This window comes from Hermetia illucens, chromosome 3, assembly GCF_905115235.1.
Source record: "Hermetia illucens chromosome 3, iHerIll2.2.curated.20191125, whole genome shotgun sequence".
Lineage (NCBI taxonomy): Eukaryota > Metazoa > Arthropoda > Insecta > Diptera > Stratiomyidae > Hermetia > Hermetia illucens.
Genome location: NC_051851.1, coordinates 113,319,323 through 113,575,279, shown reverse-complemented (window position 1 = coordinate 113,575,279; position 255,957 = coordinate 113,319,323). Strand labels below are relative to the sequence as shown.

At 43.7% G+C, this 255,957-nt stretch overlaps 2 protein-coding genes across 8 annotated transcripts; both read right to left on the bottom strand.

Moving 5' to 3' along the window:
* Positions 1 to 18,764: 18,764 nt before the first annotated feature.
* On the bottom strand, positions 18,765 to 109,719 carry LOC119651260. Of its 7 annotated transcripts, none has more exons than XM_038054755.1 (4): positions 109,592 to 109,719; positions 22,092 to 22,238; positions 21,951 to 22,027; positions 18,765 to 19,402 (listed from the first exon to the last, which is right to left on the bottom strand). In XM_038054755.1, exons 1-4 carry the CDS (start codon positions 109,602 to 109,604, stop codon positions 19,130 to 19,132), a joined length of 510 nt encoding a protein of 169 aa, XP_037910683.1. In that variant the 5' UTR covers positions 109,605 to 109,719; the 3' UTR covers positions 18,765 to 19,129. The 7 variants fall into 7 exon arrangements, with proteins under 7 accessions (XP_037910683.1, XP_037910682.1, XP_037910689.1 ...); XM_038054754.1 differs by lacking the exon at positions 109,592 to 109,719 and adding an exon at positions 31,903 to 32,041; XM_038054761.1 differs by lacking the exon at positions 109,592 to 109,719 and adding an exon at positions 22,493 to 22,633.
* A 12,824-nt stretch (positions 109,720 to 122,543) lies between these two features.
* Positions 122,544 to 246,061, bottom strand: LOC119652111 (bromodomain-containing protein DDB_G0280777-like). Its single transcript, XM_038056051.1, has 4 exons — positions 245,865 to 246,061; positions 212,939 to 213,200; positions 212,623 to 212,863; positions 122,544 to 122,710 (listed from the first exon to the last, which is right to left on the bottom strand). Exons 1-4 carry the CDS (start codon positions 246,059 to 246,061, stop codon positions 122,544 to 122,546), a joined length of 867 nt encoding a protein of 288 aa, XP_037911979.1.
* Positions 246,062 to 255,957: the final 9,896 nt, after the last annotated feature.

Here is a 255,957-nt window from a genome sequence, read left to right as displayed (position 1 = left end):
TTCGAGCGGGACAGTCTTTGTAAGCTGAAATAGGCTCTCTTGGCTGACAACAACCGTGCGCGGATTTCATCATAGTAGCTGTTATCGGTTGTGATTTTCGACCCTAGATAGGAGAAATTATCAATGGTCTCAAAGTTGTATTCTCCTATCTCTATTCTTCCCGTTTGACCAGTGCAGTTTGATGTTGTTGGTTGGTTGGTTTTCGGTGCTGACGTTGCTACCATATACTTTGTCTTGCCTTCATTGATGTGCAGCCCAAGATCTCGCGCCGCCTGCTCGATCTGGATGAAGGCAGTTTGTACGTCTCGAGTGGTTCTTCCCATGATGTCGATATCGTCAGCATAGGCCAGTAGTTGGGTGGACTTGAAGAGGATCGTACTTCTTGCATTTACCTCAGAATCATGGATCACTTTCTCAAGGGCCAGGTTAAAGAGGACGCATGATAGGGCATCCCCTTGTCGTAGACCGTTGTTGATCTCGAATGGTCTTGAGAGTGATCCTGCTGCTTTTATCTGGCCTCGCACATTGGTCAGCTTAGTCAGTCTTATTAGTTTCGTCGGGATACCAAATTCTCTCATGGCCGCGTACAGTTTTACCCTGGCTATGCTATCATAGGCGGCTTTAAAGTCGATGAATAGATGGTGCAACTGTTGTCCATATTCCAACAGTTTTTCCATCGCTTGCCGCAGAGAGAAAATCTGATCTGTTGTTGATTTGCCTGGAGTGAAGCCTCTTTGGTATGGGCCAATGATGTTCTGGGCGTATGGGACTATCCGGTCTAGCAAGATAGTGGAAAATATCTTATAGATGGTACTCAGCAATGTGATACCTCTATAATTGCTGCACTGTGTGATATTTCCCTTTTTATGTATGAGACAGATAATGCCTCGTTTCCAATCGTCAGGCATTGATTCGCTGTCCTATACCTTGAGCACAAGTTGATGAACTACTTGGTGTAATTGATCGCCTCCATATTTAATCAATTCGGCTGTAATTCCATCGGCTCCTGGCGGCTTATGATTTTTTAGCCGATGAATTGCACGGACTGTTTCTCCTAAACTTGGTGGTGGCAGTATTTGTCTGTCGTCTTCAGTTGGCAGGACCTCCAACTCGCCGATGTTCTGGTTGTTCAGTAGCTCATCAAAGTACTCAATCCATCGCTCCAATATGCCCATTCTGTCGGAAATCAGATTTCCCTCTTTGTCTCGGCAGATGAGCATCGAGGTGTATAAGGCTTCATCCTGCTGACTTGTTGGTAAAACTTGCGCGCCTGGTGCGGTTGCTCCCTGTACTTTTCTAGTTCACAGACTTGTTGGTTCTCCCAGGCTTCCTTTTTCCGTCTGTGAAGTCGCTTCTCCGCTCGACGGAGTTCGTGATAAGCCTCTGGGCGTGCCCGCGTTCTTTGAGAATGCGATATTACTCGGTATTACATTGTATTACATTCATCGTCAAACCAGCCGTTCCGACTCCTTTTGTGGCTGGGGCCAAGTATGCTCGTGGCCGTATCCATGATAACGTTCTTCAAGTGATTGTGAAAATCATTTGTTGATGCTTCACCTCCAGGTCCTCTGTTGACTGCGGTTATTGCGGCATCCACTTCCCTCTTATAGGGCTGACAATCCTACATGGAAAATCTAAGTTACGAAGCCCCAGAAGGCACCACGGGCAGGATTGTATTTAAAACGACGAACGCGGCAAGGACATGGAACGTGCGCTCCCTGTCCCAATATAAGGCTGATGTAACAGCGTTGCTACAGATGCGCTGGATAGGAACCGGTTCCCTGGAGAAGATTCACTACACCGTATATAACAGCGACCATCCAGTAAACCATGTGCTCGGAGTAGGTTTCTTAGCCAGCCAAAAAGTGGAACCTGCTGTTATCGGCTTTGAAAATATTAGCGAAAGCTAATCCACTCTGCGTTTGGATGGCAAATGTAGAAATATAAGCCTCACAAACGTTCACACTCCTACAGTGAAGACCGCAGAATTGGAGAAGGATACCTTCTACGAGGCAGTTGAGCGGACCCTCGAAGCATGTTCAAATATGATATCAAAACCATACTTGGAGATTTCAAAAGTCAAGTAGGGATGGAGCCTGTGTTGAGGCGATACATCGGCTCCCACAGTTTACATAGGGATACTAATGATAATGGACTGCGTATGATTCAGTTAGCAGTGTCGCACGAAATGGTTGCTGGAAGTACCTGGTTTGCGCGGAAAGCGGTCCACAAACATACGTGGGCCTCCCTAGATAGGACCAGTTTCAACCAAATTGGCCACGTGCAGATTGAACGCCGCCATCGCTCAGCCTTGATGAATATCAGAACATATAGGGGCGCCAATATAGACTCGGATCATTATCTCGTTGGCATGGTACTCCGGGCTCGAATTACAAAACCACTTACAATCACCTATGACAATCAGTTGTGAGTGAATACTGAAGCCATTCACAACATAGCCCTCCGTAACACCTATGAGGAGGAAATGGATGCCGCAATAGCCGCAATAACCGCAGCTAACAGATGGCATGGAGATGAAGCATCAATAAATAATCTTCACAATCACCTGAAGAGCGTTATCATTGATACGGCCGCAAACATACTTGGTCCCGGTCGCAAGAAAAGTCAGAACGGCTGGTTTGACGATGAATGTAAGTTAGCAACGGAACGGAATGAGTGCTGCATACCGAGAAAGCGGGCACACGCAGAGACCTATCAAGAACTCCGCCGTGCGGAGAAGCAACTTCACAGACGGAAAAACGGAGCGAACAGGTCTGCGAACTAGAAAAATGCAGGGAGCAACCGCACTAGGCGCGGAAGTTTTACCAATAAGTCAACAAGATGAAGCCTTATACACCTTGATGTTCATCCTGCCGAGACAAAGAGGAAAATATAATTTCCGACAGAATAGGCATATTGGAGCGATGGGTTGAGTATTTTAATGAACTGCTCAACAACCAAAATTTCGGAGATTTGGAGGTCCCGCCAACTAAAGGCAATGGAGAAATGCTGCCACCACCAAGAAGAAACAATCCGTGTAATCTACCGGCTTAAAAATAATAAATCGCCAGAAGCTGATGGAATTACAGCCGAACTGATTTAATATGGAGGCGACCAACTACACCAAGTGCGTAACAGTGAATTAATGACTGACGACTGGCATATATAACGCAGTGCAGCAATTATAGAGGTATCACGTTGCTGTGTACCATCTATAAAATATCCCCCTCTATCTTGCTTGGCCGGATTGTTCCATACGCCCAGAACATCATTGGCTTCACTCCAGGTAAATCAATAACAGATTGAACGATCTCTTCATTGAGTGTAAACCCGCGTATGATAGCATAGCAGGGTGAAACTGGACAGGACCATGAGAGAATTCGGTATCCCGACGAAATTAATAAGACTGACTAGGCTGACCAATGTGCGAGGCCAGATAAAAGCAGCAGTATCACTTTCGAGACCATTCAGCATCAACAACTGTGTAAGACAAGGGAATGCCCTATCATGCGTTCTCTTCAACCTGGCCCTGGAGAAAGTGATTCGCGATGAAGACGTAAATGAGGGGCACCATCCTTTTCAAGTTCACCCTACTACTGGCCTATGCTGACGATATTGACATTATAGGAAGAACAACCCGGGATGTACAGTCTACCTGGGCTGCACATTAATGAAGGGAAAACAAAGTACATGGTGACAATATAATAATAATAATAATCGTTGGCGCAACAATCCATGTTGGATCAGGGCCTTGAAGTGTGTTAGAGCAGTTCATTCAAGACCGTAACGGTACACTAGGAGGCAATGTGGAGAGCATTGCGCTCGCCCGAGATGATTACCCTGATTTGACTCTGGTACTCATTCACAGCTGAGTCGACTGGCATCTGACGTCAAATCACGATACAAATTCCACTGCCACCAGTGAGATTTGAACCGCGACCTTCCATACGACAGCCTTGTGCTCTAACTACTCGGCTATCCGGACACATGCTGACAACCTCAGCCAAAAAACCAAAGAAACGACAACATCGAATCGCACTGGTCAAAAGAAAAAGGATAGGAGACTACAACTTTGAGACTGTTGAAAATTTCTCCTATTTAGGGTTGAAAATCACAACCGATACGCGTGCAGTGGTTGGCTGCCAACAGAGCTTATTTCAGCTTACAAAAACTATTTCGCTCGAAACGTCTCACTATGGGGTCAAAGCTCTTACAAGAACTATGATCTTGCCAGTCCTTATGTATTCCTCGGAAACCTGGGTTCTTGGCAAAAAAAGTTGCGAAATCTTGGCCGCGTTCGAGAGAGGAATCTTTCGAAGAATTGTCTGGCCCCTACATGAGGATTCCGTGGCCTACGTAACGTATGGATGAGGATGATCCAACCCGGAAAGTCTATAAGGGCAATATCAAGGAGTATGTATAATGAAGAGAGCATTCTGCATTCTGCTATTCTGCTCTTGTTCTGTCAAATTGCTGTTGAGGAGCTGAGCTGAGCTGAGCAACATTTTGAGCACTGTTATGACTTCTACAGTAGTTTCTTCTGTTATTTTTCTGTCACTGTATTTATATATTAAATAAGTAAAGGAAGGATTGCTTTCCTTGCTTCCAATGACGTCACACAGAGTAATCAGACTACGCCCACCTCAACCGCCCATGTAACCCACTATCAAGAACTCATGCATTTTATGAGAAAAGCCTGATTTACACTAACTTATAAGAAAATCATGTACAAATATGCGGTGTTTGATAGAACCTTGATTATATTAATAAACAAACCCGCCTGAGAAGTTAAAATTGTTTATTCAAAAATGTATACAAACACATATTAATTGTTGTTAATTTCTTTTATTTATCAAACGATTTGCATCCAAAGTTCTCGGCAGTACGTTGATTGCCAATATTGGCTGTCTTTTTCAAAAAGGGCCAACAGGTCTATCACCAATTTCTTTCTATTTTGCTCTGAGAATTTCTGTAACGACCCGCTTGAAATTAATGGATCCGATGAAATTCTAGTGTAGATGCAAATAATGTTATATCTGTAAATTCCTTGCCGTGTTCCTGTAACTAGTGTTTCTACAGCCATTTTGTTTTGGTGTATCTACATGAAGCCCCATTCCCTTCCACAATCTGCGTTGGATACTTTTTCCACGGAACATAATTTCCTCTTTATGTCCATTGTCGTTTTTATGCCATTTGTTAAGTCCATTTCGGCTAGAAATCCTTAGAATAAACTTAAGGAATCGTATTCAAGAATGAAGCGGACTTACTCCATATTGTGACGAGTTAGGTATATATATACCTACATTTCCGCATTTACATCCCTCATCAACAAAAATGGTTAAAAGTGTTCGAACCGGCAGCTGCATATAAAAACAAGGAAGTATTATATCCTTGCTCAATAGAGAGTTCCTTTCCCATTTCCAAGGTTATAGTGTCAATCGTGAAATTTGGTGGAAAGGTGATAACTGTGAATGCTCATACTCCGTGGAATTTAAGGAGGAGGGGTCTCCATGCATGCAAAAGAGGGGCGTAAATTTTTCTTGCACTAAATATAGCCATGTGGGGTATCATATGAGAGGTCTCGATTAGTACTTTCCGAAGCCGTCTTAGTTTTGACATTTGCTGGAAAGGTGGGAAGTGCCGGGGGTCGAAAGTAATGATTTTCTTCACGGACAAATTCTCAGAAATTACTCAACCGAAAAACCTGAAAATCTTAGTGTCCGAATGTGCAAATAAAGTTAATAACAGTATATTAATATAATTTTTAGTAAGGGACTGTAAAACCCCCTTAAATTCATCCTAGAATCATGAAAGCAGAAATGTTGGTTATAATGGTATTGGTAATATAGAGCATGATCCTACCAAGTTTGGTGGAAAACAACACAAACTTGTAATGAATGTCAATAAAACGCGAAAGTGGCTATTCTCACGTAATATATGTATATATTATGTGCTAGGTAATGTTGGGACAAATGTCCACTCAAACACAAAAAACCTTTCATGTCTGAAGCGTCCAGCTTACGCTTTCCCGACTGCCTTTGCTGTATGTCAAACCTGGTCTTCCTAGAAGATTCCTTAAAGTATCGTTAAAATTGGTAAGTCCTTATTAATATAAGTGATGAAGTTAGAAATTTGTTTCTTTATCTGTTGCTTTTTAAGTAATTGGATTAAGATATTTAACAATTTTTTTAAAGATCCAATTCGAAATTGCTATCATTTTGCGTCCACCCGCAATCCACATTTCTAACATATCAGCACGCTGAACTCTTGATCAACTCCAACATCCGTAAATTTTTCCGAATTTAGCAAAACGGAGCAAAAAGTATTAATTGCATCAAATAATATGCATTTTGATTGACAAAAAATAATTACCTATTGCGAGTAGCATACTAACTTTTTCTGCAAAAAAAAATAGGACATTTAGGTTATCTTGACCAACAACACAGCAGCAATACATAAAGGTGACAATACATAAAGGCGACATAGTATCTATAAAAATAAAATGGGGCTAATTTACTGAATTCTACGTTTCTTGGGCTATGTTTTCCATTACAAACAATTCTGGTTTAAATAATATTAACACAATATTTTATATTGAAAAATACACGTTAAGGAGCAGATACAAAATAACAAAATTGATGCTGAAAAGAAGCTAACTTTCAAAGCTGTCATAAGCTAGCAGGGTTGTAGTAAAAAATACCAGAAACGAGGAAATCTGTGACTGCAATTGGAACATTTATAGGACTGACCGAAATTACCTCCACACCGGAACTACTAGGGGAAGAGGTGTTCTTATTACCATCCATATCTCTTTTTCAAGTGAATTTATTATAACCAACTGTAACAACATCTCTATGTCAAAGTTTCTGTAGACAAACATTATCTTTATATCGGTGGCTTGTATGTGCCCCCTGTTGATTGTCACATGTTAATTAGCAAATTATACAATCTTGGTATACCCGGCCCAGGTAATAATTGGCTTCTTATCTCCTTGATTGAACTTAATTCGGTAAACACCAAGGCCAGATATCTAAAAGTGTCTTCGAGTCTTCTGGAGTAACACAGGGTAATCATCCAACCTATCGCGGTTCTTATCGGATATTCAACACCTTTTTTATGTTGACGACTTGCAACTGTACTGTATGTTATTATCAAGACTCACTTCGACGTAGCCTTTCTTTAGTCTAAGCTCCAATCTCTTGAGCTGTGGTGCAATGGAAATAATCTATATCCAATGAAAAACGTGCGTGATAAATTTTTCCTGTAAAAATACAGTAAATAAAAATTGCTACTATCATATTTTAACAATGTCGAATTGAATAGAATTGACCATATTACAGACCCCGGCATAGTTAGAGTTTATCCGAAATCAAGGTCTGAAAATACATCCCGCTCCAATATCTCCACAAATAAAGTTAGTAATGGTATATTACTACATTTTAAGAATTTACCCAGAAACCCTTTAAGTTCATCCTAGAAGTACACAATTTGGCATTGGTATAAGGGATGATATAAGGCATAATTTTGAGCAGGCAGGAAATCAAATTATTACTAACAAAGGTATAGAAGGTGAAAGTTTTCTATTTTATGTGAATACGGCGTCATCATTATATATCGATTCATATTGATGAGTGGATGATGCTGAGCTCATATGAATGGGGGAAGAAGGGAAACATCTTTTTAAGATTTTTTGTCCAACAAAACCTTATTAAAATCGTTTTACTGTCTGTCTTCTTAGAAAGTATGCTTACGATCGATTTATAAACGTATAAATATATATATTCAATAAGCCAATGAACCCTTTTCCCGCCTAAGGATGGACTGAAGGCAACATTCAAAGGCGCACATCACAGCGATGATGTATTGCGGTGGTTCTACACTACAGAGGCATGGATTTTAAATAGAAGAGCGTACGAATCAAGACTGAAATCCACTAGGTCAGATTGTTACCGGACAGGACTCTTCGGACTATAGCACAGGTTGCAATCGCTTTTTGCATCTACATGTATAATTCAGCCCTAAGATCGAGCGTTTTCAGCGCTTATGTATATTTTTCGGGACTAATCCCGCCGCTGAAAACACCACTGAAAATACTACTTTGATCTTTTGTACTCTCCAAGTCTGCTTCATATCGTCTGCCAAGGAGCCGTAATTCCGGATTTTTTCGTGCTGTTTTTCAACAGTGTTCCGGTCCAACGGCACGGCTACATTGATTATGAAGCAAGTTCATTCTTTCTTCAGAAGCAGAACTAGATCGGGTCTGTTGTGATCAACACTGTGGTCGGTGGCAATAGTGTGATCCCACAGTAGTTTGACCCGATCATTTTCCAAGATTCTCTGCGGAGTGTACTTATAGTAAGGATGGTAGGTTACCACTAAGTTATACTTCAACGCAAGGTTTTGATAGAGAATCTTGCAGACGGAGTTTTGACGGATCGTATACTCGGTACTGCTCAACATCCTACACGCAGAAGTTATGTGCTGGATGGATCCTGAATTGAAGTTTGGAACGCTTCGGTCTCGTAGAACAGTAGGTAGGTAGGTAGGTATCAGTGGCCGCTCCGAGGAGCCCAATTAGCGCTTTGGTGCGCCGTTTTGATGCCACAAACTCCTAAGACCGTAACTGTTGTTATAGGAACAGGGAAGCGGAGTCCAGCTGGCTCGGATCTTCAGAGCCAGCCCGTAGCATTCACGAAGGAAAGCAGCTCTCCGACCTTGTAACTAGAAATCTCACTGAGGTCCCCAAAGAATGGTTTACCCAGTGTCCGCAGCCTGACTCGAGCCAGAGCCGGGCAATCGCAGAGAAAGTGCATGAGGGTTTCCCTTCCTTCTCCGCAGCTTCGGGAATGCGAGTTGTAGGGTAAGCCGAGCCTAGCGGCATGGTCCCCTATGGGCCAGTGCCCCGTGCAGACCGCCGTAATCTTGAATGCATTTGCACGCGTCTGGCACAGGAGCTCTCGTGATCGGGCTATGTTATAAGCGGGCCAAATTCTCCTTGATTTGGCACAGCTTGTAAGCCTTCGCCATCTCAGGCCCGCGGCTGCTAGGTAGTGCGAGTAGACTCGGCCCCCGACAGCTGCCAGCGGAACACCGACTGTGTTCCCCGAGGGACTGCCAAGAGCAGAGCCTTGCCTGGCCAATCCGTCAGCCCGCTCATTCCCTTCTATGTTCCTATGCCCGGGAACCCAGAGGAGAGTGATCTTGAGCGTGCCGCCCAGATGGTTGAGCGTGTCTCTGCACTGCCCCACCAACCGGGAAGATGTCGTCGTTGAGTACAAGGCCTTGATGGCCGCTTGGCTGTCGGTCAGAATGGCTATGTTACGCTTAGGACTCGAATCACGCTCCAGCCATCGACAGACTTCCAATATCGCCAGTACTTCCACCTGGAATACACTGGCGAAACCTGGGAGACTATACGACTTGGATACACCGTGTGTATTCGAGAAAACCCCCGCGCCGACTCCATAGGCCATCTTTGATCCGTCCGTAAAGAATACCGTGTCATAGTCTTGCAACACGCCGCCGGTCTTCCACTTTGCCCTGGTTGGAAGGTCCACAGCAAAGTTTCTCGTGAAGTTCAGCTTGCGTGTGACATAATCCGTGGGGGATGCCCAGATTTCTCGAGGTATTTCATCTAGAATGTTGCTGTGGCCGTAGGACTTCGCTGCCCAGCATCCGGACTCACGCAGTCTTACGGCACTGCACGCTGCAACATATTTGATGTGGAGGTCAAGAGGGAGGAGATGCAGGAGTACATTGAGAGCATCTGCCGGGCAAGACTGCAGAGCCCCCGTAGCACCTGCACACGCGGTTCTTTGAATCCTATTAAGCTTCGTTCTATTGTATTTCTTCTTCAAAGCCTGCCACCATACAATAGATCCGTACGTCAGGATCGGACGCACTACAGCGGTGTACATAAAGAGAACCATCCTCGGCTGGAGACCCCATTTCTTGGCAAAGGTTCTCTTACAGGCATAGAAGGCTATACAGGCCTTCTTAACCCTCAGTTCTATGTTCAACCTCCAATTTAGCTTAGGATCCAGGATTACACCCAAATACTTCACATTAGAGGAAAGAACCAATCTTTGTTCATTCAGCCGTGGTAGATGGAATTCAGGTATCCTTGTCTTGGTGGTGAATAGCATCAGTTGCGTTTTGGTTGGGTTTATGCTGAGTCCGCATCTTGCGGACCACAGGCACACCTTTCGCAACGCTCCTTCCATGATGTCGCTCATAATGGACAGAAACATCCCAGATACTAGTATCACCAAGTCGTCGGCATACGCCACCACCTTCACCCCGCTGCTGTCTAAAGTACGTAAAATTTTCTCCATTACTATTAACCAGAGCACCGGTGAGATAGCACCACCCTGGGGCGTGCCTCTGTTCACAGCTCTGGTCAAGTGGTTGCCTCCCAGATCGGATTGGATTATCCTGGTACTCAGCATGGATATAATCCAATGCGTGAGATACCCCTCCAATCCAATACCGGTCAAGGCTTCCTTGATGGCGTTGGTACTGACGTTGTTGAAGGCTCCTTCTATATCCAAGAAGGCAGCAAGGGGATACTGCTTGTACTGCAGCGACCGCTCAACCGTGCCAATTACCTTGTGGAGGGCGGTTTCTGTGGATTTTCCTTTGAGGTAGGCATGCTGGGACTTAGAGAAAGGCGTTCTCTCCATAATCGTCCTTAAGTGAATGTCCAGGACGCGTTCTAGGGTCTTCAGCACGAAAGAGGTCAGGCTGATTGGTCGAAAGTCCTTCGCGGACTCATGACCGCGCCTGCCCGCTTTCGGTATGAAAACCACTCGTGCGCGCCTCCAGGACTGCGGTACGTATCCTAAAGTGATGCAGCTCCGGTAAATCTCAACAAGCCACGGCACAACCCTTTCCTGCTGCTTCTGTAGCATGACTGGCATTATGCCATCTGGGCCCGGAGATTTGTATGCGGAGAAGCTGTTTATAGCCCAGCCGATCCTATCCCCGGTAATTACCGATTTGATAGTCTCGCACAGCTGGGGTTGCCGCAAACCCTCCAAGCGAGGTTCTGACTCACAGTCCTTCTCGCTGGAGGGAAAGTGCGTTTGCACCAGCAGCTCCAAGGTTTCACTAGAAGATTCCGTCCAGGAGCCTTCCGACTTTTTAAGGAAGGATGGACTCTTATGTTCCTTGGACAGAATCTTATTGAGCCTCGCGGATTCACTAGTGCTTTCAATGTTCTGACAATAGTCTAGCCAAGACCGCCTCTTGGCGGTCCTGATGGCCGACTTGTACTTCTTTAGGCAGTCCTTATATGGCTGCCAGTATTTTTGCCTGTAGCAGATGTTGAAGATTTCTCTGGTCAGCTTCCTGAGGCTTGAGAGATCTTCGTTCCAGCACGGTGGCAAGGTCGTTTTGCTGTACTTAGCAGGGCACGAGACTTTGAAGGCGGTATCAAAAGCCTTCTCCAGAGCCCCGACCTTTGACTCCAGTTCGTCTGTCGTGCCAATCCTACCAATTTGCGCACCGGAGAGTTTGTTCTTAATTACCTGACCAAACTTTCTCCAGTCGATCCTCCTGGGGTCTCTAAAGGGCTTGGAGACCTCTGCGGCGAGATCTAGACTGAAGAGTATCCAACTGTGGTCAGAGAAGGATCTCTGGTCAGACACTCTCCAGTCCTCCACCCTAAGAATCCCGTTGTCGGTTATTAGGGTGATATCAAGGACCTCTTCCCAACCGTCACAGTTCTCCGAGCAGGGGAAATGAAAGGTTGGTGTACTGCCCCTGTTACACACCGATAAATTTGAAGTAATAATAAAATCAAAGAATGACTCACCCCTTTCGTTGATTTCAGAGCTGCCCCAAAGCGTATGCCTTGCATTTGCGTCGCAGCCTATCAGCAGGTTGGCTTTCTTTGCTGTTATGGTGTTCATCAGATGTTGTAGTTCTTGTGGCGGAGCTGATCGGTCGCGAGCCATGTACGCCGAGGAAATATACACGTTCTCTGCCCCCACCTGCTCCAACTTGACCACAACTAGGTCACTGGAACTCAGGTCCGGGCACAGAAAAGCGTGCAGACTCTTCCTCGCAAGAATACATGCTCTAGGTTTAGCCTGATCAGCGTCTCCTGTGCTGTGGAATAGATTAAAATATTTGTTTTGGAGCCCTTTGATGGTTTGGTCGCTTCCGACCCAGGGCTCCTGTATTAATGCGATGTCGATGTCTTCCTCTAAGAGGAAGACGAGCAGATTAGCCGAGGCACACTTCGAGTGCTGCAGATTTATCTGCGTTACCCTCAGCATGATCTGCTTGCGTGGGGGGTTCGACAGCCCCCGTCGGACCGTCGATCGTCATCTCCTCCAACAGCTCGTTGGCGGCGTCGATTGGGTCAAGGTCGTCGTCCGGTTTTGCAGAGCGGAACACTTTTACTTTGGCATTCCTGACTCCGAACCACACTTTGTAATCGGCCTTTTTCAGTGCCTCCAGGCGCTCCTCGTTTATGCGGAGTAGTACGGGCTGGCTGTTTATCTGAGGTTCCTCCTCCCTTATAACAACCCAGTCGTCCATGGGAATCCCGGGGTTGTGAAGGCGCAGGAAATGGACCAGCTTGTCCTTCTCCATGCGGATCTTCGGCAACCAAATGCGAGCGACCGGTCTCCTGGGAATCTCGTCGTAAGGGATAGTCTTGAGCTTAACGCCCTCCCAAGCGTCGCTGATCTTAGCAACGCACGAGCCGAGAAAGTCCTTAGAGAACTGGTCCATGCAAGCTATTACGTGGAACCCACGGACCACATGAGATGAATCAAAGTGGGGAGTGAGTCCCGGGTGTTTGCCTCCGGTTTCCACGAGATGTTCATAGACCATGCCCGACAGCCTAGCCTCAACACTGGTCCACACCTCCAGCGTTAGTTTGCCGCTAGCAGAGTTGCCATCCGCCAGCGCCACCCATAAGTGACTCCTGGCCACATCGCTGAAGGTCTTCGCAGTACGTGGCCCGCCGGCTGACGGTTGCTGAACAATTTCCCTCGTATGTTGCTTGGCGTCTGCGCTCTTGCCCACTCTACTCCGCTTTTTATCTTGTTCGACCTCGTCTTGAGATCGGTTGCATTTTAGAGCGATGGGCTTCGCCTTCTGCTCGTCAGCCCGGCGTTTGCTGTTGTATTCATCAACAATCGCCTGGTATTTAGCGAGGTCTTTTTCATCCCGCTCGTCGACAGTACCGGCCTCCTTATTCTTGGCAATCTTGCCGAGAATATGCATGGCCTTCTGGTACTGACTCTTGAGCAGGACACCCGTGGACCTTCGCTTCTTAGCCGGTTTCCGGCGATTCTTGTCGGTTTTCGCTTTCGAGGGATCCCCCGACGCTGAGGGCTTCGGGTCAGGAGTACTATGTCTGGTACTCGCTACACCCAGCTTGACGGCAGTGGATTCCAGGCTAGAAGCCACTAGTCCGTCTGACGCCTCGCTCCGGGAGGTCCCTGCAGTTGGTTTCAGCATAACGGTGCTACGGCTGGCACCGAGTGTACTGCTCTCGACGGCCACTGTCTCCTGGCTGGAGGCCAGCAGCTCGTCCTCCGATGATGCGCCTGGCATCATCGCCTCCTCTTCTATCGTCGTTTTGGTTTTTTTATTATTAATTGAGTCCATGTCTTGGTCCCACGAGTAGTCCGGGAAAAATGTCCACCCTGGCTGGCCCGGCCACCAGGGTAAGGGTCTTATTTGAAACTGAAGGTGCCCAAGTTATTCAGAGAACAATACACCATTAGTCAACCATTTGTTGGAGGCTTCGATGTCAATGCCTGACAACAACAAATTTTTTATATAACCTCCGTGAATGGATTTCCCTTTCCACATGTCGACTTCTGTTGGACTGAAGTAACATTCGACATGGGATTCCATTCTCTGCTTCTCCTGATCTATTTGGCTAGAGAATTGTTTCCCATAGAGAAACTCGCGAAGAGAATGCACTTGATGGCAGTGCAATGTTTTCAAATCAAGTACCCCCCTTCCTCCCTGATGAGGTGGGATGGTGATCCTCAATTTTCCGGCAGCTCTATTGTGCATGTTGTTGTTTGCAAGAACTACTTTTGCCCGTCTATTGCTAGATTCTAAATCCGTATTACTCCACTGTATCACACCGAAAGTATATAGAGGGACGGGAATGGCGAAGGTGTTGATTGCCATGATTTTATTTCTCGCGTACAGCTCAGTTTTAAGGACAAGATCCAGACGCCGTTCAAATTCCCCCAGCTACTTAGATTTTATTATTACCACAGCAGGGTGGCCAAAGGGTAGTATAGGTTCCAGGGCGAAACGTGGATTGGTACCCACGATGGAGCATAAAACCTGGGAACCGCCTGCTGAACCAACACCAATAGCTCTACTACCAAACCCTATCTCCACCTGCATGTGGTGACCGCTGGAAGCTGTTTCTTAACGAAAAACTGCAGACGGAGACGGATGGGGGTTGGGTAGGGCTGACAACCATACACGGAAAACAGCTTGTTACGAAGCCACAACAGGAGCCTCGGACTGGACGGATTACACAACGACGAATCTGGCAACGACAACGGAATAACAATTTGCGCATTTTCTCATAGAACGTGCGCTCCCTGTACAGAAATGAAGCTGCTGAGCAGTTAGCCGATACCCTGTCCCAATATAGGGCTGATGTAACAGCTTTACAGGAGATGCGTTGGACAGGGACCGGTTTCCTGGAAAAAAGTCACTACACCATATATTATAGTGGCCATTCAGAAAACCATGTGCTCGACCACATGATTTGCTGGATGATCGCTATAATATATGGTGTATCGGCTCTTCTCCAGGAAACCGGTCCCTGTCCATCGCATCTCTTGTAAAGCTGTTATATCAGCCCTATATTGGGACAGGGTATCGACTAGTTGCTCATCATCTTTATCTCTGTACAGGGAGCGCACGTTCCATGAGAAAATGCGCAAATCGTTAATCCGTTATCGTTGCCGGGTTCGTCGTCGTTCGTATCTCTCCTGATGTTTGTGCCTGGTCGCATGCAGCTCAGCTACTCAAGTCGGGTTTAAGGAGCACGGAACTATCGGTATCACAAACATCACGAGAGGCACCAATCGGACGTGGCATCTTCCAAGGCGACTGTCTAAGCCCACTGTGGCTGTTGGCTTTGAACCCACTATCCCATCTTCTGCATGAAACCAAATCCAAGTCAAACATGGCATATTGTCGAAATATACATTAAGTCAATTAATGTATATTGGTAACATCAAGTTGTATGCCAAAGACGAGAACCAACTTCGTTTTTTGCTTACCATCCAGTTCAGCAGGGATATCGGCATGCAGAACTGCAGACATCACGGTTTTGCGCCGAAGTCCACCAATTCGATATCCCTAAAAGCTGTCTGGCGTTCTGACCTGCGCCTTCGCTCCATCTTAGGCAGGGTCTGCCTCGTCTTCTTTTTCGATCATAGATATTGCCCTTATAGACTTTCCGGGCTGGGTCATCCTCATCCATACGGATTAAGTGACCCGCCCATCATAACCTATTGAGCCGGATTTTATCCACAACCGGACGATCATGATATCGCTCATAGATTTCGTCGTTATGTAGGCTACGGAATAGTCCATCCTCATGTAGGGGGCCAAAAATTCTTCGGAGGATTCTTCTCTCGAACGCGGCCAAGGGTTCGCAATTCTTCTTGCTAAGAACCCAAGTCTCCAAAGAATACATGAGGATTGGCAAGATCATTGTCTTGTACAGTAAGAGCTTTGACCCTACGGTGAGACGTTTCGAGCGGAACAGTTTTTGTAAGGTGAAATAGGCTCTCTTGGCTGACAACAACCGTGCGCGGATTTCATCATCGTAGCTGTTATCGGTTGTGATTTTAAACCCTAGATAGGAGAAATTATCAATGGTCTCAAAGTTGTATTCTCTTATCTTTATTCTTCCCGTTTGACCAGTACGGTTTGATGTTGTTGGTTGGTTCGTGTTCGGTGCTGACGTTGCTACCATATACTTTGTCTTGCCTTCATTGATGTGCAGCCCAAGATCTCGCGCCGCCTGCTCGATCTGGATGAAGGCAGTTTGTACGTCTCGGGTCGCTTTTCCCATGATGTCGATATCGTCAACATAGGCCAGTAGTTGGGTGGACTTAAAGAGGATCGTACCTCTTGCATTTACTCCAGCATCACGGATCACTTTCTCGAGGGCCTGGTTAAAGAGGACGCATGATAGGGCATCCCCTAGTTGTAGGCCGTTGTTGATATCGAATGGAGTTAAGAGTGATCCTGCTGCTTTTATCTGACCTCGCACATTGGTCAGGGTCAGACTAGTCAGTCTTATCAATTTCGTCGGGATACCGAATTCTCTCATGGCCGTGTACAGTTTTTCCCTGGGTATGCTATAAATAGATGGTGCAACTGTTGTCCATATTCCAACAGTTGCAGAGGGAAAATCTGATATGTTTCTTGTTTTGCCTGGAGTGAAGCCTCTTTGGTATGGGCCAATGATGTTCTGGACGTATGGGGCTATCCGGCCTAGCAAGATAGAGGAGAATATCTTATAGATGGTACTCAGCAACGTGATACCTCTATAATTCCGTTTATGCATGAGACAGATTATGCCTTGTTGCCAATCGTCAGGCACTGCTTCGCTGTCCTATACCTTGAGCATAAGTTGATGAACCACTTGGTGCAACTGGTCGGCCCTATATATAACCAATTCGGCTGTAATTCCATCGGCTCCTGGCGACTTATGATTTTTTAGCGGATGAATTGCACCGGCCTCAAAATATGACCCAATCCGATATCTGCTTAAATAAACTGAATAATAGTATAATACCAACTTTTCGAAGTTGACCGGACATCCCTCCTTATGTTCATCCTAGGTTCACCAACTGCAGCACATAGAGGACCAGTATTACCCACAATCTGGCTGTACTAATATCAAAATTATAGTATTGCAGCCATGAAAATAACATCCCGACGTCCAATATATGGAGAAGCTACTTCTACCTGTAAAACAAAACCGTATGAAAATCGGTTAACTGTCTGTCTGTCAGTGTGTCTGTCACACGTATTTTTCTCGCAGTATCAAATGAAAGGTCTCGACTATTACTTTCTGAAGTCGGTCTTAGTTTTGACATTTGTTCCAAAGGTGGGAAGTGCGACGGCTCGAAAGTGATCATTTCTTTCACAGATCAATTCTCAGAAACTTCCCAACCGAAAAGTCTGAAAAAAATCAAGAAGCTCCCACTTTACGGTGCCAAGGCTCCGAAATACTCTCCATATCGATATCTGTTTTTAATTAAAGTAAATAATAGTTTATTACTATAATCTTTAGTAATTTACTGCAAAATTCCATTCAGTTCACCATGAATTATGAGCAGCAACGTAGCTATAGCATAGAGCATGATCCTGCGAAAATTGGTGTAAATCGCGCTATTACTGACAAACTTATAATGGGTGAAAGCTGTCGCTTTTGTGCAAATTCAAGGCTTTGAATGTCAGTATCATAGGAAAGAGGATATTCTCCCATGTACGGAGGTGGCACGCTAGTTAGCACACATACACGACGTACAAAATAGGATGAATACATATAGCAAATAATTTTTGTTTTTTTTAAAAATTTGCACATTTTTTATTGATATTCTAACTTTTGGGAAATAAAATCGCTTTTAATTCAGGGAACATACGCTTGGAAATATTCTTTATAAAAATAGTGGTAGAAAAAGCTGCATCTGTCTTGTTGGAAAGTTGCCTTTGAATGAACTGACAATGGGAGATTTGCCAAGAATGGTAGAAGATGCTCGGACAGCAAATTGCAGTAATAAGTCCGGCACAATGTTTCATGAAACAATTCGATATCATAACACCAGCGCCACCAAATTTCACCGACTTCCTGGTGTACCAAGGAAGACAACACACATAAATTCTGCTATCAGGACTGCATAAGTTGAATTTTGGTTCGTTACTGCAAATCAATGAATGGAATGGAAAGAGAAGATTCAATATGGTTCTGGCGAAGGTTAGCCGTTTTTTTCGGTTACTATGTGTAATTTTTGGTTTTTTATTCTTTGACATCCTCTGAGGTTGCCCTTCAAAAGTCGCTGTCTGATAGTTCTGGCAGAAATATGTACACCATAACTTCTTGCATTGTGGCTCTTATTTGGATGGAAGTGGCGAACATTTTGACTCTTTTATTTTTTCAATAAAAACCAGACACTTTTAAAACTTTTACACGCAGCGTCAAGTTTCCGGGCTACCAACTTGTTATTTTCGGATTTTTTGGTTGGATAGGCTCTGGGAGTGAGACCTGTTTGTTATATGTTTTAGTATGGGTCATCTTGGGTCCCAACTCCTTCATTCTTCAGCTAATATTAAAAGTTTCGATACCCGACATAATCATATTCCGCGAAACACCTTTCTTTCAACCCCCACTTAAATCCACACAAAATAGTGGCACCATTGCATGCAAGGAGGTTTACAAACCACACATTTTTACAAAACCTCGGGACTAAAGCTTCGGTTATTTTCGAGTACACAGATATTCAATCAATTTTAATAAGATTTGGTTTCAATCAAAATGTTAAAAATCAGCGCCCGAATTTAAGATCATCTCGGAAAGCGTATATAAGAATGTTCCTATGATTAGTAAAAATTATAGAATATGTATGTTGAGCAACTTAATAAATTTTGATGAATAAATGGGAAGTGTGTTTTTATTTAAGGATCCCACGAGTTTTTTTGGCAGAATATGTCTGTCGAGCCATTGAAGATTAATAAATTACACGATATACTTCCAGTCTGCTTTTATTTTCTGAAATTTTTGGAATAAGTAGTCTTTCGCCTACACACACAATCTTTTCAATAGTTTATCTCATATAAAAAATTACAAAATCACACACCAATTTCACAACCTACATTACATTATTTTACAACAATAATATAAATAGTTCGGAATAGGCTACATTATAGTATTAATGGAATTACATCACATCACTTTCATCTATTGCGCTTGCTAAAAGCGAATAAATATTTCTTAAAAATATAAAGATGTAAGTAATACTTAATGACTAGACCGTAGCATATTAAGATTGTTTATTTACATATGTTAAATATTATCAGGCACACGAGGATTTCTCGCATCTGCTCGGGGGAATCACCTCACGCTGTGCGATGATGTACTTGATTCATCTAATTTTGTGCACATATTTATGCTACATCCTTGCGTGGGCTGTTCAACAATAACTTGCGGCATTGCAGGTGCCCCTGGCAACGATAGTTGGGGCTCAGTACATTTCATTTGAACCAAGAGGGCAGGATTCAATTTAATGGCATCGTCATAGGTTGGAGGTTCTATAATCACTGCTTCATATGCTGGAGGCTTTTCTGTTGTCGGGGTAGGTACTGGAATTACGTGGATTGAATTCTCCTAAAAAGAGCAGAAAAGTCAAGGTAAGATAATATAATATAATATAGTGTAGGTAAAATAATATTTTCTTTTTCGGACTTTCCTACTAAGCACATATTGATGCAACAATACAAATTGATATTGATGCTGATTTGAGGGGCTTTCCACACTTTGACGTTAGAAATACAGTTAACTACCAGCATAGGTAGATTTGTAAGATATAGGCGGTCGAAGGTACTTTTTGAAAGTTACTTCAAAGAAAAATACAATACATACAGTACAATAAACTCGAGGGTTAATACATTCGATCGAATGAAAGACATCATATAACGAAGAACGAATGAAGGACTGTGTGAACAGAGGGCGCAAGTAGCAGTGGTTAGGTCACACATTAAGGAAGGGCCACAATTACGTTGTTGGCTATGCCATGCAGTGGAATTCACTCTCCCAAGATGGCCGACGGGTGCGCCGCCCCAAGGGTAGTGCGATTCCCACCAAGCTTGGTGAGAACTCGTTGTGCTAGGATGAGCTTAAGGGGGTTTTGCAGCCAATTGCTAAGAAATAGTAATAAGCTATTGTTAACTTTATTTGAAAAGATATCGGTATGGAGGGTATTTCGGACCCTAGGCACTATACAGTGGTAGCCTGGTGAACTTTCAAATTTTTCGGTTGGACAGTTTCTGAGAATGGGCCCGTTAAAGAAATGATGATTTTTGACCTCCCGCACTCCCGCCTTTCCAACAAATATCAAAACTTATATCGGCTTCGGAAAGTACTAATTGCGACCTTTCATTTGATACCCCACTATATTTGGTGAAAAAAAATATGAACCCCCCTCTTGCGTGTACGAGGACACCCCCTTGAATTCAACGTAGAATAGTGTTACTCACTATATGCTTGAGCGTTCACAGTTCCCACCTTTACATCAAATTTGGTGTTAATCGCTATAACCGTCTCCGAGAAAAATGTATGTGACGGACAGACAGCCAGACGGACAGATTGTCGGTGGTGTGTATCGTTGCCGATTTCCCAATCGATAGGGTTCTGTGCTGCGAATCAGATGAAGGAATGAAATTAACCAAACGACATGCGGAGTTCCACAAGGTTCCGTCCTAGCGCCACTCTTGTGGATTATTATGTTTAACGGAGTACTGACGCTAGACCTGTGGCTTCCATTGGTTTCGCGGACGATATTGGTGTGACGATTGTTGCACGCCTTCTCGAAAAAGTCGAGCTTTATGCAAATGAAGCAGTCTATGAGATTAAATCTTGGTTAGTGGATGCTGGTATACAGCTCGCAGAACATAAGACGGAAGTAGTATGATACTTATTACTAAGCGGAGAAAGTGCACTTCCATGAAGACCAAAGTTAGAAAGCAAACAATTCATTTCAAGCGGGCCCTTAAGTACTTAGGCGTAAAGATTGCATGTGGAGGGTGCAGCAACCAAGGCATGTAACATCGGAGCGCTGACGCACTGAAAAATACAACAAATAAGAAGGAGATTGGAGCTGCGTATCGCATAAGTGTACTCCGAACATGTTGCGTTTACAGAACAATATCCAATAAAGCAGCTCGTGTGATAGCAGGAATGGTCCCGATTGAGATTCTGGCGAAAGAAAGACAACGACTTTACGATCGAGTGCATCTCATCGGAGAATCTCCTGCCCGTCGGCGACAATTCACATGAACTGAAACTGTCGCGGAATGGCAGGAGAAGTGGGACGAGTCAGAAAAAGACCACTGGACCCACAGAATCATATGGGATATGTGGAAATGGATCGAGCGACCCCACGGCGAGGTAGGTTTCGACCTAACTCAATTCTTGAACGAACACGAAGGCTATCGAGCATATTTGTATCGATTTGGGCGCGATGATTTGGCATATTGCCCAAAGTGCCCAAATACTTCAGAGGAAGCAGAACATGTTTTTTTTTCCATTGCCCGAGATTCGCAGCCCAAAGGGCTGCAACGGAAGCTACAACCGCAGAGTATTTTACACCCAAAATATAATGGAAGCAAAGGGGGGAAGTCCCGCTGGGAGATTGGAAGGAGATGGTTATGGACCGAGGTCGAAAAAGTGATTGCAGCCATCGGTAATCAAAACGAGCGCAATATAAATTCTGATCTAGCCCCACGACTTAATACCAAATGGAAGTCCCGCGGGGAGAGTGGAAGGACAAGGAGGTGGTTTTAGTGGGTAAGAGTCCTACATAATCGTGTGGCAGGAGCCTGCGGTAGCTTTTATGCTTTCCACCTTCCATCGGCAAAAAAGCCAGACAGACAGACAGTAAACCGATTTTAATAAGGTTTTGTTTTCCACAAAACCTTAGAAGCAGCAAAATCACCCTAGATTAGATGCACATACTTCTACGTCTCTGCGTATATCTTTTGATAATTTTTGGATAAAATTATTCCAACCAATTTGAATTAATGAAATTATACAGCTTTGAGAGTGCATTATCCATATTGGAAATGTGCTAATAATCGAAGCAAATACGCAAATCTATTGTGTGCTTGAAAAAGTAAACATTTGATTTTAAAGCCACAGGCATTCTGTGTCTACTTACGTTATCTGCATCTGTGTTTCCGCTAGATGGATTATTGAACCAGCAGCACATAGCCGAGCAAATTAATAGAGCACCACCTATAACGAAAACAAACAATTGTAACAGCTTTGTCATAAAATTCTCAATACTATTGTATCTTACAGATAATACAACTGATACCCAAATATCGTATCGGCAGTCCATAATTCTCTGTAAGTCCTAACCAATTAACAAGTGCCCCACAACACAGGAGAATGATACCGTAACGATAGGGTCGTTGCGATCGTCGCGTGTCCTCAACTGCCATTACTGAAAATATATATGCAATAATAAGCCTTGAGAAGGTGATAATTGGAACGTTACTAATAGAAAGCTAGTAATTTACATGAGAATATTATGTTAGTAAGATTAGAACGACTCTGCAACCTTTGATAAGTTATTTTGCCAATAGATCAATTGCTTAAGTAAAGAACCAAGGCTGATCGAGGACACGCTTACGTATTTACCGCAGTGTGCTTCACGTTTCTATGATATTTTCCGTCTTTTTGTCAAATTGTTCTCACCAGTTCGGCTGATACTTTTCTATTAATGGAACAAAGCAGATATCAGGAAAACCCCATAGTAGTATCTTGAAATGCGCCAGATAACTGAATATTTTTCTGGAAATCATTTAGAAACTTTAAAAGTCTTTCTATGTTATCAACCGATATGTACGTAATAACGCAATTTATTTGTTCAGTGCCCGCTTTGTTTATCGAGAGACACTTTCCTACTTTTATCACCGGCAGAACAATAAAACGGCCTGACAAATAGTCATGTGTGTGTGCACGAGGTGGGAGGTGTGTACTTAACTTTATGTTAATGAATAACTTGATTAACAAAAATCTTACTGGAGTTCTGGGAAAAAAACTGGTTAGAAATTTTCCAAAAAAAAAAAATATTTTCGTTGGGCGTGAATAACATGATGATACGATTCAGAGATAAAGTTGGTAATTCTTCCAGTTGTATATCAAAAAGTTGTTATTTCCGAATTTGCGAAGAACGTGGCATGGGCTAAATAAACCCAACTATTAAAAAGACTTCCGTGACCAATTCTGTATAAAATGTCCCGGCATTAGGCTTATCTACTTTATCGTTTTGGCTTTGTATTGCTGTCTTCACATTGACCAATGTTTTTTTTTGGAAATTTCGGTCCCCAGCCGTCATCTGAAGGCTTCACGTGTTGTTTGCCAGGTTCCCTTGCTACATTGCACTTCTGCATGTAGAGAAGACGTTTGATCGTGTGCCACATAAACTCTCAACTAGAGTCAGAGGAACTCGTGCGCTGAGTTAAATTGGTTTACTCCGATCCGAAGAGTAAAGTTCGACGTATGGCAGGTGTATCAAAACTGCTTCTTGTCTCTGCCTGTTCATCAAGAAAGCGTAATCTGGTCTTTCGATATTCCTCTTTGTTCTTGTTGTGGACACTGCCCCACGGGGGATCTAACGTCCGGCACTCTACACTTTGCCCTATGCAGACGATGTTTTCTTACCGTCTCATAACAAAGCTGATCTCAAGCACCTTGTTCAAAAGTATATATGGATAAAACAGAATTTTTGACGTCCGACCCCAATGAAAGAGGATCTATTAATATCAGTGGCAGCGACGCACACTGGGGCCTTTACAGGGCGCTCGTGCTCAAAACTTCAAAACAATTTTTTTCGTGTTAGAATCTTATTGTAAATAATAAATAATGGGATAAAAGGGTGGATAAACTATAAAAAGACGTAATTTCGCATAATATATATGTATGTAGAACGCAGAAATTTGAAACAATAAAAATGAAAAACGTTAGAGCATTTAACATATTTTTAAAGCTAGGTTTAGTTGTTATGTAAAGTAAAATATTAAGATAAGGATTATTTCAATAAAAAATGATTATAATCAAAAAAAAATAGGAAAAAATAGAAATGTATATTTAATTCCATGTGATTCTTTTTAGAGCCAGTAATAAATTTTGAATCTAATTAAGGACGGAATCATCAGAATCCGTGATTTGAAGGTCTTGTACTGAGGGAGCTGAATTATCCAAGTCCACCGTTAACATATTGTATCACAAACATCCCTATCGAATGATTTCCCTTTAAAGTTGGTAGTTTTCGCAGGTTAGTAATAAAGGGATCAGAAAAAATTAAGAGTCTATTGAAGGTGTCTGTAATATTGTGAAGCCTTGAAGCCTTTTGGCTAAAATATTCCCTGTAGGCCTTAAAATCTTTGTTTCGGGCTTCTTGTGCTTCCTTGCTGAGCTATCCGATTGATAACAATGGGTGCGAAATAATTTCTAGGCTGTGAATTAAAATCTTATGCACAGTCGGACTCGCTAGTTCCGTGCATATAAGCGTATGTATAATTTGGCCGTTCCTAAACAATAAATTTCGTTTATTTATATGGAAACTACTTGAAATTGTTTTTAGAATCATATAAAACCGCCTAATAAGTTCTTTTTCAACTCCAGAGATAGTTGCGGATTCTTCTTCTTCTTCTTTAAAAACTTCCTGACTCCAGGTCCAGGGTTGGTCGATTATTGCGGACATTTTTTTCCTCAATTTTTCTTGAAGGATTTTTTTGTTGTTCTCAACAATATCTTCGGTTCCTTTTGTGATTCGCGAAGATTTAATCGATAATTTATGTTAGTTGCAGTAGAAATTCAAATGCTCTTATCCATGAGTGTAACACTGACCAAACGACAAGAAGCCATCATTGACACTTCTGGATAACATTTGTTGTAAGTTGTTAAAATCTTAAGATCGCATAAATAGCATGGGAGAGAAGATTTAGTCTCACTTAAGGTATTGCATAATTGACCATTACCCATCGTTATTGTTGTGAAGTTCTGATATGAATTTTTGTTTGTACTGGGGATGACTGGAACTACCATCGAAACTCGACTTTAAAAGTAGGGTTAGAGAATCCGAGGATCTAAACTTCTAATGATGTCTTTTTGAGCTGACAGTAGCCGACAGGCAGTATGGTCTAAAATTGATTGTATCGGTACCTCAGCTTCACTTTCTTTTAACGAAATGTTTTTTGGATAACATTTTTATTTTTATTTTTGGACAAGTTTGTAAGGCGGGAATATTTGCTTCGCTTAACTTCGGATTACGTTATATTGTTTTTTGGATAATTCAGCTGTAATTATCATAGACAGGTCATCAGTTACTGGCAAATATTTTGACTTTTGGACATACTTCTTTTATATGTTTTTGAGCAAATCCTGGTAGTTCGGTTACTTTCTTCACCACGTATGCTGCAAATTTTCTACCGCTCGCCCTCAATTGCATTTACATACCATAAGCTAAAACATCCGGGTGATTTTCAACACGCTGCTGTTTTCCTATGTTTCGTCTGCACGCTACTTGCTTGGAAATCTAATAGCGGCTGACCGCAACTACCTCTTGAATGTTGGTTGGTTTAAAGTATTCAGGACCCTTCTAGCCATCTCTTTTCTGTATGGAAAAATCGGTCCTTCTGTCTACATATCCACTTTAATTTCGATTTAAAATTTTTTGAAGTTATGTTGTGCGGATTCAGGCAATTAACTTGTGACGGTACTTTTTGACAAATGACCTTCCAAGCATCTTCAAATGATGTTTGTTTGGTTTGGAAAAATATTTCGCACATTTTCTTCCTTGTCATGGAATCTTGAGTGCAAGAATCATCTAAAATAGAGCAAAACCACTCCACAAATTTTTCACACTAAATTTATTTTTTTCAATTTTTAAATTTTGCGCAAGGGGATTTCACTTTTTCCTTCACATTTAATTTATTTGAACCTTCTATTGTAGCACTACATTGGCGGATTTGAAATCCCCTTGCGCAAAATTGAAATATTCACATTCAAAAATAAAATTCATTGGTCAGATTTGAATGCAAATTTCTCCCTAATTTCGCCATTAAAATGTGTTTTTTGTATTTTAATGTATTACATACCATTACTAGAACTCGCCATAGTAATTTGAAGAAGAACTTGCGAAAGATAGGCAACTGACGAATATTTGCTTGTGCCAGTTCGAATATATGTAATAATTAAGTCTAATACCAACGGGAAATGACAAGGACTAAAAGTGGTGAAAGTAAACCATTGGGACTAAACCCATCTACCTCATGATTTGCCGAAATGTATACATTGTTTCAGTCATATAATAAGTTCAAAATAACGTGAAATTAAAATTGAGGTTTTGAGCGCTATTTTCGAAGAAAAGGCCCCAGTGTGCGACGGGCCCAGCACTGAGAAGTTTAAATATCTAGGATTAATCTTCTCAGTCAATGGTGGATTATGTTATGAAATTGCTTCATGTATCAGCGCTACTTGCATAAAGTCGCGTTCAACAATTGGAGTTCTTTGGAGTCTAGGCATGAATGAACGTACCAAGTCCAAAACTTACCAGAATATTGTTCTTCCTGTCGCCCCCTATGGTTTTGACTACAGACTGACTGTCAAAGACATGTTGCGTTGGACCAGTGGCCAGCGCCATGGTCACAGTTGAAATGAGAAAATCCATGGTCGATGTGGGGTGGCACCGATCGTGGAAATATTGCGAGACGGGCGTCTTCGATGGTATGGAAATGTAATTTGGGCTGACGGAAGTTGATTTGCTAAGATTGATCTGAGCACTGAAGTCGATAGAAAACGACAAACAGGCCAACTGAAATAACGATGACGTGATACGTTAGCTGGTGATATGAGAGCTTCTCGACTCCATCAAAAGTATGGCGAGCAAAATGACGCAAACGTTCAAGACGAGCCGACCCCGCTCTTAACCAGGACCAATGCTGAAGAAGTGGGAGAAAGAATGTTTGATTGCGGTGACACAATGTAGACTACGCATTCTTGTGTCAGTCTGTCAATTAATGATTCTGTACATATACAAATTCACCTTCTTTGCGGTTCTTACGATATAGACCTAAAAATCGTTGTTATCTCAAAATGTCCTTCATTTGAGTTATTACTAAGTTAACGAATTTTCTGAGAATAATATTTTTTCAAACAAAATCACCCACCCGGGCAAAGATAGTTTTGGGAACGATGCTTGTTTAGTTACATTTTTGGATATTTCCCTTTCAAACTCGGAAGAGACAATGACTAGTCGTTCACTCTATTTGCGAATCGTTTATATATAGCATATAGTTACTAATTCTTTAAAGATGTAGAAAGGACGTGTACATCAATGCATATCGCTAAATTACAAATCTTTCGTTTCGTAGCAGAATTGATAGATGGAGGAGTTCACGAAATCATTCGATTTTGTCCTTTCAGTGTCGTATATAGATCTGGAAAGTGACATGTGTGATTGGAGTTTCATTTGGATAACATTCGTTATGGATGAACTTTTTGCTGCGCAATGCCAGTGATCCTAATAGGTATTACAAATTGCTTCTCATTTCCACGATAATTTGAAAATTTTTACATAGTCACGGTCAAGATTGATTCGTTTCTGGTTTCAGACATAAGCTCCGGGACCGGATTACCATGCAATTTGATAAAGTGCATTGGGTACACAACAGCAGGATAAAACTGAAAGATGGATGAATATTGGACAAAAACTGTATTGAAAAACGCTCGACAGCATCAGTTAGATAGACTTTGCATTGCTCTTTCGTTTACTAGCACACCGATAAATGTTTCCCTTGCTTTGGACCTGGTATACTATGTGTTATTATATGTGACTGGTGGTATGAATTGAGTGATGAATTGCGGGCTGTAAAATTCATTGGGACAGTTAATGCGATTTTAATTATATGCAAGACCGTATCCATAACCTTGTTCAACACTACTAAAGAAAGGATGTTTTATAAATATTAGTTTGTGGATTGTCGGAAGTTCTTTACTTTGATAAAAACTGATTCATATATGTAGATTGCGAGCAAAACTTGTGCGACTTTTAAGTATGAATTTTCCACATAAAAATCAGGGGATGAAGCAATGAGGACGAAATAAAAAAAGTTAATAATTTATAAACTCAGGAAAGAGCTGGGTTAAGGTACGTTATATGTGCATATATAAATATACTGGCCATAATGGCCACAACATACCCATCTATTATTCTACTCACTAAGCTGAGATTATCAAACCGGGACCAACTGAAATGTTAATTAATTCGCTGGTTTACCATTGCTAAATAAAATGTTCCAGTCCTCTTCGGATCAGATTTCTGCTATATCATAGGGAAAGGACAAGACTGAATAAGGCATAGTACGGGAGTAGATGTAGAGTGTGCACTTCTGTTTATGAAACTAGTGCGGTTTTCAAACAAACTCTATGTTAACCTTTTGTGTATGAATATTGATTGTTCACTTGAATTACAGTAGAAGTTTGAGCTTTACCTGAATTTAGAGTTCATAATAAAATATGACGTCAACAATTTGTTTGAAAAGGAAAATACCCCTATTTAGCACACTGAGTGATCTAGAGGTGAATACAATTTGCCGGTTTATTTTGTATCCTTTTTTAAACAAGTTTTTCAGGAAAAAATTAGGCACTTGATAATGTATGTATGTATGAGGGTAGAACTAGGCCGCAAAAATGCCCCGAATTTGTTCAAAATTGCTCTATATATAGACTGTGAGGCCTATTTACATTAATAGTCGAAAAACATTTAAAGGAGACAGCATATAGGAACATATGTAAATAGTATAAGGTGAAACCACTGTAAGGGTAATTTCTCGAGAAAATGTTATGGTTAATTAAGATTGGGTACTACTTTCTCCAATTCCACTGTGAGTGCTTTGTAACCTAGACATCTTCGTTTATTCATAAAATTTGGTAAGAAATGTACTTTGAGGACAAAATTATATGAATCCGACTGGCTGAAGAAGAAGAGTTTCTTATTTAAAATGTGGATTACCCTTCTTCAATATTCATCTCATTCGATGGTGGCATCGGCTCCTCTGGAGCAGATTCGCCACTTTTATCAATTGAAATCTTCGTCTGATTGGAGTCGAACGGTCCTTAAATCATTAGTTAGGTTGTCGTTTCGATCAACTTAGAGGTTGAGGGCAATTTTTGTTAACAACCCACCAGCACCCAGCGGATAATCCTGGTCACTTCGTTCCATAGTTACCTGCATAAAATGGCAGCTTATAGCACGATGATCCACCGTCTTCTAACAATCCCACTCACAGATTAAGAATGCGAGAGTGAAAGACACTACATTATGGACACTGCAAGGACAGATAGATACGATGATCAGGATACATGCACGAAGAATAGAACGTAGAACCTCACTATTCTGTACAGCCAACAATCGACTTTTACCGCAATAAAAAGATCAAGCCACCATCTCGAATCTGTCCAAGCATATAAAACGCACATTAAAAAGATTCGACATAAACTGGTGGAATCAAGTCGTATCTACCAAGTAAGAAAAATGAACCAGCTGGACGCCTACGAAAGTTAATTCATTGGTAAACAGGCGGGAGACACTCGATTGAATTCCGATCTAGGCAAATGCTATTCACCGTTATTTAAAAAACTTATAAAAAAATCTTCTTCTTTCAGGATATACAAATAAGTCTTTCAAATATAATTAAATATTTCTTTTTTTCAGGATTTAGATATAAGTCATTTTAAAAAGTAATTTAGCCATATAATTATTTAGAATAATATTATAGATTAGTATCAAAATAGTTAATAAACCCACTGACGAGCAGACTTGTTAGCATTGCTGAAGGGAACAAGTGGTTGCCGAAATATCGATATTTGCAAGACCAATAAATAACACTAGCGAATGGAAAAAGCAAGTTTTAATTATTTCAAATAACTTAATCTCTAGAAATACTGCGTAAATTATACTCAGATACTGAAAGTTGTTCAATGTATGCACTTTAAGTTCATATAATGATCTTTAAGAATGTTTCGAAGTTTTCTTACAAAAAAAACCTCTTGTAAATGACAAATTTTTTTGTGCAACAAGTGGGAATAATTCCTTACGGGTTGTGGTGGTTGGTCAGGGTATTGAAGTGTGTTAGAACACTTCATCCAAAACCATAACTATAGTACACTGTAGGAGGCAATGTGGTCAGCATTGCGCTCGCCCGAGATTATTACCTTGACCTGACTCAGGTACTCATTTACAGGTAAGTCTACTGGTATCCGACGTCAAATCATGATACAAATCTGACTGCCACGAGTGAGATTTGAACCGCGACCTTTCGCACGACGGCCTTGTGCTCTAACCACGCAGCTATCCGGACACCGTGACTAAAGAAAGGGATGGTTAACTGAAATGTAGTAAATCAATCCTTCGACTTCTGTAACAACCCTATCTGGTATTAGCTGGTTTGATGGCTCAGAGTACAAAATTGGCGAGTCCAGAACAATTACTTACTCGTGGATAGCGAGAAAAACAGAGAACCTGTATGCAACTATGAGTAATATTTAGGAGCAAAGATAAGGGCAACAGCGGGATGTTTTACAGAATGATGTCGGAATATTTTATCTTGTACCATAAATATTCTACCATTATGATAACCAAAAAGACGACTCATTTAACGATATAAATTTCACCCAGTTATGTTTTTCAAAACCAACTTGCCGATCCATTTTCCCTGGTATTTTGTATTCATACTTCGTACTTCTCCGTTTTTGCCAATATTTATTTCGATCTTTTTTGGGTGTTTAATCAGGAAACTTTTTGAATTGAGCACCCATATTTTCCTGATTCTACGAAACTGGCACTATAAAACAAATTGAAGCAAACATTTAAAGTCAAACTTTCAAACTTCGACCTCCAGTCACGATAACATAACCCAAAGTCTACCTAAATCTTACCAGTATTGACTCGTACGTCACTGTAAGTTAAATTATCAGTTATCGCAATAGGAGACATCCGCCGATTCTGCGGAGCACCTGCACACATATTCTTGGAGAATGTCCTGCTTTCATGCACAGCATGGAACTGCACCTTATGGCCTATCGAATGTATGCGAATTTAGAAGTTAGTGACGTTTTGAAATTTCTGTCGGTTCCAAGTTAACGACATATTATGGTTGAGGCAAGCATTCTACAACCATCTAAGGGCACAATAGTTGAAGCTTATTCGTCACAATGGTCTGATGAGATAATTTTTAAGCTAAGAAAGTTTGTGTGGATCATCTGCTTGACTGAAACTGTGACAAAAGGGATGCTCCCAATTATACGACGTTCAGGAAGTTCACCCTACAAATGGAGTGCGAAAAGTAAGGTTGCAAGAAAAGGTACATACATATGTATAATATATCAGCGAGCAGAATTTATACCTTGACGAAAGCATATTTAGATGGAAAGATTTTTTGAAATAAAGTGGAACTAACTTGTACATAATAATCAGGAAGATAAGAACGTCCATTTTTATTCTTTAAGAAGCCCTCCCTACCCTACTTGGGAGCAGTTTAGTTGGGAGAATAAATCCGTACATATAGTATGTATCTATGTGCAAGATGATATCGTCTTAGGATTATAGTAAGGGTTAGGACTTTGAGCGCTGGATAGCAAAGTAATTTCGCAATTTTTAACTAAATTATATGCATACTTGGTATATGCATATGTACATACAAATTGTAAAAGGTATATATACACATATGTAGATGCCATCAGAGTCTAAAATGGATTTTCCAAACTTGACTCACTTGCTTCACAGGAAAACAGCATCAAGCAAAATAATATTTCACAGCATCAAAACACACCAATGGTGTCATGGTTTCTTAGATACCCTATGAGTCATCACCGTAAATCCCTGTAGAGACCGGTGTACTTGCATCGGTTTAGAAACGCGCAAAATGTTTTTGTTTACGCCAATTTATCAACGTCAATAATGGGAAACAAGTGGGAATAATATTACTGAGATTGGAAAACAATAATTTCATAGCAAAGACCGAATGAGACCAGTTAATAAACCAATTGATTAAGCAGTGAGCAGAGCAGTCGTGTGTCAGCTGAGGGTAGTTAATACGTACCGTGGGTTTCCCTTGCACCACTGGCAATTGTGAACATTATTGCGTCTCGTTGCGCCGTCTTGGAACTGAAGCTTTCGCGGGTCGCAAATCTTTACACAGAGAACTTAATATGCAGCAACTCAGGCAGTCGAATTATCCACTAGTCCTGGGGAGTCCGTAAGTTTTCTAACAGGTATTATATAGCACAGCACAAGTAATTGTTATAACACCTATTTTCCACAAAATCGTTCTGACTCACAGCACTATTTCACAAAACTCTACAAACGTTTATAGCACGACTTATGCATAAGATCAAGGCTGAATCAGATCCACGCGTACGTGAGAATCGAACTGTCTTCAGTCGAGCTGGTGATCTATCTGACTGCGAGCGGAAAGTGGTAACTCGCAATTATAAGATAAGATGAACTTTATCATGTCAAATAAAAATTCCGCACATGGGTAATGTGCGGAAGAATTGCACTAAAAATAACGCTCCACAAAACCTGCCTTCGCGGGCAGTTCCTTCTAGATTACAACGTGGAGCTTATATTCCGTACAGAGCAAATATTAGCTTGACCGTAAAACGCAGCCTATGTATTGCACGTACATAGGTGATATTAGAAATGCGGTTCTCGTTACGGGCTGCAGTTGCGACAGCGATAATGAAAAGGTAAGCACTGAACTCTAAAAGCGTTAAAGCGACTCTATATTGAGGTGGATGTTCAGGTGCGCTTTCTTCAAGCGCCCAATACTACGTCGAGTTTCGTCACTAGTGGAAAGGTGAACCAGTGTATCTGATTTTGAGATTTTGAGGTTCGAACAGGTTTCTAGTTACCGCTCCACGCCGTTTTACTTGCCTCCAAAGTCAAGTAGCAACACAATCATATGTTCATACAAGCTACTGCCACGCAGCTTCAGCGATTGCTCATCTGTGTACCGAGATCATTATTGCTAATAATAGATAACTACTTAGAATTCGGATCGTGGTTGTTTCTATATTAGTTTTATTTTGGGAACAACGGCAGAATAAATACAAGAGCGGAGTTATTGCGTAGCTGCGCATCGATTGCGAAAAAGTTTCCTTTTACGAAATTAGGGAATCCTCGACTGCGGTAGGTCAATGAATTGCCGAAAGTGGTTTCGCTACAGCCTCTCGGAAGTAACAATCGGAAATATGTATTCCCCTGCATTACAATAGGAAACCAAAGGGTGTACTCGTACATACATACTTTTTCGAAGGATTTTTCCCTTCAACCACCAGCTACAGATTTCTTCAGAAGTTATCCATACATTCCCAAATTTGCCAAAATGTCATCATTTACTTTGTGACGTATTCTTTGCGTTCGTACATATGATCGGATTTTATCTCATTGCGGTGCCGTGATGTTTATTAAAATTTATTAGAAAAATAACAGGCACTTTCTCATGATTTGATAACGATGCTGACTAGCACCAAGGAAAAAGCATTCTTGTACATGGTATTGGCCTTCAAGGGGTTTGTATATTTTTGAATATATGGATGTACATAGTTTGTTTTGTTCAGTTTATTATTAGATTCCACAACAACAAGTATGCATTGTACATAAGTGCCCATATCTGAATGGTATTTTTAATTTTAGTTCATTATCAGCGTTACATTTCTCATTCAGTCTGGAATTTATTACACCTTGGAATAGTTTTCTATTTGTACACATATATATACTTGCATGACATATGTACATATGAGCTCACACACCTACTTTAACAGCTGCTATTGAGAGAAACCAAACAACGTTGTGTTGAGGAAAGTTGCGAGTTTCTTAAATGCTAATAACATTTCGATTTTATGACGAATTCTATTAGAAGAACATGCTGAACCAAAACTTCTGCCCAAGCCTATCTTTTTCTCCATCTCTACGTGGTGGTATCTGGGAGTTCTTTCTTAACGAAAAGCTGCTGACGGGGAAGGATGAACACGAGCCTCCCGGGCCTGAAAACGCAACAAATCGTACCATCTGGTCTCCAGGTTGGGAATTGGGTAGCCTACCCTACACGGAAAACAATTCGTTGGGAAGCCGCAAAAAGGGCCTTGGACTGAATGGATATTACAACGACGGACTAACAATGTGCGCATTCTTTCATGGAACGTAAGGCCTTGTACAGAGAAATAGTTGCCAAAAAGCTAGCGGGTTTCTTGTCCCAATATAAGGACGATGCAATAGCGTCACAAGAGATCCACAGGATAGGGACCGGTTTCCCGAAAGGCTATGAACTTTGCACTTGCGAGCCAAATTACGAAATATAAGCCTCATTAACGTTCGCGCTCTTATGGAGGAGACTGCAAAGTCGGAGAAGGATACCTTCTACTAGGCAGTAGAACGCACCCTCGGAACTTGCTCATGCATGATATCTAAGTCATACTTGGAGATTTTAACAGCCAAGTAGGGACGTATTCAGGCGATACGTTGGCTTCCTTGCCTTACATAAAAACACCAATGGTAACGGACTGCGGTTTATTCAGTTAGCAGTATCGCACGTAGTGGTTGTTGGAAGTACCTGGTTTGCGGTTCTCAAACAAACGTGGGCCTTTCCAAATGGGATCGTGTGTTATTTGAACGCCGCCACTTCTTAGCCTTGATGAATGTCGGAACATATATTAACAAGTCAGCAAGATGAAGCCATATACAACTGGATGGTCATTCTATCGAGACAAAGACGTATGGGCATGTTGGATTGATGTATTGAGTCTTTTGATAAATTGTTCAATAACAATAATATTGGCGAGTTGGAGGTCCCACCAACGGAAAACGACGGCCAAATGCTGCTATCACTAACCATGGAAGAAACGGTCCGTGCAATTCATTGGCTTGAAAGTCCAAAGTCGCCAGGAGTTGATTGAATTACAGCCGAACTGTTTAAGTATGGGGGCGATCAATAACACGAAACGGCTCATCAACTTATACTCAAGGTGTGCAACAGTGAATCGATGCCCAATGGAGAAGGCCATTCGGAGAAGCAAGCGGGAATGCTACCAGAAGCTCTGCATGGAGGCTAATACGAATCCGTGGGGTACAGCCTACCAAGTTGTAATGAAGAAGATCCGCGGGCGAAAATCACCTCAGGTGACATGCCCACGGCTCTTGTTGCAAATAATTGCAACTCTTTTCCCGCAGCAGGAGCAGGACGAAAGAGAACCCCAACTGGCAGCTCAGCAAGACGTCTTCTCGATCCCTGATGTTACCGAAGAGGAACTTTTGGAAATCTGCAGACGTATTGGGGACAGCAAGGTTCCGGGATTGGACGGAATTCCGAACAGGGCTCTGAAGGTGGCGGTCAAGGCCAGACCAAGGTGGTTCGCAAGCACATTCGAATCGTGCATGGCGGAAGGAGTGTTTCCCGCCCAGTGGAAGAGGCAGAAGCTGGTCTTGCTACCGAAGCCTCGAAAACCACCCGGCGTGCCCTCTTCATATCGCCATATTTGTCTCTTAGACACCATGGGGAAGATGTTGGAGAGGGTGATATACAACAGGCTGCTCCCGTTCATCGAGCTTGCGGGTGGTCTTTCAAAGTGGCAATATGGGTTTCGGCGAGCCCGTTCTACGGTCGATGCAGTAGCAAAGGTCGTGGAATTGGCTCGAAATGCAATGGCCATGGGCAAATGCTGTGCTCTGGTGACGCTGGACGTCAAAAATGATTTTAACTCAACTGGGGCTGGATTAAGGGCGCTTTGGCCAAACTGGGTGTTCCTAGCTACTTGGCTCGGCTCATCAAGAGTTACTTTTCGGACAGACTTCTCTGGTACGAGACGGACGACGGGCCGAAGGAGTACATTGTGACAGCAGGTGTGCCTCAAGGTTCTCTATTGGGATCGCTGCTGTGGAACATAATGTACGACGGAGTGCTTGGCCTTCGCGTGCCGGAGGAGACAACGCTGATTGGTTTTGCGGACGACCTGGCGGTAGTTGCAATTGCAAAGCATCCTGAGGACGTGGAGCTTTATGCAAATGAAGCCATTCATACCATCAAGTCAGGGTTACGAATGGCCAAGCTGGACCTGGCGGACGAAAAGACGGAGGCGGTCCTCATTACCAACCGTAGGAAGAACAACACGGTTACCATCCGGGTTGGTAATCGTGAGGTCGTCTCAAAATCGGTTGTCAAATACCTGGGGGTGATGATCGATGCCAAGTTGAGTTTCAAGGGACACTTGGATTATGCGCGAGAGAAGGCAGCAAATGCCAGCTCATCCCTTGCAAGGATGATGCCTAACGTGGGAGGGCCGAAGTATAGTCGCAGGCTACTCATCGCGGGAGTGGTGAGGTCGATCCTGCTATACGCGGCCCCTGTCTGGGCGGGAGCGTTGAACCACGCTGTCAACCGGAGGAAGATATGTTCGGCATACCGGCCAATTGCGCTAAGGGTGTGCAGCGCATTTAGGACGACGTCGACGGAGGCAGTGTGTGTTATCGCAGGAATTATCCCTATAGATCTTCTAGCGAGCGAGGCACACTGGCTCTACGAGAAACGGAAGGCAAAGAGATGTTGAAGTCGGAGGAAAACTGGATGGCGGTAAATGAGGCAGTAGCCGTGGTGCAGACAAAACTCCTGGAGTTGGATCGAGCTCGGAAGGCGGCGCGACGGAGACGTGACATGGACGAGCTTGTATAGCGAACAAGAGTCTCCCCCGCGAAGTAATACTTGACGGTGGTCCCGCAGGGAGGGGTGGAAGAGCGGGGGTGGTTTTAGTGGGTGTGAATCCCACACACTGCTGCAACCTGGCGCAGCAGCGTCTTTCTAAGATTTCCACCTCCATCCATAAAAAAAAAAAAAAAAAAATGCCCAATGGCTGGCAAAGGGGTATTACCTGCCCCATGCATAAAAAGGGGTATATAATGCAGTGCAGTAAATATAGAGGTACCATCTATAAAATATTTGCCGCTATCCTGATAGTCCAGATAGCCCCATATATCCAGAACATCATCGGCCCATACAAAAGAGGCTACAATCCAGGCAAATGAGTAACAGATCAGATTTTCTCTCTGCCATCAGTTGCACTATGTTTTCATCGACTTCAATGTCAACTATGATAGTATAGCTAGGGTAAAATTGTGCACAGTCGTGAGAGAATTCGGTATCCCGACTAAATTCATAAGGCTGACTAGACTGTGTTGTTAGCAAGAAGAGTTGCGGACATTCAGCCGCGTTTGGCGGAAAAATTGTTGGCCCCCTACAAGAGGATGAACGTTCCGTAACCTATACAACGATGAAACCTATGATCAATACAACGACCGTCTGGTTGTGGATAAAATCCGACTCTGTCCGAGATGGAGCGGTGAGGTTCGTTTTTAGGGATATCAAATAGGTGGACCTCAGCGCTGAGGTATAACCGCGATGTTTGGAGCTCCTTATTCAGGAAGGCCTTCCTTCTGAATTTACGCAATCTTATTAAAATCGGTTAATGGTCTGTCTGTCCGTCCGTCTGTCTGTCTGTCTATCACATCTTATATCTCAGAAACGGTTACTCCTATGGGTCCTATGAATCCACGCTGATATTAAAGGTGTGGGGTATCAAATGAAAGGTCTTGATTAGTACTTTATGGAACCAATATCAGTTGACATGGGCTGTGAAGGTCAGGAGTGCGAGGGTCCGAGAAGGGTCAGTTACTTCAATGACCCGTTCTCGGAAACTGCTCCCGTATATCTGAAAAGAATTGTGGTGTTCCATGAACATGGTATCTAGGCCTTAAAATACTCTCCATACCGATGCCTATTTAAATAAAGTAAATAATAAAGTAGATATAGCCCATAGGGCATGACACCAGTTTGGTGGAAATCGCACTATTACAAACAGAGTTATGATAGGTCAAAATTGTCACTTTTGTATAAATTTCTTCCATACCAAGAGTTTGAATGTCAGTGTTATACAAATTTGAATGGTCTGATAAACTGAATGCGTGAACATTACGAGCTAAGTACAAATGGTCATTTGTAAATAAGTAATAATAAGTACATAAGTAATATTAAGTATATAAGTAATAAGTATATAAGTTATATTAATTACCCGCTTTATTACTCGCAGGGACACAATTCCGGCTACCATCAGCGAGTGTGCTCGGCTTTAGGTCATCGGAGAACTGGTGACCGAGAGTCGATGGGGGCAGAGGCGGCGGCATTAACAAAGCCACGCCGCACTGCAGGCAACATTTTCAGTATTCACCGAAGCACGCTTCTTCATCTTCCAACTGAGGTTTCCGCTGAGGTTCGCATAGAGCAGGTATTTCCAGGCTCTATGCATCTCTAGCAACGGGAATTCTATCTCAAATCAATGATTAGATTACATCTCGGCTATATGTTGATATGTCGCGGCTGCAACTACAATCACTTGTGTATTGTGGTGTAGTTGCGGCTATCAGATTGCACAGTCAGAAGATTCGCTTTCGTGTTATTGGTTTGAGTGACCAAAGACATCCACTATGGAAAATTCGTCTGGAACATTGGCGGAACTCACTAAGGCAGGACATCGCTAAAGTGATTTAGATCAGCACTGGCAATGCCAGCAGACGGGTGACAAATAAAGTGCAGAGGGTTTACTGGACTATGCCATTCCCAGTGAGACACCCGTAGTTTAAATTCTGGACACACTACAGCAGTTTTCAGTCGGTTACGACGGTATGGCGAAAGTCATTCTAGACGTGTCCAGAATGTAGTATAGGAGTGGAGTTTGGGGGTTACTTTGAACATGCTGAGTGCCTCACCGCCGAAGGCACCCGCCATGTCAATACGCCTGGCATGAATTTTGCGGATATTACCGAAGCGAACTTCCTCTTCGATAACGTCCGCAGCCATAAACAGCTCGAAGAACTGGAGGGGCCCTAGTCTGGATCAGGTACAGAATTTCTGGTATAAGAAGTTTACCAGCGTGTGCAGTCGGTTGGCACACAGTGTTAACAAGGTCGGAGGAATTTCCGCCTTTCCTCACTGCGGGGATTACTATCTTATCCCTAAAAAGGACACGGTGCAGGACCCCGCAGACACAAGACCGATTGCTTGCTTACCAACCCTCTACAAATTCATCACGTCCATTATTAGTGGAAGGGACAATGCGCACCTCGAGACCAACAACATTCTGTAAGAGGAGCAGAAGGGCTGCCGAGTTGGGTCAAGAGGGTGCAAAGAGCAACTCATTATCGACTCGGTAGTTGTAAGACATGCAACTACAGGCCAAATAAACCTCTCTAGTTGCTATATCGATTATGCCAAGGCTTTTGATAGCGTTCCGCATACCTGGCTGATCGGTATCCCAAATCTGTATCGCATTGATCCGAAACTAATAAAGTTTTTGGCGACAGTCATGTAAGGGTGGCATAACACCTTATCAGTGCGTACATCTGAGGGTGCTAATACCTCAGAGCCCATCCGTATACGGAGGGGCATCTTCCAGGGGGACTCATTGAGTCTCCTTTGGTTTTGTATGGCACTGAACCCCCTTTCATGGCTACTGAATGAAGCTAGAGGGCATGGTTTTGCAATGGCCTACGTGCTAAGTGTGAATTGAAACACTTGATGTACTTAAATGACATCAAGTTGTATGCTGGTACAGACGACCATCTTAGAAGTCCGTTGCGAATAATAGACATGTTCAGCGGTGATATTCGGATGGAATTTGGATTAGACAAATGTCGAATCCAAGCCATCGGCAAAGGTCATCACGATCCGCATGCCGGACATAGTATTGGTGACCTCCACTTCCAAGCTATGACCGAGACAGACTTACTTCTACAATTACCTAGGATCCCCAAGTCGACTCGATGCGCGCTTATTTTTACAGCCAAGAGCAGGAAAGTCCCTTGCATGCGGTTGTCTATAAGGCAGACTGTAAGCTGAGTCCACTTCATTTGAAGGATCGATCTTTCAATCCTCTGAGCGGGGATAGATGAATGGAAGTCAAAGAGAATGCACGGTAAACACGTCTTTGGCAGCAATTTGTCGATTTGCATTTGTCAATTTGCGTTTGTCGAACAGATGGCTGTGTGCTGGGGGGCTCTTTGCTGAAACGGAGGGGTTTATGTGTACCATTTAGGACGGCGTGGTCGCCACCCGAGCTTATAAAAAGCTCATCATGGAAGAACGGGTGGAGAATGGCCAGTGCATAGTGTGGTTCGGCGTTAGAGGCGTTGGACCATCTTATTTCCGGCTGTACTGTTATGGCACCGGTGCAATTCATCACCAGGCAGAATGATGTATGTAAGGTTATCTATCAAAACCTTGCGTACAAGCATGGGCTGATCACGGGAACATGTTCAGTTTATCGATATGAGCCGCAAACAGTACTTGATAGTTCTGCTTGCAGCATGTATTGGGACCAGCAAGTTCTGACTAATCGCCATACTGCACATACTAAGCCTGACGTACTGTTAGTTGACAAGACGGGTCGCTTCGCGAATATTATTGATGTTGCTATCCCCAATAATAATAATAATAATAATCGTTGGCGCAACAATCCATATTGGATCAGCGCCTTGAAGTGTGTTAGAGCACTTCATTCAAGACCGTAACGGTACACTAGGAGACAATGTGGTCAGCATTACGCTCGCCCAAAATTATTACCCTGATTTGATTCAGGTACTCATTCACAGCTGAGTCGACTGGTATCCGTCGTCAAATCACGATGCAAATTCCACTGCCACCAGTGAGATTTGAACCGCGACCTTCCGTATGACAGCCTAGTGCTCTAACCACTGAGCTATCCCCAATAATAGCAATATGGAAATATGTGGGGACGAAGGTGCACTATGTACCATTGGCTCGGGAAATCAAAGAAATTTGGCGTCTCGAGCGGGTGGTTGTAGTTCCCATAATATTGTCAACTACAGATATTGTACCTAAATCCCTCCTGGGATTTTTGCACAGTCTGGTTCAAATCATGCAGAAGTACACCATTCTGCATACGTGCTCGATGTTGCGGGGAGTACTCAACGGATTCTCCCATTGACTTACCACCAGCGCCCCATTAGTTTTAAGTAGGTAGTATCGTCCGAACCTAAATGCTTGGCACTTAGTGCTAGTGTTAGGTAAAATCCGGCATCTGCCGAGTTTGTGATAACTCGGGAAATAGTAAGTATATAAGTAGTACATAAATAACACACAAAACCTTTCCTACCTGAATTGTTCAGTTTCCGGTTGCCCTACTTGTTTGTCGATTGGTCTCAGTTTCTCGAGGGGCAGGCATATAGGCATATGCATAGGAAACTTACATGTAGTGATAAATTCGGACAAATATACATATATGTGTTTTCATGTGGTAGTGATATTTACTTTCATGCATGAAGTAAGGCGGGAATATTGAAATACATACTATCAATACAGACCAATAAGCGATAACGGGCAATGTTTGTTTTATTAGCATCATCATATTACTTTTGTCTTTGGGTTTGTATCAACCTCATCTGCGATTTGAGCTAAGGGCTCTCCTGTATTCCGGGCACTTGCTGTTTCCTGCAATGTGCCAATAATCCACACCCTCCTTTCCTTTGCGAAGTAGACAATTTGGGTCAGCTCCGCAGTCCTTGCTAATATGGCTTTCCACTCCGCATCCCTTGCATTGCTTTGACCTGTCATTTGGATTAGTACATGCCTTCGCAATGTGACCAAAGCCAAGTCATCTAAAGCACCGTTTTAACTCCACCCGTTCCCTAAGGCGACACATAACCCAGCCTATTCTCACTCTCCCTGCTGCTAACAGTTTGAGTGCGTTCTCCACTGGTAGGCTGATGATGGCGGTTTGTGTTCCCCCATAGGCTTTCCTTAGCGTTTTCACCGCCGACTGCACCGCTTTGGGTTGGATGATTCTCCGAACTGTCCCAGATGTGATGGCATACCGGAGGATCCAGGGCATGTGATGTTTCACTGCCCAAGATTTGCGATGGAGAGAAGGAGCTTAAACCGTGACCCCGGAGAGCTCGGTTGCCGAGATGCTGGAGTCCGAGGAGAAGTGGCTTGCGGTTGGCTCCGCAATCATCCAAATGCAGGAGGAGATGCTGAAGGAACAAAGAAGGAGGAAAGGCGCAAACAGGAGAAGGACGCGTGCCTAAGAGCAAACCTACCTCGCGAAGTAATGCCTTAATTGTGGTTCCGCGGGGCTGGGACTGGAGAGACCGGAGGTGATTTTTAGTGGGGCGTTCGGGCGGCGGAGCTGCGGTGGACGTGTCTTTCTAAGATTTTCCACCTCCGTGTACGCACAAAAAAAAAAAAATATATAACCTGGCCCACGAGGTTAATCCCTACCTGAGTGGTAAACGCAGAGCTGCATGCGACCAGGCGCGTGTCATGGGTTGCGGATAATGACATGACCTATCGGGTCAGCTACGAATATGGCAAGTTAATCTTGTAAATAAGTAGCCGCGGACAAGCAGAACGTTTCCCTTTGTGTTCGTCCTTCATTACCGATTCTTCCCGTTCAGGGGGAGTAAACCTCCTTAACAAACCCGTAATCCGGGTTGAAGGAATCGACGTGCCTATCGAATGAATTGCAGTGACGTTACACTGTATTTCAGCGCTCCCTCTAAATACCTTCCCTACCTTTGGAGGTAACCATGGGGCATTGCTACATTGGGGCTCTGTTGCAGGGTTGACTGCCTCTCCAACACTCGTGGGAACAAAATTGGGGAAAATATTTCAAATTCTTTTGATGGGACTCCAGGGACACGAAGACAGTACCTAACACGGTTAAGAGTCGCTCAACAACATCAGAGCGGCTCTTCGCCCTTGGATGTTTTGGCGGTTATGCCGTCAACCACCAGGGACGGGAGACCTAGAGTCGTATGGTTTGGACGAACCAGCTCGACGAATTTATCGTCCGCGCCTATTACCGTGTCACGGATTTGGAACGGAATCCATCAGGGTACAGACATCGACTACATCACGCATTAATAACCGGATTTCCGGAACTAAGTAATGTTCCGGGACAGAACGTCGTCAACCAGTACTGGGTGATGGTTAATAACAACCGAGTTACCCTACCAACTAGGCAAAAAATCTTCCAAGAGGTTTCACTTGAGCTCGGTCTGATGAAATTACCGGACTATTCAAAGGAGTAACATAAGTACTCCACCTGTAAGTCATTCCATGAACCCAGTAATCAGGAGAAGCTTAGTAACTGGAGATGTCGACCCAATTTATAATGAGGCTTTGACCGCATTCCAGGTCGCATTCACAGAGTATGCTGAGATTCTCCCAGACGCTAGGCCAAAGATCCCAAAACTGAAGTTTACTTCGGCAATTACTAACATCATTGCTCCCGTCGACAGAATTTTGGCTAGCGAGATTACTGCTACAGAGCCTGATCTACGTTGCAGCTGCCACGGTTATTCGTCTCCATAATCAACATCTTGGAGCGAATAACAGAAGCATGCGTACGAGGACTTTACCGTTCTGGGTATTTCGGCTCAATAAAAGAATCGAAAACTTGAGAAAGAAGATTGGTCGGGTCACGCAAGCACTTCTTGGAAATCCATCACCAAGAGTGCACAGATGCGTTGCGAACATCATTGGAAACTACCATCTGTCCAATGATATGCCAATCGAAGAAATCCTCGAGGTGCTGAAGTAGAAACTTGCGGTATGCTCCAATCGCATCCGTAGGTATCAACGGGCAAGGCAGATAATAAATTTTCTCCTTTGAACTTGAGAAGCAGAGAATGGGATCCCAAGTCGAATGTTACTTCAGTACAACAGAGGATCGACATGTGGAAAGAGAAGCCCATTCACGGAGGTCATATGAAAAATTTGTTGTTGTCAGGCATTGACATCGAAGCCTCCAACAAATGGTTGACTAATGGTGTACTGTTCTATGAGACCGAAGCATTCCTAACTTCAATTCAGGATGCTTCGCTCCCAACAAAAAATTTTAAACGGTACATTCTTCACGACTCCTCAATCACAAACTCCAGTTGTAGGTTATGCAACTGTGAAGAGGAGACCATCCAGCACATAACATCTGCGTGCAGGATGTTGAGCAGTACCCAGTACACCAATCGTCATAACTCCGTCTGCAAGATTCTCCATGAAAACCTTGCGTTGAAGTATAATTTAGTGGCAACCTACCATCCTTACTATAAGTATACTCCGCAGAGAATCTTGGAAAATGATCGGGTCAAACTACTGTGGGATCACACTATTGCCACCGATCACAGTGTTGATCACAACAGACCCGATCTAGTTCTGCTTCTGAAGGAAGAACGAGCGTCCTTTATAATCGATGTAGCCGTACCGTTGGACCGGAACACTGTTGAAAAACAGCACGAAAAAATCCGGAACTACGGCCCCTTGGCAGACGATATGAAGCAGACTTGGAGACTACAAAAGATCGAAGTAGTCCCAGTGGTAATTTTAGCGGCGGGATTAGTCCCGTAGAACTTACATAAAGCGCTGAAAACGCTCGATCTTAGGGCTGGACTATACATGTAGATGCAAAAAGCGGTTATCTTTGCAACCTGTGCTATAGTTCGAAGAGTCCTGTCCGGTAACAATCTGATCTAATGGGTTTCAGTCTTGATCCGCACTGCCTTCGATTCAAAATCCATGTCTCTGTAGTGTAGAACCTCCGCGTCATTGACTGAAGTGTTTGCGACAATCGGGATGTAGTAATACATTTTCGCATTGTCGCACACACTTTGCGTTAAAACGCATCATTGCTGTGATGCGGCCCTTTGGATGTTGCCTTCAGCCCATCCTTAGGTTGGTCGCCCTTCGGTCCGGTTGGGCGGGAAGAGGGTCCGTGAGCTTTTTAAGGTTTTGTGTGAAACAAAACCTTATTAAAATCGAGACGGTGTCTGTCTGTCCGTCTGTCTGTCTGTCTTTTTTTTTTTGAGGAGGTGGAAATCCTCAGAAGACACAGGTCTGGACACACCAGCGTGTGGAATTTTTAGCCACTAAAACCACCCCCGACTCCCTCCCTGCCCCGCGGAACCACCATAAGGTATTACATCACGGGGCGGAGTCAGCTCACTCTAGCTTAATCCCATTTCTTCTATACGCGGCGCACGTGACCGCGTTTTTCTCCTTTCCTCTGCCTTTCGCAATTTATCTTGAATTGATGCGATCATGGAGTTGACCGCATCGCAATTCTCATGATGTGCTAGCATTTTCGACACCAGATTTTCTGGTACCAGCACCTCTCCTAGAGTCTCCTCTAGATTCCTCCTTTCTTCCACAAATCTCGGACAGTGGAAGAATACATGCTCTGGGTCCTCTGGGACTCCATCACAATTTGGACAGTCGGGTGAAGTCTCCAATTTAAACCTGTGAAGGTATTGGGGATATCCTCCATGTCCCGTGAGAAACTGGGTGAGATTATAATTAATGAGCCTGTGAGTCCACCGACCCTCTCCCAAGCGTTCCCACCGCTCTTGCCATCTATTTATGGATCTCTCCCTCTCAGCCTTCTTCGTCTGCAATAAGGGAGAGATTGGCTTCGCATGGTATATATTCGCCATCTCATCTGCCAAGATGTCAATCGGCATCATTCCAGAGATGACGAATGCTGCATCATCTGAGACAGTCCTGAAGGCAGAGCATACCCTCAAGGCTGTCCTCCTGTATACTGCAGTCAGTTTGTTAGTATTAACTGATATCCGCAACGCCTCGCTCCAAACTGGGGTCGCATAGAGCATGATTGAGGACACCACCCTGGCTATAAGCAACCTAGAGGTATGCCGTGGCCCTCCCACGTTCGGCATCATCCTTGTCAGGGCCATACTAGCGGTGGACGATCTATCGCAAACATACTGCACATGTTGCTTATAACTGAGTTTCCTGTCTATCACCACCCCCAAGTATTTGATGGTCGGCTTTGAAGTTATGATATGATTCCCGATTCTTATACAGGCGTAGTTTCTCTTCCGGCGCTTCGTGATGAGGATCGCTTCTGTTTTTCCTCCGCCAGTGTCAGACCAGAGCTCTTTAGCCAACTTTTAACAGTACTGATTGCTTCGCTTGAGTATAACTCAGCATCTTCGAGATGCTTTGCGACAACAACCAGTGCAATGTCGTCAGCGTAACCCACCACTGTGGCTTCCTCCGGAAGGGGAAGATTAAGTACATCGTTGTACATGATGTTCCACAGTAGTGGGCCACAATACGGAGCCCTGCGGGACACCCGCGGAAACGACGTACTCCTGCGGTCCGTCATCAGTGTCGTACCAGAGCCTCCTTTCAGTTAAATAACTATCGACAATTGCGGCGAGATAGGCGGGAATACCAACCTTCGCATGGGATTTCCGAATTAGATTCCAATTGGCCGAATTGAATGCGTTTTTCACATACAGGGTTACTACCACGCAATATTTGCTGGTACTACCCTTTCCATAAATTGCATTTTCGGCCAAGCCAGTATCCAATTTGATGGCATCGATGGTTGATCTGGCTTTACGGAACCCATACTGCCGATCTGAAAGGCCGCCTTGGCTCTCAACAATCGGTAGTAATCTATTATAGATTACTCGCTCTAACATCTTCCCCACCGTGTCCAAAAGACATATGGGTCGGTATGAGGATGGTTCACCTGGAGGTTTACCAGGCTTAGGCAGAAGCACCAACTTCCTCACCGCTGGAAATATTCCCTCGGACGTGCACGCTTCAAACAACTCAGTGAACATGGTCGGCCTGGATATCACGGCAAGCTTAAGGGCCTTATTCGGTACTCCGTCCAGACCCGGTGCTTTATTGTCTCCTATTCTGCCGCAGATCTCCAGCAGTTCGTCGCTGGTGACTGGAGGAATTGCCATCACATTCAGAGGTGGGCTGTCTGTCTGTTTGTTTGTCTGTCACACCCGATTTATTCGGAAAAGGCTGGACCGATTGTCACGAAAATTGGTGAGAGTATGTAATCTGGTGGTTACATGCAGTCAGTAGCGCCATCTTGTGTTAAGTTTAAGGGGGGCTCCCCATACATGTGAATGGAGGGTGCAAATTTTTTTTTATAGAATGTAGCCATGTGGGGTATCAAATGAAAGGTCTCAATTAGTACTTTTCGAAACTGGTTCAATATTTGATGTTGGGTGAAACATAGGGGAGTGGAGGCTGAAAATATGACCCCCAAAAAGTGTAACAGGTCTCGTTCTTAGAACCTATCCAACCGAAAAATTTGAAAAAAATCACAGTGGTGCTTCCCTACGAAATCTAGGTCTCAAAAAATATCCGGTTCCGATATCTGCACAAATATATTTACACATTTTAGAAATTTACCCGGCACCACCCTTATGCTCATCCCAGAAGTACAAAATTCGGCATGCGTGTAATGAAGAACATAACCCACAGTTTGATCAAGTTTGAAGAAAATGCAACTATTATTAACAAAGTTATAGGGGGTGAAACTTCACAATTTTTTGTGAATTTGGTGGGCTCTACAACCTGCATGACGTCATCATCACATATCAATTCGTCAATACCACAACGAAATGAGTTCTTATGACTTGGGTCGCAGAGAATTATTTTGTTTTAGTTTTTTAGTTATCTGCCAACCAGACTTGTGTGTATGAAGGTATATAATATATGCGTACTAATGAACTTTGTGGGTAGTGCCTAATTCAAATAGATATAAAAAGTAAATCGGAAATGTGGGTACGATAAATTTATATACGTGCATATATGTGTACAGTATTCGGAAATAGGCAGTTTGTTTGTTTAGGGTGAGCGTAATATCTAGGACTGTAATATGTACGTATGTCTCGTAGTTTGCAAAAATATGAAGGATTATGTTGGATTTGTAGCTATGTACGGATAGAAAAATGCGCGTTGAAATTTCCTACACAAGATGAACACAAAACCTTTATGCCTGAAGCGCGAGCTTCCGGTATTCCGACTTGTTTAACTATATATATGCTGGGTGTTCCTAGCTACTTGGCTCGGCTCATCGAGAGTTACTTTTCGGACAGATTTCTCTGGTACGAGACGGACGACGGGCCGAAAGAGTACATTGTGACAGCAGGTGTGCCTCAAGGTTCTCTATTGGGACCGCTGCTGTGGAACATAATGTACGACGGAGTGCTTGGCCTTCGCGTGCCGGAGGAGACAACGCTGATTGGTTTTGCGGACGACCTGGCGGTAGTTGCAATTGCAAAGCATCCTGAGGACGTGGAGCTTTATGCAAATGAAGCCATTCATACCATCAAGTCAGGGTTACGAATGGCCAAGCTGGACCTGGCGGACGAAAAGACGGAGGCGGTCCTCATTACCAACCGTAGGAAGAACAACACGGTTACCATCCGGGTTGGTAATCGTGAGGTCGTCTCAAAATCGGTTGTCAAATACCTGGGGGTGATGATCGATGCCAAGTTGAGTTTCAAGGGACACTTGGATTATGCGCGAGAGAAGGCAGCAAATGCCAGCTCATCCCTTGCAAGGATGATGCCTAACGTGGGAGGGCCGAAGTATAGTCGCAGGCTACTCATCGCGGGAGTGGTGAGGTCGATCCTGCTATACGCGGCCCCTGTCTGGGCGGGAGCGTTGAACCACGCTGTCAACCGGAGGAAGATATGTTCGGCATACCGGCCAATTGCGCTAAGGGTGTGCAGCGCATTTAGGACGACGTCGACGGAGGCAGTGTGTGTCAGCGCAGGAATGATCCTTCCTAGCGAGCGAGGCACACTGGCTCTACGAGAAACGGAAGGCAAATCCAGCCGAGGTGAATGCGGATTTCCGAAAAGCCCACACGATGGGATAACTCCGACAAGGGCCGGTGGACCCATACATTGATCCCGTGTATCGAGAAATGGGTCACCCGAAAGCACGGAGAATTGAATTACCACCTGACACAGTTCCTTACGGGACACGGTGGCTATAGGAAGTACTTGCATTGCTTCGAGTTGGACGAGTCTCCCATCTGTCCTGAATGCGGTGCTACACTCGAGGACCCGGAGCACGTTATGTTTCATTGTCCCAGATTTCTGCAGCAGAAAAGGAGGTTGAACAGCATCTTAGGGGCGGACATCGAGCCCTCCAACCTGGTGGAAAAGATATTGAAGTCGGAGGAAAACTGGATGATGGTAAATGAGGCAGTAGCCGTGGTGCAGATAAAACTCCTGGAATTGGATCGAGCTCGGAAGGCGCAACCTGGCGCAGCAGCGTCTTTCTAAGATTTCCACCTCCATCCATAAAAAAAAAAAACTATGTATATGCATCGTCATGTGGTAATAGACAATCTGTGTTTATTTAGGATGAACACAGTATTTATGTCGTCGATATGTGTGTACATATATGTATCTTGGATTTCGGAAAATTATGATGGAATATTTGTATGATTACCTATGTACCGAATGGAAAATCGTGGACAGAGTTTCTCACACGCGTTTGTGTAAGTTGTTTTTAAAAAAGTAGAAGGCAATTGAATTTTTAACTGTGCACACACATGCACTCATCATTGCTCACATAGGGAAACACAAAATGTTTTATTTTTGAAGCCTCTAGCTTCCAAATTGCTTTGATTATTATTAGCCGGCTTCTCTTCTGCAGCTTTCTTTTCCACCATAGTTCAAGTGGAACTTTGAATGTCCCTTCCATCTTTTGCTGTAGGAAGTAGGGAGTTTTTCGTGTGCCAGCTTGTTTAGTTGTTGTGGAGGCCTTTTCTCCATTTTCCATTTTTGGTACGTTGAGGAGATTTCGCTTCCCCATTAGACTCTCAGTCTTCTACGGAGCTTATATAAGAAACAAACAAAACCTGCCTTTCACCATCGGGAGGGAAAAGGAGGAAGGGAAGGGGATCTCCTTGCACAAGAAGAACCTGAATGTATTGCGCAACAAGACTACATCTACCAGCGCTCCTCAGGATCTCTCTGAAAATGTTGCCTGGAGAAAGTTTCGTTGTGTCCGCATGCTGTCGTTACCAGGTTCATAACTGAAGTTATGAGTGTCAGCTCCAATCCTACCACCCTCAGAATGCCATCCAGCGCGGCTCTGCCTGCTTCAAGAGTTTTAACGACGTTAACTTTTGCGACGTTCCTCACGCAGGGAGAGTGCCGGGTTGTTACACGTCGAGAAATAGAGTCAACCACTTCGAATATGATGTATTGGTGGTTATTTGCAATGCAGTGCGCCAGTTATTCCGATGCAAAGGTTTCGTCGAGATGCTTCTTTCGCAGCCTGGTGGTGCAAACCTTGACGTTGATTCGATGTTAAAAACTACGAGCCTTGTTCTTGCCACCAATCTGGAAAACGAAAAGCTGGGACCCAACATTGTGGCTTGTTCTGGCGGCCATTTTCAGGTTCCGTTTCATCCGCCAGTTGCAACACGACGAGTCATACGATCGAGAACAACTAAACAACCAGCCTTCATTTTTCCGAATATCAGCCCTAATCAAAGCAACTATTATATTTCGCTCTTCAAACCATTCGCCAAGACCTAGAAAATAATAGCTAGCAAGTGAGAAATTACCTACTCAAATATGAAAAGTTTTGTTAGTTTTTTATGTGGGAATGTTCCGATTCCATTCATATTCAGCTCAGATTGCATACATATTGTATTTATCAGATTATCCACTTTAATGTGATATTGGCATTTTACGCTACGAAATAGGCCAATGAGTGGGTCCCAGAAACACGTGGTGCAACTCTTCTCAATTCAAATCTGGTCAGTATGACCTTCACGTGGTCCTGTGGGTAAAATTATCGAGCGCGCCCACCGGAAACGACACGACACGACACGATAAGAAAGATTGGATAACCCTCACTGGGAATGACATGACATGGCATGACAGAATATTGTCTAGTGCATTTCCAAGGTGTGCATATTGAAAACACTATGGATTAATTTATTTCTGGCTAGGTAGATGTCTCTGGCTGCCTCAGACAACAGACTGAGATATGCTGGCTTCAGACATCAGACAGACAAATGTTTGCGTCTGTGGAAGCCAATGTCGGATGATGATTGTTTCATACAAATCCCCGTGTCAGATAAACATCTGTGTTTGCGTCAGACATGAGGCAGACAAATCTTTGTCTTGTCTTGTCTGAAACAAAGTCTGCTTCTGTATCAGACAAACTCTGCCCCAGACATCAGACAGAAAAATATCTGTGTTGCGTTGAAATTGGTTAGTAGAAAAAACTCCATTTTCTAAGGGCTATCAAGTAAGGTCTATGCGGACTTTGATGTGTTCTCAACCTTGGCAAGTGAATTATTGTTATCGCGAATTACATGATCATACCATCGAAGACGCCTCACTCGCAATTGTTCCACGATCTTCTGATGTGATCATGACGTGTTACGCCACTATTCTAACGCAACACCTTCATCTCCATTACCGCAAGACGCCGTTCATTATCTTTTATAGTCTGTCGACACTCAGAGCCATAGAGGGCGACAGGGCAGACGACACTGCGGTCAACTTTTGATTTAAGACGCTCGTTGATACGTCAATCGTAAATAATAGCAGTTGTGGAATGCCATTTCATTCAGGTTGCGCTGATGCGTGAAGCAATTTCATAATGCAGTTCTTCCCCAACTGATAACATTGCCCCAGGTCACCGCCACTGACAGTGATAGTACTTCTTTCATGGGGATCAGTCGACAAAAATTCAGTTTTTTTTTCAGATTCAATATGAGACCCTGTTGTATGAGACGATCATTCCACATTTTAGCAAGTTGCTCAAGATAATTTTTGCTATGAGACGCTAGGAAATATCGTATGCATAAAGCAGTGTATCTGGTGCCGGACGTCGGAGCTCTCGTGTGACAGTGTCCATAACAAGAACAAAGAGGAGTGGTAAGAGAGCACTTCCTTGATGAATACCAATAGAGACATATGCCCGCCACACTTTGAACTTTTCTTTTCGGATGGTGGGAGAGCAATTGAATCCAGCGTACGAATTCTTCTGGCAATAGATGCTATCCTAGAACATACCATCTGTCGTTACTTTCGGTCACGCTGCTTCCAGGGCAGAGGTGAGGCAGCGTCTGATGAGTTGCCTCTGCCCTGGACGAAACTGTTAGTCAACTTTTTCTTTTTTTATTCCAGATTAGGTCGTGTGACACACGGTCAAATGCTTTCTCTAGATCCAGAAATGTAGTGGGCGATGCTTCTCACGATGTTTCTCCGTGAGTAACCGCACAGCGTGTATTACGTCAGTAGTTCCGCAATTCTTAACGAACTCGGCTTGATTCGCGATTATTTGAACGATTCATTCTATGGCAAATCAACCGGATTGAACGGTAATTTAAACATTTTGCTGGACTACCTTCCTTTTGCCATAGTGTAACGGTGTTCTGCCTCCCTGAGTAACTCTATTGAAGAATTCACTGAGCCACAGTGTTGAGTCACAGCTCTTGGCTTTTCAGAGCTCAGATGCGGTGTCGACAGATCCTGTTGCTTACATATATATACATATATATTAAACTAGTCCTAGACAAACACAGCTAAGGTAGACACCATGGCTTCCTAAACATGCACCTATATATTTCCACCTAAATTGGTACGCAAAAGGCTACATTCGTAGCTTTATCTAAGCAGAAATAGGAAGGAAAGGAATTGGGGGCCTAAATTTCATATAGTTACATTACTATGCTTTTTTCAGAGTTATGATTGGATCGGTGGTGGGAACGAAACCTTTTACAGTTCATGGTGGGTACATTTTGAGGCCTAACTCTCTTACCTTCTAGGTGATATAGAAAGGTAGACCAGTTCTCAAAAGCAACCCCTTTAATCACAATATAAAACCGTGCCACTCATTGGATGTAGAAATATCACGAATTTCTTGGCAGTAGCTTAAGCTGTTTCTGAGCAAATTGTGTGTGGTAGACAGATAGACAAACAGCGATTAAATTGATTTTAATATAACCTTGGAAATGACAACTCTGCCATGTTATTTACATAGCATAATGGTACCAAGCCCAGATAAAGGAGTAGGGTTTGAGGTAACGTGCTTTGTACTATCCTCAGTAAAAGAAAAATAAAATGCTGAGATCAGGGAAAGAGAGAAATATATCTTATCTTCCTTGGTGGCAGGTCCACAGGCAGGCTGACCAAGAAAATGTATCCAATTCAGCTAACAAAAATATATTATATATGGCTTGATTTTAATTTCTCTAGTCTCTTATCTACAGCCTATCTATCTCTTTATTCTTTACTCTCTTCAGCATTTGGCCCGTTTAGAAGCCAGGTCAAAAACATCACCTGTATAGAGCAGGGTGTAGTGCGCTGGGCGTTGGATGTTCCTTTTAACAGTGTCCACAACAAGAACCAAGAGAAGTGACGAGAGGGTAGTTATTTTATGAACAATGACACTTGGAACTATACTCTTCGGGTCGCAGTATAGCAAATTATCCCAGGACATGGCTTCTTCTGGTACGATGTGTTGTCGCAGAGCATAGTAGATGAGTTTGTCTGGCATACGGTCAAACGGTTTCTCTTAATCCAGAAACGCAATTTAGAGCGATGATTCTTACGGTCTTTCTCCATGAGTAATCACTCAGGATGTCTTGCGGGTGGTAATTTGCAGTGGGTTTATTAATTTTATTTACGAAGATGGTGAAATGTGCTATTCTTTCAAGTGTAGATTTGACAGATTGACCTCTTCAACTCTTCTATGAGTGAATCCTGAACCTCTTCATTTGACATCGCATATGCCTATATTCGGCAACCAATTTGTTTTCTTTGTGTGGAATCATCAACCTTAATGTAAAGTGATAGATGTCATGCGTGCGTGGGAATGTACTATCTCTTCTACTACTACTATCTTAAAAGGATGCTACTAGGCAGGAGTAGCAATTTTCTTAACGAAAAACATCATTCGACAGAGAAAATTAACGGAATTTTCATTTCATTCCACTTTCTGCAAAAAATGTCAATGATTCATCAATTGAAGTGGATACATACTCGTATATCATACTATAGATAGAAATAAACAAATGTAATTGTTCTTCGCACCGCACTATTCGCATGCGACTTTGTATATATGTCACGTGTAGGGCAAAGCAATCATTTACCTGGTTCAAAACGAGCTCACATATGATCTGCAATTTGTTAAAATGATGTTTTTTTATTAGAAGGTCAAGTGCCTACGTGATGAAGCAAATCATGTCGGTATAGGGGCTACTGTCGCACTACATATGGTTGGTTTAAAAACCAACCAATCAAACTTGTATTTACTTTATATATAAACAAGTCGGAATACCGGAAGCTCGCGCTTCGGGTATAAAGGTTTTGTGTTCATCTTATGTAAGAGACGCACATTTTTCTGTCCGTATATAGCTACAAATCCAACATAATCCTTCATATTTTTCCAAACTACGAGACATACGTACATATTAGAGCCATAGATATCACGCTCACCCTAAACAAACAAACTGCCTATTACCTACTGTACACATATATGCACATATCTAAATTTATCGCACCCATATTTCCGATTTACGTCTTATATCTATCTGAATTAGGCACTACCCGCAAAGTTCATTAGCACGCATATATTATATACCTACATACACACATGTCTGGTTGACAAATAACTAAAAAACTAAAACAAAATAATTAAAAGAATTCATTTCGTTGTGGTATTGACGAATTGATATGTGATGATGACGTCATGCAGGTTGTAGAGTGCACGAAATTCAAAAAAAATTGTAAAGTTTCACTCCCTATAACTTCGTTAATAATAGTTGGATTTTCTTCAAACTTGACCAAACTGTGCATTATATTCTTCATTACAAGCATTCCAAATTTTGTACTCCTGGAATGAACATAAGGGGGGCTGCCGGGTAAATTTCTAAAATGTGGAAATATACTATTATTAACTTTATTTGTGCAGATATCGGAACCGGATATATTTTGAGGCCTAGATTTCGTAGAGATGCACCACTGTGATTTTTTTCAGATTTTTCGGTTGGATAGGTTCTGAGAACGAGACCTGTTACACTTTTTGTGGGTCATATTTTCAACCCTCACTCCCCTATGTTTTATCTAATATCAAATATTAAACCAAATTCGAAAAGTACTAATTGAGACCTTTCATTTGATACCCCACATGGCTACATTCTGTGAAAAAAAATTTGCACCCTCCATTCACACGTACGGGGAGCCCCCCCTTAAACTTAACACAAGATGGCGCCACTTACTGCATGTAAAGGGATCACCAGATTACATACTCTCACCAATTTTCGTGACAAGCGGTCTAGCCGTTTCCGAATAAATCGGGTGTGACAGACAGACAGATAGACAGACAGACAGACAGACAGACAGACAGACAGACAGACGGACAGACGGACAGATAGACACCGTCTCGATTCTAATAAGGTTTTGTTTCACACAAAACCTTAAAAAGAAAGCAAGCCATTTACACATTCTGTGCAATTCGTGTTTATGAGGTTTGGTTAATCACTTTTCGGGACGTTTAAAGTAGCTGTCCCAGTAGCATTAAGAGCATCCAAGTAATCTTAATAACAATTGAATCATGGACCAGCTCACCATATGGCATGACTCTCACGCGCAGTTTATTTGGAAATGGCTGGTCATGCTGCTTATAAATCAGAGTAGATAAACATACGTACATATCAAGAAGACTAAACACAGGAGGAGCAAATCAAGTGTCTAGGGGGACGGAATGTCTGCGTATTCGTGGGATAAGGACAAGGTAGCTAACTGGACTGTTCCCTAGATGGTTTTCTTGTGTGGGTCCCCCACCCCATGGGGTAAGCACAAACAGTTGTGCAATGCTACACGCTCGCAGCCATGTATTCACTCCACGTGGCCGCACACCACGGTATTAACACCAGAGTTAAAGCGCGGTATGTTTCTTGCGCATGTACCGTAGAAGGTCGAAGGTCGAAGATGCGCGGTGATCTTTTCCACCATAAAATTTCAAACAATGCGCCGGGAGACAAATTTCCTGTTTGTAGTCTTCTTAGTACACACGAAAATTGGTAGGAGCGTGTGATCTGTTGTTTCCTTTACATACAGCAAGTGGCTCCATTTTGTGTTAAGTTTAAGGGGGGGGTTTAAGGGGGGGACCCTCCGTTCACATATATGGAATATGTGAACGGAGGGTGCAAAATTTTTTTTCATAAAATGTAGCCATGTGGGGTGTTAAACGAAGGGGCTCAGTTAGTACTTTTCGAAACTGGTTCCATATTTGATATCGGGTGAAACATAGGGGAGTGAAGGTTCAAAATATGACCATGAAAAAGTGTAACAGGTCTGTATCTTTATGAAATCTAGGCGTTAAAATACATCCGGCTCCGATATCTGCACAAATAAAGTTACTAATAGCATATTTCCACATTTTGGAAATTTACCCGGCAACCCCCCTCTTTATCTCAGAAGTACAAAATGGCACGGGTGTAAGGGATTACATAGTGCACAATTTGGTCAAGTTTGAAGAAAATCCAACTAATATTAAAAAAGTTATAGAGGGTGAAACTTTGCCATTTTTTGTGAATTTCGTGCATTCTATAACGTGCATTCTATAACGTGCATGACGTCATCATCTTATGTCAATTCGTCAATACCACAGCGAAGTAAGTTCATATGAATGGGGTCTTAAAGAATTATTTTGTTTTAGGTTCTTAGTCATTTGTATATGAATATCAATTACTCCAAACAGACATATGTGTATGTAGGTAACTAGCATGTACATGCTAATGAAGTTTGCGGGTAGTGTCTACTTCAGATAGATACATACCTGTACATAGATAATCGTAAATTAAACCAGCAGTATTTAATATATGTACTGTATAAGTACATATGTATGCTTTTGGCTCGAAGTAAATCGGATGTATGGGTACGGTCAATTTATATACGTGCAGGGTGTTTAGGGTGAGCACAGTATTCGAAAATAGGCAGTTTGTTTGTTTAGGGTGAGCATAATATCTATGGCTGTAATATGTACATATGGCTTGTAGTGTGGAAAAATATGAAGGTTGTATACGGACAGAAAAATGTGCGTTGAAGTTCCTTACATAAGATGAATACAAAACCTTTATACCCGAAGTGAGAGCTTCCGGTATTCCGACTTGTTTAATGTCGGCATAGGGATTAGGAATTTGGAATGAGTGTATAGACATAGTGTATGGACATAGAACCTTATTCTGAAAAGTTCGGTGGAAATTCTACTTTTGTTAGAAAAGTTATAGTAGGTCAGACTAGATTATTTTCCGTAAATTTACTGCCCCAATATGTGCATAATGCCAAAATCACATTAAAGTGAATAGTCCACCAGAGTTGACATATGTATGCACGTATATCGTTAGGTTTGTACAAATGGAACCATTACGCGCCTAAGAATTCTTTAATAACAAATCTAGGAACCCTTCATTTTTGAAGCACCGTAAATTAACCTCTAAGTTAATATAATTTGCTAAACTTATGCGAAGGTGTAGTTCCTCGAAATGGTGGAGCCGGTTACGAATAAACCTTTATAAACTTTATTTGAGCAGTTTTTAGTTTTAAGTGGCCCTGGTTTGGGTGGATTGCAATATACTTGATCTGTTTGGGCATGGACGGAACGGGATAAATAAATCTCTGAGTGTCACAAGAGTAGATGTCTTTTTGTTCAGCATGCCGCGATTCGCGACATTAAGGGATAAGTCTTTATTGTATTAGTCATTGCTCGATATTTATGATTTTGTAACTCGCGTGATGCTAATTTAGGTTTGAAATATGTAGCTAATATCGCTTTGTCGTGTCAGTAAAGTTGAAATAGAGGACCGAGTGCACTACCTTGAGGCACTGCAGCCTTGATTTTATAATTGTACAAGATGCAGGTGTTGTGTTTGATGATGAATTCCACTGTGTAAGGTAAGATTTTGGGGTTTTGTGAATATTCGCGTTGCGTTCACATTTTCTCTATAAAGTCATCGTCCTAAATTTTGCCGAATGTGCGCGCGATATTTAAAAAATGCTAAGCAACCCTTCCGTCCGGTAAAATTAGGTGAAGAATTTGCTGAAGAGGTGCTATGTATTTTTTTGGAATTAAATTGGGAATGTGGAATAATTTTAATCCTGACTGTTGTTAATTCTTAGGATTATGAGCTTTTCGGAAAATATGCAAAATTTGGGGGTTAGATTAGGTTAGACTTCTTTTAGCCGTCGACTACATATTAGGTTTCTGAGAATGTCAAAGTCGATGCCATTTGCTATTTTCTCTTCGAGGGGACGTCAAAGTCTTAATATTTTATCATTGTGGCTGATGAATTCTTTTCTCTGGGTGAAGTTAGTTTCGAGTCCCAGTGTATTTGGAGGCAAAACCAACTGAAGATCATATTCTATGGGAATGATACAACGGTGTATAATGGAATCGCACATAGGTCGATTTGAAGGAGCCAAGCCAAATTTCAACACTGGCCCTAGAATCGCAAGAAAAAAAATCGGCCCGATAAAGCACCATACCAGCAGCAATAATGTACTATCCTCACTCCTGAACCTGATGCTTGATCGTTGTAAGCCCTCCGTATACAATTTAGCGGGCCTGTTAGTTCCACCTGAACAGTCCACAGTTGACCGGCTGCCGTATACTGTGTAGGATTTCGCTGATCTAGCAGTTTGGACTGTTCAGGCCAGTGATCGACTTAAAAACGATTCGGCCATCAGGCCAGCTGGAAACCCTGCCGCAAAAGCCCTCTAGGAAATAAGTGAGAATTGCATGCGCGTGTTCATCGTTAGGAAACATTTTAAAAGTTTTATGTAAAACAAAGTCCTATTAAAACTATTTCAATCAGTGTCTTTTTCACTTCGCTGGAAGGTGAAAAGCTTCAAAAGCTATCACCATCCTTCCAGACGGTTATGTGGAATTTATCCTGCATTCGTCTTCATGTTCGTGCTCTTCACTCCTTGCTTGATTTCTTCCTGTCGAAACAGCTCCAAAGCTGCGATGAATTTTTCGACTACTGTCCATTCTCCCTTCGATATGAATATGTTTACGAGTGTGAAGTGCTCCCTGGATTCTACTCTGGATGAGTCTGCTTTTTCGTTTACAGCAATAAAACATTGGGTGCCAGAGTTTAAATAGGAGCGTATGTGTAGCCCAAGTGAACCTCGCAGTGGTTAACCAAATAAATGGTGAAGAAAATTCACAAAGTGGTACTGGATGATCGTCGATTGAAAGTGCGTGAGTTAGCAAACATAGCAGGCATTTTGAAAAGTAGGGTACATCGCATACTAATTGAAAATTTAGACATGAGAAAACTGTGCGCAAGATGAGGGCCGCGTTTGCTACTCGAGCAAAAACAGTGTCGTGAAGATGTTTTGATTGAGTGTTGAGGGAAGCTTCACAGGAACAAAGCATTTTTGCTCCGTTCCTTAATAATCCAGTCATTAAAGCTTTCAACCTCCGAATCCTTCAGTCAAGACCGATTGGCAGGGAGGCGTTTGGGATGGAGGGACGAGCCGTAGCTCTGTCCATATTGTATTTATAAGAAAATAAAAGGATTCCTTCTTTTTGTTATTTAATATGTTTGTTTCTGTTTCATATCATTTCGACATGAAAGATATAGTTTTCGATTATTTATGAAAAACCGTTGAAAAACATGCATTTTTTCGATGAAGACACGACATGTTTGAACATGAATAGAGCGGGAAATACAATTATGATGCGTGCGGAACGCGGAAGAAAGAAGTTGCGAATTGCACGCAGTTTCAATCTACAATGAAGATGTCAGGTCGGCTCCGCGTCGGCAAGATTTGTTCTGATGACAGATTACGACATTTGTAATTTGGCGGCGCTTTTCGGTTTCTACTTTTGAATGTAATTAATTTGAATGAATTCGTTTTGAAAACTGCGGAAGGCACAATTTGCGCTTCCATTCATAAAAATTGAATTTAAGTCGGAGGTATGTGCACTTTTAGTCGCATTTAATTTTCTGTCAGGCATCGCAACAGTTCAATTTTCCGAACTTTTTTGCGTACCGCATTGCAGACTTGTTGTATATTGCTTCATACAAGTCCGTGTAATGAACTTCATTTGACAGCTCTCTCACTCTGCACGCATGCAGGCACCGTGATGTTGTGTTTCCACTTTAACTCAAACACTACTACTTGAACGAAAAATTTGCACTAAACTCTTTCTGGCTTAGAATTTCGGTGGTTTCCACCCCGAAGGGGCGTCCGTTTTTAAGGTTTTGTGTGAAACAAAACCTTCTTAGAATCGAGTCAATGTCTGTCTGTCCGTCTGTCTGCCTGCCTGTATGTCACACCCGATTTATTTGGAAGAATTATTTTGTTTTAGGTTTTTAGTCATTTGTATGTGAATATCAATTATTTCAAACAGAAATGTGTGTATGTAGATAAATAGTATATGCGAGCTAATGACGTTGCGGGTAGTGTCTTATTCAGATAGATATATTTGTACATTAAACCAACCGTATTTAATCGCGCCTTTAGTGGGGGCGTAGTTTTTGTAAAAACCAAGATTCTAGTACAACTTTGTCAAGATCCATGTATATAAAGAATAATATACAAAGTAAAGTAAATTACAGTGAAGGTCGGGTTGGCCAAACTATGTAATATTCACCCGTTTGATAGAGTTAAAATCAATTAGCCATTATTTAAGCTAGCATTAAGTAATCATTGTTTATTTGTAAGACATTATTGAATAAATTGAAATTGAAATTGAAATTGAAACCGTACTTAATATACGTGCTATCTATGTATATATGTATGCTTTTGTGCACGAAGTAGATTGGAAATATGAGTCGATCAATTTATATACGTGCATACTCGTATATATGTACAGTATTCGGAAATATCCAGTTTGCTTGTTTAGGGTGAGGATAATATCTATGGCTGTAATATGTATGTATGCCGTTTGTAGTTTGGAAAAATATGAAGGATTATGTTGGATTTGTAGCTATATACGGATAGAAAATTGTGTATTGAAGTTTCTTACATAAGATAAACACAAAACCTTTATACCCGAAGCGAAAACTTCCGGAATTCCGACTTGTTTAGGATGCGCGTGGTCCAATTTTTATTGATTATCCCGAGAAAGGAAAACAATCAACAATGATATTATGTGCAATTATTGGAACGTTGGAGCGAAGAAATCATGGAAAACTGCAAAAACATCCGCATTTGACTAAGAAGGAAGTTTTGTTTCATCAAAACAATACGCCAGCTAACAAATCCGTTATTGCATTGCCAAAATTAATGAACTCAAGTTTGAATTGCTATTTTTGCATCCTATTCGCGAGATTCAGCCCCCTCGGATTATTTTCTGTTCCCAAATTTGGAAAAATGTCGTTAGTGGTTATTTTGAGGAGCAAGTCTTATTATAAAAAGGGCATCAAACTTATGGCACATCGCTGGGAAAAGTGTACAGAGATGAAAGGAGATCTTGGAAAATAAATACACTTTTTCCAAAATATTTGTGTTTTCTTTGTTTGGGTGGGTAGATGAAGTAGCCTTCGTAATGTGGCAGATCGATATCGTTTGCCCGGAGAAGGCCACGACGTCGATTAGAAAGAACGAGATTACTTCACACAGAGTAATCGTTTCAAAAATTTTACAATTGAAATGAAAAATCGTCCAAATGTAAAATTTGTCTGTTGTTTCAATATATTGTTCTTTTGTCTTTTCTGCAACATTTATCGTTTTGATTACCATTACCGCCTTGCCTCGTTTGCATTAAATGTCAGAACAGCATTGGAAAGTATTGATCGAGACTTTTAAGTTGATGCCTCACATGGGTATATTTGGTGAAATAAATTTACACCCTCCCCCTCCCCGTTTCATGTCTGGAGATCTCCCTCCTCTTAAATTCCACGCAGAACGATGTAACTCACTGTATGTGTGGGCGTTCACAGTTCCCGCCTTCCAATCAATCGGTACAATCGTTTGTGAGAAAAGTGTGTGTGACACACAGCCAGACATTTTTGTTTCACACAAAACCTTAAAAATGGAAATTGCATACTGCCTAACTATTGGGCGGATGCAGTGGAAAAGAAAGTCAATAAAATTGAAATCAGTTGCATATTTCCCAACTGCATTTAGAACATAGTGCGCCTGCGTGGCAGCAGGGATGATATTGAGGCGAGATAGAGACAATGCCTTTCCGATCGACCGTATTTCACCATAGTAGGCTGACATTTGTAGAGAACGGACGTGTCTACAAATTGATATTATTAATAAAAATAATTTAAAATTGAAATTAAATTAACTTTTATCAAGAATATAAAAAGATATTTATATTACTTAATTAATAATACATAATTTAAAACTTAATCGAAACTAATTTACTTTTGAGTTATTATCTAAGTTACTTTTCCTTAAAAAGTTTTGAGAAAACATTCGTTTTTTTTGGCTTGGCGGGAATGAGCGGTGAGCCGCCGGCGGGTGGCGGACCAGACCGGCCCCCCACCATAAGGTCTAGGGGCACTCGGATCGGTCGTGGAGTCCGCAACGAGGAGGATCCAGACTTGAAAATAGCCAAAGTGAGGATAGCCAATCTTGAAAGGAGAAATGGCGACCTGGCGAAGACGCTCGAAGATTTCAAAAAGCAAATGACAACATTGATAAAAAAAAATGAAAAGCTGACAGAGCAGCTAATGGCTGGGGAGGCGGGCCCGCCGTCTCCAAAGGTAGCCAGAAAAAAGGTTAAGCTATCTTCGACTACTTTTGCAATCATGGAAGAACCGGGCTGCCTTGAGGGCGAACAAGTTCTCGACGGCGAATCTGTCCGTATGGAGGACATAGAAATCAGTAAAGCAGACGATACGAGAGTCGGCGACAACGGTGGCGAGGGAAATGTCCCAGAAGAGGATGCTAACCAGGCAAGTTGCAATAGTGAAGATGGAAAATTGGGTGAGTTTTTGGTCTATGTTTCCAAAAAATTAAAGAAAAAAAACAAAACTCAAGAAAAAATGTTAAATAATGTTAAAAATAATGCAAGTACCAGTGAAAATTTAAAAAATAATGCAAGTACGAGTGAAAATTTAAAAAATGGTCCGACTGGGGATACAATTAGCACCCGAAATAAAGAAAAGGGGGAAAGGGTGCCCCCCATTAATGTTTATAAATTAGGTGGTAGAGATTTAGCCACTCTACTTAATAGGAGCGCGGGGCTCTCAAATTTTGTTATTAAAAAGACGGGGGCCGAGAGAGCCCAAGTCAAATGCAATAAAATTGCAGATTATAAAAAAGCACGGGAGATCCTCGAGCGAGTGAAGGCTCCTCACTTCACCTACACTCCAAAGGAAGAGAAGGTGCAAACCTTCCTTCTGAAAGGCTTGGATGCGGAGGAAGAGCCCGACGAGGTGCTCAAAATGCTCCGGGAGATGGGAACTGAGGTTAAGTTCCTCTCAGTGTCACGGTTTAGTACGAGGAGGTCCGTTTTGGAAAAACAAATCCTGCCGCACTTCCTCGTGCAGATAAGCCCGGAGAGCCGGGGAAGCGATCTGATCGGCATCAGGTCGCTTAATTACCAGGCCATTCGTTTTGAGCGCCTGCTAAGGGGCGAAATAGTCCAGTGTCGAAGATGCCAGCGCTATGGTCACTCGGCAGTGAACTGTCAAATGACCTTACGATGTGTAAAGTGCGGGAAAGACCATACCGCAGCTGAATGTTCGCTGACTGAAGCAGATGGCAAGGAAAAAACTTTCTGTGTTAACTGCGGAAGCGGAGGGCATCCGGCTTCGTACCGTGGATGTCCTGTATACCGCAATATTAAGGTCACAAGGCAGCAAGCACCGAGATCGGCCCAAAAAACGAAGGTGTCAGCGGCGTTGGATGGTACCGTCCCTTCGGCACCAATCGTCTCGGGGATCCCATTTGCAGAAGTAGTTCGACAAGGGGGAGCTAAGAAGCCCCAACAAGATGCAAGTGGCGGGATGAACACTATCCTCAATAAAATACTAACCATGTGTGAAAACATGCAGCATACGCTACACGTACACAATACAAAAATAAATAGCATAACAGAATATTTACACAAACAGCATGCCCGCTGCTAGGTCTGCAGTCACAGCGGTACCACTGGATGGTCTCCGGATCATCGCGATTAATGTGAATTCCATCGTAGGAATCCATCGAAGAGCGGAGCTCCTTGATTTCGCTGCCAGACAACAGCCTGACATAGTCTTGATTTCAGAAACCCACCTCAATCCGAGGCATTCGATAACATTCAAGGATTTTGAATTCGTGAGGAACGATAGACGAAATTGTGATGGGGGAGGTGGTACCGGAATACTTGTGGGTCGCCATTATCGTTTCAGGCATATTAATAGGCCTGAATTTGAAACCTTTGAGTGTATCGAAGTCTCATGTATTCTTTTTTTACTGCCTAGAGGAGGGAATTTATACATTCTGTCAGTCTATGCAGTGAGAAACAACCGAGCCAAGTTCAGGGAGGAATTCCATTCTCTGTTTACGATACTCGAACTGAATAGGCTGCATAATTACTATATTATAGCTGGCAACTTGAATGCTAAGCATACCTCGTGGCTAAACGCCACAAACAATCCCAGAGGGGTATTCCTCAAATCTTGGATAGAGCAATACCAGATAGAGTATAAATGCGAATTATATGGGTCAGAGAGTCCAACGTGGCCCAGGGCAAATTCCTATCTGGATTTGTGCATTGCTGACGCGCGCTTGAACTTTAATTTTAGGAATCCTCAACGGAAACTACAGACTCTTCCTTACGATAGCGATCATAACGCTATTCTTATTGAAGTTCTGTTTGATGGACGAAGAGTTCGCCTTCTGTCGATGGACAGTGGTGTCCACAGGCTGAACTTTAAACAAACAAATTGGAAGAAATTCCAAGAGAGGTTTATTCGGGGATATCGAGAGGAATGCCCACCTCTTGATGGGGAAAATGATAGTACAATTGCACCAGGTGACAGGAACTTGAGCAACGAGGAAATACTTCAGTATCTTCTCAAGCTGGAGAACTTAACGCTGGAAACAATTGAACAAGTCGTCCCTAAAATTAAACCTCGCAATAATATGGAAGGATATGAAACTGCAGCCATAAAACGGTTGAAAAAAGTGAAAAGCCTTCTGCTCACTCGCGTCAACAAAATCTATCGGAGATATGGGGACTATCATCATCCCATATTGGTTGAGTTCAAATTACTTCTAAAGATCGCGCGGGATCTTATCCGTCAACATTACGTAAATGAAGTGAACTCCCAGTGGCGGGAGAAGTTAAAGGGTATTTCACCAAGCGATCCAGATTCCATGTTTACTAAGATAAATACGTTATTCCGGAAGAAGTCACGAATAACTGTGCCGAGAATTAAAGTCGGTGGCAGCGTGATACAACACCTCATTGACTCAGGTATAGACACGAATAGTGTAACTGCTGATGCGCAAGGCAATTACATCGTGATGGATGATGCTCTGAAACTCGAACTTATAGGGGAGCACTTTGAATCGGTGCATCGGCCCAGAACGGACTTAGAGCCAACGCAACTTTCGGAAATTGTAGAACGAGATGTCCACAATTTCAAATATAGCCTGAACGGCACCACAGTTCTCCAATTTAGCTCTGCATTGCAGGCTGATCTCATACCGAGTGATAATCTGCTTGATTACTTTGTCTCATGTGTTGAGTTAACTTCCATATTCAGAAGAGTGAACAATAAGAGATCATCCGGTATGGATGGCATTCCCAACGTGGTCCTCAGGCATTTACCAGACATTGCCATTCGTAATTATTGCATTTTGTTCAATAATTTATTGAACAATTCCTTCTTTCCAGGACAATGGAAGAAAGCCCGAGTATTCCCGATTTTAAAGAGAGGGAAGGATTCATCCAGCCCTCAAAGCTACCGCCCAATCAGTTTGCTGCCTAACATCAGCAAGGTGGTTGAGGTTTTGGTATTGAAAGCCTTGAACGGGCATATCAAGAAGAAGGAATTATTGCCGAACGCCCAATTCGGATTTCGATCTGGACACTCGACAATACATGCAATAACGAAGGTAACGTCTGATATTTGCTGGCGGATTAACAATGGTGAGTGCGTAGGCGCTTGCCTTATAGACATGGAGAAAGCCTTTGATACCGTCTGGTTGGATGGACTGATTTTCAGGCTCTTGAAGAATGAGTTTCCCAGTCACCTCGTAGCGATGATGTGTAGTATGCTGTATGGCAAGTGCTTTGTTATTACGGACGGAAATCTCACTACTAACAGAGAATTTCATGTTCTGAATGGATTACAGCAAGGGACAGTGACTGCGCCTACACTTTTTGCGGTATTTGCCGGCGAATTGCTCAATTCTTTCGATTTTAATAAATCTCCTAAAAGGTCGTTGGTTGCCTTTGCTGACGATCTGATAGCCTACACGGCGCACAAGAAGGTAACTGAGGTGCAAGTTGAACTTCAGAAGATGTTCAATGATATTAAGTTCTTCACGAACAGTTGGCGGATGAAAATCAATGCGCAAAAGTGTGAAACGATTCTGTTTCGAAATTCCTTAGCGTATGCCAGTAGGAACTTGAAAAGGAATTGGAGAGATTTCCACATTGTCGCGAACGAGGATAGTTCAGAGCGCATTCCTCATAAGAAGTGCGTTAGATACCTGGGTGTGCGTCTTGACGAGCGTCTCCAATTTAACGAGCACGTTAAAGTCGCGCTAGAAAGCGCTCGCAAGGCATTCATGTCTCTTCGAAGACTCTTTTATGCTCCACATCTTAGCCGGAAGGTTAAGATTATTTGCTATCTTACTTTGGTTAGACCGGTGCTTACCTACGGGTGTGCTATCTGGTTTAATTTGAGTGCTAGCCAAATGGAGAAAATAAGGATCTTTGAACGGAAATGTCTGCGTGCTTGCACGGGGCTTAATAGGACTGCTTCGTCAAACTATGAGCACTATGTAACTAATGAAGTGATGTATGCAGCTGTTGCTGTGCCAAGATTCGATACAGTTATCGTCAGATTGATTCGGAATCATATAGTGCGATTTGCTTCGCATGGTGAAAACCCTTGGGTTTCGCAGTCGTTCTACCCAAATGATGGGTATTTCGAGAAGACTCTCACGACAGGCTTCATTTCTCCCGAAGCGTTCGTGTATCTTGACAGGAATGGTCTAATTCTTGATTCTGCCGGTGATCCGGTTATGTATCATATACATAGGCGGGCCACGGACAAAAGGATAGAATACCCCCCGAATTTGACAGTGGGGGCTCCGGGATTCGACTGGAGATACTCCAGAGCGAGAGCAATTGACATTAAGCGGGATGAAAAAGAGAAATCTTGGTACTGGTGGCTGCGGGATGCCGGTTAGCGGTGGCCGTGCTCAGTCCTGCCATTTGTTTCTTGGTGGGGCTTTGTAAATATGTATACATTGAACGGGTGCTGATTTTGTCTCCAGTTGTAACTTATAAATACATACGTTATTATTCTTTGTTTTGTTTTTTGTTTGTTTTTTTTTGTATGGATGTTATTTTAAAAAAAAAGAAAAAATGTGTAATATAAAATCTATAATTATGATAGTTTTAAGAACAATAATTTAAGTTAAAAGTGTCTTTTGAAGCGATCAAATATTTATTATTACTTTTTATTTTTCTTTATTTGCCACTAAGGCCAAGTGAATTCTGTCGGGTTTTTGACCATTTCCCGACAACTTATTGTAAAATTAGATTTTCATTTCTTACTGTTTCTCTTCTCTGTCTGTAAATCGTTATTCAAAAATTTTGAGAGCCCACAGTGGCCATTAGATTTAAGTTATTTTTGTTATTTTAAAAGATTGTTTTTTTATTGTTCATTTTTCCAATCCATATACTATTGCTACCTATTTCTTAAAAATAAAAATGATTTTAAAAACAAAAAAAAAACTTAAAAACATAAAACCGTATTTCACCGGCGAACCTTCTGTCCGGTGCAGTGATGCAAACTCAAAAAAAATAAAATAAGTAGAATTGAGGAAAAAAATAAGTAGATTTGATGATAAAATAAGTAGATTTATTTTTGTGCCATTAAGAGCCCTTTTACTTCAAAAAAATTCGTAATATTATTTATAACTTTAATATATTCAAAGCATTAGGTACAGAACACAAAAAACATAACATAATTCAGAATTAATGATAAAATATAACAATAAATAAAATGTAAAATAATTCATTCAACATTGAAAAACAAAACTTAATTCCAAAATAAAAAAGGAACCGACAAAATAAAAATTCAATAAAAATTAAATTAAGTTATTTGGGAATATCGTACATAGCTTTATTGCACTTTTTTCTCATCTCAGTAGTCACTTTGAAATTTGTGCAATCAGAGTTTTCTAGTTTTAGTAACCCTTTCGTTTGTAAGCATGCTTTAATGGTTGCATTCTCTAATCGATTTCTGATTTTTGTTTTCATTAAATTTACTTGGGAAAATACCCTTTCAACATTTGCAGACGAATGTGGGAAGGACAAAATAGCAAATACTAGTTTAACTAAATTCGGGAATGCTTGCTCGTTACCAATTTCAATGCGAAAAACCATACGCCAAAATTCTTCAATGTCTAAAATTTGTTCTTTATCTTTTACGAAATTTATCAGAGTACGGTATTCCGAGTCAATTTCTTGTATATTGTCAGCTAGTAAACGTGGGACTTGTTGTAAAAGTGGAGCTATCGATTTATAGGTACAAGCGTATACATTGTCAGGTGCGATTGTGGAAAGATTCCTAAAAAAAGAGTTATTCAAATCGAATCTTTTTAATATTTGCAGAACGGCCTCAATATAAAAGTTACGACACTTATTCTTAAAAGTATCTATTTCAATGACATTGATTTCATTCGTAATTAGAAAGCATTCAACTTTTATACCGAGGTATATACTTTCCAAATCTAACAAACATTCTGGAGGGAGATTAAATTCTGAGGTACTATCTAAAAACATTGTAATATAATCTTTCCTTACAAAGCACTCTAACAATGTTACTACTATTTCTTTAACCGAACTGTGCAACTTATGTATCTGTGAGCTTTCTGATTGAAAAAGTTTATTTAATTTAATGAAAAAAGGAAGTGCGAATTCTAAAAACAATAAATATAATTTAGTTATAGGATCTTTCAGCGACGTTAAAATATTTTTAGCTGTTTGTAGATTTTCCTCTTTGACTGCAATAGAAAAGTATGCTATAAGCACATCATACTGTTCTATTAAGCGACTTACGACTGCAGATAATGATAACCATCTCGTTTGAGAAGGGTGGAAAATTTTATTTGCTTTGAATTCAAAAAAATATTGTAAGGAAGAAAAATCTTTAAGACGTTTCGATGAACTCTTCAAATAATTGAAAATATTACGCGCCAAATCTTCTACTTCGCCAGGAAGTTTTTCGCATGCGTATGAGGCGCATAAGTGAAAACTGTGACAAACACATTTAAGAACGAGCAGATCATTTATGTCTGCTTTCAATAATGTAGATACGGAATGATTCCTACCCATCACAACATTGGCTCCATCAGCTGCGAAACCAATCATATTTTGTTTGTACATGATATTATTCTTCGTGAAACTATTGATTACAGCAGAAAACAGACTACTAGCATCTGCAGATTCAACTTCAATTAAATCAAAAAACAAGTCATGTACTTTAAAATTTTTACATATTCTAACCACCAAGCACAAGGTTTTTATTAAAGATATATCTGTGGACTCGTCAATAATTAAAGAAAATTTATTGGCGTTTAACAAATCAACAATTTCTTCTATGTAAGATATTCCCAAAACGTTCCGTAAAATGTTTACCATTTTCGTCCTAGAACACTTTACTTTTTTGGCAATATTCGAATCCGGGGTAATTTTGTTAACGAATTGCGGTAAGTGACCCATTATTTGGAATGCCAAATTATGTTCCGCAACAAATACTGCCATCATAATCTCGGCATCAATAACAGTCTTGGATGCTGAACTAAATAATGGTTCAATATTTTGTTGCACTAGGTTTAATAAAATCGTTCCAGCGTTTTTTGTATGTATTTGGGTATTTGCATGGGATTTAATTGCACTTTTACCCATCTTCCCTATGTATATATCTACAGAGCACACTTTACAGAATGCATAATGACAGCCTTTTGTTCCCTCAGATAACCATTTAAATTCACTTTCCCAGTATTTTACGTACTTTTGTTCATATTTCTGCTTTTTCGATTTTTCACATTTCTTATCCTTTTCCGGACTTTCATTAATTCCTTCGGTGCTTTCCGAGTCAGGTTCAGAACTTGAAGATGCCCGCTGCGGGTCCTTCGAAACTATAATACTTCGAAAAATCTTTTCATTTTCATGCCTAAAATTATCTTTCTTACAGTTACATGCTAAACTTAATTTTCAATTCTTACTTACGCAGCTTACGATTACATGAATAAATTTAAATTCCAATCTCATAGAATTCAAACGAAACCGACCGGCTCACCGGCGCTAAACAAAGTGCGAACAGTTAAACAAGTAAAAAACACAATCATGTCATGACACACTCTGACACATTTTCCAACTGCAATTTATACACATGCACGGCCTCATGTCATGCATACACAAACCAAGTGACAAGCCACAAGACTTGACCGTTGAACTACCATGGTAGTCTTTATACTACTGTTTTTAGTTCAGCATCAAGATCCATTCTACTCTAAACGGAAATTGTTGTAATATAACCTTCTACTTCAATGACTATTTATGCGCTTTGCAAAAATTGAAAAATCAATCATAGCGTGTAAAAATAAGTAGATTTCATGCAAAAATAAGGAGATAAGTAGATCGAGTCGAAAATAAGTAGATCTCCTTATAAATAAGTAGAGTTTGCATCCCTGGTCCGGTGGCAGTTAGCGCGGAGTGAAATTATTGCCGAGTGGCAGACGAGATGACTGACTTCGAAGATTTGGACCTCATATAAAATCGATTTGGCCATCTAATATTGTTCGAAGCACAGTTAGATACTAGACAGCTACCTCACTCCCCCTTGCCCCTCAAGGGGGGAAATCAGTGCGAGTACACACGATTTCAAATTGTTTTGCCCTCGAGCATGAGCGAGATGTACCGAAAACCCGATCAGCTGTGTTTGACATACCGCCCGGACTTGCCAACGTATTGGTGAAATTGGCAAGTTTTTGCTTATGTATAAGTGAATACGTGAAACAACTTTTTGCTATATGGGTGAGCACGCCGTAGTACCAGAATAGCAAAAGCTCACCGATCTCTCTCTTACCAATACGATTTGGCGAACATTATGCCTTTTCCTTGTTTAACGTCTCTGATGTGTACAGATAAGCTTCTGCAAGCACATTTGCAAGTGGGGTCATTTTTGTAAGGGTACTGCCTATAGTAGATCTACTGTGGTTCGAAGTGTCCGACGTGGAACACACTTTATTTGTGTGTGCTGTTCTGTTTGTCTGTCTGTTCACGCAATTTTCCCAGAAACGGTTCTACCGATTGAGCGCCTAAGTTGTCGCTTCGTTGCAAATTTAAGACTTTGAATGTCAATTTCACGCGAAAGTGTATACTCTCATATAATATATGCATATATTATGTGCTATTTACTAATGGGGCAAATGCACCATCAAATGTCTTTATATAAGATATACCCAAAATCTTTCATAACTGAAGCGTCCAGCTCTCGGTTTCCCGACTTGTTTACATATTTCATTTACTTTTACCTGCAAGAATCACTTCTTAAAATTTTGAATGGAAATCGATTTTTATTCAAAACGGAGCAAGACTCGTTAGCTGTTTCTTTTTATATTGTACCTTGTTTTCATGAATAATAAAGAGCTGAACAATTGCTATGTAACATTCATAGAAGCGTACATGTTTGATTTTAATGAAAATTTGTTAAAAATTTCATTATAAACTTTTTAAAATATCCCTGAAATTTTAAAGACAGTCGAAAGGATCACTGGTACAGGACGGATGAGGGCCCCAAAGAGTACATTGTCACAGCCGGGGTACCACAGGGATCGGTACCTGGTCCCCTGTTGTGGAATATCTGGTGCTGGCTCTTCCCGTCCCAGAGGGGACTGCGATTGTCGGCTTTGCTCATGACCTGGCTGTGGTTGTTGTAGCAAAACACCTAGAAGATGTGGAGGTCCACGCGACAAGCGGTAAAGTTCTGGCTAGAAAGCGCCGGACTGCCCTTGGCGGACTCGAAAACGGAAGCGGTCTTAATAACGAACCGCAGGCAAATTAACTCTGTGAAAGTGGAAGTCCGAGGATATACGGTCGTACTACTACTCGTCACCTGTGTGGGTACAGACCATTGCAAATTCTCAGAGACAGAGCAGGTGAAATCGGTTTACCGGCGGATCACTTTGAGGGTTTGAAGTTTTTTAAGACCGCATTAAATGAGGCAGTATTGGTGGTGGTAGCCATGATTCCTGTTGACATTTTGGCTAAAGAAATGAGTGTGATGTACTATGCAAGACATATGGAGGGGTACGCAGAGCGTAGAAATGCGGGAAGGTCAGAGTTACATAATCTCTGACAATGCAGATGGAACGAGTCTACGAAATGTCGGTGGACGTATAGGCTCATTCCCAACATTAGGATGTGGCTTGAGCAGAAACATGGGGAGACCAACTACCGTATTACCCAGTTCCTCATGGACACGGTGGTCGCTATTGGTAGTATCTGCAACACTTTGGGTCCGAATTCTACCAGATGCGATGGCATACCGGAGGATCCAGAACATGTGATGTTCAACTACCCAAGATTTGCAATAGAGAGGAGAGCTTAAACCAGGTGCTGAGCAGGAGCGTGACCCCAGAGACCTTGGTTGCGGGGTGGGGGGTGGTTTTCAGTGGGTGCGAATCCCCGCTGTAGCTCCAGCGTTTGGGCGACGGAGCTGGGGCGGCCGTGTCTTTCTAAATAAAAAAGATGATGGTGATATATGGATCAACATCTAAAGACTTTAACAGTTTGAACAAACAACAAAAGTTGAAACAGTTTGACTAAACAACAAAAGTTGTATATAAATTGGATGGCTAATGAATTTCGACTATGTGTACTATGATGTGAATTTTTGAAAGCGTTTTAAGCGGGAAACACAATTACGATGCGTGCGGAATGTGGGCGAGAGAAGTTGTGGACGGAACGCAAGGTCGCAACACGTCGGTAAGGTTCGATCGATGAGAGATTGTGCCTTTTGCAATTTGGCGGCGTTTTTTAAGGTTTTATGTAAACACAAAACACAAAACCAATTTTAATAGGTTTACTGTGTGTCTGTCTGTCTGTCTCTCTGTCCGTCACACGCATTTTTCTCGGAGACGGTTATAGCGATTGACACCAAATTTGGTGGAAAGCTAGGAACTGTGCTCACGCATACAGTGAGTTACATCCTTTGCGTTGAATTTAAGGGGGGTCCACATACATGCAAAAGAGGGTGTCCTTTTTTTTCATCAAATATAGTCATGTGGGGTATCAAATTAAAGGTCTCGGTTAGTACTTTTTGAAGCCGGTTTTAGTTTTGACATTTGTTGGAAAGGTGGAGAGTGCGGGGGGTTGAAAGTGATCATTCCTTTAAGGGGGCCAGTCAAAATCGGAGGCTGCCACTATATCGTGCTTGGGCTCCGAAATACCTTCCACACTGATATCTGTGCAAATAAAGTTAATAATAGTATATTACCATAACTTTTAGCAATTGGCTGCAAAACCCCCCTTAAGTTGATTCTAGCAGCAAGTTTGGTGGAAATCGCACCATTACTAACAAAGTTATAATACGTCAAAGTTGTCGCTTCTTTGCAAGTTCAAGGCTATGAATGTCAATATCATCCGAAAGTGGATAATCTCACATAATATATGCATATATTACATGCTACGTGCTGAGAAATACACAAAACCTTTCGAACCTGAAGCATCCAGCTTCTGGTTTCCTGACTTGTTTTTGATTGCTACTTTTCAATGTAATTAATTTAAATGAATTCGTATGGAGAACTGCGGAAGACACTATTTGTGTTGCAACTGCTAATTATAAATGTCGATGTGTCGGGTGAACTTTTTTTTCCATCAAATATAGACATGTGGGGTATCAAATGAAAGGTGTCGGTTAATATTTGATGCCGGTTTTAGTTTTAGCAATTTTTAAAAACGTGGGGAGCGCTGTGGATCGAAAATTATCATTTCTTTCACGGACCTACCCTCAGAAAATACCCAACCGAAAAATGTGAAAAAAATCAAGAGGCTACTATACCATATACCATGCCCAGGCTTCGAAATACCCTCCATGCAGATATCTGTTCAAATAAAGTTAATAATAGTATATTACCACAATTTTTTAGCCATTGACTGCATAGGCCCCTCAAGGGGGGATCAGCGCCTTGAAGTGTGTTAGAGCACTTCATTCAAGACCGGAACCGTACACTACAGGATTACAGTATCCTTTAGGAGGCAATGTGGTCAGCATTCCGTTCGGCCGAGATTATTATGCTGATTTGACTCAGGTACTCATTTACAGTTGAGTCAGCTAGTATCCGACGTCAAATCACGATACAAATCCTACACACCAGTGAGATTTGAACCGCGACTTTCCGTACGACAGCTTTGTGCTCTGACCACTCAGCTATTCGGACAAAATTATTATAGGTCAAGCTTGTCACTTCTGTGCATATATTAGATGCTAGGTACTAATGGGATAGATGTTCACTCAAACCGTGTTATAAAAGAAATACACAAAACCGTTCATATCTGAAGCGTCCAGCTTCCGGTTTCCCGACTTGTTTATTTGAACTCGCAAAAAGTAATGCAAAATTTGATACCTTGACTAAATATCTTTGCATTTTTACACTAGAACTATACCTTCCCACTAACTATTCACAAGTTTTACTTTTACAATTTTCACAAGAGTTTTCCCTTCCAACTGCAAATAGTTGCGACAGCCTTAGGAGCACCCCCTTTCAGTAGAAGAAAATTCAGATATAAACAATAGGTGTGAATTTATCTTATGTATTGCTCAGAATGACGCTTCCCTTTCCAATGTGCGATATCATTTCATGAATTTCCTTCTTCAATCTTCTACTTGCCTTTCGCCTTCGATTCAAGAAAGGAACTGGAAGTAAATTGAAAACTTTACCGAGCTTTGGAAATGTGGGTAAATGGCTGAGTTGAAAACAGAATGGTTTCCTTAAGTTCGAAGCACTGATGTAGGAAAGTGATATGAACTCGACAGTTAAGAAATTGGAAACAATGAGCCATTTCTGTGACAAATGGATGAAGGCAGTCTCTGATTTTACTCTGTATACTTAATTGAAACTCTGGAAAGTAAATGAGTCAACGAGAATTGTCGAAAACTCGAAATAATGATGCTGCGAAACATTCGCAACCCCTTGGTGTATTTTGATTATTGCGAGCAAAACAAAGGAATCTTATGGATAATAAGTGAGCACAGGCAATTGATTCTCAAATTGAGTTAGGGCATTAATAAGACGAAGACGCTGCTGGGTAGTAGTTTGAGTAATATTTTCACAACTTACATGGAAAATTCTTTCGGGCTGTAGTTTAATATTATTTGTATTACCACCAGCACTTGTAAAAGTAGAAGAATGCAACAATTGCGATGAATAGATTAGGGGTAAAAAAGATATTTCCGAAAAGAGTAATTGTTATTATGATTCAAGAAAGTAGACTTGATACTAAATTCGAAAAAAGTATTGCTAAAAGCCTTCCTTCTTGTCCCGGGTATCTGCATTGGTATCCCATTTGGTCCACCATTATCCAAAGATCATCGGCCTGAAACATACACAGCGAAAGAAGTTTCTTTTTTTCGAATTTAACTCCCTTTGTTCATACCTGCTTCTTCGTGATAGTAAACCAATGAGTAATATTTGAGGCGTATTGACGCCGCTGCCCAGCGAGACAAATTTGAGTTACTTGGCATCTTTGCCGATGGAAGGACTCTAAAAGGGTTTTCGCCAAATACAATCAAGTGCCACGCTCTGTATTATTATATACATCTAGGATAATTTATATTTATATTATTTATTTGAGCAAATCTCATGATTGAACCAACTCACAGTCTAGATTTCCTATTGTAATTTTTCCTATTTCGTTTTTAGTGAGATTGTCTCAGTTTAATTAACATTACACCTAATTCTGAGTGAGTGATATGCATACAACAACGAGACCACATAAAGGCTAACAAACCCGGAGAATAGGAACGAGAAGCTGACGCTCTACGAACTCAGTCTTCGCACCTCTATTTTGCGGTTTATGAGTAGATTTTAGGGTTAGGTTTCTTACGATATGTCCTGCCTCACTATAAGTCTATACTGATTCACTTCTCTTTCTTCTTTTTTGCAAATGGCGTCTAAATGGAAACCCGTTTCATAAAACATTAATTGAGACCTTTCGTTTGATGTCTATATTGAGCGGATAATTTTTGTATATGCCTTTCAAAGTATAGGTACACCCATTTCTGAATGTAATGCAATAGACAGGTGAAAGGGGGGTTCGACACTCTTCTACATATATAAACGTTACTTTCTTAATTCATGTTAGATCCTGAAGCATCAGTAAATACTACATCCACACCAGTGATCATGCAATGGTCTTCAATCTGGGAAGCAAGGAGGATGTAGAATACCCAAAAGTGATTCATCAATGCCGGGGTGGCATATAAGCGTGCCAGACGAATGACTAAAATTCAGAAAGTGGAACTGGCTGTGAAGTGAAAGAGCGTGCCTATTACTTCAAGAAAAAGATTTCGGGGCTGCTTCTAACAACAGAACATCGGGTTTGTCTGTATACCAAATAAAATACTTAAGCTAGATCTATAGTCGTAGCCGGACGGCGTTATCCTTCCATCGAAAAGTATTGTTTGAGTGGTGAAAGATAACAAGTCGGGAAACCGATTATAGTATTGTATTTCCTTTAAAAAGCCATTTGTGCATTTGTTCCACTAGTACTTAGCACGTAGTATATGCATATAGTATGTGAGAATTTCCACTTTCGCGTGATATTGACATCCAAAGTCTTGAATTTGCACAGAAATGACAAGTTTGATCTATTAGAACTTTCTTAGTTGCGGTTTCAACCAAACTTGGTAGGGTCATGCTCTATCTTATAACCTACATTGTTGCATTTCGTGGTTCTAGGATGTTGTCATGGGTTTTTTTGCAGGTAATCTCTAAAAATCATAGTAATATGCTATTATCAACTTTATTTGAACAGATATCCGCATAGAGGATATTTCGGAGCCTAGGTACCATATAGTGGCAGCATCTTGATTTTTTTTCAGATTTTTCGATTGGGTAGTTTCTGAGAATGAACTCGTTAAAGAAATGATTACTTTCGACTCCCGCAAACTAAGACCGGCTTCGGAAAGTACAAACCAATACCTATACCCTATGACTATATTTGGTGAAAAAAAAAATATAAACCCCCCCCCCCCCCCCTTTCGTCTTGGTCGATTGTCCTGTTTTGCTTGGTAAAAGGCCTGATCTAGATAGAGTCGCGAGCCTCTCAAGTCATCATACAGGCCATCGTTGTTTCAGCTGGCGTTTTGCTCGTTTCCCATCAACGTTCAGAATATTCTCAATAATAATAATAATCGCTGGCGCAACAATCCATATTGGATCAGGGACTTGAAGTGTGTTAGAGCACTTCATTCAAGATCGTAACGGTACACTACAGTATATTGTAGGAGACAATGTGGTCAGCATTGCGCTCGCCCGAGATTATTACCCTGATTTGACTCAGGTACTCATTCACAGCTGAGTCGATACAAATCCCACTGCCACTAGCGAGATTTGAACCGCGACCTTCCGTACGACAGCCTTGAATATTATTGGCAAGTGTTAAGTAGATATGAGATGAAGTGGGAATTACGTGAAGGTGTCTCTCTTGCAATCTTTCTACGATCGGTGCCCCGTATAGATCGCGGGTATTCAGTTTACCATTAACTTGATCTGAGATTTTTATGCCGCTCAGTTCTCAGTTCTCTGCCACTCACAGGGATACTGCGTTACGGCATCATGGGGATTGATTGACAAAAATTCGGTTTTATTCATATTCAATCTGAGAGCATGTTGCATTGGACGATCATTCCATTGTTGAACAAACTGCTTTGCTATGAGACGCCAGGAAAACACATCTCATAAAGTATGAAAGAAAGGAGATTGCTCCTGTGACATTCATTTGTAGTAATGCGGGAAGAAATTGAGGATTTTTGTTCGTTTGAGAAAGCAATTTTTAATTGATGAGCCGGGAGTTGGCATTGGTGAAAGCAGATCGATTTAAAGGTGAATGGCCAGGTGTTGGTATGTTAGTTGATTTATGACATCATTGTCATTGATGTGGGGCACTATTTCGAAAAACGTGTGCTCCATTTTGCTGGCAGCGGGTATTTTCAAAATTTTGTGTAAAAGAAAATCTTTACTTCGAAACGAACTTATTGTCACAAAATTTGGCGAGAACGTGTCTTCTGTGAATCTCTTTGCATATAGCAACGAGCGCTTTTTTCCGTTCAATTTAAACAGGGCCTTTTTAAGGTTTTGTGTGAAACAAAACCTTATTAGAATCGAGACGGTGTCTGTCTGTCCGTCTGTCTGTCTGGCACAACCGATTTATTCGGAAACGGCTAGACCGATTGTCATGAAAATTGGTGAGAGTATGTAATCTGGTGTTCCCTTTACATGCAGTATGTGGCGGCATCTTGTGTTAAGTTTCAAATCAAAGGTCTCAATTAATACTTTTCGAAACTGGTTCAATTTTTGATATTCGGCTCAAAATATCCAACCGAAAAATCTGAAAAAAAAATCACAGTGGTGCATCTCTACGAAATCTAATCGTCAAAATATATCCGGTTCCGATATTTGCACAAATAAAGTTAATAATAGTATATTTCCACATTTTAGAAATTTACCCGGCACCCCGCTTATGTTCATCCCAGAAGTACACAATTTGGCATGCGTGTAATGAAGAGCATAATGCCCAGTTTGGTCAAGTTTGAAGAAAATCCAAGTATACTAACAAAGTTATAGGGGGTAGAACTTTACGATTTTTTGTGAATTTCGTGCACTGTACAACCTGCATGACGTCATCATCACATATCAATTCGTCAATACCACAACGAAATGAGTTCTTATGAATTGGGTCAGAAAGAATGATTTTGTTTCAGTTTTTTAGTTATTTGTCAACCAGACATGTGTGTATGTAGGTATATAATATATGAGTGCTAATGAACTTTGAGGATAGTGCCTAATTCAAATAGATATAAAAAGTAAGTCGGAAATATAGGTACGATAAATTTATATACGTGCATATATGTGTACAATATTCGGAAATAGGCAGTTTGTTTGTTTAGGGTGAGCGTAATATGTACGTGTGTCTCGTAGTTCGGAAAAATATGAAGGATTATGTTGGATTTGTAGCTATATACGGATGTAAAAATGTGCATTGAAGTTTCTTACATAAGATGAACACAAAACCTTTATACCCGAAGCGCGAACTTCCGGTATTCCGACTTGTTTGAACATAATATGGCAGTGTAGGGTAACATATGAAAACGTTAGTTAGTACTTTCCAAAACTGATCCTAGTTTTGATATTAGACGAAATAGCGGAGAGGGGGGCTCAAAATATGAGTCGCAAAAAAAGGACTCTTTATCAGAGACCCTCAATTCGGAAAATCACAATGGTGCATCTATCACATCTACACAAAAGACGTTAATAATGGTAAATTAACATATTTTAGAAATTTGCCAGGAAACTCCTTTTTTTTTTTGGAGTAGGGTAGGTGAATGCGTTTACGCACAGAGTGTTGGACTCCCGCAACAGCACGCTGGCGGACTACCAACTAAACACCTCCCTGTAATCAGAGAACTAGCCTGGAACCGTTTGACACACTACTTCGGGCTAGCCCTCCCGCTCTCCCGGCTTTGGGAGCCTTCAAGTCAGGGAGTTCCTTTCACCAACGGGAGGGGAGGGGAGGAAGGGAGTTGTTAGTTCAGGGAACCCCTTACCGTCCGATCTCTCTGTCGGTCGAGTTCAATCTTCTTCGTAGTAAGAAGAGCCCGAACATAATGCGCAATACGCTTCCAGCTGCGAGCGCTCTTCAGCATCTCTCTAACAATGTTGTCTGGAGAGAGCTCCCCTGTGTCTGCATAAAGCTGCTGGCGGAGGCCATCCCACCTCTCGCAAGAGAAAAAGGTGTGTTCAGCGTCATCCGGCACTCTATTGCAGAACACACAATCAGGAGATCGCGCCTTCCCAACCCTGTGCAGGTAAGACTGAAAACGTCCATGCCCACTTAGAAGTTGGGTAAGGAAGTAATCAATCTCACCGTGCTTTCTGTTCAACCACGGGTCTAATTTGTCGATGAGCCGCGCAGTCCACTTGCCCCTTGGCTCATTTTGCCAAGAAACTTGCCACTCGTTAAGGGTGCGTTGACGTTCTTCACGGGCAACCACTTCTCTTAAGTTGTCGCCCTTACGGCGATAGATAGCTTTGCGCTCCTTGGCAAGGAGGGCAACGGGGATCACTCCCGCAATCACCATCACAGCCGGTTCGGAGACAGTGCGATAAGCAGACGCCACTCGCAAAGCTCCCCGCCTCTGCACTTGAGCTAGGCGTTTACGATGCACCTCCTTGTCAAGGGCATCAGCCCATACCTCCGCACCATAGAGAAGGACGGACTGCGTTGCTCCCATGAGGAGACGTCTCCTAGTTGATATAGGGCCGCCCACATTCGCCATTAGCCGACTCAAGGCCGCGACTCCTGCTGCAGCCCTGTCCGCGGCTGCTTTGATTTGCTCGAAGAAGCTCATCTTCGAGTCGAGCATTAAACCAAGGTATTTAACCGCTGGTTTTGACTCTATAGTCAACTCGCCGATCGATATGGGACGCAAGGTCGGGATTCTCCTTCTGGTCAGGATGACCACTTCGGTTTTCTCCAGCGCAAGGTTGAAACCGTGAGCAGTCATCCATCCGCTTACCCGTCGCATCAATATGCCAAGTCTGCTTTGCGCCTGTTCAACAGTGCGTCCGGCAACAAGTGCCGCAACGTCGTCTGCATAATCGACCAGGCGCAACTCTTCAGGGATATCGAGTCTCAGCAGACTATCGTAGGAAGCGTTCCAGAGGTTCGGCCCTAGGATGGATCCCTGCGCTACTCCCGACGTGATTTCCATCCTCCTCTGGCCCTCTAGCGTCTCATAGAACAGGGAGCGGTCTTTCAGATAATCCCTCAATATCCGCAAGAGATAGCTTGGCACGTGAAAGGAGTTCTCTAGTGTGCCAAGCATATCTGTCCATCTTACGGAATTGAAGGCATTTCTGACGTCAAGCGTTATGAGGAGCACTATCCGTCGAGATCGGCGGCTGTGCGCCCCGGCTCGATTAAACGCATCTACGACCTCCATAACAGCATCCAGTGTAGATTTCCCTGTTCTAAACCCGAACTGCCTTGCGGATAAGTCCCCGGCAGCACGGATCGCTTCAGCGAGTCTACCCCTGATGAGCTTCTCGAGCACTTTTCCGGCCGTGTCAAGCATACACAGCGGTCGGTATGCAGACGGGAGCTCCGGATCTCCTTTACCCTTACGGATCAACGCGAGTCTGGCCACTTTCCAGCGAGAAGGAAAAATGCCCTCCTTCAAGCACGCGTTGAACGCTTCGAGCAGCAATTCTGGCCGTTGGCGGAACACCAGTTTGTAAACTTCCGCCGGGATGCCATCAGGGCCTGGCGCCTTCCTGTTTTTCATAGTGAGAACCGCTTCTTCGAGTTCTCCCATTGTGAAAAGGGGGCAATCCACGAGGCTTTCCGCGCTGTTTACATCAACCCGTACAGGGTGTCTGGGGAACAATGCCCGCACAATGCGGTCCATCTGGTCGGTGCTCAGTATGCAGGGCTTCCGCAGAGCCCCGATTTTCCGAGTGACAAGCTTATAGCCAAGTCCCCACGGGTCATCATTCACCTCATTAACAAGATTTTGCCAGCCGCGAGCTTTGCTTTTATTGATAGCGCTGCGGAGTCTCCTTTTTGCTGATCTATATTGTGTCTTTATGGCACATGCCTCCTCGTTGGCGTACAAACGTTGTGCCAAACGGCGGAGCTTATGACACTCCTTCCGTAGGTCGGCAATTTCCGCCGTCCACCAGTACATAGAAGGCTTGTCGCGCCTGGGGCCTCTCCGAGGCATGGAAGCCTCACACGCCGTCGTTATCAGATTCATCACTGAATTTACGACGGTGTCAGCTGCGACACCACCACCCCCCGGAGTGCCCCCCAGTGCGGCCCTACCTGCTCCAAGAGCCTCGACGAACCTTCCGATGTTCACCTTCGCGACATTCCACACGCAGGGGGAACGTCGTGTTGGTGCTCGCCGGCAAGTAGCGTCAAACACTTCGAACGCAATGTACTGATGATCACTTGCCGAGAAGTCTTCTAGGACTCGCCACCCGTCCACCGATGATGCCAGAGATTCCGACGCAAAAGTGATGTCGGGAATGCTTCCTTCACAACCTGAGCGCCGAAACGTTGGCGTGGATCCGGTGTTTAAAATTACGAGCCCGGTTCTCGCCGCCATTTCCAGAATCCGTTTCCCTCTGGAGTCTGATTGAGGCATGCCCCATTCAAGAGCCCTGGCATTAAAATAAAAAAAAAATCACCGCCAACCAGGATTCGTCCCTCCGTGCTCGAAACGGCGTCCTCCAGAGCATCAAGCCGGCGTTGAAAGTCCGGAATCGACTCATTCGGCGTCAGGTAAACGCTAAAAAACGTTATCCCTAAACACCGGATCCAGGCAAATCCGTCACCCCGGCCTTCGGCAAGAACGCGAAGTCGAACGTCGTCCCGAACCCAGATGGCAGCGGTGCCCGATAAGTCCAGATACCATGAGGACGGGTCCTTGTTTCGGTATTGCTCGCTAATCAGCACTAGATCAGCATTTACTTCCGCAGCGAACTGCGCTAGCAACTGGTGAGCGGTTGCACTCCGGTGCATGTTAATTTGCAAAATGTGGATCATGGCGTTCGCACCCTAGCCCTCTCCAATTCCGCCCTGAAGATCGGACACCGTCCCGAGCCCGCAGTGTGTGCGACGCTTTCGCCAGATGCACCACGATCCCTGCAGAGAACACAACTCTCGCTTTCCTTGCAAGTCTTCGCTTGATGACCCGCTTGGCCGCATCTCCGGCATGCTGTCCTCCTGTCCGGACCCAGGAAACTCCCTTAAGTTCTTTCTAGAAGTACAAAATTTGGTATCTGGAAAATATAGGGCGAAATCCTGGTAAGTTTGAAGGAAATCCAAGCATTATTATATTAAGAAAGTCCAACTTTTGTACTTGACGTGACTTTTTTTGCATTCTAAGAAGTGAACTCACGTGAACGGCGAGGTACATGACAACGTACTAGTTGTTTTTTTTTCTTGGTATTTTTTAGTTATTTAAATATCAGTATAAATAACCCGATTCAGACATATATGCTAATGAAGATAGATAGGTATTTACGTTAGTGCCAGCGGTATTCAACTTACATACATATACAGAAATGCATTTTTGGTTGGCTGACATCTTTGCAACTTATGCTATAGAGTTCTATACGGGTCACGTCTGCCTTGAATCAGAAATTTGTACTATCAAGAATTTGCCATCTACCTTTCTTTTTAAGGTTTTGTGCGAAACAAAACCTTATTAGAATCGAGACGGTGTCTGTCTGTCCGTCTGTCCGTCTGTCTGTCTGTCTGTCTGTCTGTCTGTCTGTCTGTCTGTCTGTCACACCCGATTTATTCGGAAACGGCTAGACCGATTGTCACGAAAATTGGTGACCGTATGTAATCTGGTGATCCCTTTACATGCAGTAAGTGGCGCCATCTTGTGTTAAGTTTAAGGGGGGCCCCCCGTACATGTGAATGGAGGGTACAAATTTTTTTTTCACAGAATGTAGCCATGTAGGGTATCAAATGAAAGGTCTCAATTAGTACTTTTCGAATTTGGTTTAATATTTGATATTAGATAAAACATAGGGGAGTGAGGGTTGAAAATATGACCCACAAAAAGTGTAACAGGTCTCGTTCTCAGAACCTATCCAACCGAAAAATCTGAAAAAAATCACAGTGGTGCATCTCTATGAAATCTAGGCCTCAAAATATATCCGGTTCCGATATCTGCACAAATAAAGTTAATAATAGTATATTTCCACATTTAAGAAATTTACCCGGCACCCCCCCTTATGTTCATCCCAGAAGTACACAATTTGGCATGCGTGTAACGAAGAATATGATGCATAGTTTGGTCAAGTTTGAAGAAAATCCAACTATTATTAACAAAGTTATGGGGGGTGAAACTTTACAATTTTTTGTGAATTTCGTGCACTCTACAACCCGCATGACGTCATCATCAGATATCAATTCGTCAATACCACAACGAAATGAATTCTTATGAATTGGGTGGCAGACAATTATTTTGTTTTAGTTTTTTAGTTATTTGTCAACCAGACATGTGTGTATGTAGGTATATAATATATGCGTGCTAATGAACTTTGCGGGTAGTGCCTAATTCAGTTAGATATAAGACGTAAATCGGAAATATGGGTACGATAAGGAGTCAGTGTTGAGCGTCCGAGGCGATCGGACGTGTTGACAAGTGTGTAAACCACGCGGTGATAACTGTGAGTTTTATATAACTGTGAGTGTTAGTGTGTGCGACATTCGGTCCACACCAAGCCAAAGTAAAACGAATCGGAATCGAAATAAATAAGAACAGCGAAAAAGACAATAAGTTTAAAACAAGAACAGTGAGCACAAAGACAATGAGTGAAACTGACGCGACCGGGTTCACGAAGGTGACCCGGAAGAAGCGTAGGAAGGCTACGGACAGCCCGACTAATACGGAACCCCTAGACTCCGACGGCGGAATGGAGACCGCGTCGGAAGTTACGCTATCGAGCGACTGCGAGTCCGACTCGCAGACGAGCTCAGACGGGACGGTCCGAAGTGCCGTATCCGCGAGTCGGTCGCTCTGCGCAAGCAGAACAAGCTGCTACTGAAGCAGCTTAAGGAGGCCCGCGCTGAAAACCGGCATCTGGCGACCGTCATCGAGTCGCTGGAGGCCACAATTACCCGGACCTTCGGGACTTCCGGCGCCCCTCCGGCGCCTGCCACGCCAACAGCGCCTACCATGCCTACAGCGCCTGCCGCGCCAACAGCGACTTCCGAGGTGATGGACACCACCACCGAGGAACCAACACCGGCACCACTCGCCCTACCATCTGGGTCAAGCCCGGCAGCGTTCCCGTCCCTCGGCGAAACGAGGAAGCGGCAGCCCGCCGTCGTCCCGAAACCACCAGCGCCAAAGCCGCAACAACATCAACAACCGAGGCCAACCACTGCAGCCCCCGGAAAAAAGGAGGTAAGTCGAAAGATTCCTCCATTAGTTGTAGTCGAAGACGCGGCTACCTTCCGAAATGTCAAGACAAACATATCCCGCGCCCTCCCCAACAACTACCTGATAAAGAAATCAGGTGGTTCTCACCAGATACTAACAAAAACCACTGAAGATTACGCTACCGCCAAGAGGGTGCTCGTGGAGAACAACAATAAGTTCTTCACATACACCCTCCCATCGGATAAGACGACCAGCCTCATCCTACGAGGCCTCGATTCGACGTTCTCCCCTCAGGAGATCGTCGATGAATTAAAAGCTCAGGGAGTCTCAAGCACCCTGAGCGCGAAACCCTTTGCCACCACCTGGGCAAAGAACAATAATGTGAACCTCGACTTGTGGTTGGTCACATTTGATGCTACCTTCAACGAGGAGCAGCTGCGCGAGGTGAAAGCCGTACAGCACATGGTTGTTCGATTCGAACAAATCCAAAACAAACAAGTGCTGCAGTGCAAGAACTGCCAGCGTATCGGGCACGCGGCAACCAACTGCCACCTCACCTACAGATGTGTCAAGTGTGACCAACTACACGGCCCTGGCGAATGCGCCAAAACAGTGGAGCAGGCACCGAAGTGTGTCAACTGCGGGGGCAACGACCACCCCGCCAACTACCGCAAGTGCCCACGGTTCATCCAGGTGGTGGCAAGGAGGAACGCACAAAAACGTGCCCCTCCCTCCCGCCCTCTCCCCTCAACTACCTCCCGCCCCGCTGGTAGTCCTATCACGAACCCTGCCTTCACCCGTCCGTCCGTGTCCTTCGCCGACGCCGCACGAAGCGGAACCTCTCCCCGGACTCCCAACCGCGTAGTCCAACCCACCACCATATCCAACCCTGACTTCCTCGAGTTCGCCAGGAAATCGCAAGAATTCCTACAAATGTTCAACTCAATGGTCGGTATCTTGACATCCATTAATGGACGTTAAGATAATTGAGTTGAACATCAACTCAATCATCGGCCGTGCCCGCAGACATGAGTTCGAGCTGTTCCTTGGCGAGCACAAACCCGATATAGTTCTCCTATGTGAAACTAGGTTGAACTATAGATACAATCCTTCCTTTCCCAACTTCAACCTCTTCCGGACTGACCGACCTCAGTCCAATCCTCAAGGCCGGGACACCTGTGGCGGAACGGCCGTCCTCATTTCTGACAAATTCCTTGTCACCCAAATCCACCCACCTCCCAACACCTTCAGATCCATGGAAATCTCACTGGTCTCCTTCGAATCCCAATCAACCTCGGTCTTCGTTGCCTCCGTATACTGCCCCAACCAATCCCTCGACACCCAAGACTTTCTCCGCATCAAATCCTTCTGCGCGTCCCTACACCGCTCTCCCGGTAAACAATTTTCCATTATCATAGGTGGAGACCTCAACGCCAGGCACCCGTCCTGGTTCGATGCACGGTCGAACCACAACGGGGATCAGCTCCACCTGTTTCTCACAACCTCAAATCCAAATATCAACCTAGCCCATTTCAGTCCGGCACTCCCGACCTTCAACAAATCACACTACCATTCCTACCTAGACCACTTCCTGATCAGCAGTAACCTGACGGTCATTCCCAACCCGAACACCTTCCCCTTCCTCGAAACGGTCCCCGGCATCAGCGATCACGATGCCGTAATCCTAAAAATAAGACTTCCGGACAGAGTCGTTCGGTCCACCCCACCCTCAGTTCCTGACTTCCAGCGTGCAAACTGGAAACACATCAACCTTGCCCTCAAGTCCAAACTTCAACCTCTATTACTCCCATCCAACTGTACAGTTCCTAACGACTCCATAGACCTGACAGTTCGTCAATACACCGAAGCAGTTCGGCAAGTATGCGACGAACTGATCCCTTCCCGTCCCTTAAATTACCGCAACCTAATCACCCTTCCCGATGATATCCTATCCGACATCAAATACAAAAAAACCCTCAGACGGAGATTATTTAGAAATAGATACCCTCCGCAATCCTCTCACCTCCTCACAGAAATCCGCGAATTGGACAAGTCCATTCGCGAACGAATCCTCACCCTGTACACCCAATACCTCCACAACCGCCTCTCCAACACTGAGCTAAACCCTGGCACATACAGGGAACTCAGAAAAACCTGCCCGCGTTTGGGCAAATCTGTCCAACAAAACGCGATCCTTCCCCAAAACATCCCGCCCACAGAAAAAGTCAAAGTCCTCGCCGACCACTTCCTGCAAGCCCACCACTGCACCCTCCACTTCCGTGAACCAAGTTTTGATAACGAGGTAAACGGAAAGATCTCCCAACTCCTATCCAATCCTTCCTACCTCATTCCCCAACCCACACAAAACCCCTTCAACCATGCTCTCGCCGACCCAAGTCAGCGAGAGAATATCCCCCCCATCCACTTTGTCAGTCCAGACTCGGTCAAGGCGGCCATCGCCGCCTCCAAAAACAAGAAATCAGTCGGGCTTGACAAAATCCCCTCCATCGTCCTTAAGAAATGCGCCCCAAGCATCGCCCCCATTATGTCCTCCATCATCAACCACTGCCTTATCAACGCCCACTTCCCAACAGATTGGAAGAGTGCTCGAATTGTTCCTATCCCCAAGAAAAACCAAAATCCATTAAATCCCGATAGCTACAGGCCTATCTCAATCCTCTCTTCCTCCGCCAAGATTTTCGAGCGGATCATCAAAGTCTCTATCGACGAGCACTGTGACTCCAATCATTCCATCCCACAATTCCAATTCGCTAACCGTCCCAAACATTCAGTCGAGCATGCGCTGCTCGTACTCAAATCGGACGTCCTCCTCGGTCTCAACCGGAACGCTCCGACCATAGCCTGTCTCCTCGACATAAAGAAGGCTTTCGACTCCGTATGGCAATACGGTCTCGCATACAAGCTTTCCGAAGTCCTCCAGTTCCATCCGCACCTCTGTAAGCTAATTCTTAGCTTTCTTGATGGGCGGAAATCCCAAGTCCAACTCCGTGAACACCTCTCCTCCCCATATTCTAGCCCGGCTGGCATCCCTCAGGGGTCAGTCCTCTCCGCTACCCTCTTTTCCCTGTTTACCGCAGACCTTTCCAAACCAACTCCACACCCAAATCCAATCCGAATCCTTCAATACGCGGATGATCTCATCCTCTACACCTCCACCAGAAACATCCCTGCCGGTGAAGCCCGCCTGAATTCCTATTTGGACGAGCTCTACCGGTACTTCACCCGCTGGAAACTGTCCCTGAACCCACAAAAATGCGAAGCCATCGTATTCCATGGTACCGCTAAGATGACGCCGAAAATGAGAAACGACATTACATCCCTATCCCTGAAAATCCACAACGACACCATCCCAACCGTCAAGGAAGTCACCTACCTTGGGGTGACAATTAACTCCCGCCTTTCCCACATCCCACATATCACGAAGGCACTGAACCGTGCAACAGGTGCCTTTAAATCCCTCTACCCAATCCTAAAATACACCAGTCCAACTCCTCAGAAAGTCAAGCTGTTTTGCTATAAACAGCTTATCCGTCCCCTCCTCGTTTTCGGCATCATCTTCTGGTCCGACACTTCCCCTCACCAAATGGAACGAATCCGCCTCAAAGAGCGCAGAATCCTCCGCCATTGTACAAACATCTATAAGAACGAAGACCGCTCCAAATACATCTCCAACCAGATCCTCTACGACTCCTCTCAAACGCCCCGCATCGACGCAGTCCTAGCCCGTCATGCCCTCAAATTCCTGGAAAAATCCAGATCCCACCCAAATCCACTCATCTCCCAGGCCATGCAGATCGAGATCGTCGAAGAGAATCTTCTACGAACTCATCTGTTCCCACAAATCCTCACATCTCTCCAAGCCCGTAACCTTCTCTTCGACCCCGGCGGTAGAGTAATCTTCTACAACGGTAACTACTCCTCATCCCAGTTTACTAAACCTACCCATCCTTAGCGCCACTCCTAGCTTCCGTTCCCAAACCCCTCCCGCATGCCCCCCATCCCAACCCACATCCTAATTCCTTCCCCGCCCGCCCGCTTTTATAAAAAAATCAACTAATGGAGGTTTTTTTCGACTTTTCCTCCAGACAACTTTTCAAATATTTTTCACTCATTCTTTAGCGATAAGTTAGTTTAAGCCATAGATTTTACCTTAGATTAAGCTAGGCTGTTAAGGTAGTACTTAAGTTAGGTTAATTTAGCATTATATTTTTATAGGTTAAATAAAAATTGTTGTTTCTCGAAAAAAAATTGTTGGGTTCGATAAATTTAGATACGTGCATATATGTGTACAGTAGGTAATAGGCAGTTTGTTTGTTTAGGGTGAGCGTGATATCTATGGCTCTAATATGTACGTATGTCTCGTAGTTTGGAAAAATATGAAGGATTATGTTGGATTTGTAACTATATACGGACAGAAAAATGTGCATCTCTTACATAAGATGAACACAAAACCTTTATACCCGAAGTGCGAGCTTTCGGTATTCCGACTTGTTTGTTTAAGTTTAGAGCGATAATCGGTGATGTCGTAACACATTTTGGCGTGGTCGCACACACTTTGCAAGAAAACGCATCGGTTGCGTTCTAATTGTAGCTTACAACGATGACGCTCGCGCCAGCGATAATTCTCGTTCCACATGATTGTGAGCTTTTTGATTCGCACTTCACTCTATGATCGTGATTTGACGTCGGATACCTGTTGTAAATGAGTACCTGAGTCAAATCGGTGTAATAATCTCGGGCGAGCCCCATGCAGACCACATTGCCTCCTACTGTAGTGTACCGTTACGGTCTTGAATGAAGTGTTCTAACAAATTTCAAGGCCCTGATCCAATTGGATTGTAACGCCAACGATTATTACTAATTTCACAATCTCGGCAGATGCCGGATTTGACCTAATACTAGCACTAAGTGCCAAGCATTTAGGCTCGGACGATCCTACCTACTTAAAAACTAAAGGGGCACTGCTGGTGTTGGCCGGTGGTGGGTCAGTGGGAGAATCCGTCTAGTACTCTCCGCAAAATCGAGCACGTATGCAGAATGGTGTCCTTCTGCATGGTTTGAACCAGACTGTGCGAAAGTCCCAGGACATCAAGGGAAGCCGTGAGGGATTTAGGTACAATACCTGTAGCTGACAATATTATGGGAACTACAATCACCCGCTCGAGACGCCAAATTTCTTTGATTTCTCGAGCTAATGGCTCATTCTTCACCTTCTTCTCCACGTATTTCCGTTCAATGTTGCTATTATGGGGGATAGCAACATCAATAATATACGCGGAGCGACCTGTCTTGTCAACTAACAGTACGTCAGGCTTGTTGTGCGGAGTATGTCGATCAGTCGGAACTTGCCGGTCGCAATACATGCTGTAAGCAGAACTATCAAGTACTGCTTGCGGCCCATATCGGTAAACCGAACATGTTCTCGTGATCAGTACATGCTTGTATGGAAGGTTTTGATGGATAACCTTACATAAATCATTATGCCTGGTGATGTATTGCACCGGAGCCATAACAGTACAGCCAGAAATGAGAAGGTCTAACATCTCTAACGCGGAACCACACATTCTACACTGTTCGTTCTCCACCCGTTCTTTCATGACGAGCTTTTTATAAGCTCGGGTGGCGACCACGCCGTCCTGAATGGCACACACGAACCCCTCCGTCTCAGTAAAGAGCTCCCCAGCACACAGCCATCTGTTCGACAAGTGGCTGCCAAAGACAATTCACGTGTTTACCGTGCATTACCTTCGACTTCCATTCATCGATCCGCTCTTGGACCGACTTCACCCCACTCAGTAAAAACAAGTCGGGAAACCGGAAGCTGGACGCTTCAGGTACGAAAGGTTTTGTGTATTTCTTAGTACGTAGCACGTAATATATCCATATATTATGTGAGAGTATCCACTTTCGGGTGATATTGGCATACATAGTCTTCAATTTTCAAAGAAGCAACAACTTCAACGTATTATAAATTTGTTAGTAATAGTGGGATTTCCATCAAACTCGGTACGATCATGCTCTACGTTATAGCCTACATCACTGCAGAATTTCGTGCCGCTAGGATGAATTTAAGGGGGGTTTCCAGCCAATTACGAAAAATTATAGTAATATACTATTAATAACTTTATTTGAACAGATATCGGTATGAAAGGTATTTCGGAGCCAAGGCACCATATAGTGGCAGTCTCCTGATTTTTTTCAGATTTTTTGGTTTGGTAGTTTCTGAGAATGGCCCTCTTAAAGAAATGATCACTTTCAACCCCCGCACTCCCCACGTTTCCAATAAATGTCAAAACTAAGGCCGGCTTCGAAAAGTACTTTGATACCCCACCTTTAATTTGATACCCCACATGACTATATTTGATGAAAAAAAAATTTACACCCCCCTTTTGCATGTATGGGGACCCCCCCTTAAATTCAACGTAAAAGGATGTAACTCACTGTATGTGTGAGCGTTCACAGTTCCCACCTTTCTACCAAATTTGGTGTCAATCGCTATAACCGTCTCCGAGAAAAATGCGTGTGACGGACAGACAGACAAACAGACAGACGGTAAACCGATTTTAATAAGGTTTTGTGTTTACACAAAACCTTAAAAACTAAAACAAAATAATTGTCTGCGACCCAATTCGTAAGAACTCATTTCGTTGTGATATTGACGAATATGTGATGATAACGTCATGCGGGTTGTAGAGTGCACGAAATTCACAAAAAATTGTAAAGTTTCACCCCCTATAACTTTGTTAATAATAGTTGGATTTTCTTCAAACTTGACCAAACTGTGCACTATATTCTTCATTATACGCATGCCAAATTTTGTACTTCTGGGATGAATATAAGGGGGGTGCCGGGTAAATTTCTAAAATGTAGAAATATACTATTGTTAACTTTATTTGTGCAGATATCGGAGCCGGATATATTTTGAGGCCTAGATTTCGTAGAGATGCACCACTGTGATTTTTTTCAGATTTTTCGGTTGGATAGGTTCTGAGAACGAGACCTGTTACACTTTTTGTGGGTCATATTTTGAACCCTCACTCCCCTATGTTTCATCTAATATCAAATATTGAACCAGATTCGAAAAGTACTAATTGAGACCTTTCATTTGATACCCTACATGGCTACATTCTGTAAAAAAAAATTTGCACCCTCCATTCATATATACGGGGAGCCCCCCCTTAAACTTAACACAAGATGGCGCCACTTACTGCATGTAAAGGGATCACCAGATTACATACTCTCACCAATTTTCGTGACAATCGGTCTAGCCGTTTCCGAATAAATCGGGTGTGACAGACGGACAGACAGACAGACAGACAGACAGACAGACAGACAGACAGACGGACAGACGGACAGACAGACACCGTCTCGATTCTAATAAGGTTTTGTTTCACACAAAACCTTAATAAGCGCGCAGCGAGTCGACTTGGCGATGATGTTGTGCTGCCACGTCAACCACGCCCCTACCTTTGATGTCACGAGGAAGGTTCATCCGCTCCACGGCAGACTTTGGATGATGCATTCGGAATTTGGACATAGTTGTCCGTATCCGCCGCTGGACGTTTTCCAGATTTTTCAGTTGGTTACTTTCTGAGAACGTTCCACTTTCTTGGGGCACACATTTTAAGCCTCTACTCCCCGATGTTTCACCCAATATCAGAAATAAGATCAGTTTCGAAAAGTACTGATCGACCCCTTTCATTTGATACCCCACATCACCATATCTTGTAAAAAAACATTTTACACCCCCCTTTTGCATGTATTGGAAGCCCACAACGCAACACAAAATGGCGCCACTTGCTGCATGTAAAAGGACAGACAGATCACACTTTCTCTCTAAATTTTGTGACAATCGTTCAGCCGTTTTCGAGTAACGTGACCATGACAGGCAGACAGACAGTCAGACGGAAGGTAAATGAATGCCAAATGTGAAGGACTATTTAAAAGTAGTAATCTGGTTAGGAATCATGGTGAGCAGAGCCCTGAAGCAGAGGAATTACAATTCACACAGCTTAGTGCAAAAATAATGGAGCTGTCTGAGTTCATCAAGGACAAGCACAACGTCCACCAAGCCATATAAAATATGGTGAGAGCAATTAGAGTGCTCTACAACAAATCGCAGCAGGAGGAACGAAATTCCAAAGACAAGTCGAAATCTGTTGCCCCAACGGTGTCACAGGCGACCCAAGTGACACCTAATCGTACTGCAATCAACCTGCCACCAAACTAGAGAGTGCGGGAAGGAGATGTGGATCCTCTGAGAAATCTGCAGGCGCCTAAGAGGAAAAAAGCCATACAAATAGTTCCGAAAAAAGGAACTAAAGGCACAGGTGAGAGAAAGCAGGTCCCCCAAGTGCGACCTGCGCCAACCGACTCGACAAAATCCAAGGGGAATGAAAAAGGTGGATGGACCAAGGTAGTTAAGAAAAAGGCGAAGAAAAAGGCGAAAGTGCGAATTCGCCCAGAAGCGATTGTAATCTCCAGCAATGGAAGTTTGTCTTCCGCGGAGATACTGAAAAAGGTCAAAGCTGACCCCGACCTAAAAGATCTAGGCGGAAATGTCAGCAAGATTCGAAGAGCCCAAAAGGGTGAGCTCATGTTTGAGCTGAAAAAAAAACAGCTTTAGGAAAACTGATGGCTTCCGAACTCAGGTTAAGAACTCACTTGGGGAGAATGTCACAGTACGGACTTAAAAACATGAGGTCTATATCCTTGCATTGTGATCTCGATGAAGTGACATCCAAAGGAGAAATTTGCACTGCCTTGATGGAACAGTTCAAGCAGATTTCTCTAAAGAGGTGCTTCAAGTGCCTCGCGTTTGACCATTTCGCAAGGGCATGCACCAGCGGCATTGATTGGTCTGATCGACGCAGAAGGTGTGGGAGAAAGGCCATATTGCCAACGTGTACAATAGGGACCCCAAATGCTTATCTTGCGAAGGAAGTGAGGGACGGGATTACCGGCGTATTGCCGGAAGTGCTAAATGCCCGGAATTTAGGAAGGCGCTGACTTCAATGAAAAAATGAGGTTTATTCAAATAAACCTCAATCATTGTAGGGTCGCCCAAGATTTACTCGAGCAGACCATCTACGAATCTGAGGTGGAAATTCCCATCATTTGCGAACCCTATAGAAACCGTACCAGGGTCAGACATACAGCGGCTTTGTGTGGGCGAAAATAAACGGGGTATATGTGTACAGCTGTTACGCCCCACCAAGCCAGACACTCTCCGAATTCGAGGAAATACTTGACAGTTTTGTTCTCGACGCAAGGGGTTGTAGTCCAGGCGTGATTGCTGGGGACTTCAATGCTTGGGCCCATGAGTGAGGTAGCAGAGAGACAAATGCAAGGGGTCGCAGTCTATTAGACGCTTTTGCACAGTTGGATGTCGTTCTCGCCAACGGAGGGTATGTAAACATCTTTCAGAAAGGGGGGTGTACCTCAATGGTAGACCTAACTTTTGTCAGTCCTGCACTGGCACGTGGTATGCCTTCATGCGTCAGCAAGCACTACACCCACAGCGATCACCAGGCAATCTTCTTTGGGCTATGGGTGGAGTTACCGGGCATAAGACCATCATGCCCGAAACCGAGCCCAGCCTGACAGCTGGTCCGCCAAAGCTCTGGATGAGCAGACCTTCATGGAGGTGTGGTTAGACCAACCTAATAAAGCAGGCGCCTCTACGTAAAGAGCTGCCCATGTGGCCCAATGCATCGCCAAAGCGTGTGACGCGTCCATGCCGAGAAGGTGCTCATTCCCCAGTAGAAGACCAAACTACTGGTGGAATACTGAACTGGCCAGCCTTCGATCAGCCTGTCACCGAGATAGAAGAGTAGCTCAAAACACGGTAGGCAGAATCAACCAAGGGCACAAAGAGCGCGCTTATAAGGAAGCCCGCAAAACCCGCAAGGTCGCCATCCAACGGAGCAAGAGGGAATGCTTTAAGGAGCTCTGTTTAGAAGCGGACGTCAACCCGTGGGGGAGCGAATACAGAATCGTGATCTGGCGATTCAGAGTCCGATCATCTCCGTAGATCACGTGCCCTTCAATCTTGTTAAAAAATTATCCAGGGGTGATTCCTTCAGCAAGAAGAGGGGATAGACAGCTTTCAGCGACCTCTGAATGACACGCTGTAAACCGCCAGTCACCAGTGACGAGCTGCCATCCGGACCCGGATGGCGTGCCGAATAAGGCCCTAAAAAAAATCGGCGCTTCAAGTGCCTCGAATTTGGTCGCCTCGCGAAGGCATGCACCAGCGGCTTTGAGCGATCCGAACGACGCAGAAGGTGTGGGGAGGAAGGCTATATTGGCAAAGAGTGCAATAGGGAGCTCAAATGTGTATGTGAAGGAAAGGAGGGACGGGATTCCCTGTATATTGCCGGAAGTGCTAAATGCCAGAAATTTGGGAAGGCGCTGACTTCAATGAAAAAAATAGGTTTACTCAAGTAAATCCCAATCATTGCAGGGTCGCCCAGGATTCAATTGGGAATCATATCATCACTTCTGAGCGGGCAATCAAATACTTGAAGAGTGATGGTAGACGGGAGGCTCAGCTATAAGCAACACGTGTAGTAGGCTCATGACAAAGTATCCACTGCAAGTATGGCCCTGGCAAGGATGATATCGAACATGGAAGGGTCACGGCACGCTTCCAGGTTGCTTATAGCTAGGGTAGTGAGTTCGATCCTGCTCTATGCAGCTCCAGTTTGGGAAAATGCGTTACAAGTCGTATTTAACGCTAACAAACTGAGTTCAGTCTGCAGAAGAACAGCACTAATGGCATACAGGACGGCAGATGAAATGACGAATATATTCAACGCGAAGTCTACCTCTCCTTTATCGTAGACGAAGAAAGCCGAAAGGGAGAGATCTCTAAATAGATGGCGAGAGCGTTGGGAACGCTCGGGAAAGGGTTAGTGGACATACAGGCTCATCCCTGCCATCAAGGGGTGGTTGGAGAGACAACACGGTATCGCCAGTACCTGTTCAGGTTTAAACTAGAGGTCCCAGATCACGTATTCTTTCAAACAGTGTGAAATAAAACCTTATTAGAATCCAGTTGATGTCTGTCTGTCTGTCACTCCTGATTTATTCGGAAACGGCAGGACTGATTGTCACGAAAATTGGTGAGAACTATGTGGGGCATCAAATGAAAGAGCTCAATTAGTACTTTTCGAAACTTGCCCCATATGTGATATCGGGTGAAATGTAGGGGAGTAAGGGCGCAAAATATAACGCTTAAAAAGTGTAACTGGCTTCGTTTTCAAAATCTATCCAACCGAAAGTCTAAAAATCACAGTTGTGTATCTAAACAAAATCTAGGCATCAAAATGCATCCCATTCTGACATCTGGACAAATACAGTTAATAATAGTATATTAGCATATTTTAAAAAATTAGGCGGCGGTTTCCAGTTCCGTTTCATGCTAGAACTACGAAATTTGGCATTTAAATAAGGGATAGTATCAGGCATAACTTTAAAGGAAATTCAACTGTTATTACCTATTCAATTCAACTATTATTAACAAAGTTATAGAAGGAGAGGCTTTTACATTTTATGTGAATTTATAAATTATAAATTGGCAAATACCGCAACAAAGTGGGCTTACGTGAATAGGAGGTTGTAGGGAAATATTTATATTTATAACCGGTGTCTGAACTAGGTCTGCCTTAAGAAGGAACTTCAGACACCTCGGTTTTGCGCCGAGGTCCACCAATTCGATATCCCTAAACTCTGTCTGGCGTCCTGATCTACGCAATCACTCCATCTCAAGCAGGGTTTCCCTCGTCAACCATAGATATTTCCCTTATAAACTTTTCCGCCTGCAATATCCTCATCCATATGGATTAAGTGACCCATCCATGTTGGTACAACAACTGCAAAGTTCATCGCCTTCGGTGGCGATGAGCTTTACAACGGCGGTACGAGTAATATCTACAACGGCAGCACCTCTCAATTTAGATCCCACACAGCCTTGGACTTCTGTTACAACTCGAACGTCTGAAGATTCGATGATCATCGACGAAACGGCCACTTCAAGAACTCCGGAAGAAGGGTTTAATCGAATAAGCTATCCAACATCATCCAACCAGAGGCAACTAAGGCCGAAGAATTAACAACCTAGAGTACATGTTTAGGGTTTTGTGTAAAACAAAACCTTATTAAAATCGCACTGTCCGTCTGTCTGTCACACGCATTTTTCTCGGAGACGGTTGTAGTGATTGACACCAAATTTGGTGGAAATGTGGGAACTGTGAACACTCACGCATACAGTGAGTTACATAATTCTATGCATTTAAGGGGGGTCTTCATACATGCAAAAGAGGGTGTGCATTTTTTTCAATTAATATTGTCATGTGGGGCATCAAATAAAAGGTCTCAGTTAGTACTCTTCGACTTGGGTCTCACTTTTGATATTTGTTGGAAAGGTGGAGAGTTCGGGAGGTTGAAAGTGATCATGTCTCCAACGGACCCATTCTCAGAAACTACTCAACTCAAAAATCTGAAAAAAAATCAAGAGGCCACTAGGCTCCGAAATACCCTACATACTGATATCTGTTCAAATAAAGTTAAGCCCATCCTAGTTCGACGAAGTTTTGCAGCAATGTAGGCAATAATATGATATGATGATATATAATAATGGAAATCGCACTATTATTAACAAAGTTATTATAGGTCAAAGTTGTCGCTTCTTTGCAAATTCAAGACTTTGAATGTCAATATCTCTTAAAAGTGAATATTTTCACATAATCTTCTTGTCCTTCAGCCTTTGTCCCGTTCACAAGCGGGGTCGGCTCGTCGTGATCGGCTTCGCCATTTGGCTCTATCGAATGCCTGATTTGGGTGCAATCTCGAGGCTTTCAAATCCCTATCCAGCGTATCAAGCCACCGTTGTTTAGGTCTGCCTTTTGGTCGTTTACCATCGAATTCGATGTTCAGATCAACCTTCGCAAGTGAATTCTCGTTTGCACGAATTGCGTGACCATACCATCACTCGCAACTTTTCCACGATCGGTGCAACCCCATAACGATCGCGGATATCCTCATTTCGGATGTGATCTAAACGTGTGACGCCACTAGTCCAACGTAGCATCTTCGTCTCCATTACCGCAAGACGCCGTTCTTTGTCTCTTATAGTCGGCCAACACTCAGAACCATAGAGAGCGACTGGACGATTTGAGACGTTCGTTGATACGTCGATCACAAAGAACACCAGTTGTGGAACGCCAGTTCATCCAGGTTGCGTTAATGTGTGAAGCAATTTCATAACGCAGTTCTCCATTGGCCGATTGCGGTGACCCGAGGTATTCAAATCGCTCAGTTTTGGGCAGATCACTGTGCCTGTTTCATGGGGATCGGTCGTCAAAAGTTGAGTTTTGTTTAAATTCAATCTGAGACCGTGTTGCATGAGGCGATCATTCTATTTTTGAACAAGTTGCTGGAGATCATTTTTGATATCAGATGCTAGGAAAACATCATCTGCATAAAGCAGTGTGTAGGGCGCTGGACGTTGGATATCCCGTGTGATGGTGTCCATAACAAGAACAAAGAGGAGTGGTGAGAGGGCGCTTCCTTGATGAACACCAATAGAGACGCGAAGTGGTTTTGATACACCCGCCATACTTCGAACTTTACTTTTCGGATCGTGGTAGAGCAATTGAACCCAGCGCACTAAGTGTTGTCGTAAAGCATACCAGATGAGTTCGTGTGGTACACGGTCAAACGCTTTCTCTAGATCCAGAAAGGAAATGTAAAGAGGGCGATGCTTCTCACGGTGTTTCTCCATGAGCAACCGCGCAGCGTGTATTGCGTCAGTAGTTCCGCAGTTCTTGACAAATCCGGTTTGATTCACGGTTATTTCAACGATTTCGCGAATACGGTTGTCAAGAATGCGTTCAAAAATCTTCATGGTATGGGAAAGTAACCGGATCGGACGGTAATTCATTCTGCTGGACTACCTTTCTTTTTCCATATTGGAACAGTGGTACTTTCTTGCCAGTCAGATGGTGTTCTTTCTTCCTGAATAACCTGGTTAAAGAATTCACTGAGCCACAGTGTTGGGTCCCACCCCCCCACACCGAAAGTGTATAGAAGGACGGGAATGGCGAAAGTGTTGATTGGCGTGATTTTATTTTTCCCGTACAGTTCAGTTTTAAGGACAAGATCCAGACGCCGTTCAAATTCCCCCAGCAACTTAGATTTCATAATTGCCACAGTGGGTGTTGTTGCTTGCAATATGCCGAGGTATTTGTACACGTCGTCCGAATCCATACCCTCAATTCGGATGTTATTTTGGCTGTATCCTTCGTTGTCGGTGTGTTTTCCCCGACATTTCTCCAAACCCAACTAGACGCCGATATCCCTGCTGAACTGGATGTTGATGTCCAGCAAGGAGCGAAGTTGGTTCTCGTCTTTGGCATACAATTTGATGTCGTCAATGTACACTAAATAACTTAATGTACATTTCGGCAATACGCCATGTTTGACTTGGAACCCGTATTTGCTTTCATGCAAAAATCACAAATAAAATCACAGTGGGCTTAGAGAGTCACCTTGGAAAATGCCACGTCTGATTGGTATCTCTCCTGATGTTTGTGAGGATACCGATAGCTTCGTGCTCCAATTCTTCATTATGGTTCTCAGAAGAAGAACGACATTCGGGTTGATTTTATACAAGCGTAACACTTGTAGTAACCACGAATGTAATATGGAGTCAAAGGCTGATTTATAATCGATGTAGGCTGTCGAGGTATTTCGTTTCTAATGGACAGCTTGCTTTACCGCGACCGTATCGATTATAAGCTGTTCTTCGCAGCCTCGAGAGCCTTTTGCGCATCCTTTTTGCTCCTCAGCTATCAATTTATAAACATCAAGATGTTTTGAGAGGTTCGCGCACAGAACTGAAGTGAAGAACTTGTAGATGGTAGGAAGACAAGTAATTGGTCGACATTTTGAAGGGCAAGAGGCACCCTGTTCCTTGGGGATGAGGAAAGTTATCCCCTGAGTGAAAAATGGTGGAATTAAATCAGGATCGGCAATCATCTGATTAAATTGATTTGCCAATATCCTGTGAGTGCTCTTGAACCGCTTCAGCCAGAAGTTGTGAATCTTGTCAACTCCTGGTACCTTCCAGTTACCTGCCTTGTCAAGGGCTGTTTCTATAATACGTCGACTTCAGTTACGTCAGGCATGGTTATTTCGGAGAGGGCCTCCTCGCATGAACATATAAGGTGTGGGAGCCACGCTGCTTCTAAATTGCAACGGCTGGATTCGCTCCAAACACTTCTCCAGAAGTCTTCTGCCTGATCCAGATCGAGGTTACCTTCCCTACCTGAGTTGGTGAGATTTTTGTAGAATCCCCGTTGGTTCTGGAAGAACAAGGTGTTGTCTGTCCTTCGCTGAAAGCTTTTTTGATACCTACGGATGCGATTGGAGCATACCGCAAGTTTCTGCTTCAGCACCTCGAGGATTTCTTCGATTGGCATATCATTGGACATATGGTAGTTTCAAATGATGTTCGAAACGCATCTGTGCACTCTTGTTTAAGTCCTTGGGGTTTTAACATTGGTACCTGTAGTGGAGACTTAATCCTACGGTCCTCTTAAGACACGGATTGATTTTGGGACAACAATCAGAGCCCCGCTGTGACAAGCAACAACGGTACCAGTCTATACCAAGTATATGGCTTAGCATTCAACCTGGTGGATGCAAGACCTACCTAAATCTCTACCGAACGAAGGAGTACGGCACCCGTGTTGAAACGCAACACCACGCCGAGGCCCGAAGCTCTCTTCTCGCTTGAGCATCACCAACAGTCCCCATGAAGCTCCCACTAGGGGGCCAACCGCAAACAACCGAGCTGTACTCATATACGACAGGAATTCTCCCGAAGTATATGAGTCCAGGGACTACCCCGGTTCCCATGGTACTAGTATGCCCCTGGTAAGGTTTCGTTGCTGAAGCCACTTCAGATGAGTCCCCGTGCAGACTCGGGACTGATCGCCCTTGCTAGGTCTTGGAGCATTCGCCTACTGCATCACGGCCGGCAAGCCAATGTGATACAGCGTTTCCGGTGCCACCACGTGGAGAATCTCCTCGACCGCTTGGTTTTGGTTCAGCCGACAGGGTTGCCGCCCCGCCTTCCCCCCACCACCTCAGAGCACCTGTGCACTCTTGATGATGGATTTCCAAGGAGTGCTTGCGTGACACGACCAATCTCCTTTCTCAACTTTTCGACTCTTTTGTGGGTCATGTCATTATCCGCCACCCCTGACATGCGCCTAGTCGCATGCAGCTCTGCGTGTGCCACTCAGGTCGGGATTAACCTGGTACGCCAGCTACGAATATCGTAAGTTAATGTTGTAAATAAGTAGCCGCGGACAAGCAGAACATTTCCCTTTGTGTTCGTTCTCCCTTACCGATTCTTCCCTTTCATGGGGAGTAAACCTCCTTAACAAATCGGTAATCCGGGTTGAAGGGATCGACGTGCCTATCGGATGAATCGCAGTGACGTTGCACTGTATTTCAGCGGCTCCCCTCCAAATACCCCTACCTTTGGAGGTAACCATGAGACATTGGAACATTGGGGCTCTGTTGCAGGGTTGACTGCCTCCCTAACTTCGTGGGAACAAAATTGGGGATAATTTTTCAAATTCTTTTGATGGGACCCCAGGGACACGAAGACAGTACCCAACACGGCTAAATGTCGTTCAAGAACACCAGGGCGGCTCTTCGCCCTTGGATGTTTTGGCGGTTATGCCGTCAACCACCAGGGACGGGAGACCTAGGCGTCGTATGGTTTGGACGAACCAACTTAACGAATTTATCGTTCGCGCCTATTACCGTGTCACGGATTTGGAACGGAATCCATCAGGGTACAGACACCGACTCCATGACGCGTTCATAACCTGGTTCCCGGAACAAAGTCATGTTCCGGAGCAGAACGTTGTCAATCAATAATCGAGTTGCTCTACCAACTAGGCAACAAATATTCCAAGAACCCAGTAATCAGGAGAAGCTTAGTGACTTGGGATGTCGACCCAATTTATAATGAGGCTTTGACCGCATTCCAGGTCGCTTTCACTGAGTATGCTGAGATTCTCCCAGACACTAGGCCAAAGATCCCAAAACTGAAGTTTACTTCGGCAACTACTAACATAATTGCTGCCGTTGACAGAATTTTGACTGATCGTTTAGCTAGGGAGATTACTGCTACAGAGGTTCACAGCCTGATCTACGTTGCAGCTGCCATACCCACTGTGATTAGAAGATGGAAGTGGCAGTGCATAGGTCACACTTTCAGGAGGAGCGACAATTGCATTGCTGGCTGCACCATGTCGTGGAATACCTTCTCCTAAGATGGCCCCACTCGTCGGTGTGGCGCAGAACAGTATAGGATGAGTTCGAGGGTCTCGGGAAACCGGGGGGAGGGGGGGGGGGGTGTTGAAGGACATTTTAGGGAACGGCGAGCGATGCATATAGGTGTCGTTAACAGGCTATAGACCACCAAGGGACCATGTGTATATGGGGAAACACTGGGACGTGTTGGACATAGAAAGTTATTGGGAGAACTAAATCTAGTTTTCGCAATACTTTCTGATTCCTGTACACATCTATTTGGTAGAAGATATGGGGTTGTCTTTAAACAAAGAGAAAACTGGCACGAACCGGAAGAATGCGTGACAGTATATACTGACGTCTTCTACATCGATGACTCTAAAACAGAACAGGGTTCTGGAGCAAGAATCTACCTCTCGAATGAAAACGTGGGCTTTTCTCTTAGGAAAATATGCACCGGTCTTTCAGGCTGAAGTATATGCGATCCTAAGGGCGGCAACCTGGATGATTGAGGATCGGTTGAAATGTAGGCGCATCGCAATCTGTACCGATAGTCAAGCCTCATTGAGGGCGTGGTGTTGTCATTTGATGTCTTCAAAAATCGTTCTGAAATGGATAAATTGATTAAACTCGGTTTTTAGACTCAATACGGTTGAACTACTCTGGGTACTCGGTCATTGTGGTGGGAAATTAAACCCCGGATGCTTAAGTAAAGGAGGGTTCAATTTCCCCGAAACCGGCAATTATGGTGTCAGTAGCATTGGCTAATGCAGTTACGAAAAACAGGGAACAAGCTTTTCATAATACTAGAGCGCTAATGCTATTAAACACGCCAAACTTTTCCTGTCAGAACCAAACAAACATACTACAAAGTTTATCCTGTCTAAAAGCGAGAAGACTTGAGTATTGAGGGCATTCTGACTGATCATAATTCACTAACTGGGCATATGATCAGAATAGGAGTTCCCCTGGATGGTACGTGTCCATCCTGTCTATACGAGGGCACCGCCTATGACGCATCCGGCATCAGGTTGGTGCTGGTGTGCTCCAACTGCAGCGGGTATGTTCAAATCCATTAACGGAAATCCTGAGATATATAAACGACGGGGGAATCGAAGACAATGGACCACTAGGATCTCAGTGCTCAGAGACTTGGCGTCTCACCCACCTGATACACATACACACCCACAATGTTGTGTATCAGATGGACAGCCGTACAGACAGCGGACAGACTGATAGAGGGATAGACGGACATTGAACCGATTTTAATAGAGTTTTGTTTGACACACTGGCAATTAAATGGTAGTAACGGTTAATGTAATGGCACGAGATTAACGTTAGCGGACCGAAAATCGCAATGACTTTCATGCCTGAAGCGCCCAAATCTGGTTTCCAGCTGGTTTAATTTGTAATCGAAAAATACTATAAATGGAACGTTACTTTGAAAATGCCTTAAAGAAGTATATTCTACATTTTGAAATACAACACGTATGGGTATATGTATGTATTATATACCTACTTATTATCTATATTATACTATACACTTGAATAAAATATGGCGATAAGATAACGTCGTAAACGTGCCTGTTACATTTTATTAAGTAATAAGTGCAGTCAAACATACTAAAAAATCACGAGTAAGTTGATTTAGAGGTGAAGGGGTTGTGAAGTAGAATCACTTATCACGTTAAGATAACTAAATTTAATGCCAATAGAATAGGAAGCATCTAACTGGCTAACTAATCACCATGAAGTTTTTATTCAAAATAATCGTAAATATTCATGGGAACGTGGAAATGTCGATCATTCACTTCGAAACTACGAGCAAATCGAATTTGGTTTATAACCCACTGCGAAAAATAAATATTTAGCAAAAAGATACAATACTTGACGACTTTGAGATTCACCACGGAGTCGAAGTTTATTGACCACTCTATTAATTTGTTATACTGTATGCAGTTAGCAGCAGAGATAATACATCCAGACTTGTTTATATTTTATCCGTAGCTACATATCTACATATGTATAACTTAAAACCGGTGCGAAAAATATCCGAATATTGGAAATGATACAAGTGTGTGAAATATTCAGCTTTTTATTACAGTATGTCAACATAAGAAAAGTAACAGCAGAGTTCCATTATTTCATTTATATCGGAGGATTCGAAATTATGGCATGAAATGGAGCGAGAGGGTATCCTGAGGAATTAAGCGGTTGCACAAGTTAGGGAAGAATCTTCAGCCTAACGGACCATTACAAATGCTAGTATCACAGTAGATCTACTATAGGCTTACTACCCTTACTAAAATGACCCCACTTGCGAATGTGCTTGCAGGAGCTTATCTGTACACATCAGAGACGCTAAACAAGGAAAAGGCATAATCTTCGTCAAATCGTATTGGTAAGAGAGAGATCGGTGAACTTTTGCTATTCTGGTACTACCACAGTTAGATACTAGACACCTACCTCACTCCCCCTTGCCCCTCAAGGGGGGAAATCAGTGCGAGTACACACGATTTCAAATTGTTTTACCCTTGAGCATGAGCGAGATGTACCGAAAACCCGATCAGCTGTGTTTGACATACCGCCCGGGCTTGCCAATGTATTGGTGAGATTGGCAAGTTTTTGCTTATGTATAAGTGAATACGTGAAACAACTTTTTGATATGTGGGTGAGCACGCCGTAGTACCAGAATAGCAAAAGCTCACCGATCTCTCTCTTACCAATACGACTTGACGAAGATTATGCCTTTTCCTTGTTTAGCGTCTCTGATGTGTACAGATAAGCTTCTGCAAGCACATTTGCAAGTGGGGTCATTTTTGTAAGGGTACTGCCTATAGTAGATCTACTGTGGGTACTACGGCGTGCTCACCCATATAGCAAAAAGTTGTTTCACGTATTCACTTATGCATAAGCAAAAACTTGCCAATCTCACCAATACATTGGCAAGTCCGGGAGGTATGTCAAACACAGCTGATCGGATTTTCGTTATATCTCGCTCATGCTTGAGGGCATCGTGTGTACTCGCACTGATTTCCCCCCTTGAGGGGCAAGGGGGAGTGTGGTAGCTGTCTAGCTGTCTGTTTATTACCAATACAAGGCTTTCCATCAAATGATTTATTTAAACCGCTTTCTAAAAACTTGAGGGCAATGGAATTTTTAACTATGTCACACGGAGTTGGCATTTCTTCAGCTTTTGTCCCGTCCACAAGCGGGGTCGGGTCGTCGTGATCGGTTATACTGGAATCTCGGCGTTCAGACCGAAAAGTTTTGTGTTCATCTTATGTCAGAAACTTTCTACGCACGTTTTCCTTTTCGTACATAGCTAAGAATTCAAAACATTTCTTCATATATTTTCACACTGCAAGATAATATATATACATAATAAAAATAGATTGTGCTCATCCTAAACAAACAAGCATTGCCTATGTGGTATCCCGAATTTCCGCAGCCACTATACGGTATTCGACCAGTGACTCACTGCAGCATTCCGAACCGCGACGATCGCCGAAATGGTCTCCCCGTAGCTGCCAAGCCAACTGGTCTCGTCGTTTCTTTCGTACCGCGGACTGTTTCTTTTTTTGCGCAATTCTTGTATTCTTTCGTTTTTATGTCAACGAAAATAAAATCCTTCTTGCTAATGTCGTGTTTATTTCATTAGAGTGTGGATCGACAAGGTGATGCCGTATTTAAACCTATACCCCATCCTTACGCATACATAGACAAATATGTACGCAATTAATCAAAAGCATCTCAATATTATTATTATTATTATTATTATCTCAATATTCCCTGCATGCATAAAAGAATACGTGCACATACCATACTTATATGTGCGTAAATTGAACACCGCTAGTACTAACTTACATACATATTTATCTTAATTGGATACAACCTGCAAATTTCATTAGCATATTTAAATTTATATTTCTGCCTCGTGTAATTGATATCAGTATCAAATAACTAAATTAACTATCAAATCACTAAAGAAAGCTAAACAATTCGAGAAATCGGAAGCTGTACGATTCGTATATAAAAGGTTTTGTGTATTCCTAAGGTAAGAATATTTGAGTAGACATTTGTCTCATTACTTACTAAGCTGGTAATATTTCCGCTAAATATGCCAGTCAGTTCACTTGAGTATGACGCTGACATTCAAAGTCTTGGATTTCAACAAATTTACACAATTTCTACCAAACTTGATATACTATCATGTTCTATATGAAAGCCTATGTATACATATTACAGCGAAACTTAATGTTTCTAGGAAAAACCTTAGTAGGGTTTCCAGTCAATTTCTAAAAAATATAGTAAGACTATAATATATTATTGACTTCATTTGAGTAGATATCGTAACGTAAGGTGTTTAGCCTAACTACTATGTGCCTGGCTCTGGACCAATTAAGTAGTCGTTGAAGTAATCGACCCGCTTCAGAAGCCCCCCCCGCTTTGAAACCAATATCAAAACAAACATATGCTTCGAAAAGGGATAATGGAGGTACCATCCGATGTGACCAACTGCGAGGGAATTCACATACCCTATATTATCGCCTATAGTGTTGAAAAACTTTACACTTCTAGCATGAAGTTGAACTAACTTTCCGGAGAATTCTAAAATACGGTAACATGCTGTTATTAACTTTATTTGGGCTGGTATCGGGATGGGAAGTATTTTGAAGCTTAGGTTTAATGCAGGTGCATCATTGGGATTTTGTTAGATTTTCCGGTTCGATAGGTTCGAGCGAGACTTGTTTCAGGGATTCACCTTTTTAGTCCTCACTTATGTTTCACCCAACATCAAAAATATAGAGTTTGGGAAAGCACTAATTGAATCCTTTCATTTGATATCCCACATGGCCGTATTTTGTGAGAAAAATTTTGTACCATTTTTCGCATAGGGAGCCCCTTTAAACTAAACAGAGAATGGTGCCACTCGCTATAGGTAGATGGGTTCACAGACAACACCTTGTCTTCTAATTTCGTGATTGCCGTTTCCGAGTAAATCGGACACACAAAACCTCAAAAGTTTTTTTGAAAATTTGATTCTCAATACGAAAATGGTGTCAAAAGTACAAGCAAGTTTATCAGGACTTGAGGACAAACAATTTTATGTGATAAGCACCTTTTTCCCAGAAAAATACACCCGAAGCCGTATCTTTGAAACAGATTGAGGTAGAATACTCGTTTTGGCAAACGTTTTAGCAATGTATACAAAAATATACGAATGAAATTAACCCGGAAGCCCGAGTGGTACAATTGAATGGCTGGTAGGAGATCTTGGTAACAACATTTGTTTGCTGAGGCTCAAAAACTAAGTCAACCAATTCCAGATAAACCGATATATTGATTATGAGAAACGGAGAATTTATTTTGCACTCAAAATGTTCCATAGCAGACGGTTTAAAATACTATATCTATATGTACGGTAGGTTCTGTGCTTGAACAATATGCACAAGGTGGAATTTGCGAAGGCCTGCCAAGAAGAAAAGATATATTCGCATCACGTGCTTAAAAAAATGTTCTGTTCGTAATATTCAATTTCTCAAAGCAAGCGTCTTTTTTAAGGTTTTGTTTCATGTGGGATATCAAATGAAAGGTCTTAATTTGTACTTTTCGAGGCCAGTCTTAGTTTTGAGATTCTTTAAAAAGGCGGGGAGTGGGAGGGGTGGAAATTGATGATTTCTTTAATGGACCCATTCTCAGAATCCACCCAACCGAAAAATCTGAAATTCATGGAGCTGCCTCTATATGGTGCCTAGGCATCAAAATGCTCTCCATATCGATGTCTATTCAAAATGAGTTAATAATAGTATATTACCATATTTTTGGGGAAATTGAGTAAAACCCTCTTTAAGTTTATCCCAGAGTTATAAAATATGAAGCATATTATCCCCAGCTTTGATCAAAATCATACTATTACTAACAAAGTTACAGTAGCTCAAAGTTGACTCTCCCCTGTAAATTTACCGGAACTAGGTATCAATATCACATTGAAGTGGGTTCTCAGACATGCTATATGCATATACATAACGGGCTACGTACAAATGGGATACACATAAATATACTCACAGAAGAAGCAAACAAAACCTTTCATACCTGAAGCGCCCAGCTTCCGGTTTCCCGACTTGTCTATATATTGGAATCTTCCATTACTTCACGGTAAACTAGATCTCAGGATATAACAAGTCGGAAAATCGGAAGCTGGGCGCTTCAGGTATGAGAGGTTTTGTTTGCTTCTTCTGTGAGTATATTTACGGCTTATATAAGCATGTTTGAATGGGTATTCGCCCCATTCGTACCTAGCTCGCAAAGTTTATGCATTTAGTTGGTCTTTTTACTCAATAGAGATAATAGGTGTGAAAGGCAGGCAGACGAACAGTAATCCAATTTTAATAAAATCTTGTTTTATATAAAACCTTCAAAGTGAAGCTTTCTCTCTTGATCATGCATGTGATCGAGTTTGATACTTGGATATTGTCTTTATGTGGATGTAGAGGGGATGGTGTACTAAGGCACTGACTGAACCTCATCTGTAATTGGTTAGCATAGTAATATACATATGTAACTGTGAATAACTGTATGTACTATATTTACAGTGCAGGCAACAACGCTCAATCATGCAAATTCAGGGTTCTGTTTCAAGAAGGAAAACCACGAACGAAATGAACGACAGATATTTACATAACTCGAATATGCAAGTCATGTTGTACCCATTGCACAACTCTGAAAATAAATCTTCAATGTATCAAAAAAGGTTCCAAGCTTTTCCTGAAATTAATCTTAAAACTTATTTTGGAATGGAATTAATTTCAGTTTCTTCAACCTGTTTTTAATATCATAGCCTGATCCAATAGGTATTATATTATCATTTCAGCTTGCAGCATTGGTTCTGGATATATATCTGTAATCATTGCTATTGGAACTATATATGTATTATGTATACACAAAAGCAGAAACGCTTGATAAGATAGCCCGTGCAACTTTAATTAGCTTGTTTATAATACAGACCTCCCACGCGGGGCAATTTACCGAGTTTTCATGTTTTCAGCGCTAGAATGTGCGACATGCTTCCGTGTCGAACCCACGAATTTCGATTTAAATTAAAGATACTGTCACAGTTAGTGGGTATAGATAAATGTCGCAAAGTGAACTCACTAGGTACATCCATTGTGGTGATTTCGAATCGACGCTTAAGCAGCTTCACGAACCAATTATTGATACACTTTCCAGATTTTCCTTTCTTTTACTCAGTCAATTTGCATCACTTCACGATGATGTTGAATCTTAACTGATGTTGTATAAACTTTACCTCGGTATATACCATTCCTAGCAGGTTAAAACAATGATGATTTGTTGTCTTTATTTCCCTGTATTTTATCAGTAAAAACAAGTCATATGCTCCAAATGCGTCTATTTTTACAATTCTAGTCCGTATATGATCAATGTTATCTATAATTAGCAAAGAAAGTACATACAATGCTTCATTCCAACATTCATGGAGACGGTTACATGTATGCATTAATTATTGCCCCTCACATTCCGAAAGGCCTCCAAAAATGAATAAACCACTTTGCTCTGTGTCTTTTATATTGTTTCATACATAGTTTGTTCACTATGTTGATGAATTGTCTGTAAATTGAACGAAAGGTTTTTACAGTTGAGTAAATCGTTGAGCGGGTAACAGACAGGAAAGGCTGAAAATTATTTTTGGTGTATCACGTAGATAAGTGCTATAATACACCACATATGCATATTGTACTCGTATATTAAATGCCAGTTTTAAGGTTTTGTGTGAAACAAAACCTTATCTGAATCGATTCGATGTCTGTTCGTCTGTCTGTCTATCTGTCTGTCACACCCGATTTATTCGGCTACACTGATTATCATGAAAATTGGTAAGAGCGTGTGATCTATTGTTCCCTTTACATGCAGGAAGTACCGCCATTTTGTGTTAAGTTTAAGGGGGGGTTCCCCATAGATGTGAATGGAGGGTGCAACATTTTTTTCATAAAATTAGTCATGTGTGATGTCACATGAAAGAGCTCAATTAGTACTTTTCGAATCTGGTCCCATATTTGATATTGGGTGAAATGTAGGGTGGTGAGGGCTTAAAATATGACCCAAAAAAAGTGTAACAAATCTCGTTCTCAGAACCTATCCAACCGAAAATTCTGAAAAAAATCACAGTGAGGTATCTAAACGAATCTAGGCCTCAAAATTCATCCCGTTGCGATATCTGCATGAATAAAGATAATAATAGTATACTAGCATATTTTAGAAATTTACCCGGAAACCCCCTTAAGTTCATACTAGCATAATTTGGTGAAGTTTGAAGAGAATCCAACTATTTTTAACAAAGTTATAGAGGCTGAAACTTTGCTATTTGTTGAGAATTTCGTGCATTCTATGACTTTATCATCTCATATCCATTCGTAAGCTCACATGAATGGGGGGGTCAGAAAGAAACATTTTATTTTAAGTTTTTGCGTGATTAGTATATCAATATTAATTACTCCGGACAGATATATGTGTGTATGTAGGTACATACACGTGCTAATGAAGTTTGCGGGTAGTTAATACAGATAGATATATTAGTACATTAAACCAGCGCTATTCAATATACGTACTATATATGTATATATGTACGCTTTTGTGCATAAAGTAAACCGGAAATATAGGTACGATCAATTTATATACGTGCATGAATATGTACAGTATTCGATAATAGGAAGTTTGTTTGTTTAGGGTGAGAATAATATCTATGTCTGTAATATCTACGCATATCTTGTACTTTGGAAAAATATGAGGTAAGATGATGGATTTGTAGCTGTATACGGATGGAAAAATGTGCGTAGAATACAAAACCTTTATACCTGAGGCGCCCAGTTCCCGGTATTCCGAATTGTTTAATTTGCTGCAATTCTGAATTACCGCAAAGAGCAACATTTTTTATGCTCTCAAATCGGCACTTCGCTATAATACTGACTGAATTATCAGCAAGAAAGTGGGTCTGTCAAACGTACCCAGAATGTGTAGTTGCTTCCAATGAGATGGTACGACTCTATAGAGCACTTTTATGTGAATGTCTGTTGTATTCTGGCAAGCCCGCCGAAGTTGCAAGATTCCAGCCCAAAATTAGGAACATCGCAATAGCGCAGTATTTCGCACCAATGGAGACTTCTGATCCAGGGGAGAAGAAAGCTTTCTATGAAAAATTCGATTCATTCAAGGTTTTTTGGGGGGACATTTTGATTGTGACGAAAAATCTGAATCCGAAAGTGGGCCTTGATAATAGCCTGATCGGAAATGTAATGGGCGACTGTCCCGAAAATGGTTGGAAATTTTCGGTTTTCTGCAACTTCCGCCACCTCAACAACGGTTACACAAAGTTCAAACTCAGAGTCTGGAATAATGTCAGCTGGGTTTCAACTGATGGACAATGTACATTTAATTAGATCGACCACATGGCGATCAGCACAGATTTAAGAGCGGTTTTCTCGATGACAGTGCGAAAGCTATCTTACTAATCGGGCCGCAATCAAGAGTTCTCTCCCTTTTAGTGCAAGTGCATCAGTAAGGGCGCCGCGGAGCATCCAGGAGCGTGGGAAAGTGAAGCGTGTTCTCCGGTACTGCGGGAAATCTTGGGAAGTGAAGCATAACGTGTGCCATGAAAAAAAGGAGATTTTTTATTGACAGCGAGGCAGAAGTTGCTACAAAAATCACGATTTCGCTTCCGTATACTACTACACAATAGGAACGGATAAAGGAATGCTGGGCGATGCGTATGAACTTCCACTTATACGCATTTGGAAGTGTGTGTGCATGGAAATTGAGCCATTAAAATATTTAGGGTCAATGCTATCAGCTAATGGGGAACTGTGTTATGAAATTTCTTCACGAATTAGCGCAATCTGGATGAAGTGGCGTTCCACAGCTGGTGTTCTTTGTGATTGACGTATCAACGAACGTCTGAAATCTAAAATTTATCGCAATGTCATCCACCATATCGTCCTCTATGGTTCTGAGTGTTGACCAACTATAAAAGACAATGAACGGTGTCTTGCGTGACGTAAAACGCCCTCAACACATGCGCAATGAGTATATACGCTATAGATATGGGATCGAACCGATCGTAGATAAACTGCGAGAGAGGCGTCTTGGATGATATTGTCACGTAATTCGTGTAAACGAGAATTCACTTGCCAGAAATTGGTCTGTACATCGGAGTCGATGGTAAACAACGGTGGCCTGATACGCTGGATGGGGATTTGAGAGCCTCGCGACTGCATCCACATCAAGCCTATGATAGAGCAAAATGGTACACCTGATCACTACCAGCCGACTCCGCCTGTGAACGGGACAAAGGCTAAAGAAAAAGAAAAAGAAGTTCAGCAACTGTTGATTTTTACGTCTTTTCAGTGCAGCATTGGCGTTTGGCTTTTCAGAACACGGTTGATTTCCGATCTTTATTCTAAACAAAAAACAAAAAAATCGGAATGACTGCTCACAAAGTATCCGTTACTCTGGGTCCGTGGTCGAACTCATACTATGGATAATGCGGTAAATGAATTTCGTCTGCTTCCATGTTGAATGCGTTCAAGTTTATTCAAGACTGAGATTAGAAATCCTAGACCCAACGGGGCTAGACGGTTATACAAAAAGGATCGCCTTTACAGTGACGAACGCTGTGAGTTGAGATATACATGTATCGCCCTTTAGTATCTGAGACGGTTGACTTTTGTGGTACTCACATGTATGTGTTCTATATGTGATATGTAAAGTTGAAATAAATTCATGTGAGAAAAAGATTTACCTTCCAATTAATAATAATAACCGTTGGCGTAACAGTTCAATTGGATCAGGGCCTTGAAGTGTGTTAGAGCACTTCATCCAAGACCGTAGTGGTACACTACCGTACACTGTAGGAGGCAATGTGGTCAGCATTGCACTCGGCCGAGATTATTACCCTGATTTTACTGAGGTACTCATTCACAGCTGAGTCGACTGGTATCCGACGTAAAATTACGATCCAAATTCCACCGCCACCAGTGAGATTTGAACTGCGACCTTCCGTATAACAACCTTGTGCTCTAACCACTCGGCTATCTGGACATCTTCCATTGGCATATATAATACGTGTAAAGGGTTCCACGAACTACACATATTCACCCAATTTCATGATGATGGTCTTAGTCGTTTCCGGAAAAATTGGATTTCGCAGGCAGATCACAAATAGGTGCACGGATAGACAAACGGATCGAGTTTTTTAAAGATTTTACTTCCCACAAAATCTTAAAAAATTGTGGTAAAAATTGTACAATTTGTACAATATTAAACGCAAACTGTATGGATTAGGTCGCTAAGGGCAAATTCCTACCTGGATTGGACAACTAACTAAACTGACTAAATGTCGAATTTAATAATCCTGAGACCTGCAGCTTCCCTTACAGTAACGATAATATCGCTATTCTATATAATTAGGTTCCTATTCGATACAAAAGTTAGCCTTCCCCCAATGAATAGTGATGTTCACAGGTTGAATTTTAAAGGTCATTGAAAGAAATTCCGAACAAAATCATCGTCCATTAAGATGAGGGAGTAGGTTATCTTCTCAAGCAGGAAGCACTGACACTGGGTATAGTGTAAGTTGCCCCTAAAGTCAAACCGAGAAGCAATATGGAAGGCCGAATTGTGCTCCCAATGGAGGGATAAATTAAAGGGAATTTTGGCGAGAGATTCGTATAATACATATATATTGTTCAGGAAAAAGTCGCGAGTTTTCACGCTAAATATCGAAATATGTAGTAGCGAAGTACAATAGTGCAATACCTGATTAACTAAGTATAAATAATCAGAATACAGTTTTCGATATGCGCAAGGGAACTTGCGATGATGAACGACATTCTGAAACCCGGACCGCACAGAAGGAGCGACTTTAGCATCCAACAAGTTTTTTTTTTAATAGTGACTTATATTCAAAATTCATCATCACCAACAGCGCAACAACCGGTATCCCGTCTGGGCCTGGCTTAATAAGGAACTCCAGACATCCCGGTTTTGCGCCGAGGTCCACCAATTCTTCAAAATTATTCAAAATTGGAAGCTTTAATTCTAACCTAAGGCGAAGTTAGTTACCGTATTTCTATTTTTCATGGTGGCTGTTACATTTGTTTGGCCTACCTGACCTATGTAAATTTACTTTACTGTATATTTCATATACATACATAAATTTTGACATATTCTCAGTTACCAACCACTAACTTTATTTAAAAAAACACTCGCACTAAAAGCACAAGAATTTTATTTTTTATTTTACTTACTTAAAGACTACTATTTATGGGCTTATTCTAACTTAGGTTAGTTAAAACTACTTAAAACTACTATATACAATAACGCATCAAAGTTAGTTGTGCTTATCCTCTAGTGCCCCTTGGCCATGAATGTGGTGAATAAGAGAAAAGATGGAAGGTTTTAGGTTATTATTCACAATTTGGCAGGGCCTGAGAAATATGCGATATGGAGATCTTAGGTCCTACTTCTTTTGGTAGAGTTGTCGAATTAATGGATTTGGGTAGTCTTCCGTTTTCTCGAAAAACCTTTTCATCACATTGAGAACATATTCACGAAGTGGGGTCACTCTTGATCGTCGATATACTTCGGCACTTTTCCCGACCTTTCTAGTCTTCCAGTTATAAGATAGGCCGGTGCAATATCGCAGTATTCGGCATTTATTCATGGCAGGGTTGGAGCAGGTGATCAACGTAGGTGGTCCGTAACATATGATGGGTATTGTCGAGAATCAGTTTGGCTTTGGCACTAAAACCTATTTTCTTGCGAAGAAGGTAGTAGATCTTACTAACTACGTCACGTGCCTTATTCATAGTGCGCTCCAGGCCCGGATTAAATTTGAGAAATTCGTGAAATTTAACTCCCAAGTATTTGATCGTCTGTGAGTTGCTCACTGTTGTATTTCTGATTATAATTTTCAAGCGTTTAGCATTTTTATGGATACTTCCAGAGTTTGAGTATCTACATTGTCTCCTAAGAGTACACAATTCCGTTTTTGCTCCATTTATTCTAATTCCCCAATAGCGGGAGTATTTGTAGAGATGTACCAGATATTTTTCTGTTGCTTTGCCGAACTTGTTCTGGCGCGAAGATAAGGGTGTCATTGGCGTAGTGGAGAATGTTAGTGCCGGTCTCAGGAATGGGAATGTTAGCCGTGAAAATGTTATATAAGGTATGCCCTGAAATGGATCCTTGCGGTATTCTTCATGTTAATGGTAAGAGATCGGAAAATTCGTTTCCAACGTTGACATAGAACAGCCTATCTTCGAAAAAGCTGATTGCATTTCTGATAATCGGAATTGGGAAGTTGTTTTCGATTAGTTTCTATATGAGTCCGTTCAATCATATAGAATTAAAGGCCTTTTCTAGATAGAGTGCACAGGCTACAGCTGATTTATTGTTGACATTAAGTCTAGAACCGACAGTGTCGTGAAGGTAGCTTAATGCATGTTGCGTTCCGTCTTTATGACGGAAGCCGAAATGATGATTGGGAATGATATTTTTGAGATTAAAATAAAGGACAAGTTTACTTGTTTGTTTTGTTTGTTTGCAGGGAAATGGGTATGAAATTGTTTGGCCCGAAGGAGGTTCCTGTCTTTCGGGTCGCAACGATTTTTGCTACTTTCCAAGTTGATGGCGTGTTTGAACCGACAGTGCTGTTTAGTTTGAAGTTAAATTTCTTTTTGCCAATCCGCGTGGGCGTAATAAACCGCGTTTCTTTTTTTTTTGCTTTTTTGCCAGTGAATCTGTTTCTACTAACCGAAGGTGAGTGCTAAAGTTTTATTTCTGCTCTTACATTCAATCAAACCTTGAAGTAGAAATGTGTTTCTGTATTTTTTGGTGTGTTTTTTCCACTGGAAACAGGCATTTTTGCTAAGTTAAGGCTATGGAGGTTAGGGAATGTGAACCCCCGGACACGGGGAAAATAAATTTAGACCGGTCCGTCTCCTAAATTTCAACATCTCTTCAGGCACCTGTAGGGCCACAGTTCAAAAGCCCTACAGAAATTGGTGGTTACGTTCTAACCAGGAAAGAGAGAAGGGCTTCGAGGAGCTTGTTTTTGGAATTCAACCAGTCACGGCTCAATTCAAAGCTTTCCCTGAGATTGCCCATTCTCAGGACTTAAGTGCAACCTTTTCTCCAAAGGAGAAGCAAAATATAGCTCCTATGGAGCAAACGACCCCAGTGTACAAATACAATGAAAACACTCAAAGTAAAGGGTACACATTTTGTGTGGAGAGAAGCAACCCCATGACATACATAGACAAAATTAATGGTCAAGAAAGAATTGAGGTTTTCAAACCCCTCAATTTCTATAAGCTAACGAGGCGTCTTGATCTCGATGGCCAGGTAGTTATCATCAAGGAAAATGGGCCTACGAGGATAAAAGTTTATTGCAAGTCAGCGCCCTGTGCGAACCACCTGGCATCCGACAATCGCTTGACCACATTAGGGCTAAAAGCATACATTTCCTTGAGAGATACTCACAGATTTGAGATTATTAAAGGTAGCCCCAAGGATTTCTTACAAGAAGAAATGCTACAGGATATTAACTCGCCGATTAAAGTGACGAAAGTACAAAGGCTGAATTTCAGATCTAAGGAAAACAAAGATGTCTTCCTTCCATCTCGAACAGTCAAACTAACCTCCGTAGGGTCTGAGATCCCCAAACACATCTCAATTGGCAGCGTGAGGGTAAAGGTTCACCATTACTCGAACGGACCAAGACAATGTTTTGCTTGTGGTAGATTGGGCCATATTGCCACGAACTGTAAACCGAAACCGAATAGATGCTTAAAATGCAGTGGACCTAAAGATCAGTGTGATGGCAACTCTTGCGAAAAAAAAATGTGCTATATGCGGCAAAATAGATCATGACGGCAGGGACAGAAATTGCGACATCTGGGTCGAACATTTGAAGATCATTAACACGGCAGCAATAAAAAATATCTCCAGGGGGGAAGTAAAGAAGCAAAAGATTTTTATGATTCATTGGACTTCGATGTTGACTGTTACGTTGCCGTCCCTCCGCTGGAGAAAAGAGCAAGTCCGAACAACGGGATGAGGAACCCTCAAGATGAGTTCAACAGAATCATTAGAGGGAGTAAAAAATTCAGTTCTGCAGTCAAATCAAATTCACGCCCGAATACCAGGACACCCTTTCCCAAAGCTGACTATCAGGAACTACCTACGCCAAACCATCCTGTTTTCGAACTTACAACCTACACTGTGGTATCCGCGTATCAAAAAGTACTGTCGCACATTCTCAAACTCATGAACAGCATCTCCTCAAAGATACAAGATCTGCCTTTGGCAGAAGACATACAAAATATCAAAAAACTGACTGACAAACTCAGCATCACGAGCGAATTAACATTCGTAGAAATTGAAAATGGTTAACATCCTACAATATAATATTCAAAGTCTAGCTAACAATAAGTCTGAAATAGAATACTTTACTAATACTCACGGCTATGATATACAGGACAGGACATACAGGAAATTTTCACTTTTAACTTGTCCCATCATTCTCGTTACCTAAAAGGCTTAAACCTTATGTACAAATTCAGAGAGGATGGCTATGGAGGAGTTGCCTTTGCGTTTTGCAGAAGCATAAATGCAAGGCCAATAACCTATGATATCGAGATGGACATCATTATCGCTAAGACCCTGAACCTTAATCCAAACATCACTATTGCCTCCATATACATGCCCCCACATACACCCACGACAACTTTCAAAGTAGAACTTTACAAACTATTTCAATTTCTTAGCAATACTCCAAACACAATAATAACGGACGACTTAAATGCCAGGTCATTTATACTCGGGGATTTCATAGAGAATAGTATAGGGAGGCATTTCTCAAACACAATATGCAGATCAGACTTTAGACCTCTCAACAACGGTTCACTAACCTTGTGGACCCTCACTAATTCCAATACTATATCCTGGTCCTGGACCACACTGGCACAACCGATTTCTAAGAGCAGGCATAAACGAATAGCCATTCACAATAACACCATTGTAATTCAACAGAAATACAAAATAGGCCTCTTGCACCTAACAAATGCCTTGCAGTCCATCCCTCCCATGGAGAATTTGAACGGCTTAACATCGGAAATCCAAACTAAAATTAAAGAGTCGACATTCAAAATCCGTAAGGGCTCCACCCTCAAACCATGGTGGAACAGTGATCTGAAAACACTCTTTGTAGAAAAAAGGCTCTTAGAGCCATAGTATTGCCAATCAAAGGTACTTTATGTGCTTCTCTGTCACAAATAAGAAATGGATACAAGCAGTGAAGGCGGCCAAGAAAAAAGCCTGGGATGAGATTTGCGAAAAACTCAGTGCTGAAGAAGACACTAAATTATTCTGGAAAAGTATAAAAAATTTTGATAATTTTCAAGAGGAAGAAACCAACAACCGAAGTTGGGACTCTGAAAATGACCACAAATACCTAGTCTTTTTAAGCTCAAGCTACAACAACCCAACTCCAAACAATTTTACATCCCACTTACTGTCACCATAACTTCAAATACTCCTGAGGAATTCGCTCTGATTCTTAACAAACGGAAAAGAGCTCCGCACCGGGTAACGACCAAATTACATTCACGTATGTCCAGTGGCCAAACCTGTCTGACAAATCTGCTCTGTTCACCTTCATTAATGAAACTTGGCTAAACTTTGGCCCTCCACAGTGGTCTGTTATTAAGATAGTGCCCATACCCAAAATAAACAAAGACCTGTCAGACTTTAAAAACAAAACAGACCCATATCCCTGATTAATGTTTTCGCCAAAATCCTCAACACACTTCAAAAATAGACTAAATCATTTCATTCAAGAGCAGAAAATTCTCCCTCCCAACAACCATGCTGGTAGAGTGGATTATCTACTGTGACATGTCTAAACGACATCCTTCTCTTAATCTCTATAGCCAAAGCAAACAAACCTCAGGAACAAGCGGTGGTTCTTGGTGTATCCAAAGCATATGAAAGTGTAGATTTAAAAACCCTAGAATCTAAAATGATCTCACATAAAATACCAGCAGAAATCATTATCTGAATCTCAAGGCTCCTGGCTAATGGGAAATTAGTCCTAGGTGATGCGAAGGTGGAAATTAGCAATAGTATACCCCAAGGATGTGTCTTGAGCCCTACACTATTCAACATTTACCCTTCATAACCCAGTCGACCCCAACATAGAAATCTACCAATATGCTGACGATTTTTTCATATTAGCCACTGACAAAATAATTTCGGAAACGGAAGCCTCCACTAAAGCCCAACCAATAGCACTCATCACAGAATGTATGAATCTAAATCTAAATGTATATCGGGACAAATCAAAATTCATTACTCTAAAAAGAAACAGCAGCTCACTACACCCCTTGAAACTGGGCAATGTGAGCATGCAGCAAATCAAAAAGATAACCTTCCTATGCAAGACAATAAGCTCATCTTTAATACTAAAAGATCAAACAATTGACAACATCACTAAGGCTAAAAAAGCTGCTGGAGTCATCAATTTATCTATTGGGCATTCTTGGGGCCTTCCTCCTGAAAAGAGTATCAAATTATTCAGAGTGCTAATACGACCCATCATAGATTACTTCGCCGCGACATCTGTAATAGCACCCAAATATCTAAACAACAAAATCACGGCAATAGCTGCCACAATCCTAAAAAGATGCCTAGGGCTTACAACAACGGCTCCTCACCTATCCATCGTTGCTCTGATAAACAAACCACCGCCTCATCTCAGAATAACGATTTTAGCAACTAAGGAGTTATAAAGGCTTCATGCGAATCGACCTCATGTCTTTCGAAATATCCAAAAGAGTGCAGATGCTAAAAATGCATCTGTCAGAGGAGGCGATGTAAGCATCGCAATGGTCAATGACCCATCAACTCCGTAGACCACCTGCTTGCAGAGTACCTACATAAACACCTAGAAATTATCATTTTTCTTGAACAAGCAGAAAGAAAACTTTAGCACTAAAAAAAGCCTAGGTAAAAGCCTACAAGTCAGATAATATGCAAAAGGAATTTTACTTCTTACTACTCAATCACTTTAACATAATGAAAATTTACAAATCAATATAAGGCCCAGTAACTCATGTTTTTCGTAGTCATGCTGGCAACATAGACTACAGTCTAGCCAACCGTGTCACGGAGTCATCGCAGGTGGTATCGGGTGTCATACATCGTTCGCCTGCGGGGACACTGTGGGACAAAATAAAAAAACACGCCACAAGTCGATGGAAAATAGGCTAGGTTATTAATGCAGTTATTATATTAAAAACTGCTAGAAGAAATTTTAAGGAGAAAATGGGTAAATTTTTAATGATGAAATTAGTAATCTAGTTAGGTCCGGCTGACTTTTTACTGTTTGATGAGATTGTAGGTCAAGGTGGTGAGTTGTGGAAGACTTAGAGAATGATGTGAATTCACTGGTTTGACTGCGGTGTTCGTAGCCGAAAAAATCATTTACTTATTGGAATGCTTGAAAAGGACTTTTTAATTATCGCTTCAATAGTCGCAGTTAAGGCCGGATCGTTTCGAGGCGAAGTGCTATTGAGCTGAGCCTCAAATGATTCCACAAGAATATGCGCTTTTATAGAGTCACAGCAAAACAAGAATGAAGTTTCGGAGCTGTCAACCTATTTATATTCTGAAACATATTAGGCTCGGGTTTTATGTCTGCTAATTTCCGGGTTAATTCTTTTTTATGGAAATTCAACACCATTTGCCGAATGATTGTACTTAAGCAATTAATCCGGGAAAGCAATGGTTTTTAATGCATTGAGTTTATTTTCATATTTGTGAAAAGTCCGCTTGAGGTTAGTGCGCCACATTTGTCGGACTTTCGTGTGTATCATGTGTGTCGGTGGCCACAATTATTGCTTCGTAGATTTCTCTGACAAGTTTCTGGTTACAACGAGTTTTTTCAAGTTCAGATTAGGCACTAAATTTGACTTGAATTTGTTACAGTCTGTCTGAGGACATGTCCGGTGATGTTTTATATAAATTCACCTGGGAACTTTGTTTGGTTTCGTCAGACAGTGGCAGAAGTTTGTAGGTTCTCAATGGCGACCTCCCCAAAAACATAGTCTTTTCGGACTAGCATTGCCGTGCCTGAATTGTTATCGTTCCGAAGAAGTCTGCCTTCAGAGTGTCGAATAACAATTGGGCGATGGCACGTTGGGTGTGAGAGATCAGGGACGCGGAGTTGGATGTCATAATACTTACTTCTATAACTTAAGGATAAGTTTTATCGCAGCTGCTCATTGCTGGGCGCAGAAGCGAGAGCTTAAACCAATCTCGGAAATCGTTGTTTAGTTGCTTGACGTTTGCTTGATTCGCTGCCTTGGGAAAAGATTTCTTAGCAGCTTGCGCATTTGACACGCCTGGGCTGGTCAAATTCTGTGAAAGTCGAGTAACTGTTTGCTTGACTGAAGTTTCAGTTGCTTTCCGGGTTTTGGCAGTACCACGTCTGGCTAATATCTCTTTATTAGCTGGACACCCATGATAGCTTGCAGGTGCCCAGTTTGGCCGCAGTTGCAACAGTTCGGAACTTCCGTCGTGGCTCTTCAGAATTCCCCACGCGGATGGCTCTTTGCGCTCTTACGCATCGGCGCACTATCGGTCAATTTTAGGCGATATGCCCGAAGTTTTGGCAGTTGTAACACTGCACTTCCTCCACTGGTTTCACCTTTTTGAAGGTAATCTTTAGATGAAGGATGTACTTCACCATGAAAACTTCACTTAGTTGAAGGGACATATTTTTGCTCCTCATCGACGACATCAAGGCACATCTTTTCTGCTTCGGGTTCCTGCTTTGGCTCACTTGCGGGCACCTCCCCCTTGGACGGGCTGACGACGTCGCTGTTTGACGTAGCTTGTGCACTGGACGACAGTCAGCTGGTACTTCTGCTGGGTTGGTCAGGGCAGTAGTGTGCTTTCCCATACTCATAGCGGGAAAACTGTGGCCAGCATAGATTGCAGGGATTTCACTGTGTACCTAAGATCGTTTTCGTCAGGAACCCGGTTTGAGTACGCTGATTATCTTTTTCTGTGGGACATCGTCATACTTAGCTCGCATTTCGTCGAGGTTACTGGCCTTTGTTTGTTGCTGTTTTTCGAAGTCATTATCATCGTATAACATGGGTAACTCTGGTCCCACGTACTCCTTACCTAAAATTGCTAAAATTTTTAAAAAACATTTTGTTAGTTTGTGAAAGAAACGGCAACTTAATTTTGAAAGTTTTTTGGCACAGAGTGCCCAAAGCTTTGTTGATGAATCACAACGTCCGGCAACACTCTGGCGGGAATTCAGATCTCTTCTTCTCAAAACTGTCCGTTGATAGTGGCGATAAGAATTTTTCCTGGCTAGGCACGGGTGCAGGTTGGTGGCCGTCCACTTTCTTTTAGCCTGAAAAAAAAGCATCTGCTCTGCACGGCGTCAGATACAGAGCGATCATCAAATAATCAGGGAATCTGGTTGTGTACCTTTCGGGTTGGGATGAGGTAGATAAGTGGTATTGGTGTGTTGATGTCACCAAGACCATTTTCTCGTGTGCATTTCTTCATTGTATCCCAGCGGGAAACGGATACATCCGAAAGATTGATCTTGAATGCATCTACTTATTTCCTCCTCATTTCCTAGGAGAGCAAACCCGGATTTATTGCCAAGAATATTGCGCATGTTTGCTTCCACCAAGATTCCTATAGAAGAATCTGAAGCTTCATTCCCTCAGTGATTTCCTTAAGATCCATTAATCCGAAAGGAAGCTCTGCTTTGATTCCTGGGATACGGAAAGCTATAAACAGTTGTGCAATGTCTGTTGTTATGACAGATGCTGCCACGTACTCGCAACAAACTCGCAGCCATGTGCAAACGTGTGGGCGCATACCAATGCACTGCATCACATACACCAGCCCTTATGTGGGGAATTTTGCTTTCGCAGTTCTCGTCGCGGTCGAAGGTGTGCAAGACTTTCCCGTCTATGTCAAATTTCAAAGAATTTGCTCTAAGTTGAATTTCCTATGTATAGTCTTCTTGCTAGGCCGATTAGAATCGGGGCGTCGACCCAGAACAGATGTAGCAACAACACGGCTTTCGGAAATAGCGGAACAAGAGGTTCAGCCTGGACGGCTCCTCGGATACCCACTTTAGTATTGTAAGGTAGACTGACTTCATGCCGAATGACTAACTACTTGGATGCTATTCACTACCATTGCATTTTGCAAGTATTTGTTGTATAATTTAGAGTTTAAAAGAGGTGAGATCTTTCCTCGAATGAATAAGTCAGAAACCGAAAGCTACGAATTTTAGATGTAAACGCTTTTATGGATCTACTATGTGAGAAGTTTCGAGTGTAAGATGGTTCCATCTCTACAAGTTCTCATAGTGTTGAGTATTTACGACTGAAAAGAGGCAAAGTTGGCCTACTACCACTTGGTAATTATTGGGCTTCCTAGTAAAACAACACATACCAGGTATTTCTTATTGAAGCTTCAAAGCGCGGCAATTTAAGTGCAATATAGCCATTAGGTCAATGAGGATAATTCGATGTATTTTATAATCGTTGTTTTCATTGTAATTGAATGCTATTCTATTTGGATCCTCAATCTTAATCGAGCCTGTTGTGAGTGTTCATTTTCTCGTCTGGTGTCTTGATCTTTGAGAATTGTAGCAGCTCTGAAAGTAGATACGTTGGCTTGAAAATTCGTAATTCATACACCATGTTGTTTAGATGTTTCGGCAGCCCTTGAAAGTGAAGCTCAAACTTCAATCGAGCGTCTCGCTTTTGTGATGTTCAGCAGCCCTTGGAACAGAAGCTCTGATCCGTTCAAACTTATTCTCGTGGCTCAGCAACTGCTGGAATAGAGACTCTGATTCGTTCTGTTTCCAGTCGCTAGTCTCGTTCTCCAGATATTCCAGAGCTTTACCGCCTGGCAGTGGCCCTGCATGTCTGGTTAATCTCCTAACGTTCAATTTTTTTAGTGGCACTTTCAATAACTTACAGAATTTTATGTCTGATCATTGTGGCGTCAGTTAGGGGTAAATGACAACAACGTGTATAGCGTCAAAATATTTTCCATTAAAAGCCATATATACCAATTTGCATAGCAGTCGGTTGAATGGTATAGAATTTGATCTGTAATAGCGCCAACTAGTGGCGAGTTAAGTCAACTTATATCACGGGAAAACGTTATTCACTAAAAAATGCAAATACATAGGTTTTGCAAGTCAAATTCAGAATTTTCCAAGCCAATTCAGAATCTCCCAAACTAATTTCAGAACTTTTAAAACTTTGTTTTCTGCAGCCTTTGTTTCGTTCACAAGCGGGGTCGGCTCGTAGTGATCGGTTTCGCCCCTTTGTTTTATCAAAAGCCTGATCTGGATGCAATCGCAGAACTTTCAAATACCCATCTAGCGTATCAAGCCACCATTATTTCGGCCGGCATTTCGGTTAAAAATTCAGTTTTATGTATAGTTATAGTTTGACAAAGCCGGCTTGATTCACGGTTATTTCCACGATTTCGTGAATGCGGTTGTCAAGAATCTGTTCAAAAATGTTCATGATATTGGAAAGTAACAGGATCGGACGGTAATTTGGACATTCTGCTGAAATGCCTTTCCATTTCCATATTGGAACAGTGGTACTTTCTTTCCAGTCAGATAGTGTTCTACCTTCCTCAGTATCTCGATTAAAGAATTCACTGAGCTACAGTGTTGGGTCCCAGCTCTTCGCTTACCAGAGCTCAGATGCGATGTCGTCAGGTCCTGCTGCTTTCACCGATTTTATTCGTTTTGTTGCTTCCTCGACGATCGTTAAGCAAAATACTGTTCTTGTCATTACGGCAACAGAAGTGTTCGATATCCTCTGTGCATTTATGTCGAGTTTTGGCAAGTTGATACAGATTTTCCTGGCAATTCCGAGTGCCCGGTTTATCGTAAATATTTTTGTAATGAACCGCTCGGTTCCTAGCGATAACTTTCTTTGCTTCCCGGTTGGCAATCTTGTAGATTTGCCAATTGGCCAACGTTTTATCGTCGCGAGACTTGTGGTAGAAGCATTTCTTTTCGTGGGCCATAATTTCAACATCGCGACCCCGAGGGTTGCAAAGCCGCTTTGCGGATCGTGTATTTAACTTAGTTTAACGATTCTTCTACATACGTAATGGTTGGTAATCGCGTGGGTGAGCTCATTCCTTCTTTCTTCTCACGAAATCACCATCATTTAATTTGCGTTTTACTATTCCCACTATAAATTGTAGGAAGATGAGACAATCGTTTGATGAACCATGTATTCATAAGAACAAGGTTATGGGTGGCTTCAAACCCCTTTTCTCCATGGCACCTGTTAACTTCGGCCTTTTCACCCGAATGGCCATGACAGTCCTACATCCAAATATAATTACACCAAAATTACGGCTTTGCTAGTAATATGAGTATATGCAGTACATTTTGCAATTATTTTTGTCCATCTCGTTTTATATTACACTCGGTTCCTGGAATAAACAGAGCGGCCTAATACTTTTTGTGTTGTTGTCAAACTTCAGTATTCTCATTCAAAACAATAATTAGGATCAATGTGTGAATCGCAGCCGATTGTAACAACGGATATCATTCAGTAATTCTTGGCGGTATATTTATTATCTTATCTGATTAACGTAGTGCACATATATAAACAACAAATATTATAATGTTCTTTCTTCAGTGGTACCTTTTATATGAAATTAATACAAATGACTTCCTTCCAGTTCACTGTTCACCAACAATACCCACCGAAAAGCCGGATGAATGATGATAATGAAAATGGGATTTTCATTATCACACACAAAAGCAAAATTGAACCCCGAAAAATCTAATTAATTGATTTTTTCCTCTTGTAAATACAGCAGTTAGCGTTTCCCCATGAGAAATTGAATGAAGGTAGGGAAACTTAGTATATATGTGGGTGGTGAAGGTGGCCATCACCAGTGAAAACTCCCTCTGTTGTTGCTGTCCTCATCTCCATCTGGAGAGAAATCTTCTGGATGAATTTCCTCCCTCACATTGGTTTTAGTCCCCATGAAAAATAAATCATTTTCCTGCATTTCGTTTCTTAACAATTCTATCTTTGGTTTGTAGTTGAGTCATTGTATGGTAGCGAAATCTTCATCTTTTACAGCCAAACATACAGATTGAATCATCACGCACTATTCCAAGGCTCGTTTCCTTTCAACTCAAAAGAAATCCACTTGAAATGTAAGGAATTGTGTTCAGACAAAAGCCGAATAGCCTCGCATCCGTACATGAAAGTTTTCGTTTCAACGGTGAAAATAGGCGTTCAGTTTGCTAATGGGAACGCTCCGGGGGATACCTCATGCCTAGTTTTCACATTCCAATCATTCGAATCAGTAGATACAGATCCGAAGTTTGTCTTCAAATAATACTCCATTGCTGTTCGGGCAACGGTCCAATAATGTACTGAATTCCCGGTTCCTGTTAACAATTTAATTTCCCTCCTCCTGTTCCTCGTGTTCCATATGTGAGATGACAGAGATCTTTCGGGTGTACAAAGATTATAAAGCCAATTTCTTATCGTTTAATCTACGTATTATATATACTTCTCCGCACTTTTTCATCCTAAAGAATTACAGATTCCAGAAGTCTAAAATTCATCTGTATTCTGCCACTTTTCCTTGTAAAAAGAAGTCTTTCATCTTATTGCTTTTAAGGTAATTACTTCAAGTGTGTCCCTTGGAAGGACACAAAGAAGATGAAGTGAATCTATAGGGCTTTGTGATTAATTAATCTTTGAAATTAATTTTCACCATTTCATTTAGAAGTGAATTAGAGAAAACAAGAAAAGAAATGTAGATATTTGCTTTACAAATAGAGCAGTTTTGGATTCATGCTCCAATATAGAAGATAATTGGATGTGCTCCTAGCAGAAGATTGAAAAACTTATCGCAGACGTAGATATTTCTAATGCAAACTATATACATTCGCATTCGCAACTTTATTTTCCACCGGCTGCTATGTCATTGGGCCTAATAATGGAATATTTTTAAATGCATGATTTTAACCTTATCATTATCTTTTGTCTTTCTGCAAACACACTCTTGAATTGTTTTTAGTAAAATCTCGCAAATTTTCCTATGTCTGGAATTTCCACTTAGGAAATTTAGACCTCGCTCTGGTTTACGTTAAATATGATTTCAAATTATGATATAATGAACCATGACATAGTGGTGCTTTGCCTATCTAAAGGTTATAATCAAATTGCTAAATGTAAACAGTTGTTTTTATTTTAACACTAGATATGCCTTCCATTTTACGCTGGCATTGTTTGTTGGGTTTTTTCTTTGCCTTTAATCTGTAAATTGATTAATCCATTATAAATTGAAAATAATGGTGCGATGGTCAAAATCTTGCCCTCCTGATTCGAATCCTGGTTGCGATTATGGAATGTTACCAATGAGTTGGTCAGGGAAGCAAAAGTTGCAGCGAATAGCACTACTCTCGCTACTGTTTGCCGCATTACGAAAGAGCTCGTGAGTGATCGTATTATTTCCATGGTTTTGTACGGGGTGTTCATGATAGGCTTCTTATCTGCAATGATGAGCAGCCGAAGAGTTCGAAAGAGCACTTCACCACGATTCTGAGCCGTATTATATTGGGTGAAGTTCTGCCTTTATGTATGATATGGCAACCCACCGTAACATGCCGATACGAAAAGCTACTCCAAACAAAAGTCAAACCATCTTAACCATCACTGCTCTCAAGCGGAATAAATTCTTCGGCCTGGCAACCCCTGTTGTCTCTGCAAAGTAGCTAAGCCTACTTATTCGTAAAACTGGGAATTTGAGATCTTCCTCAATGAGTAGAAGCAGGGAATGATCGTTAACATTCCGAAGAAGGGCATAAATCTTGGGTGTAATAGTTGCGTGGGTGTTTTCTGCTACCGCAAAGATACTAACTATAATAATCTGAAATCGTCGACGTCGAGAGGTTCAATTGGCTGTCATCTTTCCTCAAACACGTCAACTTGGGCCCAAGTTTTCATCAACTCATGTTTGCGTCGCCTCATCGAAACACTCTGATTCGAGACAATACCAACCGAAGGGCTTGGACGGTGTGAACGCGTGGACTTGTTAATTAGAGGGCCGAAGGGGTCCTGGGAGAGTCACACATTGATAAACGGTGAAAACTCCATTGCGAAGTTTGCCATGCCGCGAAAATCACAATCCCAGGATGGTTGACGAGTGGGTCGCTCTAGAACTATATGGCGTAGAATAGAGTGCAAACTTCTCGGAAAGGGGCAGGGGTTAACGTCAACCACATATTTATGCTTTCCCCGCTGTTATCGACTTAAGGGGGTCATCCCGTGTGTCGGATCCGCGGAATCGATTTTTTTTTAGCATCAATTGTACCTAGATATAGTGTAGAATATATGGACTAAGTGATTTTTTGATATTCGGAGTTGTTCGGAAATTATCCTGTGAAACACGTGATAAGTCACATGTCAGATTTACGTCGATCGCCGTAATAAAACTATCGGTCCGAATGACTTCGCTAAAAGGACAAGAATTGAAATGAAGGTTGTACATATGTTTCTTAAAGAAACCTAAGGCTTATGGACTAGGTATACCAGATTTATGGTCAGTTAAGTTTTTATGGGTAAAAGTCACATTCTACTTTTTAAATGCGTTTTTCTCGAAACTGTATATTGAAAATCTGCTGCCACCAAAAATTTATCCAACGAAATTCTTTGAAATTTTCACGACTTATTCAAAACATATTCCTACTGTCCGCAAACTAGGATAATTGCGATTGATTCGGTAGCTTTTTTCTTCATTAAAGAAGCTTTCAAAAAAGACCAAAAATCAGAAAAAAAGTTTTACACGACACGAAAAATTTAACTTTTAATATTTTTTAATAAACCTATTCAGCGGACTGTAGTTAAGTCCGCACGTTAAAATGCCGTTTACTTTTTTTTTAAATGCTCCCAGTGACCTCTAGCGTGGCAGCAGAAAAACACCTTTTCTGAAATGAATTTATAAATTGCTGTTCAATAACGAACTATTCTATCGGACTGGAAAAATGATTACGCATGCTCAAAATATTAATAAACGTATGATGAAAAATTCGCACTTGTATTTTGTTCCAGTTCTCCACAAAAAATTTCTAAACAGGTCGGAATACCGGAAGCTCGCGCTTCGGGTATAAAGGTTTTGTGTTCATCTTATGTAAGAAACTTCAACGGACATTTTGCTATTCCTATCATCATCATCATCAACGGCGCAACAACCGGTATCCGGTCTAGGCCGTTTTTTTTTTTGAGGAGGTGGAAATCTTCAAAAGACACTGGTCTGGACACACCAGCGTGTGGGATTTTTACCCACTAAAACCACCCCCGACCCCCTCCCTGCTCCGCGGAACCACCATAAGGTATTACATCATGGGGCGGAGTCAGCTCACTCTAGCTTAATCCCATTTCTTCTATACGCGGCGCACGTGACCGCGCTTTTCTCCTTTCCTCTGCCTTTCGCAGTTTATCTTGAATAAATGCGATCATGGAGTTGACCGCATCCCAGTTCTCTTGATGTGCTAGCATTTTCGGCACCAGATTTTCTGGTACCAGCACCTCTCCTAGAGTCTCCTCTAGATTCCTCCTTTCTTCCACAAATCTCGGACAGTGGAAGAATACATGCTCTGGGTCCTCTGGGACTCCATCACAATTTGGACAGTCGGGTGAGGTCTCCAATTTAAACCTGTGAAGGTATTGGAGATATCCTCCATGTCCCATGAGAAACTGGGTGAGATTATAGTTAATCTCACCGTGTCGTCTCTCCAGCCACTCCTTGATGGCAGGAACGAGCCAGTGAGTCCACCGACCCTTTCCCGAGCGTTCCTACCGCTCTTGCTATCTATTTATTATTTATCTCTCCCTTTCAGCGTTCTTCATCTGCAATAAGGGAGAGATTGATTTCGCATGGTATATATTGGCCATCTCATCTGCCAAGATGTCAATCGGCATCATTCCAGAGATGACGAATGCTGCATCATCTGAGACAGTCCTGAAGGCAGAGCATACCCTCAGAGCTGTCCTCCTGTAGACTGCATTCAGTTTGCTAGTATTAACTGATATCCGCAACGCCTCGCTCCAAACTGGGGTCGCATAGAGCATGATTGAGGACACCACCCTGGCTATAAGCAACCTAGAGGTATGCCGTGGCCCTCCCACGTTCGGCATCATCCTCGCCAGGGCCTTACTGGCAGTGGATGATTTATCACAAACATACTGTACGTGTTGCTTAAAGCTGAGCTTCCTGTCTATCATCACCCCCAAGTATTTGATGGTCGGCTTGGATGTGATAATATGATTTCCGATTCTAACACAGGCGTAATTTCTCTTCCGGCGCTTCGTAATGAGGACCGCTTCTGTTTTTTCCTCCGCAAGCATCAGACCAGAGCTCTCTAACCAGCATTTGACAGCACTGATTGCCTCGCTTGAGTATAACTCAGCACCTTCGAGATGCTTTGCGACAACAACCAGTGCTATGTCGTCAGCGTAACCCACCACTGTGACTTCCTCCGGAAGGGGAAGATTAAGTACATCGTTGTACATGATGTTCCACAGTAGTGGGCCACAATACGGAGCCCTGCGGGATACCCGCGGAAACGACGTACTCCTGCGGTCCGTCATCAGTGTCGTACCAGAGCCTCCTTTCAGTTAAATAACTATCGGCGATAGCGGTGAGATAGGCGGGAATACCAACCTTCGCTAAAGATTTCCGTATTAGATTCCAATTAGCCGAATTGAATGCATTTTTCGCATCCAGGGTTACTACCACGCAATATTTGCTGGTACTACCCTTTCCATGAATTGCATCTTCGGCCAAGCCAGTATCCAATTTGATGGCATCAATGGTTGATCTGGCTTTACGGAACCCATACTGCCGATCTGAAAGGCCGCCTTGGCTCTCAACAACCGGGAGTAATCTATTATAGATTACCCGCTCTAACATTTTCCCCACCGTGTCCTAAAGACATATGGGTCGGTATGACGATGGTTCAGCTGGAGGTTTACCAGGCTTAGGCAGAAGTACCAACTTCTGTCGCTTCCATGCCACTGGAAATATTCCCTCGGACATGCACGCTTCGAACAACTCAGCGAACACGTCCGGCCTGGATTTCACGGCCTTGCTTAAAGGCCTTATTCGGTACTTCGTCCAGGCCCGGCGCTTTATTGTCTCCTATTCTACCGCAGATCTCCAGCAGTTCGTCTCTGGTGACTGGCGGGATTGCCGTCACATTCAGAGGTGGTTGGAATGTGTTGGTGCTCTCCTGTTGCGGGGGGAATAACCCCTGGATGATTTTCAGCAAGAGGCTGGGACACGTGATCTGCGGAGAGGGACGGCCTCTGAATCGTCCCATCACGATTCCATAAGCTCTCCCCCACGGGTTTACGTCCGTTTCTGAGTAGAGCTCCTTAAAGCATTTTCTCTTGCTTCGCTGGATGGCGAGCTTGAGGGTTTTGCGGGCTGCCTTATAGGCGCTCTCTTTCTGCCCTTGTTCGACTCTACCTACCGCCCTCTGAGCCGCTCTTCTGGCTCAGTGGCAGGCTGATCGAAGACCGGTCAGTTTATCGTTCCACCAGTAGTTTGGTCTTCTACGGGGGAATGAGCGCCTCCTAGGCACGGACGCGTCACATGCTTTGAAAATGCATTGAGCCAGATGGACAGCTCTTTCCGACGAGGTGCCTGCTTTATCAGGTTGATCTAACCACACCTCTATGAAGGTCTCCTCATCCAAAGATTTTGCAGACCAGCCTGAAATCCTTTTCAGCTTCGGGCATGATAGCTCTTTGCTCTATGGCTCGACACATGTCTCAAAGAAGATTGCACCAGAACATACCACGCGCCAGCGAAGGGCTGACAAAAGTCAGGTCTACAACCGAGCCTGACCCTCCTTTCTGGAAGGTGTTCACAGCACCTACGTTAGCCAAAACCATATCCATCTGCGCGAAAGCTTCTATTAAACTGCGCCCCCTAGCATTCGATTCTCTGCTACCCCACTCTAGAGCCCAAGCATTGAAATCACCAGCAATCACCTTTGCACTTCGTCCCTTCGCGTCGAGAACAAGATTATCAAGCATTTGTTCGAATTCAAACAGTGTCAAACTTGATGGGGCGAAGCAGCTGTATACATATACAATACTTATTTTCGCCCACACGAAGCCACTGCCTGCCTGACTTGCAGTACATTGTATGGCCTGTCGACCACGAGCCCATATCGCCGCTCCACCAGTCGAATCTGTGATCCATACACCACCGTGACGGTTTCTGTACGGCCCACTTATGATGGCGATTTCCATCTCAGATTCGATCGTGGTCTGCTCAAGTAAATCCTGAGCGACCCTGCAATGATTAAGATTTATTTGAATAAACCTCATTTTCTTATTGCAGTGAGCGCCTTTCTAAATTCCGGACATTTACTACTTCCGGCAATATGCCGGGTATCCTGTCCCTCTTTCACCTCGCACACTAGGCATTTGGGGTCCCTATTGCACTCCCTGGCAATATGGCCCTTCTCCCCACACCTTCTGCATCGATCGGATCAATCAATGCTGCTGGTGCATACCTTGGCGAAGTGCCCAAACATGAGCCATTTAAAGCACCTCTTTAGTGAAGTCTGTTCCCTTAATCGGCAGACAACCCATCCAATCCGAACTTTTCCGGCTGCCAACAGCTTCTGCGCTGTCTCCGCTGGTACTCGAATTGTGGCCGTTTGAGTACCGCCATAGGCTTTTCGTAAACCCACAACAGACTCCTCGGCAAGGTCTTGCAACTTGAATTGCTCCTTCAGAGCAATACAAATTTCTGCTTTTGATGTTATTTCATCGAGATCCTTACATTGTATGTAGATCTCGTGTTTTTGGGTACGCACTGCGGCATTCTCCCCAAGTGAGTCCTTCACCCGAGTGCGAAAGTCATCAGCCTTGCCCACGCTGGATCTTTTCAGCTCGAACATGTGATCCCCTCTCTGGGTCTCCGGTCTAGGCCTGCCTTAATAAGGAACTCCAGACATCCCGGTTTTGCGCCGAGGTCCACCAATTCGATATCCCTCAAAGCTGTCTGGCGTCCTGACTCACGCCATCGCTCCATCTTAGGCAGGGTCTGCCTCGTCTTCTTTTTCTACCATTGATATTGCCCTTATATACTTTCCGGGTGGGATCATCCTCATCCATACGGATTAAGTGACCCGCCCACCGTAACCTATTGAGGCGGATTTTATCCACAACCGGACGGCCATGGTATCGCTCATAGATTTCGTCATTGTGTAGGCTACGGAATCGTCCATCCTCATGTAGAGGGCCAAAAATTCCTCGGAGGATTCTTCTCTCGAACGCGGCCAAGAGTTCGCAATTTTTCTTGCTAAGAACCCAAGTTTCCGAGGAATACATGAGGACTGGCAAGATCATAGTCTTGTACAGTAAGAGCTTTGACCCTATGGTGAGACGTTTCGAGCGGAACAGTCTTTGTAAGCTGAAATAGGCTCTGTTGCCTGACAACAACCGTGCGCGGATTGTAGTTGTTATCGGTTGTGATTTTCGACCCTAGATAGGAGAAATTGTCAACGGTCTCAAAGTTGTATTCCCCTATCCTTATTCTTGTTCGTGTTTGTGTTTGACCAGTTCGGTTTGATGTTGTTGGTTGATTCGTCTTCGGTGCTGACGTTGCCACCATATATTTTGTCTTGCCTTCATTGATGTGCAGCCCAAGATCTCGCGCCGATAGCCGCCTGCTCGATCTGGATGAAGGCAGTTTGTACATCTCGGGTGGTTCTTCCCATGATGTCGATATCGTCAGCATAGGCCAGTAGTTGGGTGGACTTGAAGAGAATCGTACCTCTTGCATTTACCTCAGCATCACGAATCACTTTCTCGAGGGCCAGGTTAAAGAGGACGCATGATAGGGCATCCCCTTGTCGTAGACCGTTGTTGATGTCGAATGGTCTTGAGAGTGATCCTGCTGCTTTTATCTGGCCTCGCACATTGGTCAGGGTCAGCCTAGTCAGTCTTATTAATTTCGTCGGGATACCGAATTCTCTCATGGCCGTGTACAGTTTTACCCTGGTTATGCTATCATAAGCGGCTTTAAAGTCCATGAACAGATGGTGCAACTGTTGTCCATATTCCCATAGTTTTTCCATCGCGTGCCGCAGAGAGAAAATCTGATCTGTTGCTGATTTGCCTGGAGTGAAGCCTCTTTGGTATGGGCCAATGATGTTCTGGGCGTATGGGGCTATCCGGCCTAGCAAGATAGTGGAGAATGTCTTATAGATGGTACTCAGCAACGTGATACCTCTATAATTGCTGCATTGTGTGATATCTCCCTTTTTATGTATGAGACAGATAATGCCTCGTTGTCAATCGTCAGGCATTGATTCGCTGTCCCATACCTTGAGCACAAGTTGATGAACCACTAACTGGTCGCCTCCATATTTAACCAATTCGGGTGTAATTCAATCGGCTCCTGGCGACTTATGATTTTTTAGCCGATGAATTGCACGGATTGTTTCTCCTAAACTTGGTGGTGGCAGTATTTGTCCGTCGTCTTCAGTTGGCGGGACCTCCAACTCGCCGATGTTCTGGTTGTTCAGTAGCTCATCAAAGTACTCAACCCATCACTCTAATATGCCCATTCTGTCGGAAATCCGATTTCCCTCTTTGTCGCGGCAGGATGAGCATCGAGGTGTATAAGGTTTCACCGTGCTGACTTGTTGGTAAAACTTCCGCTCCTGGTGCGGTTGGTGCTTGTACTTTTCTAGTTCACAGACTTGTTGGTTCTCCCAGGCTTCCTTCTTTCGTCTGTGAAGTCGCTTCTCCGCTCGACGGAGTTCGTGATAAGTCTCTGCGCGTGTCCGCGTTCTTTAAGAATGCAACATTACTCGGTATGCGGCATTCTTCCGTTCCGTTGCTAGCTTACATTTATAGTGACCGCGGCTGCGCGACGGGAGCGGAATTTCATTCGGCTCTTTCTTAATTAATTTGCTTAAACAATGCATTTAATAGTGTGCAATTGCCTTAATGTTCACCGCAGATTGCACATTATTCAATGCATTCGAGCGAATTGATCTCGACAGGAGGCGAATGATTTGCCGCATCCGCAGGCGCATGCGCATGTTGCCACAATATTGCCAAGTGAGAAAGGCTATGTAGCGGGAATAGAAGCGGTGCACGAACAAAGAACAGAGAGAATGTTGCTGGGTGAGTGAAAAAAGAACGGGGAAGAGGCTTTGTCTGGAAGAGTGGGTTTTTGGTGCTTGATGTGGAGGAGAGGAGAAAAGAAGGAGCGGGTTTTTTTGGGAATCGAGGAAGAGGAACAGAATTCAATTTGGATAGAAGGAGAAATTAAGAAAGAGGAGAGAAAGTCTTGGAGAAGAGAAGAGGATCATTAATCCGGAGGTGTGAAGATTTTCGGAGCAAAAGAAAAGAATTCAATCAGAAGAAAACTAAAACCATATCGTGCTAAACCCTAACGCAAGTGCGTTTTAAACGAAGATTCCGTGGATAAGTTCAAATCGTTGACAAATCGTTCAATCGTTGGCAAGTGATAAATGCACAGTGATTTAAGGCAAGAAGGAGAAAAACAATTGAAAAGACAGATAGTTGAAGTGTCGGATGAATGAAGTTAATATTTAGCTGTAGAAGTAAAGTGTCGGAATTCCCGCGCTGTGTATAAACAAAACAAACACATATAACGTGAAGTACGAAATTATAGAGAGAAAGTGAATTAACGTTAGTTTTTTTCTAAGGACTATATATTTTTTTATTATTAATATTTTGAATTGTAAAAAGGAAATAGGTACCAGAAGCATCAATCCGAGCTCGGAGTGACATCTGGGTAAGTTGTTTGTTTATTTTCTTTTCTTTTCTTCTTCTTTTTATGATTTTTATTTTATTTTCATTTTTAAGGTTTTGTGTAAACACAAAACCTTATTAAAATCGGTTTACCGTCTGTCTGTCTGTCTGTCTGTCTGTCTGTCTGTCCGTCTGTCTGTCTGTCTGTCTGTCTGTCTGTCCGTCACACGCATTTTTCTCGGAAGCGGTTATAGCGATTGACACCAAATTTGGTACAAGGTGGGAACTGTGAACGCTCACGCATACAGTGAGTTACATCATTTTACGTTGAATTTAAGGGGGGGTCCCCATACATGCAAAAGGGGGGTGTAAATTTTTTTTTCATCAAATATAGTCACGTGGGGTATCAAATTAAAGGTCTCGGTTAGTACTTTTCGAAGCCGGTTTTAGTTTTGACATTTGTTAGAAAGGTGGGGATTGCGGAGGGTTGAAAGTGACCATTCCTTTAAGGGGGCCATTCTCAGAAACTACTAAACCGAAAAATCTGAAAAAAATTAGGAGGCTGCCACTATATGGTGCCTAGGCTCCGAAATACCTTCCATACTGATATCTGTACAAATAAAGTTAATAATAGTATATTACCATAATTTTTAGTAATTGGCTGCAAAACCCCCCTTAAGTTCATGTTAGCAACATGAAATTTCGCAATAATATAGGGTATAACATAGAGCATGATCTCACCGGGTTTGGTCGAAATACCACTATTACCAACAAAGTTATAATACGTCAAAGTTGTCACTTCTTTGTAAATTCAAGACTATGAATGTCAATGTCATCCGAAAATGGATATTCTCACATAATATATGCATATATTACGTGCTACGTACAAAGAAATACACAAAACCTTTCGTACCTGAAGCGTCCAGCTTCCGGTTTCCCGACTTGTTTTTCTTTAAACTTACACTTTGGTTATCTTTATTTTCATTTCTTTTTTTGTAATAATTTTTTTTGTATCATAATATGTATTGAATGCTTGAACAAGTACAATGATGACTGAATAATCTCAACGTAGTTTGAGGACTTCCTCCCATTCGTTCCTCCTTACTCCCGCAGAATTGCTATCAAAGGGACATCCTCTAAATGAATAACTGGCCGGAGGATATCGAGGAAAGGTGGGAACCTCAGAGGCCGCGCCTCGTACAAGATCTGAGGCGGAAGAGACAGCAATTGAGACGATGATCCGTCGTGGATCTTCCCCTCCTTGATCGTGGCACTCGGGTCCGGAGACTTACGGCTCCACGCGCGCGGTCGAGCCGGTTTTTTTTTCTATTTTCCAATTTAGCTCGCGTTCTGTTTGTTCATCGACAGGCCGTCGCGAAATTCGTTGTAAAGGCAAATTTAAAATCCGGTGCGGACGCACGCATCGGAAAAGGCACGTTGTTTTGAGTAATGAAGCGTGAGGGATCAAAGCGCTCAAAGGCCCCCCCCACATTCCCGAGCCTGACTAGCACAGAGGCGTGCAAGAACGTGTCGACCGAGCACTTTGATGGAGCTTCAATTTTTGTGGGCGGACCTTCACGGTCAATTTAGCCAAATTGTTTAGATTTTTGGGATAGCTCTGCCCTCTAGGTCGTTATCGGCCACTAAGGATGATCGACCTGATCTCCTATCTCCACTCGTATCATTACAAATGGCGCCCAACGTGGGGCCCAACATTTCCTGGATTCAGGCATAATTTATTATTTACAGGTTTCCTGAATCAAGTGGAAGATAGCCTATTCCGGCTCACAACTTCATTTGGTGGTGTCGGATAGAGAATCAATAGATTCTCAATATTGTTCCCGGCTAGGCTCCACGTACACTTGTCTTCAGATTTCTAGTTTTAGGTTTCACGCCTTTTTCCCCGGAAGCAAGTGTTCCTAAGCCTCAATTTCCTTTCCCACCTTGTAACGTAGAGTTTCCTGCCCTATCCTTGGTAGAATACCATAAGAGCTAGTCGTTTGTTGTGTTCGTCTTGAGATACGTCTCGTAGGTGATTGCCTCCCAGAAGCCTCTGGATCTACGGGCCTTTGCGGCTATAAGCTGAAAGGTATTGCCGTCCGAGCTTCTGAGGAGTGTCCTTCCCTATCTTTATGTGAAATGGCTATCTCTTCGTTTCAGCATTTGAAAAAATTAAATATTCTTTCTTCTTTGTAGGGATGAAGTGACGGGTGAGATGAGTCCTTGATGGAATACGGAGGTAGTCGGCTATATGCTGTGCCGTTCCGTCCTCAATGATTCATCTTCACTTTGTTCTCTGACTCCAGACGAGGAAGATTGAATTATTATTAGTATTTAATATTCTGCGACGGGGAGCAACTCGATTGTTGTCTCTTCTTGGAAAAACACTGTGTGTGGAAGTTTTCTGCACACAGATGAAAAAAATGTATGAGGTTGGGATGGCATTTTGGTCATCCGAGAGTTTTGCGGGGGTTGAATATGGAGTGAACATTTGGAGAGAGAGGAGTCCTCGTAATACATTTTTTTTTCTTCCTTCTTTTTCGCTGTTTTCTTTCTTTTGCCTTGTTTTTTTTTCGCTTCTTTTTCTTTTCGATTCAGTCAACTATTTTAACTTTGTTTTTTCTTTCTTTTTATACTTCGTTTTTTTTTCTTTTCGCTTCTTTTTCTTTTTCTTTTTTTTTTTTTGGACTTCCTTTTGGTCGTTTCCAATTTTATTTTCTTTTTTTTAAATTTTAATTAACCAGATGTCTCATCAACGAGATCACGGGTCTCGCGGCCTTTATCGCCTTCCTTCCACGTTACCTCCAGGTCAATGGAGCTCAGCTGAGCTTGACCTGCCAGCACGCCGTGATGACTGACGGTGGCATGAGGCGGCGAGGAGAGAACCTGTGGGTTGGGTTGATCCTTCCACGCGGGATGCTAGGGCGACGGACGCTTCACGAGTTGAAGGATCGGTTCGAGAGCAATTTGTTGCGCTTCGAAACTCGAACCCGAACACGCACTCAGTGCATCAGTCAGCTCAACATTAGCCTGCTTCAACTCGTGCAGTGCATTTTGAAGACAGACTTGACTATGGACAGAATAAAGATGATTTTTACATACATGACCATAGACGTGACCTTGGTTTTTACGGACTTGACGACAGGTCCGGATCCGAGAACTTTCAACGACGTGACGACAGATCCGGACTCGACTATATGTACTATTTTACTGACTCTGACGAGGACGATTCGCCGTATGGATGCTAGTCACGACCGCTTAATACAAAATCAGCGGATCGTGTTTATTCCATTTTGGCATCCTGGGACTTGGTTTTTGATGGCACATCCAAAACTCTGCCCATCAACCAGTTCCTGTTCCGCGTGGAGGCTTTGACCAACACAACCTTACAGGGGGACTTAGGCCTGCTGTCTACTTATGTACACACCCTTTTCAGAGACAGAGCAGCAGATTGGTACTGGGATTACCACCAGTCTGTCGGACGAATCGAGTGGACCTCTTTTCGTGAGGCTCTTCGCCATGAGTTTAAGGATTCTCTAGATGACTGGGATATCCTTGAGCTGATGAGGGAGCGCATGCAAGGTCCATCCGAAGATTTCGACAGTTATTATAAAGCTGTGCGTTCGCTAGCCAATAGGCTAGAAAACTCCTTAACGGAAGAGAAATTGGTAGAGTTGCTACGTCGTGGGTTGAGACCCGACGTTCAGAGGCAACTTCTCTATTTTCCGGCTAGCACGGTTCGCGAGCTGCGTAAGTTGGTACAGAGGAGCGTCTCTCAAGCAGGCTCTCTCACCAATTACACAGCTATTCTGCTGAATCTGAAGAGGGTGTTGACATAAAGAGCATCTCAGGAAATCCTCAGTCTGAGATTCATGATCGGGATTTGGACTTGGTCTGCTGGAATTGTCGGCAGTTTGGACACTTGTTTGAAGACTGTTGGGAGGATCCCAAAGTCTTTTGTTTCGGTTGCGGGCGCCCGAACACTCGTAAGCCCGTATGTCCAGACTGTCGAGTTCCAGAGCCCAGCCCCAGTCATCAGGGCGTTCCTACATTGGACGCACGTGACTGCGCACGCGTTGCGACAACGTCTTCCACAGTAACTCCGAAAGTTACCGTGTTGAAGCGGTCCGATAACCCAGATATGACCTACCCGGATTTGACCCCACCACCAATTGTTTCAAGGAAACCGATGCTTTCGGTTCTGAGGCCGTTGCACGTAAGACTGCAACAATATCAAGCGGCCAGAGAACGGATTTTCGGAGTATCAGAGATGGCGACGTAAAAACCGAAGGGCTCAACTCTTTGTTTACGCCAATATTGGATGCGAATAATGCGCAACCGTCGTCTTTACTACTCTGCCATTCTCACGAGTCGGCCCAATAATGATATTCGCCCGTATGCGGATGTGACAGTCTTGGGTGAGCGTGTTTCAGGACTGATTGATACCGAAGCCACTGTAAGTTGCTTAGCTTCGGATTTCGCCCGGAAAATTATTAACGACGGTCGGTACAAGTGGGAGAGATTGCGCATCGATCTCAGGACAGCTGACGGGACTAGCCACTCAACAGTAGGCAGAGTGTCAGCTGACATCACGTTTCGTGATCGGACGGAATCGATGTCGTTCCTCCTTATTCCGTCGTTAACGCAAAATCTTTACCTTGGAGCTGATTTTGTGCGCAAGTTCGAACTCGCACAGGACTTATTTGTACCTTCAGTTTGTTCAATCGAAAATGTCGAGAACGTCAATCAACATCAGTTGACGACACACCAGCGAGCAAGGCTCGAGGCTGTCATTGGCAGTTTTCCATCTTTCGAGTCGGAGGGCTTAGGACGTACAAGTCTCACGACACACGTCATCGATGTCGGCGGTAACAAACCGATTAAACAGAGACACTTCTCAGTCTCTCCCGCCATCGAAAAGCTCCTCTACGAAGAGATTGATAGGATGCTGGCTTTGGGAATCATCGAAGAATCGCAAAGCGCCTGGTCTTCGCCAGTTACCCTTGCGGTGAAACCTGGTAAAGTGCGACTTTGCCTTGATGCACGTAAAGTGAATAGTGTAACTGTGAAGGACGCTTATCCTTTACCTCTCATCGAGGGGATTTTCAGTCGTCTCCGGAAGGCTAGATTCATTACGAGGCTAGATCTGAAGGATGCGTTCTGGCAAATTCCTCTGGATGAGGCGTCCAAGGATAAGACTGCCTTCACCGTCCCAGGTCGGCCACTCTATCAGTTTGTGACCATGCCGTTTGGGCTCTGCAATGCACCTTAGACCATGCAGCGACTGATGGATAAGGTTATCCCTGCCCACTTACGTCATCAAGTCTTTGTATATTTAGATGACTTGCTGCTTATTACAGAGACCTTCGACCAGCACCTGCTGCTCTTAAGCGAGGTGGCTCTCTGTTTGAGACGTGCTCGCTTGACGTTGAACATCCGGAAGAGCAAGTTTGTCATGAAGGAAGTTCGATACTTGGGGCACATCATCGGTAACGGGACGATTTGTACTGATCCCGACAAGGTACACGTTATCAAAGATTTTCCGCGGCCGAAAACCGTCAGGCAACTGCGGCGGTTTCTTGGGATGTGTGGGTGGTATCAGCGATTTGTGCCAAATTTCGCTTCGCTGAGTGCACCGTTGACAGACATGCTTCAGAAAAAGCGTCAGTTTTGCTGGTCTGAGGAAGCTATCTCGGCCTTCGACGCTCTGAAAACGAGTCTCTCCTCGGCTCCAGTTCTGCACAGCCCCGACTTCTCGAAGCCTTTCGCCATACATTGTGACGCAAGTCAACATGATATAGGAGCGGTGCTGATGCAGAAGACAGAGGAGGGACATGAAGTTCCTATAGCGTATATGTCGAAGAAGCTTACACAGCCTCAGCGAAACTACACTGTCACTGAGCAGGAATGTATGGCAGTGGTGGAGGCAGTGCGCAAATTCCGAGCGTATGTTGAAGGCACCACATTCGAAGTGGTAACTGACCACGCTTCGCTCAAATGGCTGATGAACCAGTCCGACCTTCACGGTAGACTGGCCAGCTGGGCATTGAAGCTTCAAGGATTCTCGTTCATCATTAAACACAGAAAGGGATCACAACACCTGGTCCCGGATTCTCTATCTCGAATGTACTCACCAGCGGAGGTGGATGCTTTGGAGAGAAGTGAGAACAACGCAGACGTGGATTTTGATTCACCACATTTTCGGTCTGCGAACTATTTGCAACTAATCGAGCGTATTAGGGAGAATTCCAACAAACTCCCTGATCTGCAGGTATGCGATCGATTGGTATACAAACGAACCAATCATGCTTCAGGAGATGAGATGCAGGAACAACAGGCTTGGAAGCTTTGGATTCCGGGGGAGCTGACGATGGAGGTGATCACCCGTGCCCATGATCATCCTTTGAGTGCACATGGGGGGGGGGTTGGTAAAACCTTGGGTAGACTGCGGTTGTGGTTTTATTGGCCTAAAATGGTTTCACAGGTCAAGGACTATATCCGCAATTGTGAAACGTGCAAGACGTCAAAAGCTCCCAACCAAACGCTCCAACCTCTAATGGGAAATCCCCATTCCCAGATCTCGCGCCGGAAATATCGGAGCAATAGTCGTTCTCGATTCTCTCTCAAAGTTTTCATTTGTGGAGCCGATTAAACGGTTTACCGCAAACGTGCTGACTGAATACTTGGAGAAGAGAATAGAAGCGGTGCACGAACAAAGAACAGAGAGAATGTTGCTGGGTGAGTGAAAAAAGAACGGGGAAGAGGCTTTGTCTGGAAGAGTGGGTTTTTGGTGCTTGATGTGGAGGAGAGGAGAAAAGAAGGAGCGGGTTTTTTTGGGAATCGAGGAAGAGGAACAGAATTCAATTTGGATAGAAGGAGAAATAAAGAAAGAGGAGAGAAAGTCTTGGAGAAGAGAAGAGGATCATTAATCCGGAGGTGTGAAGATTTTCGGAGCAAAAGAAAAGAATTCAATCAGAAGAAAACTAAAACCATATCGTGCTAAACCCTAACGCAAGTGCATTTTAAACGAAGATTCCGTGGATAAGTTCAAATCGTTGACAAATCGTTCAATCGTTGGCAAGTGATAAATGCACAGTGATTTAAGGCAAGAAGGAGAAAAACAATTGAAAAGGCAGATAGTTGAAGTGTCGGATGAATGAAGTTAATATTTAGCTGTAGAAGTAAAGTGTCGGAATTCCCGCGCTGTGTATAAACAAAACAAACACATATAACGTGAAGTACGAAATTATAGAGAGAAAGTGAATTAACGTTAGTTTTTTTCTAAGGACTATATATTTTTTTATTATTAATATTTTGAATTGTAAAAAGGAAATAGGTACCAGAAGCATCAATCCGAGCTCGGAGTGACATCTGGGTAAGTTGTTTGTTTATTTTCTTTTCTTTTCTTCTTCTTTTTATGATTTTTATTTTATTTTCATTTTTTTTCTTTAAACTTACACTTTGGTTATCTTTATTTTCATTTCTTTTTTTGTAATAATTTTTTTTGTAATATGTATTGAATGCTTGAACAAGTACAATGATGACTGAATAATCTCAACGTAGTTTGAGGACTTCCTCCCCTTCGTTCCTCCTTACTCCCGCAGAATTGCTATCAAAGGGACATCCTCTAAATGAATAACTGGCCGGAGGATATCGTACAAGATCTGGGGCGGAAAAGACAGCAATTGAGACGATGATCCGTCGTGGATCTTCCCCTCCTTGATCGTGGCACTCGGGTCCGGAGACTTACGGCTCCACGCGCGCGGTCGAGCCGGTTTTATTTTCTATTTTCCAATTTAGCTCGCGTTCTGTTTGTCCATCGACAGGCCGTCGCGAAATTCGTTGTAAAGTCAAATTTAAAATCCGGTGCGGACGCACGCATCGGAAAAGGCACGTTGTTTTGAGTAATGAAGCGTGAGGGATCAAAGCGCTCAAAGGCCCCCCCCACATTCCCGAGCCTGACTAGCACAGAGGCGTGCAAGAACGTGTCGACCGAGCACTTTGATGGAGCTTCAATCTTTGTGGGCGGACCTTCACGGTCAATTTAGCCAAATTGTTTAGATTTTTGGGATAGCTCTGCCCTCTAGGTCGTGATCGACCTGATCTCCTATCTCCACTCGTATCATTACACATTCATCGTCAAACCAGCCGTTCCGACTCCTTTTGCGGCTGGGGCCAAGTATGTTTGTGGCCGTATCCATGATAACGTTCTTCAGGTGATTGTGAAGATCGTTTGTTGATGCTTCATCTCCAGGTCACTCTGTTGACTGCGGTTATTGCGGCATCCATTTCCCTCTTATAGGTGTCGAAGAATGCCGCATACCGAGTAATGTTGCATTCTCAAAGAACGCGGACACGCGCAGAGACTTATCACGAACTCCGTCGAGCGGAGAAGCGACTTCACAGACGAAAGAAGGAAGCCTGGGAGAACCAACAAGTCTGTGAACTAGAAAAGTACAAGGAGCAACCGCACCAGGGCCGGAAGTTTTACCAACAAGTCAGCACGGTGAAACCTTATACACTTCGATGCTCATCCTGCCGAGACAAAGAGGGAAATCTGATTTCCGACAGAATGGGCATATTAGAGCGATGGGTTGAGTACTTTGATGAGCTACTGAACAACCAGAACATCGGCGAGTTGGAGGTCCCGCCAACTGAAGACGACGGACAAATACTGCCACCACCAAGTTTAGGAGAAACAGTCCGTGCAATTCATCGGGTAAAATATCATAAGTCGCCAGGAGCCGATTGAATTACACCCGAATTGGTTAAATATGGAGGCGACCAGTTAGTGGTTCATCAACTTGTGCTCAAGGTATGGGACAGCGAATCAATGCCTGACGATTGACAACGAGGCATTATCTGTCTCATACATAAAAAGGGAGATATCACACAATGCAGCAATTATAGAGGTATCACGTTGCTGATTACCATGTATAAGACATTCTCCACTATCTTGCTAGGCCGGATAGCCCCATACGCCCAGAACATCATTGGCCCATACCAAAGAGGCTTCACTCCAGGCAAATCAGCAACAGATCAGATTTTCTCTCTGCGGCAGGCGATGGAAAAACTGTTGGAATATGGACAACAGTTGCACCATCTGTTCATCGACTTTAAAGCCGCCTATGATAGCATAACCAAGGTAAAACTGTACACGGCCATGAGAGAATTCGGTATCCCGACTAGGCTGACCCTGACCAATGTGCGAGGCCAGATAAAAGCAGCAGGATCACTCTCAAGACCATTCGACATCAACAACGGTCTACGACAAGGGGATGCCCTATCATGCGTCCTCTTTAACCTGGCCCTCGAGAAAGTGATCCGTGATGCCGAGGTAAATGCAAGAGGTACGATTCTCTTCAAGTCCACCCAACTACTGGCCTATGCTGACGATATCGACATCATGGGAAGAACCACCCGAGATGTACAAACTGCCTTCATCCAGATCGAGCAGGCGGCTATCGGCGCGAGATCTTGGGCTGCACATCAATGAAGGCAAGACAAAATATATGGTGGCAACGTCAGCACCGAAGACGAATCAACCAACAACATCAAACCGAACTGGTCAAACACAAACACGAACAAGAATAAGGATAGGGGAATACAACTTTGAGACCGTTGACAATTTCTCCTATCTAGGGTCGAAAATCACAACCGATTACAACTACAATCCGCGCACGGTTGTTGTCAGCCAACAGAGCTTATTTCAGCTTACAAAGACTATTCCGCTCGAAACGTCTCACCATAGGGTCAAAGCTCTTACTGTACAAGACTATGATCTTGCCAGTCCTCATGTATTCCTCGGAAACTTGGGTTCTTAGCAAGAAAAATTGCGAACTCTTGGCCGCGTTCGAGAGAAGAATCCTCCGAGGAATTTTTGGCCCTCTACATGAGGATGGACGATTCCGTAGCCTACACAATGACGAAATCTATGAGCCATACCATGACCGTTCGGTTGTGGATAAAATCCGCCTCAATAGGTTACGGTGGGCGGGTCACTTAATCCGTATGGATGAGGATGATCCCACCAGGAACGTCTATAAGGGCAATATCAATGGTAGAAAAAGAAGACGAGGCAGACCCTGCCTAAGATGGAGCGATGGCGTGGGTCAGGACGCCAGACAGCTTTTAGGGATATCGAATTGGTGGACCTCGGCGCAAAACCGGGATGTCTGGAGTTCCTTATTAAGGCAGGCCTAGACTGGATACCGGTTGTTGCGCCGTTGATGATGATGATGAGGTGTCGCGGAGGGTTGTGTTGTGGATGGCTTCAGTGTTCACTCTCACCTGATTGTCAGAGGGGATTCTAGGTGGTATTGTTATTCGAGCTCGGAACACCATGTCAACGAGATAGTGATCCGGGTCTATATTGGCCCCCCTATATGTTCTGACATTCATGAAGGCTGAGAGGTGGCGGTGTTCGGTCAACACGTGGTCAATTTGGTTGAAAGTGATAGCGCCTGGAGAGGCCCACGTATGTTTTTTGACCGCTTTCCGCGCAAACCAGGTACTTCCAACAACCATTTCGTGTGCTAATTGAATAGTCCGCAGTCCGTTATCATTTGTTTTTTCGTGTAAGCTATGGGAGGCAATGTATCGCCTGAATATTGGCTCCTTCCCTACTTGGCTGTTGAAATCCACAAGTATGATTTTGATATCATATCTGGGACAGGGTTCGAGGGTTCGTTCTACTGCCTCGTAGAAAGTATCCTTCTCCGACTCTGAAGTCTCCTACAGAGGAGGGGCGTGAACATTTATGAGGCTTATATTTCTAAACTTGCCTCGCAAGCGCAGAGGGCATAGCCGTTCGCTTATGTTTTCAAAGCCGATAACAGCAGGTTTCATTTTTTGGCAGACTAAGAAATCTACTCGGAGCACATGGTTTACTGGATGACCGCTATAATATATTGTGTAGTGGCTCTTCTCCAGGAAACCGGTCCCTGTCCATCGCATCTCTTGCAACGCTGTTATATCAGCCCTATATTGGGACAGGGTATCGGCTAGCTGCTCATCAGCTTCAACTCTGTACAGGGAGCGCACGTTCCATGAGAAAATGTTCAAATCGTTATTCCGTTGTCGTTGCCGGGTCCGTCGTTTTAAAATCCGTCCTATCCGAGGCTCCTGTTGTGGCTTCGTAACAAGTTGTTTTCCGTGTAGGGTTGTCAGCCCTACCCAACCCCTAACCTGGAGGACCAGTTGGTACAATTTGTCCCGTTTTTAGGCGCGGGAGACTCGCCTTCATCCTTCTCCGTCTGCAGCTTTTCATTAAGAAAGAGCTCCCAGCGGTCACCACGTGAGGGTGAAGATAGGGTTTGGTAGTAGAGCTGTTGGTGTTGGTTCAGCAGGCATTTCCCAGGTTTTATGTTCAATCGTGGGTACCAATCCACGTTTCGCCCCGGGACCTATACTACCCTTTGACCACCTCTATTTCTATTCCTATATAGCTACAAATTCAATATATTCCTTCATCATTCATTCATTCATTCTCTTCCAAACTACAAGATATACGTACACATTACAGCCATAGATATTATACTCACCCTAAACAAACAACTGCCTATCCCCGAATACTGGACATAGACATATATGCACGTATATAAATTGATCGCACCCATATTTCTGGTTTACTTCGTGCACAAAAGCATGCATATGTACAGATATAGTATGTATATTCGATACGGCTGGTTTTGTACAAATATATCTATCTGAACTAGATACTGCCCGCAAACTTCATTAGCACGCATATACTGTGTACCTACATACGCACATGTTTGGAGTAATTGATATTCATATACAAATGACTAAAAAACTGAAACAAAATAATTCTTTGCGACCCCATTCATAAGAACTCATTTGGTTATGGTATTGAGGAACTGATATGACGTCATGCAGGTTGTACAGTGCACGAAATTCACAGAAAATGGCAAAGTTTGACCCCCTATAACTTTGTTAATATTAGTTGAATGTTCTTCAAACTTGTGCATTATATTCTTCGTTAAACCTATGCCAAATTTTATACTTCTGGGATGAACATAAGGGGGGTTGCCGGGTAAATTTCTAAAATGTGGAAATATACTATTATTAACTTTATTATTATTATTATCGGAACCGGATATATTTTGAGGCCTAGATTTTTCGGTTGGATAGGTTCTGAGAGCGAGACTTGTTACACTTTTTGGGTGTCATATTTTGAGCCCTCACTCTCCTATGTTTCATCCAATATCAAAAATGGAACTAGTTTCGAAAAGTACTAATTGGGCCCTTTCGTTTGATACCCCATATGGTCCTTTCACGTGTATGGGGAGCCCCCCCCTTAAACTTAACACAAAATGGCGCCACTTGCTGCATGTAAAGGGAACAACAGATCACATACTCTTACCAATTTTCATGACAACCGGTTCAGCAGTTTCCGAATAAATCGGCTGTGACAGACAGACAGACGGACAGACGGACAGACGGACAGACGAACAGACGGACAGACGGACAGACGGACAGACGGACAGACGGACAGACGGAGAGACGGACAGACGGACAGACGGACAGACGGACAGACGGACAGACGGACAGACGGACAGACGGACAGACGGACAGACGGACAGACGGACAGACGGACAGACGGACAGACGGACAGACGGACAGACGGACAGACGGACAGGCCGACAGACGGACAGACGGACAGACGGACAGACGGACAGACGGACAGACGGACAGACGGACAGACGGACAGACGGACAGACGGACAGACGGACAGACGGACAGACGGACAGACGGACAGACGGACAGACGGACAGACGGACAGACGGACAGACGGACAGACGGACAGACGGACAGACGAACAGACGAACAGACGAACAGACGGACAGACGGACAGACGGACAGACCTGTGAGGAGTGGGCAGATCTCCCATCAGGCGCGACCCCAGCTGGCGGATAGGGGCATACCTATTGATGTGTAAATATGTGTTCATGCACTTTTCTTTTTTGATTGTGCATGGGCTAGTGTTTTCTCATCTCTGGTGCGCGGACCAAAATGGCTATGGGAAGGATACCCAGAACATAAAACCACCATGGAAGACGAGAGAAGGAGGAAACTTACGGTGCAGGGGCTCGGAACCCCAGTACCGGCGGCTTTTCGGAGTGAGCAAGCGGGCTCCCGGTCGTCGATATCCCTCGACCGCAGTGCCTCGGTGGTGGACAACTTGGCCACCTTGGCATATAATGCTACAAGTGATTTGGATCTGGAGAAGGAAGTATTCAAGCGAAGTACGACTTTACCGAGAACACCAATAACAAGACCAAACAAAGATGAACTAAAAGCAGCTTTTTGGATAACAAAACCCGTGACAACACCCACCGCACATGTTCAAGATGCTCGACAGCAGGAGGTGCTCCAGGAACAAGGAAGAGATCCATTCAAAAGAAGCTCATCAACTTTGAGCTCTGCACCAATGCCAAAGGCGATGAAGGATAAAGTACAGGCCAAAAGTGAAGGACCATGTAAAAGGAGTAACCCTGCCGGGACTTATAGGGAGCAGAGTCCCGATCCGGAGGAATTACCCTTCACCCAGCTAGGGGCAAAAATAGTTGAGCTGTCCGAGTTTATCAAGGACAAGCACAACGTGCACCAAGCCATAAAGAATATGGTGAGGGCTATTAGAGTTCTCTATAATAGATCACAGATGGAGGAAAAGAATAATAAGAACACGCCGAACCCCGCTGTGCCAACAGTATCACAAGCGACCCAAGTGACGCCTAACCGTACTACCATCGAATCCCAGCGAAATAAGCGAGTACGTGAAAAAGAGGGGGATCCTTTAAGTAATCAGCAGGCGCCTAAGAGAAAAAAAGCCGGACAGGACATCCGAAAAACCAACACCAACAGGTCAGAAGGAGGAAACCGTACAACGAATCTAGGAAACTCGACCAGCGTTGCGAAGCCTAAGGCCAGCGAAAACGATGGATGGACTAAAGTTACCAACAAAAAAGCGGAACGAAAGGCAAAAGTGCGAACTCGTCCAGATGTAATTGTTATCTCCAGTAAGGGCAATCTGTCCTACGCGGAGATACTCAAAAAGGTCAAAGCGGATCCCGACCTAAAAGATCTGAGTGGAAATGTAAACCGAATCCGAAGAACCCAGAAAGGGGATCTCATGTTCGAGCTGAAAAGATCCAGCGTGGGCAAAACTGATGACTTTCGCACTCAAGTGAAAAACTCACTTGGGGAGAATGCCGCAGTGCGTGCCCAAAAACATGAGATCTACCTTCAATGTAAGGATCTCGATGAAGTAACATCGAAAGAAGAAATTTGTATTGCTCTGAAGGAGCAATTCAAGTTGAAAGAACTCACTGAGGAGTCTATTGTGAGCTTACGAAAAGCCTACGGTGGTACTCAAACAGCCACAATACGAGTACCAGCGGAGGCAGCACAGATGTTATTGGCTGCCGGAAGGGTTCGGATTGGATGGGTTGTCTTCCGTTTAAGGGAACAAATTTCACTGAAGAGGTGCTTTAAATGCCTCATGTTTGGGCACTTCGCGAAGGCATGCACCAGCAGCATTGATCGATCCGATCGATGCAGAAGGTGTGGGGAGAAAGGCCATATTGCCAGAGAGTGCAACAGGGACCTCAAGTGCCTATTGTGCGAAGTAAAAGAGGGACTGGATAACTGGCATATTGCCGGAAGTGGTAAATGTCCAGAATTTAGGACGGCGCTCCCTGCAATAAGAAAATGAGGTTTATTCAAATAAACCTGAATCATTGCAGGGCCGCTCAGGATTTACTTGAGCAGACCACGTTCGAATCTGAGATGGAAATCGCCATCATAAGCGAACCGTATAGACACCGTCACGGTGGCATATGGGTCAAAGATTCGACTGGTGGAGCGGCGATATGGGCTTGTGGTCGACAGGCCATACAATGTACTGCAAGTCAGGCAGGCAGTGGCTTCGTGTGGGCGAAAATAAGTGGTGTATATGTATACAGCTGCTACGCCCCGCCAAGTTTATCACTGTCTGAATTCGAGCAAATGCTTGATAATCTTGTTCTCGACGCGAAGGGACGAAGTCCAAAGGTGATTGCTGGTGATTTCAATGCTTGGGCCCTAGAGTGGGGTAGTAGGGAATCAAATGCTGGGGGGCGCAGTTTATTAGAAGCTTTTGCGCAGATGGACATAGTTTTGGCTAACGAAGGTGCTGTAAACACCTTCCAGAAAGGAGGGTCAGGCTCAGTTGTAGACCTGACCTTTGTTAGCCCTTCGCTGGCGCGTGGTATGTCCTGGTGCGTCAGTGAACGCTACACCCACAGCGATCACCAGACAATCTTCTTTGAGACATATGTCGAGCCACAGGCCAAAGAGCTATCATGCCCGAAACCGAAAAAGATTTCAGGCTGGTCTGCAAAATCTTTGGATGAGGAAACCTTCATAGAGGTGTGGTTAGATCAGCCTGATAAAGCAGGCACCTCTACGGAAAGAGCCGTCCATCTGGCCCAATGCATTGCCAAAGCGTGTGACGCGTCCATGCCTAGAAGGTGTCCATTCCCGGGTAGAAGACCAAACTACTGGTGGAACGATGAACTGACCGGCCTTCGATCAGCCTGCCACCGAGCCAGAAGAGTGGCTCAAAGGGCGGTAGGTAGAGTCGAACAGGGGCAAAAAGAGCGCGTCTATAAGGCAGCCCGCAAAAACCTCAAGTTCGCCATCCAGCGAAGCAAGAGGGAGTGCTTTAAGGAGCTCTGCTCAGAAGTGAACATAAACCCGTGGGGGAATGCCTACAGAATCGTGATGGGACGATTGAGAGGCCGTTCATCTCCGCAGATCACGTGCCCCACCCTCTTGCTAAAAATTATCCAGGGGTTATTCCCCCCGCAAGAGGAGAGCACCGAAACATTCCAACCACCCCTGAATGTGGCGGCAATTCCGCCAGTCACCAGAGACGAGCTGTTGGATATCTGCGGTAGAATAGGAGACAATAAAGCGCCGGGCCTGGACGGAGTACCGAATAAGGCCCTTAAGCTTTCCGTGAAATCCAGACCGGACATGTTTGCTGACTTGTTCGAAGCGTGCAAGTCCGAGGGAATATTTCCAGTGGCATGGAAGCGACAGAAGTTGGTACTTCTGCCTAAACCAGGTAAACCGCCAGGTGAACCATCCTCATATCGACCCATATGTCTTTTGGACACGGTAGGGAAGATGTTAGAGCGGGTAATCTATAATAGATTACTCCCGGTTGTTGAGAGTCAAGGCGGCCTTTCAGATAGGCAGTATGGGTTCCGTAAAGCCAGATCAACCATTGATGCCATCAAATTGGTTACTGGCTTGGCCGAAGATGCAATTCACGGAAAGGGTAGTACCAGCAAATATTGCGTGGTAGTAACCCTGGATGTGAAAAATGCATTCAATTCGGCCAATTGGAATCTAATACGGAAATCTTTAGCGAAGGTTGGTATTCCCGCCTATCTCGCTGCTATCGTCGATAGCTATTTAACTGAAAGGAGGCTCTGGTATGACACCGATGACGGACCCCAGGAGTACGTTGTTTCCGCGGGTGTCCCGCAGGGCTCCGTATTGGGCCCACTACTGTGGAACATCATGTACAACGATGTATTTAATCTTCCTCTTCCGGAGGAAGTCACAGTGGTGGGTTACGCTGACGACATAGCATTGGTTGTTGTCGCAAAGCATCTCGAAGATGCTGAGTTATACTCAAGTGAAGCAATCGGTGCTGTTAAAAGTTGGCTAAAGAGCTCTGGTCTGACACTTGCGGAGGAAAAAACAGAAGCGGTCCTCATCACTAAGCGCCGGAAGAAAAATTACGCCTGCATTAGAATCGGGAATCATATTATCACTTCCAAGCCGATCATCAAATACTTGGGAGTGGTGATAGACAGGAAGCTTAGCTATAAGCAACATGTGCGGTATGTTTGCGACAAATCATCCACTGCAAGCATGGCCCTGGCAAGGATGATGCCGAACGTTGCAGGGCCACGGCATACCTATAGGTTGCTTATAGCCAGGGTGGTGACCTCGACCATGCTCTATGCAACCCCAGTTTGGAGGGAGGCGTTGTGGATATCAGGGAACGCTACCAAACTGAGTTCAATCTACAGGAGGACAGCCCTGAGGGTATGCTCTGCCTTCAGGACTGTCTCAGGTGATGCAGCATTCGTCATCTCTGGAATGATGCCGATTGACATCTTGGCAGATGAGATGGCGAACATATACAATGCAAAGCCAACCTCTTCCTCATCGCGGACGAAGAAGACTGAAAGGGAGAGATCCATAAATAGATGGCAAGAGCGGTGGGAACGCTCGGGAAAGGGCCGGTGGACGCACAGGCTCATTCCTGCCAGTGGAGTGGTTGGAGAGACGACACGGTGAGAATAATTATAATCTCACCCAGTTTCTCACGGGGCACGGAGGATATCTCCAATACCTTCACAGGTTTAAATTGGAGACCTCACCCGACTGTCCAAATTGTGATGGAGTCCCAGAGGACCAGAGCATGTATTCTTCCACTGTCCGAGATTTGTGGAAGAAAGGAGGAATCTAGAGGAGACTCTAGGAGAGGTGCTGGTACCAGAAAATCTGGTGCCGAAAATGCTAGCACATCAAGAGAATTGGGATGCGGTAAACTTCATGATCGCATCTATCAAAAATAAACTGCGAAAAGCAGAGGAGACGAGAAAAACGCGGTCACGTGCGCCGCGTATAGAAGAAAGGTGACAAAGCTAGAGTGAGCTGACTCCGCCCCGTGATGTAATACCTTATGGTGGTTCCGCGGGGCAGGGAGGGGTGGGGTGGTTTTAGTGGGTAAAAATCCCACACGCTGGTGTGTCCAAACCAGTGTCTTTTTGAAGATTTGCACCTCCTCAACAAAAAAAAAAAAAACAGACGGACAGATGGACAGACGGACAGACAGATAGACGGACAGACGGATAGACGGACAGACGGACAGACGGACAGACGGACAGGTGGACAGACGGACAGACGGACAGACGGACAGACGGACAGACGGACAGACAGAATTTCTGGTGGAATTCAGAAATTGAGGAATGTCGGAAAAACTGCCTCAGAGCTAGGAGATGCTCCCAGCGCAGAAGAAATCAACCTGAATTCGTTGAGCTGCACACGCAATACAAGAACGCGAGGAAAAAATTGCAAGTAGCTATCACGAAGAGCAAATCCGAACATTTCAAGCGGATGTGTACCGAAGCTGATTCTGATCCATGGGGTGGCGCCTACAGGTCTGTAATGTCATCACTGAAAGGCAAGCGCTCCCCACCGATTACCTGTCCAAAATTATTACAAAACATAGTGGACACTCTCTTCCCAGAGGATGTGAACTACACAAATCTGCCTAAAGTGCATGTAAACCCCGACGAAATCCCTGAAGTGGTAGAAGAGGAAATTTTTGATGCAGCAAGTAAATTCGCTGAAAATAAGACCCCAGGGCCAGATGGAATCCCAAATATCGCCCTGAAAGTGGCAGCCAGGTCAGCACCAGGTATGTTTGCTAAAGTTTTTACGGCATGCCTCAGAGAAGGAGAATTCCCCGAGCAATGGAAGCTGCAAAAGTTGATACTTATTCCGAAGCCAGGTAAACCATTGGGAGACCCCTCCTCATATCGACCGATATGTTTGGTCAATGCTGCTCGCTGTTGCGGAAAAGGAAGGAGGCCTATCCGACAAGCAATTCGGGTTTCGTAAGGGGAGATCAACCATCGATGCAATCAGCATGGTGACTGGCCTGGCTCGCGCTGCAATACAAGATGACAAATGTTGCGCAGTGGTGACCCTCGATGTAAAAAATGCTTTCAACACTGCAAAGTGGACGAAAATCGTAGAGGCTCTAACCAAACTAAAGGTTCCAAAGTACATTGTACGCATCGTTGTTGCATTTCTTCTTGGAAGAAGATTATATTGCGACTCGGACGATGGAGAGAAATTATTCCCAATGACGTGCGGCGTACCACAGGGGTCTGTCTTAGGTCCCTTACTGTGGTTAATTATGTACAACGGAGTGCTGACGCTACGCCTTCCTAACGGCGTGACAACTATTGGTTTTGCGGACGATATCGGGGTAACAATAGTGGCAAAACGCTTAGACGAGATCGAAATCTATGCAAATGAAGCGATATGGGAGATAAATTCCTGGTTGAAAAAGTCCGGTCTATCACTTGCTGAACATAAAACGGAACTAGTGCTAATCAGCAAAAGAAGGAAAGACACGACCGTGAAAATTAAAGTTGGTGGAAAAACAATTTACTCCCAAGAGTCGCTTAAATATTTGGGAGTAATGATTGACAAAAGACTCAACTTTAAAAAACACATTGAGTGCGCTGCAACTAAAGCATCTTCCATCGCTGTAACGATCTCGAGGATACTACCGAACATTGGTGGACCAAGACAAAGTCGACGTCGTCTTATTTCAAGGGTAGTTAGTTCCGTGCTACTCTACGCAGCTCCAGTTTGGGCAACCGTTCTGGAAAACAAATCAAACTGCGGAAAACTAGGAATGGCGTATCGGTTAAGTGCACTCCGGGTATGCAGTGCATATCGGACAACATCAGGAGAAGCGGCATATGTACTAGCAGGGATGCTCCCCACAGACATCTTGGCGAAGGAAAGTCGGCGACTCCACGACAAAACGTATGCAGCTGGAGAGTCTAGCGCATTTCGACGGCAGCTGGCACGGTGGGAATCTATCGAACGGTGGCAGCAGCGATGGGACGAGTCCCAAAATGCTCGTTGGACATACCGCATCATTCCGGATATTCGGAGATGGTTTGAACGAAACCATGGGGAATTAAGCCACGAGCTAACACAATTCTTGAGTGGACATGGAGGTTATCGTGCTTATTTACATCGATTTGGTCACGACGAATCACCATGCTGCCCAAGATGTGGTAACGTGGCTGAGAATGCGGAGCATGTCATATTTGATTGCCCCAGGTTCACCGCGCACCGAACAAGAATGGAAGCGGTCGCAGACAGGCGTTTAACACCCGAAAACATTGTGGAGTTTATGCTGGAGTCAACGGATGCCTGGAACCAGGTTGTAAGGGAACTACAAGCTATTCACCAACAGCTTAGGCAGGAAGAACTACGACGAAAACAAGGAAGGGAGAGAACCATAATGAGCCGCAGCTAAAAGCTGATCCAGCCCCGCGATGCAATACTTGATAGGAGTTCCGTGGGGAGAGTGGAATGAGAAGGAGGTGGTTTTAGTGAGTAGAAGTCTCACATAACTGCGTGGCAGGAGCCAGCAGTAGGTTTTGAACCTTTCCACCTTCCAACGCCGAAAAAAAAAAAAAAAAAAAAAAAAAAAGACGGACAGACGGACAGACGGACATACGGACAGACGGACAAACGGACAGACGGACAGACGGACAGACAGACAGACAGACCAGAGAGGAGTGGCCAGATCTCCCGTCAGGCGCGACCCCAGCTGGCGGATTGGGGCATACCTATTGATGTGTAAATATGTGTTCATGCACTTTTCTCTTCTGACTGTGCATGGGCTAGTGTTTGCTCATCACTAGTGCGTGGACCAAAATGGCTGTGGGAAGGACACTCAGAAAATAAAACCAAGATGGACGAATTGAGAAGGAGTAAAGTTACGGTGCATTTGCTGAGAACCCCAGTACCGGCGGCTTTTGGGAGTGAGCAAGCGGGCTCCCGGCCGTCGATATCCCTCGACCGCAGTGCCTCGGTGGTGGACAACTTAGCCACCGTTGCATCTAATACTACAAGTGTTTTAGATTTGGAGAAGGAGGTGTTCAAACGAAGCACAACTCTGCCAAGAACACCAATTGCAAAGGCAAAGAATAATGGGCTAAAAGGAGATAGCTGGCCAAAAAAGGCAATTTCGACACCCATCGGTACTCCAGCAGCAGCAAATTGATCCATTCAGGAGAAGCTCATCAATTTTACGATCTCCTCCAATATCAAAGCCGGCAAAAGAGAAAGCTCATGGGAGCTCAGCAACTGAAAAGGTGAAGGAGTCAGTAAAAGGAATAATCTGGCCAGGACTCATCGAGAACAGAGCCCTGACCCAGAAGAACTACTTTTTGTGCAGCTTGGGACTAAAATAGTTGAGCTGTCCGAATTCATCAAGGACAAGCACAACGTTCACCAAACCATTAAGAACATGGTAAGAGCCATCAGGGTGCTTTACAATAGGTTACAGGAAGAAATCAGAAAGCCTAAGGAAAAGCCGGACATCCCAGTCTCAACAGTGTCACAGGCGACACAAGTGACACCCAAGCACAAAGTCGCCGACCTTCGCTCAAGTAAAAGAGTGCGAGACAAGGAGGGGGAAGCTTTGGGGAATCAACAGGCCCCAAAAAGGAAAAAAAGGGTCTTGACCAGTTCAACAAACGGAACTAAAAGTGTTGAAGGGCCCAAAGTACCGAAAGTAGTAAAATCGACTAGTGAACCGAAACTGAAAGAAAATAACAACGATGGTTGGACTAAGGTCGTGAATAAAAAAAGAAATAAGAAACCAAAAGCGCGAATTCGCCCGGAGGCAATTGTAATCTCCAGCAAAGAACATCTAACATATGCGGAGATACTGGAGAAGGTGAAATCTGATCCCGACCTAAAAGATCTAGGCGGAAGCGTCAGCAAAATCCGGAGGACCCAGAAGGGGGATCTCATGTTTGAGCTGAGAGAATGCAGCGTGGGAAAAACCGACGGCTTTCATAACCAAGTTATAAACTCACTTGGGGAGAATGTCGCGGTTCATTTCCAAAAACATGAGATCTATATACAGTGCAAGGATCTCGATAAGGTAACAACCAGAGAAGAGATCTGCACTGCCTTGAAGGAACAATTTAAGTTGGAGGAATTCAGGGAAGAATCTATCGTGAGCCTAAGAAAAGCTTTTAGCGGTACTCAAACGGCCGCAATGCGACTGCCAGTGGAGTCGAATTGGATGGGTTGTTTGCCGACTAATGGAACAGATCTCTTTAAAAAGGTGCTTCAAATGCCTAATGTTTGGACACTTCGCGAAGGCATGCACTAGCGGCATTGATCGGTCCGATCGATGTCGAAGATGTGGGGAAAAAGGACGCACTGCCAAAGAGTGCAATAGAGACCCCAAATGCATTTTGTGCGAAGAAAAGGAGGGAAGGGATAACCGGCATATTGCCGGAAGTCGTAAATGCCCAGAATTTAGGAAGGCGTTAACTGCAGTGAAAAAATGAGGTTAATACAAATAAACTTTAATCATTGCAGGGTCGCACAAGATTTGCTTGCGCAGACCACTTACGAATCCGCGATGGAGATTGCTATCATTAGTGAACCGTACAGAAATCCTGACGGTGGTGTATGGGTCACAGATTCGACTGGTGGAGCGGCGATATGGGTGCGGTCGTCAAGCCATACAATATAGCATGGGTCAGGCGGCTCGAGGCTTTGTGTGGGCAAAAATAAGCGGTCTATTGTATATAGCTGTTACGCCCCATCGAGCCTCTGATTCCCTGAGTTTGAAGACCTGCTAGACGATCTTGTTCACGACACAAGGGAACGAAGTCCAAAGGTGATAGCCGGTGACTTAAATGCGTGGGCTGTCGAGTGCCAATGAGGGTCGCCAGCGTATGGCCTACTTTAGAGACTGCCATTACCTTGTAATTATGAATATATGGTTCATCATCATCATCATCATCGACATTTTACCATCTTTACTGACTGCAAAGCATGTCAACATCGACCTTTGATTGCCGTTCTACGAATCACTTCACCGATAAAACAGCGTGAGGAACGCACTGGCTTGCGGCGCGTTAAATGGTAACGATTTCGGAAGAAATGATGTCACTTACGCGTTTAACAATCACTACGAATGTGGAAGAATCGTGGGATCAGGAATCACGATCCACAAAGCAACTTATGTAGTCCTCGGGGTCACCAAGCAAGGTAAGTGGTTCATCAATCGAGATACCTTGCTTTGGAATGACGATATTCAACCACAAGTTTCTCGACAATAAAATGCTAGCCGACTGGAAAATTTACAAAAATACCAATCGGGAAGCAAAGACAGCGATCGCTGTCACCCAAGTGGTCCATTACAAAGATCTTTACGATATTCTGGACAATCAGGAATGCAAGAGTAATCTGTGTCGACTTACCAAAAGTCGGCACGGACGCACACAGGATATCGAACACTCCTGGTGCGTTAATGACAAGGACGATACTTTGCTTACCGACCGTCGAACCATGACGGATAGATAGCGAGTATATTTCGAACACATTTCAACGGAACAATTTGTTCATCTTCCAATTACACAATCATTGCCGGCATTTGGAGCAGTTTCACCAGTCAGCACCACAAGAGCAAAGCTCGCTGCTGGCAAGATCTGGTCGACGAGGTGAATGGGGATCCGTGGGGACTCGGTTACAAATTGGTAATCCGAAAAATCGGGGCTCTGCGGAAACCCTGTTCACTTAAGGCCAAGCAGATGGACCGCATTGTGGGGGCACTCTTCCCTGCGCACCCCATATGGGATGATGACGTCGGCGCGGAGAGCGCAGAGGACTGTCCACTTTTCTCTATAAAAGAGTTGGAACAGGCAGTCCTCTCTATGAAAAACAAGAAGGCGCCAGGAACCGATGGTATTCAAGCAGAGGTATACAAACTGGTATTTCAACACCGGCCAGACCTACTGTTCGGCGCATTCAACGCTTGCCTGAAAGAGGGCATTTTCTCTGCTCGTTGGAAGGTTGCGAGGTTTGCGCTGATCCATAAAGGGAAAGGCGTCCCAAATTGCCGTCTTCATACCGCCCACTATGTATGCTTGATACTGCTGGGAAAGTGCTCGAAAAGCTCATCAGAAATAGACTCGCTGAAGCGGTACGCGCTGCCGGAGATTTATCACGGCAGTTCGGTCTTAGAGCAGGGAGATCCACAATTGATGCTGTCATCCAAGTCGTGGACGCCGTTCGACGAGCAGAGGCACATAGCCGCCGAACTCGACGGGTGGTGCTCCTCGTAACACTTGACGTCAGAAACGCTTTAATTTCCGCAAGATGGAAAAACATTCTAGGCACACTAGACAATACTTTCCACGTGCCGAACTATATCTTACGGATATTGAGAGACTAATTGAGGAACCGCTCCCTGCTCTATGAAACCCTAGAGGGTCAAAGGAGGATGGAGGTCACGTCGGAGGTAGCACAGGGATCATCCTAGGACCGGACCTCTGGAACGCTATCTATGACAGTCTACTTAAACTCGACATGCCAGAACAGTCGCGCCTGGTCGGCTACGTAGATGATGTCGCAGCGCTTGTTGCTGCACTGTCAAACAGGCACAGAGCAGACTTGGCATATTGATGCGACGGGTAAGCGGATAGATGACTACTCAACAATCCATATTGGATCAGGGCCTTGAAGTGTGTTAGAGCACTTCATTCAAGACCGTAACGGTACACTACAGTAAACTGTAGGAGGCAATGTGGTCAGCATTGCGCTCGCCCGAGATTATTAACCTGATTTGACTCAGCTACTCATTCCCAGCTGAGTCGACTGGTATCCGACGTCAAATCACGATACAAATCCCACTGTCACCAGTGAGATTTGAACCGCGACCTTCCGTACGACAGCCTTGCGCTCTAACCACTCAGCTATCCGGACACCTTGCACTGGAAAAAAACCGAAGTAGTCATCCTGACTAAAAAGAGAATTCCGACCCTGCGTTCCATATCGTTCGGCGAGTCGATAATCGAGTCAAAACCAGCGGTAAAGTACCTCAGGTTGACTCTTGACTCAAAGATGAGCTTTTTTGAGCAAATCAAAGCAGCAGCGAACAAGGCTGCAGCTGGAGTTTCGGCGTTAAGTAGGCTAATGGCAAACATTGGGGTCCTACGTCTAGCAGGCGACGTCTCCTGATGAGTTCAACGCAGTCTGTCCTGCTCTACGGGGCAGAGGTATGGGCTGGCGCTCTTAACAAGGAGGTATATCGTAAACGTCTCGCGCAAATACAGAGACGGGGAGCTTTGCGGGTGGCGTCTGCGTACGGCATTGTCTCTGAATCGGCGGTGATGGTGATCGCAGGAGTGATCCCCGTTGCCCTTCTTGCTAAGGAGCGTCAAGCCATATACAAGCGCAAGGGAGATGAGCCAAGGGAGGTGGTTAGTCGCGAATAACGGCAACACACTCTAGACGAGTGGCAGCTCTCGTGGCAAAAAGAAACTAGAGGCAGATGGACTGCGCGGCCCATTGGCAACTTAGGTGCGTGGCTGAATCGGAAGCATGGTGAGGCTGACTACATCCTTACCCAATTTTTAAGTGGGGAGACATTTTTAGTCTTATCTGCACGAGATTGGAAAGGCGCGATCTCCGGATTGTGTGTTTTACAATGGAGTTGTGGACGACCAACCACCACACTTTTTTTCTTGCGGAAGGTGGGATCGTCAGCAGCTCTATTTAAACACAGGGGATCTCTCTCCAGACAACATTGTGGAAGAGATGCTGAGGAGTGCTGACAGGTGGAACCGTGTTGCTCATTACGTTCGGGCCCTTCTCGTTGGTAAGAAGATAGAACTCGACCGGTGGAGGAGTCGGATGGCAGGGGGTTGCTTGAACTGACAGTTGCCTTCCTCCTCTCCCCTCCCATTGGTGAAAGGAATTCCCTGATTTGGAAGCTCCGCAAGGCGGGAGAGTTCGGGGACTAGCCCGAAGTAATGTGACTAATGGTTCCAGGCTAGCTCTCTGACGATGGGGAAGTGTTTAGTTGGTAGTCCGACGACGTACCGAACCGGGAGTCCAACACTGTGTGCGCAAATGCATTCACTTACCCTACCCAAAAAAAAACCAGTCAGCACCGCTGAAGTCGAGGAAAGCATAAAATAAATGAAATGGGGGAAAGCCATAGGATCCGACGACATCGTATCTGAGCTCTGGAAAGAAGAGCTGGGAGCCAACATTGTGGTTCGGTGAATTCTCCAATCGGCTTATTCTGGAAGGTAGAACACCATCTGACTGACAAGAAACTATGGCAATTCCAATATGGAAAAAGAAAGGCAGTCAAGCAGAATGTTCAAATTACCATCCGATCCGCTGTTTCACACCATGAAGATTCTTTATCGCATCCTTGATTACCGTATTCGCGAAATAGCAGTTACTCAGGAAGAAATACGGTGAGATCTAGGGAAAGCATTTGAACGTGTGCCACACAAATTCATCTGATCTGGTATGTTCCACGACAACACCAAGCACCAGATGAACCCGTGTTTTGGATTAAATTACTCTACAACTATCCGAAAATTAAATTTCGAAGTGTTGCGGATTTATCAAAACCGCTTCGCTTCTCTATCGGTGTTCATCAAGGAAACGTTCACTACCCCCCTTTATTTTTGTTATAGATACTGTCACACGGCACATGCAACGTCCAGCGTGAGTGTTGGCGTCCTACGGTAATGGAAGTGAACCTGTTGCGTTGGACTAGTGGCGTAACACGTTTTGATCACATCTGAAATGAGGACATACGTCATCGATATCGGGTTGCACCGATTGTGGAGAAATTGGGAGAGAGACGTTTTCGATGGTATGGTCATGTAATTAGCGTTAAGGAGAATTTACTTGCCAAGATTGGTCTGAACATCGAAGTCGATGATAAACGACCAGCCGAAACAACAGTGGTTCAATATGCTGGATGGTGAAGTCCTTTGATAAAATAAAATGGCGCAACCAATCATATGCAAGGACTAGTACTTTCCGACCTTGACAGTTTTGTCACCATCTTAAAAGGGGGGAATGCGAGGAATAGAAAATAATCAAAAGGGGTCCATTATGAGAAATAACCTGCCCCCAAAATCTGAAAAATCATAAAATCATAAATCTGCCCCTATACGATATCTAGCCCTCAAAGTATCTTCGAGAATGTCTGAAGACTCTGTTTGAATTTCATTGTCATTTACTGTACGCATAGATTTTTGATTGATTAACTAAATTTAGTGTTGGTTGTGTTAACCGGTGAAGCCAAGTCAATAAACTGATTTTGATAAAGTTCCGTTTTGCATGAAGCCATGAGCATGAGCATGAATGAAAATACAAGCGGAGAAACCGAGAGAAACTGAGGTTTTGTTTGTTTCTGGTGTAAGTATATTTAACTGCAGAACTATCCCGCTTGCACGTAGCCCGTAATGTGTATGTATATTTAGCATATCAAAATACGCCCTTTAATGTGATATTGATATTTGGGATTTTGGGTTGAGGCCTGAACTCCGTGCAGAGACAGTTTTATGATCTTTTTCAGATTTACCCGTTGGGTAGTTTATGAGAATGGGTCCGTTAAAGAAATCATCACATTCGCCCCCGCACTCCCCGCCTCCCTAACAAAAGCCAAAACAAAGATAGGCTTCGATAAGGACTCATCAAGACCTTTCATTTGATGCCCAACATGACTATATTCGGTGAAAAAGAAAAATACAACCCCCTTTTGCATGTATGAGAATCACCCCCCTCCCCCCTTTGAAGTTAACTTAGAAACATCTAACTTACTGCAAGTTCACTGTTTCAACTTTTCACCAAATTTCGTATCAATCGATATAGCTGTTTCTGAGAGAAGTGCATGTGATTGAGACAGGCAGACAGATAGACAAAGACTGAGCCGATTTTAATAAGGTTTTGTTTTACAAGTAAAAGCCCTAAAAACGTGTTAATTTAGCAAACTATGAGAATCGCTTATTGAGTGAATAACACAGATAATATGTGCATGCATGGCACAAATAGTAAGTTGCTTTTAATATTGATAATAATGGATGGATATTCAATTATTACGGAAAGTCTGTCAATAACAGGAACAATAAATGAAAAATTGTCAATCGATTAAAAATGAGTTTAATAATCGAATGATTAAGTACCATCCAAAACATTCAATCTTTTGTATATACGTAACAGTTTAAATTAGCGATTTTTAAATGATGTTCCAGTTCAATGAAAAATTCGCGGTTGACCCTTATATGTATGTAAATATCATGGGAAGAATATCTGCATTTATAAGTTTTCTTGTTTATGTACATATATATTATACTATGTATGCATGAGTATATAAGACCCACATAACGATTCCATGAAATAATGATGAAGCAAACTTTTACAGAATTTAGGAACTGTGCGTATTATATTCGGAAGCCAGACTTTGGACTGATACTGGGTAGATGTTCCTCAAATGTACTAGTATGGTTGCTAGCAACCTCTCTGTGATGCATAGAATATCAACCACGTTTTATTTTATTTGAGGGCTAAATTTTTTCACTTCTGCAAAAGTAAGCAACCATGAAATGCTTAGATTGACGTCAGCGTTCTTCTTGTTGCATGAAAACAACTACTAAACCACCTCTCGTGATATGGGCCTTATTTGAAGCTTAGTTAACTTTGGGGAAGGTTCTCCACTTGGACCATGGTGAGGCAGTGAAAGTTAAAATTTAGAAAGTTTCTGAAGGGCAATCGTCTATCGATAGAAAATAATCCAATGTTTAAGGGCACATTACCAGAGTGTAGGGTTAAAGATAACCAATGACTTTAACATCACTTGAACTGTGCCTAACTCGATAAGTAAAACAAGTTTGAGTTTTGCACATCCCACTCAGAAGTAAATGCCAACCATGTGTTTAGTTCAATCTATAATGTATTTAGAACTTACTCAATTTCCCTTTTTTTTGAGAATTCTTTTCTATTTCAGTTGGGAGCTGGAAACTGCATATTTCAGGTATGAAAAGTTTTGGGTTTTCTTCTGTGAGGAACTTTCTATGCACGTCTTTCTTTTAGTACGTAGCTAAAAATTCTAAATATTCCTTCCTTTAAAAAATATCAGGCGATGACGGTCTTACGTTTTCTTACCAGGGCAGAGGCCAATCATCAGACGCTGCCGCACCTCTGCCTTGGGAGCAGCGTGACCGAAGCGGCTCGCAGATGATAAGTGCTCCTTTATATAATTCGCAGAACACAACATGACTACGAGTTATATTGAGCGCAAATCCGCCTTATTGACCAGAGCTTGGCCAGAGCTGAAAATATTTTTTTGAAAATTGTGGGGTCCTAAGTCCGCATCAACTTAATGCCGGACCGGAGCCAATGGGGGACAACTTACACCCTCTTTTTTTGGTCCACGGACCCCTCGTTTAGGGCTTAGTATCCAAACAGGCAGCGTCTGACGATTTGCCTCTGCCCTAGTAAGGAACCGTAAAGCCGTCATCGCCTGACATCTTTTAAAGTTTGGGTGCTAAGCCCCAAGCGAGGGGTCCGTGGACCACAAAAGAGGGAGTAAGTTGCTCCCCATTTGTGTCCGGTCCGGCATTAAGTTGATGCGTACTTAGGACCCCACAATTCTCAAAATAGTATTTTCAGCTCTGGTCAGGCTCTGGTCAATAAAGCGGATTTGCGCTCAATATCTTCTTTTCTTCAGCCTTTGTCCCACACAAGCGGGGTCGGCTCGTCGTGATCGGTTTCGCCACTTCGCTCTATTAAATGCCTGATCAGTGTGCAATCTCGAGGCTTTCAAATCCCCATCCAGCGTATCAAGCCACCGTTGCTTAGGTCTGCCTTTTGGTCGTTTACCATCGACTTCGATGTTCAGACCAATCTTTGCAAGTGAATTCTCGTTTGCATGAATTGCGTGACCATACCATCGAAGACGCCTCTCTCGCAACTTTTCCACGATCGGTGCAACCCCATAACAATCGCGGATATCCTCATTTCGGATGTGATCTAAACGTGTGACGCCACTAGTCCAACGTAGCATCTTCGTCTCCATTACCGCGAGACGCCGTTCATTGTCTTTTATGGTTGGCCAACACTCAGAACCATAGAGAGCGACTGGACGGACGACATTGCGGTAAATTTTAGATTTGAGACGTTCGTTGATACGTCGATCACAAAGGACACCAGTTGTGGAATGCCACTTCATCCAGGTTGCGTTAATGCGTGAAGCAATTTCATAACGCAGTTCTCCATTGGCTGATAGCGTTGCCCGAGGTATTTAAATCGCTCAGTTCTGGGCAGATCACTGCCGCTGATAGTGATTGTGCCTGTTTCATGGGGATCGGTCGTCAAAAATTCAGTTTTGTTTAAATTCAATCTGAGACCGTGTTGCATGAGGCGATCATTCCATTTTTGAACAAGTTGCTGGAGATCATTTTTGCTATCAGATGCTAGGAAAACATCATCTGCATAAAGAAGTGTGTAGGGCGCTTTACGTTGGATATCCCGTGTGACGGTGTCCATAACAAGGACAAAGAGGAGAGGTGAGAGGGTACTTCCTTGATGAACTCCAACAGAGACACGAAGCGGTTTTGACACACCCGCCATACTTCGAACTTTACTTTTCGGATCGTGGTAGAGCAATTGAACCCAGCGCACGAGTTCTTCTGGCACGAAGTGTTGTCGTAAAGCATACCAGATGAGTTCGTGTGGTACACGGTCAAACGCTTTCTCTAGATCCAGAAAGGAAATGTAAAGAGGGCGATGCTTCTCACGGTGTTTCTCCATGAGTAACCGCGCAGCGTGTATTGCGTCAGTAGTTCCGCAGTTCTTGACAAATCCGGTTTGATTCACGGTTATTTCAACGATTTCGCTAATACGGTTGTCAAGAATGCATTCAAAAATCTTCATGGTATGGGAAAGTAACCGGATCGGACGGTAATTTGAACATTCTGCTGGGCTACCTTTCTTTTTCCATATTGGAACAGTGGTACTTTCTTGCCAGTCAGATGGTGTTCTTCCTTCCTGAATAACCCGGTTAAAGAATTCACTGAGCCACAGTGTTGGGTCCCAGCTCTTCGCTTTCCAGAGCTCAGATGCGATGTCGTCAGGTCCTGTTGCTTTCCCCGATTTCATTTGTTTTATTGCCTCCTCGACTTCAGTTGCGCTGACTGGTGGAACTGCTCCAAATGTCGGCAATGATTGTGGAAGTGGAGGATGAGCAAATTCTTCAGTTGAAATCTGCTCGAAGTATTCTCGCCATCTATCCGTTGCGGCTCGACGGTTGGTAAGCAAAGAACCGTTCTTGTCATTAACACAACAGAAGTGTTCGATATCCTGTGTGCGTTCATCTCGGCTTTTAGCAAGTCGATACAGATCTCTCTCGCCTTCCCGAGTGTCCAGTTTATCGTAAAGATTTTTAAAATGGTTCGCTCTGGTGACAGCGACCGCTTTCTTTGCTTCCCGGTTGGCATTCTTATAAAATTGCCAATTAGCAGGCGTTTTATCGTCGAGAAATTTGTGGTAGAGGCGTTTCTTTTCACGGACCTTCATTTCAACATCACTTACCCGGCTTGGTGACCCCGAGGGTTGCAGAGGCCGCTTTGTGGATCGTGTCTTTCATTTGGTTCCATGATTCTTCCACATTCGTAATGGTTGGCAATCGTATGAGTGAGACCGTTTCTTCTTTCTTCTAACCAAATCGCCACTATTTAATGCGTGGCGGGCCAGTGCGTTCCTCACGCTGTTTTATCGGTGGCTTAATTCGCAGGACGGCAATCAATGGCCGATGTTGAGGTGCGATGGTCTCATAGGGAACGACTTTGCAATCAGTGACGGTGGTAAAATGTTGGCGTCTTATGAGAATATAGTCGACTTACGTTTTATTGTTCCCACTATAAAATGTGGGAAGATGAGACAATCGTTTGATGAACCATAAGTACAAGGTCATGGGTGTCCGCAATTATACGCTCGCCACCGCCATTGCGCGATCCGAACCCCTTTCCCCCATGGCACCTGTTACCGTCTGCCTTTTCACCTACATGACCATTAAGGTCGCCGGCAATGATTATGTAATCGTCAGTAGTCACGTGACAAGTCTTTTCATCGAGAAGTTGCCAGAAGGCACCTTTCTCGGCATCAGGTCGGCCTGTCTGTGGTGCATACGCGGTGAAGAAGTGAATAGTGCGATCAGCTGATATAATGGTGAGCTTCATCAGCCGATCATCAAATCGTTCGACTTCTTTAATGGCTTCACGGAAACCCTCTGAGATGGCAATGCCAACACCATATTGAGTGTGTGGGTTACCAAAATAGAGAAGTTTTTAGCCATTTTTACCGCGTTCGCGTTCAATGTCGCAGCTTTTGGAACCAGACCATCGGGTTTCTTGCAGAGCGCAGATGTCAATGCACCTTTTCCGAAGGGCTCTTGCGAGTTCCTCCGTCTTTCCAGTTAGGGTACCAACATTTAGCGTGCAGAAAGGTATTTGTTTTGTTCGTTGTGTGCGGACTAACTTGCTTACGTCCTGACGCCGTCCATGCGTCAAGAACCCTTGCCCATTTCTCGACAGGATCGGGACCCGTCCTGCCGTGTCGACTGAGGTGGACGCCCTAGCATTTCTCCGAAGCCTGTGACTTAATCCGATCATCATGTTTGTAACGACATTCTATGCATTTTCTTGGTCGACCTGTCGCGGGGCCTGTCACCAAGAGAAATCAGGTAGGATTTAGCTCAATATCATTCGTAGTAATGTTGTGTTCTGTGAATTATATAAAGGAGCACTTATCATCTACGAACCGCTCCGGTCACACTGCTCCCAGGGCAGAGGTGAGGCAGCGTCTCATGATTGGCCTCTGTTTGGGCGCTAAGCCCTAAACGAGGGGTCTGTGGACCAAAAAAAGAGGAAGTAAGTTGCTCCCCATTTAGCCCGTCCGGCATTAAGTTGATGCGGACTTAGCACCCCCCAATTCTTAGAAAAATATTCCTTCCATTACTTCCAAATTCAAAGATGTACATACTACATGTCTTCGTTTTATTAAGCCTTTGTCCCGTTCACAAGAGGGGTGGGCTCATCGTGATCGGTTTTACCATTTAACTCTATCAAATGCCTGATCTGGGTGCAATCCGGTTTTGGATAAAATCCGGCTCAGTAGGTTATGGTGGGCGGGTCACTTAATCCGTATGGATGAGGATGATCCAGCCCGGAAAGTCTGTAAGGGCAATATCTATGATAGAAAAAGAAGACGAGGCAGACCCTGCCTAAGATGGAGCGATGGCGTAGATCAGGACGTCAGACAGCTTTTATGGCTATCGAATTGGTGGACCTCGGCGCAAACCCGGGATGTCTGGAGTTCCTTATTAAGACAGGCCTAGACTGGATACCGGTTGTTGCACCGTTGATGGTGATGATGATTTTTGTCGTCTACCATCGACTTCGATGTTCAGACCAATATTGGCAAGTAAATTCTCGTTAGTATGAATTACGTGACCATATCATCGAAGACACCTCTCTCGCGGTTTTTCCACGATCGGTGCAACTCCATGTTGATCACGGATATCCTCATTTCGAATGTGATCAAAACGGGTCACAGCATTAACCCAGCCCAACATATTCGTCTCCATTACCGCAAGACGCCGTTCATTGTCATTTACAGTCGGCTAAAACTCAGAGCCATAGAGAGCAGCAAGGCGGACGACATTGTGTTAAATTTTAGATTTGAGACGTTCGTTGATACGTCGATCACAATGAACACCAATTGTGGAACGCCAAGTTGCGTTAACTCGTGAAACAATTTCATAACGCATTTCTCCATTGGCTGATAGCATTTAATTGGGGTATTTAAAACACTCAGTTCTGGACAGATCACTGCTGCCAACAGCCTTTTTCATGGAGATCGGTCGTTAAAAATTCAGTTTTATTCATATTCAATTTGAGATAGTGTTGCATGAGGCGATCATTCCACTTTTGGACAAGTTGCTCGAGATTATTTTTCCTATTGAACGCTAGGAAAATATCATCTGCATAAAGCAGTGTATAGGGCGCTGGATGTTGGATGTCCCGTGTGACAGTGTCCATAACAAGAACAAAGAGGAGTGGTGAGAGGCCGCTTCTTTGATGAACACCAACAGAGACACGAAGCGGTAGAGCAATTGAACCTACCACACGAGTTCTTTTGCTAATAAGTGTTGTCGTAAAGCATGCCAGATGAGCTCGTGTGGTACACGGCCAAACGCTTTCTCTAGATCCAGAAATGCAATGTAAAGGGGGCGATGCTTCTCACGGTGTTTCTGCATGTGTAACAGCGCAGCGTGTATTGCGTCAGTAGTTCCACAATTCTTGACAACGGTTATTTTAACAATTTCGCGAATACGGTTGTCAAGAATGCGTTCAAAAATATTCATGGTATGGGAAAGTAATCGGATCGAACGGTAATTTGAACATTCTGCTGGACTAAATTTCTTTTTCCATATTGGAACAGTGGTACTTTCTTGCCACTCAGATGGTATTATTCCTTCCTAAATAACACGATTAATGAAGTCACTGAGCCACAGTGTTGGGTCCCAGCTCTTCGATTTCCAGAGCTCAGATCCGATGTCATCAGGTCTTGTGGCTTTCCCCGATTTCATTCGTTTTATTGCCTCTTCGACTTCAATTGCGTTGGCAGTTAAGTCCTTGAAGGTTTTACGTGAGCACCTGTCTGGAAGACTTAATCCCACGGTCTTCTTAGGACACGGATTGATATTATGACCACAATCAAAGCCTCGCTGAGACAAGCAACAGCATACTAGCGGATGCAAGAATTACCTAAATCTCTACCGAACTAAGGAGTACGGCACCCGTGTTGAAACGCAACACCACGCCGAGGCCCGAAGGTCTCTTGTCGCTTGAGCACAACCACAACCACTATGAAACTCCCACTACGGGGGCCAACCGCAAACAACCGAGCTGTACACACATACAACGAGAGTTCACCAGAAGTATGAGAGTCCAGGAGCTATCCCGGTTCCCATGGTACCAGTATATCCCTGGTTAGGTTTCATGACCAATTTGTCACCTCAGATGAGCCCCGTGCAGACTCGGGTCTGATCGCCCTAATTAGGCCTTTGGAGTATTCGCCTACTGCATTACGGCCGGCAAGCCAAAGTGAGTACAGCGTCTCCCGGTGCCACCACTAAGAAGGTTCTCCTCGGCCACTTGGTTTTGGTTTGGCCGACAGGGGTTTGTATCGTGATTTAACGTTGGATACCAGTCGAATCAGCTATCGAGCTAGCGCAATACTGACCACGTTGCTTCCTACGGTGTACAGTAGTGTACCGTTACGGTCTTCAATGAAGTGTTCTCACACAGTTCAAGGCTCTGATCCAATATGATTTGTTGCTCCAAAGGTTATTATTATTTATTTATTTTGGGTTTGATGATAAATTTCTATTCCTATGCTCACGCGTCTTTTTTGAAATTCCACTGTCAGATTGGCGTACTAAACTTTATGTTCTCAAACGATTTGCCCAACATTTTCTTGCTAATGATTCATTGTACCTAAATTTGCTACATCTAGCAATATTTGTCCTTTTTAAGGTTTTGTGTAAAACAAAACCTTCAATGTCTGTCTGTCTGTCTGTCACACGAATTTTTCTCCAAAACGGCTAAACCGATCCGAACGAAATTCGGTGGACAGATGGGAACTATGAAATCCCACGCATACAGCCAGTGGCATAAATTTACGTGCAGTTTAAAGGGGGCTACCCATACATGCAAAGGGGGGATTCAACAATTTTTTTCACCGGATATAGTTGTGTAGGGTATCAAATGAAAGGTCTCCATTTGTACTTTCCGAAACTGATATTAGTTTTGGCATAAATTGCGGTCGCGGTCGCGGTTTAAATCTCACTGGTGGCAGTGGAGTTTGTATCGTGATTTGACGTCGGATACCAGTCGACTCAGCTGTGAATGAGTACCTGATAATCAGGGTAATAATCTCGCGTGAGCGCAATGCTGACCACATTGCCTCCTAGTGTACCGTTACGGTCTTGAATGAAGTGCTCTAACACACTTCAAGGCCCTGATCCAACATGGATTGTTGCGCCAACGATTATTATTATTATTATTATAAATTGCAAGGTGCGTGAGTAAGGAGTCAAAATGTACGCACTTGAAGTGAGACAGGATTCATTTTCGGAAACTACCCAACCTAAAAATCCGAAAAAAACCGAACTAACTACCCTTGAAATAAGACGACGTCGACTTTGTCTTGGTCCACCAATGTTCGGTAGTATCCTCGAGATCGTTACAGCGATGGAAGATGCTTTAGTTGCAGCGCACTCAATGTGTTTTTTAAAGTTGAGTCTTTTGTCAATCATTACTCCCAAATATTTAACCGACTCTTGGGAGTAAATTGTTTTTCCACCAACTTTAATTTTTACGGTCGTGTCTTTCCTCCTTTTGCTGATTAGCACTAGTTCCGTTTTATGTTCAGCAAGTGATAGACCGGACTTTTTCAACCAGGAATTGATCTCCCATATCGCTTCATTTGCATAGATTTCGATCTCGTCTAAGCGTTTTGCCACTATTGTTACCCCGATATCGTCCGCAAAACCAATAGTTGTCACGCCGTTAGGAAGGCGTAGCGTCAGCACTCCGTTGTACATAATTAACCACAGTAAGGGACCTAAGACAGACCCCTGTGGTACGCCGCACGTCATTGGGAATAATTTCTCTCCATCGTCCGAGTCGCAATATAATCTTCTTCCAAGAAGAAATGCAACAACGATGCGTACAATGTACTTTGGAACCTTTAGTTTGGTTAGAGCCTCTACGATTTTCGTCCACTTTGCAGTGTTGAAAGCATTTTTTACATCGAGGGTCACCACTGCGCAACATTTGTCATCTTGTATTGCAGCGCGAGCCAGGCCAGTCACCATGCTGATTGCATCGATGGTTGATCTCCCCTTACGAAACCCGAATTGCTTGTCGGATAGGCCTCCTTCCTTTTCCGCAACAGCGAGCAGCATTGACCAAACATATCGGTCGATATGAGGAGGGGTCTCCCAATGGTTTACCTGGCTTCGGAATAAGTATCAACTTTTGCAGCTTCCATTGCTCGGGGAATTCTCCTTCTCTGAGGCATGCCGTAAAAACTTTAGCAAACATACCTGGTGCTGACCTGGCTGCCACTTTCAGGGCGATATTCGGGATTCCATCTGGCCCTGGGGTCTTATTTTCAGCGAATTTACTTGCTGCATCAAAAATTTCCTCTTCTACCACTTCAGGGATTTCGTCGGGGTTTACATGCACTTTAGGCAGATTTGTGTAGTTCACATCCTCTGGGAAGAGAGTGTCCACTATGTTTTGTAGTAATTTTGGACAGGTAATCGGTGGGGAGCGCTTGCCTTTCAGTGATGACATTACAGACCTGTAGGCGCCACCCCATGGATCACAATCAGCTTCGGTACACATCCGCTTGAAATGTTCGGATTTGCTCTTCGTGATAGCTACCTGCAATTTTTTCCTCGCGTTCTTGTATTGCATGTACAGCTCAACGAATTCAGGTTGATTTCTTCTGCGCTGGGAGCATCTCCTAGCTCTGAGGCAGTTTTTCCGACATTCCTCAATTTCTGAATTCCACCAGAAATTGGGATTTCGTCTTCGGAAAGCGCTACGCCGTGGCATAGAGGCATCGCATGCCCGCTGCAATTTTTTTCCGCGGCCTGTAAAGCTTTTTCTTGTGCGCTTCCCGATACTAATGTGTCATCTAGAAGTACCTCCTTGAACATTTTCATCGAATTTGTTAGTTACCCAGCTCATCGTTATTCTTTTTTGTGGCTTCATGTAATTCCTACGCGAGGTTTAGAAGACAATAGCCTGATGATCGCTGTGTGTGTACTCTTCGCTAACATGCCACTGCAAGTCTTTGATAAGGGTGTCACTGACGAAAGTGAGGTCTACTACCGATTGTAATTCTCCCCTCCGGTATGTGTTGGCTCCCCCAGAGTTCGCAAGTACGACATTTAGACGCGAAAATATCTCTAGCAAAATTTGCCCCCTTGCATTTGTTTTTCTGCTTCCCCATTCTTCTGACCATGAGTTGAAATCACCGGCAATTATTTTGGGATTATAGCGCCTGGCATCAAAAGATAGTTTCTCAAGCAACAAAGTGAATTCCTCCAGCGTGAGGCTCGGGGCTGCGTAGCAACTATAGATGTGTATACCTCCTATTTTGGCACGTGTAAATCCGTTCTCTGGATGTTTTTTTACATCTTCTATAGCACGACTTCCGCAGCTCCATATCGCGGCTTTGCTGTTTTTGTCAGCTACCCATACTCCGCTGTGAAGATTTTCATATTGTTCGCATACAATAGCTACGTCGACATTATTTTCAAACACGCTCTGGGAGAGCAGGTCTTGGGCCGCTCGACAGTGGTTCAGATTTAGTTGCATAAACTTCATTTGTGCTTATTTATGAACGCCTTTCTGAATACTGGGCAATTACTGCTTCCTGCAATGTGGGCGCTGTCGCTATTTTTCACTTCGACACAGAACACGCATTTGGGCTTTCCGTTGCAATCCTTCGCAAAATGGCCTTGCTCTCCGCACTTGCGACACAGACTAGATCTGTCTTGTGAGCTGGTACAGGCTTTCGCAATGTGGCCGAACTGCCAGCACTTAAAACATTTATGCACCTGACTTTGCTCTCGTATCCGGCAAATCACCCATCCAATACGAACTTTACCTGCTGCTATAGCCTTTTTTGCTGCTTCGACAGGAAGACTTATCGACGCTATCTATGTATCCCCGTACGCTTTCCTAAGTCGTAGCACGTTGGCCTCGCTCACTGACTGTATTCCTAATTGAGATTGCAAGGCTTCACAGATCTCCGACTTCGTGGCGATTTCATCCAAGTCCTTACATTCTATCACCACTGAATCTCTGCTCATTTTGATTGCTGCAGCCTCACCTAGTGCCACTTCGATTTTTTTTCGTAGGTTTTCGCCTACATCTTCACCCGCTTTAAGCTCCAGCAACAGATCACCTTTCTGCGTACGTCTGATACGCGTAACATTACCACTTAGTTCAGTCAGGGAGGTATCTGCTTTTACTTTACGCAAAATCTCCGCGTACGTCAGCTCGCTAGTTTTTGTTATGATCACCGCGTCTGGCCTGGCTCTCCTTTGCAACCGTTTCTTACCTTCTACTTTAGTCCAGGTAGATTCTTCGGCGCGGTTAGTGGCCTTTTCCGGGTGGGCCGATAAGCTTCCGTCTCCTGTCTTCGTAGGTTGCGCCGGAATTGGTTTCTCCTTTTTGCGTTTCGCTGTCCGTTGGGGTGATTGTACCTCTTCGTTGGGATCTCTTTGTCGCTTATTGCGCATTGCTGAGATGTCTCTTTCACCTTGGATACCTTCTTTGTCAAAAAGCCTCTTGGGAAGAGATGTTTTCACCATAGTTTGTGTTGCTACAGTAACCATCACTTTCTGTTGGCTGTTCGGCAGTATACCTTCTTCGCGTGCTTTTACATCCTCTTTAGCCTTAAAGTACGTCGCCCTAATAGAACGCACTTGGCCTTTGATAGCGTGATGGACGTTATTTCGCTGACCAACGTACTCCATCAGATTTTGGATCATTGCTCCCAGCTGCGTGAACGCGTCGGCCTCATTTAAAGAATTGACTCCACCGCTGCTGCTCCTTTGATCCGACATCTGTTTCTCACTCGATTTCGCTGGAGGCGATCGCACTAATTTACCGCTCCGCCTAAAGGGATCATTAAGGCTAAAAACCATCAAAGGCGACTCCCCACTAGCCGTTTTGCTAGTGGGAAGCCCCCCGACATTCTCGGCTTCCTCCACTGTTTGCAGTGAAATAATTTACAAACAAATTTGTCTGTTGATTCCTACACGCTCTTGCTTTGGCTGCAGATCGAACTGAGGGCTATCCACCCGCAAATGGTTCTATAAACTGGGGTTTGTTTATTAATGCTTAATGTTTCAAGAAAAAAAGGATTGTCCCGCGCTGCAGCCCGGGATTGCACCTCGATCCTGAAAAGCATGGGCCAAACGTGCTCCCTCTAGGCTGCGCACTACTTGAAAGCACAAGCTCTGCGTAGTGTAGACCACGTAATTATTTCACTTTCTAATTAAAGTCAATGAAGTCGACTAGAAAAAAAAAATCAATTCAGGACCTCAGCGAGAGAGCCGAATAAAGGGAATGAGTTGCTCCCGTTGCTATTTCGCTTTCTCCAACCACCAACGAACCAAAGACCGATTCAGAAGTCCAGTTTACGATTTTTCGTTTGTAATTTTTTTTCTTTGTTTAAATAGAGATAAATAGAAACAAGTCGGAATACCGGAAGCTCGCGCTTCGGGTATAAAGGTTTTGTGTTCATCTTATGTAAGAGACGCACATTTCTCTGTCCGTATATAGCTGCAAATCCAACAGAATCCTTCATATTTTTCCAAACTACGAGACATACGTACATATTAGAGCCATAGATATCACGCTCACCCTAAACAAACAAACTGCCTATTACCTGCTGTACACATATATGCACGTATCTAAATTTATCGTACCCATATTTCCGATTTACGTCTTATATCTATCTGAATTAGGCACTAGCCGCAAAGTTCATTAGCACGCATATATTATATACCTACATATACACATGTCTGGTTGACAAATAACTAAAAAACTAAAACAAAATAATTGTCTGCGACCCAATTCATAAGAATTCATTTCGTTGTGGAATTGACGAATTGATATGTGATGATGACGTCATGCGGGTTGTAAAGTGCACGAAATTCACAAAAAATTGTAAAGTTTCACCCCCAATAACTTTGTTAATAATAGTAGGATTTTCTTCAAACTTGACCAAACTGTGCATTATATTCTTCGTTACACTCATGCCAAATTTTGTATTTCTGGGATGAACATAAGGGGGGGTGCCGGGTAAATTTCTAAAATGTGGAAATATACTATTATTAACTTTATTTGTGCAGATATCGGAACCGGATATATTTTGAGGCCTAGATTTCGTAGAGATGCACCACTGTGATTTTTTCCAGATTTTTCGGTTGGATAGGTTCTGAGAACGAGACCTGTTACACTTTTTGTGGGTCATATTTTCAACCCTTACTCCCCTATGTTTCATCTAATATCAAATATTGAACCAGATTCGAAAAGTACTAGTTGAGACCTTTCATTTGATACCCTACTTGGCTACATTCTGTGAAAAAAAAATTTGCACCCTCCATTCACATGTACGGAGAGCCCCCCTTAAACTTAACGTAAGATGGCGCCACTTACTGCATGTAAAGGGATCACCAGATTACATACTCTCACCAATTTTCGTGACAATCGGTTTAGCCGTTTCCGAATAAATCGGGTGTGACAGACAGACAGACAGACAGACAGACAGACAGACAGACAGACAGACAGACGGACAGACGGACAGACAGACACCGTCACCATTCTAATAAGGTTTTGTTTCACACAAAACCTTAAAAAAAGGCTTACGAACGTAATCGAACCAGGGGCTGCCTGCCCACGAGCAACCCCGCTGCCACCTAGCTGTTCTCAATGTTGTGAAGTCTGTTCCGGTGCAACTTGTTCAATGTTTTCAACTAACAGTCGTTAATGTATTGGAAAAAAAAACGGCAACCAAGTGACCGGTTCAGCGAGGAAACAACAAAGAAAAAGAAGAAACACTTGCTATTTTCGTTCGTGGTTTAAATAAGAAGTGGCTCTAGATTTCACTTCATCTCCAAGCACTCGCGCACCATACACCATCCGGCAATTTTTCCGCCAAATCAACTAAAACAATCTTTGTTTTTTTCACTTCCTATGCTATTTAATTCTCACAGCGCTTCCGATTCACGTTCGTTATTATCAACGTACGCGTTACTGTCTCTGTCCGTCTGTCTGTCTGTCTGTCTGTCTGTCCGTCACACGCATTTTTCTCGGAGACGGTTATAGCGATTGACACCAAATTTGGTAGAAAGGTGGGAACTGTGAACGCTTACGCATACAGTGAATTACATCTTTTTAGGTCGAATTTAAGGAGGGGGGGTCCCCATACATGCAAAAGGGGGAGGTAAAATTTTTTTTCATCAAATACAGTCATGTGGGGTATCTAATTAAAGGTCTCAATTAGTACTTTTCAAAGCCGATCTTAGTTTTGACATTCGTTGGAAGGGTGGGGAGCGCGGGGGGTTGAAAGTGATCACTTCTTTAAGGGGGCCATTCTCAGAAACTAGCAAACCGAAAAATCTGAAAAAAATCAGGAGGCTGCCACTATATGGTGCCTGGGCTCCGAAATACCTTCCATGCCGATATCTGTTTAAATAAAGTTAATAATAGTATATTACTACAATTTTTTGTAATTGGTTGGAAACCCCCCTTAAGTTTATCCTAGTACCATGAAATTTTGCAGTGATATAGGTTATAGTATAGAGCATGATCTTACCAAGTTTGTGGAAATCGCACTATTACTAACAAAGTTATAATACCTCAAATTTGTTGCTTCTTTGGAAATTGAAGACTATGAATGTCAATATCACCCGAAAGTGGATACTCTCACATAATATATGGATATATTACGTGCTACGTACCAAGAAATACACAAAACCTTTCGTACCTGAAGCGTCCAGCTTACGGTTTCCCGACTTGTTTATATTTGATGTTGGTTAAATTGTTGGCATTTGCTAATAATATTAAACTCAGAGTGTGAAGCGTATGAGGTTGACTATTTCAATACAGTGCTTTCCATCAAATGATTTATTTAAATTACTTTCTAAACAAGTCGAGAAACCGGATGCTAGACGCTTCAGGTATGAAAGGTTTTGTGTATTTCTTTTATAAAGAGATTTGGGTGTGCATTTGTCCCATTAGCATGTAGCACGTAAAATATGCATATATTATGTGAAAATAGCCACTTTCAAGTGATATTGATATTCATAGTCGTAAATTTGCAGAGGAGCGACAGATTTGACCTAGTATAACGTTATTAGTAATAGTGCGATTTTCACCAAATTTGGCAAGATCATGATCTATACTGTAGCCTATATTGCTGCAAAATTTTGTGATTCTAGGGTGAACTAAGGTGGGTCTTCCTGTCAATTACTAAAAATTATAGTAATATACTATTATTAACTTTATTTGAACAGGTATCGATATGGAGGGTATTTCGGAGTCTAGGCACCATATAGTGGCAACCCCCTGATTTTTTCCAGATTTTTCGGCTGAGTAGTTCCTGAGAATGGGTTCGTTAAAAAAATGACCACTTTCAACCCCCCGTACTCCCCACCTTTTTAACAAAAGTCAAAACTAAGACCGCTTCGAAAAGTACGAACCGAGACCTTTAATTTGATACCCCACATGACTATATTTGATGAAAAAAAAATGTTCACCCCCCTTTTGCATGTATGGGGATCACCCCTTAAATTCATCGTAAAAGGATGTAGCTCACTACATGCGTGAACGTTCACAGTTCCCACCTTTCTACCAAATTTGGTGTCAATCGCTATAACCGTCTCCGAGAAAAATGCGTGTGACGGACAGACAGACAGACAGACAGATAGACAGACGGACAGACAGACAGACAGTAAACCGATTTTAATAAGGTTTTGTTTTACAAACAAAACCTTAAAAATAGAGGCCAATAGAATTTTTAACTATGTGACACAGAACTGTCAGGCTCATCGCTCCTCACATCTTCCTCTTTTTCTTCAGCCTTCAGTTCACAAGCAGAGTCGACTCGTCGTGATCGGTTTCGTCATTTTATTTTATCAAATGCCTGATCAGGATGTAATCGCGAGACCTTTAAATCCCCATCCAGTGTATCAATTCACCATTGTTTTGTTGTTGTTGTTGTTTTGGCTGGCTTTTTGGTTGCTTACCATTGCTTTCGATGTTCTGGCCAATACTGGTTGTTGAATTCTCGTTTGTGTGAATTACGTGACAGTAAATTTTAGATTTGGGACGTGTGCTGATACGTTGATCACAAAGAACACCAGTTGGGCAATGCCACTTCATCCAGGTTGCATTAATGCGTGAAACAATTTCAGTTCTCCATTGGCTGATAGCATTGACTCGAAATATTTAAATCGCTCAGTTCTTTCAATGGCAGTAATCTGCCCCTCCAGATATTTAAATCGCTGAGTTCTGGCAATGGCGGTAACCTGCCCACAACTGAGCGATTTAAATATCTCAGGTCAATGCTACAAGTCAATGGAGAACTACGTTATGCTTCTCACATAGGGAAACACAAAACCTTTTATACCTGAAGCGTCAAGCTTCCGGTTTCCTGACTTGTTATAAGTATAAGCTTACTACCAAACTCGTTTTGTAAGTATCAATTTCGACATTTCTCTGAAAACTATCCGTTTCAAATTCACCTACCTTCTCAATCAACCTGCTAATGTTAGTTTAGTTTAGTTAACTGGGGGGAGCCGCAGCTCTGAGCACTCAGGCCATTGTTAAGCCCATTGTACTATCCCCGTAAGTTGCCTATTCAATGGCTTCCCGCCTACGGTGTTCACAGGCTTTAGCGAATCTTAGAACATTCTCCAGAGGCAGAGAGTGTGCAGATTCTTCATTGAAGAAAACCTTGCCAAGGTATCTTCGTCTGAGATCTGAGGATGCCGGGCAGCTGCATAAAAAGTGCAGGGCCGTCTTCTCCTCCTCTTCACATTGGCTGCACACAGCCGAAATCACTACCCCAAACTTTTCTATATGGTAGTTTAAGGGGCAGTGTCCCGTCAAAAGCCCTACTAGGGTTTTCATGTTCCACTTCTTAAGGGACAACAAAAATGCCACTCTAGTGGCCCTAGGCTCTTTTTCAAGGATTTTCGCTTGCTGGCAAGAGTCCAAATTTCTCCACTCGGTTGCGTGAATCTTTGCAATTTCACCCTTCAGAGTAGACTTGACAGTAGATGGTCGGATTTCAAGAGTTGGTTCTGGCCGCACCATTGTGGATCCAGACCCTCGGCGAGCCAGTCTGTTAGCCTCCTCATTACCGGCGATGTTAGATTTCCCCGGCACCCACATCAGGAATGTTTCGTTCAGTCGGCTAAGTTTCAGCAGCACCTGATGACAATTCCACACCAACTGGCTTGCCATTTAGTGCTAATAATGCCGCCCGACTGTCGGAACAGATTCGAATGGTGCGACCGCTCCATTTTTGTCGCAGACATTCTTCTGCTGCCAATGAAATGGCATATATCTCCGCTTGGAATATGGTCGTCGTTTTTCCGAGGGGTCGGGCCAGTTCTATAATCGCATTTTCCGAGAACACCCCTGCGCCCGATTCATCCTCCATGACTGACCCGTCGGTGAAGATTATTAGGTCTGTAATCTGAAAAGACTCATGGCCACTTGTCGACCATTCTTCTCTTTCGGTGATTACGATAGTGTATGTGTTTTTAAAGACGAATCTGGAAACCATATGATCGGTCGGCATCAAGGCTACCGGATGTTTTTCAAGGAATTTCCAGATAGACGCTTGACCGTTTGATTGGCCCCCTTTCCAGGCCCCAATCGTTTCGAGCCTATATGCGTCGTTGGCCGCTTTCCGTTTCACCTCCAAGTGAATGGGGGGTAAATTTAGGATAGCTTCAAGTGCCGCAGTCGGCGTAGTACTCATTGCTCCAGTAATACTTAGGCAACCAAGTCTCTGAATCTGCGTTAGCAGATTCCTGCTGTTAGCAAAGTTCAGTCTTGGCCACCAGACGATGCATGCATACATCAAAATGGGTTTTATTATGGATGTATACATCCAGTATATCCATTTAGGTGAAAGTCCCCAGGTCTTACCTGGCAATCTGCAGGATTTCTGATATTGTTCCTGGATATGATGCTTCCACGTTAACTTGGAGTAGAAATGTACTCTTAAGTACTTGATTGTTTGTGCCAGCTGGATTTCCGCCCCTGCTAAGGTGGGTAGCGTATAGCTGCCCCACCTGACGTTCCTAGTGAATACTGATCAAAGTGATTGAATTTTAGCCCTTTAATGCCAATAAACTTAGGTATGAAGGGTTTTGTGTTTTGTTATGTGAGGAATTTTGGATGCATAGCATTATCATTTTTCAGTTTTTGTTTGCAAAACAAATCCCTATTAAAATCGGTTCAATATCTGTCTGTCTGTGTGTCTGTCTGTTTGTCACATGCACTTTTCCCAGAAACGGCTATAACGGCTTCTTTAATGAATAAAAAAAACTACTGAATGAATCCCAATTATCCTAGTTTGCGGACCGTAGAAATATGTTCTGAATAATTTCGTTGGATAGATTTTTGGCCATGGTGGCAGCAGATATTCAATACGCCTTTTCGAGAAAAACGCATTTAAAAAGTAGAATGTGATTTTTAGCCATAACATTTTAACTGGCAATTAATCTTTAATATCTATTCCTGTACAGCCTTGGCTTCAATTTCTGTCCTTTTAGCGAAGTCATTCGAACATCATTCGGACGGATAAATACGCGCTTTATTATGGTGATCGAATATCAAAAAATCACTTTGTCCATATATTCTACACTATATCTAGATCAACTGATTCAAAATTCGATTCGGAATATCGGAAGCTCGCGCTTCGGGTATCAAGGTTTTGTGTTCGTCTTATGTTAGAAACTTCAGCACACATTTTTTTATCCATTCTATGCACGTATATGTATAAACTCGTACCAATGTGGTATTGATGAATTGATATGTGATGATGACATCATACAGGTTTTAGTATGCACGAAATTCACAAAAAATGGCAAAGTTTCACCCCCTATAATTTTGTTAATAATAGTTGGATTTTTTCAAATTTAACCAAATTGTCCATTATGTTCTTCATTACACCCATGCCAAATGTTGTACTTCTAGGATGAACACAAGAGGCGTTGCGGGTAAATTTCTAAAATGTGAAAATATACCATTATCAGCTTTATTTGTACACATATTGGATATATTTTGAGGCCTAGATTTCGTAGAGATGCACGACTGTGATTTTTTTTTTCAGATTTTACGGTTGGATAGCTTTTGAGAACGAGACCTGTTACACTTTTTGTGGGTCATATTTTAAGCCCTCACTCCCCTACGCTTCGCCCAATATCAAATATGGAACCAGTTTTGAAAAGTACTAATTGAGACCTTTAATTTGGTACCACACATGGCCACATTTTATGAAAAAAATGTTGCACCTCCATTCACATGTATAGTGAGCCCCCCTTAAAATTAACACAAAGTGGCGTCACTGGTTGCATGTAAAGGGAACAGCAGATCACACACTCTTACCAAATTTTACAGACAGACAGACGGACAGGCAGACACCGACTCGATTCTATTAAGGTTTTGTTTCACAGAAAACCTTAATAACTGACAGGAAAGTGACTTCTATGTGGCATAATTTCACTTGTATGTGAATTATTCTCATCGTTAATGATGATGTCAACATCTTATTTGCGTGGCTTAAGATACAGTAAGTTCCCGCGAAATTAATAACAATAATCGTTGGCACAACAGTCCATACTGTTTTTTGAAATAATAAAACTTGTTTTTTCTATCCGCTAGTGTAGGACCTGTTAGCACTGATGAACAAGTGGTTCCCGAAATAACGGAATTTGCAAAATAAAATTCTACACCAGCGAACAGAATGTTTTTTTTCAAATAAATAATCGCTAAAAACACCGCGCAATTACACTCAAATAGTTCATACTGGATCAGGGCCTTGAAGTGTGTTAGAGTACAGTACAGGATAGAATGGAGGAAGCAATGTGATCAGCATTGCGCTCGCCATGACGTCCTGGCCGGCTAAGCTGAGATAGGCTCTATTGGCTGCCGTAGATTTCATTGTCGTAGCTGTCATCGATTGTGATTTTCGACCCTAGATAGGAGAAATTATCAACGGTCTCAAATTTGTAGTGGCCTATCTTTATTCTTCCCGTTTGGTTGGTTGGTTTTTGGTGCTGATGTTGCAGGGCCAGGTGAAAGAGGACGCATGATAGGGCATCCTCTTTTCTTAGACCGTTATTCATGTCGAATTGTCTTGAAAGTGATCCTGCTGCTTTTATCTCACCTCCGACGTTGGTCAGGGTCAACCTACTCAGTCTTATCAATTTCGTCCGGATACCGAATTCTCCCATGGCCGTGTACAGTTTTCCCTGGCTATGTTACCATGGGCAGCCTTAAAGTGGATGATGCAACTGATGTCCACATTCCAAAAGTTTTTCCATCGCTTGCCGCAGAGAGAAAATCTGATCTGATGCTGGTTTGCCTGGAGTGAAGCCTCTTTGGTATGGACCAATGATGTTCTGGGCGTATGGGGCTAACCGAGCTAACAAGATAGCGTAGGGCTTCATTCTGCTGACTTGTTGGTGAGACTTTCGCGCCTCGTATGGTTCCTATCTGTACTTTTTGGGTTCACAAACCTGTTAGTTCTCCCAGGTTTCCTTTTTCCGTCTATGAAGTCGCTTCTCCTCACGCCGGGTTTCGTGATAAGTCTCTGCGCGTGTCCGCATCCTTTGAGAATGCAACATTATTGGTTCCATTGCTAATTTACACTCATCGTCGAACTAGTTGTTCCGACTCTTTTTGCGGCTGAGGCCAAGTATGTTTGTGGCCGTATTAATGATAGCGTTCTTCAGGTGATTGTGAAGATCATTTGTTCATGCTTCATCTTCAGGATCTCTGTTCACTGCGGTTATTACGGCATGCATTTCCCCTTTATTGGTGGAGGTCTGTGCTGTGGATGGTTGCAGTGTTAACTCTCACCTGATTGTCAGAGGAGATTGTAGGTGGTGTTATTATTCGAGTCCGGAGCACCATGCCAACAAGATAGTGATTCGAGTTTATATTGGCCCGCGTATATGTTCTGACATTCATCAAGACTTTCAGAGACCGAGGTGGTGGCATTTGTTCAACACGTGGTCAATTTGGTTGAAAGTGATTCTGTCCGCAAAGACCCACGTTTGCTTGTGGACCACTTTCTGCCCTAACCAGGTACTTCCAACAACCATTTCGTGTAAAACTGCTAATTGAATAATCCGCAGTCCATTATCATTTGTATTTTAATGTAAGCTATGCGAGCCAACGTATCGCCTGAATACGGGCTCCGTCCCTACTTGGCTGTTAAAATCCCCAAGTATAATTTTGATATCATACCTAGGGCAGGCTTTGAGGGTAAGTTCTACTGCCTCGTAGAAGGTATCCTTTTCCGGCTTTGCAGTCTTCTCTGTAGAGGCGTGAACCTTAAAGAGGCTTAAATTTCTAAATTTGTCTCGTAAGCGCAGAGCGCATAGCCGTTCGATTACGTTTTCAAAGCTAGTCGGCTTCACCTTTCTCGGTCTTCAGATTTTCGTTAAGAAAGAGCTTCCAGCGGTCACCAGTTGGAGGTGGAAATAGTGTTTGATAGTAGAACTCTTGGTATTGGTTCAGCAGCTTTGCGTTTATGTTAGTCACTATATGAGTGCGGGTTCACACTCCCAGCCTTTTCACCTATTTTTAAGAAAAGTGCATGTGACAAACAGATAAATAGTGAACCGATTTTAATAAGGTTTTGGTTTAAAAAAGAAAGGGACGAGTGTTCTGCCGCGATAGATGACGAAATGTTATTTTGAGTAGTTTGATAGAGATATTTATGGTAAGTTTCCCAAAAAATTTTAAGCTCCAATCAGTAGTAAGTGGCGCACTCTCATAATAGGCTCTGTTTGTTAGAGAGAGATAGGACGATGGAGCGCTTAAGCTTTCATTCTATCTCGCTCGCTCTGTCTCTTTCGAACTGCGAGCTTTCGGGTGTGTGGCTTGTGTGATGGGTGTGTGCTTTAGGGTGGGGGTTTGGGGTTTGCGCGTTGGGTATGGGGTGGTGCTTTGGATGGGGGTGTGTGTTTTTGGCGGGCATTTTACCTTAGCTAGCTAGTTTATGTCTTGGGGATATTAAGCTCTCTTAGTGCTTTCTGGGATAAGTACTTTCTGGTGTGTGTCTTGGAGGATATCAGCCTATGATTTTTGTGCGTTTCTGGAATATGGAACTCTAATGTGCGTCTTAGGTGATGTCGAGCTGTTTTTTGGTGAGTTTCTGGGATTGCGATCTTTTCAAGTGTTTGTAGCGACTCAACATGGCAACGACATAAACATGGAAATCCCCTGCTTTTGATGTCAACCACAGTAGCGTCGTAATCAAACTCCTCAACATACGCGTTATTAAAATGTCGTCAAAATATTTAAATATTCCCTTCTCGCAATACAGATCAAGATATCGTTCTTTCTTAATATTCTCCAGAATCCTCTATACTGATAAGATAAATAAATAATTTCTTTCCTGCGGAGTTGTCCCTGCTGTTTCAACCATGTCGCAGGACGAAAAATTTTCCAAGGCAATTGACGATATGGCTGCTGCGTCATCAACGACAGTGAACGTCAATGGGGTAACGGCAATTAGATTGCCTCCATTTTGGAAAACTCGACCAGCGTTATGGTCTGCTAAAGCGGAAAAGAAATTTCGCACTTATGAAGTGAGCAGCGATACAGGCATCGCGTCGTCAGCGGACTGGATTAGGACGTCCTCGCTCAAGTAACGGACGTCCTGGAGAATCCCCCCAATGAGCGTAAGTACGATATTTTTAACAATCATCTAGTTAGTATATATGCACATTCCGAGGAGCTGCCGGATCTATTGAAGAACATGGAGCCTGCAGACCAGAAACCAAGTCAGGTTCTGCGCAACATGAGTGTAAAGGCTGGTACGAACGTCAACGATAATATCGTAAAAACGTTATGGATCCAGAGGTTGCCCGCGCGAGTTCAGGCCATTATATCAATTTCTGATACGTCCGTGCTGGAACGTCTAGCTGAGATGGCTGACAAAATTGTTGACATAGCAAGCGTGGCAGTGACTCAAGTAGATGAATTGACGCGGGAACTGTCCACATTACGTTCACGTTTCGATAGGTTTAGTTCGAAACCCTCGCGTGGCGCTGATCGACATAGTCGCCGATCAAAAACCAGATGTGTTCCTAGAATGTATTTTCACCACGATCGTTTCGGGAACGGAGCAAGGAAATGTCGTCCACTGTGTTCATACACATCCCAACAGGGAAACGAGTCGTCGCACTATTGGTCAGATGGGCAACGGTGCAACTGTCGGGAGCCGTGTGTACATTAAAGACCGAATCACAGGCTTCAATTTCCTAATTGATACCGGCACGGACATTTCCGTCATACCCCGCCAGCGAACTTTCAGAATATCCACACCGACCTCGTTTCAACTTTATGTTGAACTTAACACTCGGGTTAAGACGAAATTTCACTTGGCGTTTCTGTATTGCGGACGTTTCACACCCCATCACTGTTGTCGATTTTTTAAAATTCTATTCTCGTTTGGTGGATGTCAAGAATCGATTTTTGACTGCGGCACATATCGCCACTAGCGAATACGGATCCATTTCCACCGTTTGCGAAACTTCTATGTATCATGGCATCCTCAAAGAATTTCCGTCCTTAACAAACCCCTCACTCACTGACATTGTGGTCTATTCTGAGAACGAATCAAAACACGAAATACATCTCCGTACCTTGTTCAAGCGACTGGAGGATTCTGGAGTGGTGGTAAACACGGCATAGTGTATGTTTGGAGTCGCGGAGGTTGAATACTTAGTACGCAAGATCAGCGAAAAAGGAGTTCGCCACTCGACTCACGCGTCCAGGCAATTCGCGAGTACAGACAACCAATCTCTATTAAAGACTTAAGAAGATTCTTAGGAATTTTAAATTTCTACAGGCGCCATTTGCCAAACGGTGCATCTATCCGAGCTCCGTTGACGAAATATTTACGAGGGCCATTAAAAATGATAAGGCGGAAATTATATAGACAGATAAGGTGCTCAAAGCTTTTGCCGGGTGCAACACTGCTTAGACATTACGAGCGCAACAAACCTTTGGCATTAACCACGTACGAATCCGACGTGGCAATCGCTGCTGTCCTTGAGCAGTTGCAAGACTGACAGTCGTGCCCCTTTGCTTTCTTTTCAAGAAAATTGTCATCAGCGGAAAAGTACTATAGCGTATATGATCGCGAGTTGTTGGCTTGAAATATTTTCGATATTTGTTAGAACCGATAGAGTTTGTAATGAGGACTGATCACAAACCGCTCTCCTAAAAAGGGATGACAAGGCTACCTCGTCTCAAATTAGACAACTGTCGTTCATTTCCGGGTTCTCTGCGGATATTGTCCACGTCAGCGGTGATTCGAAGAGAGTGGCACACGCATTACCGAAAATTAGTTTTTTAACAATACCCAGCGATATCGATATTCAGGAGTTCATCGTGAAGCAGAGAAACGACAGCGAACTGCAGAAGTTGTTACAAGACAGCATGTCGTCACTTTAACTTACACCGACGGAGATTGAAAACCAAGGTGAATTGTTTTGCGACACGTCTCACGGCGTAACAAGGATTGGCGTTCCGTCATTATTGAAGAAACGTGCATTCAACATCCTATATCGTTGCTCACATCACAGGTATACGGCAGACCGCACGAGCCATGTCAAGCAAATTTATTTGGCCAGGAATGTGGAAAGACGTCGCACAGTGGACTCCTTCGTGTGTACAATGCCAAAGATCGAAGATCAGCAGGCATACTAAAAACTCGTTCCAGCAATTTGCAGTGCCTGACTAGCGATTTCAACAAGTTTATCTGGATTTAGTCGGTCCACCGATGCCATCCCATGGTTGCCGTTACATTTTAACCATGATCGACCGTTTCTCGGGATGGCCACAGGCCATCCCCATTCTTGATCAGACAGCGGCTACTGTAGCTCAAGCCTTTTACAGGAACTGGGTCTCGCGTTTCCGTACTCCAAAGATAATAACGACCGATCAAGATACTCAGTGTGAATCGGTACTTTTCGGGGAGCTTACGAAACTCCTCGGCTGTAAACCATCAAGGGATACTCCCTATCATCTGGAAACAAACGGATTGGTCGAGCGTTAGTATTGCGCGTTGAAGGTTTCGATTAGGTGTCACGAGAATAACCCGAATTGGGTTCATCTGTTGCCGACTGTTTTATTATAGGGCCAATACACTATCAAACAAATTGCGCAACGCAGGGTGTTGTGCAATAATTTGCTAATGTATGGGCGCGTTTAATGCGTTGCGCAAATGTTTGACGGAGAGGGGGTGGAAAGTTTACGGAGGAGGAAGAGGAACTCGATGCGCCCATCGCCATTACAATGTTATGGCCATTCAAAATGGAGTTCCTTTTACTTCAGCATGACCAAGTTGAATTTTCAAGGTTATCCCGCGAGGAGGGCAGAATGGGGAGAAAGGTTTTCTTTTCCTAACCTCGTTAAAAGACAGCGGCAGTCATCATCCTTTTAACCGATAAGGTTTAATTTTGAGCCCTATTTCCGTAGTGATAAAGGATGTCGTCTCTCTCAAATTCCTCCCGTCTAATGGGGTGGGCTGACTCGGAGGACTGGTTACATGTTCTCTGTGTCTGTCCAGCGTACAGTGACATCCGCAATTTAGATGACATGGGCGTTCACGTATTGAACGGTATCTACGATGTTAGCCAATGCCTTGCGCTTAAAAGCGCTAATGCATTCGCGAGTGCTGCCTTCCGACGAAGGAGGGAGCTCCTCGACGCTGCTTCGCTTGCAGTTGATGGGCGAATGGCCTAGTGGCCGCGGTGGTTAGCCACCAGCTTTTGTGTGTTGGTGTTAGTGTTGTCTTGTGATGTGCTTTGTGTTGTGTTGTACGCAGAGCGATAGTTAGCTGGTGAAAGGTTCCGTTGCCAGTTAACCCGTTGGGGTGTTCCGTCCCCACGTACTCGAGGAGGGCGATCAGACCCGAGTCTGCAAGGAACTTATCTGAAGTGGCTCTGCCACGAAGCCTCACCGGAGGTTATCTGGTACCATGGGAACCGGGATGGCCCTCTGAGACCATATGCTCCAGGAGAATTCCTGGAGGATGTGTTCTCGGCCCGGTTATTTGCGGTTGGCCCGCTAGTGGGAGTTTCATGGTGGTTGTGGTTATGCCTACATCGCGGGCAGAGCTCCTCGGAGCTCGAGCGTGGAGTTGCGCTGTACAACTCGGGTGCCGTACCCCTTAGTTGCGGCAGAGGTATTAGATAGGCCTCGCATCCACTGGTATGAATGCTGAGCCTGCACTCAGTATAAACCAGGACCGCTGTGCTTGCATGGCGGGGCTCTGATTGTAGTCCCAAAATCAATCCGTGTCCGAAGAGGACCGTGGGATTAAGCCTTCACGGCAGGTACTCACGTTAAACCCCCAGGACTTTCGTCTAATGGGGTATCATCATGGTAACGTTGAATTTGCCAACCCCCCCGAACAGTAAGAGTGTAAGGAGGATATATAGAAGGGAAAATATATCCCTCCTTTCCACTTACGGCACCTCGAAAAAGGGCTAGTTTAAATAAGCTGTTAGGAGTAATTATCGCCCAAATGTGGAAGGGAGGCTACAAAGGAGGCCACCCACTTACCCTCCTACCCCTCCCGATAACAATACAGATAGACGCATTACCATTTTAATGGCATGTTACTCATACCGTTTCCAACTTGTAACTAATGCGCATCACTCCGTTGCGCAATTTGTTTGACAGTGTATGGGCCCTATTAGGATTACGTTGGACATACAAAGAAGACCTGGTGCTCCCAGCGGTGCAGAATTGCTGTATGGAACGACGTTAACCTTGTCAGGTGAAATTTTTGTCGACGACAAAACACATGGCGACCCACAATCATTTGCCAATGGGATACGCAAACAAATGCGCGAGCTGCGGCCGAGTCAGATCCTGCATCGAAATAAACGAACTCCTTTCATTTTTAAAGAGCTCAAATCGTGCTCGCATGTAGTTCTGCGCATGAGGAAAGCACTTTGTCAACCATATTCAGGTCTTCCTCCGGTTATATTCACTATCGAGGTAAACGGGAAACGCATCATCGTTTTGACGGGTTTCATGGAAGCCCATTATAACACCTCCTGCAGACATTCGGAAGACATACCCGCCAGCTAGGATTAGTTATCATCATCCGAAGGACTCCGACATTCAAAGGGGAGTTATGTAGCCCAACATGGCAACGACATCAACATGGTTGATGTCAACGACAGTAGCGTCGTAATCAAACTCCTCAACGTACGCGTTATTAAAATGTCGTCAGTTTTCGTGTATATATTTCCTTTTCGCAATAAAGATAGTCAGTAATATCAAGATATTGTTCTTTCTTAATATTCTCCGCAATAGTCTATATGTTTTTGGGGATTGTCAAGTTGTATTTGGTGCCCTTACGAGTGTATCGGTCTTTTTGGCGTGCTTTTCAGGGGTTATTAAGTCGGATTGGTGTGCATCTGAGATGGCGATCTTTTCCGAGTGCTTATAGGGTGGATTTGCCCTTTTTTTAGTGTGTATTAAGGTGTTTTGATGTATTTTTCTGGATCTTTGGTGAGATTACGTTTAAATGAAAAAGTTCGCCAATAAAATTCAAATATTTATTTTTATTATTAGACTTATTTACACATCGATCATTCAATATTCTTTCTTTTTCTTTTAACAATATTTATATATCCTTTCCATTATACTTTGCTATTTTTCTACTACACATCTAAAATGTGTGCAATTCTCAATGTTTGATGAAGCCAGTTTTGGTGGATATAACAAGCCAAAATATGGTTCATACTCATCGAGGACGATGTTTTAGCACTCGGTTGATTACAAGCTCGACAAACATCGTTTGTAAACATTGAATACTTGGATTCTATTCCAGATGAGTTTACCAACATCAGAAAGGAGCCGACACTAATTATATTAGACGACATGATGTTGAATGCTTTTTCAAGGCAGATGTGTGAGCTTTTCACAAAAGGATCCCATCAACGTAACTTTTCAGTAGTTTTAGTCACATAAACTGTGTTTCGCCAAGGCAAATTTTGTCGTGACATATTGCTAATTGCAAATATTTGGTAGTTTTAAAGTCAGTTCTTCCATCTTGCAAAACAGATTTTATCCGGTTGTCCCTCTGTCCGTATATCCGTCTGTCCATCTGTACGCGTCTCTTTTTGTTACACGTATTTTTCACACGAAATTTGGTGGCAACCTTGAAACTACAAATCCCTATAATACATTGAATGTCTTCATTCTACTTTCAGTAAAAGGGGAGATGCCCTCATATATGGAAATAATCACCGAATGTCTAACGACAAGTCTCGATTAGTACTTTCCAATTTGGCCCGGATATTTATATAGCATGTTGGTTACAAATCCGAATAAAGAAGAACGATTGAGATAACGTACTTTGTAATATCCTCAGTAAAGCAAGAATAAAGTACTGAGAACAGGGAAAAGGATAAATAAAGAATAGCTCCAGAAACCTCACTCTGCTAAATCCTACCTGATCTCTCTTAGTGACGGATCGCGAGACTGGCCGACCAAGAAAATGGCTTAACTGCCATTAAAAACAAGAATGAAATGCTAGACCGTTCAGCTCAGTTGCCGCAGCAGAACGAGTCCGGGGCTTGTCAAGGAATGGGCAAGGGTTCTTGCCACATGAGCGGCGTCAGGGTGTCTTCTTCTTTTATTTTTCTTCAGTCTTTTAGAGGCGGTTTAGAGGCGAGCTGGTTGTCAGATCCTAAGTGAATTAATCCTGGCAAAACAAATACCTGATTCCACGATAAATATTGGTACCACTGGGATAGGTCGACCTGAAGTGGAGAATGATGCCTTCTGACTTGACACAAAAGCCTACCGAAGATTATGTAGATCGTCACTGCGGACGGTCTTAATGGTCATGTGGATAGAAAGCCAGACTGCAACAGGTGCCACGTGGAGAGGCGCAATGTCAGTATATGATTTATTAAACAATTGTCTCATCTTCCTTTGTTTTGTAGTGGGAACAGTAAAATGCCAATTGACTATATCCTGGTAAGGCGCAAAAATTCTATCATCGTTCCTGATTACAAAGGCGTTCCCTACGAGGCCATCTCAACTCGACAATTCGCCTACGGTGAATTAAATGGTGACGATTGGAGAAAAAGAAGAAATGATTTCCCTTATGCGATTGCCAACCAGTATTAATATCGAAGAATCGTGATTACAAGTTAAAAGCGCGATCGGCAAAGCGGCCTATGCAACTCTTGGGCCTGTTAAACACTTTATCGGCCGAGATGGTTGGTTTTGGGAATTGGAAACTTGTCAAAAGCGGCACCAGCGACAACTTCGACGGAAGAATTTGTTCATCTTCCATTTCCAGAAGCGCTACCGACATTTGAAGGAATTCCACCTTTTAGCGCCACCGTGTGCGCAGGTACTACTGGGGCTCTGCAGTGCTGTCTGGCAGATGCTCCCAATGTACTATACTCCTGCATCTCCTCCCCCTAGACCTTCACATTAAATACGTTGCTGCGTGCAGTATCGCCAGACTACGTGAGTGCGGATGCTGGGCAGCGAAATCTTACAGCCACAGCTACATCCTAGATGAAGTATCTGGGAAAATCTGGGCATTCCCCACTGACTATGCCACACGCAAGCTGAACTTCACGAGAAACTTTGCTGTGGACTTTCCAACCAGGGCAAAATGGAAGACCGGCGGCCTGTTGCAAGCTTATGACACAGTATTCTTTACCGACGGATCAAAGATGGCCTGTGGATTCGGCGCGGGGGTTTTCTCGAATACACACAGTGTATCCAAGTCGTATGGTCTAACAGGTTTCGCCAGTGTATTTCAGGCGGAAGTACTTGCGATATTGGAAGTCTATCGGTGGCTAGAGCGAGCTTCGAGCACCAAGCGTAACATAGCCATTCTGACCGACAGCCAAGCGGCCATCAAGGTCTTGTACTCAGCGACGACATATTCCAGGCTGGTGGGGCAGTGCCGATATGCGCTGAACCGTTTTGGGCGGCACGCTTAAGGTTACTTTCCTCTGGGTTCCCGGGCATAGGAACATAGAGGGGAATGAGCGGGCTGACGGATTGGCCAGGTGAGGCTCTGCTCTTGGCAGTCCTTCGGCGAATACAGTCGGTGTTCCGCTGGCGGCTGTCGGGGGTCGAGTCTACTCGCACTACCTAGCAGCAGCGGGCTTTAGATGCATTCAAGACTACGGCGGCCTGAATGGCGCATTGGCCCATAGGAAACGATGCCACTAGGCCTACCCTACAATTCGCATTGCTAAAGCTGCGGAGAAGGAAGTAAAACCCTCATGCACTTTCTCTGTGATTGTTCAGTTCAGGCTAGAGTCAGGCTGCAAACACTGGGTAAACCATTTTTTGGGGATGCCAGAGATATTTGTAGCTGCACGGTGGAAGAGCTGCTTTCTTTCGTGAATGCTACGGTCTGGCTCTGAAGATCCGAGCCGGCTGGACTCTGCCTCCCTGTTCCCAAAACAACAGTCACGGTCTTAGGAGTTGGTGGCATCAAAACGGCGCACCAAAGCGCTGATTGGGGTCCTCGGAGCGGCCGCTAATACCCACCTACTTGCAAGCGCCACCGGGATCGAGGAAGCAAATGAAATTGCGGAGTCAACAGAACCTGATGACATCGCATCCGAGCTCTGGAAAGTGAAGAGTTCAGACCCAACACTGTGGCTCAGTGAGTTTATTTGCCAAGAACTGAAGAGCTACTGATACAATGCATGTTACGCGATTACTCATGGAGAAACAACGTGAGAAGCATCTCCCTCTTCACATTAAATTTTTGGATCTATGCAAGGCGTTTGACCATATACCACACAAACTCATTTGGAATGCTTTGCGGCAACAACTAGTGCCCGAAGACGCCATACAAATGAATGCTACCCGTCAATTGTGAACCACGTACGGTGTTTCGAACATTATGATTGGCATATTAGTGAACGTGTGAAATTCGAAATTTACCGCAGTGCCACCCCCTCTATGGTACAAAGTATTGGCCGACAATAAAAGACCATGAACCTCGCGACTCCATCTAAATCCTATCCTATGATCGAGAAAAATGGCGCAACCTATCAAGGCAGGTAGGCTTTGTTTCTGAACGGGTCAAAGCTGAAGAAGAAGAAGATTGGTGCTTTCCGAAGTGGGATTTAGTTTTTAGGTCGGTTGTAAAGGAAGAAGTGGGGGGCTAGAAAGTCATCACTTATATCACCGAAACTAACTGACCCAAAAATCTGAAAAGATTACGATGCTGCTTCTATATGGAACCTAGGCCTCGAAATGCCCTCATTCTGTTATCTGGTCAAATAAAGTTGCAAATTGCTACCTTTTTCGGAAATTAGCTAAATACGCTTCTCTCTTGTTCATACTAGAATTATACAATTTTTAGTAATATACACTATAGTGTCCGGATGGTTAATGGCTGACGTGATGGAAGGTTGCAACTTACATCTTACTGGTGGCAAAGAGATTTACATCGTGACTGGGGCGAGTGCTCCCTAGTGTACCGTTTAGGGTCTGGAATGAAGTGCTCTAACACACTCCAAGGCCCTGATCCAATATGGGTTGTTGCGTCAACGATTATTATATTACGAATTGTCACAATCTCAGTAGATGCCGGATTTTACCTAATATCAGCACGAAGTGCCAAGCATTAGGTTTGGACGATCCTACCTACTTAAAAACTAAAGGGGCGCTGGTGGTGGTGGCCGGTGGTAGGTCAATGGGAGAATCCGTCGAGAACTTCCCTCAACATTGAGCATTGAGCAGTATGCAGAATCGTGTACTTCTGCATGGTTTGAACCAGATTGTGTGAAGATTCCAGGACATCAAGGGAAGCCGTGAGTGATTTAGGTACAATACCTGTAGCTGACAATATTATGGGAATTACAACCACCCGCTTTTCTTTCGCCATCTGTTCGACAAATGCAAATCGACAAATGGCTGCCAAAGACAATTCACGTGTTTACGGTGCAGTGCCTTCGACTTCCATTCATCGATCCGTTCTTGGTCTGACTTCACCCCTTTCAAAGTGCTAAAAGACTGATCCTTCAAGTGAATTGGAGTCAGCCTACAGTGTGCCTTACAAACAGCTGCATGCAAAGGATTCGTCTGCTCTTTGTTGTAAAAATAAGCGCGTAACGAGCCGACTTGACGGTAATGTTGTGCCGCCACGTCAAGCAGCATCCTTCAGTTCACCAACTCGAACATAGTTTCCTTGCAGAATTCCTAAATACTGGTAGAAGTCTGTCTCGGTCATAGCTTCGATATGGTGGTCACCAATGCTATGTTCGGCATGCCGCACTTGTCTAATACAAATTCCATCCAAATATCACTGCTAAACAGTGCACTATTCGCAAAAGACTTCTAAGGTGGCCATCAATACCAGCATACAGCTTGATGTCATCTCAGTACATCAAGTGTGTCCGTTCGCACTAAGCTCGCAGGTCATACCTAATTGCAAAACCATGTCCGATAGCATCCATCATTCAGTAGCCATGAAAGGGGGTTCAGTGCCATGCAAAACCATGCTCCGTATACAGATATGCTCTGAGGTATTAGCACCCTCAGATGAATCCACTGATAAGGTGGTATGCGGCTCTTTCATGACTGTCGCCAAGAACTTTATTAGTTTCAGATCAATGCGATACTGACGTAGGACATCGATTAGCCAGGTATACGGAACGCTGTCGAAAGCCTTGACATAATGGATATAGCAACTAAAGGGGTTTCTTTGGCCTCTATTTGCTTGTCCTACAACTGCCGAGTCGATGATGAGTTACTCTTTGCAACCTCTTGACCCAAATCGGCAGCCCTTCTACTCCTCGGACAGAATGTTGTTTGTCCCAAGATACGCATTGATCCTTCCACTAATAATGGACATTACGAATTTGTAGAGGGTTGGTAAGCAAGTAATCGGTCTCATGTCTGCGGAGTCTTGCAGGGTGGCTGACTAACGACCTGATTTATGCTACGTGCCAATCGACTTTGATTACTGTTAAATTTCTTATCCCAGAAATTCTGCACCCGATCCAGACCTGGGCCCCTCCAGTTCTTCGAGCTGTTTATGGCTCGTCGAACTTCGTCTTCGGTAACATCCGCAAAATTCATGTCAGGCGTATTGGCATGGCGGGTGCCTTCGGCGGTGATCCATTCAGCATGCTGGGCGAGTAATACTCAAAGCCCACCCCAATATTCTCTCGTTTCCCTCACCGAAAACTGTACTACCTGGATGCTCTGTGGAGATTCGTTGAGTGATCTGAAAAATCTCCGCTGGTTCCTCGCGTATGTTGCATTCTGGACACGTGGAGTGACTTTCGCCATACCATCGTAACCGACTGCATATGACAGAAAGTTTCTACCTTAGTGTGTCCAGAATTTCAACTACGGGTGTCTCACTGGGGATGGCATAGTTCCGGTAAACCCTCTGTACTTTAATTCTCACCCGTCTGCTGGCATTGCCATTGCCAATTTGAATCAGCCTAGCAATGTCCTGCCTTGGTGAGTCACGTCGACGTTCCAGAAGAATTTTTCATGATGGATCTTTTCAGTCACTCAAACCAATAACACGGTCGCTAATCTTCTGACCGTGCAATCTCATAGCCCCAACTGCACCACAATGCAAGAGTGATTGTTGTTGCAGCAGCGACATATCAATCAGTCGAGATGCAATCTCATCATTGGTTTGAGATAGAATTCCCGCAGTTGCTGAAGATGCATAGAGCCTGGGAATACCTGGTCCATTCAAAGGATCCATTTGCGAGAATACGCGCTCTTTGGAATTAATACCAAACCTCAGCGGAAACCTCAGCTGGACGGTGGAGAAGACGAGTAATGAAACTGTTGCCTGCAGTGCTGCACGGTGTTGTTGATGCCGCCACCTCTCCCTCATCGACACGGTTAACGTGAGTATCTGCCGTGTAGGCATAATCCCACGGTCCTCTTCGGATACTACCCTGACATACCGGCCGGACTTGCCAATGTATTGATGAGATCGGCAAGTTTTCGCTTATGTATAAGTGAATACGTGAAACAAATTTTTGCTACGTGGGTGAGCACGGCAGTAGTACCAGAATGGCAAAAGCTCACCGATCTCTCTCTTACCAATACGATTTGACGAAGATTATGCCTTTTCCTTGTTTAGCGTCCCTGATGTGTACAGATAAGCTTCTGCAGCACATTCGCAAGTCGGGTAATTTTAGTCTGGGTACTGCCTATAGTGTCACGGATTGATTTTGGGACCACAATCAGAGCCCCGCTATGCAAGCACAGCGGTCCTGGTTTATACTGAGTGCAGGCTTAGCATTCATACCAGTTGATGCGAGGCCTAGCTAACACCTCTACCACAACTAAGGGGTACGGCACCCGAGTTGTACAGCACAACTCCACGCTTGAACTCCCGAGGAGCTCCGCCCGCGATATAGGGATAACCATATCCATCATGAAACTCCCACTAGGGGGCAAACGCAAATAACTGGGCCGAGAACACATCCTCAGGAATTCTCCTGGAGCATATGCCCTCCTCGAGTACGTGGGGACGGAACTCCGAGAAGAAGGAGAAAAGCGTGGGCTAATGGCAATGAAAGGGCCGCTGGAGGAGAGAAACCGAAACCGAAACCGAAACTTTGAAGTGTGGCGCGGAATCGCGTTGTGCCAACAGATGGCGCTAGCGACCACAGTGCAGATGGGCGAGTGAGCTCGTGATCTGGCGACCGAACGCTGAGCGTCCAACGTCGCCCGCATCTCGGCGACACTGGCTGTTAAGGCGGCTATTTCGCTCCTTAAGTCGCCCACCTCGTCCGATGCCTGTTGAACGGCCGCTATGGTCGGGCATACGTGCACATCGTGCACTTTGTCGGCCGTAGCTGCCAGTGCCTCCAAGGAACCTGAGACGCACGCGAGGACCGCCTGGGTGCCTTCCGGTAGCCGACGCAGCCAAAGGGACTTCATCAACTCGTCGTCGATCTTATTCCCACCCAATTGTTTCATTTCGCGCAGCAATTGGCTGGGAGTTCGATCTCCCAACGTTAGGCCTGCCAGCAAGTGATCCAGTTTTGCTGACTCACTTACTGACAGGCGTCGATTAATTCGGTCTTGAGCAGTGAGTACGAACCCGATTTCACTACGTCGGACACCAGCACGATGGACTCCTCGTCTAGGCCGACCACCGCGTGATTGAAACGAGACACGTCCGCTGTGATCCCGGACATCTGGAACTGTGCTTCCAAATGCACGAACCACAGTTCCAACATTCGCCGTCAAAACGGAGGGACGTGCACGGCGAGGGCGGTCACTTGCAGGTCCGATGGACCTGCCGCGTCTTTGCCGTCAACCGACATTCCAAAAGGCTAATAACTACGACGCGAATTTGTGGGAAGGAAACCGCGGTAACACCGACTTCAGCCAAATCCTTAAACGACACGGCAGGCCGCACCTTCAAATGACCGCACGAGCGAAAGCGAAACACCAACGACATTCTCCAAAGTGAAAAGCTCGCCAAAAGAGAGGAGAGCGAGCGAAAAGAGATCCACCGATGCAAACACCTCGACGCCGTCTCTTACGGCGATTTAAATTTAATTTTTACCACCTAAAGTGCTGGGGCAGCGGTGATTGCGTCTAGGGCTGCGGTGTCTGTGGCGACAGCGGTGGCGGCTGCTGCGTCCGTGACAACAGGCGCGACGGCGACGGCAACAGCGGTGTCGGCTGTTGCGTCCGTGACAACAGACGTGGCGGTGACGGCGACAGCGGGGCTGCAGTGACGACGGCGACGAGTCTATTTTAAAACGGCAGCGATAAATTGCACATCACAGACTCAGAATTTGCATCACGGAATCTTCCTGGCACCGCGAAAGGCTTCTCAAGATCTCAATTTTCCCGATTTTTTCCGTTCACAGATTATTTTGTGGTTTCCTTAAAAAAAAAAAAATTTTTTCTGATTTTCTTTTTATTCCGCACACAGCCAACGACTGAGTGACTCCGGGGCGCTTTGACTCCTGTGGCGATGGTTCAGAAGACCGCGGCAACTACGGTGGCTGGAGCTGGGGGCTGCGGCGGTAGCGATAGTTCCTGTGTTCGCTCCGGGGTCACCAATTGTTATTAACGTTTTAAATTTAACCAATTTAATCAAAATACTTTATTGGAATTATAATTTATGACTGGCTGGTATTCGCGGCATTCACGGACAGATGACGTCACCGGCGCTCTCCACTCAGTTTAGACCTCGCTACAGGAGTGAAGACCAGAGTGCCATGTACGTGATGGAAAATGTCATATTTAAGAAAAAAAGAGACTCACTGGCAAAAAAAAAGAGTTGCCATAAATCAATTTTAATTTTAAAGCTGTATTAGTTGTCATAAATCAATTAAATTATAATTCCAATAAAGTACTTTAATTAAATTGGTTAAATTTAAAACGTTAATAACATATTGATATACAAATATCTGAAAAAAGCCAAGCTTAAATGTTTCTATGCGTTCCGCCGTTTGTATGACTTCGCTTTATATGATGATGACACACCTCTCCCTGTTATAAATAGATGTGTTGCCTTCAAACATTCCAGAACTATGTCCTATATTATCACTTATACTGGTGCCAAATTTTGTACTTCTAGGATGAACTTAAGACGGGTTTTGGGGTAAATCTTATTAAATTTATTTGAGCAGAAAGCATGCATTTAGAGGCCTAGATTTCATAAAGATATACCAACGTGATTCATTTTAGATTTTTCTTTTGATAGGTTCGTTTTGAGAACAAGGTCTGTTTCATTCTTTGGGCGCATATTTTGAGCCCGCTACCCCGTATATAGTTCTACCAATATCATAAATGAAATGAATTTCGCAGTACTAACTTAGGATTATATTTTTGAAAAAAATTTTTACCTTATTTCGCATGTTTACATGTAAAACGTTTCACAGATCACATACTATCATCATCATCAACGGCGCAACAACTGGTATTCGGTCTAGGCCTGCCTTAATAAGGAACTCCAGACATCCTGGGTTTGCACTAATTCGATATCCCTAAGAGCTGTCTGGCGACCTGACCTACGCCATCGCTCCATTCCAGGCAGGGTCTGCCTCATTCTTATTTATCTATCATAGATATTGCCCTTATAGACTTTCCGGGTGGGATCATCCTCATCAATACGGATTAAGTGACCAGCTCAACGTAACCTATTTATCCGGATTTTATCCACAACCTGACGGTCATGGTACCGCTCATAGATTTCGTCATTGTGTAGGCTACGGAATCGTCCATCTTCATGTAGGGAGCCAAAAATTCTTCAGAGAATTCCTCTCTCGAACGCGACCAAGAGTTCGGAATTTTCCTTGCTAAGAACCCAAGTCTCCCTGGAATACATGAGGACTGGCAAGATCATTGTCTTGTACAGTAAGAGCTTTGACCCTATGGTCAGATGTTTCGAGCGGAACAGTTTTTGTAAGTTGAAATAGGCTCTGTTGGCTGTCAACAACCATGCGCGGATTTCATCATCGTAGCTGTTATCGATTGTGATTTTCGACCCTAGATAGGAGAAATTATCAACAGTCTCAAAGTTGTAGACTCCTATCTTTATTCTTCCCGTTTGACCAGTGCGGTTTGATGTTGTTGGTTGGTTGGTTTTCGGTGCTGACGTCGCCACCATATATTTTGTCTTGCCTTCATTGATGTGTAGCCCAGTTTGTACGTCTCGGGTGATTCTTCCCATGATGTCGATGTCGTCAGCAGAGGCCAGTAGTTGGGTGGACTTACAGAGGATCGTACCTCTTGCATTTATCTCAGCATCACGGATACTTTCTCCAGGCCAGGTTAAAGAGGACGCATTATAGGGCATCCCCTTATCGTAGACCGTTGTAGATGTCGAATGGTCTTGAGAGTAATCCAGCTGCTTTTATCTGGCCTCGCACATTGGCCAGGGTTAGCATAGTCCGTCTTATCAACTTAGTTGGGAGATATCGAAATCTCTTTTTATGTATGAGACAGATAATGCCTAGTTGCCAGTCATCAGGCGTTGATTCGCTGTCCCATACCTTGAGCACAAGTTGATGAACCACTTGGCGTAATTGATCGCCTCCATATTTAACTAATTCTGCTGTAATTCCATCGGCTCCTAACGACTTATGATTTTTAAGCCAATGAATTGCACCGACTGTTTCTCCTATGCTTGGCGGTGGCAGTATTTGTCCGCCGTGTTCAATTGGCGGGACCTCCAACTCGCCGATGTTCTGGTTGTTCAGTAGCTCATCAAAGTACTCAACGCGTCGCTCCAATATGCCCATTCTGTCGGAAATCAGATTTCCCTCTTTGTCTCGGCAGGACGAGCATCGTGGTGTATAAAGCTCCATCCTGCTGACTTGTTGGTAAAACTTCCGCGCATGGTGCGGTTGCTTCCTGTACTTTTCTAGTTCACAGACTTGTTGGTTCTTCCAGGCTTCCTTTTTTCGTCTGTGAAGTCGCTTCTCCGCTCGACGGATTTCGTGATAAGTCTCTGCGCGTACCCGCGTTCCTTGTGAATACAACATTACTCGATATGCGACATTCTTCCGGTCCATTTCTAGCTTACATTCATCGTCAAACCAGCCGTTCCGACTCTTTTTGCGGCTGGGGCCAAGTATCTTTGTGGCCGCATCAGTTATAACGTTTTTCAAGTGGTTGTGAAGATCATTTGTTGATGCTTCATCTCCAGGATCTGTATTGACTGCGGTTATTGCGGCATCCATTTCCCTCTTGGCTGGATGGCTTCAGTTTTCACTCTCACCTGATTGTCAGATGGGTTTTTGGGTGGTATCATAATTTGAGCTCGGAGCACCATGCCAACGATATAGTGGTCCGAGTCTATATTGGCCCCCGTATATGTTCTGACATTCATCAAAGCTGAAAGCTGGTGGCGTTCAATCCACCATGTGTTGATCAATTTGGTTCAAAGTGGTTCCGTCTGGAGAGGCTCACGTATGTTTGTGGATCACTTTCCGCGCAAGCGAAGTACTTCCAACAACCATTTCGTTTGACACTGCTAATTGAATAATCCGGAGTCCGTTATCATTGGTATCCCTATGTAAACTATAGGAACCAACGTATCGCTTGATACGGGCTCCGTCCCTATTTGCTATTAAAATCCCCAAGTATGATTTTGATATCATATCTGGGACAGGCTTCGAGGATTCGTTCTACTGCCTCGCGGAATGTATCCTTCTCCGACTCTGCAGTCTCCTCTGTAGGGGCGTGGACCTTTATGAGGCTTATATTTCTAAATTTGCCGCGCAAACGCAGAGTGCATAGCTTTTCGCTTATATTTTCAAAGCCGATAACAGCAGGTTTCATTTTTTGGCTGACTAAGAAACCTACTCCGAGCACATGGTTTACTGGATTGCCGTTATAATAAATGGTGTAGCGGCTCTTCCACAGAAAACCGGTCCCCGTCCATCGCATCTCTGGCAACGCTGTTACATCAGCCTTATATTGGAACACGGTGTCGGCTAGGTGCTCAGTAGCATTCGGTCCGTACAAGAAGCGCACGGTTCATGAGAAAATGCGCAAATCGGCAATCCGTTGTCGTTGCCGGATTCGTCGTTGTAAAATCCATCCTGCCCGAGGCTCCTTTCGTGGCTTCGTAACATCGGTTTTCCGTGTAGGGTTGTCAGCCCTACCCAACCCCCAACCAGTTGGTACATTTTGTGGAGATAGGGTTTGGTAGTAGAGCTGTTTGTATTGGTTTAGCAGGCGTTTCTCAGGTTTTATGCTCCATCGTGGTTCCACGTTTCGCCCTGGACCCTACTACCTTTTGACCGCGCGGGATCAGATGTTTCCAATTCTGCCATAATAGTCATAACAATAGTATTGGGCTGGCAGCTTGCCAGCACCGAAGCCCGAGAATACACCCAATCGTCACTTTCCGTTTAGAACCTACAAAGCTTCAGTCGTTTGCGAGTAAATCAGGTGTGACAAAAACTATCGTACGAACAAAGCGTGTTCTTGAGCTCATCCCCACTTGATATTAGAAAAGTTGCACCCGACAGAACATCCGCCGAGAACGGCATACGAAATAAATAAAATACTAAATAATGTGGAACGGATCGGATAAGAGCTCACCAACCCTTTAAAGTTTCAACAGAACTATCGGTTTTTACAAATCGTCCCTTGAAATAAATCATTGGCTCAAGCTTTTCAACAATTTTTGTCTCGAACATACAACATAACATACAAATCCAGTTTAGAAGGCTGAAAAGTTCACACTTTTCGGTTGTACGGGAACATTTAGCAACTTCGTGCCAGCAATGTAATAATGCTCTACTACATATTCATTCAGTATCAAATGGAAGGTCCTTAGCCTAACTTTACTCGGTATTTCTGTGGAACAGAACGCAACCATGCACCTATACATCCTTTCACGTATGGATTCTTATTTGCCTCTCGGGCTAACGTCTGGAGATCTTTAATGCGGTTCGTTACACTTGATATATGTAAGCCTGTGTGTAGTATGTGCGAGTAAGGCGTGTAATTCATTTAATCGTATAACATTGAGTTTGGTATTATCAGCGTGCTAATAGATACTTCATCCCAAGGGAATAAATTTATGGGCTAACATGATTACAAAGAGCATACATTACTCTGATTATGTTGCAATAAGAAAACATATGTTGGAAATTTAGAGTTGAAGATTTGACCCAAGAAATGACACGACGCATTATTCAAGGTGTGTAGAAAAGAACGTTCATTGGAGCAGATTTTTATAAATTTCTATGTTATTCATCGTCAATTTATCATGGGAATATAAAGAGTATAAAGGACTGCGGAATTTTGAACGATGTAAATGCAAAAATAGTTTTTCCTTCGAATTTATGTGTATATGTGAGCTTGACTTTTAACTCCGCCATGCTATTAACATAGTATGCTGGTCCCAAGCCCAGGTAAAGGAGGAGGGTTTGAGGCAACGTACTCTGTACTATCCTCAGTAAAACAAAAATAAAATGCTGAGATCAGGGAAAAAGATAAATAGAGTATAGTTGGAGTTATTCCACTATGCTAAATCCTACCTGATCTCTCTTGGTGACAGGCCCCGCGACAGGTCGACCAAGAAAATGCATACAATTTCGTTACAAACATGATGATCGGATTGAGTCACAAGCCTCGGGGAAACGCTAGAGCGTCCACCTCAGTCGACGCGGCAGGACGGGCCCCGGTCCTGTCGAGAAATGGGCAAGGGTTCTAGACGGATGGACGGCGTCAAGACGTGTCTGCACGCTAAATGTTGGTACACTAACTGGAAAGACCGAAGAACTCGCAAGAGCCTTTCGGAAAAGGCGCACTGACATCTGCGCTCTGCAAGAAACCCGATGGTCTGGTGCCAAAAGCTGCGACATTGAACGTGAACGCGGTAAAAATGGCTACAAACTTCTCTATTTTGGTAACCCACACACTCAATATGGTATTGGCATTGCCATCTGAGAGGGTTTCCGTGATGCCATTAAAGAAGTCGAACGATTTGATGATCGGCTGATGAAGCTCACCATTATATCAGCTGATCGCACTATTCACTTCGTCACCGCGTACGCACAACAGACAGGCCGACCTGATGCCGAGAAAGATGCCTTCTGGCAACTTCTCGATGAAAAGACTTGTCTCGTGCCTGCTGGCGACTATGTTATTATTGCCGGCGGCATTAATGGTCATGTGGTAAAATGCAGTTCGACTATATTCTCATAAGACGCCAACATTTTACCACTGTCACTGATTGCAAATTCGTTCCCTATGAGACCATCGCAACTCAACATCGGCCGTTAATTGCCGTCCTGCGAATTAAGCCACCGATAAAACAGCGTGAGGGACGCACTGGCCCACGACGTATTAAATGGTGGCGATTTGGTGAGAAGAAAGAAGAAACGATCTCACTCATACGATTGCCGACCATTACGAATGTGGAAAAATCATGAATCCAAATGAAAGACACGATCCACAAAGCGGCCTCTGCAACCCTCGGGGTCACTAAGCCCCCGGGGGTGATACTGGGCTTTGGAATGATGATGTTGGAATAAGGGTCCGTGAAAAGAAACACCTCTACCACAAATTTCTCGACAATAAAACGCCTACTAATTGGCAAACTTATAAGAATGACAACCGTGAAGCAAAGAAAGCGGTCGCTGTCACCCGAGCGAAGCATTTCAAAAATCTTTACGATAAACTGGACACTCGGGATGGCGAGAGAGATCTGTATCGACTTGCTAAAAGCCGTAATGAACGCGCACAGGATATCGAACACTTCTATTGCGTTAATGACAAGAACGGTACTTTGGTTACCAGCCATCGAACCGCAACGGACAGATGGCGAGAATACTTCGAGCAGATTCCAACTCATCCTCCACTTCCACAATCGTCGCCGATATTTGGACCAGTTCCACCAGTCAGTGCAACTGAAGTCGAGGAGGCAATAAAACAAATGAAGTCGGGCAAAGCAACAGGACCTGACGACATCGCATCTGAGCTCTGGAAAGCGAAGAGCTGGGACCCAACACTGTGGCTCAGTGAATTCTTTAACCGGGTTATTCAAGAAGAAAGAACACCATCTGACCGGCAAGAAAGTACCACTGTTCCAATATGGAAAAAGAAAGGCAGTCCAGCAGAATGTTCAAATTACCGTCCGACTCGATTACTTTCCTATACCATGAAGGTTTTTGAACCCATTCTTGACAACCGTATTCGCGAAAACGTTGAAATAACCGTGAATCAAACCGGATTTGTCAAGAACTGCGGAATTACTGACGCAATACACACTGCGCGGTTACTCATGGAGAAACACCGTGAGAAGCATCGCCCTCTTTACATTTCCTTTCTGGATCTAGAGAAAGCGTTTGACCGTGTACCACACGAACTCATCTGGTATGCTTTACGACAACACTTCGTGCCAGAAGAACTCGTGCGCTGGGTTCAATTGCTCTACCACGATCCGAAAAGTAAAGTTCGAAGTATGGCCTCGAGCTTGCACCGAGATTAGGCATTCGATAGAGCCAAATGGTGAAGCCGATCACGACGAGCCAACCCCGCTTGTGAACGGGACAAAGGCTGAAAAAAAGATATGAGCTTGACTTTTAAGGAATGAATATCCGGACCCAAGTAACCAGCGAAACTGGGGAACAGTATCTAAATATCTACCTAATTATTAATGTAGATAGGTCCAACATATAACATAAATTGAGCCTTGGCCGCCAGCTGTGTAATTTTCCCCTGGTTTCGATTCTAGACGCTGCGCTCGATTTGATGACGCTTAGTATGGAATTGGCAGACTTCTTCGAATGCTTGTTTGCTGTCAAGAACGTAATTGTTAAAAATGGCCAGAATGACCCCCAAATTTGCTGCAGTGAATCGCAAGAGTAGACCTATCCCAAAAACCTAACAAGTGGCGAAACTTTACCTCCCAGGATCTCTATCATCCAAGTGCTGCTCCACTGAAGTCTTTGACAGTCTGCGCTTCCATGCCTCTGTGTTAAAACCACACCAAGATCTTATATCATAGAAATGGGAAGCTTCAATTTCAGTTCTTAAATCTAAAGAACAATTAACAATATGATTTTCTGTATTAGCCTTGAATTTTGTTTTTCTTTTTTATGTTATTTCCTTAGTTGTTTTAAATTTAATTAGAAGAGCAAATTTCTTTAAGACAGTAAACAGTGATTCCGGTTGAGCCTTGTATCTCCACGAATTTCACGGCGCTCGATTGGTGTATAGTAATGTTGTCGATTTCCACCTGAGGACAATTTTCCTTTCGCAAAGTGGAAGTTGTTTGCACACAGCTCGACCCGCTTACTTTGCGGTATCATTGATCATCAACGGTACTTAAGTTCGTTTCACACAATATTCATTCATATATGCATATAGCAAAAGAGAACAAGTCGTGCAAAAACTAATGGCGACTCCGGTTGCATTCACGTTCTGGCACGAGATAGGAAGTCATACGAAACAAGCATTTCTGAGGTTTTTTTCGGGGAAACAACACCTTATTGAAACGATTCAATGTAGGGTGTCTTGCCTTTCGCCGAAAGTTCCAATTCCTTGCGTCCGACTTCCCAATTGCTGCACCTAGTGGTGCAGCTATGCCCATTTCCTCATTTCCAAGAAGCTTCGTCTTCTTTCGCAATACCTTCAACTGTCGTCGGCTGGGGGCCTTCCCAGTCCCCGTATTTAGGCATCTAATTATTCTAATTATGAGAGTAGCTGTAGTCTCTTTTCTGGCTGTACTCTCCTTTCTGGCAATGAAGTGGAGAGCATGTCTTCCACAAATTGCTTCATGGAGAGCCTCAAAAATTCTCGTCGGCCGCGACTTGATTGCTTACAGTCACAGGTGGATTCGAAGTCTGTAACTCGCTACTACTTAAAAAGCGTTGCTTCCATGTTCATGTCCATATCCGAAAAGAAAAATGGGTCGTATTAACCAATTTCAATTTCAATTTCAATTTATTTAGATAGTGGCTTACAACTAGACAATGTTACTTAATGCTAGCCTAAATAAAAGCTAATTGATCTTAATTCTATCAAACGGGTGACTATTACATTGTTTGGCCAACCCGACCTTCTCTGTGAATTACTTTACTTTGTATATTTTTCTTTATATACATGAATCTTGACAATTTTTTGTTACGATCTTGGCTTTTTTGTTTTTAAAAGAACTGCGCCCGCACTAAAGGCGCGAGAAGGTGAAATTTTACTTACTTAACCTAGTTAAATATAACTTAACCTAACTTATTTTAACTTAACCTAGCTTAATCTAACATAATTAATCCTTAACTAATATTTACAATAAGCACATTACAATTCCTGTGCTTAACCTCTATCCACTCCTACCAGGCAGGGAGTTTCAAAAAGGGTGCGGATTTTGGGTCTGTGGGATGAACTCACGATTTGGCAGGGCCTTAAGAATGTGGCCAATGGGGAGGTTTTACCCTGTTGGTAGAGATGCCGAATTAATGGATTGGGGTGGTCCTCCGTTCTTTCGAAGAACCTTTCCATTAGTGTGAGAACGTATTCTCGAAGTGGTTTGACTTTGGCTCGCCTATACACTTCGGCGTTTTTGCCGACCTTTTTTGTTTTCCAGTTGTAAGACAAGCCTGTGCAATGTCTAAGGATTCGGCGTTCGAATGACTCGCATTTTGCCATTGCTTGGTTGGAGCAAGAGATCCAAGTTGGTGCTCCGTAACAGATAACGGGTCTTATAAGGGCCTTATACAGGGTCAGTTTGGTTTTGGTGCTGAGACCTACTGTCTTGCGAAGAAGATAGTAGATGCTACTGACTGCACCGCGTGCCTTGCTGATAGCGAGCTGAAGGTGGGGTTTGAACTTGAGGAGTTCATGCAGGGTTACTCCCAAGTATTTGATCGAAGTAGATCTGCTCACTGTGGTGTTCCCGATTCTCATTTTCAAGCGTTTAGCTTTCCTATGGATGCCTCTAGAACCTAAGTATCTAGATTTTCTCCTAAAGGTGCAGATTTGCGTTTTTCCCTCATTAATCTTGATTCCCCAACTATGGTAGTACCTGCAGAGATTTACAATGTATTTCTCAACCGCTTTGGCTGCCCTGTTGGGGTGGAGGTTCGAAGCGAAGATAAGCGTGTCATCGGCGAATTGGATGAGTTCAACGCCGTCATCGGGGATCGGAACGTCAGCCGTGAAGATGTTGTAGAAAGTTGGCCCAGAAATGGATCCTTGCGGTACACCCGACGTTACCGGCAAGAGATCGGAGAATTCATTCCCCACGCTGACATAAAAGTGCCTATCTTCGAAGAAACTTAACGCAAGTCTTATTATCGGGACAGGGAAGTCATTATCTATCAATTTGTATATAAGTCCGTTTACCCACACGGAGTCGAAGGCCTTTTCCAAATCTAACGCACATGCTACTGTGGGTTTATTGTTGACGTTAAGTCTTGAGACGACAGTGTCGTGTAGGTAGCTCAGCGCGTGCTGGGTTCCGTGTTTAGAGCGGAATCCGAACTGGTGGTCAGGGATAACTTTGTTGAGATTACAATGCTGGACTAGCCCAATTGTCCATGCTTTCTCAAAGAGTTTGCCAAGGTTGGATAATAGGGAAATGGGCCTAAAATTGCTTGGCTCGTTGGAGGTTCCTTTCTTTCGGATCGCAATAATTTTTGCCACTTTCCATGTGGATGGAAAGTAGCCGTTATTAATACAGTTGTTGAAAACTGCTAATAAAAACTTCAGTGAGGCTCTGGGGAGGTTCTTTATGACGAAGTTCGGGATTTCATCAGGCCCGGCTGACCTTTTACCGTTGAGGTTTCTGGTTAAGTCGGTGAGTTGAGGTAAACTCAGAAAATGTTGCGATTCCGATGGCTTGACTGAGGTGTTGGTTGTGGTGAATTTTGTTAGCTTCTTGGAGCTCTCAGAGGCGAAGGCCTTGATTGTTGAATCAACAATCGATGATATAGCCGGGTTGTTTTGAGGCGGAGGGGAATTGAGCTGAGTCTCAAAAGATTCCGCGAGAACTTGCGCTTTCCTAGCGTCACTGCAGATGTGCTCCCCGTTCTTGGAGAGAGCGATATTGCGGGACTTATGTTTGCCGGTTAGCCTGTTGATATGCTGAAACATATCTGGGCCGGGCTTAATATCTGCTAATTTCCTTGTCAGTTCTTTGTTGCGGAAATTCGCCACTCTTTGCCGAATTATTGTACTCAGACAATTAATCCGGGAAAGCAATGCTTTATACTCAGCATTAACTTTATTTCCGAGTTTGTGGAAAATCCGTTTGAGTTTCCTACGCCATATTTGCCTGACTTTCATGTGGAGCATGATATCGTGAGGGACTGAGTTATATTGTAACTCGTCGACTTTGATAAGCCTTGTGTTTCTGCGTGTAGCAGTATTAATGGCATCTGTGGCCAAGGTGATGGCTTCGTCGATCTCCATGTCTGATAGATTGCGGTCAGTTGCGAGTTTTTTCAAGTTCAGCCTTGGTGCAAGGTCTGACTTGAATTTGTCCCAGTCAGTGTGGGCGAAGGACCTTACGGTGGTCATCACTCGCTTTCGCAGTTGGGAGGACGAGGACAGTTTAAGTTGCACTGCGAAATGGTCAGACATGCCTGGTAGAGTAGTGCACGATATCACTTGAAAGTTCAGGGAAGTTTCCTCAGATAGGAGGAAGTAGTCAATGGTTGATTGACTACTGGGTCTTGTCGGAGAATCTGGCAAGACCAAATCGACATAGGCTGGCGAGTAAGGGTCTTGGATCCATTTAAGCAGGGTTTCCCCATTTTTATTTACTGCCGTATCGCCCCAGGAGGTGTGCCTAGAGTTGAAGTCGCCACCGAAAATGAGGTACTTGTATTTTAACTGGAGATTGCCCAAGATCTTAAGATCTTGTCCCAGTTTCTCATTTCGAGAGTTGCATTTGATGTAGATGGAAACTACCAAAATCCGTCTACCATCAGTGGTTTTTACTATTGCCGCTGCGGCGGAAGAGGTCAGCAGGTTTTCAATGACGATTTCCTCAAATTCATAGTCTTTCCTGACTAAAAGGGCAGCGCCAGTGTTGTTGTCATTCCGGATAATATTATACCCGGTGAATTGCACGTTATGCCTGCTGTTTAGTTTCGTTTCTGAAACGCAATAGAAGTCTGCTTTCAGACTGTCAATCAACACTTGGGCAGTGGCACGTTGGGCGTGTGAGATCAGGGACGCGGAGTTAAAGGTGACGATATTTAACTCCATAGGTTCATAATGAGTTTTATAGCGGCGAATTGCCGCTGCTCATTAGTTGAGGCCGATGCGAGAGATTGCACCAATTCACGGAAGGCGTTTGGTGCGGGGATGGGAGCAGGTTGTGCTGCCACTCTTGGTTGAGCATTTCTGGCAGCTTGAGCGTACGATACGCTAGGGTTGGCCAAGCTTTGTGACAGTTGTGTCACTGCGTGCTTGGCTCGGGAACTTTCATTGCCTCGTCTTTGTTTGGCAGCTTCCTTCCTGGCTACCATTTCTTTGTAGGCCGGGCACCCGCGATAGCTCGCTGGGTGGCCAGCTTGGCCGCAGTTGCAGCAAAGAGGCCCTTCGGTCGCTTCTCTTCCGCATTCCCCGCGAGGATGGGATTTTGTGCACCTAACACATCTGTGCACAATTGAACAATTTTGGGCGATGTGCCCAAAATTCTGGCAGTTAAAACACTGCACTTCCTCGAAGCTTTTGACCTTCTCCAAGGTTACCTTTTGATGAAGGATATATTTTACCTTCATCACCTCGTTGAGCTCTTGGGAGGGCTCGAAAGTCGCGATGAATAATCCCGATTGAGATTTCATCGGGAGGGCCGGGTTTTCGCTGTGCAGAAACTTGTCCCTGCGCGTAATGAGATTCGCAACTGTCTTCAGTTGGAATTCCGGATGGTCGGTTTTCAGTTCTTCCAGGATGTCCACGGGGTCCGTTTCCCTGTGGAGTCCGCGGATAACTATAGACTGGGTGCGAAGAGAGGGAGGCGTCCTAGTAGTGGCGTTGAGCCCTTGCTCTTTCAAGAGCGCGAAGACCTTACCGTGATCTTCCGCCGTCTCCGTGAATATGAGGGTCCTGTCAGCCCTCGTATTTTTAAGGGACGCTTTTAGCCCCTTATTCTTCAAAAGTTTTAAGAAAGATGGTACGTTCAAACCGTACCCAGTTATAGCGGGGATTCGTGTCTTTTTTGACTTACTAGGTTGGGGAACTTGGGAGGGGGTAGACTGATTAGGAGCGTTAACAACTTTCGCACTAACCTTAACTTTAACCTTGTTCTGCTTCCTCCTCCGGACGAAGTTGAAGGGGTCGCCTTCGTCAATGATGACTTCTGGATAGGCTGCAGATGATCCCACGCTGTCCATCTCGATGGCTTCATGGTGCTCCAGGTTTTGCTGTTGTTGTAATTCATGTTGTTGTGGTTGTTGATGTTGCTGCTGCTGTTGTTGCAATTCACGTTGTTGTTGTTGCTGCTGCTGCTGTCTATTCTGCACTGCTGCCGGCCCAGAGCGGACCGTCTCTTCCAACGACGCCAACTGCTGTTGTAGTTGTTTGATGAGTAGTTGCTGGCACTCTAATTGATGAGCCATGGCTGCTCTTTCGTTTTTCAGGTCTGCTATTTCCTTTAGCAGACCCGAAGTCACTCCGTTTTCCTCGGGGCCCGTATTTCCCTCCTCCTCGGATGACATTTCTCCCGGGAGTATTACTTTGCTCCTCTTGGCGGACATTTTGTCCCCAAGCCCGACCTGCGTGGCTGATGAACTTCTTCGTACTTCACTGTAAAGATAAAATGACAATAGTTATTATTTCGATTGACAATACAGTGTCTCAATAACATTGAGATGCACTGTATAATGACCGTGGAACGATACTTCCTTCAGTATCTGCTTCTTTATCCAATTTCTCTCAATTTCACTATTTGTCTGCTTCCACTGCACTGTACGATCACGACTATTAATTTTCACACTAATTTCCTCTCGGACACGTCCGCTCGCTTCGATGTCTCGGAGCGAACTGCGTATTAACCAAGGATGTAGGTGCTATATATACGGACGACTTGATAATTAGAATGCTAGGCGATTGCAGTGGAAGGTAGTGGTTCAAATCTCACTAAACTATTGGTATCGTGACTGGGGGCTGGATATCAGCCGATTCATCTATGAATGAGTACCTGGGTCAAATCAGAGTAAAACTTTGTTAACCTGGACCGAAATTCCGCAGTTATAAGTCTCTCAGAAACTGGTTCCCAAGTGAGGAGTACGCAACTTGCGATAGCCGTCATAAGCCTCCCGACACCGGATTCGCGCTTGCTACCACGTAATACCAAATTTGGTGAGAGTGTGAGCTATATCGTTCTACATGGAAGGAAGGAGGGGGTCTTCAAACATGCAAAAGGGGGAGTTTAATTTATTCACACGTGGGATATCAAATGAAAGGTCTCCATTAGTACTCTTAAAAGCTGGTGTTATTTCTGACATTTAATGGGGGATGGTGGGGCTAGAGAGTTGTCATTTCTTTCACGGACCCATTCTTAGAACCCAACCGAAAATTCTGAAAAAAAAGGTGAAGCTGCCTGGGCTCCGAAATACCCTACATGCCGATACTTTAATTTTTAGAAATTAACTGAAAAACCCAAAAGTTATAAGAGCTTAAAATTGTCGCTTCAGGGCAAATTGTAAGACTTGGAATGTCAGTGGCTCGCGAAATTGAATATTCTGATACAAAATATACATATACATTACGTAATACGTACTAATGGGACAAATGTCCACTCAAATATTTTTATGTAAAAAAATCATTCATTTATTCGCCCAGCTTCTGGCTTTGTTGTTGTGGGTTTACATGGCACGCATTATTTATGAAAGTAAAACGCAAAATTGCATTCCGTATTCTAAAAATGAACATTGCAGAAATATAGGACCAAAAAGAACTGAGTTTACTCCAAAGTTTAGTAAAATCCAAGTCAGTGCTGCAAAACGAGAAGCCTACTCGTTATTAATATCCATCTTGGATGTCGGATACCAGACGACTCAGCTGTGAAACAAGTTTCAGATTTAAATCAAGGTAATAATGTCAGATGAGCGCAATGCTGACCCACAATGCCTCCTACACTGTACCGTTATGGTCTTGAATGAAATGCTCTAACACACTCCAAGGCCCTGATTCAGTTATATTGTTGCGCCAATGATTATTATTATTTATAGTGTATTGAAGGATTTGTGAGAATTATCATCATCAACAGCGTAACAACTCTAGGCCTGGCTTAGTAGGAAATTCTAAACATCCCGGCTCAGGTCAAGGTCCACCAATTCGATGTCCCTAAAAGCTGTCTACGTGCTGGCCTACGCCATCGCCGCATCTGCGGCAGGGCCTACTTCGTCTCCTTTTTCTATCATAGATATTGCCTTATAGACTTTCTGAGCTAGATCATCCTCACCCATACGATTTAAATTACCCGTACACCGAAACATATTGAGTCGGATAAATTTCGTCGTTATGTAGGATACGGAATTGTCCATCTTCATGTAGGGGGCCAAAATTCTTTTGAGGATGGTTCTCTCGAACGCGGCCAAGACTTCGCAGTTTGCTAAGAAGCTAAGTCTCCGAGGAATACCTGATGACTGGCAAGATCATTGTCTTGTATAGAAAACCCCCATGTGAGACTTTTCGAGTGAAACACTTTTTGTAACAACCTTGTACACAAGGGTGGCTGACAACAACCGTGCGCGGATTTCATCATCGTAGCTGTTATCGGTTGTGATTTTCGACTCCAGATGGTAGAAATTATCAACGGTATCAAATTTGTGGTCTCCTATCTTTATTGTTCTCATTTGACCAGTCCGATTTGATGTTGTCGCTTATTTGTTCTTTGGTGCTGACTTTGCTGTCTTTCGTCTTGTCTTCATTAATGTGAAGCCTAAGATCTCACGCTGTAGTTGAGTGGGCTTGAAGAGGACGGTGCCTCAGGGTTAGGGTTAGCCTAGTCAATCTTATAAGTTTCCTTGGGAGACCGAATCCTCTCATGACCGTGTACAGTTTAACCCTAGCGGCCTTGAAGTCGATGAAAAGCTAATGCAATTGATAACCATATTCCAACAGTTTTTACATCGTTTGCCGCAGAGAGAAAATCTGATTTGTTGCTGATTTGCCTGGAGTGAAGCCTCTTTGGTGTGGGCCGATGCCGTTCTGGGCATACGCGGCTATCCGGTCTAAAGAAATAGCGGGGGATATCTTATAGATAATACTCAGCAAAGTAATATTCCCATAATTGGTGCTCGGTGAGAATTTGAAGACAATTGCTGATCCACCTGGCTCAGGCGTATATATCGTAGGAGCCGGAAAGCGTAGCGCAGGTAATATTTCCCGCAAATTTTACCGACTTCGTCGAGGTAAAATAATCTACTTATGTTGCTGATTATCCTTTTGCAATTCTTCCGTTGACTCATCTACATTCAATATGCACGTGGTTAATTTGGTTTAAAGTGGTTCCGTCCGGGGAGAAATCCACGTATTTTTGTGTACCACTTTTCGTAAAAGACAGGTACTTCCAACAACCATTTCGTGCGTCACTGTTAGTTGGATAGTCTTCAGTCCTTTGCCATTGGTAGTTTTGTGTAAGCCATGGAAACCAACGTATCGCTTGTATACAGGCTCCGTCCCTACTGACCCTGGTTATTACAACCTCCAAGTGTGATTTTGATATCATATGTGAGGCAGGGCTTCGAGGGTATATTCTATTACTTTTCTCTGACTCTGTAGTCTCCTCTGTATGAAGATGAAGGTTAATGAGCCTGCCGCCGAATGCATAGCCATTCACTTATTCACCCGATAACTGCAGGTTTCATTTTTTGAATGCCTGAGGAACTACTACTACTATAATGTACAGTGTAGTGGCTCTTTTCCAGGGAACCAGTCTCTGTCCCACGCATCTCCTGCAACGCTGTTACATCAGTCCTATATTGGGACAGGGTATCGGCTAGCCCATTCTGTAAAATCCGAGACTCCTTTCGTGGCTACTTTCAGTTTTCGGTATAGGGTTGTCAGCCATACCCAGCCCCCAACTTTGAGGACCAGTTGATATAATTTGTTTGGTTTTGAGGTGCCATAGAATTGCCTACATCCTTCTCCGTCTGCAGTTTTTCATTAAGGAAAAAATCTCAGCGATCGCCACGTGGAGTTGGAGATAGGATTTTGTAGTAGGGCTGTTATAGTTGGCTCAGCAGGCCTTTCCCAGGTTTTATGTTCCATCGTGTGTACAAATTCACGTTTCGCCCTGGGACCTATACAACACTTAGACCGCGGAGAATGGAAGGCAAATTTACCAATTTGATTGAAAACCTTTGGAGTACATAAATGATACATTATATACTACATTTAATTTTAATGTAATATTTATATTCCCTGAAAAATAATTTGCATGAATAACAAATTCTCTCTCATTCAGAAATTGCGTTTTAAGGTTTTGTGTGAAACAAAACGGTGTTAAAATCGATTCAGTGTTTGGCTGTTCGTCTGTCAACGAGATTTAGTCCAGAACAGCTAGAGCAAACATCACGAAATTTGGCGAGAATATGTGGTCAGTAAACCGCTCCACACAATGGCATAACATTTTGGCATAATTTTGTGTTGGGTTTAAGGGGGGCCCCTCATATATGCGATAGAATATCAAACGAAAGGGCTCAATGAGTACTTTTCGGAAATGATTCTCTCTCTTATATTTGGTGAAACACAGGGGTGTGAGGACTCAGAAGCGGGCTTAGGGTGTGTTTGCTGTATTAGATGAAACTAGTTTTGGGACAACAATAATTCATACCCTTATTGGGTTTATTTATTTATTTATTTAATTAACGGACAACAAACAGAGAGAATTCCAATTAATTATTGTCCTCAGGAGGAGGAGAAAGCAAAAAACTTATCCTACGTTTAAAACTACTTAAAGTAGGGAAGTTAAAAGGACCAAGCTGTTTTGCATTATAATTTCAGCAAAGTCTGGGAATCGGGGAATGAACATAGACTTCGAGCTCCGCGAAAGGCACGTTGAAAATATCTGCGTTACGTGTGTTATAAGACGCAGGACGGCAGGTGATCTCGTCAGCGGCGGAGCAGTCCATCAGGCCCGAGGAAAGTTTAAAGAATGTGCATAGATCCAGATAGGATCTACGCTCTTGTAGGAAGGGAAGGTTTAGAAAGCGGAGGCGGGAGGGGTAATCCACACGAGGGAAGCTTTTCTTAAAGAAGAGAGAACGGGTTGTAGTGGTAGTGTCCGGATAGCTGAGTGGTTAGAGCGCAAAGCTGTCGTACGAAAGATCATGGTTCAAATTTCACTGGTGGCAATCGGATTTGTATCGTGATTTGTTGCCGAATACCAGTTGACTCAGCTGTGAATGAGTACCTGAGCCAAATCAGTGTAATAATCTCGGGTGAGCGCAATGCTGACCCCATTGCCTCCTACAGGGTACTGCAATCCTGTAGTGTACCGTTACGGTCTTGAATGAAGTGCTCTAACACACTCCAAGGCCCTGATCCAATATGGATTGTTGCGCCAACGATTATTATTATTATTATTGAGTTATGAATCAAACAAAAATAGAGTAAAATATCATCCGTAACCAGTTTCAGTCACGCTGCTCCTCAGGGTGGAGGCGCGAGGCAGCGCGTGATGAGAGCGCCTTCACCCTGCGATCGAAACCGACTAGCCACATCAATTTTCTGCGTTCAGTGTTGCATCCAGATGGATATGTCTACGCTAGTATCAGCGGTACAATTACATATGTAAGGATACGGCTTTGGCGCCTGCAGCGAAGTGGAAATATTCGGATGCGTGCTATCAATTTAAATGTATATGTTTGTTTAGGATGAGCATATTATTTGTGTCTGCAATATATACATACGTATATCTGAAAGTTTGGGAATATATGAAGTTTCCAACATAAAGTTTATACGCCAAAACACAGATGACGCTACTAGTATTAAATCCATATGATTTTTGGTGAACCCTATTCTTCAAAAGATACGTGTACAAATTTGACAACTGCCGAACTATTAGTTTGTGGTATAGAGCATTTTGAGTGAAGCAACTTTTGTTAGTTTGAAGAAAATGGATGAATAGGAAGAAAAATTGATTGAGATAGCTGAGGCTCTAAAGATATCACAGGAATGTGTTGGACATTTCGTGCATGAATACTTGGGTACGCGAAAGCATTGTTCAAAATGGGTGCCGCACGAACTCACAATACCACAGTTGATGATTCTGAGCAGTGTTTGAAGCTCTTCCTCCATAAAAAACCCGAAGTTATGCATCGATATGTGACAATGAATGAAACATGACTTCATTATGTAAAGCATGCAAACATGTAACAGTCGGCTGGCAAGGCTATGGCATCAGTATTTTGGGATGCGGATGTCGTCGAACAGCGACTATTACGTAGCGTTTTTGGAACGTTTGAAGGATGAAATCGCCGAAAAACGGCTCCGTTTTAAGAAAACGGAAGTGCTGTTCCATCAAGACAATGCACCGTGCCACATATCAATGAAAACGGTGGCAAAATCACTTCGAATTGCTTCCGCATCCACCATATTCTCCAGATTTGGACGCCAGTGACTTTCCTTCTTCACCCTCAGGAGAATGTTCGCTGGAAAGAAATTTAACGCTGATGAAGAGGTAATCGCCGAAACTGAGGCCTATTTTAAGGCTAAAAACAACTTGTACTATAAAAATTGTATCGAAAAATTGTATGACAGCTATAATCGTTGTATCGCCCTTGAAGGCAACTATATTGAATAACAAAGTCAAATTTTATCAATAAGAATTGTTTTTCTATGTTATCCTACGAACTTTTCAACCCAACTGTAAAGATGATCACAAAATTTCCGGTATTCTGACTTGCTTTGTTTTTAAAGAAGGAAATTCTTTCTGGGTGAAAATAGATTCATTTGAAAACTTTATCGTGGCTTCGAGGATAAGATTACTGCTCACCTGATGGTTTACAACTCTAGTCAAAATGCGTTTTAGACAGGTTTTTCAACTGGTTAGGACAGTCTGCGCGAATGCTTGAGTATCGGTATCCCTGCTTCCTGCACTGTGCAATACTTACAAGTATTGGATCAGCTATGACGGAATACATTATTTTGCTTACATTCTAGCCTATATATATAAGCATATACTAATTTGCGACACCCACAACTATTTCAACACACAGCGGTTGTCATTAGAAAGTCGAGAATATGTTAAACCTACATATACCGGTGTGTACGTAGTATCCTATAAAGTGCTATATACAAATGAAATAGGCTCACTGATGAAGCTGCACTTATATCTAACAATGTTCACTGTGGAACCAGCTCAAAAATTAGTTGAATGTTATAAGGGTCAATTTAGGTGCGATAACACAGGTAATAAGGGAGATGAGTGCTTTTCGCGACTGTATTCGCTTGGAAGGAAGAAAATGTATGCATGGAGCGACGTTTCCAAATGTATGCAACACAGGTAGACTCAATTATCCAGATGTATGTCCAGCATGTTATTTTTGCTCCCGGTTCCATTCACTTCTGCAAAGCAATGTTATTTTTCAATTAAGGTAAACTGAGATTTTCTGTTGGCTTAGCTGATTGAGATAACAAGCCGTTATTTTGGGAAATTGAGCGAAAACAAAAGTACTTTAGTTACGGACAATTTCTGAAAACAATATTGTTTATATTCAATGTTTTATGTGTAGAATGAATAATACGTAAGGAAGATGAGATATTAGGGACCAAGAATCGCTGACCAAAAGACAACCTTCTTCCTCATCAAGTTCAGACACGAAAATGGTTGGCTAGCTTTAGTTTCAAATTCATTTATTTACGGATCCTACACAAATTTATTAAAGAAGGAGATACAAAAAATAATGCAAAAAGACATTTTTTTTTTATAAGTTATATACACCCCTGTATACACATTTTCTATATGTATCTTAAATGAAATTATGCCGGCAATTCGTAAAAGGTCGGCACTTTATTTCTCATTTCAATGGCCAGCAAGACCACCTTTCGCCCAACTACGACTGCGATTTCCCCATGCAGGAGCTTTCTTTACATATTTGATATTCGCTTTTACATGGAGAAGACCCTGTAGTCAACTCTAGAACTTTGGTTGGGTTTCTCTGTGGCTTATACCATTAAGCAGGTTATCCTCCATGTTAATAAATCATTTGACTTTACCTTTTTCAGTTGTTTCATTATATTAGAGGTACCAGTCAATTTTTGGACTTCGTTATTCTCATGTCGTTACAAACACGATGATTGAGTTACAAACCTCGGAGAAATACTAGGGCGTCCACCTCAGTCGACGCGGCAGGACGGGCCCCGGTCCTGTTGAGACATGGGTAAGGGTTCTTAACGCGTGGACGGCGTCAGAACGTAAGCAAGTTAGTCCGAACAAAACAAATACGTGTCTGTCCGCTAAATGTTGGTACACTAACTGGAAAGACCGAGGAACTCGCAAGACCCTTTCGGAAAAGGCGCATTGAAATTTGCGCTCTGCAAGAAACCCGATGGTCTGGTGCCAAAAGCTGCGACATAGAACGCGAACGCGGTAAAAACGGTTATAACCTTCTCTATGTTGGTAGCACACACTTTCAATATGGTGTTGGCATTGCCATCTGAGAGGGTTTCCGTGATGCCATTAAAGAAGTCGAACGATTTGATGATCGGCTGATGAAGCTCATCATTATATTATCTGATCGCACTATTCACTTCTTCACTGCGTATCAGGCTGACCTGATCCCGAGAAAGATGCACTCTGGCAACTTCTCGATGAAAAAACTTATCACGTGCCTGCTGACAACTATGTTATTATTGCCGGCAACCTTAATGGTCATGTGGGTGAAAAGGCAGACGGTAACAGGTGCCATGGGGGAAAGGGGTTCGGAGCGCGCAATAGTAGAAACAGTAAAACGCAAATCAATTATATTCTCATAAGACGCCAACATTTTACCACTGTCACTGATTGCAAGTCGTTCCCTATGAGACCATCGCACCTCAACATCAGCTGTTGATTCCACCGATAAAACAGCGTCAAAAAAGCACTGGCCCGCGGCGCATTAAACGGTGGCGATTTCGTGAGAAGAAGGAAGAAATGATTTCACTCGCACGATTACCGACCTTTACGAATGTGGAAGAATCATGGAACCAAATGAAAGACACGATCCACAAAGTGGCTTCTGCAGCTCTCGAGGTCACTAAGCCGGGTAATGTACCCCCGAGGTCGCTAAGCCGGGTGATGTACCCCGAGATACTTGCCTTTGGAATGATGATGTTGAAGTGGAAGTCTATGAAAAAAAATGCCTCTACCAAAAAATTTTCGACTATAAAACGCTTCCTCCACTTCCACAAACTTTGCCGACATTTAGAGCAGTTCCACCTGTCAGCGCAACTGAAGTCGAGGAGGCAATGAAGGGAATGACATCGAGAAAACTAACAGGACCTGACGACATCGCATCTGAACTCTGAAAAGTGGAGAACTGAGACCCAACACAGTGGTTCAGTCAATTCTTTAATCGAGTTATTCAGGAAGGAAAAACACCATCTGACTGGCAAGAAAGTACCACAATTCCAATATGGAAAAAGAAAGCTAGACCAGCAGAATGTTCAAATTACCGTCCGATCCGATTACTCACATACCATGAAGATTTTTGAACGCATTCTTGACAACCGTATTAGCGAGATCGTTGAAATAACCGTGAATCAAACCGGATTTGTCAAGAACTGCGGAACTACTGACGTAATACGCGTTGCGCGGTTACTCATGGAGAAACATCGTGAGAAGCCCTCTTTACATTGCCTTTCTGGATCTAGAGAAAGCGTTTGACCGTGTACCACACGGACTCATCTGGTATGCTTTACGACAACACTTTATGCCAGAAGAACTCGTGGGGTTGGTTCAATTCCTCTACCACGATCCGATAAGGAAAGTTCGAAGTATGGCGGGTGTATCAAAACCGCTTCGTGTCTCTGTTGGTGTTCATCATGGAAGCGTCCCCTCACCACTTCTTTTTGTTTTTGTTATGAACACCGTCACACAGGATATCCAACGTCCAGCGCCCTATAGATTGCTTCATGAAGATGATGTTTTCCTAGCATCTGATAGCAAAAATGATCTCGAGCAACTTATCCAAAAATGGAATGATTGCCTCATGAAACACGGTCTCAGATTAAATTTAAACAAAACTGAATTTTTAATGACCGATCCCCATGAAATAGGCACAATCACTGTCAGCAGCAGTGATCTTTAAATACCTCGGGTCAACAACAAACAGACAGGATCATTGTCTTGTCCAGTAAGAGCTTTAACCCCATAGTGAGACGTTTCTAGCGGAACAGTTTTTGTAAGCTGAAATAGGCTCTGTTGGCTGACAATAACCATGCATGGATTTCATCGTCATAGCTGTTATCGTTTGACGTAGTTGGTTGGTTACTTTTCGGTGCTGACGTTGCCACCATATATTTTGTCTTGCCCTAATTAATGTGTGACCCAAGATCTCGCGTCGCCTGTTCTATCTGGATAAACGCAGTTTGTACGTCTCGGGTCATTCTTCCCAGGATGTCGATGTCGTCAGCATAGGCCAATAGTTGGGTGGACTTAAAGAGGATTGTATTTGTCCGTCGTCTTCAGTTGGCGGGACCTTCAACTCGTCGATGGTTGGTTGTTGAACAGTTCATCAAAATACTCAACCCATTGCTCAATATGCCCATTTTGTCGAAAATCAGATTTCCTTCTTTATCTTGGCAGGATGAACATCAAGGTGTGCAAAGCTTCATCCTGCTGACTTGTTGCTAAAACTTAAGGGCGTGGTGCGGTTGCTCCCTGTTCTTTTCGAGTTCACCGAGAGAATGCGACATTATTCGGTATGCGGAATTTTTCCGTTTCATTGCCAACTTACCTTCATCGTCAAACCAGCCGTTCCAACTCCTTTTGCGGCTAGGGCCAAGTATTTTTGTGGCCGTATTTATGATAACGTTCTTGAGGTTCACAAGCACCTGAAGAACGGTCGGTAAGCACAGAATCGTTCTTGTCATTGACACAATAGAAGTGTTCGTGTGCGTTCGTTTCGGCTTTTGGCAAAAGGATTCTGATCTCTCTCGCCAACCTGAATGTCCAGTTTATCATAAAGATTTTTGTAATAGACTGTTCGGGTGACAGCGATCGCTTTCTTTATTTACCGGTTGACATTCTTATAAATTTGCCAATTGACCAGCGATTTTTGGTTGAGAAACTTACTGTTCCTACTATAAAATGTAAGAAGATGGGATAATCGTTTGACGAACCATGTATTCATAAGAACAGGGTCATGGGTGTCCGCAAAGTCCAAATCGCTTTCCTCCATGACACCTGTTACCGTCTGCCTTTTTACCCACATGACCATTAAGGTCGCCGGCAATGATGATATAATCGTCAGCAGGCACGTTACATGAATTTTCATCCAGAAGTTACCAGCAGGTATCTTTTTCGGCATCAGGTCGACCTGTCTGGTTCGTATCCGGGGAAATAGTGAGTCGTGTGATCAGCTGACATAATGGCAAATTTATAATAATCTCAACTGGGAAGCAAAGAAAGCAGTCGCTGACACCCGAGCGGACCATTACAAAAATCTTTACGATAAATTGGACACTCGGGATGGCGAGAGAGATCTGTATCGACTTGCCACAAGCCGTAATGACCACTTCTGTTGCGTTAATGACAAGAACGGTACTTTACTTACCAACCACCATCCACCACTTCCACAATCATTGCCGACATTTGGAGCAGTTCCACCTGTCAGCGCAACTGCTGCTCAGCGGTAGCGGTGAGGAAGACGGGGCGGCAACCCTATCGGCCAAACCAAAACCAAGTGGCCGAGGAGAACCTTCATTCATAGTGGTGGCACCGGGAGACGCTGTACTCACTTTGGCTTGCCGGCCGTGATGCAGTAGGCGAATGCTCCAAAGGCCTAATTAGCGCGATCAGATCCGAGTCTGCACGGGGACTCAACTGAAGTGACAAATTGGTCACGAAACCTAACCAGGGGTATACTGGTACCATGGGAACCGGGATAGCCCCTGGACTCTCATACTTCGGGTGAACTCCCGTTGTATGTGAGGACAGCTCGGTTATTTGCGGTTGGCCCCCCTAGTGGGAGTTTCATGGTGGTTGTGGTTATGCTGAAGCGAGAAGAGACCTTCGGGCTTTGACGTGGTGTTGCGTATCAACACGGGTGCCGTACTCCATAGTTCGGTAGGGATTTAGGTAATTTTTGCATCCACCAGCATGAATGCTAAGCCATGCACTTGGTATAGACTGGTACCGTTGTTGCTTGTCTCAGCGGGGCTCTGATTGTGGTCACAAAATCAATCCGTGTCTTAAGATGACCGTGGGATTGTCTCACGACAGGTGCCTACGTAAAACACCATGGGCTTCACTGTCAGCGCAACTGGTACTCAAAGGTATCGGTGAGGAAGACGGGGCGGCAACTCTGTCGGCCAAACCAAAACCAAGTGGCCGAGGAGAACCTCCATAGTGGTGGCACCGGTAGACGCTGTAATCACTTTGGTTTGCCGGCCGTGATTCAGTAGGCGAATGCTCCAAAGACCTAATCAGGGCGATCAGACCCGAGTCTGCACGGGGACTCATCTGAAATGGCAAATTGGTCACGAAAGATTACCAGGGGTATACTGGTACCATGGGAACCGGGAAAGCCCCTGGACTCACATACTTCAGGTGAACTCCTGTTGTATGTGAGGACAGCTCGGTTATTTGCGGTTGCCCCCCCCTCCCTAGTGGGAGTTTCATGGTGGTTGTGGTTGTTCTCAAGCAAGAAGAGTCCTTCGGGCCTCGGCGTGCTGTTGCGTTTCAACACGGGTGCCGTACTCCTTAGTGTAGAGATTTAGGTAATCCTTGCATCTATCAGTATGAATGCTAAACCATGCATTGGGTGTGGACTGGTACCATTTTTGCTTGTCTCAGCGGGGCCCTGATTGTGGTCACGAAATCAATCTGTGTCTAAAGAGGACCGTAGGATTAAGTCTCCACGACAGGTACCTACGTTAAACATTCAAGAGTTTAACTGTCAACGCAACTGAAGTCGAAGAGGCAATGCAAGGAATAAAATCGGGAAAAGCAACAGGACCTTTCGTGTCTTTGTTGATGTTCATCAAGGAAATGCCCTCTCACCCCTCCTCTTTGTTTTTGTTATGGACACTGTCACACGGGGTATCCAACGTCCAGCGCCCTATACACTGCTTTATGCAGATGATATTTTTCTAGCATCTAATAGCAAAAATGATCTCGAGCAACTTGTCTAAAAATGGAATGATCGCGTCATGCGCCTCAAACTGAATTTTTGACAATCGATCCCCATGAAACAGACAACATCACTGTCAGCGGCAGCCATCTGAAAATAGGGGATCACTGACTCCTTTCAGGGATCTCTGAATGTGACACTAATTCCGTCGGTCAACAGTAACGAGCTGATGGAGATCTGCGATAGAATAGGCAACTGTAAAATCTCAGCTCCGGACGGCATATCGAATATGACCCTGAAGGTTGCCGTGAAATGTTGACCGGTCATGTTCGCCGAGTTGCTCCTGCATCATGGAAGCTGGATACCACTGCCTAAGTCTGGTAAACCCCCAGACGAACCATTCTCCAAGAGACCCATGTGTTTTCTAGATACTGTGAAAAAATTTTGGAGCGGGAAATTTACAATAGATTGGTCCCGGCTGTCGAGGGCCAAGAGTAGCCTTTCAGATCGACAGTCTGGGCTCCGTAAAGCCTGATCAACCATTGTTGCCATTGAGCTGGTTACTGGCTTGGCCGAAATATGACCGAAATGAAAAAGGTAGTACCAGCAAATATTGCGTGATGATGACCTTGGACGTGAGGAATGCATTCAAATCGACCAGTTTGAACCTACAATGAAAACCTCTGGCGATGACTGGTGTTCCCATTTATCTCGCTGCTATTGTCGATGCCTACTTGGGGGGGGGAGGGCGATGATGGACCCAAGGAATAGAATGTCTCCGTGGGTTCCCACAGGGTTCCCAACTAGACCCACTATTATAGAACATGTTGTTCAACGATGTACTCAGCCTTCTGGTGGAGGAGGCCATGGTAGTGGGTTTCGCCGATGACATAGCACCGGTTGTGATCACAAAGCATTTCGATGATGTTGGGCTACATTCAAGCGAAGCAAACAGTGCTGTTAAGGCTTGATTAAAGAGCACTGAACTGGTACTTGCGGAGGAGAAGCATTAGAATAGGGAATCATATCATCAGTTCCAAACCTGCCATCAAATACTTGGTTAAAAAGTCGAAAGGGAGAGATCCATAAGTAGATGGCAACAGCGATATGACCAGTCAGAGAAGGGCCAATGGGCACACAGGTTGATACCAACCATCGTGGACTGACTGAAGAGATAACATGGGGAGATCAATTATAATCTCACCGCGTTTCTCGTAGGTCACGAAGGATATCGTCAGTACCTCTACGGGTTCAAATTGTCCACTTCACCTGAGTGTTCAAACTGCGATGGGATTCCGAAGGGCTCGGCACACGCATTATTCAAATGTCTAAAATTCGTTGAACGACGGAGAAACGTAGAGGAAATTCTGTCCGGTAATGCTCTCTACCTATATACGTTATTGTGCTATAAACTCTATCCCTTTGATTTATAGAAATATTTAACAACGTTTAATTTATACAAAGATTTAATAAATGTCGCCCCTAATTAGCCAAAACCTAGTTAATACTGTGAGAAACCACATTCTCATTTGTTGTTATGTAATAGGATAATGTACTCACTGGAAAATTCAATTACGAAAATTCAAAACGGTATATGTATTTAGCCAAAAAATCAAATTATTACCACCAATTGGAAGGAAAACAATTGTTTTCGTTTTTCTGTGGCACCCTTGTAAGAAACGAGAGGTAATTAGGAAATCCGAAGATAAATTTCGTGTTGCCTGCTGAGCACTTTTTAACCTTGGAAAGTCATACCGCCATAAATCAAATGAATAAAAACCAAACATGGAAAAACCAATTATCCTAATGACTGGCAATTTAAGTGCTTTTCGTTTGAGAACTTAAAAGTTGAAAGGGGACGAACCCTGGAAAGGAGAAATGCAGAAATGTGAAAATAGGCATATTGAATTTCTATATGAAACCCATTTCTCTACCCTCCGAACTCTGCCAGCAGAAATTAATCTCCTCTTGTTCCCGAAGCACTCCTTGAAGACTTCATTAATCACATTCTGGAAAGCTAGCATGCACCAAGAGACGGAATTGATCCTGAACAAGAATAGATGGTGAAAATCCTAAGAAAATGAGACCACCCCATTTGCATGCTGATTTTACAGCTGAAGCAGTAAAAATACCCGGAAGTCGGTTACCAAGATCATGACTACCACATAGCCGTTTCTAAAGTCACCCTCAATATTGAAATTTTCGCACGTTCGCACTTTAATGTAAAAAGATATCCCACCGATATCACCGCCTTTTCAAAATTATCCAAACACCTGATACACTATTAATGGAAGAGGAAAGGCGTACCGAGGAGTGAATATCTTGAAGAGATTTTTGATGGAGAGTAGATGTAAGGCATGGTGTCCTTACAGCAATCCAATCCCCAGTTTCGGTACCTCTTTTGGGGGTTTCGAGCTGAAATTCAACTACCGAGGACCATTCGTTTTTTTCTAGTGGCAAAATCCAATTTTTATCCCCATAAGGTGGACGCAGATGGTTCGGATATGTTCCAGTAATCATATTTGCTCCTTGGCAGGAGCGCCAGGCAACTTCTTGCTCGTCTAAATCTGGTATTATCGGAAAATGCTTAACGCTTCCCTCTCAATACGAAAACCGATAAATTTTGTTTTTCTGCCTTTCTTCTGCCGTCAGATTCTCTGCGCTCATTTTTTCTTGGATTGTTTGTGCGAATTTGATAGCTTTTCTTGGAGTTCTGAGCGGAATAGATGTGGCAATCAATTTATGTTTGAAGACGAGATGCGGGTTTTCTTTCGAAGAGTATTGTCCCATTTCCGTAACTTGCGGGGGGTTCCGAGTGTAGGTATTTATGTTGGCGGCTCTGAACATTTGACATCATGGGGATTTTGACTATTTTGTTTGGGATACAGAACACTAGCAAACATGTGGTAAATTAACTATATGAAAAAGAATACAGTGCGAATTATTTCCACCCACGTACGTGTACTGTAAGTCAATTCCATTGCACTAGTTTCATTTAGCTTTTGTATGAAATAAACCGAAAACCATAAGGTCGTCGATTCAGGGACGAATTATTTTGTGTGTATATAAAAATATTTGAGTGCATAACTGTGCCATTTAACTGCTTACTTTAGTAAAGCTTAAATTCTTAACTACACCCCGGTAGGAGCAACCTAATGAAAACTCGTGGTAGTATCCCACTTTTAAAATTCATGGATCCTCAAAGTATTTTTTATACCACCAGGGCAGAGGTGAGGCAGCGTCTGATGAGTTGCCTCTGCCCTGGACGAAACCGTCAGTCAAATTTTTGATTTTTTCAATTCTTAATGCTTGGGGTGCTACGCTCCAATACTAGGGATCCATGGACTAAACAACGAGGGAGTAAGTTGCTCCTCATTTAGTCCGGTCCACCATCAAGTGGATGGGGACTTAGGATCCCGCAGATCCTAAACAACAACCATGGTAAAGTTTAAATTGTTAACACTACCCCGGTAAAGAGTAGGTTTATCTTCAAACCCCTACCCCTTAGACGGACAGGAGGGTATGAAGGGAAAAGCGAGAGATCTCTCTTAAACTCGGTTAAAAAATTGCAGCCCCTTGTATTGTCAACGTTATTCTCGAAGAGGGAGTGGATAAAAAGAGGAGAAGGTCCCTCCTGCGAATGCTCAACATATTTGTTGGGGCAGTAGCAAATGGAATCCAAGAGGGGAGAAGCTATTTGATTTCATCACTTAATGTTCGTGGGACCGAGAAGAAGCGAAGTAATTAACCTAACAATCTGTACCTCAAAATTGTTAGAGTTGATTACACACTGGCGAGTGCTAGATGAGGTCTCACTGTCAGATCACCGATATCTAGAATTCAATCTGACTATTACGGGCGAACAGTCTGCAGTACAAAGACGGAACCCTAGGAAAACGGATTGGGCAAAGTTCAATGAACTTCTTGGAAATAAAGTACAGTTCCCTAGGCGACTAAGGACTCCTTTAGCGCCGGAAGATGAATTGAAAACTCTGAACTGTACACTTTTAGAGTGCTATGAAGAAGCTTGTCCTATTTCCCGAAGCCAAAGCGGTAAAACGGTTCCTCCGTGGAACCGAGAACTGCAAAAACTCAGGAAATCAACCAGGCGATTTGTAAACCGTGCTTGCAAAAGTAACAAGAACGAAGACTGGTTAAATTTCAGGAACTTACAGCGTGAATAAAAGAGACTCGTTAGCTGTTCGAAATAACTGGATTCAGTACAGACCCTCCTGAAAGTACACCACCCGGAAACGGGTGAGAGAAGTGGTAGGGGGAGAGTTGACGGTTCTTGCAACCCCTTCAACACGCAAGTGTTGCAAGGGGAACTGGAACACTGCGAAAGCGGTTGTTACCCATGAAAAGGTGAGAGCTGCCATACTGTCTTTTGAACATTTCAAAGCACCTAGCATGGATGGCATCTATCCGGCAATGGTAAAGGAAGATGTGGAGCATTTAGAGCGACCTCTAAGGAATATTTTTCGAGGATGACTTGCTCTGAGCTACTTGCCTTCCTCTTGGCAACAGGTTCATACCGAAACCTGGGAAAGATGACTATTCTAATCCAAAGAACTTCAGACGTATCAGCTTGACTTCATTCTTGCTGAAAGGTTTGGAGAGACTGGTGAAGCGTCACATTCGTGGAAAGACCCTTAGGTCACACCCACTTAGTGGAAACCAACATGCTTACCAACGTGGAAAGTTTTGTGAGTCTGCTCTTCATTCTTTGGTCACAAAGATAGAAGATGCAACTTTGAATGGTGAGTATGCGATGGGGGTGTTCGTGGACATTGAAGGGGCTTTTGACTGTGCGCCTTTTCAAAAATTTGGGATGCCGCCAGAGCACATGGTGTTGATGATGCTTTAATTAAGTGGATTCATGCTATGCTAACGCAGAGATTACTGTGCGCTGAGGTGGATGTCGATCGTTACCTGACTGTCAAAGCAACGAAGGGCTGCCCCCAAGGAGGTGTTCTTTCGCCACTTCTGAGGAGTATGCTGATCGACCCACTACTATGCGAACTGCAAAATTTGCCAATACACGCTCAAGCTTATGCTGATGGCGTGGCTGTGCATGTTGTTCTTGGATCTTGGAACGGTGTGTACGAATATACAACGTGCCGTTGATTTGATAGACAGATGGTGCCTCAGACATGATCTATCAGTTAATCCAAATAAAACCACAATGGTTTTATTCACAAAAAGGAGAAAACTGGTTGGACTTTGCCTCCCTGAGATGAGGGGTACTACCCTTCAACTCCTCGAAGAAGTGAAATATCTGGGAGTCACTCTAGATAAAAAACGTCTTTGGAACAAACATGTTGAGGTAAAGATGAAACAAGCTCTCACAGCTTATGGGCTGTGCAGACGGACTTTTGCCTCGACATGGGGACTCAGGCCTCATGTGGTAATGTGGATATATGTTGCCATCATTAGGGCGATGTTCGTATATGCATCCGTAGTGTGGTGGGTCAAGGTGTGACAAAAAGGTTTTCACCGTAAACTAGCCGCACTGCAAAGAAGTGTGTGTCTGGGTATCACTGGTGCCATGAGCACGACATCCGGCGCAGCTCTGAATGCACTATTCAATTTGCAGCCCTTGGATATATTTATTCAAAGCACTGCAATGAGAGTAGCTCATAGACTAATTCGATTAGAGTTATGGGGAAACAACGGATGTGGGGGTACGGAGCATTGGAAGAGCTACTGGGAGGACTGAATCCAGTTCTTACAATGCCTTCCGATTCTCGTGTCCCCATACATCTTGTAAAGTATTTAAACGCACAAATATTAAAACACAAAAAAGTCCGTCAATTTGACTTTATTTCAAATGTTTCGTGTTCGATATTCGACCGTGATCTTTTATCTTCTAAAATCTTCTACTTTATTGTTTCACCGCGTATCTCCGATTGAGATCCTTACTTATCTACTTTAGAGCGTGGACAAGTGGAAGGGTTTCAAGCTAAACCTGTTTTCACACACACATATTCACCACACACATGTATTATTGGAAGATCTCCGTCAAGATCCATTCTTCTCATATGTGTAGGATTGCAAGCTATGGGAACAAGTTAGTACGTCTACTACATAATTGCGTGTTACCATGCTCGTCCTACACGTTTAACTAAACCTCTTCCACGGCAATTATGTAATTACATAGTTTTCATCCGATTGCACATTGATAATCAATGAGTCGGAGACACTTTAACTCTTATTGCACATTCCGAATACGAAATAAGTGAGAGACATAGAGCTCATATTTTGTCTCAGTTTTAGCTTTTTACACATTTAGATTTCACCACTTAACACATCTATTTGGTAGAAGATATGAAGTTACCCTGAAGCGTAGAGAGGACTGGTAACAAACAGAGGAATGCGTGGCGGGATATACGGAAGTTTTCAACACCGATGGCTCAAGAACGGATGAGGGTTCTGGAGCCGGAGTCTACCACTCGAATAAAAACGAGAAGTGGGCTTTTCCTTTGAAGCAATATGGAACGGTTTTCCAAGCCGAAGTTTATGCGATCCTAAGGGCGGCAAACTGGGTGATTGACGAGCGGTTGAAGGGCAGGCGCATCGCAATCTGCAGTGACAGCCAAGCTGCATTGAGGGCATTGAGTAGTCCTTTGATCACCTCGAAAATCGTTCAGAAATGCAGAAACAGTTTGAAATCTATCTCTAGATTTAATATGGTGGAACTACTCTACTAAATATCGGATGCTTTAGCGAAAGACGGGTCAATCTCCCCTATGCCGGGACCAGAGCCAGCAATTGGAGTATCAGTAGCATCGGCTGTCAAAACTCTGGAAGATTCTCCATGAAAACTTTGCGTAAAAGTATATTTTTAAGGCAACCTATTATCAATACTCCACAGAGAATTGTAGAATGGAGTGGACAATGATTGAGTAAAACTACCAAGTAATTAGCGAGTTTACCGTGCATGGCCTTCGACTTCCATTCATTGATGCACTCTTGGTCCGACTTCACCTCACTCAGAGGATTGAAAAATCGATTGATCCTTCAAATAAAGTGGAGTCAGTCCGCAATCTGCCTTACAAACAGTCGCAAGCAAGAGACACGCGCGCAGCAAGTCGACTTGACGGTGATGTTGTGCCGCTACGTTAACCATGCCCCTTCCTCTGACATTATGAGGCAGAGTTCGCTCTAAGGCAGAATTTGGATAATGCATTCGGAATTTGGACATAGTTGTCCATATCCTCAGCTGAACATTTTCCAGGTAAGTCTTTGTCCACGTCAATATTCCGAATGCATAAGCCATTGAACGGATATCGTACAAATCTTATTTCATCCGAATATTGTGGCTAAATGCAACGGAGTCTTAAGGTAGTCGTCAGTACCAGCATTTTTTTAATACAAGAAATCCTACACTCGATCCAGACCAGAACCCCTCCAGTTCTTCGAGCTGTTTATGACTTGTCAAACCTCCTCTTCGGTTATATCCGTAAAATTCGTGGCAAGTATAGTAGCGTGGCGCTATCATCGATAATTCATTCGTCATGCCCAGTATGCTGAGCTGGTTACCACCAAAGTCCACTCCAATATTCTTTCGCTTCCGTGGCCGAAAACCACGCGGTCTGGACGATCTGTTGGGATTCGTTGAAAGATATGATAAAGCTCGGCTGGTCTCTCGCATACGTTGCATTCTGATCCCGTTTGGAGCGACATTCGCCATTCCGTCATAACCGACTTTATACGACAGAAAGCTTCTGTTTTCCTGTGTCCAGAAGGTCAACCCCGGATATCTTATTGGGGATGGCATATTTCCGGTAAACCATTTGTACTTTGTTTTTCACCTGCTTGCATTGCCAGTACTTATTTGAGTCAGCTTAGTGATGTCCTGGCTAGCTGAGTGGTTCGAGCGCAAGGCTGTCGTACGGAAAGTCGCGGTTCAAATCTCACTGGTGACAGTGGGATTTGTATCGTAATTTGACGTCGAATACCAGTCAACTCAACTGTGAATGAGTACCTGAGTCAAATCAGGATAATAATCTCGGGCGAGCGCAACGCTGACCACATTGCCTTCTACAGGCGAATAGGTTAAGGTCTTGAATGAAGTGCGCTAACACACTTCACAGCCCTAATTCAATAAGGATTGTTGCGCCAACGATTATTATTATATAAGTAATGTCCTGCCGTAATGAATCCCGGCGACCTTCCAGAAGAATTTCCCCTTCGATCACTGAAACCAATCACGCGAAAGCGAATCTTCTGACTGTACAAACTGACAGCCGTCACTGCACCACAATACACAAGTGATTGTACTTGCAGAAGAGACATGTCAGCACACAGCCGAGATGCAATGTTATCATTAATTTGAGGTAGAATTTTGCTGGATTGTTGCTGGAGATGCATAGATCCTGGGAATATCTGGCCTACGCAAAGGATCCATTTCCGAGAATTCTATACAAGTTCTTTGGAATTCACCTCAATCCTCAGCGAAGATTTCAGCTGGAAGGTGAAGACGAGTGCTTCAGCGAGTACTGAAACTGCGCCTCTGTCCCACCGACCCTTCTTTCTTCAGTCCACTTCATCCGCTACCTATGTGAACCTACGGAAGTGATGACCACATATTGTGGCAAATCAAGCGCAGCAGACGGAGCAATGCTCCTGGTCATCGTGGCGTCTAGACATCGAAACCCCAACGTTTGGGGGTATTGTCCATTATTGCACGCCGTGCTGTCCATTACGGGAGCCCGACTGAGTCACCAAGTCAGACGACTCAAGCCAGCTCCAATCCAGACTTTAGGTTTCTTCTGCATTATATATCTAACTGCCAGGTATGGTGATAGGTTCCTCAGTGAGTAATCCACAAGACTGCAAAGCTCCTGCACTTTCCTCACCTGTCCCCTGAGACGCTGCGGTTTAGACTGAAGCCGTCTATCCCTTATTCTTTCGCGACCGGGCTTGGAATCGGCTAAGCGAGATTTCCTCTTTTCGTTTTCCTTGTTTTTATTATTTCTCTTCTTATTTTTATTATTGTTAGAGTTCCAAATTATTTTTTCTTTTATTTTCAGAATTCATATGTAAAAGAGCAATAATTTTCATAATTGAAATCCCACATTATGTTTGAAAGCGATTTCAACATGTTGATAATAATTCAATAAAGTGGCAGTAGAACGAACCCTCGAAGCCTATCCCAGATATGATATCAAAATCACACTTGGGGATTTTAACAGCCAAGTAGGAAAGGAGCCCGTATTCAGGCGATACGTTGGCTCCCATAGCTTACACGAAAAAACAAATGATAACGGACTGCGGACTATTCAATTAGCAGGGTCACACGAAATGGTTGTTGGAAGTACCTGGTTTGCGCGGAAACGGTCCACAAACATACGTGGGCCTCTCCAGACGGGACCACTTTCAACCAAATTGACCACGTGTTGATTGAACGCCGCCACCTCTCAGCCTTGATGAATATCAGAACATATAGGGGGGCCAATATAGACTCGGATCACTATCTCGTTGGCATGGTGCTCCGAGCTCGAATAACAATACCACCCACAATCCCCTCTGACAATCAGGTGAGAGTGAACACTGAAGCCATCCACAACACAACCCTCCGCGACACCTATAAGAGGGAAATGGATGCCGCAATAACTGCAGTCAACAGAGGACCTGGAGATGAAGCATCAACAAATGATCTTCACAATCACCTGAAGAAAGTTATCATGGAAACGGCTACAAACATACTCGGCCCCAGCCGCAAAAAGAGCTAGCAACGGAACGGAAGAATGCCGCATACCGAGTAATGCTGCATTCTCAAAGAACGTGGGCACGCGCAGAGATTTATCGCGAATTCCGTCGAGTGGAGAAGCGACTTCACAGACGGAAAAAAGAAGCCTGGGAGAACCAACAAGTCTGTTAACTAGAAAAGTGCAGGGAGCAACCGCACCAGGCGCGCAAGTTTTAGCAACAAGTCAGCAGAATGAAGCCTTATACACCTCGATGCTCATCCTGCCGAGACAAAGAGGGAAATCTAATTTCCGACAGAATGGGCATATTAGAGCGATGGGTTGAGTACTTTGATGAGCTACTGAACAACCAGAACATCGGCGAGTTGGAGATCCCGCCAACTGAAGACGACGGACAAATACTGTCACCACCAAGTTTAGGAGAAACAGTCCGTGCAATTCAGCGGCTAAAAAATCATAAGTCGCCAGGAGCCGATTGAATTACAGCCGATTTGGGAATTATTACTCTTTTCACGAATTGGTCCTGCAGTAGTGTTCCGCATATAAGAAAACCACAAAAGCTTCCATCCTTGAAGAGTACAATTTTTGGGGTCCGACTTATTAGATAGATATTCATAAATAACCCATTCTCCTATCATTTAAGGACTATCCAGCATCTGGCCGATTGCATCATTATCAACTGGAAAACTTTGACATGCCATGTGGGACGCTATCTTCATAGAGACAGTCATTCTTATTCTGTGCATCCTTTTCACTGCCTCACCTTTTCATTCGTCTAGTTGAAAGCTATTTAAATTGGGCGTTAATCCGAATAAATTGGAATTTATGTTATTGACGGAATGCATTAACGAAAGGAGGAAAAAGAGTTATGCCAATGGATTTATATGGATAAATGGTCTCTTTGCAAACACCTCAACTTTATTCGCTCGCTTTATTGAACGGGATATGTATGCATGGCATGTATGATATTAGGTGAAAATTACATAAGACATTACTTTGCATCAGAAACCAGTATTTCAAATGATTTATTATTGTTTTCTTTTGGATTGGAATTCGTACTAAACTGAAACTTCATTTGAGAGGATATTGACTTGTTTGTGCCAAATGAATAACTGAGAGAAAGAGAGAGCGAAATGGCAAAGGGTTATAGAAGAATGAAGGACATCAGGACACAAACTAGGCTAAACTACACGAGGCCGCGTCTGAATTTTAAATGTTGGTACCTTTGTCAGAAAAACGGAGAAACTAATAGACCTTTTCAGCATGTTTACAGCAACATTTGCACTCTGCTTTGATGCTATTAATATTGTGTCCGCATTGTCATCTCTGAGAGTTTTGATAACCAGCTTACTATTAACCAAGCTGAATTTGTGAGAAATTGTGGAACTCCCTACATTGCATTTCTGGATCTAGAGAAGACTTTTGACCGTCCGCCACAGAAACTAATCTGGTATGCATTTCAGCAGCACCTACTAGTTGACAAAGGAACTGGTTCGGTAGATTATATTATTCTACCGAGATTCCAAGAGTAAAATACGAAGTATTGCAGGATTCAAATGGGCGGGGCCTCGCGGTAATGGAGACGAAACATTGTGAGAAAGGCCTGTTTGATGATATTGGTGTGTAATTCCTACTAACGAAAATTCGCTGGCCAAGGCTGGTCTGAACATCGGAGTAGAATGACCACTGTTCAATTCAACGAAGACTTGATACGTTGGATGGTGATTTGGCAGCCTTGCGATAACAGCCAGCTTAGGCCTGTGACCAAGCAAAATGAGGAAACCGATCACGGAGACCCGACCACGCTTTTGAACGGGACAAAGGCTGAAGAAGAAAAAAACGCGTTACACTACGGATCCTTATGCAAACCCTAATGATATTCATATTCATATATTGACGTAGCCAATCCTAAGTCTCCAGGTTCCCAAGCAAAAATTCTTCTACTTAGATGATAAACTATGGAAGCTTCTTCCATCTCTACCTCTATATATTTGTTCCAGACAAGTTTCGTATCTGGAATAACTCAAACACATTTCATCTTTTCGGACAGTGAAAGAGATACTCCTCTCAGCTTTTGAAGGTAAAGGCCGACCATCATGGTCTTATTGAGATTTATTGAAACACCTTGCATAGTGCATCACTTGTCAATCAAATAAAGGGTGCGGTATATATTTCTCCTCAGTGTTCATAGACCTCGATCAACAGCTAGAACAGCCATGTCATCCGCATTGGTTTGGGCGTAAGTCAATCTGTCTACGCCACAGAAGTGGCGATAACACAACTTCTTGAGGACAGCATTTTGTTGTTTCTGTCGTCAGGCAATCAACACCTATTTCGATAAACAGTCCCCTCTATGTTAGCGTAGCATATATCCAACTAACCATTAACTAACTAAAATATCGTCACAATCATTCTATCCTGCGGAATCATAAAGGCTTCGTAGAGTGTACTGGCTCAATTTATTAAAGTCTCATCCGGTTCTCTACGAGAATCCAGCTCCGCCGGCTCAAGGGCACTGCAGGCCTATTCGCACTGGGGCCTCTTTTTCGCATTGCAATATTTCTCATTAGAGGGATGTGGATGCCGCAATAACCGCAGTCAACAGAGGACCTGGAGATGAAGCATCATCAAATGATCTTCACAATCACCTGAAGAACGTTATCATGGATACGGCCACAAGCATACTCGGCCCCAGCCGCAAAAGGAGTCGGAACGGCTGGTTTGACGATGAATGTAAGCTAGCAATGGAACGGAAGAATGCCACATACCGAGTAATGTTGCGTTTTCAAAGAACGCGGGCACGCGCGGAGACTTACCACGAACTCCGTCGAGCGGAGAAGCGACTTCACAGACGAAAAAAGAAAGCCTGGCAGAACCAAAAAGTCCGGGGAAGGCCAAGGGAAATATAGTCCGCAATCACCGCAGTCAACAGAGGTCCTAGAGATGCAGTATCAACAAATGATCTTCACAACCATCTGAAGAACGTTATCATTGATACGGCCACAAACATACTTCGCCGCAGCCGCAAAGGGAGTCGGAACGGCTGGTTTGACGATGAATGTAAGCTAGCAATGGAACGGAAGAATGCCGCATACCAGGTAATGTTGCATTTTCAAAGAACGCGGGCACGCGCAGAGACTTATCACGAACTCCGTCGAGCGGAAAAAGAAAGCCTGGGAGAACCAACAAGTCTGTGAACTAGAAAAGTACAGGGAGCAACCGCACCAGGCGCGCAAGTTTTACCAACAAGTCAACAGAATGAAGCCTTATACACCTTGATGTTCATACTGCCGAGACAATGAAGGAAATCTGATTTCCGACAGAATGGGCATATTAGAGGGTTGAGTACTTTGATGAGCTACTGAACAACCAGAACATCGGCGAGTTGGAGGTCCCGCCAACTGAAGACGACGGACAAATACTGCCACCACCAAGTATAGAAGAAACAGTTGGTGCAATTCATCGGCTTAAAAATCATAAGTCGTCAGGAGCCGATAGAATTACAGCAGAGTTAGTTATTAGTTATAAATATGGAGGCGACCAGTAACACCAAGTGGTTCATCAATTTGTGCTCAAGGTATGGGACAGCGAATCAATGCCTGACGATTGACAACGAAGCATTATCTGTCTCATACATAAAAAGGGAGATATCACAGAGTGCAGCCATTATAGAAGTATCACGTTGCTGAGTACCATCTATAAGATATTCTCCACTATCTTGCTAGGCCGGATAGCCCCATACGCCCAGAACATCATTGGCCCATACCAAAGAGGCTTCACTCCAGGCAAATCAGCAACAGATCAGATTTTCTCTGTGCGGCAAGCGATGGAAAAACTGTTGGAATGTGGACAACAGTTGCACCATCTGTTCATCGACTTTAAAGCCGCTTATGATAGCATAGCCAGGGTAAAACTGTACACGGCCATGAGAGAATTCGATATCCCAACGAAATTGATAAGACTGACTAGGCTGATCCTGACCAATTTTCGAGGCCAGATAAAAGCAGCAGGATTACTCTCAACACCATTCGACATCAACAACGGTCTACAACAAAGCAATGCCCTATCATGCATCCTCTTTAACCTGGCCTTCGAAAAAGTGATCCATGATTCTGAGGTAATTGTAAGAGTTACGATCCTTTTTAAGTTCACCCAACTACTGGTCTACGCTGACGATATCGACATCACGGGAAGAACCACCCGAGACGTACAAACTGCCTTCATCCAGATCGAGCAGGCGAGGGGAGGTGTTTAGTTGGTAGTCCGCCAGCGTGCTGTTGCGGGAGTCCAACACTCTGCGCGTAAACGGATTCACCTACCCTGCTTCCCAAAACAAAAAAAAAAAGGATCGAGCAGGCGCCGCGAGATCTTGAGCTGCACATCAATGAAGGCAAGACAAAATATATGGTGGCAACGTCAGCACCGAAAACGAATCAACCAACAACATCAAACCGCACTGGTCAAACACGAAAAAGAATAAGGATAGGAGAATGGAACTTTGAGACCGTTGACAATTTCTCCTATCTAGGGTCGAAAATCACAACCGATAACAACTACGATAATGAAATCCGCGCGCGGTTGTTTTCAGCCAACAGAACCTATTTCAGCTTACAATGACTGTTCCACTCGAAACGTCTCACCATAGGGTCAAAGCTCTTACTGTACAAGACTATGAACTTGCCAGTCCTCATGTATTCCTCGAAAACTTGGGTTCTTAGCAAGAAAAATTGCGAACTCTTGGCCGCGTTCGAGGGAAGAATCCTCCGAAGAATTTTTGGCCCCCTACATGAGGATGGACGATTCCGTGGCCTACACAATGACAAAATTTATCCGGCTCAATAGGTTACGGTCCGGGTCACTTAATCCGTATGGATGAGTATGATCCCACCGGGAAAGTCTATAAGGGCAATATCTATGGTAGAAAAAGAAGACGAGGCAGACCCTGCCTAAGATGGAGCGATGGCGTAGGTCAGGACGCGAGACAGCTTTTAGGGATATCGAATTGGTGGACCTCGGCGCAAAACCGGGATGTCTGGAGTTCCTTATTAAGGCAGGCCTGGACCGGATACAGGTTGTTGCGCCGTTGATAGCGATGAATATGTCTCACAGTCTCGTTTAGAACTTTTTACAAGGCTCTCTCTGGGCGTTCCCGAATTTTAACTGGCCAATATTCTTATTGCTTGATGATGATGATTATCTAGCTCCCAATGCCACCATACGTTGATAGTAATAAGACCAACTGGAGCGATGAAATCAAATAACTTCTATTCTCTAGAATTGGATTTAGTTAGTTTTTCATGTTCACTATTAAAGGTTCAGGCCACTTGACTTCGCATATGTTACCAGATCCCATATACTGATCGACTCAATACTATGCGAACTGCAAAATTTGTCAATTCAGTGGGCTTTTCCTTTGGGACAATATGCAACGGGTAGAGAATATGTGATCCTAAAAATTGGGCGAATGACGAACGGTTGAAGCGCAGGCGCATCGCAATCTCCAGTGATAGCCATGCTGCACTGAAGGCGTTGACTGGTCCCCTTTTTGAGCTCTTTGGGTACCTGGTCGCTACGATTTAGAGGGAAATAAGAGGGTTCAATCTTCCCCATGCTAGGACCGGAACCAACAGTAGTATTGGCTAAGGCAGTCTTCATAAACTGAAAACAAGCTTCCCATTTCGAAAGATGACAGAGGCTAAATGTTGCTAGATAGACCAAACGTTTCCTGTCAAAACCTAACACGCATACTGCTAAATTTATCCTGTCGAAAAGCAAAAAAACTAGCAGAAGTATTGTAGGAATTCTGGCAGGCCATAATTCACTATGATATGTCATATGTGCAGAATAGGAATTGTACAAAAAGATTTATGCATTTTGTGCAATGAGGAAGCGGAATCCACGGAGCATTTTCTATGTGAATGACATGCCTATGGAAGCACCAGACATCAGATCTTTGGTGGTGGTATGCTCTAGTTGCATCCAGTAGCATTACATCCACTAAAGAAAATCCTGCGATACATAAATGAATCCGAGATATTCCGTTAGACGGGCGTGTCAAGTACAATACGCTACCTTAAGTTTTAAGTTTTTTATTTACGATAGTGACTTACTTCTAATACATTATTAATTACCTTCTAGCTTAGATATTAAGCTTAACTAACTTAACTTTATTTCAATGGGTGGCTATTACAATTGTTTGGCCTACCCGACCTTCTGTGTAATTCTTGCGTTAATTGTATTGATTTAATACATGGATCTTCACATTTATTTTCAACTGCTCTGGATTATTTCAAGACTGCGCTTGCACTAAAAGCGCCAGAAGGCATTACTTACTTACTTAAAATACTTAAAACTAACTAAGTCTAAACTTAATCTAACTTAATCTAACAATAAATACTTAACCTACTATATACAATAGCACATTACATGTCTTGTGCTTAGCCTCGATGTACCCCTACCAGGCAGGGAGAATCATATAGGGAAAGGATGGCGGGTTTAAGAGCTTCGCTCACTATTTGGCAGGGCCTTAGATAGTTGGCCAATGGGAAGGTGCTACCCTGTTGGTAGAGTTGCCGGATTAGTGGATTTGGATGGTTCTCCGTTCTTTCGAAGAACCGTTCCACCAAGTTGAGAACGAATTCTCGAAGAGGTTGTACCTTGGCGCGTCGATATACCTCGGCGTTTTTTCCAACCTTCTTGGTTTTCCAATTATAGGAAAGACCAGTGCAGTATCTTAATATCCGGCGTTCGAATGCCTCACATTTGGACATGGTTCGGGTGGAGCAAGTGATCCACGTGGGCGCTCCATAGCAGATAATGGGTCTGATCAGGGTCTTATAGAGAGTCAGTTTGGCCTTGGTGCTGAGTCCTACCTTCTTTCGAAGAAGAAAGTAGATCCTACTGAATGCACCGCGTGCCTTACCGATAGCGAGCTCAAGATGTGGCTTGAACTTAAGGAGTTCGTGAAGTTTAACTCCTAAGTACTTGATGGTCTGGGAATTGCTCACTATAGTGTTTCCGATCTTCATTTTCAAGCGTGTAGCTTTTCTATGGATTCCTCTAGAACCTAGGTATCTAGCTTTCCTCCGGAAGGTGCAGAATTGCGTTTTGGCCTCATTAATCTTAATGCCCCATGCCAGGTAATATTTGCCAAGGTCTTTCAAATACCTCTCGACCGCTTTGGCGGCCCTGTTGGGGTGGAGGCTTGAAGCGAAGATGAGTGTATCATCGGCATATTGAATGAGTTCGGTGCCGGTCTCAGGAGTTGGGACGTCAGCCGTGAAGATATTATAAAAGGTGGGTCCAGAAATGGATCCTTGCGGTACTCCCGATGTTACCGACAAGAGATCGGAGAATTCATTCCCCACACTGACGTAGAAATACCTATCTTCGAAGAAGCTTAGTGCAATTCTAACGATCGGAATTGGGAACTCAAGATCTATCAGTTTGTAGATTAGTCCGTTTACCCATACGGAGTCAAAGGCCTTTTCTAAGTCTAATGCACATGCTACGGTCGGTTTATTATTGACGTTAAGTCTTGCTACGACGGTGTCGTGAAGGTAGCTAAGTGCATGTTGAGTTCCGTGCTTGCTGCGGAACCCGAACTGATGGTTCGGTATAATCTCTTTGAGGTTGCAATATTGGACTAGCCCGATTGTCCATGCTCTCTCAAAGAGTTTGCCTAAATTGGATAATAATGAAACGGGTCTAAAGTTGTTAGGCTCAGTAGAGAAGCCTTTTTTCCGGATCGCAATTATTTTAGCTACTTTCCAGGTGGTGGGAAAATAGCCATTATTTATGCAGTTATTAAATACTGCCAGCAAAAATTTGATGGAGACTCGGGGAAGTTGCCTAATTACGTAATTAGGAATTTCGTCAGGTCCGGCTGATTTTTTACCGTTTAGGTTTGAGGTCAAGTCGGTGAGCTGTGATAAACTCAGAAATTGTTGCGAATCCGTTGGTTTTACGGAGGAGTTCGTTTGGGAGAATGTTACTAATCTATTTGAATGCCTAGAGACAAAGTCGGCGATAGTTGTTTCAACCATCGACACTATTGCCGGGTTACTTTGAGGCGGAGGGGTATTGAGCTGAGACTCAAATGATTCCGCAAGGACTTGCGCCTTTTTGGCGTCTCCGCAGATTGGTTCCTTGTTCCTGGTAAGAACGAAATTACGGGACTTATTTTTCCCCGCTAGCCTATTTATATGTTGAAACATATCTGGCCCGGGTTTAATATCTGCGAGATTACGGGTTAATTCTTTATTGCGGAATTGCGCCACCATTTCCCGGATAATTGTACTCAGGCAATTAATCCGGGAGAGCAATGCTTTGTATTCAGCATTAACTTTATTTCCATTTTTATGGAAGTTGCGCTTGAGGTTCCTGCGCCAAATCTGTCTGACCTTCATATGTAGCATGATATCATGCGGGAGTTTGTTGTATACAAACTCATCGACTTTGATAAGCCTGGTATTTCTGCGTGTAGCAGTATTGATGGCGTCCGTGGCCAAAATGATTGCTTCGTCGATTTCTTTGTCCGACAGATTGCGATCTGTAGCGAGTTTCTTCAAGTTCAGCCTTGGTGCTAAATCTGACTTGAATTTGTCCCAATCAGTGTGGGCGAATGACCTGATGGTTATCTTAACTCGCTTCTGCAGTTGTGAAGTTGAGGCCATTTTGAGTTCAACTGCAAAATGGTCGGACATGCCTGGCAAGGTTTTACAGGAAGTTACCTGAAAACTTTGCTTGGTTTCATCAGACAGCAGGAAAAAGTCAATGATGGATTGACTAGCGGGTCTTGTCGGCGAATCCGGCGAGACCACCTCAAGGTTGGCTGGCGTGAAAGGGTCGTGGATCCAGTTATACAGGGTTTTCCCATTTAAATTTTCTGCCTTATCGCCCCAGGATTTGTGCCGTGAGTTAAAGTCGCCACCGAAGATAAGATATTTGGATTTTAACTGGAGATCGCCCAAGACTTTTAAGTCATGGCCCAGTTGCTCACTTGGGGAATTGTATTTGAAATAAACGGAAACTACCAAAATCCGTTTATTATCGGTAGTTTTAACTATTGCCGCCGCAGCGGAACAGACTAGTAAGCCCTCGATGACGACTTCCTCAAAATGGTAGTCTTTTTTGACTAGAAGGGCAGCGCCCGTGTTGCTGTTATGCCGAATAGTGGTATATCCGGTGAAATTGACATTATGTCTGTGGTTTAGGTGGGTCTCCGAAACGCAAAATATGTCTGCTTTCAGAGTATCAACCAACGCTTGGGCAGTGGCACGTTGGGCGTGTGAGACCAGGGACGCGGAGTTAAATGTGACTATATTTAATTCCATAAGTTCATGAGTAGTTGGATTGTGGCAATCTGCCGCTGCTCATTTGTTTGGGCGGAAGCGAGGCTTTCGACCAAGTTCTTGAAGGCCAGTTTGTTGCCTTGTGGAGCTTGAGGTGCAGCTCTAGGAAGAGTATTCCTAGCTGCTTGGGCGTATGATACACCTGGCCGGGACAAGCTTTGTGACATCTGTGTCACCGTTTGCTTGGTCCTCGCCGTTTCTGCATTTTTTCGCTCCCTGCCAGCTTCCCTTCTGGCAACCATATCTTTGTATGCCGGGCATCCGCGGTAGTTGGCGGGATGTCCGGTCTGGCCGCAATTGCAGCAATGCGGCGCCTCCGCCGATGGTGCGGGGCATTCCCCGCGAACGTGTTTTTTTGCGCACTTCACGCACCTGTGCACAATGGAGCAGTTAGGGGCAATGTGCCCGAAGTTCTGGCAGTTGTAGCACTGCACTTCTTCAATTGGCTTGACTTTCTCAAGCGAAATCTTCTGGTGAAGTATATATTTAATTTTTTGTACTTCACTGAGCTCTTGGGAGGGCTCGAAGGTGGCTATGAAAAGTCCCGATTGTGACCTCATCGGGAGTGCCGGGTTCTGGCTGTGCAGAAGCTTATCTGCACGCGTAATTAAGTTGGCCACAGTTTTCACTTTTAATTGCGGGTAATCCTCATTGAGTTCCCGCAATATGTCTGCTGGGTCTGTCTCCCTGTGGAGACCGCGAATAACCAGCGACTTTGTTCTAAGGGTCGGTGGGGTGCTGGTGGTGGCGTGAAGCCCTTTCTCTCTTATGAGAGCGAAAATCGCAGCATGGTCTTCAACCGTCTCGGCGAAGATGAGGGTCTTGTCAGCCCTCGTGTTCTTCAGGGTTGCTTTCAACCCTTTTTCCTTCAAAAGTTTCAGGAACTGCGGTACATTTAGTCTGTACCCAGTTATCGGGGGAATTTTGGGTTTCTTAGGGGTGGCTGCTTGGGGAGAGGATTTTGGGATGGTTGGTGGGGCACTTACAGTGGTTGCACTAACCTTAGTCCTATTCGCTGCCTTTTTTTTCCGGACGACGAAATTGAAGGGGTCTCCTTCCTCCTCCTCGATGATGACCTCCGGGCACATGCCGTCATCTTCTTCTGGCTGCTGTCGTTGCTGCTGCTGCTGCTGCTGTTGTCGCTGCTGCTTCCTCTGCTCCTGCTGTTGTTGCCGCTGCTGTACGATTAACTGCTGCTGTTGCTCCTGCTGATGTTGGACCGGCTGCTTCGCGGCCATGTTGGCTGCTTTTAACTCGGCCATCTGCTGCTGCAGCTCCTTGATAAATGCCAACTGGCACTCCAACTGTTGGGCCATGTCGGCCTTTTCGTGCTCCAGCTCTGCTATTCTCATAAGGAGGCTCGAGTTCCCCTCCACCATCGTTGTAGGGCCCGTTGTTCCCTCCTCTTCAGACGAAATTTCGTCCGGCAGAATCAACTTCGTTCTCTTGGCGGACATCCTGTCCCCAAGCCCGTCCTGCGTGGTTGTTGCACTTCCTCTGGTATTTTACTGAAACGATAAAATGACACTGGTAATTTTGTTGACTGAGAATACAGTATCTCAATAATATTGAGATGCACTGTATTAATGATAACGGAACGATACTTCCTTGAGTATCTGCTTCTCACTCCAATTTCAATGATTCGCTGTTCGTCTTTCTCTGTTCCCACTGCACTACTAATTTCACCACTACTAATTTCACCACTCACTTTGTTTCCTTCTCTACAACACATCTGCTCGCTTCGATAGCTCGGAGCGAACTCAATACGCTACCAAGGTTTGAGTGCTCTCAGGCTATAGCTCCTCCACCACAAGTACACACATACACAGAATATATGAGTCTTGTGTCAAAAAGATATAAGGGCAATTCTGCTAGTTAGTCAGTCTTACTACCTGTAGAAAGGAAGAAGCTTTAGCATGGTGTAAGTTAATTTGACCTAAATTTGGTCAAATTAACTTTAATTTTGGTAATGATGAAAAATCGTAGTTGGCTGAAGACCTAAGTCGGTGGACATTCACAGCAATAAGCTGTAACACCTTATCAAACTAGCTGATGTGAAACTTTGCACTCGATTAACGGTTTAGAGTCGAGCTCTTGAATCATGGACTCCCCTACATATGATAACTACTCTGAAGGATGAGATTCTAAAATGATCACGTTAAAGAAATCAATTTTAAGATTCAGTGATCTGTTGCCAATGTGAGAATGAGGCTACATGCGACTAGTCGGCTTCAGGCTGTCACTCTAACTCCCTCCCCACAATTCAGTTGGATCAAATTTGAAGTAATCCTAGAATAATATTAATATCTACATAAGTTTCTTGCATGTGTTCTCTGTTGATGCAAGCGGTGTAAGTAGAGCCTCAGACCCTTCAAACTGTGTGAATGTACGATAAGTTAACTGGAAAATGAAAATTCCATTCGGATTATGATGAGACCATCATAATGACAATGTTATACCTATTGAAATGTTGTTTTATCATGTTAATCCTATTAGAACATTAAACTCTTTGCATGAGCAGCTAAATTAATTTCGGGCTGTACGCCGATACAAAACACGTACTTGAGAGAAAGTAATATTTATAAGGTATTAGCAACGAAATTAAGAAGGGGAAATGAGTTCTTAGATTTTCGATATAAATAAAGTTATACGAAATGTTTGGCTTGGAGTTGCTTTTGAAAAGAACATAAAGAACATCAACTTCTAAATTGTTTTAATCTCATGTGCATGCATGTATATTCATACATGTCGGATTAAGATGAACGAGTGTGGAACGCGAATATTACTGAAACAAAATCTTCATATGTTTTGACTCATCTTACATTTTATCGATTACATACGCCGGGAAATCACATGGTAGTGAACTAAATGCGCCCCAGAGATATTTCAAATAACCAGCGAATAAATTAGCCATCATATTCAATATTTCGTGAAAGCCATATCAAATAGTAAAATAACTCTTACAATTTAGGTCCATTTTAACCCGGCGATTCACTCGAAATACAAATGACCATACAATGGAACTTCTCTCACATCAACTTGGCTGATCCAGCTCCCATATTCTCCCAAAGTGGAGTCCTGCTGAGCTTATTACAGTCGTACTTCTAAAATACAGGGGCTAGGAACACTTCCACTTCAATAACAACTCACCCTCCAGAAATAGATATGAGGAAGGAGGAATCACGGTGAGCTTTATTGAATTCATTTAACGGAATTTCATTTCTTCGTAATATAAGGGATAAAAGGATTTAGGAACTTCTGCGTGCAGATCCATCCAAATCTTGGCGAAATTCACCCTTTCAGATAAGTTTTTATGTAGTCTTTTACCTCTCTACTCCTGCGGTGCTTTCATGCTTTTTCATTGATGTCCCGTGGCTACATTCCAAACATTTTCACAGGACAATTTCATTGAATGACACTTTTCCTGAGGATTTTTATAAAGGTACGAGTCAAGTTCTGTTATTATCAGGAAGCAGATGGCAATCTTTTTTTTGAAACGACTCCTTGTAAGGTTGTGATTTATGATTCAATCCCCCATATAGCTTCGGCGCTGCGAATATAAGGCGGTATACCTGTTCATTCAAATTATGATTTGATATACGAACCACGACGACTTGTCGGAATCTGTTTTTTCATTTCCTATGAGAAAACGCAGTTGATATTCTTCCCGTAACACACCTTACATCTTTACAGTACCATCACCGACAACATTATCTTGTGAAATAGTGTGATGTTTCAATACGGTTCAGGTGATTCACATTTGGACCTTTTCGTATATTCCATATGAATTTTATGTGTGCAAATATTTTGGGTGGGAGGTAGAATCCTCTTGGGATATTAAAGCTTTCTCCTTAATTCAGATGAGAGTGACGAAAAGAAAAATGACTGTATGATACGTATGATTATGGATTACCCTTGTATCCTGATAAATGGTTCTGAGATTCTTTGTACGGTTGATGCCATGCTCAAGTAGAATAAGATCCTTCTTATCCACTTCACTCTTATCATGTTGTTATGATAAACTGCTTTGTAGGCGTTAGGGGTTGTAAGATATATTTTGTGATAATCACTTGTAGATGAGGTGGTACTTATGAAGTAAATAAATGCACGTACAAAAGAAACAGTGGTGCATTTCTAGTTTGTGTTGAATTCTTTGTCAATTTCTAATATCAAATGCAGGCGTTCAATTGCTAAGGAGTTGCTGTTACAGACTGAAGCTTCCTCTTCATCTTTTTCTTCAGCCTTTGTCCTGTTCACAAGCGGGGTCGGCTCGTCGTGGTCGGTTTCGCCATTTCGTCTTTTGGTTGTTTACCATCGACTTCGATGTTTCGACCAATCTTGGCAAGTAAATTCCCGTTAGCACGAATTGCGTGACCATACCATCGAAGACGCCTCTCTCGCAACTTTTCCACGATCGGTGCAACCCCATAACGATCGCGGATGTCCTCATTTCGGATGTGATCAAAACGTGTCACGCCACTAGTCGAACGTAACATCTTCGTCTTCATTACCGCAAGACGTTCTTCATTGTCTTTTATAGTTGGCCAACACTCAGAAACATAGATAGCGACAGGACGGACAAGATTGCGGTAAAGCCAGTTGTAGAACGCCACTTCCTCCAGGTTGCGTTAATACGTGAACCAATTTCATAACGCAATTCTCCATTAGAGACTGAAGCTTGCCGCTTCAAATATAAAACCTCGCTAATAGAATGAAATGACTTGCCATTGTAAATATAATCTCCACCTACTGTAACTAGCAAAGCATAGTAGATGTTGCACTAGAATTTTTAGAGTTTCATTGCCTGTATCATGCGAAGGAATGCCTTTACGATAAGTTGTTTGTCGATAAATCGCTGGCACATTTATAAGAATGCTAACTGGGAACAAAAGAAAACAATCGGTATTGCAAGGGTAGTTAATCACAGAGACATTTACCGTAATCAAAACATCCAGAATGGCTTAGGAGATCTGCATAGACTTGTGAAAAGCAGACACCAGAATCCACACGATATAAAGCACTTCCGCGGGGTTAATGAAAGCAATGCTATATTGCTTACCGAACGCGGGTTGCAACGAATAGATAGTGGGAAAACTGTGAACAGAATATTTTCATCAGCCACTTCCTCAAGTAAGCCCACTTGTACCAGCAATGGATCAGCGAGTTCTTCAATTGAGTCATTGAGGCGGATACAAAGCAATTTGATTAGCAAACAAACCGCCTCAGATATAAACGTTGCTCGAATGTGAGAAACTCTCACTGAACATTTTTCTATTCTTCATATATATGTTCGCCTTATGCATCCCAGATAATTCACTTTCTTGTGGCATGTATGTGTATAAATTAATCAGTGTATAAACAAAATATATAAATATTGTAATACACTAATATGAACTTCATTTAAGCAGTTGTCGGAATGGGAAGTATTTTAGGTATAATTTTATAGGGCGGTACATTTCGGATCCTAAATCCGTTACGCCGGTGGTCAAAGGGTAGTATAGGAGCCAGGGCGAAACGTGGATTGGTTCCCACGATGGAACATAAAACCTGGGAAATGCCTGCTGAGCCAACACCAACAGCTCTACTACCAAACCCTATCTCCACCTCCATGTGGGGACCGCTGGGAACTCTTTCTCACGAAAAGCTGCAGACGAAGAAAGATGCAGGCGAGTCTCCCGCGCCCATCAATGGGACAAATTGTACCAACTGGTCCTCCAGGTTGGGCGTTGGGTAGGGCTGACAATCCTACACGACGAATTACACAACGACGAACCCGGCAACCACAAACGGAATAACGATTTGCGCATTTTCTCATGGAACGTGCGCTCCTTGTACAGAGATGAAGCTCCTGAGCAGCTAGCCGATACCCCTGTACCCGCTGATGTAAGAGCGTTACAGGAGATGCGTTGGACAGGGACCGACCGGTTTCCTGGAGAAGAGCCACTACACCATATATTATAGTGGCCGTCCAGTAAACCATGTGCTCGGAGTAGGTTTCTTAGTCAGCCAAAAAATGAAACCTGCAAGTTTAGAAATATATACACCATAGCTTACACTAAAATACAAATCATAACGGACTGCGGATTATTCAATTAGCAGTGTCACATGAAATGGTTGTTGGAAGTACCTGGTTTACATGCGCCTCTCCAGACGGGACCACTTTCAACCAAATTGACCACGTGTTGATCGATCGCCGCCTCCTCTCAGTCTTGATGAATGTCAGAACATATAAGGGGGCCAGTATAGACTCGGATCACTATCTCGTTGGCATGGTGTTCCGAGCTCGAATAACAACACCACCCAGAAGCCCCTCTGATAATCAGGTGAGAGTTAACACTGAAGCCATCCACAACACAACCCTCCGCGACACCTATAAGAGGGAAATGTAGTCCGCAATCACCGCAGTCAACAGAGATCCTAGAGATGAAGTATCAACAAATGACAACCATCTGAAGAACGTTATCATTGATACGGCCACAAACATACTTCGCCGCAGCCGCAAAAGCAGTCGGAACGGCTGGTTTGACGATGAATGTAAGCTAGCAATGGAACGGAAGAATGCCGCATACCGAGTAATGTTGCATTTTCAAAGAACGCGGGCACGCGCGGAGACTTATCACGAACTCCGCCGAGAGTAGAAGCGACTACACAGACGAAAAAAGAAAGCCTGGGAGAACCAACAAGTCTGTGAACTAGAAAAGTACAGGAAGCAACCGCACCAGGCGCGCAAGTTTTACCAACAAATCAGCACTAGGAAACCTTATACACTTCGATGTTCATCCTACCGAGACAAAGAGGGAAATCTGATTTCCGACAGAATGGGCATGTTAGAGCGACGGGTTGAGTACCTTGATAAGCTACAGAACAACCAGAGCAGCGGCGAGTTGGAGCTCCCGCCAACTGAAGACGACGGACAAATACTGGCACTGCCAAGCATAGGAGAAGAAGTCGGTGCAATTCATCGGCTTAAAAATCATGAGTCGTCAGAAGCCAATAGAATTACAGTAAAATTAGTTAAATATGGAGGCGATCAATAACACCAAGTGGTTCATCAACTTGTGCCCAAGATATGAGAGAGCGAATCAATGCCTGACGATTGGGAACGAAGCATTATCTGTCTCATACATAAAAGGGAGATATTGCACAGCGGTGCAATTATAGAGGTATCACGTTGCTGAGTACCATCTTTAAGATATTGTCCGCTATCTTGCCAGGCCGGATAGCCCCATACGCCCAGAACATCGTTGGCCCATACCAAAGAGGCTTCACTCAAGGCAAATCAGCAACTGATCAGATTTTCTCTGTGCGACAAGCGATGGAACAACTATTGGAATATGGACACCAGTTGCACCATCTATTCATCGACTTTAAAGCCGCCGTTGATAGCATAGCCAGGATAAAATTGTACACGACCATAAGAGAATTCGATATCCCAACGAAATTGATAAGACTGACTAGGCTAACCCTGACCAATGTGCGAGACCAAATAAAAGCAGCAGGATTACTCTCAAGACCATTCGACAGCAACAACGGTTTACGGCAATGGATGCTACACCATGCGTCCTCTTTAGTCGGGCCCTCGGGAAAGTGATCCGTGATGCTGAGGTAAATGCAAGAGGTACGATCTTCTTCAAGTCCACCCAACTACTGGCCTATGTTGACGATATAGACATCATGGGAAGAACCACCCGAGACGTACAAACTGCTTTAATCCAGATCGAACAGGCGGCGCCAGATCATGGGCTCCACACCAATGAAGGTGCGGCGTGGCAGAATTCGCGACTTTCGAAATTTATTTGGAATATTGCGAATGCGAGCGGTCAGATGACGCCACCGGCGCTCTCCGCTCAGTTTAGAGCTCGCCATAGGAGTGGAGAGCAGAGTGCCATTAGTCGGCGGCAGAATGTCAATGATCTACATTCACGATATAATTTGTCAAGAATTGTGTACCTACAAACGCAATGCACGCTGCGTAGTTATTCACGTGAAAGGCACAACCGTCTCTATAATGTATTCCTGGATCTAGAGGAAATAGTCGATCGTGTCCTGGATATACTCAACAGGTATAATTTGCTTTAACACTAGTGCCAGATCGAAGATTCGAAGAGTAGAGTTCAAGGTATGCCGGGTATATCAAACCCGCTTCGTGTCTTTGTTTCTGTTCATCGGAGAGCATCTTATCGCCACTCCGTGGTGGATGTCCCCGAGCAATATGCGAAGAAACTCCTTAACAGCGGGAGAATCAAAATCGGATGGGTAGTATGCAGGGTACGAATGCGGATAGTCCCCACCAAGTGCTACAGGTGTCTGGACTATGGACACACGTCAGCAGCTTGCAAGGGTCCGGACAGGAGGACAGCATGCCGGAGATGCGGCCAAGCGGGTCATCAAGCGAAGACTTGCAAGGAAAGCGAGAGTTGTGTTCTCTGCAGGGATCGTGGTGCGTCTGGCGAAAGCGTCGCACACACTGCGGGCTCGGGACGGTGTCCGATCTTCAGGGCGGAATTGGAGAGGGCTAGGGTGCGAACGCCATGATCCGCATTTTGCAAATTAACATGCACCGGAGTGCAACCGCTCACCAGTTGCTAGCGCAGTTCGCTGCGGAAGTAAATGCTGATCTAGTACTGATCAGCGAGCAATACCGAAACAAGGACCCGTCCTCATGGTATCTGGACTTATCGGGCACCGCTGCCATTTGGGTTCGGGACGACGTTCGACTTCGTGTTCTTGCCGAAGGCCGGGGGGACGGATTTGCCTGGATCCGGTGTTTAGGGATAACGTTTTTTAGCGTTTACCTGACGCCGAATGAGTCGATTCCGGACTTTCAACGCCGGCTTGATGCTCTGGAGGACGCCGTTTCGAGCACGGAGGGACGAATCCTGGTTGGCGGTGATTTTTTTTTTATTTTAATGCCAGGGCTCTTGAATGGGGCATGCCTCAATCAGACTCCAGAGGGAAACGGATTCTGGAAATGGCGGCGAGAACCGGGCTCGTAATTTTAAACACCGGATCCACGCCAACGTTTCGGCGCTCAGGTTGTGAAGGAAGCATTCCCGACATCACTTTTGCGTCGGAATCTCTGGCATCATCGGTGGACGGGTGGCGAGTCCTAGAAGACTTCTCGGCAAGTGATCATCAGTACATTGCGTTCGCGCGCGCGTCGCGAAGGTGAACATCGGAAGGTTCGTCGAAGCTCTTGGAGCAGGTAGGGCCGCACTGGGGGGCACTCCGGGGGGTGGTGGTGTCGCAGCTGACACCGTCGTAAATTCAGTGATGAATCTGATAACGACGGCGTGTGAAGCTTCCATGTCCCGGAGAGGCCCCAGGCGCGACAAGCCTTCTATGTACTGGTGGACGGCGGAAATTGCCAACCTACGGAAGGAGTGTCATAAGCTCCGCCGTTTGGCACAACGTTTGTACGCCAACGAGGAGGCATGTGCCATAAAGGCACAATATAGATCAGCAAAAAGGAGACTCCGCAGCGCCATAAATAAAAGCAAAGCTCGCGGCTGGCAAAATCTTGTTAATGAGGTGAATGATGACCCGTGGCTATAAGCTTGTCACTCGGAAAATCGGGGCTCTGCGGAAGCCCTGCATACTGAGCACCGACCAGATGGACCGCATTGTGCGGGCATTGTTCCCCAGACACCCTGTACGGGTTGATGTAAACAGCGCGGAAAGCGTCGTGGATTGCCCCCTTTTCACAATGGGAGAACTCGAAGAAGCGGTTCTCACTATGAAAAACAGGAAGGCGCCAGGCCCTGATGGCATCCCGGCGGAAGTTTACAAACTGGTGTTCCGCCAACGGCCAGAATTGCTGCTCGAAGCGTTCAACGCGTGCTTGAAGGAGGGCATTTTTCCTTCTCGCTGGAAAGTGGCCAGACTCGCGTTGATCCGTAAGGGTAAAGGAGATCCGGAGCTCCCGTCTGCATACCGACCGCTGTGTATGCTTGACACGGCCGGAAAAGTGCTCGAGAAGCTCATCAGGGGTAGACTCGCTGAAGCGATCCGTGCTGCCGGGGACTTATCCGCAAGGCAGTTCGGGTTTAGAACAGGGAAATCTACAGTGGATGCTGTTATGGAGGTCGTAGATGCGTTTAATCGAGCCGGGGCGCACAGCCGCCGATCTCGACGGATAGTGCTCCTCATAACGCTTGACGTCAGAAATGCCTTCAATTCCGTAAGATGGACAGATATGCTGGGCACACTAGAGAACTCCTTTCACGTGCCAAGCTATCTCTTGCGGATATTGAGGGATTATCTGAAAGACCGCTCCCTGTTCTATGAGACGCTAGAGGGCCAGAGGAGGATGGAAATCACGTCGGGAGTAGCGCAGGGATCCATCCTAGGGCCGGACCTCTGGAACGCTTCCTACGATAGTCTGCTGAGACTCGATATGCCTGAAGAGTCGCGCCTGGTCGGTTATGCAGACGACGTTGCGGCACTTGTTGCCGGACGCACTGTTGAACAGGCGCAAAGCAGACTTGGCATATTGATGCGACGGGTAAGCGGATGGATGACTGCTCATGGTTTCAACCTTGCGCTGGAGAAAACCGAAGTAGTCATCCTGACCAGAAGGAGAATCCCGACCTTGCGTCCCATATCGATCGGCGAGTTGACTATAGAGTCAAAACCAGCGGTTAAATACCTTGGTTTAATGCTCGACTCGAAGATGAGCTTCTTCGAGCAAATCAAAGCAGCCGCGGACAGGGCTGCAGCAGGAGTCGCGGCCTTGAGTCGGCTAATGGCGAATGTGGGCGGCCCTATATCAACTAGGAGACGTCTCCTCATGGGAGCAACGCAGTCCGTCCTTCTCTATGGTGCGGAGGTATGGGCTGATGCCCTTGACAAGGAGGTGCATCGTAAACGCCTAGCTCAAGTGCAGAGGCGGGGAGCTTTGCGAGTGGCGTCTGCTTATCGCACTGTCTCCGAACCGGCTGTGATGGTGATTGCGGGAGTGATCCCCGTTGCCCTCCTTGCCAAGGAGCGCAAAGCTATCTATCGCCGTAAGGGCGAAAACTTAAGACAGGTGGTTGCCCGTGAAGAACGTCAACGCACCCTTAACGAGTGGCAAGTTTCTTGGCAAAATGAGCCAAGGGGCAAGTGGACTGCGCGGCTCATCGACAAATTAGACCCATGGTTGAACAGAAAGCACGGTGAGATTGATTACTTCCTTACCCAACTTCTAAGTGGGCATGGAGGTTTTCAGCCT

Bases quoted from the DNA above. Each gene is read 5' to 3' on its own strand.
- LOC119651260 (XM_038054754.1), bottom strand. From the start codon at position 31,939: ATGTTCACAATTGCCAGTGGTGCAAGGGAAACCCACG. The intron at 22,239-31,902 runs GTACGTATTAAC...ATATATTTTCAG, and splicing joins TGGTGCAAGGGAAACCCACG to TAATGGCAGTTGAGGACACG. The intron at 22,028-22,091 runs GTAAGATACAAT...TTTTCGTTATAG, and splicing joins GGGTATCAGTTGTATTATCT to GTGGTGCTCTATTAATTTGC.
- LOC119652111 (XM_038056051.1), bottom strand. From the start codon at position 246,061: ATGGCCCAACAGTTGGAGTGCCAGTTGGCATTTATCAAGGAGCTGCAG. The intron at 212,864-212,938 runs GTCCGCTCTGGG...TTGCAACAACAG, and splicing joins TGGCGTCGTTGGAAGAGACG to CAGCAGCAACATCAACAACC. The intron at 122,711-212,622 runs GTAAGTCAAAAA...TAAAAATTTTAG, and splicing joins CTCCCAAGTTCCCCAACCTA to CAATTTTAGGTAAGGAGTAC.